At 47.0% G+C, this 285,670-nt stretch overlaps 8 protein-coding genes and 1 long non-coding RNA gene across 15 annotated transcripts in view; 6 read left to right on the forward strand and 3 right to left on the reverse strand.

Moving 5' to 3' along the window:
* Positions 1 to 2,615, reverse strand: part of CENPM (centromere protein M) — a 10,519-nt gene extending 7,904 nt beyond the window's left edge. The window contains exons 1-2 of the mRNA XM_030547601.1: positions 2,318 to 2,615; positions 1,452 to 1,531 (exon numbers count right to left, since the gene is read on the reverse strand). Coding sequence (XP_030403461.1) covers positions 1,452 to 1,531; positions 2,318 to 2,374 — 137 coding nt within the window. The 5' untranslated portion in view covers positions 2,375 to 2,615. The remainder of the gene's footprint in view (positions 1 to 1,451; positions 1,532 to 2,317) is intronic.
* Positions 2,616 to 15,384: 12,769 nt separating this feature from the next.
* Positions 15,385 to 22,474, forward strand: LOC115647065. Its single transcript, XR_003999203.1, has 3 exons — positions 15,385 to 15,495; positions 19,706 to 19,781; positions 20,303 to 22,474. It is a non-coding gene; the product is annotated as an uncharacterized LOC115647065 (long non-coding RNA).
* Positions 22,475 to 36,074: 13,600 nt separating this feature from the next.
* SEPTIN3 (septin 3) lies at positions 36,075 to 65,317 on the forward strand. Of its 2 annotated transcripts, none has more exons than XM_030547624.1 (10): positions 36,075 to 36,303; positions 52,424 to 52,615; positions 52,953 to 53,081; positions 53,506 to 53,587; positions 54,762 to 54,899; positions 55,425 to 55,542; positions 56,502 to 56,597; positions 59,503 to 59,602; positions 60,052 to 60,103; positions 62,731 to 65,317. In XM_030547624.1, exons 1-10 carry the CDS (start codon positions 36,294 to 36,296, stop codon positions 62,864 to 62,866), a joined length of 1,053 nt encoding a protein of 350 aa, XP_030403484.1. In that variant the 5' UTR covers positions 36,075 to 36,293; the 3' UTR covers positions 62,867 to 65,317. The 2 variants fall into 2 exon arrangements, with proteins under 2 accessions (XP_030403484.1, XP_030403489.1); XM_030547629.1 differs by having other exon boundaries at positions 59,506 to 59,602.
* Positions 65,318 to 75,157: 9,840 nt separating this feature from the next.
* On the forward strand, positions 75,158 to 91,054 carry WBP2NL (WBP2 N-terminal like). Of its 3 annotated transcripts, none has more exons than XM_030547644.1 (8): positions 75,158 to 75,242; positions 81,071 to 81,179; positions 82,877 to 83,012; positions 85,029 to 85,121; positions 86,042 to 86,248; positions 86,826 to 86,963; positions 87,799 to 87,875; positions 88,919 to 91,054. In XM_030547644.1, exons 1-8 carry the CDS (start codon positions 75,184 to 75,186, stop codon positions 88,964 to 88,966), a joined length of 867 nt encoding a protein of 288 aa, XP_030403504.1. In that variant the 5' UTR covers positions 75,158 to 75,183; the 3' UTR covers positions 88,967 to 91,054. The 3 variants fall into 3 exon arrangements, 2 of the variants coding, with proteins under 2 accessions (XP_030403504.1, XP_030403498.1); XR_003998356.1 differs by lacking the exon at positions 75,158 to 75,242 and having other exon boundaries at positions 80,880 to 81,179; positions 88,919 to 90,214; positions 90,662 to 91,054; XM_030547638.1 differs by lacking the exon at positions 75,158 to 75,242 and having other exon boundaries at positions 80,880 to 81,179.
* A 3,808-nt stretch (positions 91,055 to 94,862) lies between these two features.
* On the reverse strand, positions 94,863 to 122,136 carry NAGA (alpha-N-acetylgalactosaminidase). Of its 3 annotated transcripts, none has more exons than XM_030547612.1 (9): positions 121,999 to 122,136; positions 106,609 to 106,786; positions 101,974 to 102,148; positions 101,523 to 101,700; positions 100,501 to 100,595; positions 99,370 to 99,531; positions 98,697 to 98,894; positions 97,955 to 98,098; positions 94,863 to 97,090 (listed from the first exon to the last, which is right to left on the reverse strand). In XM_030547612.1, exons 2-9 carry the CDS (start codon positions 106,761 to 106,763, stop codon positions 96,908 to 96,910), a joined length of 1,290 nt encoding a protein of 429 aa, XP_030403472.1. In that variant the 5' UTR covers positions 106,764 to 106,786; positions 121,999 to 122,136; the 3' UTR covers positions 94,863 to 96,907. The 3 variants fall into 3 exon arrangements, with proteins under 3 accessions (XP_030403472.1, XP_030403468.1, XP_030403479.1); XM_030547608.1 differs by having other exon boundaries at positions 121,891 to 122,135; XM_030547619.1 differs by lacking the exon at positions 121,999 to 122,136 and adding an exon at positions 109,624 to 109,646.
* A 7,690-nt stretch (positions 122,137 to 129,826) lies between these two features.
* On the forward strand, positions 129,827 to 144,627 carry PHETA2 (PH domain containing endocytic trafficking adaptor 2). 2 transcript variants are annotated; one of them, XM_030547652.1, is made up of 3 exons: positions 129,827 to 130,462; positions 138,216 to 138,368; positions 139,124 to 144,627. In XM_030547652.1, exon 3 carries the CDS (start codon positions 139,128 to 139,130, stop codon positions 139,929 to 139,931), a length of 804 nt encoding a protein of 267 aa, XP_030403512.1. In that variant the 5' UTR covers positions 129,827 to 130,462; positions 138,216 to 138,368; positions 139,124 to 139,127; the 3' UTR covers positions 139,932 to 144,627. The 2 variants fall into 2 exon arrangements, with proteins under 2 accessions (XP_030403512.1, XP_030403522.1); XM_030547662.1 differs by lacking the exon at positions 129,827 to 130,462 and adding an exon at positions 133,251 to 133,410.
* Positions 144,628 to 147,617: 2,990 nt separating this feature from the next.
* Positions 147,618 to 152,669, forward strand: SMDT1 (single-pass membrane protein with aspartate rich tail 1). The gene is made up of 3 exons (XM_030547675.1): positions 147,618 to 148,132; positions 150,915 to 151,054; positions 152,371 to 152,669. Exons 1-2 carry the CDS (start codon positions 147,977 to 147,979, stop codon positions 151,050 to 151,052), a joined length of 294 nt encoding a protein of 97 aa, XP_030403535.1. The 5' UTR covers positions 147,618 to 147,976; the 3' UTR covers positions 151,053 to 151,054; positions 152,371 to 152,669.
* Positions 152,670 to 155,429: 2,760 nt separating this feature from the next.
* On the reverse strand, positions 155,430 to 164,842 carry NDUFA6 (NADH:ubiquinone oxidoreductase subunit A6). The gene is made up of 3 exons (XM_030547688.1): positions 164,676 to 164,842; positions 161,783 to 161,898; positions 155,430 to 155,629 (listed from the first exon to the last, which is right to left on the reverse strand). Exons 1-3 carry the CDS (start codon positions 164,812 to 164,814, stop codon positions 155,498 to 155,500), a joined length of 387 nt encoding a protein of 128 aa, XP_030403548.1. The 5' UTR covers positions 164,815 to 164,842; the 3' UTR covers positions 155,430 to 155,497.
* A 15,422-nt stretch (positions 164,843 to 180,264) lies between these two features.
* Positions 180,265 to 196,189, forward strand: LOC115647070 (cytochrome P450 2D14-like). Its single transcript, XM_030553755.1, has 9 exons — positions 180,265 to 180,497; positions 181,787 to 181,958; positions 182,622 to 182,774; positions 183,076 to 183,236; positions 185,076 to 185,249; positions 189,053 to 189,194; positions 192,639 to 192,826; positions 193,299 to 193,440; positions 195,757 to 196,189. The coding sequence occupies exons 1-9, from the start codon at positions 180,285 to 180,287 to the stop codon at positions 195,933 to 195,935; spliced, it is 1,524 nt and encodes a 507-aa protein (XP_030409615.1). The 5' UTR covers positions 180,265 to 180,284; the 3' UTR covers positions 195,936 to 196,189.
* The last annotated feature ends 89,481 nt before the right edge of the window (positions 196,190 to 285,670 follow it).

A 285,670-nucleotide genomic window follows, 5' to 3' on the forward strand; every position in this document is an offset into this window, starting at 1 on the left:
AGTGTTTGTGAGTTTGCTGATTGTGTTAATAAAATTATTACAAATACAGAAGGTTTTTCTTAAGTGTGAGTGTTGTTATTGCTGAGCACATTTGAGCTCCCAGCTGAACAGCAATTCTGATAATACTTGGCCTAATTTTGGGACAAGAACCTACCAAATTCCAGAGTGCTAACTGTGGTAATGTAATTCACCTACAATCAATAGATCAGGCAACGCACTTGCCAATGGCCTTGAATGGTCCAAACAATGTTATGGATTTTGGAAGTTTCTCAGTTCTGGTGGACAATTATACTGCTCTAGAATCACTAGTGCTGCAGCAGCAAGAGAAATATACCCTTCTCCCAAAAATCCAAGTTAATGCATTTCCTCTTGTAGATATAATTGCCAAAGTCAATACATGAGCAACAAAGGGAATTCCCAGACAGAAGATATCATATAAGCTGGAGTTAAAATTCCAAATGCAAATCAATAACGCGAGGAGGAATAACATATACATAAAAGGGTGTGTGTAGGACAAGAACTGCAACTGGTGGACATTTTACAAGGAAACTTGAAATCTCATCAGTTTAAAGTAGTGTGAGGCACACCTGCCTGACTCCCCCTATTGATTTCAGAGAGTTTCCATTTTTGAATGGAAGATCCACACAGACAAAAAAAATAAAATATATCTATTTAGATGCTTATACTGCACCCAGCACTCATCTCCAAGCACCCGGGCTATATGAGGTATGTCTACACTGCAGCTGGTATCAGGGAGGGCAGACAGACTCATGCTAGCACACTAAAAATAGCAGTGTGGCTGTCGCAGCACAGGTTATGGCTCAGGTTAGGCACCGAAGCTCAGATCCAGGTGGCGGTTGCCACATTGCTATTTTTAGTGGGTTAGCTTGAGCAGAGATAGTGCAAATCTGTGCCCACACCAGGAGGCATGTCCCCAGCTGCAGGTAGACCATTCCACAGAGGGCTAAGTAATGCACAGTAAACAAATGAAAACAAATATTCTCCCCCTTTAATCAGGTGTGGACTGCTATTTCCTGAAGAAAATGCAACTTGTCTCTTGTACATATACCTAAATTCTACTGAGAAGTTGTAGCTTGCAGTTGCACAACCATATTGATGCAATATTGTGCTCTGGGGTTCAGAAAAGTAAATTCTATCCTTGGACTACACTTGATTCCATTGCTACCACCGTGGAGATTGCACCTGTAAGTGAGTTTCAGGTCTGCATTTGACAAGTGCAGATGCAGCCGTACTGAATCGCTATCCATTTCCTGCAGAGCCTCAGTTTTAACTTAATCTGTCATAACCAAAACTACTTCCACAAGCCTATCTGACCAGATCTCAATTTGAGATAGAGTATAGAAGAAAAAAAGACACAAATAAACCTTGGCAAAGAATAATTTCAGAATTGAATTGGGAAGATTTTTGTTCCACCCTTTCCCATCACTTACATATTTATCTTGAAGGTTTTTTTCTCCTTAAGAATTGCCTCTGCTAGCTGCTGCTGCTGACTTTCATCCGTGCCCACCAACTGCTCAGGAAGGGAAAATGGCTTGTAAGAGATGCAACCAAAAGATGGAGGGAAGTCACTAGCTAGTGCCCTTCACTTTGAGAGGTCCCAGGGCATGTTATGAACAACAAGGCTCAGGGAAGATGGTTCACACACAGGCAGCCACCTCTGTGGCATGATGGGGCAGCCGGTTAACAGCAAAGGCACATCTGTGGGGAGAGGTTGCAGGCACCTGCCCCGACATTTTGGGCCTGCGCCCGTCAGACCCCAGGCACATGTGTCCAGCTGTGCAGGACTCTCAAGCCCCTGGCACTAGGGGAACACCTAGCACAGGTTAAGGAGAACAGAGGCAACCAGGGTGTCAGTGTTGCAGCCCAGCAGAGGAAGTGTCCTCAGTAGAGCCTCCTCCCCCACGGCCAGGCTGGGGCTCACGTAGCCATCCACAGAGCACGCATGGCCCAGTCACACCATCAGCCCCAGCTCCAACTGGGTCCCCTCTGCAGGTACTGACCAGACATGATCCTGCTTAGCCAGGGGAGGGCACAAGCCCTGCCCACAGTCACTCTGAGGGGCGGGGCAAACAAGCCTCCCCGCCTATCAGCACAGGCCCCTGGGGAGGCAGGACGACTTGTTTGCATATTAAAATCAGAGCACCAATCAGGACAAAGGGCGTGGCCAAAGACCTCGACGGGCACCGATTGGCCGAAGCAAACGGTTAACCGGAGGGAAGCGGCGGTAGCGGGGCTGTTGGTCCCGGGCAGGGGACGGGACGGTACGGGACGCGACGCGGATTCCTCACAGACCTACCAAGATGGTGGCCGCGTTGAGCGTCGGGAGTTTATCGAAGGGCTTCACCAGCGACATCTCTGCAGAGTAGCGGGCGGCCTCTGCCGCGCCAGGCTTTCAAAAACTGCCACCACGTGCTGCGTCATCACCCGTCGGACCGCCCAACGCACGCAGCGTAGGCGGAGCGAGATCACCGCACGCTACTGCGCATGTGCGCCTTCACGGGCGGGAGGGGTGGGGGGAAAAGAGTGAAGTTCTTCCGTTACGTTACTTAGGTCTCCCGGCGCGTGACTGTTCGGCGCGTGCGTCACTCCCCCTTCCCTCGTGTTGCGTGCGCAGCGCAGCCTCGCTGGGGGTAAGCCGGGGCCGTGGTAATGCGCGTGCGGCTTGCGGCGGGCTGCACGTGCCTGGGTCCCAGCAGCGCGTTAGAGAGACGGGGGAGGTTGGCCCAACAGCCCCGCTTTGGGACCTGCGCAGGGCCTGTCAGTCCCCTGGCCCAGGGCGTTCGGCGGGGGCAATGTAAGCTGCTGGCCCCGCCTCGCTAGGATTCTCCTCGCCCCTGATGCCAGCAGCCTGGCTCATTCACCCAGGGGTGAGTCGGGGCACGTGATGCTGGGGTCAGGTTCTGCCAGCTCACCCCCCAGCAGTGGTTCCTGTGCCAGGTGATGTCTGTGTCTGGGTGCAGGTGAGGTGTTCCCCCTCTGTGCCCTGCACCTTTCCTGGGTGACACTGGGGCACCTGCCCCGAGTGAGGCTGTGACGGGCCAAATAAAATGACCTGGCCAGCCAGATGTGACCCCCATGGCCACCAGTTGCCATCTCTGAATTAATGTGGTATTGGGACACCACTGGCATTAGTCATACATAATGGTGACGCAGGTTGGATGTTCATAATAATAAATAATACTTGGCAGTTCTATAGGTGCTTTCTATCCAGGTACTACAAAGCAGTTTAATAAAGATGACTGCTGTTTATACAGATGTTAACTAATCACAACTACCTTATGAACTGGGCTGGGAGGATGAATATTAGCTCTATTTTACAGAAGGGGAAACAAACACAGACTAATGCTCCTAGAATGAAATAAGAATTTTAAAAAACGATTGGGGTTTTAGACAGGAGAGGGAAGGAGTTACACACCAGTGGCATGCTGTCTGTGTATACAAGGCTTGCTTTGCCTGCATGCTTGAGTATGTTTTGTGTATGTTTGTGTATGTTTTCCATCTGACAACGCTCAGGGTGACTGTCCAGTCCTCATGAAGGATGGCATTTGTGAGGATGTAATGTCACAAGGCATTTGTAGAACAAAATGGCATCCTTTGCACAGCGTGATCTCAACCCAGGTGTGAGGTCATGCCACCTGGAGGATGCCATTTTGAACTACCTAAACATGTGAATTATTGTATGCCTTACTAAAACTGTCATAACATGCCATTGCTATATTCAAACTATAAGTCATTTTCTCACTATTAAAATGCAGCTACCTTTAGGATGAAATACAAAAGATATTTAACAGCATACAGCAACACTAATCTACAATTGAGATGAGAAGTGAATGTTTTCCAGTCCCCTTCCTCACTATCTGCAGCACAGAACCTCAGTACAGTGCTTAGTCGTTGTCTCACTACTGACCCAGAGACAAGGGATCCTAGTTGTTTGTCAGCACCAGCAGAGAGGCATAGACTGCTGAGGGGATTGAGAGCCATTAGGTGTAATTTTCACTCTCCCATGGATTCCCTCTGACTTTCAGTAAGTCATTTAACCTGTCTGTGCCTCAGTTCTTCATCAGTAAAATGGGTTTAATGGTCTCTACCTGCCTCTCAAGACTGCTGAGTGGATTCATTCATTCATGTTTGTGAAGAGTTTAGAAGGTGGAAAAGGGCTAAATCCTGCTACCACATCCTGCTGGATTTCCCCTGGAGCTCTCCTATTCACTTACCACCCAGGCATCCTGCTCTTTTGCTTATAGTATCACTGATATGAATCAGTTAGTTTACAGAGCAATTTGAAGATGTAAAGCAATATATAAATGTGTTATCACAATGGATTTGTAATGAGATGATAATCTGAAGACACCTGACACTCTAGTGCCCTTGCAGAGGCAGTCAGTCACCCCTCCTTGATGCCCAAGGTAAAAAACTGCAGTCTGTCTTTCTGCAGCCGTTGTTGCTTGACTGCACTGCCTGCAGGTCCATGCAGAGGTAGCTTGAATCTTGTATATAGTTAGCAGCTTTGTTTCATGCTAGGCTTGGGTCACTGCCTGAGCTTTAACTATAACAGCTCATAATAGGGAGTAGTATTTGTGTATGCTTGGAAACAAAGGCACAGAAGGCTCCATGATAATGTCATGGGCTAAAGAAGACAGTGTGGACAGACTTGCAGGTCATACCTCTCCCGGTCCTCTGTTGAGTGCTCATAGGAGAGGCAGGGTGGTTGCGGTGGGTAACATAGTCTGACATCATATGGCTTGGATGCCTGTTTTGATCCTGACAAAGGCAGACAGCTCAGCTCATTGCCAGCACTAGGCGAATTACAGGTGAAGCAGAAGAGATCAGAGAATATTTAGGGTTCCTGTCAGATTCAGTTGGGAGGGCAAATCCAAGACAGACTTGTTCCAAAGGTTCAAGGCAGACAGAAGCATTAATAACCAGAGGCTGCTAGTTGGGGTTGGAGTGAGAAGAGAGAGGTTCTTTTATTTGCTGAAGAAATGAAAATGTGCTAAAAGATGCAGCACCAAGTTAATAAAAGAAATGATTCTCCTCACTCCTCCCCTCCCCTGCTCTCTTGAAAGACTCATAGACTCCAGGACTGGAACTGACCTCGAGAGGTCATCGAGTCCAGTCCCCTACCCTCATGGCAGGACCAAATACTGTCTAGACCATCCCTAATAGACATTTATCTAACCTACTCTTAAATATCTCCAGAGATGGAGCTTCCATAACTTCCCTAGGCAATCTATTCCAGTGTTTAACTACCCTGACAGTTAGGAACTTTTTCCTAATGTCCAACCTAAATCTCCCTTGCTGCAGTTTAAGCCCATTGCTTCTTGTTCTATCATTGGAGGCTAAGGTGAACAAGTTTTCTCCCTCCTGATGACACCCTTTTAGATACCTGAAAGTTGCTATCATGTCCCCTCTCAGTCTTCTCTTTTCCAAACTAAACAAACCCAATTCCTTCAGCCTTCCTTCCTAGGTCATGTTCTCAAGACCTTTAATCATTCTTGTTGCTCTTCTCTGGACCCTCTCCAATGTCTCCACATCTTCCTTGAAATGCGGTGCCCAGAACTGGACACAGTACTCCAGCTGAGGCCTGACAAGCACAGAGTAAAGCAGAAGAATGACTTCTCGTGTCTTGTTTACAACACACCTGTTAATGCATCCCAGAATCACGTTTGCTTTTTTTGCAACAGTATCACACTGTTGACTCATATTAAGCTTGTGGTCTACTATGACCCCTAGATCTCTTTCTGCCATATTCCTTCCTAGACAGTCTCTTCCCATTCTGTATGTGTGAAACTGATTGTTCTTTCCTAGGTGGAGCACTTTGCATTTATCTTTATTGAACTTCATCCTGTTTACCTCAGACCATTTCTCCAATTTGTCCAGATCGTTTTGAATTTTGACCCTGTCCTCCAAAGCAGTTGCAATCCCTCCCAGTTTGGTATCGTCCGCAAACTTAATAAGCTTACTTTCTATGCCAACATCTAAATCATTGATGAAGATATTGAACAGAACCGGTCCCAAAACAGACCCCTGCAGAACCCCACTTGTTATACCTTTCCAGCAGGATTGGGAGCCATTAACAACTACTCTCTGAGTACGGTTATCCAGCCAGTTATGCACCCACCTTATAGTAGCCCCATCTAAATTGTACTTTCCTAGTTTATCTATGAGAATATCATGCGAGACTGTATCAAATGCCTTGCTAAAGTCTAGGTATATCACATCCACCGCTTCTCCCTTATCCACAAGGCTCGTTATCCTATCAAAGAACGCTATCAGATTAGTTTGACACGATTTGTTCTTTACAAATCCATGCTGGCTATTCCCTATCACCTTACCACCTTCCAAGTGTTTGCAGATGATTTCTTTAATTATCTGCTCCATTATCTTCCCTGGCACAGAAGTTAAACTAACTGGTCTGTAGTTTCCTGGGTTGTTTTTATTTCCCTTTTTATAGATGGGCACTATATTTGCCCCCTTCCAGTCTTCTGGAATCTCCCCCATCTCCCATGATTTCCCAAAGATAATAGCTAGAGGCTCAGATACCTCTTCTATTAACTCCTTGAGTATTCTAGGATGCATTTCATCAGGCCCTGGTGACTTGCAGGCATCTAACTTTTCTAAGTGGTTTTTTACTTGCTCTTTTTTTATTTTCTCTTCTAAACCTACCCTCTTCCCGTAAGCATTCACTATACTAGACATTCCTTCAGACTTCTCAGTGAAGACCGAAACAAAGAAGTCATTAAGCATCTCTGCCATTTCCAAGTCTCCTGTTACTGTTTCCCCCTCCTCACTGAGCAGTGGGCCTACCCTGTCCTTAGTCTTCCTCTTGCTTCTAATGTATTGATAAAAAGTCTTCTTCTTTCCCTTTATTCCCATAGCTAGTTTGAGAGAGAGCTGTAGCTAGGGATGAGGTCATTGCATGGTATGGGACACACTGGCTTCATCCACTTGTCACTGCAGGCATTTCAAACATCGGTTTTCAATTTCAGAGCTCCAGCGCTGATTAGTGAGTTTATCTTGATTCCACAGTTATCTAACTGTCCATACTAGACATTTTTACTCTGCTCATTGCCATGGTATCTGAGTACCTTGGCACCATGTGAGTGGGCACTTCTTCAAGACACCACCTTCTAGGTATGAGACCCTCCTATCTTTGTGTGAGAGGAGGCGACATCTGGTAACTGCTAGGCTCCCCAGCCAACCTCCATTTTTATTCAGTCTTGGGTTGTCCCTTTAGAGACTCCCACTGCTCTTGGATCTCAACTCTATCCTCTCATGGGGTAAGAGGAATTTAGTCTTCATTCTTCTTGTTTGCTCGTTTCTGCCCTGTCCCCATGTTTTAAGTGAAGATGCTCGCCCTCCTTAGCTACCCCTGCATTAATTAATTAGGGCACTTCAGAAAGTGCTCCATGATCCTCTGCTATGACTGCCAAATAGGTCACAGAATTGGCATTCTCCCGTAATCCTGCTGCTGCTTTGTAGCCTCTTACTGAAACATGTGCTATGCAATCTGGGGCACTGGAGGAAGAGGTAAATCAAACTTTCTTGAATAACAGTTATGAATGACACAAAGAATTCAGACAAAATCAAATTTATTTTACTTTTTTTGGTGTGGGGGAGGGATGGTGCCCCAAAACAACCACTTCACAGTGAGCCCATTTCCATGGGTATGAGGAGATGGGACTAATTCTCTACTGCTTTGCACCTGGTGTAATCATTTACCGTGGGATCAAGAAAATGTTAAACACCCCCAAATCAGAATGGTGGCATTTTACATTCACTGCACAGGTATAAATGATGGCAGGAGAGGCAATGCAACAGAGAATCAGTTCTGCTAGGAATACAGGCTCACTAATAAGAGGAAAGCTGGTCAAGGAGAAGGATTGATTTGTGTATAACAGTCCAGATTTCTCTAATTAGTTTCCTTGTTTAAAACTATAAGAGCATCCAGAAGGCAGACCACACCACGAAAACACTGGAATATTTGATTTGTGATATGGTGATATACATCCAGAGGGCAAGTCTCTCGAGGGGGAAATCAGTTATTCTGAAACTGGGTACTTAAGCACAAGTATTTTTTGTGACTCCTGCTGGAGCTCCACCTACTTGTAAACTTGAGGCACATCTAGTTTTGCAAACCTGTGCTAGCCGATCCTGGGCTTGGGGCAACTGGATATTAGTTCACATGGCTTATTACCTTATAAGCTCTGCAAGTGCTGACAGTGCCAGCCTGTTTCTGAAGAGACACACTAGATGCTACTCATTCTGAAAATTGAACAGGTTATAGGACATCTTGATTAACCACATTTTCATGTTTTTCAACATAAGACTGAAGTACCTTTCTAGCATGGAATGAGTTCATCTTTACCAAAGCCAGCCTATGGGCAAACATATTAGAATATTTTCCACATAGCCCTCTTCAGGGCACTGGATATTTTATTTACCTTAGACCAATGAGGCAAAGGGGCATATCCGGCTGCATCCCAGTAATGACAGAACTGACTTCATTGTTAAAACCAGAAGTAAAAATGATAGGGCCAGATTCTTTGGCACAAAAGGAGTGGAAACTGTTGTGTCTCCTATGCCTCTGTTCCCAGAACCCATAGCATGATGAACTCCAGCAATCCTCAGCTGTCCCTTGAAGGTCCCTTGGGGACCATAGTCAGCTAGTGCAGGTTAGAGAAACCCCCAGTCCGAAGCCCAGCTTGGCAGAGAATCAGGAAGCTTAACCAGTTCCCTGACAATCCTATTTCTGCTGTGCCCAGCAGAGGTTGGACATAGCAGACACTCTGACCTGTACTATTTACCTTGATGAGTATCTTACCTTTACCATGATGTAGCCAACCCCAAACCTCCAATCTTTTTTTACATAAGTTTTAAATGCAGATTGTGACTACTATGTGACCTTGGGCTTTCATCTCTGTGCCTTGGGTCCCCATCGTAAAATGGGGATGAGGATATTGACCTCCTTTGTAAATTGGTATTATAGTGCCTTATGCGTTCCAAGACACCATATTGAATGCTTTATTAATATATAGGGCCTGATCCATTATGGCCTCACTCTGGTTTTGCACTGAAATCAATGGACTTACATCAGTGTAAAACTGGCACAACACAGTGGTGAATCAGGCCCATGCTTTTTTCTGGAAATCAAATGGCAGCTCTGGTATCCTTTTTTGTTTCATGGTTATTCATCAGTACTTTAGCACATAATAATGAGTTAAAGCATTTCTATGCTGTCATACAGTATACAGTTCATCCGTGTCTGGTGCTGTCTTATCCATAGTAGTTCTCATAACAAGCTGCATAGTATCCTCAGCAGACTCTCACCAATGTGTCCTAGTGATCTGCAGTTCCAACAGTCTAGTCTTTTGAAGAAGCATGCAGCACCCAAGCTTCCAAAAACAAACACAGAAAAAACCCCAACAACCCTGAAAATGTTTTCATTTGTTTTCTATTATTATGATTTGGTTAACAATATATGGGTTTTGAACTGCTTACTGCCAAACAGATGTGCACTTTGTTTGGTCAAATGAAAATGTATCCTCTCTCCACAGCCGTGGTTAGTGTGGAGTCTTATAGGGATTACTTGGAACAAGCACTCTTTTAGTTTAGGGCCACCAAAGAATGACAAAAGAACTGCCATGCACTGCTTCGCCTAGGAGTAGCTCAAAGCAATATGTTCCTGCTGCCACTTACCTTACATCTGTCAGAGACTTGGAGCATGTTTCCCCTTCCAGCTGTTTCTCAAGTGTGCCTTGTAATGCTCTGCTTTTAAGATTTGCTCTGGGAATATAATATCCCTTCAAAATGTCGATCCAATTTTTGTTTCATCTAGCTTTTGTGGTGCCCTTCAGTCAGTCCATACTCCATTTGTTTTTCTTCCTAATATGGTCAAAAATGTGCCCTTTCAGTTTATTTCCTTTATAGTTTGATTAGTGAGATGATAATGATCCAAAATGGTCAACAAAGTATTAAAGCTTTCTTCAATTATGTTACAGATAAGGGCTTCAGCTGCATCAAATGCAGCTGTTTCAACAGTTCTTTCTGGAAAGAGGCTGTATTCCTATGCAGCCAATCTTCTTGGAACAAATAGGAAAGACTTTCATCCTAACTGGATCCCCTGTTGTATAGCAGAGAATCACAAGCACCTACATATACTTTCTAAATGAATGTTAACTTTTACTAAGCACAGACAAATTCAGCAAGGTGTGAAAGAAATCAGTCAGCATCCCTAACAGCTCTCAGCACAGCTCTCTCTCCAGCTCATTTACATATCGATGCAGGCTAGAATATTAGCTGCTACAGTGTATTACCTTTCATCATTCCTAGCTCTAGCCAATAGGAGCACAGCTAGTCACATGGACTCTATTGCAGGCCATACATATACATTCTGAACCCAGTAACTCTTTAGTTGCTGAATTACAGTATTGTGGAAAGCTCACATCTAAACATTGCTCCCCTCCTCCTGGGGATCTGAGTATCCTTGGGCCAAATAAATTCAGCTAATTTGGAATGAACCCAAGAGAGGAGTGTTCTGAATCACAGCAATCAAGAGAGACAGGCAATTTAGAGACCAAATTATGCTTTATCTTAATCAGAAAAAGTAGAAATCAGTAAAATTGGGAATAATCATAGGTAAATCAGAGTTAGTTTTAACAGGAACTACTATTTAGGCTTACACCATAATCTAGTGTAAACTGTTATGTACTGTATATTTACTATTATCTTAATCAAACTAGGTAACAATTTGCATTTATGAAATAACAGAATTTTGAATTGGAAAATACAATGCATAAACCCCACTGTTATATAACCCTTTTTCAGTTTCCAGCCTCTGTAAGCCCAGAATTTGGAGGAAAACTTGAGTTATATCTTCAGCAATCCTCTGGTGCAATCTTTGTTTACTGTTTTGAGTTCCAGGGTAAATAAAGGCTTGTATTCCTTGGCACTGTGTTTTGGCTACTTGATTAAACAATTATCTCATCACTCCTTTCTGATTCACAGTTCTCTGGTGTCTGACAGTTTCTCTATCCCTGTCACTTCACCTTATATACCATAATATGGTGTTTGGATTTTTTTTTTTTTACAGTCCTTTTTCTTGTGTTCCATACAGCACACTTCCTCTTTATTCTTAAGTTTGTTTCTCTTTAATTAGTTTATTTTATTACAGCTTATTTCTTTCAATTTCACTCTTGCTTTACTTTTCTCAGTTTTCTAATAATTTCTTAGATGAGACTCTCTAGTTATTTTCCTTTTGTTTAACGGTACTGTTCTTCCTTGAACTTGTCCTCTTTTGCCCTTATATTACTGTCTTTCCTCTTTGTAGGTATTGTCCCTTTTGTGGCTATGCCTACTGTTCCTCCAATCTCGTCTTTCCTGTGCTTCCTGAACTGGACTTTCTCTCTTTCAGCTCTGTTCCTGCTGCCCCTTTGATGATACAACTCAGCCACTGAGGTCCCTACCTAACTCTCCATTACTGCATCCCTTCATTTCTGGTACCAGTTCCTGCCTTGCTTGCTACTGGCCTCTCTCCTAATGCTGGGCATGCTACCCCAGACTCCACCAGATGTTTCCATCACTGCCTCTTTGGCCTGCTCACAGCAATAATCTGAGGAGGAAGCTGCGGCCTGCTAGGCCCTACTGCTCCTATTGCTCTTTAGACCCAACAGCCTCCAGTACAGGTGGGGCATTATAAGTGCAACTGTACTGACTTTATTGGAGTTGCCACCATGTACACATATTCAGCTCCCAGACCTGACTGAGTACCTAAGGTAGCGACTTAAAGGAGAGGCCCACCACAGTGCAGCTTGATGGGTAGGTGGTATCAGTGAGTTTGTAGATCCCAAATTGTAGGGTAGGCTGGGAGGTTCCTTGGTTAGAGCTGGTTGAAATTTTTTGGCAAAACATTTTTATGTAATGTAGCTTTTTAATCAAAAGAAATTTGTATGGAAATTTTTCATTCTGGTTGATTTTTTTCCCTGATTTTTCAATGTACTGTTGCAAACTAAAACTCAGTTATTGGCAAAGTTAAATCAGATTTAGTGGCTTTAAAAACATTTTTACTAAAAATGATATTTTTAAAACAAAAGTACTCTTACAAACAAGTTTTCTGGTTAGGGAGTTTTTTATTTTTTGCTAAAAATGAGTTATTTGCATAAAATAAACTCCCATGGTCTTTTCTGCCTAGCTCTACTCTGACTAGTGGAGTGAAGGGCAAGGGTTAGAGCTACCTTCCCAAGCTCAATCCTGGCTGTTAAAATCCTCCCTCAGTCCCCATGACAAGACCCCTCCCTCCCTAACTCTCTTATCAGTTACGAGTCCTCCTATCCATGGGCCGTGGCTATAATAGGCCAGAGGAGGCTTTGCTTCTGCTGGTGCCAGACTCCTGGTTTTGGGAAAGAAGTTTTTGCTTTATTATGTCCCATGTAGGTTTTGGGAAAGCTGAGGAGGTGGTATGTGCTATTTTGCTTCCTGGGTTCATCAGTAACCTCCCTGGACTCCAGGGACATTACTGATAGACCCATGAAACTGAGTAGCAAATACCACATCATCAGCGGTCGCAGAACCTACATGGGGCATATCGAAAGCTTCTTCGGACGAGAGCTGGGCGATCACATGTGAGGAGGGACAGGGATTTTCCCAGGATGGGAGATCTGATGCAAGCTTAGTGGGTCAGCCTGATTGCGTCCATTTGCAAAGAGAGGCAGCAGATGGTCCCTAGTTTCTGCTTGGAAAAGGAAAGTCAATCAGGAAAAGTGTAGCAGAGAAGAGTAACAGGAATTCTTCCTGGGCGCCAACATCCGGAAGCAGCATATTCCATCCTGGAAAGGGCTGAGTTTGGAAGGTGCGGCCACTGTGCATTGAAAGGAAAGATCTATGGGCCTGAGAAACTGCAGCCCTCAAGAGGCGCTTTGAAAGCCAAAGGGGCATTGGGTGAGTTTGTGATGGCGTGACTTTGAGGAGTGTGTGAAGTGTGGAAGGGGAAGGGTAGAGAGAAATGGTTGTGAGAGGAAGAAGTTTCTGAGCATCCCATTGGTGAGGGAAATGTCCCAGGCAGGTGGTGTGGGAAGAGCTGTGTAGCCCCCAGAGGCGGCCTGCTGGGCAAGCGCATGTGAGGAGGGACAGGATTTTCCCAGGGCTGTTGCTTCCTGCAGCCAAAGGCTTTAAGAGGAAGAGAACAAGGGTTCTTGTTCCCTGGTGGAGGCTGTGGCGTGATCAGGACAGTTCTAGGCACCAGCAAAGCAAGCACATGCTTGGGGCGGCACATTTCCAGGGGCAGCATTCTGGCCATCCTTTTTTTGGGGGGCAGTTGCGCTCTTGGAGCTGTGCCACTTAAACAGGGTGAGGGCGCTGCGCCCCTGGCCGCAGCAGGAAGGGGAAGCCCCAGCCCCGGGATGCTGAGCTGCCAGGGCCCAGCCGCTACCTGGGAAGGAGAGGGTGAGTCGTGCTGGGGAGCTGGGGCTGTGCTGCCACATCTGTGCACTGTCTCTGTGCTGTCTTGTGCCACCCTTTATATTGGGGATTCTCTGCGTGGCCAGGCAGGGGATGGGGTAAAACCCCTGCAGGCGCTGAGAGAAGGTGACATCACTCCCTCTGCTTCCAGTGCCTTCTGTGAGCCCCAGCCCCACCTGAGCTTGGGGTGGCAAAAAAATCTACAGCTGGCTCTGGGTGTGATGTAAGCTGGCCATAGCTGGTCTGTAGGAGCTCCATATAGCATACAACCCATCTCTGTTCCTTGGTAGTATAGTGGTGTGTATCCCTACCTATCATACAAATAACTGGGTTTTGATTCCCTCACAGGGAGGGGGATGCCCTTTTGAATGGGGGGAAAGAAATGCCTGGTCTGGTGAGTATATGCCTCACCTCCTCCTTCTATGGTGACTTCCGTTCACACCCTGCAGTGAGGATTTTCAGCTCGAGAGACAATTAGCCCGCAAGGCCACCCCGCCTGCTTTCCCTAGCAAAAGCCTATACATTGCCTTCCACTACTGGGCTGGGCTTCAAGACCTGCACGTCTTGGCACTTTCTGAAATAGCCAAGGGAAATACTCTGGCCAAGGGCACAAGGACAATCACCCAGCCAAACAGGGTGGCAGCTAGTGAAGGGAGTGAGGAAGAGAGAAAAGTGGACAGGCAGTAGGCTGGGCTCCTGTCTTTTTTCCTTTTGTTATGATTTAACTGTGACAGGAAGGGGGAGACTTGAGAAATAGCTGTGGCCATAGGTGAGGTAGGTGGCCACGCCAAGAGTGCAGAACTAAGCCTTTCCCTGTCACTTCATCAGCTGACAGCTGGCCATGATCCTATAGTGGTTAGTGCTCTGTGCCATGGCTGCAGCAGCCTCTGCTTGAATCCGAGTCACAGCATTGCTTTTGGATGGGGGAATCTCCTGATGCAAGCTTAGCCGGTGAGCCTGATTGCATCCATTTGCAGAGAGACAGCAGCTGGTCCCTAGTTTCTGCTTGGAAAAGGAAAGTCAATCAGGAAAAGAGTAGTTGGGTAGAGTAACAGGAATTATTCCTGGGCACCAAGGTCCAGAAGCAGCCTATTCCCTCCTGGAAAGGGGTGCTGAGCCGCCGGTGGCTGAGCGAAACGTCAGAGCGCAAAGAGCCTTGTCCCTGCGTTGGCTCGGGGTCTGCGGAGGCGCTGCAGGGCTTGGTTGCTGCTGGCCCAGAGGGCACCTTCGTGCGCAGGAGGGGAAGGCTCGGGCTTTAGCTGGCCCGGGACTACTCCGGCCTCTTTGGGGGCGGGACTCAGACGTCCGGCCAGCGCGGGGCTTCTCTGGCCGACGGGGGGGGCGGGTCGTTCGGCCGGGGACGAGTCTTGGCCCCGGCCATGAGACGGGACAGGACGGGGGGGGGGGGGGCAGAAGAGGCAGATCCCGGGGCTACCCTCCACTAAAGGGGGGGCTCCACCCGCCCCCCCATTGTCAGACCACCTGGGGGGGAAGAGTTCCTGAGTCCCGCCCTTTGCTCCCAGCCCTTCCCCTCACCCTTGCACCCAGCTTCCCCCAAGCGCTGCCGGCTGCCGCCCTCCCGCGCAGCCCCCTGGCTTGCAAACAAGCCGATCGCCCCAGCTGGAGCCCACCGGCCCGGACAGACCCTCCCGCCGGCCCTGGGGTCCCTTCGCAGCGGAGCTCGCTCTGTACCACGCGCGCTGGAGCGCTCCTAGCCTTGTTGCTACGGCGACAGCCCATAAAGGCCTCCGCCACGTTTCGATTGGTCGGGGACTGGTTCGCCCCGCCCATGCCTGGGGAGGGCGGGGCCGCGGCCGGCAGGGTGCCTCGCAGGTTGATGGGCTAGGGGTAGCCGTGGGGGGCCGGCGCGCGTCGCTCTCACGCGCTCTGCTCCGCCTGTCCCGCCCCTCCCTCCCTGTGGTCCTGTCACGCGCGAGGGGCGCCCCCGGGATCTCGAGGACCACAGGATCGTCCGCGCGCTGCCCGAAGCCCCCGCGCGACCCACGCTCGTGGAGCCCGGTAGGTGGCGCGTGCCGGACCCGTAGGCGGGGCGGGCGAGCTGCGCCCCCTGGGCAGCCCCGTCCCAGGCTTGGCTGGAGCCCCTCTGTGTCCGGACGGCTCCAGCAGCACCCCAAGGGAGGACTCAGGGTTCCGTCTCGGACCCACAGCTCGACGTGTTCCCTCCCAGACCTGGCAGGGGAAGAATCCCGCTGCTGAACATCTGTGCCCCGGCCAGGGCCCCTAGTGAGCCAGCCCGCTGTGTATCTCGCTAGCCCGCCTTCGCTTGGCGAGTGCAAGGAGACTCACTGGCTGGTGTGGACGGCCCTTGCAAGCTGTCTCCGGGTTCTCTGCTCCCTGCCCAAGTGGATTTTGCTCAGTCACTTGGGACTGGTGCTCAAATTCCTGGAAGGCCCAGTATGCCAGCATGGCTATTTCTACAACACCTCTAGCCAGCCTGGTGTCCAGCACAAATGATCAATCTGAAGAGCTGCTGCTGCTGCAGGGGGTTGTTGAGGGTGGGGTGCATCATGGGTGTTTACAAGGAGGAGGGATCCCCTTGAACTTCGTTAACGGAATTCTCAGCTCAAATGTAGATGACTTTTTTTGCCTTTGAAAAGGAATGACCCTAACAGTGAAAAAAAAACCAACAGCTGAAATGTTAGCACAGTGAGGGTTAAAGCTCGCTTAAGGTCAGCAAATCCACTGTGTAAAACCAACACCTTGTCTAGTCTGAATATCTGCCCTTGGCGTCTTCCAGTCAAATCTGCTCATTTCACTGACCAAAACAAGAGGTGTCTGCAGAGCTAGTGTATCACTGTGGGAGAGCGATTCTAATATGCCTCATATCTGCCACAGTATGTCCAGCCAAGATCTGATTGCAAAATTCTTCATTTAGGATGTTGAAGGCAGAGGGCAGGTCACAGGGGGAGTATAAATAGAGATCTGTTATTTTACTGTCACTTTTTGGACTATAACTTCACTTTCAGATTTTGGAGGGAAATTATTCATGTAGTCAGCCTATTCCCAACCACCCATGGTATCTTAGCAATAGTAAGATACCTGTTCATTTCCCCTCCCTCTCCCCATTGGTGTCACTTCAGACATCCATTACATTAGCCATGACTGTATGTAATTTCCTCTGACACTTTTGGAAGTTGGTCCTGGCACCTTTGGTCCCCACTCAGATAGTTCAGTAAGTGCCAAGATGAAGAATGCAATGCCATTTGTTGTCCATGGGTAATATGGAAATTTCACTGGCATAATTAGCCTTTGAAGAAGTAGGTTCCACCGGTACAGAATGGATAAACAGGCATCTAGATTGAAGGATCTTCTACCATATTTCAAATCCCAACCTGATCAGTGTTTCCTGACATGGGGGACTGGTTCCTTTTCCACCACTTATCTCTCTGCCACCCTTCATTACAAGACTGGGAGTGAATGATATTCCATTTTTAGATGTAAATTTCCCACCTTCCCACACAAAACTACTGTTGTCTCAATGTGGAGGTTTTTAAAGTTATTTATATAAGATGTCCAGAAATGAAGCTGAGGTAGAGACTACCTGTTTAATTCCAGGATATGAGGAGGAAGTCATATCTCCTGTCACTGAAAGGTTGCCCCCCTCTAGCTGATTAAGGGGTATGTTGAGAGGCTCCGTGAGGAGGATAGTGGACAGGATGAAAGAGGAGCTGGCAATCAAGTGACAGGAAGGGAAAAATGCTCAAGAACTTAACAAGGAGTTGGGAATGCCAGGGTGGTTGCAGAAATGTTGAGTTGTAGGAACATGACCGAAAAAGACAGGCAGGAATGAAATCGACCAATGCATCCCTCAGCATGTAGGATAAACCCACCCGATCCCTCCCCCTCAAGGCTTTAGAAAATGGATACACTTCCAAGATCCCTGTGAATAAGACTGGGTAAAGGAGATTCCTTCCCAGCCTCAGATCTGACAGTTTGTTGTTTATCCCTGTGCATGTGAATGAGAATCACTGGTGGTTTGATATCTAGTCCTGAGGCGACAGAAAATGTGATTGATAGGGTTGAAATGAACATCATGTTCACTCTTACACTTCCTGCTAACTTTCTCTGCACTAGCGGGAGGGGAGGGGGATCTTGGTAGCTGAGGGAAATCAGCTGACAGGTTAGGCAGGGGAAAAACAGTCCCACACATGCACTCTTATGCAAATTTGATTTAGTTGGTTGCTCCAGTATTAAAAATCAACAAGAACGGTATGATATGGTACCAAATTAGCTAAAACTCTTAACATGTCATAAAAAATCAGAGACGGAAGCAATCTGTCAGGTCAACATCCTGTCCATTCCTCCACTGTGGTTTATGCAGAATTGTTCAGTACAGCACATTTTCCAGGACATTGTCCAACTTTTAATAACTGAGTGGTGGGGTTTTCATCACTTTGCCTGGAAAATGGTGCTGTAGTCTTAATACCACAGAGGTCCCTGTTACTAAAAGGTGTATTGATCTCCATCTTAAAATTCCCCTTTGCTCAGATACTTCCTGTTGCTCTTTGTCATATTCCTGGATCATCCTTAATAATTTTTCTCCCTGCTTACTCCCTTAACATTTCATTTTCTCACAGTCTCCTCATCCTTAAGAAGGCATTTGCCTTAGTTAATTTTATGCTATATCATATTTTAATTAGATGTATTCCTGGGTGACTGGCAGTCGGATCATGCTGAGCTAGCAATTTGGGGATATCTCTAAGGGATTTTCAGAAACTCTTTGATGAGATCCCAGTAGCAGTGATACACCATCTGCTTTTAAATATACTGCCCTTCATGTATAAGATCACTGAATACATCTAGAGAGAGATTTAAAAGGAAATTGTGGAACAGCACAAGAGAAGGAGTGATCCACTTATCAGTTAGCAGTCAAACCTTCCCAACATCCTCCCTAACTTCCTGGATTTGGTACACAGAACAAGATAAGTATATTATGTAGTGTCTCTATAATCCAAGTATTATGTTCCTTTGTGGTACAATTATTCTGCAATACAGTATCACAGGGGCATGACATACATCTGCTTTGCCAATAGGACAGATATATGATGTAAGAATATTATTGGCTGGGAAGACAGGAGAATGTGTCTCACCTGGTTTGGAGGTAGGTATGGGACAGAGATAGATGGGCAGTAGTAGCAGCAGAAGTTAGTGTGACAAATCTCCTCCCTTCCTACTCTTGACCAATCCTGGAAAGGCCTGAGGAGTGGGACAGAGATAAGCAGCTAATAGTATAGTAATAAAGCTCCCAAAATAATCAGACTCTCTTTGATGTGATTGTCACAATTTGAAGGTAACTGTACCTGTATTCTCTACTCTGTGGTCCACTCCAGGAGTGCCCAGTAGGTCTTCAGCCATCGCATGTCTCTGGCAGGAATCCTTGTCCCACTCCAATCTGACTGTGGGATTTAAGGCTGCACAGCTTTCTGCCTTACACTGTGATAGCCCCAGCAAGCCAGTCTGCCTGACAGCCGGAACCTGTACCAGGGGCAGCTCTAGGTATTTTGCTGCCCCAAGCACGGCAGGCAGGCTGCCTTTGGCGGCTTGCCTGCAGGAGGTCCCCAGTCCCGTGGATTCAGCAGCACGCCTGCGGGAGGTCTGCCGAAGCCGCGGGACCAGCGGACCCTCCTCAGGCATGCCGCTGAAGGCAACCTGCCTGCTGCCTTCGCAGCGACCGGCAGAGTGCCCCCTGTGGCTTGCTGCCCCAGGCATGTGCTTGGCTTACTGGTGCCTGGAGCTGCCCCTGACCTGTACATTGCTCTCAGTCTCTGAGGGTTATGACTAGTGTGTAGCCAGCAGTAACAAGTTACTTCACAGTTATTTCTAAACAAGCACAATTATTCTTGAAGTAGAAGCAGTACAGAGAAAACAGAAGAAAATAATAAACAGATTTAAACACACACAAAACATACCAAGAGTCACGCATCAGTCTTAAGGGGCCCTAGTTGGCCAACGCGTTTCCAATTCTTGGACAAAAGGTCCTGTCTGTTTGCTGGGTCATAAAGAAGGCCCTGTGTCAGTTCAGGATCATCGTCTTATAACAAAAATCCTTTGTCTGCTAGTGAATGTAGCTGCTCTGGGAGATTTTGGTCTCTATAACCCATTCAGCTCTTGGCCTCTCTGTTGAGACTAACAAGGCAGATAGTTAAAGCCAGTGGTGATGGGTTTTGTGTCTGGGTAAGTTGAGTGCATGTTGTTTTGCCTTTCTTAGGGGTATATTGGTTTGAAAAGGGAACCTCACAAGCAACCCAAGAGTGAAGTCTGATAAGAAAAATCAGCTGCTGGAGGTAAGTCACTTTTTAGGCCCATTTAAGCTACCGGGCATTCTGTGAACATTTCACATCAGTTTAGATGCATTGCAGCCAGCAAATGATCTGAAGTTAGAGACCGAGTCAAATGAAAAGCAGAAGTTAAAAACATGAATATGTTAATGAGAATTTTTTTAAAAATCCAACCTCCCAACCATTGCAGTCTAAATGCCTTTGTTTGTACACACAGGGAGACTAGAGAACATGCAATCTGAGGGTGAAGATGGCGCTTAACCAGGGCAGAGTGGGGCATAATTGGTGCTGAACCTTACAAAATAGAGTGCCAAACTGGGGCAAAGCAGGGTACTAAAGGGCAGAACTAGGCATTAAAATAGGGCAAAGCTATGTTCTAAACTGGATGCAGGAGGGCTGTAAACGAGGATGGAGTAGCCTGGGTCCTTTTAGTGAGGTAATCTCTGCCACATCTCCTTATGTCTGATCAATTTCATGTTGTCATTCACCTTAAACCATCTACATCTGCTTCCCTCCCCCTTCTCCAGCAGCCATGCCCCACTTCTTGGATTGGTTCGTGCCAGTATATCTGATGATCTCCATTCTCATCTTGGTGGGCTTCGGAGCTTGCATATACTACTTTGAGCCGGGCCTACAGGAGGCCCACAAGTGGCGGACGCAAAGACCGATCGTGGAACGAGACCTTCGAAAAACACTGATGATACGGGATAACCTTGCCTTTGGGGTGCCTGAGGTCTAGTATTCTGCGTGTAGGGTGTTTCTAGAGAAACAGCCAAACAGAGCCTTTTCTGGATGGGCCCTGGCTAACAAGGTTTGGTCTGGATGCACGTTTCTCCTCACTCAGGAGAGAATCTTCTACTGCCTAGTGACTGAAGAAGGGTAGTTTTATTCTTTGCTGACATGGGTCTCTGTTAATCACCAGAGTTACCTCTTTTTTTTCCGTCTTCTTCTCCCTTTCTAAGGCAAGGTTTGTGTACCTCTGTTAACTCAAGGCTTTCAGGTCTACTCTAGACAAGATATTCGTCACTCAGCAAAGGATCTCCTGCACCACTCCATGACTTGGATTTTTGGATCCACCAAAGGTAAAGGTCTCTGTTATTCATTATCCAATGGAGGATACCTGCACCTATACATTACCTTCAAAAAAAAAAAACCTTATGGGCACCAGATAATAACAGATAGACTGGATATGGGACATAGATCTTTTTACTGCTAGGTCACTGGTTTAAATCTCACCCAATTTGCTAGGGTCTGAAAGGTGTTATTATTGAATGCCTCTTTGGTGACTTACGTAAAGTGAATTTGATGGGTCTCAGTCCAGTTCTTTGTGTACAACTGTGCACATCACAGAAATCACCAATGCCACTGAATTACCATCTGTTCTGGGAGTCTCATTAGAGAGGCCACGGATTGAATAAGCCATGGAGAGTGAATTCCTTACTCACCACTAGAGGTGATTTTTCAAGCTCTGGAGTGAGAGACACAGGAGGGGCAAATGGAGTAAAGATTGGTTCTTTATTGGTGCCCATTTGTACTTGTTTGGAGGATAGAGGACTTCAGTCTCCAGGGCTGTCAATCTAGTACTTTTATAGAATTGTAGACGATTAGGATTAGAAGAGACCTCAGGAGGTCATCTAGTCCAATCCCCTGCTCAGAGCAGGACCAACTTTCACGAGTACTAAATTCACACACAATTTTCAGCTAAGAAGGTCTGTGTGGATCCTGCCAGGAAATCTCTTGCACCTCTCCTTGACCCAGGGCTCTGGATTTATCGCATAGGCCTCAACAGATTCATTACTAGACATTGGATCTTCTGCACCTGTCCATGATCCAGGAAATCAAGGGTCCTTTATTATAAATAGATTTGCACTCATTCAGTCCTCTGTTCTACAGCATTTTTTGAAATAGATCCCTTAGTGCATCAGTTCTGGTGCTGCACCCTCTTGACTGTCATTCACACTGAAAACTGTGAAATGCTCCTTGGAGAACCCTTCACTGTGAATCTCTGGAAAGGGACGCTGAGCCAGACAGGTGGAGATGGGGCACTACTAATGGCTGTGCTTTCTAGATCCCACCTGTATATCATATAATGTGTATATGTACACTGTTTTTGCACTTTCCTCCACGCTTCCCCAGGGCTGATTTGCTAACAAAGTACTGTAAGAAAATGTGACTCCATGGGAGAGTGGGAATCCAGCACCTTTTTCTTCATTGCGAACAGTGTGCAAATCATAGCAGATAACACTGGCCCAACTCAGAGTCTATGACTTGAGGTATTCCACAGCAGGTACTACTGTGCCACACCTGCTTAGAACTCTAGTAAGACAATGGCTCCTGTTCCATGGTGCATTTTATCTCTGATCCATCATGCCCCTTCCTGTTTCTTACTTACTCTGCCAACCAGCCCCATTGTCCTTATTTCTATACATTATATATTATAAAACTCCACTGTTGACCAGTCATGCCCAGTTATCTACATTCCATACAGTACCACTGTCATATGGCACCACCGTGCCATTGTCAGTGCATTCCATACCAGTGCAGCACAGTCATGGCCACCCTTTGATATACCCTGCTGCGTATTTGGTGATATTATTACACAGTCATTGTTGCCCTATGGGAACCCTTCTGTACATTCTATACCGGGGTAGGCAACCTATGGCATGCATGCCAAAGGCGGCACACAAGCTGATTTTCAGTGGCACTCCCACTGCCTGGATCCTGGCCACTGGTTCAGGGGGCTCTGCATTCTAATTTAATTTTAAATGCAGTCTCTTTAAAAACCTTATTTACTTTACATACAACAATAGTTTAGTTGTATATTAGAGACTTATAGAAAGAGACCTTCTAAAAACATTAAAATGTATTAGTGGCACACGAAACCTTAAATTAGAGTGAATAAATGAAGACTCGGCACACCACTTCTGAAAAGTTGCCAACCCCTGTTCTATACCATTGTAACACAGTCCCTGCTGCCCTACTGTGCATGTCTGTACATTCCATACCATAGGCACACACAAAGTGCTGCTGTTTTGTATATACTTCAATACATTCCATACCATCAGACTGCTCTTGGTGCTGGTTCTGTGCCATGCTCCCTGGTGGCTCCATTGTGCAGCAGGAGCCATTAGACACAGGGGTGCAGACAGGCTCCTCCCCTCATCATGGCTGCTGGATCAGCTCACAGCATATAGTCCCTAGGATGAGGGTTTTGGAGCCAGTGATAATTCTCACTGGAAACTGTTGACAGAGCTTTTTCATCCATTACTGAATGAAGGATGGAGAACATATGATGTCGATTTAAGCGGGTGACTTGTCATTGGGGGTTGCATGGGGAATAACGTTTATGTTAGCAGTGATGGCTGTGGTACAAATGGAAACTGTCCTCAACACCTGGCAATTGTCAGCCTTTATTGGCCATTTCATCTGCCCAGGTCAGATAAGGCATCATCACCCACACTAAGGTCCCAATTGGTGGGACCTTCTTGGGTCTGTCAGTGTGGGACAGCTGAGTCCCTACATTCAGACTGGAACATGGTGATCTTGATGCAGATATCATAACATGGGCCCTGATTCAGCAAGGTACTGAAGCATGTGCCTAAATATACACACGCGAGTTGTCCTACGTGCTTCAGTACCTTGTTGAATCAAGGCTGTGAAGGTGCAGATGTCACAGTGCAGCATCACCGTATCATCCGGTGATGATGTTGTTCCTTAGTATGAATACAGATAAATGGCAGCCCTCAATCACATTGACAATATCTATCGCCCAAAGGTCACTCAAATTAATAAAGCCATAGTCTCTGAGTGTCAACTTAGAGACCTGCTTCTTGAGCCTTGACTGTTGTAACCTGGTGGCTAGGCCACCAATGCAAATGGACCCCAGGTTGGGTAATGGGGTAGCAATAAAAACCTTTTTACTAGAGGTCAGGAGCTCAGAGATGTCAGGGACAGGTTAAAATATCCCCATAAGACTGAGGGTCCATGTTTTTAAAAGACTCAAGATAAGGAAATCTCTCTCCCTCTCTGATGTTCCCAGTTTCTCTCTCTATGAAAGAATCCCTATTACTGTGTGTCTGGCACTCAACCCACAGGTGCAGTCTGCCCTCCAGAAATGGTTGAGCCAGTTCAACCACCCACTTACAGTCAGGGGTCTCACAGTTCCTGCGGAAAGTGTCAGGAAGGACCCAACCATAGAGACTGACATCTTCTCTCCACCACGGGCGATCCCTCCGGCTCTGGATGGATGGGATGGATGTCAGGAAGTGATAGGGAGTTTGTACTGTGCTCCAACAGTCCGTGGGGAGGGGGTGGGCTGTAGAATGGAGGACTTCAGTCTCCAGGAATGTCACCACCATGAACTCCACAATCGCTCTTGTATTTCACCAGCAGAAAATTCACCTTCATAAACTAAGTCAAAAGAAGAAGGGGGGAGGAGGAAAGAAAATGAGCGATTGAGTCTCATGCCAATGCTCTGTGGGGGATGTGGCAGGCAGAATGACTTTCTGGAACAGCCCCCACCTTCAGTGTGTGTGGGAAGCCCTATCCGTTTGCTATTCTGGCTTGCAAAGGAATCCCCACAGACCCCACTCTCGCGGAAACAGAGTTACAAAGTCCTGCTGGAGTAGGGGCTGGACAAATTGGTCTGTTATTTCTCTCCCTGTATCCTCTGGACCTCTTTCCTGTTCTGTGCCATTCTCTATGTGTTGTCTCAAATGTTTTAATCCCACCTCCCCTAGGCCCTGGATTAACTAGATGAAATTGACCAGAAAGAAATTTAATTGTCAGAAATCGAAGAGAAAATATTTTCCAACAGTGGGATCCATTAGGTCTTGGAATAGTATCCCAAGGGAAATGGTGGGAAGCCCTGTCACTTGGGACTTGTTAAAGCTAGACTGGACAAGGCCTTGGAGACTCTAGCGAACAATCCTTCATGGGCAGGGGGATGGCCTACATCTGATTTAGCAAGTATCTGCCGTCTTTAACTTGTATGATACCTCTCTCTGTTCATCTATCTGATCCACCAGTACTATAAACACCCCACCTTTTAACCTAAGAGCTAAAATAGACACAAGCTCCAAAGCTGTTTAATTTTTTTTTGCAGCATGTGTTTTGCACTGTCTGATCCTGATGAAATTATCATTAACCATCAGGTGTTTTCCACTGTTACTTTGTACTTTATTCTCATTAGAGTCGAAAGTCTATATAATAAACGTATGTAATAAAATATCTATAGAGCCTTGAATTTTCTGGTGCTTTATTGTCCTTGGGGTTTCATTCATGGAGCTCGGAGCAGGATCACACAAAGTAGGTATTTTGAATCCCTCATGATCATTCTCTCATGACTTCAGATGTGGGAACTGGTAGAATTCAGTCCTTTATCTTCTATGCCTCTGTCACCATTTGCACATCTCCCAGTGATGCTAATGGTGAAGATATGTGCCTGAGGAGGAGGAGAGAACCCATATAACTGAGCATCCCAGTTAATTAAGCAGGTATGAGGAGTATGGGTGATATAAGAGGCTAAAGTATGGGACAGGGAATTGGGAGATTCCTAGCTCTGACTCCTGTATGGCCTTGGACAAGTCACTTAACATCTCATGTTCATCCTCTGGGCTGATAGGATTAGTTGATGGCTGTGCCATATGTCATTGGAACGGTAATTTTCTTGACTCTGCAATTGCATCTCAGAGTTGACCCGTGGCCTTGATGTCACAATATTTTGTCCATTCTTAATGTACTAGCTCCTAGAACAGGTGTCTCCAGAGGTAATTGACAGGTGGCAGCAATATTTGAATAATATTCCTGAGGGAGAAAGAAAAGGAAGCTGTAATTTCTCCTCTAACATCAGGCACTCACAGCCTGCTCAAGACATCAGGTAAGGATGTTTTTAGTTAATGCAGGCCAATTCTTTATCTCAATGGTTTCAGTAATGGATGGTCTGAGTATATCTTGGAGTAATTAAGCAGAAGGAAAATTGCTGACTGTCAGGAAATATTTCATCCCCGTGAGAGAGAGCCAATTGTGGATGATCCTCTCAAGGGAATGGGGAGTAGTCCCAGTGCTTGGAACATTTATAACTAAACTGGAAAAAGCTCTAGAGAAAAAAACCAGTAGAACTGGGAATAATGCTGCACTGGCCACAAGAGAGGGGTGGACTAGATCAGTGGCTTTCAAACTTTTTTTCTGGCGATCCAGTTGAAAAAAATAGTTGATGCCCGCAACCCAGTGGAGCTGGGAATGAGGGATTCAGGGTATGGGAGGAGGCTTTGGGCTGGTACAGGGGGTTGGGGTGTTGAGTGTGGGAGGGGGTCAGGGCTCTGGGCTGGGGGCAGGCTCGAGTAGAGTTGGGGATGAGGGGTTTGGGGTGCAAGAGGGGGCTCCAGGTTTGGGGGGGCTCAAGGCTAGGGCAGGGAGTTGGGGAGGAGGGCAGGGTTCTGGGCTGGGAGTGCAGGCTCTGGGGTCATTCTAGGGATGAGGGGTTTGGGCTCCAGGTTGGGGCGGAGGACTCAGGGCTGGGGCAGGGGACTGGGGTGTGGGGTTGGGGTGTGGGCTTACCTCAGGCAGCTCCCAGTCAGCGGTGCAGGGTGGGCGCTAAGGCAGGCTTCCTGCCTGTCCTGGCACCGAGGACTGTGCTGTGCCCCAGAAGTGGCCAGCAGCAGGTCCAGCTCCTAGGCAAAGGTGCATAAGCAGCTCCGTGTGGCTCTCACTTGCAGACACTGCCTCCCCAGCTCCCATTGTCTGAGAACTGGCCAATGGGAGTGTGGAGCCGATGCTTGGGGTGGGGGCAGCTCGCAGAGCCCCATGCCCCCACCCCAGCCTAGGAGCTGGACCTGCGACTGGCAGCTTCCAGGTAGGAACTAGCCTGCATGAGCTGGACAGCACCACCGATGGGACTTTTAACAGCCCAGTCAGCAGTGCTGACCAGAGCTGCTGCGACCTAGTGCCTGACATTCTGCGACTCAGTACTGTATCATGATGCACAGTTTGAAAACCACTGGACTAGATAATCTAATAGTTCTGTTTCCATCTCACATTTTTTCTCATAGGACCATAGAAATTAATCAACATAATAAATTATTCACTTAGAAAACCAGTGCATGGTAATATTTTCTCTCTCCCCCTACCTCTGCAGGTGCTGGTTTAGTGTAAATCCAGGCATTCAATAGCTAGCAATCTAGTTATCTCCATTACAGTTGGTAATTGGTTACACTACAAGGAGTCCATTTCTCTCCTTATTTTCCATGTGCTGAGTCCTGGTCCAGGGATCTAAAACTTCTCTTGTGTTGGAGTGTTGGTCATGAAAACAGCCTGCAGGAACTCTGAATCATCATAGTGCTAGATTGTTGGCCTATCTATTCAGAAGGGTCTGTCTGACTGTATACGACTGGGTTGCTATGTAGGGTGACCAGACAGCAAATGTGAAAAATCAGGACAGGGTGGGGGGTAATAGGAGCCTATATTAAAAAAAAGACCCAAAAATTGAGACTGTCCCTATAAAATTGTGACATCTGGTCACCTTATTGCTATGGTATACTTTTGCCTCCTCATTGTCTTTCCTTTTTGGCTGTATTTTTCTAGGTGTCTTGCTTTGTTTTGTCTTCTGGGTTGACGCTATGGAGTACAAAAGATGAAATAAAAAGACTGCATTTAAAAAAGGGCCTGCAGTTGTACCAGTGCAACAAACCACAATTGCCCCAGTGAAGTAAAGCTGGGAGTGGCCAATACTAGGACGAGACACCTCCCAGGAAAACAAAGGTGCTGATGATTCAGCAGGTAGCCCTGAACCAGTGCTGCAGCAGGCTGCCAAGGGTGCTGTGCTGCTGGAAGTGCTGTATTTCCATGGAGACATGGAATCAAGCTCCAGGACACTTGGCACTTTTCATAAGGAAAGCGTTACTAGCTCTGATATTCTAGCCAAATTCCAATGTGGGTAATTACATTCTGCCCACCTACAGTAACCTCCAGGCAGTTTCAGACCGAAAAGTTATTCTTCACTTCCCCTTCTAAAATCCCTATTATGTTGTTTGTTAAACAGCTGTTGGGTTGCACTCCAGCCATGGCTGCACTGGTAGGTGGAGTGCATGATTCCTGTATATATCCTTGATAAAAGACTTCAGGACCCTTCTGCATAAGAGGTGCCACAATAATAACAATTCATAAAATATGGTTGAAAATTGTATTTAGTCATGAAAAGATGTCCTTTTTAAAACCCTCAACTTTTCCACAGTTTTATATATATATATTTGCAGATTTTGGTTGATACCAAAAATTTTGAAACTTTGCCATTTTTTATTTTCATTTCATTTCCCCTCCCCTTCTCTTTCTCCCTTTAGTCCTGTTTGCCACCAAATTCAGCAGAGTGAGTGCTCTCTACATTTTCCATTTTTTCATTTTGCCACTTTGTAATGTTTCAAAAATTCCTCAACTTTGGAAAAGTTACAGAATAGCAAAATGAAACTTAGTAACTTTTCAAAAGTTGGAAAAATTTCAAAAAGTTACAAAGTAGCAAAAGGTAGAGGAAAAAAAGTGTGTGTGGCGGGAGAATACAAACCCTGGACATAATTTATTTCATTGGATTTTTTTGCGGCAGGAGGGGAAAGGGGAAGAAAAGGAAAAAACAAAAAAATCAAAATCTTAAAAATTTAAAACGTTTCAAAAATATTGTACTAAACAAATAAATACGTAAAATACATTTTGTTCAGTTTTGGCCCATGTGAAACAGAAACAACTAAAAATGTTCACAAAATTGGTCCTTTAATATAAATAACAAAAATGATCATAGTGTGCCATCTCAGTAATACATGGAGCATATAGGTTATTGTCTAGATACACAGAAGTGCAGCATGTTTTGATAATTTCATCTGTCTCTGAGAAATCCACACCTCTGTTAGGCCATGTGGATGGACTCAGCCTTGGCCGGGAATGACAGGGTTAGGGAGGCAAGAATGTGCTAGGGTCACAGGGCAGGAATGGCTGTAATGCTAAGATCCCAAGCCCTTCAGGTCCTCCACAAACAGCTCATTGTTCCACCCCCTGCTGCTCTTGTCTCCTGTCAATGCTGGGTGTGGGTAGGGGAGGGGATGATGATGATGAGGGTGATGTTCCTCTTCCTCCCAATGACTGTAAGTAGGTCAGAGGCTGGAGGTGGTCCAGGATGCTCGGCCGAGGCTTTGAAGCTAGACTTGGGCAAGGCACACAGCTCAAACAGAGAAACCAAGCCAAAGGGATCCAGAAAACCAAACAAGGGCAAAGCTGAACAGGAAGAGGCTTATACCCATTGATAGGGAATGTATTTAAAAGCACCCCCTGTACAGGGCTACTAGAGCTCTTGAAACCCAGCCAGCTGCACTCACTGCTATTCCAGTCTCAGGATCCCCTAACACAGCTCAATCAATGCATGCGAATCCAGCAGCTCCTTTTCTTATCAACCCAGTCCCCAGGACTCATAGCTCTGGTGATGCATCTCTTTGTAGGTTTCAGAGTAGCAGCCATGTTAGTCTGTATCCACAAAAAGAACAGGAGTACTTGTGGCACCTTAGAGACTATCAAATTTATTTCAGCATAAGCTTTCATGGGCTACAGCTCACTTCTTTGGATGCATAGAATGGAACACACAGACAGGAGATATTTATACATACAGAGAACATGAAAAGGTGGAAGTATGCATACCAACAGGAAGAGTCTAATCAATTGAGATGAGCTATCGTCAGCAGGAGGAAAAAAAAAACTTTTGAAGTGATAATTGAGATGACCCATAGAAGATGTGAGGAGAACTCAACATAGGGAAATAGATTCAATTAGCGTAAAGACCCAACCATTCCCAGTCTCTGTTTAAAACTAAGTTAATTGTATCTAATTTGCATATTAATTCGAATTCAGCAGTCTCTCTTTGGAGTCTGTTTTTGAAGTTTTTTTGTTGCAAAATTGCCACTTTCAAGTCTGTCACTGAGTGGTTAGAGAGGCTGAAGTGTTCTCCCACTGGCTTTTGAATGTTATGATTCCTGATGTCAGATTTGTGTCCATTTATTCTTTTGCATAGAGACTGTCTGGTTTGGCCAATGTACATGGCAGAGGGGCATTCTTTGTAAACACCCAGTTCTGGCCCTTCTCATGGTGCTGCTTCATCCTGACCTATTACACTCTATGTTAGTCCAGTCCTGGGGACCCCTCATTCACACAGCTCTGCCAGTGCACCTCTGTCCTGACCTACCTCGCCTTATCTTTACCAGTCCCTCTCACAGCTCCTGATTTTGGGGGAATTGGTGGGAGTTTTCAGGAATGCTGACAAACCAGATGGAAGCAAAGGTCTCACTATTCAGTACAGAAGCAGGATGGTAGAGAATGGAGGGGAATCCAGACACTTGCATGTTCCCTTCCAAACATCTTTCTCAAATTCACACACTGTTCTGTTAATCTCCACAACCAGGGTGAAGATTGATAAACCCACAGCCAAAAAGAGCATTGGGAGATCCAGAACCAAGATTAAGAGTCTCATTGTCCTTGCTAGAGCTTGGCTTGGATCAGGGAAGAGAACCATGGCACCTTGGCTTATGAGTGTGTCAGAGTTCATAGATTAAGCAGGGCTGGGGCTGGACAGTGCTAAATTGGTGAGAAAATCCCCAGGGAAAACCCAGGGGCTGCAGGAAATACCAGGAACTCAGCAGGTGACATAGTTCAGTTTAGGTACTATAGTATATTTGCAATGTCCCAGTGTGTTGCTAGGGGATGCTGTGCTGAAGGAAGTGCTGTTTTTCAGATGAGATATAAAACCGAGGCACTGACACACAGCATTATCTTTAAAGATCCTATGGCAAAATTGTTAACCTGGACCTCCCAGATATAGTCTAACTTTGATCAGTGCATTCTGCTGGTCTAAAAAAATCTTCCTTTGGTGTCAGGTGAACATGGTTATCCTCAAATTGTCATGCAGCATTGCTGGCTCAGAATGCCTGCAACATTCCTCCCCAGCATAAGGTAAGAAAGAGCGTTGGGTGGGAGGGATGTAGGATGAAACACAGCTCCCTCATCTCTGCTTGTCTTGGTGGAGCAGCATCCCCAGACTACTCCCTCTCCTTGACTGGAGCTCCCCTTCCTGTTTCAATCTACTCTAACTGCTACTCCCCAGAAGTGGCTGCACTATAGCAGTAAGTAGGTGAACAAAGCCTGTGTATCTAGGCTGCACAGTGCTTTGCAATTCCGCAGATGAAAGATTCTATGTAGAAATGTCAGCCATGAATATTCCCATCATCCCATGTGCCTCAAGGCTTTTTTTATTCCCTTGTCCTTGTTTTTCAGTTCCTAGCCTGGCTTTTTATGAGTGCTCTCATTCAGTCTCTGCCCACTCCCTCTTGCTGTTGGGGCCAGCTGTGTTCCACCCCAAGCTCTCCAAGTCTCTTTCTCTCCCACTTACTTTTAACACAACTGGGAAAACTTCCTACAATGAAGAGAGAGAAGGAGAGAGAGCAGGAAGGATGGATGGCAGGAGGAAGGGCTCTGGTGCATTTTCTGTGGCTGCCTCAGTCAGGACAGAAGCCAGGAGATCTGAACATCTTGTGATCAACGCTCCTGCTAAGCACTGATGTTGTTAAATCTCCAAGCTGGATCCAACACAGTCTATGGGAGATTTGGTCACAGCTGCCCCCTCTCAGAAATGTGGAATATTCCTTTAACCAGCTGAGGGATCTGGGACATCAGCTGCTTGGTCCCAGCTGACAGTCTACCCTCAGCTGCTGCACTCCAAGAGCCAGGTAAGCTCTTAAATTTCCCCTTCATTATCAGACTCTTCTCTGAGAGTCAGATGAAGAGGACAAAGGGCTGGGTAAATCTGAACCTTCTTTGAGCTGATTTTGACTTGACCTAAGAACTGCTGCACCAGATCAGTATCCAAGATGCAGGACATGCAGAGAAAGGCAAGGTAACACTTCATCCCCATAGTACAGTTATGGAGGGTGTGGGGAAAATTCTTCCTGCTCCCAGCTGGGGATTAGAGTGTGCCCAGAAGCATGTGGCTTGAAGCTGCTTGACAGCTCTTATATTTGCTATCTGCCAGGGCAGAGCTGAGGAACACTGGCAGAGGACAGCACATAGGGAAACCTGTAATGTCACTGCTTAGCCAGTCCAAGCCCTTCTGCCAGCACTAAGCCTTGTAGGTGAAGACTGATGCTCCCTTTGAATTTGTTTCTTTAGGAAGAATAAAGGTGGCAAGAGTTTAGGATGGACAAGGACTTCGCTCTGTCCCCTCACAGGGTCCGCAGATGTATTCCAACTCTGGGAGCCTGCTCCAGCCCCAGCCGCATCCCAGGTTTATCAGCCCGGCCAGTGGGAGGCGGGGGGCCGGTGTCTCTCAGCCCCAAGCTGAGAAAGGAAACCCACCCTGACACCTTCAGCCAGGACTCCGCAAGGCAGAGCCCACTTGCAAAGGGGAGAGTGAGTGCCAGGCCTAACTCTAGGCTTGCAGGCCCAAGGGAGCTGAGTAGCACTGGGCTGCCCATCCTGTGCCCTCTTCACCCTTCGTCCAGGTCCCTTCCGTGGACTACGGCCAATGGTTTGGCACCACGGAAGCTAAGCTCCATCTCATTTACCCTCCGCCGGAGCGGCTGTGCACCTCCACCTGACCGACAACTGCTCCCACCAGCCTCTGCAAGGAGAGAGCTCCACTGTCCGCTGGAGAAGGAAGCACCAGGAAAGGAACTGCCCTTGTCGAATCTGCAGCCATTACCTGGAGTACAAGCCTTGCCCCCAAGAGTGCCTCTTGGCTGTATGGAGGAGCAAACAAATATCGGGCATGATGGGCAAATCAGTGCTGCATATGCAGGGTCAGAGATGCCCACCACATTGCTTCCCTCAGGTCCAGATTTCCAGAGTTGCTTGGCCCATGCTACCCTACCTCCTCCTCTGCCACATCCCCAAGTCAAGGGGAAACATCCCATGGACTCATCCATGACAGCAGTTGGTCAAGAGGACCACATGGCTACCAAGAGATACAGTAACCCACTTGGCATGGGAATTCTCCAAGGGCCACTTGGATGTGGGAATACGCCAAGTCCCATTCCTGAGTTGTGTGCTCAGGTGCCGGCTCTAGGGGGCCAACTCTCTGCTGCAGATACCATGATGTCTCCTGTGATGGACACAGCTGGGTCAGCATGTAAGTCCAAAGAGGGCAGCTAGACTGGGTTGAGTTTGGAGTCTTGTCCTGAAACATGCTGGTGCATGGAAGTAGAAACAGGCATGAGGGTTTAGCCCTGAGGTTTCATCTTTCATGGGGTCCCATTCTCCCATCATGCTGTTTCATGTGGTGAAGTCCCAGCTACCAGACAGTCCTGATGGAGCATTACATCAACAAGGGGTGGGGGTGGCAATTTTCCTCCTCCGCATTTTCAGTCACACTGCATAATCTTAACAGTTCATCATTTATAAAAGTATATAAAGGGTTAATAGATGATTACCAGATGTTTGTGAGCATAGTGCAGACACATCTGTACTGTGTGTAATACAGGTTACCAGCACATCAGAAGAAGTTATTCTAGATGGTTATCTACTCTAGCTAGCAATTGTTTTTAAGCAACTTCTGAATGTTCCCTTAATAGAAAGTGGCATCTAATTTTCTCTTTTCTTTTTACATTTTAAAAAAGGAGGTTTTCAAAAACCTCACAAAAGAACTAATCCTGCCAGCCCTGGCTGGCATCCCCATGGGCCAGCCCTGTGCTCCCCCTGGATCGCACAGACTGGGAAGTTGCAGCAGCACAGGATCTCAGCCATTGTGACTGTGTGTGGGGGGACCTGAAGTGAAAATACAATTGATTCTTTTTAGGCGGCAAAGCGCTGAATGCCCCCTTTAGCCAAACAGGAGAACGCTCTGTAGTCCTTACTGGTTTTTGGGCCCTAGCTATCTCAGAGATTCCTGTCTCATTACGTTGAGACAGCTGCGATTGATGGAGACATTGTATCTGATGAAGTCCCAGGTGAGATCTGGGACATTCTCAGAGGAACGTCCTCCGCTGTGGAATTCCGTGCCACTTGAGATCAGGATGAGCCTTCATGGTCAGGTTTCAAACACCTCTCTTTGAGCAGACTATCCCCCAGGCACGGTCATGGCAGAGCAGCTTCGCAGTGCTTCCCTGACAGATAAACAGCAGGATAATCCCAAGTAAGAAAGTGGCACAGATCATGGGAGGAACGAAGGGCACAGCCCTGCCAGATGGACATTGGTCTTCTTAATCTTGTCTGTGGTGCCTAGATAACTGTGTTGCCAGGTGCATCACAAATAGACAGACAGGCATCATATCCCGAAAGTGGAATTTAGAGATTTGATTTGCATTTGGCCTCTAAATTCCCTCTCTTGGGCCACTATTTGGCAGACACAAGAATCCTGATTTTTGTGCAGCTGTTTGCTACTGGGCACAGTCAGTGTACAGTGCAGCCCTTCTGATCTGATAGTGTTTTAAACCCACTTTGCACTCCCTGGCCAGGGGCTATGATCCTCCATCCCTGTGCTGGTCACAAGGCCATAGAACAGAGCAAAGCCAACTTTGTATTTCCTGATACACTCTGTGACAGGTGGCCTGCTCTTTTAGGGGACAAGAAGCCTGGGCCAGCCAGGCCTGTTCAAAGAACCCCACCTGTGTCTTAATTATCTGCCTACCAACCTAAGGGAGCTGGACTAATTGGGGTCAGGTGACTGCCTTAAACACAGGGGCTTAAAAAAATTGCTGAGAAAATTCCCTTTGGAGTAACCATAGGGAGTAAGTTGGGCTCCTGTGGCAGGATCTAGAAAGACTAGCATGGCCGTGGAGTCAGCACCCAGGTGCAGGGCAGGGAAGAGAGAAAGGTTTCTCAAAGGGGCTGAGACTGAGAGGAAGACTTTAGAGAAGGAGGCTGGGAGTCAGGGCTGTATCCCAGAGCCAGAGAGAATTAAAGGTAACTCAGAAGGGATGGGGAGTTGAGCCAGGCGGTGAGGTGAAGAGGAGCCCAAGAGGACAGAAGAACCTTTTGTTTGTTTGGGACTTTTGTTTGGATTTTTGTTTCCCCAGAAAGAGACTAAACTCTGAGAATGGCATAGCCCGAGGGCAGAACCATGTGAATCCCTGGGAGAGACAGAAAAACTGGATGAGGGGAAACTGAGGCATGGTTGGCCACGGGGTGCTAGTGTGCAGACAACCCTATGACTGTCTAAGCACCTGTACAGCTCCCAGTGTAAACTAGAGCAGACTTGGGGCTATTCTAACTCCTATTTGGACTGCCCATGGCCATGCAGTTGTGAACAAGTGGAAAGCAGTGTTCTCAGGCTCCCTCCCACTTCTTCTCTGCTCCTGGCATTTCCTTGTATCAGAAGCTGCAAGGAAGGGTGGCATAGAATTGTTTTGCCAGCTGTATGCCAAACAGCTGACACCTGGCCTGACAGGAGGCAGTAGGTGTCAGGTTTTGGTCACTGTATGGCCTTGTGTATCACTGGAGCAGCATATAGACCACAGCAGAGTAGAGAATCAGGCCAGTTTTTCACAGGATTACACCAGGAGGAAGACAGCAGAGATCCAGACCCAACATGCCTCACAGAGATACACACTAGTGACATCCATGTAGATACCATCTTCAACCACATGCATATACTCCCAGTGATATGTGCACAAAGACCCAGACAGACACAGATGCCTATAGGCACCCAGAGAGAGAGAGAGTGTATGCACAGTGACACAAAGACACACGTCTCCTTCCCCTGGCATTGGCCTACAGACACTGCTTCTCTCTCCCCTCCCGCCCCACAGAGGATGGCCCACTCTCTGCCTCTGGCCGACAACCAGACATCCACTTACCAGGCAAAAGGCTTTGAAAGCCCCCCAGCTGGAGGCCTGATTGGCTTCAACAGAGTGACTCTTGATTGTCCCTGGTGTAGGTGAGATTGTAGTCAGGTTTTGGGATTGACACTCCCCAAATGCTTAAAATCTCCCAACCTGTTCTCAGTCCTCCCTTTGCAAACCCCCTTCAGCAGCCTGCCGAAGGGTTAAATCTCTTTGCATAAACAAGTGGCTGTGGCTAGAGATGCTCCACAGACAGAAGCATATGAAAACCCCTGGGAATAAGGAAGGAGAGGAGGGAGGGAATGAGTTTGTGTATGGCAGGGGGAGCATATTCAGGGCACATCTAATCCATTCATCACAGCACCTCCCGTCCCCAGCAGCAACACACCCTCTTATGCCCACCAATCCAGCTGGGGTCTTGCAGCAGCAGCTGGGATGAAGCTTTGGATCCTAGGAGGGGAGGGAGGGAGAGAGTGGGGGAGATTTTGCAGGGATGTTTAATATTCAGGTCACATGATATGACCATGGCAGCGGCAGCAGCAGCAGCATCCCTGCTTATCTGAAACATCTAGTGGAAGAGAGAAAAAAAGAGAGAAGGAGAAAGGGAGAAAGAAAAGCAGAACCTCTGAGGCAGCCACACTGCACCGGTGTCAGGAGAGAAAAGTGTGTGTGGTAGGGGAAGCCACTGCTCGGGAGCATATTCAGAGACAAAGAAAGATTCATGTTCAAAGGTACGTGGTCCATGCTGATGCTTGTACACTGGCATGGTTTTGTCAGGGCTCAGAGATGCTGGAGGGATCCCCTGATGTTGCCGGCATATCGCTTCCTACACACGCGCACACACACAGAATGGTGACTTGCCAGTGCTGCAGAGAGGAGAGAGAATGTTTTCTTTATGCCTTTTTCCTCTCGATGGCAAAATTCTGGTGTCCAGGAGAGAGCAGGGCGGTTGTGCTGGTAATGGTGAATAGCAGTCACCAAGGCTGCTCTGAAGGAGGGAAATAATCCTAGCAGCTGGCCCAGGGGTGGGAGAAATCGCAAGCTGCTTTGTAGCTGGCTTGGCCCTTGTCAATTGCAGATGGTTCCACTCTGGGCAATAGGAATGTCCTGTTCTAATCCCCAAGCATCCAAATGGGACTCAGTGAGCAGGCAAGGAAACCCAGACACGGATGAGGGCCCTTAGGCTGACATGGGATTGGAAACCCTCACTCCTGGGCCCCAAGGCAGAGCACTGTTCAGGCTGTCTCGTGGCACAACTGTGCAACAAACCCTTTGGGACATGAGGGTGGGAGACAGAGTGCAGCCAAGGGCTTGGGGGCTCTGGGGAGACTGGCAGCATGGGGACGAGAGGTGTGTGCTGATGTGGGGCTGAGGGACAGGCATGGGAGAGCATAGCTTCCTCCTGAGGACTGACCCAGGAGTAGGACATGATCCAGAGGAATGCCCCAATGGTAAGATCTTAGAGACACAAGGTGGGTGAAGTAATATCTTGTATTGAACCAACTTCAGTTGGTGAGAGAGACAAACGTTGGCGCTTACACAGAGCTCTTCTTCAGGTCAGACCTGTCAGAGCATGGGACAGCTTTCCAAGGGAATCCCATCACCGGAGCCATTTCAACCTAGAGAATCGAGAACCCTCTTGCTGCAGCTGAGGTGGAGGGGGGGAAATGACCTAATAGTTCTTCCTCCTTTCTAGTTTCTGTATTTTCAGTGAGGCTTCAGCATGCTAGATTTCACTGCAGATTGGAGAGAGATGGGCTATAGTCTAGCCCCGGTACACCAGATGGTTCTTAGAGGCATATTAAGGAAGGCTGCCTTTGGGGAGAATGTAGCAACCACAAAGGGCTGGGATAAGTCTCTGTCCCACTCGAGATACCCCTGTCCTTAGTGTGTGTGCGGGGGGGAAATAAACTGATTTGTGGTCTCCTAGTCTAATGATTTAGATTGGATTGTCCTGCACTATAAATTGTTTGTATTGTGGAATAAATGGCCCCCTGGGAACTCTGGGACCTAGATAAAGATGAAAGGCATCTCTTCTAAAGCTTAGACAAGCGAGAAAAAATGATTAACTATGACATATCTCTAGGTCTGAATTAACGAATGTTAATGTCTGCAAACCACATGGAGATTTGGCTTAAACAATAGCCACTTGTTTTTCCAGGGGCATACACTGCTGCGTGGCGGGCCAGATTCTGATGTGCACACTAAGACCCCTTTGTTCCACCCTGGCAGTGTAAAAGGGGCCTTAAAGTGTATGTAGGTGTAGTTATGTTGCCAGGGCAGTGTAAGGGAGCTGTAGTGTAAATGGGCATCTGGACTATTGGGAGCTTTGCCCTTGGCTTCAGTGTCAGGATCAGGCCCTTATTGAGTGGCAGGAAATACACAGTAAAGCTATAGCTGTAGTGCCTGAGTAGGAAATAGCAGTTTGTTCCTAGAGGCTGGATTCTTTGTGGTTGAATGTTTCCACCCCTCACTCCTTTTGCCATTCAGACAAAGAACAGGAAGGTGGGGGAGGGGATAAGGAGCCTTTCATAACTAGGTTACTGGTTCTAATCTTCCCCCGGGGCAGTGATGACTGAAAGTCCTTATCATCTGATCTCCGTTCAGCGGCCTATGTGTAATGAGTTTGTGGGGCTACATCCAGCTTTGGGTGGCTGCTGTAAATATAATATTAATTATGCTGAATAGTAGCAGTCATTGTTATTCATTATTAGCACCTACATAGTGCTGTTCATCCATAGAGCTTAATGTGTTTTAAGTGTCATGGTCACAGGGCTAGCTGCACCTCAGTTCCCTTTCCGTCACTTTGAGTGCACCCCCTCAGTGTTCAGCCCTGTGCCCTTATTTATTCTTGAGGGGCATCTTGCAATTCTCCCACTCTTGGACCAGGATCTGGGTACAACACCCCGTCACCGTGCAGGTCTGACTGGACACCTGCATCTCTTCCCTTGGGGAATCCGGTTCTATAGTGACAAACAGCCTTCTTATAACAACCATAGGTGTCAACTTTCTCCGGCACCCTTGGGTGCCCGTGCCGCCCTCCACCCTTTTCCCCACCCCTGGCCCTGCTTCGACTCCACCTCATCCCTGCCCCTAGCCCTGCCCCCATTCCAACCCCATCCCCAAAGTCCCTGCCCTAACTCTGCCCCCTCTCTCCCCCTACTGGATCCCTTCTCCAAATCCCCACCCCTGCCCCACCTCTTCCCCCAGTGCACTGCGTTCCCCCTCCCTCCCTGCCCCGCGAATCAGCTGTTTTGCTGCTTAAGCACTGGGAGGGAGTGGGGAGAAGCAGGATGTGGCAGCACACTCGCGGAGGAGGCGGAGGTAAACTGGAGCAGGGGGACAGGGTGGGGCCACGGGGAGCTGCCAGTGGGTGCTGAGCACCCACCAATTTTTTTCTGTGGGTGCTCCAGCCCCGGAGCACCCACGGAGTTGGCGCCTATGATAACAACTATGTTTGTTAGGCCTCTCTCATCAACAGAGTCTCACCCACCTTGCCTCTCTCTGTTTATTAGCACATGGGACTGTCAAAGTCAGATTCAGGGCTCAAAATCTGTCAGACCACTCTGTTTTATTAGCAAAGCATTCTGCTAATACACCCAGATAACATGTGAGTGCCATGCCAGGCTTAACTACTTTATTTATACAGATAAAAAGGGCGGGAACTTAACAAGATAACAAAGGGAACAGAACTGATACGTGTACCTGGGGCTGGACACACATATCTTATTTCCTTATTAACTCTTACCAATCTCCTGCTAATATCCCACCATTAGCTTAAGTGAACCCACTGTTCCATACCTTAATGTTTCTCTTCCTGACAACTTTATTTCAACATTCCTCATTCCTGCTTGAAGGAACATACAGCATTTCTTTAATCCATTCTACTTTTACAATCTAATTCGTTCTACTTTCACAGAAAAAAGCATTACAGAAGAGGATGTAAAACAGAGAGTCAGCATGTACATTTGGTCTCATCTAAGCCTATACTTCACTGCCAATTGAATGAAAGAGGCTTCCTCCCCCTTGAGTTCCAGAAAAGAACAGACCCAACTTTCATTTTGTTGGGAAGCCAAGGAACTCTTGAAAGCCAGGCTGGATCCAGCTTGTGTCTCAGGACTTGTCTACACAGGGACAGTCAGGAAAGCTAAGGTGAACTAACATATGGTGAGAAGTTAAAGCACATTAGTTCAAGTGCATTTAGTTCCTGTGTGGATGCTCTCCTTTGGAAGGAATGTGGCCTTAGTCCTCTGTAGCTTAATCCACAGTGAATTAAGACCACTTTCCTACTCACACTAGGACAATCCCAGTTAGCAGGGATGTCTAGTCCCCTGCTGCAGCTCAGGAACAAGGTGCAGTGGCAGGACTTTGTGGGCTCAGAGACAGCAACATGATATTGAGGAGCATCTTGGTGAGGACTGAAGGGCCTTGGCAGAGCTGCAGGGATGCCCGTGACTTGGGATATCAAGGAGAAGGATTAGCAGGTTAAGCAAAGGGAGTAGGAGAGCAGGCTGATTGAGCTCTGAATGTTTCATTGATCTCTGGACTTTCCTGGCTGGCAACAGCTTTGAGAAAGCTGGAAAAAGACAACAGCAGCCTTGAGGGATGCTTTGTCAGCATAAAAATCACAAATTAGTTGTGATGTGCAGAAGAGTGACTTCCAGCTGAGAAAAGCTCAGCTCACCAGCTATTGCCTCAACTTTGGGGCTACTGCAGCCTCTCTTTTGTATAAGGAGATGAGAATTGCTAGGCTGCATCAGACCAATGGTCCATCCAGCCTCCTGTCCCCCCTGCCACACCGGACTAATGTTGGATGCTCCAGAGGAAGAGGCAAATAACTTACAAAGCACCTCTTCAGTTTAGAAAAGCAGGGAAGGGTGATTTCTTCCCAACAGCCCTTTCCCCTGCAGGCAAGGACTGGATGAAGGCTAAATGGATCTCGGATCCACCAAATATTTGGGTTTCTCTTCCCCATCAAAGCTGTAGGAGGCTGTGTGGGCTGGAGCACAGGACTAAGCATCAGGAATCCACGAGTCCTGATCCTGCCTTTGCCACTGACTCACTGGGTGGCCTTGGCAAGTCATGTGAGGGACTTTTCAAAGGGCTCCTATGAGTGCTCTGGAGAAGACTTGAGCCCTCAGACAAAAGGGGTGTTTTCAAAGCAGAGTGTGGGCAGTTCCGGTTCCTTGAAAATCTGCTCTCGGCACTGGGTGCCTAAACTACATTTAGTAGTATTGGGTGCTCAGGTTCAGCCTGGGGTTATCAAAACCTCACTGCAATATGATGCTTGGTTCTCCGGGCCCAGCTATTATCCCTGGCTTGGAATGTCCTTGTCTCCCTCCCTGCCCTCCCAGCTCCAAGGTTCACTCAAGACATTTTTGTAATTCTCTTATGAGGCATCCGTGGCCTGCTGTGACAGCACAATGACATCAGCAATACTAGCCAATCAGGGCCCTCACTAGGCTCCTAGGTTGGGACTAGGCGTAGAGCTGGTCAAAAGTTGGAATTTCTCATTTGCAGGAAATGTTGACATTTTGAAATGTCTTTTCTTCTGATCTGGAATCAAAACCAAATATTTCTGAAATTTCCCACAAGACAGAAAATCTGAAAAATGTCAGTTCTGGGAAATTTGAATTTTTGAATTTTGTTTCCAGATTTCCTTTTTATTTTTATTTTATGTAAAGGTTTTTTTCACTCTTATAGCTTTCAGTCATGCCATGTCAGTAGTAATATGCATTCGTACAGGCATGTTATAATATGACATCATAGCTGAAACTTTCAAAGTGTTGCACTGTTTCATTGCAACACAAAGAGGAGTCACTTTGTTCAAGAAGAGCAGAGATTCAATCAGTACTAAGTAGCAGCTGCCCTTAATGAGTTTAAAAATAAAATAAAAATAGAATATTTAAACTACGCTATGATGTCATACCATGACACGTATATCCAGACACCTCTTTCACCATGTCAGCCTCAGTTTTTCTCCCTCTGGCAGGGGGATGGGATGAGGGAGCTGGAGTAGATCAATCCTACTCTGCAGGTTTTTAATTCTTAACTTTGGTTTAGTCACAGTATTTACAAGGTGGGCCTCAGGGCTGGCCTGAGTAGTTCTCATAAGCAAAAAAACCCCACAACACAAAAGAAATACATTTCCTTGCCTCCATCTGAGCACTGCTTTGTTTGATGGCTTCTGGTGGCCAGCACGTCCCAAAATAGAAGTAAACTCAATGTTTCCCCTAAAGGGAGGGGAACAGTTGTCTGCCTTTTGTCCCTGCTGCCGCTTGTTTCTTTCTCTTCCCATTTCACTGGAAAGGGGATGTTAATAGGTACAAGTGGCCCCTAATTGGACGCAGGTGTCTCTAACCTGAGGTAACCTTTTTTCAATTCCTAAGAACTTCACCATTCTAGGACGGATATATCTGCTTTCCACCACTCTTACAGCGGGGTTGGATGGCAGGGTGCCTGAGTGGCTGCGGAGGTGGGCAGGGCTACTCCGGTGCCAATCCCTGCAAGGGAGGGTACTGGTGCTCAATCAGCTAGTCCTGTCCAGCATGGACAGGCATCGGCTCAACATCTTGGTCCCAGCCCCGGGATTCCTGACCGATATTCAGAAGCTGGTTCTAGAGTTCTTTTGGCCAGGACTGCACTGGGTCTCTGCAGGAGTTCCCCATCTCCCCCTGGAGGAGGGAGGACAGGGCCTGACATTCCTGAGCACTCAGGTCCATGTCTTCCGCCCCCAGACCCTGCAGAGACTCCTCTATGGTACAGGTACTCTGGCTTGAAGCACATTGGCACATGCCTTCCTGTGCCACTTCTGGGGGCTCTGATATGACTGGCAGCTCCTTTATTTCCATCCAAGAGATCTTCCAGGAGACCTCTCTGAGCTGCCAGTCTTCTACCAGAACCTCCTTCGGACCTGGAAGCTGGTTTTGGCCACCAGGTCCGTGGCGGCTACCAAGGGGGTAGATCTCCTCGCAGAGCCCTTGCTACACAATCCCTAACTTTGTGTGCAGGTGGTGGAGTTCCAGAGATTGGTCCTGGCAGAAGTTACCAGAGTTGGAGACCTCCTGGACTAGGACCAGGGAGACTGGATGGATTCCCCGACGCTCGCTCAGCGCATGGGGCTCTCCACCCTTTGTAGCCCCCATCGTGTATTTCAGGAGGTGAGGGCAGCCTTACTGCCCACTGCTTGGGTTTACCTCGACCGGGTCCTGTGGGAGGGTACTCCTCTCCCACCCTGTACCCCGGGCCTGCTGGACCTTTCCATCAGGTCCCTGCCCCATGAGTCCCCCCAGCTGTCCCACCCATACACCACAAGCCAGCTGCACAATTTATAGCCAGTTCACTTCTGGACCATGCCAAGGAAACATCTGTACATGCTCGTGCTTCACATCCTTCATTTTCTCAGCCTCGTGTCCCACTCCGATACGAAGTGGCGGGACCTATTGCGACCTGTTGAGAGTGAGGAACCCCAGTGAGCCAGACTATATTCCACTCTAGTCCTAAGGCCTGCCAGGGATATTACTTGGTGGCTCCTCTACGGAGCTGTGAGCATGGGCATGTACTTGGAACAGTTCACCCCCGTCCCCGACGCCTGCCCCTTTTGTGGCATGAGGGAGACCCTGGTGCACGTATACCTGGAATGCGCCAGGTTGCAGCTCCTGTTCTGGCTCCTTCTGAACATCCTTTTACATTTCTGGCTGCACTTTTCCCCTCACCTTTTCATATACACACACTCTATCCGTGGCCCCACAAAGTTGCGGGACCTCCTTGTCAACCTCCTTCTGGCGATGGCCAAAGCAGCGATCTACAATACCAGGAAGAGGAGGTTGGCTGATGGGGTTCTTTGTGACTGTGGGATCTATTTCTGGTCCTCCCTCCGTTCATATATCCAGGCAGAGTTCCTCTGGGCGGCATCCGCTGGCTCCCTTGACACCTTCGAGGAGCAGTGGGCGCTGTCCAGGCTTCTCTGCTCGGTGTCCCCTTCAGGTTCCCTTTCTTTGACCTTCACACCTGCCCTTGTTACATTTTTGGTTTTCCCTCGTTAATTATTTGAGTTCCTGGACCTTGTGGATCCTCCCCTAAGGCTGTGGAACCCAATAGGACCACTCTTACAGCTGCCAGGTCTGACTTTGTCAGCAGTAGTGCAAATTCTTATATTATGCACTGTTCCACCGGCACGTCATGAAATAATGTAAACATAAAAATAAAATGCAAATGGAAAAAAAAAGACAAAAAATGTCAAAATGCAGAACCACAAATTACAAATTACAAAACATTTTTCCAGAATGAAAATATTTTCACTTCAAAATATTTTTCCTGCAAGAATTTTCATTGGAATCTCCACTTTTTTTTTATATATTTTGATTTTTGACAAAAGCAGCTTTTGTGTCAGAAAATGGTTTTGATGGAAATTTTCCAAGTAGCTTTGATTGGGAACTCAGGGGGCTTTCAGAGGGGTGTTTGGTTGCCCCAAAGATGTAGTGGGGACACATGGGGGTCAGTCTTAGGTTTGGGTCAATATTTTCGTTAATGATTTTGATCATGGACAGAGAGCATGCTTGTAGATGACCCCAGGTTGGAAGGGATTTCAAGCACTTTGGAGGACAGGATTAGATTTCAAAATGAATTTGACAAATTGGAGAATTGGTCTTAATTCAACAAGATGAAATTCATTAAAGATGAGTGCAAAGTACATCACTAAGGAGGGAAAAATTAAGTGCACAACTACAAACTGAGGAATAACTGGCTGGGTGGTAGTACTGGATTTGGGAGTTATAGTGGATCACAAATTGAATATGAGTCAGTAATGTGATGCAGCTGTGAAAAAGGCTAATATTATGGGGTTTATTAAATAGAGTGTTATATGAAAGACAGAGGAGGTAATTGCCCAATCTTCTTGGCACTGGTGAGGCCTCAGATGGAGTAGTATGTTCAGTTCTGGGCACCACACTTTTGGAAAGATGTGGACAAATTGAAGAGAGTCCAGGGGAGAGCAACAAAAATGATAAAAGTTTTAAAAAACTTGACCTGGGATGAAAAGTTTTTTAAAAATGGCATGTTTAGTCTTGAGGAAAGAAGACTATGGGGAGATGTGTTAACAGTCCAGATATATTATGGGCTGTTATAAATAGGACATTGATCCACGTTCACTGAATGGAGGACAAAAAGTAATGGGCTTCATCTGCAGCAAGGGAGATTTAGGTTAGATCTTAGGAAAATCTTTCTGACAGCTTCCAAGAGAGGTTGTGGTAGCACCATCATTGGAGGTTTTTAAAAACAGGCTGGATAAAGACTTGTCAGGGATGCTCTAGGTTTAGTTAGTCCTACCACAGTGCAGGGGGCTGGAATTGAAGACTTCTTGAGGTCCCTTCCAGCGCTACATTTCTATGATGCTATAAGCATACACATGGCATAGATACAATTTCTATTCTTTAGAAGGGGCATTGTCTTCCGTGCGTAGGGTGACCAGACGTCCTGATTTTATAGGGACAGGCCCGATATTCAGGGCTTTGTCTTATAAAAGCACATATTAGCCCCCACCCCTGCCCTGAATTTTCACACTTGCTCTCTAGTCCGTGCATGCCCACCCTTTGGAAACTACTCTTCTTTAAAGAGTCTCAGGTAGGACACTCAAACATTGACACATGCCCCCTAAATCACTGCCACTTTTGAACTTTTGGCCTTAGGGCTTGTCTGCACAGGGAAATTTATCAGTGTGGCTGTGGTGGTATAATTATGTGGCTATAGTTATAACTAAAGGGTCTGTTTATGTCATGGAAGACATGGAATCCCTGACTTCCAGAGACCTCCAGTGACATTTTCTGCTTCAGCCCCAGGGGCTGCAGGACTCTGGAGCTGACAGCCAGTAGGGCCCGCCCCTGGCAGGGTTCCAGCGATAGCAGTGACAAGTGACAGGGAACCCCCTGCAAAGTTCCAGCGACAGGTGACAGACTCCTGAAGGGACCCTCCTCAGGTTCCAGCGATGGGCGACAGATTCACTTGGGGGGGGGGGGAAGGGTGGCGCCTCAGGCAAGCGGCTGGGGTGTCTCATTTTCTCTTTGGGAAATATGGTCACCCTGCAGTTCCCAGCCACCATGGGCAAAGGGGGGACCCCACAGCTTCCAGCCACCACAGTGGTGGGGGAAACCATGGAGCCACAGCAACAAAAGTCACAGACAGGTCACAGCTTCTGTGAATTTTTGTTTATTGCCCATGACCTGTCCATGACTTTGACTAAAAATAACCATGACAATTTAGTTATACATTTATACTGGTATAGTTATGCCAGTAAATTTCTCTGTGTGGAGAATCTCTTAATGTTTGTACAGTGCTTTGAATGAGAAAATGTTAAGCAGTTCCTCAGTCACCCAGACCGGCTCTTCCTCTCAGACCATCTCTGTCTTGAAACACTCCTTGAAATTCTTCCTATCCATGACTCCTTCTGACCCTGTACACTTATTTTTGCTGCAGCCCATGATGTTGGTCATTGGTGCCTCTGGCCCATGGCATGGTGTGTGGGCCCCAGATGTCTCCTTCTCCAGAAGCAGTGGCTGCAACATGCCAAATGGTAGTCATGCCACAAAACTGCTCACTTGCCACTTTGGATTGCCAGCTTCCTCAGGTGTGGCTGGGGCAGCAGAGCGCAGAGGAAAAAAGAGGTGGGAGGGATTGATTTAAAGGGATAATCTGTCATTTATTATTTAGATTGGAGTAGTGCCCACAATGTGCTGAATGCTTTGCAAAGGCCAGACAAAGGAAGACACTGCCCCTGTCCTGGAAAGCTGGCAATCTAAAAACATACAAGCGAAGTGAGTGGAGTGGTGATAGGACAACAGCTTACAAGGATCATGACTGTTGTTGTTTTTAAAAATAAACATACTAAATTCTTCCGCTTCCCTTCCAAATTCAACCCTTATGCATTCCCCCCCATACTGATTCCCAGCGCTAGTTCCAGTGTGCATAAACTCCTCCCTCCCAGCAATCCCACCCCCCAGTCAGCCCCCTTCCCTCCATGTATGTGAGCAGTTCATTAACGAGATAAATCAGTGATTTAGAGAAGCGGATGATTTACTATCCCAAGCAGAGCTTTCTCTAACCCAATAAAGAAAAAGAGCCAGAGACTTCATGAAACTCAGTAAGGACTTCACTATCGTCTATCTCTTTTATATGGAAGATGGGAGAGAGAGAGATTGAGTCAGCTAGCTTCTTTCTTTATAAGCACTGCAGAAGTAGCGGGTCTTCAAGAGTACTAGAAATGAGAAGATAGTGGCCTTGTGGACCAGCTGAGAAGAGGGCGTTCATGCCTTGTGGAGAGGGTGGTATGGAAGAAAGCACACAGATGTATGTGAGGGGGCAGACATTCCAAGAGGTGGTGGTGCTGAGGCAGCGGTGAAAGTAGAATTAATTTCGTACCAGTATGCTGCACCAGCTAAAAGGGGGAGGCACGTGACCTCCTCATGTGACTCTGCCCCGCCCCCAGCCTGGGCCCTGTGCTCTCTCCCTCCCCTCACCACGATCCATCCCATGTTATCTGGCAGGGGGAGAAGAGGGGGCTCTGTCCTCCTCCCCCTTTGCCGGAGACTTCTCAGCCACAGGGCTCTCTGGAACTGCAGTGGCAAAAGGAGCAGACAGCGGCCCCACACCGGCAGCTCCTCGGGCGCAGCTGTACCACCTCTAGCCCTGCCCTCCAGTGGGGCTGCTGTACAGACCTCAGACAGGAGACACAGGCACCACACAGCTGTGTGAAAGGGCTGGGGGTGGTACAGCATGCTGGAGGAGCTGCTGGTGGCCCCACATTCTGCTCCTCCTATGCAGGGCCGGTGCAAGGATATTTTGCGCCCTAGGCGAAACTTCCATCTTGCGCCCTTTCCCCCCAAAATCACATACATTATACACAATACACAGTCACGAAATTGTGCCCCAGACCTTTTTTTTTTAATCTGCCATGAGGCTGCATCAATTGTAAACGAAAAAAATGAAATTTTATTCCTATCAGTCCTTTTTCTTGTTCACTATTAAAAGTAAAGGATAGAGAATGCATGTCACTTACTATAATTAACTATTTGAATTTCATCAACTGTTTGACGTAAATATTGATTAAGAGATCAAGATGACTTTCAAGCTTAAGCCTGAGTATTCAAGCCTTGTTAGGTTTATGTTGCAACCATTACACTAAACAAAAGCACAGATGTAGGCAGATCTTATCCTACTGGTGTAACAGCAACTGCTCTGGATAGGATCAAAAAATTGTTCCATATTAGGGGTTGTCAAGTTTCTCAGAGGCATTGTGGTCCAGGTTTGTTTTAAAGAAATAGACCCCTATCCTGCAATCACTTATGCAGGAGGTATCTGTTAAGATGTTTTGCCTTGTTCTACTTTACCTCACTAGAGATAGGTGCAATTCAAGCATCTGACAAAATAATAGGAGAGCAACCTTCCAAATTAGTAAGGAAAACATCTGGCTAGTACAACCTAGGATCCCACTATTGTGCTGCTCTGCTAGAAAGAATGATAAAAGATTAAAGTTCACAGACGGTACAACTCCAAGGTGTTCTGAGTTGTCCAGCTAATCCTTGAATGTTACGTTGTAAGAATTCACATGCAAATCCCATTTGCTTGATTCGAAAGAGGAGGCCATCAATGGGAGAGGCCTGGGAGCTCTAGAGATATTAATAGTTCATGTCTGTTCCAGTATTTAGTATCAAATCAGGGCTTTACCTGTCAGCAAACAACCACCACACCTACTTATTTCTCAGCATCGTGCATGTTGTGGCTAGATGGTGATCCTGAGTCACTTGTTACCTTACACAAGAGAAACCTACATTTTAAAGAATTATTTCAAATGGGACAGTAAAACAGGAGTAACAAACTTTCTGCTTTTCTGAGGTAATAGCCTCAGAAGTTCTTTATTATTTAACAGAGAGCCTGAGCTGAATGCTGGAACAGGAGGCAATATGATGTTGAAGGGCTTCTGTGAAGGAAGAGGAAGAAGTGGCTCTTGGAGCCTCTGGGCCTGATCTAAAACCCATTGAAATCAGTGGGAATTTTTCCACTGACTTCAAGGTCTGGGGATTGGTCCTGCTTTGAGCGGGGGTTGGACTAGATGACTTCCTGAGGTCCCTTCCAACCCTGATATTCTATGATTCTATGACGGTGGATCAAGGCCTCTGATAACAAGAGTAACTTTTGTAAACTTCTCATTTCTGGGCAATGAAAATACTTACTTACTGAAATAAGGACATGATTGCTGGGGATGGAAGAGATGTGGAGATATCAGAGGATGAGAGGCTTACAGTCACCTGGGTTGGGGATCTGGGCTAAGGGTGGTTGGTGGTGAAGTAAGATAGGAAAAATTGTGTAAACGAGCTCTTAAGCTAAGAAGTGGGAGCTTAGTAGGTTTTAACACATGCAATAGTTTAAAACAATACACAAGGGTGTATGGATTGTTTGTAAGGGGTCTGTTTAGTAATGAAACAGAAAATCACTTCAAGTTTAGAAAATGCGGGAACAGTTTAGATACAAATAGGAAAGAGAATATAAAAAACTATACAGATTTTGCAGAACATGATGTGAACCTAACAAGTAACTATGTCACTTGATTTTTGTATCCTCCTCTTCCCATTTCCTTATTTTGCTCCCATTGTTTGTCACTATCACTTGGTGTCATTTTTAATTTAGATCACAGGCTCTTTGGGCTAGTGAGTCACTTTTATTTGTCTGCAGAGATCCTAGAACATTTTTGGACACAGAATACATAAGTAATAATATTCATAACAATAATTGCCAAGTGATATACAAACTTAAATGGGATAGAGCCCAGGGGATCCCCCGGGTCAGCACGCCGCCGCAGCAGCCGGCAGCCCAGGGGATCCCCTGGCCCAGGGAAACCCTGGGCTGCCGGCTGCCGCGGTGGCGCCCTGACCCGGGGGACCCCCTGGGCTCCGGGCTGCCGCAGCGGCGCGCTGACCCGGGGGATCCCCTGGGCTGCCGGCTGCCACGGTGGCACCCTGACCCAGGGGGCCCCTGGCCTGCCAGCTGCCGCGGCGGCGCCCTGACCCGGGGGACCCCCTGGGCTGTGGGCTGCCGTGGCGGCGCCCTGACCCGGGGGACCCCCTGGGCTGCCGGCTGCTGCGGCAGCTCAGACTCCCTCTCTGTCCCAGCAGCAGCGGCTGGTCAACCATTTAAAAAAATTTGGAGGTGCTTTTTGGCACCCCCAAATCTCGGCGCCCTAGGCAACCGCCTAGTTCGCCTAAATGGTTGCACCGGCCCTGCTCCTATGTCTTTCCAGTACGTCATACAGGCTATAAGTAGCTTACTGGTACAGCGGACTGAACCAGACCACCCTACTTGCACCACTGTGCTAAGGTCAGATAATCTGAGTGGCTGTGTTTTGGTATGGGCCGGAAAGGTACAAGTGGGTGTCAGGCTGGCCAGGGAGAAGGAGGTTACGGTAACCCAGAGAGGCAATGATGAAGGCCTGGACAAGAATTTTAGCTGGGTGGACAGAGAGAAAAGGTCAGATCTTAGAAATTTGTGGGACCCTGCCTGGATGTGTGGGCTGAGAGAGAGGGAAGTGATGAAATAATGACAACACTTTGCACTTCCCTTGTCCCTTTCATCTGAGCTCCTCAAAGTGCTTAACAAACGCTAATGAAGCCTCACGATGTTCCTGTGAGATAGGTACTATTAGCCCCATTTTTGGCTGAGCTTGCGAGGCTCTACACTGAACTTCTCTGTCTGTCTGTCTATAACATGACCATTTTGAATACTGCATCCGATCATTTCCCAAGTGTCAGAAAGGTTCTAGAGAGAGAAGGTGGGTGAGGTAATATCAGTTATTGGACCAACTTCTCACTTAGGCTCTCTAATATCCTGGGACCAACCCGGCTACAATACTGTATACAACAGGGCGTGTTCAAGGCATGCGTGGCCAGAAGCCTATTGACTTTGTTGAAAATCAGAAAAACCAAAAGCAATGGAGAAGGCACAGAGCCCCTGGCATCTGGTTAGCAGAGCTACATCTTCAGCCACTTCTGTGTTAGCTGATGGCAGCCATTAACCCCTTCCAGCATAACAATACCCCTCCTCTCAGCTCTGCCCATCACCCCAATACTGTGTAAAAATGCTGACACCCTGAAAGAGAAAGAAAGAAGAAGAATGTCTACACTGCCATGTATATCGGGATAACTTATGTTGTGTAGGGGTGTGGAGAAAACATCCCCCTGAGTGACGTAAGTTACACCCACATAAGCCCCTGTGTGGACAGCACTATGTCAGCAGGAGAGCTTCTCCCACCAACATAGCTACCACCGCTTGCTGAGCGTAGAGTAATTATGTCACTGGGAGAGCTCTCTCCCAGCGACATAGAGTGGCTACTTGAGAGACCTTACAGCGGCACAGCTGTATTGGTACGGCTGCACCATTGTAAGCTCTCTAGTGTGGACATGGCTGGGAGGGACCTTCGACCTTAGTCCATCCCGTGCTTTGCTGCACATTAGGCAGCTCACGTTTGCCATCCTTGCCTGTCAATTGCCCTTCTCTCCAAATCTTCCCATTTCATGTTGAGGTGCTTGATGTTGTTCAGAACTGTTCATTTCCATGTTATTCGCAGTCTTCCTCTCTTTCTTCTTGCGTTTCCTGGCTTCCATTCAAGGGCGGTATTTGGTAAGCATTCTTTTTCCATTCTCAGCACATGTCCGAGCCACTGATATCTTCTTTTGTAGATTATTTGTGAGAGGGTGCCTTGTCCAGTCACTTTTCTGACTTCTTCATTCATCTTCCTATCTCTATATGTTATTCACAGTATTCCTCTCAGACATTAGTGATGAAATGTATCCAGCTTTTGCATAGCTTTATTGGTAAGTTGCCATGTCTCACTGCTATATGTTGTGATGGCGATAACAATTGCTTTGTACATGTTCAGTGTAGGAACTCTCCCTACCAGACACATTCGAAAAACTGAACGTGGCTGGTAGGGAGAGTCCCTGAAATAGAGGGGATTGGAGGGTGGCATAGGGAGTCTGTGGGGGGGATGGATGGATACAAGGAGCCACTGAGGTGCAGTGAGCTCTGCCTACACTAGCTACAAAGCGGGTAACCCCATATAGATAGAAGAACAGGCACAGAGAGGTTAAGTGACTTGCCCAGAGACATGTGGTGAGTCTATACATGACTAAGAAATAGAAGCTGGATCTCCGGCTTCCCACGCTCCTGCTCTGATAATTAGCCTGCACGCTCAGTCTCTCCTTAAAAGAACGAGAAAGTGACAGGTAAGGAGGGCTATGATAGCAGAAATAGGGTGTTATATTTAGGTAGGGCTGCCTTTTCAAAAGTGCTCCTGGATTTTGGGTACCTTCATTGTCGAGTACCCACAATTAGGGAACACTTGAAAATGTAGCCCTACATATTAAAAACCATATGGTTAAACCCACAAGACCATCTAGCAGCAGGAAACGTAGACAGAGCGAATGTACATTGCTGAGAGCCAGTTTTCAACCTGATGTTGAAGGGGCTGATTCGGGGGACATTTCTAGGTCAAAGGGGAGGGCATTCCACAGCTCTGGGGCCACAGACGCAATGAGACAGACATTTTCCCTCCTGTCCCCCCTGCACATGCCATGCTCTAGGGGTCCCATCCCTTGGAGCTCCCAGGATGCAATGGTGTACAACATGGAGCCAGAGCCCCAGAAAGTTAACTGTCCAGTGGGGGCCTGAAACTCAGATCTGTAACCTAATTCAAGCCCAGCAAGCAGCCAGTGAAACACACATCTGAGACCAGCACCAGAGAAAGACAGAGGGAGATTACTAGTGGTGCCACCTGAATGACAGTTCTCCCCGCTTTCTCCTGGGCAGGGTCAGCAGACAACAAGATTGAGGCAGCTATGTCTGAGTTGGTGCCGGAGCCCCGGCAAAAACCAGCAGTGCCAATGAAACCTGTTGGCATTAACTCTAACCTGCTGGGCTACATTGGGATCGACACCATCATTGAGCAGATGCGCAAGAAGACCATGAAGACGGGCTTTGACTTCAACATCATGGTTGTAGGTAGGAGGGGTCATCAAGGCCTACGGAGCCTTTGGAGGGCATAGAGAGAAGCTTTGCCGGGCTTTGATTTCACTCTCACAGCCACAAGTACAAGAGGTTATAAGGGTACAGGGGATCATTGGGAGTATGGGTGAAGGACAGATGCTTTAATATCAGGCCATGCCTAGTTCCAGTAGATCCCTAGTCCCTGTCCCTGTGACTTTCCCTTAAGGTCCTTATGAAGGGCAAGAAGATCCCGCACACCCAACCTGGCAACTTCTCTGGGTTTAAGTTCTTCGGCGTATTGTCAGGGCACAGCTGTGGTAAATGCTACATTCTGCCCCTTTACATTTATCAGGTCAAAGCGGGCTGGGGAAATCAACACTGGTGAACACTCTCTTCAAATCCCAAGTTAGCCGTAAGTCTTCAGGCTGGAACCGTGAGGAGAAGATCCCTAAGACAGTGGAGATCAAGGCCATTGGGCATGGTAAGAACCAGGAAAAGTATCTTGAGGACCACTCGTACTGGCTGAAAGAGCGTATGGAGTGCTAGTGTCTTAGAACAGTCCTGTCAAGGACCTTTTACTAGGGCTGGATGGAAAACCAGAATTCATGATTTAGTTCCACATTTGAGATGAAACCGAGACCTTTCCAAATTTTTGAGAGAGGGAGATAGAGACCCTGACCCACTCCAGACTAGCCAGTAGCCTGGTGATTAGGGCACTCATCTGGGAAGTGGGAGATCTAGGTTCAAAGTCCCTGCTCTGAAAGAGGCATGAACTGTCTCTCCCTTGCTTCTGTGGTGGTGGAAAGGGCAGAACATCATCATTCCCACAACGTGTGTCATAGAAGCCTACACAGAGAAGCCAATCTCGAGGGAGATCATAAGGTCTTTTCTGCTTTCTTCCCCAGTCATTGAAGAAGGTGGTGTCAAGATGAAACTGACGGTAATTGACACCCCAGGGTTTGGTGACCAGATCAACAATGAGAATTGGTGAGTGTCTGACCTCCCCCTCTATCTTACCCCACTCTCTGTTTGCCTTTTGGGTGGTTGACCTACCCATAGGGCTGGGGATACAGAAGAGTCATCACCCAGCATGGTCCATGCTCTAAGATGGACCTACCCCTGGAACACAGTAAACAGGTCAGTATGTGCTCAGCTCCAGGCTGAGTCAGTGCAGCAGGATGGGATGTTGGTGTTCCTTCTGATTCAGTTCTCAACCAGTCCCCAGCATGGGACTGGGGGTGCTCTGTGACTCCAGCTGTTTTCTTTCATACAAGATGTATTGGTGACAGATCCCATAGTAAATCTGAGACGAATAAAGGTGTTAGAGTAGCATCCTGCCAAACTCCAATCTGGATAATGGTATTCAGGGATTTCAAAGGGATGTGATATTATTCTTCTCTTCCTCACTTGAGGCCTGATCCAAAGCCCATTGACATCAGTGGAAATATTCCTATTGCCTTCAATGGGCTTTGGATCAGGCCCACATACTGCTGTGAAATGTTGCTATGAATTGTTAAGCTGCCAACACATTCTGCTCCAGTGGCAGGTGACATGATTCTTATATACACATCTTATAAAGTGTTTGGGATCCTACTAGATGAAAGAAGCTCAGGAAATGTTAAATCCTTATCATTATTATTTCATTTATTTTACTTCAGCATCCACAGGCTATAAAAGAGTGCCTATCGCTATGCTCTAGGTCCCTAGGCATAACTTAAAAACTTAACAAAATTCACACCTCAAGTGTAATTTTGATGCAGCAGTGCAGTCAGTATAATCCACTACCAGCAAACCAGTCAACGCAACCTTCTCAAGTCCCCCTTCCAGTCCAACAGTGTCCCCACCCAACTTGCAATCACCTGCTCCCCTCACCCCTGCCCAAATTCAGCAGATTCTGTCTATTTTGGATCAGAGTAAGGCAAATTCCAAAGTCATGGGGGGCCCTCACAGAGAGTGCCCTGCCAGCAGCCCCTTTCTACATAGGCTACTGGGGCTTCAGCTTGAGCTCCTCTGCTGATCATTAACCCTGGCAGGATCTGATCAGGCTAATGGATGATACCCTCCCACCCTGTAAACCCTCTTAGTTCCTGTAAGTGCCAGATGCATGAAGCATGAGGAAGAAAGGTGCCTCTCTCTCTCTCTCTCTCTCTGACCTTTACAGCTGGGAGCCCATTGAGAAATACATCAATGAGCAATATGAAAAATTCCTGAAAGAGGAAGTGAATATTGCAAGGAAGAAACGAATCCCAGACACGAGAGTCCACTGCTGCCTCTACTTCATCTCCCCCACGGGTCACTCGTACGTATCGCGCTGCTGACTGCTTCATCTCTCCCACTCGTCATATATATCTCCTATCTCATCTATATCTTACTGCACCTCTACTTTAGCTCCCCCTATGGCCTAATCATATGTATCTCACTACTCCCTCTCCTTAATGTCCTCCACGAGTCTCTCCCGGTATCCTACCCCACGCATAACTCCTATATACATCCCACTCTGCCTCTTTCATCTCTCCCATGGGTCATGCGTAGGAATCTCACTGTTGTTTAACTTTTCCCTACTGGGCTGGACACTGGGAAGGCTGTACAGAAAAGCATTAGAATGGGATAGACAAGCCAGCTCTCCCCATAGGTTTTTTTTGTTCTAGGCATTGAGTGAGGAGGAAGGAGGAGAAGAGATCTAATGGGAGCATTTCTTGGGGGATACGCAGGAGAGCTCTGCCTTCTCCCTCTCATCTGGGCTCTGGGAGGGGCAAGAGAGGAGCCAGCGTTAAGGGTGATGTGGTAAAATGACTCTCATGTATTCCTTTTTCCCGGGCTGCAGCTTGCGACCCCTGGATCTAGAGTTCATGAAACATCTCAGCAAAGTAGTAAACATCATCCCTGTTATCGCTAAGGCAGACACCATGACCCTGGAAGAGAAGACTGAGTTCAAACAAAGGGTGAGTACCATCACGCCTGTGTGGAACGAGTCTTTCCCAGCCTCACCTGTCCTGGCAGGAAGGTGGGAAAGGTGGTTGTATCCTTCAGACTGGGATTATATTGTCTTGACCACTCAGATATCCTGGTGTTTCCCCTCATGGTTTGGAACAGCACTCAGCTGCTGCCATGGGATACAATATTGGATTCTCCTCCACTGACAGAGTCCAGCTATCATGGAACCTTAAAACAGGACCTGGTTCTGTGTCAATGTGGGCGTGCGCGATGATTTGTGTGTGCTCATATGACAGAAGATTGCCTAAATTGTTCAGACTAATATGGGGAAGGTGACCTTTCCGGCTGGTAGGATATCACAGCAATTCAGCTCTTTCCAAAGTTGCTGTACATTCCTGACAATATGGCCTTATCCAAGAACACACTTGTCCTTTAAATGAACCTTCCCAAAACATGTGCCCACAGTGGATCAGAGCTGACATTAGCATGTATCTGCGCTAGTGAACCCTACCTCTGAACTCAGACTAATCGATAGGAGAATGTACCTTCCTAGCCCAAATGAGCCTAAGGAAATGATCAACTAAGACCACAAAGAATAATGCTGAATGGTCTGCTAGGGGCACCACAATGGAGAATTAAAAATGGGTGGATCTTCTGGTGAACTGAAATCTACTAGAGATCACCCTGGGTAAAAACTAACTGATGGGATGCATCTATTGTGGAAGAGCAGCTGTTTCTATGCTGAAGTCTCTCAAAGGCATCTGTCACAGTGATGGCAAGGGTTTCACACCTGTGCTGTGACTTGCCAAAATGTCTTTCTGCTGATCCCTGTTGTGACTGGGTTAATAATCCTTCATCGCCTTCCCTTTGAGAATGTTGCAGCAGGAATGTAATACCACTGCACCCTGCTCTCTGCCATAATTCAATGCTTGCACTGCTTTTTACTTCCCAATGTTTCCCTGCCTAGGTGCGCAAAGAACTGGAGGTGAATGGGATCGAGTTTTACCCCCAGAAAGAGTTTGATGAGGACCTGGAGGATAAAACAGAGAATGACAAAATCAGGGTAGGACACACCATATCATGAGAGATTACTGAGGAGTGGCTAGATTTCACTGAGTGCAGAAAGGAGACAAATCACTCTAGTTCTCAAAATGCTTTGAGATCCTTGGATGAAAGATGCTATAATGCAAAGGATTATTATTACTGTTTATATTCAGTAGGGAGGATGGGTTCTTTTATCCTTTCTAATTTAATTTGCATTGTCTCCGTTCATTATCACCATACAGTGCTGTGATTGCTGAATTGAAGAGGACTGTTTGTTTCACTTCATCTTGCTGGACACTGGGTTTGGGCTGGGTTTCACTTCCCATGCGAGCTGTTGCTATTTAAGCCCAGCTTGTTCTCAGTTTGACCCTCAAACTCTCATTTGTGAGAGTCTCCCAAGTAAAAATTTGATCATATTTTCCCTTCATGTCAATCATCATTGCAGTCATCTCCTGTAGAAATGCTGGGGATATCTGCAGACCAACCTCTAGGAAGCTGGGGACATCTGTAGAAGACAAGTACGGCTTTTCCTTTTGGGGGTTTACGAATTTCACTTGCAGGGCGGTTATTTTTAGCAATTTTTGAGTTTTGTGTAGATGTCAAAAATCAGTGGTTTTGCAGATTTCTCTATGTATATACTTGGGCTTTGCAGAATTAGATTTTTTATTTTTTCATAATTTTGATGGATATCAGAGTTTATTTTTAAGCATTTTTTTCAATTAAAATTTTTACAGTGGGTGAAATTGAGGTGCTGGTCAGATGATAGGGCAGATAGGACAATAATTATTTAATGACAATAGATGTTGAGATGCAAAAAGTTAAAGCTTTATAACTGTTCAAACACAAATTGTCAATATCACATTTCAAAATATAAAAAGAAAATATCCTTAAATCAAACCCTAGTAAGTTCTCAAGCAGCATTTTTCTTACTTTGTCTGTCTGTAAATTTCAATTATTATCAGAGGAAATAGTTTTCATCAGTTTGTGTGTCCCTTAAATTGATGTTTACCTACTTTTACCAATAAAAATCTAATTCTTCCATGCCTATATATATTTGTGATACAGCATGGCCAGAGGGCAGCAGGAGAGGGTTAGAAGGGAGCCTTATTCCCTGTAAGGGGAAGAAAGTTTGCTATAGATTAACTAGAGCACCTGATGCCAATTAGAACACCTGAAGCCAATTAGAGCACCCGCAGTCAGTCACATGATAAAAAACCCTGCTTCAAGTGGAAACCAGCGGATGCCTGGGGGACTTCCCGTATAGCAAACATTAGATATGGTAGAAGAGTTTCCCAGTGTTTTCCATCCTGCTACCACCTTCTGGATCATACTTTTAAGGGTACGATTAAACCGCTCGACCAGTCCATCTGTTTGTGGATGGTAGACTGAGGTCCGTATGGCCTGGATGTGGAGTAGGGCACATAAGTCCTTCATTAATTTTGACATGAAAAGGGTTCCTTGGTCTGTCAGGATCTCCTTAGGGATGCCCACTCTGGCAAAAACCTTCAGTAGTTCTTTTGCTATTGCCTTGGATGTGGGGTTTCTTAAAGAAATGGCTTTTGGATATCACATGGCGTAGTCAAGGATGACTAGTACGTTTCGGTGGCCCCGTGCCGATCTTTCCAGTGGGCCCACTATGTTCATGGCTATCCTCTCAAAAGGGACTTCAATAATAGGCAAAAGTACTAATGGGGCCTGCAAGTAAGGTCGGGGGCTATACCCCAGGACCGGACAGTTAGCTGAGGTTGAAAGCACCACTCAACTTGGGTGACAGAGTTTTATGTGTGGAAGGGAGGAGAGTTAGGGGCAACACCTGAGTAAAAGGCCAAGTTAACTCTGCAGTGGAGACAAACTCCCTGAGTGTATCTCCTCAAGTGATAGGTACAGGCAAAAGGCCTATTTTAGAGTTGGAATCATGTGATTCTTCCATTCTGAGCCTGGAACGTGGGCACAGTGCTCCATGTATAGCAACCTCTTATCACCCAGTGATACAGTGACCTGCAGCCTCTTTAAAACAACATATAGTTAATGGAATGGGGCACTAGAGAAAAAAAGTACGATTTTAAAATAACAAACAGCCTATCTGCAAGTCTGTCCTACCTGGAGTCCTACCATCCCATACTGGTAGGCTCAAAACCTAGGTAGGCCTAGCTTCTTCAGACGCCCTCATGGGTTCCTGTGTCTGAGTGTTTTCAATCTCGTGCACCCTCTTGCAGCTCCAAGACAGTGTCCTTGTTAACACCCCCCCCCACACACACACACACCCACACACACTCCCGAGCTCTTTGTCTTGCAGGAGGCTTGGTCAAGTGTTGGTGGCTTTTGCCCCCCAGCTGAGAAAGTTTCATACCCTAGCAGGAGACTGCGTTAGAGTTGTCAGAGCAAACAGTTCTGGCACTGTCCCTTTAGGACTCATAGGTGATCATCTTGAGCCATCTCCTCTTTCCTTCTGGGAACCACCCCAAAGAGACCCCTGGGGAGAAATACTTCCACCAAAATATGAGTGCAGCAAACCCCAGGCCAAGGTCACGCCAGCCTACAGTATTAATAAATGATTTTAGAGAGCTCCATATTAATCACTCCTAAGATTCAAAAATGCCTGTCACATCTGAAGACTCACCCAGAACAATACTGCACCCATCTGCAGAACCCATGGAATCACTGGGAACCTCTTCAGGCTCAGCTCTGGCAACAGCTGTAAACAACCGTTGAAATGCTAGGGATATTGTCATAGTCTGCAGTGGCCAGTCATTGGATGGTCATTGGCAGTGAGTGCCTCTTGTCCTGCAGAAGACCATATGCTGGAGGGAAGAGGGTAACGGGGAAGGGTGGAGAGAGAGGAGTAGTATTACGGCCCATATCTCATTGTTATCTAGTGCACAGAGGAACAGCTTGACTAGGCCTGTCTACCTGTCTATCTCCAGCAGGAAAGCATGCCGTTTGCAGTGGTGGGCAGCGACAAGGAATACCAAGTAAATGGCAAAAGAATCCTGGGCAGGAAAACTCCCTGGGGCGTCATTGAAGGTAAACAGGTCCATCCTTCTGAGATGGATGTATCTACTTAGGCTCAGGCATGCAAAGCTCCACGTATGCAGCAGAGGTACCCCTTGCACATATAGTTAAACATATTTTTTAATCAAAATAAAACAAAGATATTTTCAAACACCTCTGCTGAGGGGAATTGGAGCTACCACTGTGGTATCACCACTGGCAGCGTATTGCTGCCACTCTAGAATATAAAAGGTGCCATGTTGCGGACCATGAGGTCACCTCACTTTTCAGGTGAACCCTTCCTCATGGTTTTAAGAACTGATAAGCCCAATAGACTGCATGTTATGCACATATAGCACTATATGCCCTGTTTGAAATATAACATCTGTGCCTGTCTGCCAACTGCCTTGACAATCGTCCCATGCGCTGTACTAATGAAGGATTTTTTTAACACTCCATTCCCCAATTTTCTCTGTTTACAGTGGAAAACCTCAATCACTGTGAATTTGCCCTACTTCGAGACTTTGTCATCAGGTGAGGCCAGTGGTTATGCAGCTGTTTATTCCTGATGAGAAGGGCTACAGTACTTATTGGAATGGACTTTCAGATAGAATTTCCTAGTGATAAAAGCCATGATAATGGAACAGTCTCCAAACAGATGAAAGTCATATTTCTTGTGACAATTCAATCTGGGCTGACTACTATAGGCAACAATCTTAAATTAACTAATTAACTAGCTGATCTTTAATGTCTACGATTGCTATGCCAACAAGGGGACTAGTTGTGATGGTGCTTGGGTGATGTGGATGGCCTGTGTGACAAGAAACTGGAGTGAGACCCTCCCTCATACCCCATTATGCAAACAGATAATAGAGGGGAACGCTTTTTAGTTGCTCCTGACTTAGGGCTGAGTTGGAATCAGTGACAAAGAGGGAAAGTCTCTTTAGTCCATTCCCAATCCCCAGACCATATAGTCTTCCTGATTTGGGGATGGATTAGAATTGACCAAGAGATAAAAAGCTCCATATCCCCAATCTCCAGTTCCCCTAAATTCATATATGGATTGAAGCCCTTTCAGGAGAACTGACATCTGTCCGAAATTCTGTGGGCAAGTCCCATAGTTTGAAGGCGTTGGAACTATGGGTGCCAGGGGTGCTGCCGCATCCTTGGCTTGAAGTGGTTTCCATCATATCCAGAGTTTACAGTTTGGTTCAATGGCTCTCAGCATCCCCACTATACAAATTATTTCAGCACTCCTGTCAGGGTTCCTTCCCTAATCTGAACTCTGGGGTACAGATGTAGGGACCTGCATGAAAGCCTCCTAAGCTTATTTCTGCCAGCTTAGGTTAAAACCTGGTACGCTGCCACCACCAAGTGATTTAACAAGAAACAGGGAAAGGACCACTTGGAGTTCCTCTTCCCCCAAAATATCGTCCCAAGCCCTTACACCTCCTTTCCTGAGGAGGTTTGAGAATAATATCCTAACCAATTGGTTATAAAATGATCGAAGACCCAAACCCCTGGGTCTTTGGACAATGGAAAAATCAGTCAGGTTCTTAAAAGAAGGATTTTATTAAAAAGAAAATGTAAAAATCATCTCTATAAAATCAGGATGGAAAATAACTTTACAGGGTAATCAGATTCAAAGAGCCCAGAGGAACCCTCTCTAGCTTTAGGTTCAAAGTTACAACAAAACAGGGATACCTCCCTCTAGCAAAGGTAAAATTCACAAGTTGAGAAAACTAAGATACACTAATACACTTTGCCTGGCTGTTACTTACAAGTGTGAAATATGAGAGACTTGTTCAGAAAGATTTGGAGAGCATGGATTGATGTCTGGTCCCTCTTAGTCCCAAGAACGACCACCACCAAAACAAAGAGCACAAAAAAAAGCCTTCCTCTCCTGCCCCCCAAGATTTGAAAGTATCTTGTCCCCTTATTGGTCCTTTGGGTCAAGTGTCAGCCAGGTTACCTGAGATTCTTAACCCTTTACTATGTATTTTGCTGCCCCGAGCACAGCAGTCAGGCAGCTTTCAGCCGCATGCCTGCTGGAGGTCTGCTGATAACGTGGATTTGGTGGCATGCCTGCAGGAGGTCTGCTGGTCCCATGACTTCAGCATACCCGCCGCTGAATTACCGCCAAAACTGGAGGACCAGTGGACCTCCCGCAGGCATGCCGCCAAAAGCCGCCTGACTGCCACCCTCACGGCGACTGGCACGCTGCCCCCCATGACTTGCTGCCTCAGGCACGTGCTTGCTGCACTGGTGCCTGAAGCCACCCCTGGCCTCTGGCCAGGAGGGATTTTATAGTATTGTATACAGGAGGGTTGTTACCCTTCCCTTTATAGTTATGACAACCCCTGTTTGAAGGTAATCTCTATGCCCTATAGATTAACAAGGTAGGTTTTTTTTAAGAAGCCCAATGTAAATATACATCAAAGTTAAAAACCAATCCCCTGTATGCTTCCTGTTGTCATGGTGTTTTGGCATCTGGTAGTGATGAAACCTCAGACTGTGACACAGTGATGTCATGGTGACATCACAATATTGCATTGTTTGTCCCTCACAACAAAATTCTGATGCTGGTACCACCTAGCTGTCACTGTTGGACTTTCCCCAAATCTTTCAATAAAAGGTGGTCAAAGCCCAGGCATTTTCTGGCAGTTAGTGACTTGTTGGAAGGAGTTGTGACTATGGGGACTCTTCCAGGGGGGCTGGTGATGACAGCACAGCTACTGTGGGCTTCACTGCACTACTGACCAGATGCATCATGGGGAATCTTTGACGCATCATGTATTAACTGCTGCTGGAAGACTGATGAACCAGTTGTCTTAACTGATACAACAGGATGCAGAATAGCTGACTCAATGGACCATTGATTGATCTGATCTGGTGTAGCAGGAGACAGCATATTGCACTGATGAGGCCAATGATCTGACCCAGTGTGATATATCCTGTGTGCCTATTTTATTTTGCTGACTGATGCAGTTTCAATTGGCTAATGTATTATGGCCTCCATAAAAAATGAATATCCTGTTCATTGGCCAGCCAGACTGGAGAAACCATCCCATTTATCTTAGAAAATAAAATAAACCCAGAAAGAATAACATTGACCCAGCTGATTATTTTTCTTATCCTCCATCTCCCTCTGCCTCCTGCAGGACCCACCTCCAAGACCTAAAAGAAGTGACGCACAACATCCACTATGAGACCTACAGGGCCAAGCGGCTGAATGACAACGGGGGGCTCCCTCCAGTTACCACCGAGACAGAGGAGAACCACGAAAGTAATCTGTGAATCACTCCTCCCACTGTCTCGATATTACAACCCGTCCCAGCTACCCTTGACTTTACTGTAGGCCTGTCTCCAAAGCATGTGGCACATCCTCTGTGTGTGTGTGTATGTATGGGAGAAGGAGCAGGGGCATACCTTTCTCCTTCCTAGAATGTCGTCAATCTTGTTTTTTTGCACAGTAGGCTGTTTGTTGTCTTCCCCTCTCTCGTGTTCTGTGGTTCAGTTGCATGTCTTGGTTGTGGGAAGTAGTGGAGGGAATGCTGGGAGATTTGATTTCTAGGGTTTGGGGTGTTTGGGGAGGATGACTTGGTTCTGAGTTTGCACATTTGAAAAGCATAGAAAGACTCCAAGGACAGACAGATTGATCAATGAGCACAATGCCTTCTGAATGGCGGTGGCATCAGAGAGTGGAGTTCCCTGGTGTGGATGGGGAAGATAGGCGGTTGATTAGGGGGAATGATAGGTGGCTATGGCATATCCCCTTTTCTCACTGAGGCCTGTTAAGAAAGGGAAGTGGCAGGGAGTTAGTGGTAATTTGTGGCTGGGAGGAGAGCATATTATCATATTTTCCAGTCCATGTTCTAACTGGAAGATGGGTGGTGGTGGGAAGTGAGCACAAATTAGATCTTGGACCTTAGGGTTTCATTGTAAGATCTAGCAGCTCTTGTTTTACCTTCCCATCACAGGTGTTTGGGAGGGGAAAGACGATGAAAAATCAGGAACACTAATTGAGGGACAAATCCTGAGGTCTTCACTCAGGGCTATGGTGACCAGACAGCAAGTGTGAAAAATTGGGACAGAGGGTGTGGTGTAATAGGAGCATATATAAGAAAAAGACCCCAAAATCAGTACTGTCCTTATAAAATCAGGACATCTGGTCACCCTACTCAGGGCCAAAAAGTGGCATTTAACCACTGCCCTGGAATTGGCAGGGTGTCTCCCTACCCCAGCAGGCAGGGGGCCTGGGTAGGCTGCCCCATCTTCTAGGATATTTCAGCTTGCTGCCCCCAATGTGCTCAGCCCACTTTGCAAGCCAGTGCAAAGGGTGAGGAGAACAGGCCCAGGCATAGCTCTATTGCTTCCCTTCCTGTGGGGCAACATACACCTGTTGCGACACAGCAGAGGGGCAGGCCCTGCACTCTCCTGCAATTGTGAATGCCCCTTGCATGACACACAGGGTAGGCTACTTGTGTAGTCACCCATGCAAGGGCCACCCATAATCTGGCCCCCAGGAGTTTACTCAGGCAGAACTCTCAATGAAGCAAATGGGCCAAGCCCTGAGTCCTCACTCAGTTTTTACCCAGTATTTACTTGGACAAACTTGTCTCTGAAACCATGGGAGATGTGCCTAAGTAAAAAAATGAATGAGGGCCTTGGAATGTGCCCTACAGTTAATCACTTGAAACTATGCCAATACCAGTAAGCATGGGTTGCACATACTAATGTGAACATGAGACCATCCCTTCTTCTTTCCCAAGCACAAAGAGCTGGGTTCACTGGAACTAGCTCATGGACAAACTGGGCAGAATTTTGGCTGGCCTGCTGGGCTCAGGTCAAGTGATCCCCTCTACACTCACCAGTTCTCAGCACACTCTCACTAGTCAGTTGTTGAGGACATCAGAGGATGTGTAGAGGAGGAGAAATATGTGCTAAGGGAGGGTGAATGAGAAGGGAAAAGAGACGCTGGCAGCAGAAAGGAAATCATCTTTCCCAGGACTGGAGTGAGTTTCCACACAAGAATACTTCCTAATTCTGTTGGGAAACATCATGGGATCCCTTTATCTGCTGTATAGGATTCTGCTTTCAGGGAAGGAGGAGAGAAAAATACACATGACCCTTGCCCGCCTGGCCAGGGCCACCCACTTTTGACATAGTGCTTGATACCAGTCCTTGAGCAAGTGAGAACTGTGGATACCTTATGAGGTTCCTTGCAGATTTTCCACACTGGGAACTTTTCCACTGGCTTACCCTGGGGCCCAGAACCTCTACCGTGCTTTTAGATCGTTTGGGATGAAATGTGGGCATTATAGAGATGTAAAGTTCGTATCTTATTTAATTGCTTTATGAAGAAATGCTTTTTAATCCCCTGGATTTCTTGCACTAGGGATCCCTTTCCCTTCCTAGCCACAGCTATATCATTCTCCAGCTGTCAAACAAATGTGGTCAGCCTCTGCACAACTTCCAGATGCAAATCGCAACTGTTTTATCAGTTTCCCCCTCTGATCTTCCAGGAGACGGCCCAGTATTTGATTAAGGGACTTGTCTCTCTCTCAGCACTGAGCCTGAGCCCTAGATTAGGGGTAGATGTAGTCACTGAATGGTTATATCAGTTTTCTTAACACTGAGGCCGCTATTTTGTATTTTACCTGTGGAGAACAGCATTACATAAGAACGGCCCTATGACAGACGAATGGCCCATCTAGCCCAGTATCCTGTCTTCCGACAGTGGCCACTGCCAGGTGCCCCAGAGGGAATGAACAGTGACCCACCCCCTGTCGCTCATTCCCAGCTTCTGGCAAACAGGCTAGGGACACCATTCCTGCCCATCCTGACTAATAGCTATTGATGGAGCTATCCTCCAATAATTTATCTAGTTCTTTTTTGAATCCTGTTATGGTCTTGGACATCACAACATCCTCTGGCAAGGAGTTCCACAGGCTGACTGTGCGTTGTGTGATGAAATATTTCCTTTTATTTGTTTTAAACCTGCTGCCTATTAATTTCATTTGGTGACCCCTAGTTCTTGTGTTATGAGAAGTAGTAAACAACACTTCCTTATCTACTTTCTCTACACCAGTCATGATTTTATAGACCTCAATCATATCTCCCCTTAGCTATCTCTTTTCCAAACTGAAAAGTCCCAGTCTTATTAATCTCTCCTCATACGGAAGCCATTCCATACTCCTAATCATTTTTGTTGCCCTTTTCTGAACCTTTTCCAATTTTAATATAACTTTTTTGAGATGGGCTGACCACATCTGCACACAGTATTCAAGATGTGGGTATATCATGGATTTATATAGAGGCAACATGATATTTTCTGTCCTATTATCTATCCCTTTCTTAATTATTCCCAGCATTCTGTTTGCTTTTTTGACTGCTACTGCACATTGAGCGGATGTTTTCAGAGAACTATTCACAATGACTCCAAGATGTCTTTCTTGAGCGGTAACAACTAATTTAGACCCCATCATTTTATATCAATTGTTGGGATTATGCTTTCCAATGTGCATTACTTTGCATTTATCAACATTAAATTTCATCTGCCATTTTGTTGCCCAGTCACCCAGTTTTGAGAGAGCCTTTTGTAGCTCTTTGCACTCTGCCTGGGTCTTAACTATCTTGAGTAGTTTTGTACCATCTGCAAATTTTGCCACCTCACTGTTTACCCCTTTTTCCATAGGCGGCAGGTTATATACATTTGTGGTGCTCAGGCTCCAGGAATATCCAGGGCTGGGGGCCCTGCTCCAGCAATATTTGGAGCTGGGTCTCTCCCCCGGCCCTGCCTGGACTGGGCCCTGGCCCCGGCCCCTGCGGGTCTGCGTGTCCCTGCCTGCAGCGGGTCCCTGCCTCCACCTTCCACCCCTCCCTCTGCGTCCCCGCTCCGCCACCTCCCTGCCTGCTCCTGCTGCCAGAGAACCGCTCCTGGCAGAACTATTGTCTGCTGCCCCAGGGTCCTAGTGCCTGCCACCCGCTAATGGCAAGGCAGGCTGCCCTTACCCTGCCCTTCTGCCCTAGCCCTGAGCCTCTCCAACGCCCCAAACCCCTCATTCCCAGCCAGAGCCCTCATCCCTCTGCACACTGATCCTCTGCCCCAGCCAGAGCCCTCATCCCCCTGCACCCGAATCCTCATCCCCAGCCAGAGCCCTCATCCCCCTGCATCATGAACCCCTTATCCCCAGCCAGATCCCTCATCCCCCTGCACCTGAATCCTCATCCCCAGCCAGAGCCCTCATCCCTCCGCATCATGAACCCCTTATCCCCAGCCAGATCCCTCATCCCCCTGCACCCGAATCCTCATCCCCAGCCCCAACCCTCATTCCACTGCACCCTGAGCCTCTGCCCCAGCCCTGAGCCCCCGCCGCAGCACGAAGCCCTCATCCTCAGCCCCAACCCTCATTCCACTGCACCGAGCCTCTGCCCCAGCCCTGAGCCCCCGCCGCAGCACGAAGCCCTCATCCTCAGCCCCAACCCTCATTCCACTGCACCCTGAGCCTCTGCCCCATCTCTGAGCCCCCCCCATCATGAACCCCTCATCCTCAGCCCCAACCCTCATTCTCCTGCAGCCTGATCCTCTGCCCCAGCGTGCACCACCTCCCCCTTCCTACACCTCCACCCCCGCCTGCACCCAAACTCCCTCCCAAAGCCTGCAGCCCTCACCCCCTCCTGCACACCCACCCCCTGCCCCAGCCTGGAGCCTGCACCCAGCACCCAAACTCCCTCCCAAAGCCTGCACCCCTCCTGCACCCTAATCCCCAGCCCAGGACCTGCACCCCAGACCTCCCCCCTGAAACCCCGCCCAGAGCCTTAGGCAGGTGGAGGCGGAGTTTGAGGGGGCGGAGTTGGGGGGGTGGGTTCTGGGCACCACCAAAATTTCTACGAACTTTCCTCCCATGCCTTTTTCCAGATCATTTATGAATATGTTGAATAGGACTGATCCCTGTACAGACCCCTGGGGGACACCACTTTTTACCTCTCTCCATTCTGAAAACTGACCATTTACTCCTACCCTTTGTTTCCTATCTTTTAACCAGTTACCAATCCATGAGAGAACTGTCCCTCTTATCCTGTGGCAGTTTATTCTGCGTAAGAGCCTTTGATGAGGGACCTTGTCAAAGGTTTTCTGAAAATATAATTACACTATATCCACTAGATCCCCTTGGTCCACATGTTTGTTGACCTCCTCAAAGAATTCCAGTAGATTCATGAGGCATGATTTCCCTTTTCTAAAACCATGTTGACTCTTCCTCAACAAATTATGTTAATCTATATGTCTGACAATATTGTTCTTTATTATAGTTTCAACCAGTTTGCCCGGTACTGAAGTCAGGCTTACAGGCATGTAATTGCCAGGATCACCTCTAGAGCCCTTTTTTAAAATTGGTGTCACATTCGCTATCCTCCAGTCATCTGGTACAGAGGCTGATTTAAATGCTAGGTTACAGACTACAGTTAGTAGTTCTGCAATTTCACATCTGAGTTCCTTCAGAATTCTTGGGTGAATGCCATCTGGTCCTGGTGACTGATTGCTGTTTAATTTATCAATTTGTTCTAAAACCTCCTCTAATGATACCTCAATCTGGGACAGTTCCTCAGATTTGTCACCTAAAAAGAATGGCTCAGGTTTGGGAATCTCCTTCACATCCTCAGCCATGAAGACCAATGCAAAGAATTCATTTAGTTTCTCTGCAACGGCCTTATCGTCCTTGAGAGCTTCTTTAGCACTTCGATCGTCCAGTGGCCCCACTGGTTGTTTAGCAGGCTTCCTACTTCTGATGTACTTAAAAGAAAATTGCTATTACTTTTTGATTCTTTGGCTAACTCTTCCTGCTTTGGAGTGGAGTCTCTAACGCTGAAGCCCAAGCATTCCTCTTTCTAGCTCAGCTGTTTAGAATGCAGTGAGACTGACAAAGATGGCAGAGAGCTGCTGGAATCACTCCAACCTGATGACAAGTGCAATGAGTTTGGTGATTTTTGATCCTAAGAGGATGCAGGTCCCATGATTAGTGGTCATCCCTTAGTAGTAGAAGAGCAGTAGGTCACATCTGAGATGTGTTTGCAGTGCTGAGTCATCCAGCATGGCAACCAGCAGAAAGAGCTGTAGGTCAGGATGGAGGTGTTCTGGAAGAGCTGTATAGCAGGGTGTGTTGCCGTTGAGGTATGCTGGCAGAACCGCATGAAGCCTAGGACTGGAAGACCAGGGAGTGCTCTAGAAGTGACATGCATGAGTAGAGTTGCGTCAGAGAAGACTGCGCTGGGTCTGTGGTGTTAGCTAGTGCAGTCTCTGCAGGCCAAAAGGCTCTTCAGCATTGCTCTTGTCTGTCAATACAGATCAGCCATTCTCAACATTACTAAGTGTAAAGGCCCCCATCAGCCCTGCTCTGTCCATCTCTTCATATCAACTCCTCCCAGCTCCATTGCATGGAGAGGGCCTTCATTGCCGCTCCCATCCTTCCACCTGGGTCAGGCATTCTCAGCCCTAGTGTACGTCAAAGGCCTCTTCAGTGCTGCCTCCATCCATATCAGCTGTTCCCAGCCCTAATGGAGGGTGAAAACAGCTTCTGTAGTGCTTCTCTCCATCCAGCCATTCGCAGACTAATCCAGGGCAAAAGCCTCTGCAGAACTATTCCTGTCTGTCCATCAAATTCAGCTGTTTTAAACCCCACTGAAGGGCAAAAGCATCGTCAATGCCGCTTCTGCCATCAATCCATCTCAGCTGTCCTCAACCCACCAGGGGCCTCTGCTCCTGAGCAGTTAAACATATCAGCTGTCCCTAGCCCCGCTGCAGAGTGAAGGTCTCTTCAGTGTTGCAGCTGCCCATAAGCCTTCATCTTAGCTGCTTTCAGACAGCTGCTCGGGGAAGGCTGCCCCTGCCCATACAGCAGGACAAAGATTCCATCAGTGCTTCCCCTCGCCATCAGGCTGAAGGAGGGAGCCTAAGCCCTGCCATGCTGGGGAAACTAAGGCTATGTCTACACTGAGATAAAATGCCTGCTGCACGGCTGTGGCTGGTCTGGGTCAGCTGCCTTGAGTTCAGGCTGCAGGGCTATAAAATTGCAGTGTAGGTGCTTGGGCTGGAGCTTGGGCTCTGAGACCTCATAAGGGGGGAGGGTCTCAGAGGCCAAGCTCCAGTCTGAGCCCAAATGTCTACAATGCAATTCAACAGCCCTGTAGCCCAAGCCCCGTGAGCCTGAGTTTGCTGGCCAGAGCTTTGAGACTTGCTGACACAGGTTTTTTTTATCGCAGTATAGATGTACCTAAAACACTCAAGCTGGCTTCCCCACTAACCACATCTGTTCATGCTGAACATACCAGAGTATTACCAACTTCAGTAACATCAGAATGTCTTTGTGCCGTGGTAAGGTCATTTCTGTGACTTTGGGGCCTGAAGAATGGTCATTGCAGAGTGTGGATACTTCCCTGGCTAACTGAGGAATGGCCAGTTCCAAGCCACATGCACAAAAGTGACCGATTTCCCTTTGTCTGTAACTTGGATTATAAGTATTAGGGCCATGCTCTGTGATCTGTGTCAACGGGGCTCATGTATGTGGAAGGATGGTAGTAGATATGGTCTTCTGAGAAAAAACTTGGGCCTGGTCATCCAAGCAGGGATTCCAGTTCTCTTGTGCCACTCACGGACCCCCTGTGTAAGATGATCTTCCTTAACAGACATTATTTTACTGACACTCATACAATATGCTAAGCATTTTCCTAACATATAGGGATTGATTGTCCAACCTTTTCTCAAGCAAGTGAACACTTGCTTGTTCATGCAAGCAGCCCTAGTGACTTCAAAGTCTGACTCTTCCAGTTAAGAGGTGTTCACCAAGATGAATATCGGTTGCACAACCTAGCTCATATGGGAAAGGATGGTCCAGTGATTAGGACACTGGCTTAGGATGTGGAAGATCTGCTTTCAATCCCCTGCTCTGCCCAGACATCCTTTGTGACCTTGGGCAAGTCATTCATCTCTCCGTGCCTCAGTTTCTCATCTGCATAATGGGGATAATAATGCATCCCTACCTCACAAGAGGATAACTGCATTACAGATTGTGAAGTACTCTGAGATCTACTGATGAAAAGTGCTATATAAGAAATAGGTATTCTTATTATTACTGTAATGGGAAAAAGTGTCATGTTAGCATGTTAACTAACATGTTAAACATGGTTTTACCCTTGGTGTGGACAAGGACAGTTGCGTTAAAAAATGTGTTAACTCATCATGGTTAATCCTATGGGGAACTAACCCTGACCAGCTCATGTCTTTAAACATATCTGTCCTTGTTCACACTAAGGATAAAGCTGTATGTAACACAATGAGGTCCTATTCCATGCCTATGGCACCTATGTGCTATGGTTGGTTGGTAAATAAGTAAGTAAATAAATAAGTTAATTAATTCATTAATAGCAGCAACATCGTGTTAGTCAAAACATTCTCTAACGGGAGGCTTTCATTCCCAGTACAGACAAGGCCTAAGAAGACATCTGGAAAGAGGTAAATATATAAGTGAAGTGCTCAAGGACTGAACTGGCCGTGTCTTGGTAAGAGAGAGAGTTAATGACACAGTGTGTTGGGTTTTTTTGTAAAATGTAAAGATTTTCCCCCAAGGACACTTAACATTGTCCACCAGTAAATACAACTGGGAAAATTTTGAACCTCACTGGAAACATCAGATACTGATGCAGATCAGATGCTGCAGTGAGCTCTTCCCTGGAGAAAACATATTATTTAATAAAATACTAATAATTAATACAATAACTATACTCTGTAAGTATGCAGTGCTTTTTATCCAGAGATCTCAAAGCACTTTACAAAAGTGGGTACCAGTTACTCCCATTTTCAGATATAAACTGAGGCAAAGAGATTACACAACTTGTCTGTAAACAGCCAGCAAATCAGAGACACAGCTGTGCATAGAATCCACACCTCCTGAGTACCAGTTATGCTGCCTCTCCCATCATCATGTGCTTTTAAAAACCAAGGGTGGGAAACATCCTGTACCTTGAATGAACCACTTGTTGTGGTTTGAAAAAACAATAAGGAACCTAGGGTCACTTCTTAACAGCTTATTTCTTCCTCAAAAGCATGGGCCAAACTCTGAGCATGCTCCTCTGATGTTGGCTATCATGCCCACCTTCTCTCTCCTTTCCAGCCCCCATATCCTTTATGCAGCACCTTCCCATGCAGCTTCCCATGTACCCCTGAGTTTAAGAAAGATATAGAGCTGCTGATTTCAGAACAAATGCCAGTACAGTGCAGTGGATCAGTTGGTGATGCCCAACAACAAACACGTGACTCCACTATTAAAGCTGGATGTTCCCGCCCAACATATTTCAACTAATAGTGGGTGAAAAAGCACCCTAAGTTCTCCTTTCTCCCCACTGCCAACCTGAAAATCATTTGGTGCATCCCAAAATCTGATGTATCTTAGTATAGAACTCCACAGAGAACGAAAAAAAGCCCCTTAGCAATCAGGGGACATCTACTCCCCTTCGATGTTATTTATGAATCTGTATGGAAGCTCCAGGGCACCAAGACTTACAGGGCAGAGAGAGAAAAGAAATAAATGGTGACTCCTGCCTTGGTTCTGGAAATACTGTGCCACCATCAGCCATTCAAGACGCACACACCGGTTTTCAGAAATCTAGACCCTACTTCTTTCTTTTGGAAGCAAGTGCCATGGAAGACAGTTCATTTTACTTGAGAGACGGTAGAGCAAGACATGGAAGCATGAACAAGCAAATGAAACCGGGTTCCTGGCACTCCCGTACACTGACAGTATCATGATGGAGTCTTCTTGTATCAGTCCGGTGCTGGCCGAGAAAGAACGAAATCACACAAACTTGTGGTGTAAATGTCGCTAGACTTAACTTTCTATCTGTGTTGTATGATTAAACAAAATGTCACCATTTGAACAAGTGCCTGTCTTGTTTCTTCTTTGTTTTGTTTTTTTACACTTCATTTTTTTACCCTCCCCTGTACAGTCAGAGTTGCCCCAATCCCATACAATATCCATCTGGCACTATCCTTGTGTAGCACAATCCTACAACTACAGGTAGGGGCCTGTCCAGGTAACAAGAATAATAAACAAAAATAAGATCTGGAAAAGAGAAGTTAGGTCACATCTTGCTTGCTGCCTCCCAATCCCCCATCCAGTGCTGACTGATTCCTTACATCTCGTATATTATCCTGGACTTTGTTCAAGCTGATTTTAATCACTCCAGTGATGAGACTTCCCCCTCTTCTCTTGGGAGAACACTTCACTGCTTAAGAGACCAGGCAAAGTTCCTTGATATTTGGCTGGGATATTTCTTTGCTTCCTTTAAATTACAGCACTCAGAGACAGAGAAGACCTATTAGATAATCTTCTCATGCAGGATAGTTTCCAACTAGAGGATGTGTCATATATTAAAGTGGTAACCCCTACTATTCCTACATATACTCCCTAAAACATCCTGAACTATTCTTGCTGCTTGGTGTTTACACCTTTCAGAGTCTCCCAGTTGTCATTTAGCAACACTAAATATTTCTCTTTCTCTTTCTTCACAAGTCAACATGCCAGCCTCTTTAATGATCTGGGTTGCTCTTCTCTCAACTCCCATCAGTGTTGGGATGCTTTTCTGAAATCTGATGATGTCATGAAGACCAGAACTTGAAGTAGGAAGGCTAGATGGAATCAGCCCTTCTAGAAGATACCCTCCAAGCTTCTTCTTAATTCAAAGTCTGGCCTAAACCTGCACAAGCCAGGGTCCTCACAGGCAGGGAACTGGTGGAGATGAATCAGATCTGCTCACAGAACTGGAATTCTGGGTGACAGAGGGGGATTGAGTTTAACTTCTACCTACATACAGCTGGAAATCTGTAACTGTCTTGAAATAAAGGCTCACAGATGTGTAGGGCACAGCCAATAGATTGAGGACTGTCTTCTGAATTTTAGGACAGTCGGAGAATTCTTTTCCCATGCCATTATAAGCAGCCCTTGTGTCACTGGCCTGGAAGGAGTGACATGAGGTCTATGCAGAGCCCGACTGAGCAGGAGGGCTGTATTGAATAGCTGTACTGAATGGAGGGGATGATATGATGTGATTGTCTACAATGGCATGTAGCCAATCTGTGACTGGCAAATATCCTCTACAGCCAGAGATGGGCCATTAGAGAGGGAGACCTCTGAGTTACTACAGAGAATTCTTTTGCATGTGTCTGGCTGGATGGCAGGTCTCACCCACATTGGCAGTGTCTGATCACTAGATCTAACATCCTTTGGCTGATTTGGTTCTCCCTGTACCATATGGGACCATGCCAGCTGTTCAGGCAGTGTTTGAGAGTGGGGAACCCAATAGCCACTGTGTCTGAGACCTGCCGGCTTTTATGGTTTGTGTCCCTACCTCCCTGTTAGTCAGAAGTCAGATTCTCTCTGTGGTGATTATCCTCACTGAATAGTATTCAAGACCCACTTACGATACTTGAAACTAAAAATAGATTTTATTGGCAAATTATTGGAACTAAGAGAAGAAACCATAAAAGGGTAAGTAAAATCTGCACTCACCGGCACAGCTACTACAAGAAAGCTGGCCCAAACCTTAGGTTACAGAATATTGGGTTAGATACATGAAAAACTGTACATGGCAGAAGAGCCTTTGGTCAAACAGCAAAGCTGTCTGTCTTTCAGTCTGTCAAATGTCCCCAGGAAGGTCTATGGGGACTGGAATTCCTTTACTCCTTTGTAAGGAATACATCACTTTGATTCTCCCAAAAGGCACCTGCTGCCCTTCTGAATCAAGTTGGTGGTCTGCACATTACATTGCCTTACAAAACCATATTAGCAAGGTGAAACCATTTGGAATCTGGTTCAGTGGCCTCATCTTTCTACCCTCAACCTGCATTATGCTATTTTTCTTCTCAGCTGTCCTTTCCCATCAGGTTAATATTTTCCTATCTCTTTGAGTTGGCCTTTTATTAACAGGTTATCAAACCAGCCCTTCTAGACCAATGAGAAACAAGCAAACAAAAATGTGGATTTCACCAACCTCAGGAGCAGACAGCTCTTTGATTAAAACGTTTACAAGAAAGAGACAGAAATTAGCCATTCTAATACAGCTTTGCCACAGTGCTATAAAACTGGAAAAGACCCATCCTTCCACCCGTCTGTCCATCACCCATCCCTCCCCTCCTTCTGTCTGTCCATCCATCCCTCCGCCCCTCTGTCTGTCCATCCTTCACTCCTCTCTTTGTCCATCCACTCATCCCTCCACTCCTCTCTGTCCACTCACCTGTCTCTCCATCCACCCATTGATCTCTCCGTCCTTCTGTCTGTCAACCCGACCACCCATCCCTGCGCCCCCCTGTGCATCTGCTCATCCCTCCAACCCTCTGTCTGCCCAGCCAGCCTCGGCGCGCCCCATCTGCCCAGCCCCGCTCTGGCTGCCGCACGAGCTACCCAGCCCCCTGACTACCTCCTCCCCCGGCTCTACCCCGAGTCCCCTGGGGCGGTGCCGTGCGCGATGAGGTCACGAGGCGGGAGTGTGCGCGATGAGGTCACGGGGCGGGGCCGCGGCATAAGGCGGGGGGGAGGGGCCGCCCGCTGCCATTGGCCGGGAAGATGGCGCTGAACAGGAACCACTCGCAGGGCGGCGGGGTCATCGCCCCCCCCGGGGAGAGGTACCGGGGCGCGGGGCCGGGCCGGGCAGGGCGGGACCCGCGCGTGCCGCGGCCCCTCCCCCCGAGACTGAGGCGGGTCCGGCCCGAGCCGAACCAGATCCCCGGCCCGTCTGGTCCGGCCACTGGCCCCAGGCGCGGCCCCAGCCCTGCCCCGTACCGGGAGGATCCGCTGGCCCCGGCTCGGCCGCCCCGGGCTGGGCTTTTCCCGGCGCGGGAATGGAGGCGCTTCGGTTGTTTAGGTTGCGGGCGCTGCGGCGGCTCCGGCCCCGGGGTCCCGGAGCGGAGGGACGGGGAAGGAGCAGGGCTGCCCTGCCCTGCCCTGCCGCGCGGGTCTCGCCCTCGGGCCGGCTGAGGCAGCCCTGCCCGGGCCACTTGCTGTTGCGGATTAATCCGCATCTAATTTCACTTCTTAAAACCCGATCCCGGGAGCTTCAGGTCTGACCCAGGCTGCCGGAGGTCACTGACCACGTTGGTGGGAAAAGTAGGCGTGTCCGGCAGTGAGCGCGGGGGAGACTGAGGGCGGCGGTGTAGCACTGTCGAGCGCTTTGGGGGAGCTGCCCGGAGCCCGCTGGGAGATGAGCAGTGGTTAGATCATTGCCCAGATACACCCAGCTCTCCTTAGCCCACTCTCTTTAAGGAGCTTTTCTTCTCTACGTACTGTTTCCTTGACTTCGCCATCAGTTTTTTTCCCGTGTTCTCTGACCAACTCCCAACTTGGCAGCCGGGCAGTTTGTTCTGAAAGCTGTTGCTCACTAATAATGGACGTGACAACCCCAGAGGAAGTGCATAGGCGTGAATCTGTAGTCACCTGAGCTGCAGCTTGTCAGCAGATTAGTGACTGAGCTCCATCACAAGGCATTACGTGCACTTTCATTAGCAGTGTGTGCAATACTAGGTCATTAGCAACATCTGCATGGGTTTGGGTGTGTGCTGAGGGCTGAATTAAATGTGCTCAGGTTGCAGATAGGGAAGTAGTCACTTTGTGAATAGACCTGCAGTAAATTACTCCAATAAACATACTCTTAAATATTTAAATGGACTTCTAGTTTGAGACCCAATTTTCCCTGTCCCCAAAGCTGCACTGGCTTTAAAAAACTGAAGTATGTAGAGATGGTATTGACTTTCTAGCTCCTATTTTGCTTTTTCCAAATGAGATGTAATTCTGAGTCTGACTGCTTGTGGCCGTTAAAGATTCCATAATATTCTTATGGGACTATGCCCTAAACAATGCACCACCAAAATCAGATCAAACTCTGGGCCTCGTCACTTCGTTAGTGTACCTCTTAAGGAGACTACAGGAATACAGCTATTCTGGTATCTCTAAAGACACATCTAGACCACTTCTCATCTCTCTTCTGGTAAATAGTGAGCTGGAGAGGAGCGATTTGGACAAGCCCAGTGTTTTCCTGGTCTGATTCTGTATTAAGTTTTGGCACAATTACTCACAACTGGTGAACCATCAAAATAAAGCAGCACCTTTACAGTCAATAATCTTTTTGCATTAAACTGCACCCAGGGTCATCTTATTAGATTGTTTATTCAAAGGTGGTGGTGGTTGTTCGTGCTTGTTTTTTTCCCAAGCTACTGAACATTTTTTCGCTCTCCTTTCTGTTTATCTAGTATAGATGTCATTGGCAGGAAGTCCTTTCAGACCTAGAACAACCATTGCAGCTGCCCCATTTCCCTCCTGGATAATCTGCAATCTGAAAAGATTGAAGGACTTCCAAGTTTGGGAATGAGCCCATAGGCCGGCGTGGCCATGGTGGTGCTTCCTATGCTATCCAAAATGGTCTTGGAGCTTGAGGCTGTGGCTTGGCACTAAGAGCACCCTGATGGATGGTCAATGTCTGGTCTGCTGGTATAATCTAAGTAGGGGTAGGCAACCTATGACACATGTGCCGAAGGCGACATGCAAGCGGATTTTCAGTGGCACTCACATTGCCTGGGTCCTGGCCACCAGTCCGGGGGGGCTCTGCATTTTAATTTAATTTTAAATGAAGCTGCTTAAACATTTTGAAACCTTATTTACTTTACATACAACAATAGTCTAGTTATATATTATAGACTTATGGAAAGAGACCTTCTAAAAAGGTTAAAATGTATTACTGGCACGCGAAACCTTAAATTAGAGTGAATACATGAAGATTCAGCACACCACTCATGAAAGGTTGCCGACCCCCGATCTAAAGGCACACAGTCATGCTAATTCAAGACCTTTATTCATTTTTTTTAAAAGAGGGAGTTTTACCAAACTTGAAACAAATAGAATGATTTTGTGCTATTTAAAAACAATGGATTCAAGGGGTTTGTTTGGTTCCCTGACTGCCCTGAAACGGCTGCACTGGGTTAGTGCATGAAAAAGGAAGTAAACATGGCTAAAAATCACGAAACTGGTCAGCCTAGTTTCACTGTTCGAGCTTGGTGTTTTTCTTGCATGTCAAACAGCATCACTGGTGAAAAGTCAACAGCCTCTGGGCAAAATTGTTGTATGTGAGCAGTCAGCTTTCAAATATGATTGTATGTTGGCCTGTCCCTGTTGGGGAGGTGTACCCTAATCAGTACCACCACCAAAGTCAATCACAAGTTCAGTCCCTTGCAGTGTAGTAACTAGAGCAGAGATGAAACTAGCAAAACACTGTCTCTGAAGAGGGAGTGGGTTTGAGCAGAGCAAGCCCCTCACCTCCTTGTAGCAGGAAGTAACTTCACTTACGAAATCCAAACCGGGTGTCTTGGGATGGTACTGCTGCTAGTGCTGGACCTGATCTGCAAGTCATGAGGCCATCTGCTTAAATTGTGTGAAGGTAGTTCTGAGATCCTGGAGACACACATGACATTGAACGGAGAAGTGTGGGAAAGAAAACTGCCTTCTAGATTACTAAATTGTCCTTGAAGTTGGGTGAATAACAGAAATAAATAATATTATGAAGCTCAAAACTTTAAAACTTGTCAAGTGATATTTGGCAAGTGGTATATGACCAACTGTAGTTTTTCTTGTAAACTGCTAGGCCATCTTGCTAGAAAGTATATAAATTCCCAACAGCAGCAGAATTTCAGTCTTCAGGGATGGGTTTATGTCTAAAAACCAAAAAATTCCAACATGAATTAAATCAGATCCTGGCCCCTTTCCAGATCCTTCCCCATACCTGCTACTTGTTGGCCTCTTAACTAAGAGACAGATAACCTGCCAGAATCGCTTTAGCTCTGACCTCAAACCCATTACCTGGGATAAAGCTTTGTCACAAGGGAGATGAAGCCAGTTTGCCTTAAGAGGCCAGCCCTCCCTGTGACAGTCCTGTACTTATAAGTAAAATTGTACGGTAGGTTTAATGTAATTACCACTGCACTGGTATACTAAATGTATTAAGTGCTGTTTTATCTATGTATGTATAAAGTAGGATTAAAACAAACTCTTTAAAAAGGCACATTTTAAATTGGGTACATGACAGTTATTTTTACACAATGTAAAAGTGACCTATGAAATGAGCTGCCATAGAATTTTGCTGAGGCAAAGAGTTTGGTGGGATTCAGAACTGGATTAGACATGAGCAATTGCCCTAGTTAAGAAGAAATGTCTTCCCATAGCATCTGAGATTTGGAGAGAACCTATTAGGCCTATGGCTCTGGAGTCGCATGCGGCTCTTCAGAGGTTAATATGCAGCTCCTTACCTAGGCACTGGCTGGAGCTATAGATGCTAACTTTCCAATGTACTGGAGGGTGCTCACTGCTCAATCCCCTGCTCTGCCCCAAGCCCTGCCCCCACTCCACCCCTGCCCCTCCCCTAAGCCTTGGGGCTGGTCTACACTAGGGGAGGGGATCGATCTAAGATACGCAACTTCAGCTACGTGAATAATGTAGCTGAAGGCGAAGTATCTTAGATCAAATTACCTACTGTCCTCACCGCGCGGGATCGATGTCCGCGGCTCCCCCTGTCGACTCCGCTACCGCCGTTGGCGTTGGTGGAGTTCCGGAGTCGACAGGCGCACGTTCGGGGATCGGTATATCGCGTCTAGATGAGACGCGATATATCGATCCCCGAGAAATCGATTGCTACCCGCCGATACGGTGGGTAGTGAAGACGTAGCCTTGCATGCCCTCACTCCCCTCCCCCCTATAGCATCCTGCACATGCGAAACAGCTGATTGCAGTGGGAGTAGGTGCTGACTGATGGGGGCTGCTGGCTGACAGGCAGGAGGCACTGGGAAGCTGATGTATTACTGTGGCTCTTTGGCAATGTACATTGGAAAATTCTGGCTCCTTCACAGGCTCAGGTTGGCCACTCCTGTATTAAGCCATTCAGTCTGTCCCTCCCAGCCTTGCAGGAGCGTGACTAGAGTATTGCATTTTCAGTAATACTCTAAATTTCCCTCCATCCTTGACAGCTATGCCTTTCAGGTACTTGTGGATTGTTATCCTGTGTCTCCCTTAAATAGTTCCACTAAATGTTATCTAGCTTTCAGCTGTTCACTTCAGAAGCAAGTCCCTTTAATTCTTCTTTCAGTAATTTTTGCTGTTTTCTAATTTGCCCGTATTTCTGTAGCAGGGTCCCTGAAACTGAATGGAACCTTTGAAATATGGTCTCATCAAGGCCCTATGTAGCCACCTCATCTATGATGCCTCTGTATGCTGCTCAGAATTGCAGTGCACTGTTTTGTTTTTTGGTTTTTTTTCCCCTGGCATAATACACTGCAAACTCGTTACTCTCTAAGTTTGTCAGTATTTCTGCTTCTCTTTGTCTGTTTTGGAGCACTTCCCCACATTTTCTCAAATTGATTTTATCTTCTACTCACGTTTGTTATCTCTAAGTCCCTCTATATTATTTCCTGTCATTGCTAGTGTTCACGGGGTAGTGTCTGTAGCAAACTTCACTAACATGTTGGCTCCCTCTCCTAGATCATTGAATAAGGGCTTGGCTACACTCAAAACTTCAAAGCGCTCCCATGGCAGCGCTTTGAAGTGTAAGTGTAATTGCGGCGCTAGCGCTGGGAGAGAGCTCTCCCAGCGCTGCAGGTACTCCACCTCCTCATGGGGATTAGCTTGTAACGCTGGGAGCCGTGCTCCCAGCGCTGGGGCACTGTTTGCACTGGAGCTTTGCAGCACTGTAACTTGCTGCACTAGGGGTGAGTTTTTTTCACACCCCGAGGGAGAAAGTTGCAGCGCTGTAAAGCGCCAGTTTAGCCAAGGCCTCAGTTTAAACCCTACCACCAGGAACAGTGTTTCCCCAATTCTCCTATCCCTGGAAGCGTTGCTCTTTATCACTAATCTTTGCTGATAGTCCTCAGTCATTTCCAGGAAATAGTGACCGCATCTGTAGTTAGCCTAGCTATGAAGAAGCGTCGTCATTAGTACAGTTGACACAACTGAGGTTGCATTACTGGGGTTATGCTTTCCTGCGTAGCATCAACATACGGATACTGGACTAGTCAGACAGGGACTTGCTCCGAGGCAATGTGCTTATTCCCGAAAGAAATACTGCAGTTAGTTGTGCGTATTCTGTGCTGTGAACTTTTGTACCGACTCGCTTTCAATGAGAAATGAACGGTTTCCTCAGCAACTGTCTCAAATGGCTTTGGAAATGCAGGGAGAAACAAACCCTCCTGAGGCTAGAGGCTTCTCTGGGCAGAATAGGATTGGGTGTTGTACTTATTGAGAAAGTAGCATAAACGGTTCATGCATACGCAGAGAGAGACGGTGGGATCCATATCTGAACTGAGCCTCTTAGGGAAATGACCTGGCTCTTGGCATGCCAACTAACGTATGTTGATTGCACAAGCTTTAGGACTGTTTGTTACTATGCATCCCTGATGTCTGTCTCTTCCTCCTCCTGCAGTGTTCTTAAGCATTGTAAAGATGTGGAGCTTTCCTTCAGTGATGTGTCTGACAAGGCTGAAATCTTCAAAGGCACCAAGAAGGGAATGGTATACCTCACCCCTTACAGGGTAAGTCTTGAGCCAGTAGCATTTTCCCACAGGCTTCTAGACCTGGAGGCTTGTAAATGATTGGGTAAATCTCCTAGTTATGAGGAGGCTAGAAATTCAAGATGAGAGAGGGTGGTGGAAATAGATCGTGCTTGTCCTTTTCTCCACAGCCCCCTTTCCCAGCTAGGGCCAGGGCCAGATTGTTCTGTTCTCTGCAGCATGTTTTCATGTGTCTTTTACATTGTCCTGTTTTCAATGTCAGTCAGTGGGGCTTCCACTATTTCCTTTGAAAGTCTTCAAAATCCTTCGAGTGGGTGTGGGTGTGTGTGAAAAACCCTCCATACGCACATCCAAAGTCTGTCTGTCCTGAACACCAACCACTGTTTAACTTGGCTTCTCAATTCTCATGCCTGCTGCTGTATGTAGCCTTTTAAACTGGAACAGAAGTTGACTTATGCTGTACTCTAGGTCCATGTAAATGGGCTTAGGCTTTGACCTGTTAAGGCTTATCATACAGGCACAGTGGCCTAACCTGATTGAAACAACCCCCTTCTTAGTAAACATTTGAAAGCTAAAAGCTGGGGGTAAAAAACCCTCTCCTACTGTTCCAGGGATTACTGAAGGGGGCTATGATGCTTCTGCCAGTGTTTTGATGAGTGACCGTACAAAGGACTTGGGGAAACTGTTCAGTGTAGTCCCAAAACCTGGACTAGGAAAGCCCTGGAGAACCTCCTAAAGGGTTCTGTACTGCTTAAGGAATGGACAGTAAATCTTCCCTGTCTTCAGTCCTGTGGCTTATGATGTGGCTCATGCAAAATTTTGTATGTCTACAAGTATTCCTCATCCTTTTTGGACTGTATCCAGTCTTCAGGGCCAGCAGCACTCTAGAATTGTTCACTTAGCCGGTGCTTCTCTAGAGACAGTCACCAAACAAACTAAGCTGGTCTGAATTCACAGCTTTTGGTTTGTAAGTCTGTAGATGGACACTGCTCATTCGGTTTGAGTGTCCTGTTTTGACTTAGCTTTAACTAGATATGCTGCACTGAATCTGCCAAAGCACTGGATGCACCAATGAGTTAGATCCTGGAAGGATATAATAGCTGTGAAAGATGCAATGCGGCAGCTTTTCTGTACGCTGCAGTGAGTTACAAGTAGCCTATGACATTAGACCTTTTTAATGAGAGAGGGAATGTTATGCCAGGGCACTGCTCTTCTATCCCTTGCCTCTGCTTTTCCTTATTTAAGAATGATCATAGTAACTGCTAAGTTACTGTTCAAACAGGCTGCTAGATTTGGGCAGAAAGACCACACATCTAAGCAGTTCAGAACTTCTGGTCCACTTCGGTGCAGTAGAGCTTCAAGCTGCAGTGCCTCAGACTGTGTCACAAAAACAGTGCAGTAGTTTGAGGTTTTAAAGGGAGAAAATACTTCTTAATTTACATGGTGTCAACTGCACGCTACTGTGAAAGTTGCACGTTTCAGGTGTGGGAGCCCTAAATATGTGATTGTCAAAGTTCTTTTGGATCTCTGAGGATGAAAACTGCTGTGTAGCTGTAGAAGAGGAACTTGCATGTATAATCGTTCCAGAGCTGTAGTTTCTCTTTACCAGCTTTTTAAAGCTGTCTCCGCTTTGAACACTCTTGAAATTGCCAGTTTCACTCTAGGTATAAAGACTGATTGTAAATTAACAACTTTAAAATGTCCTCTCTATCTTGCAGATGATCTTTGTGTCTAAAGGCAAGGACCCCCTGATGTCCTTCATGATGCCATTCTACTTGGTGAAAGGGTGCTCCATCGAGCAGCCTGTCTTCGCTGCCAATTACATCAAAGGCGTGATCCAGGCTGAGGCAGGAGGTGTGTGTTAATGTGTTGCCGCTCCAAGCAGACTTAACTGAGCTTCCCAAGTACTTTTTCCCTTCTGCTGAATTTCTAGCCCAGGACTTGTCCACATGAGAAATTGTGTGGCATAGCAGTAGTGAAATATGCCAGTCAATTTCCCCACATAGGCATGTCTTAAGTTTGGTGGAAAGCCCCCCAAAAGACTCATAATGGATATTTTTGTCCAGGAAAAACTTGTAACCATGATCCAAATGTTATAAGAAAATTACTTAATCTTTGAATTTCTGCATGTTAGTTGCTTCCTAGGCTCAGCTTGAGAGGGAGTTGGAGAGGGTAGGCGAGTGATGGGTTCACCAACTTCAACTGCTGATCTTGTACAGTCGTGAATAGAAGCCAACAAAGTGAGAGCACTTCTCTGGAGATCAGCAGACCTTTCTTCACTGCAATGCATGTGCATCTCTGTATATCACTGGTTCAGACCTGACCCCAAGCTAGTAGTGGCTGAAAATTGTGACCATCTGACACTTGTGATGCCCTGTTTGAAATGACTTGCTGGTCATGTTCTAGTTCCTAGTAGTCCATCTCAGAAACAGCAGTCACAGTTGGCACTTACAGAACACAAAATCAGGACAAAAAAGGGCTCCTGAGACAACTCCCCTCAGTCATAGTACTAGTTCCTCTGGGGTTGAGGCACCTGAGTAGGAGAAATGTGCATCAGGAAATCTTACGTCTCTGCTGGCTGCTTCTGTATTTGTTCTAGTGAGGACTAGCTCTCCAAGGCTATGAATCCAGCACCTTTCCCTGGCAATAAAATCACTCTTTGTGGGGATTCTGCTATAGTAATGGTATCTCATGTCTGGGTCACTCAGGCTCTTGAATAGCTAGAGCTTTCTGCATAATCTACTCTGCACACACACTGCTGTGGTCTCAGATAACTTTTTTACTATATCAGTTTGTTTTTATACTACTTGAAATCCTTTCTTTCTACCCCAGCCTTTCTTGCTGGCTTGAGGTGTTGCTTCATGATGGGAAGTATAGCGGTAGGTTGCTGATTCATTGGGTAACTTGCCCAAACTGAGCTACCAAACTACTACTGATAAGATAATAGGAAAGAATAAAATTTGAGTAATGCAGTGTTTAAGTGTGTTGTTGAACCGCCACATCCCTTTCAATTTATATGCCTGATGTTTTGTTTTTTTTTTATTCCTCCTCTAACAATGTGCAGAAAAACCCCAAACATCTCATACAGTCTCTCTGGACAATTTTTCTTGGAATAAGTTGATCGGACAAGGGATTTTGGAACCTGGGCTTTTCGTTTTAAAACTCAAATTTTAATCTCCCATCTGACAACTTGCTTTAAAAACTCCCAATTTGCTTTATCCACTTGTCCTCCAATAAGGAAACCCACCTGTTTGTACAGTTTGGGTGACTTATCTTGGGGGTTTTAGCATGTGGTAATGAATTTCTAAAAACTCCTGTTAGGCCTAAAACTTGGTAATCTTTATCTAAGATGCTCTGCTTCAAAGAGGGCGAAGAGTCTGGTGATGGAATATTTAATTCCAGTCCTGGCTTGAGTTTCAGGCCCTGATTCAAAGTCCATTTAGTTTGGTGGAAGGGCTCCCATTCAGTAGGCAGGCTCCCGCTGAATGAAATGTGTCCTTTCTACATCGTGTTTGCAATTGGATTCTCTCTGCGCCTGCCAGCAGAAAATATAGATCTACAGAACTTCTGCATGTCCATATTTTAGACTCTCCTCTTAAAAAAAAAAAAATAAGGAAATTCCCAGACAAACCCTCTCCTGGTCTCACTGAGATTTATCTTGTATACAAAGTGGGCTGAGTGACCACTGCGAAGGAAGCTGGCAGTTATGCAATAGTTGTCCAAACCCTGTTTGGTCTCTTGTTTAAGTTGGGAGCTTCTAGGAAACAAATCAACTAATAATCTGTATCCAATTTCAGACCTGTTTATTGGTATTAAATCTTTCAGAGTATATTTAATGGTTTAATTTTTAATTCTCACTTTCTCCTTCAGGTGGCTGGGAAGGGCAGGCTTCCTTTAAAATGACCTTCAACAGCGGCGGAGCCATTGAGTTTGGACAATTGATGTTCAGGGTTGCCACTAATGGTAAGTGGCCATCGGAGGCTTGAATATTCTAAGAGTTGGCTGGAAAATTAACTTTTGCTGCAGTAAACAACTTGGGGTGAGCAAGGGGAATAACGCTTCTAAACTTTTCAATCAAAAAAAATTGACTTTTCCATGAGAACTTTTGTCTTCATTCTACACCCTATTGTTAGTCTTAATGCTCTGGTTTTGGAAAACTGAAAAACGTAATATTCCCAATTCTTGGCATGAGCCCCCTAGTCCCTTTTAAAAAAAATCTTTTCCCCTCTGTTTCCGAACTGGAAAAAGTAGGAAAACATGAGATTAGAGTGGTGTATGAGGGAACTACCCTCACACTTAGCTTACCCAACTCTGTTTTCCCAAAGGGGAGAAAGTGTATTAAAAATGGAGTGGAGGGAGGAAAACTTCCTATTTTTGGCTTCCAAAAATAGATACATGTTTTTTGTTTTTTTTTTTGTTTGTTTAGAGTTTGGTTGGAAACTTCTTGTGTAGATTTTCCTGATCAGAAAGACCTCTTAAATGTGTGTGGGGTTTTCTGTTGTTGTTTTTTATGAAACCACATTCTTCGGTGGAGACTTTTTTTTTGGCAAGCTTTCGTGGCTAGTATCTGTGTAAATATTGCAGATCAGGGTTAATCTGAGTCATCTCCATAAGCTGTTCCCAGCTCAGGGTCCAGCCCTGCTCCTCAGTGTCCAGACTGGCAAAGCTAACTACCCCAGCAGTGCGTGAACCTGGGAGAAGAAGAGATTATTGCTGGATGGGTTTTGGGCAAAGCCATTGCTCCAGGACCCAGTGGCTCATAGCTCTGTTGCCATGACAGATCAGACTAAATTAATGTGATCATTCTTTCCTTTTCTTTGCTGCTCCATTTTAATTGCATGGCAGTGTGCTGAGTCAGACTTGCTAAACTTAATTCTTTTTAGCTTCCAGAGGGGCTCCTGCCCAGAATACTGGCTATGGCTATATGCCTGCCTTTGGGGGGTATACCCCTGCTCCAGGAGGTTATTCACCTGCACCAGGGGGCTATGCCCCTCAGCCAGCTAATGGACCTTCCCCTTATGTGCCCCCACCAATGAATGGATATGGACCAGCTCCACAACCCATGGGTTACCCTTACGCACCACCTCCAGGTAAAGCCTTCTGACGGGCTTCAACCTCTTGTGACATACCAGTGTTGTGTGAGGTAGAGCGCACGTGCTGTGTGTACTGGGAGCTGTAAAGGACTGTGTTGGAGTAAAGAGCACAAGACTCCAACATAGCTGGAGGATGGCTTGTATAGCAGCAGCCCATTCTCTCTGAGCAGCATTGTTAGCCTTATAAGGGCCCTGACTCCTCTGGGTCACGGAAGCATTTCCTTGCAAGGACTGGGGTGTCCTGCTAAAATCCAGCTTGAGTATTATTGCATCTCCCTAGAGATCCAGTGGGACAGGAAATAAAGGATATGACATCCTAAGCTGGGTAGCACCTTCTGGCAGAGAATGGCAGGCAAATTTGGGGAGTGATTGTTGTCTGCAAAGCACTCTGTGGTCAACGGCACTACAGCTGTATAAAATCCTGATGTGGAGTGGCTGCTGTTTAAGCTCGGGTGACTTTCCTTGACCTGTGTATATCCGCTTTAGACAGAAGCAACAGGCCTGTAAACTAGGCCTGCAATATGTCCCACGGGAATGGCGTAAAGCACCTTTTTAACGTGTCTCCTTTCTACAGGCATGTACCCACCTCCTCCTGACATGAACCCCCTGTATATGGCTCCTCCTCCCCCCTACCCCGGCCCTCCTACCGCAGGACCTTCAGCCCCCACAGCTCCCACAGCCCCTACAGCCTGCATGGAGCCTGGAATGCCAGGTAAGGGAGCAGGAGGGACTCTCGGTGCAGGTCCAAAAGGGATTGTAGATGTGAATGATGGAATTTCTCTTGTTACAGGCTCTTTGAGTCACCCATTTCTAGGCAGTTTGTGGGTAGGTGGGGGAAGATGACATGGCAGTTCCCAGCACTGTACTAGTTCTGTCCAGCATGAGCAAGTCCCTTGCTGTCATGAGCAGGCCCAAAGTACAATTAAGAGAGCTGGCTCTGATGTTGCAAGCTGGTTCTCTTGGCACCTTTTGTCTCTAGAGTCTGCTTAAGAAAGCTGTGTTAAAAGGTAAGGCGCACAGAAGCCACCTGCTATAGCAGGAAGGAGACCCTACTGAAAGTGTTACCTGGGGATCCTTTGGGAACAGGAGGTCTGCGTTGATGATCGCAGGTACAGGCCAAACTGCTGCCGGATACTATCAGTTGGAATTAGCGATGTAAAGTTCCAGCTCATTTTATAGTCTAGCATTATGCCTGGCTAATATCCACTGTCCACAACTATGCCATGGTTATCTTAAGGCTAAAATCAAGTGTGACCTAGCTCATGTGAGGGGAAACTTGTCTTGCTCCCAGAGATCTGTGAAGCCCAGGATATCTGTTAACAAGGAAGCATTGTCTGGTGGTTTAAGCACAGCTGAGAGATGTGGGTTCTGTTCCCTGCTCTGCTACAGACTTATTTTGTGACCTTAGGAAAGCCAGTTAACTTGTCTGGGACTCTGTTTTCCCCATCTTAAAAATAGGTATTCTCTCTGTTAGGTGGGGGCTGGGAAGCTGAATTCACTACTTGTAAAGCACTTAAGAAGGTTGTGTTTTTTTCCTTACCCTGTAGGTGGCAGTAAAGCAGCAGAAGCAGCTTCGAGTGCCTATTACAACCCAGCCAATCCCCACAATGTCTATATGCCTATGGTAAGCAACGTTGAGTTGTCTGTTGGGCAGGAGGGCAAAGGGGTAAGTGGAGCTAACGTGCTTGCTGTTCAGCTGCTACAGCTGAATCCTGGGCAGCTTGTCATCTTACTGCAGCAGCTGCTAAGGTCACAGCGCATAGCCCATGCTGTGCCACACCCTACTAAGTCTAGTATCCTGCTTCTGAGTGTACCTGAGCAGGCTCTTTGCCCATCTAGTCTAGCTTCGGGCAGTGTTTGATCCTCAAGAGGAGAGCGGACCCCCCCCCACACGCAGCAGATCAGTTGAACGTAGATGGGTCTAGGTGTCTCATTTCTTCCTGACCTCCACAGGCAGTTGGCTCCCCAAAGCAGGAGGTTTATGATCACTGCTATGCTATTTAGAAATGATCTGTCCACTCTTTCCTACAAAGAAGCCTTATCAAAATACTCATACTTAATCATTGTTCCTGGAATCCGGCTTAGTATTTTTCTGATCAAGAAGGCAGGGAACTCGAAGACCTGCATGAAAGTTGTGCCTGTACAGAAACAATATATTTATCAGCTTCTGCAAGAATGGGGGTATCCAGATTTAGGAACTTAAAGGGAAGGGGTAATACAGGTTTAGACTGTTCTGGGCCAGGGGAGACTGACAAGATCTGTCCTAACAAACTGCCACAGGAACCACAGAGTCACTGGGAGGTTGAGAGGAAGATGAGGATTAAAACAATGTCCAATCACAGTGCTGCTCTTTATGAAGTACACACATCCTGATGGGCTTTTAAAGGGACTCTTGTGGTGATCATCTTTTTTGCGTGGTGCCTCATTTGAAGCATTATAGGAACTGGCAAAGGCTCTGGGATGGAACTGAAACTGGGAAGAAACACCCATGGGTAGCTGTAGCCTAACATATAGGCCTCACCCCTGTCACTTTAGTATCTCTCAAGCTGTAGCCGATGGCAAAGGTTGGGTGCATAAGCTAAGCCTGGAAAGCTGAACAGCTACACACAACACTGCTGGGTTGTAGATAGAATCAGTCACCATGTCTTGTTTTTTCTCACTTTGCAGGACCAGCCGCCTCCTTATGCACCTCCTGCTGAGAAAAAGAACAACTAACAGAAGGAACCCACCCACCAACTGCTCACGTTCATTCTCCCCAAAGACACTTCTGTCCTCACCACTACCCCCTCAGTTCAGTGTATCTCTAGGCTTCATGTGTGTCTATAATATACATAGCGTTGGGTGGCGTAACACCCGCCCTCTTTAAACATTGAGTGTGACAATACAAGTGGAACAGCAGAAGCGGCAACAGCGTTTTCCCGCCTGATTGCTTTCCATCCCAGGGCCAGGGCTCTGTCCCTCTGAGGCTTTTGCCATGAGTTTGAGGGGAGGGCTGAAATCTTAGACCAGCAGAGAAAGCGCATCGCTAACGTAGGAATTAAACATTGCGGCTTCTTGATTTGAGTGAAGGAAAATGGTTTGAGACAGTGGTTTTAAACATCCTCTGGGGAAACCGTAAGTAAGAAGGAAAGAGGCAATGGGCTGCTGGGTTTCCCCATGTTGGTATAAAGGAGGAGCATGTTACATTTTTCATGGGTGCTGTTCCCTTTGTAAAGGGAATCAAGTGAAGTGCTGGAGGGCTGTCACCTCAGCTTCATTAGAACTGGGCCACGTTGTAACCTGGGAAATGGCTCCTGAGACGCAGTCAACCTAGTTAAGCATTTTGCAGTGTGGGCTTCAGTGTGGAGAGGCCAAGTACAATGCTAGCTAAGCAGTAGCAGCAAGGGAGTATGAACTGGCTTTGGCTAAATCACTAGCCCTGTGGGAAAGAGGAGCAAACACAGGTGCAGTTTTACACCTGCCTTGGACACAGCAAAGCCCCCATCACCTTTCCCAGGAAATCTGCCTCTCTCAAAATGGGAGATGGCTGGAAGAGGGGAGATGCCCTACTTGCTGGGGTGTGCAGACATCCAGGGGTGCCTGGTTCTCCCCCCTCTCCCTTCTATTGTGAGATGCTGCTCTTTTGCATTGTAAATGTAGTTTTGAGGAGAGGGGGATGTGTTAGCAGATCTCTTCAGTGCAGTGAAAGCCAGACTCTGTGTCCACCTGATGCAGGCGGCCAATGAAAGACTTGGGAGGAACCCGTGCGTCTAACCTGGAAATGGGCAGTGGCTTTCTAAAAGCAGCATGCCCGTGTAGATGGGCTGCAGAAAAGCAAATTGGGACTGGGTGGAGGGGAGTGGAATCTGGGCTACAGAGCTCTGAGCAAATGGGAGTGGGAATTAATCCAAATCTTCCTTTCATTCTCCTAGAAACTGGCCCCTCTGTGCAGCAGTGCTGTGTGCAGCAGCAGCCACGCTGCGGGTGAGTGAGTAGTATTAGGGTTTTCTACTGACAGCACGTTTCACCAAGGAGAGAGTAACCCTTGGCAACCGCCTCACCATAGGGATGGGGTCAGGAGCTATTGTTCTGAGCAACCTCATACCTTGTGCTAGCTTCCCTAGAAAGCACTGGGTGGGGGCGGAGAGGGGTCCGTCTCCCCTCCACGGGCAACTAAAGCTGTGCTGGTGTGAATGTGCTGGCATCTGAACAGTAGTTGGTGTGAGGAAGAGAATCTCGGTGGGTTGGTTTGTTCAATGGAGGTGGGGTAACTGGATGACTCTTTACTGCTTGCATGGTATCCCTCCAGGGTGAGGCGGTGCCCATTCACCAGTAATAACCAATATTTTTTTGTAATGTAGCTGTTACTGCTAACCCTAGGCTGTTACTGAGAGTAAAGCAACTCAGCTGGGACCTTCTCTTCTTCCTTAGGAGCTGATGTCCCACGAACTTGCTTCCCAAAGAGAATCACACGTGTCTAGTGGAGTATCTGATTCCCAGTGTAGGGCCTGCTCAGCCCCTCCCCACCCAGTTCTCACTCAGGGGTAGGGACTGTTTCTTTCTCCTCCCTCCACGCCCCCCTTTGCTCCCTATGTGCTAGCCTATCCTACAAGCAAGGCTCACACAAGATGTGTGTATTCCTGTAGCTGCCTGACATTCTTCCGCCTAGCAGCCATCTGCAAGGGAGGACCTTTCTTTTCTAAGAAATCTTTTTAATCCAAGTCAAAGATTCTCTTATAATTTTCTGGAATTAAAAAAGTTCTGCCATCAATGTTTGTAATATCTTTTGCTTTGCACTTTAATACAGAAGCATTGGAACCTTCAGGCGTGTGTATCAGTTCAGTGGTTGCGTGTAACCACCAGTGTGCCGTGCAATGGGCAAGAAAAATGGAATGGATAGGATACGAATAGCGAAAAACATAACTGGTTGTGGGATTGTTTTTGTGGCTTTGTAATCAGTGCATGGTTCCTCCCCCAGAGCACTGCTTAGCTGGGCTGTAGAACTAGAGTGGGGAAAATGGCCTTTAGTTAAAAATCCCACTCCACTTGCACCTCTGTCTGTGGTTATAGCCTGTCTCTTAGGCTGGGAGGGAAGGAGGGGGGCTGCCTTTTGCCATCTCTGCCTTTGCTGTAACTAACGTCCTAGCTAACTCAAACTGACACACTAACCCTTTCTTGTGGCATGCCCAGCACCACTAACGGGCTGTGGGAGTTCTCTGCTAATGCAGTATTCCTGCAGCTCTTCTATAAACAGCTGTTCTCAAGGGCTTGTTTGCCCTGGTCCCACAAATAGCACTAATCCTTTTATTAGATAAGGAGCAAAAGTGGAAGGTCCTCAGTTCTTCCCCTGCTGTCCAGTTGTTATGGTGGTCAGTTGTTCCAGCTTCTTGGTGTAGGTTAAATCCCTGGGATCAAAATACCTTTCTTCCACATTCACCTGCACTTGTACAGCTTGTCTCGTGGATCTGACGCTTGCTTCGCTGAAAGAGCGGCACCAAATGTGGGATAGCTTCAAGGGGGGTAGGTGGCTGGAGAAAAAGCAGTCAAAACTGCTTCTGCTGAAGATGAGTGACGGTAGGCTTGGGACAATCACAGACACAAGGCTGAGAATTGCTGCCTCTATGCTACAGCTGCCAGGGAGCCCTGTTCCAACACTCCAAGCTGTAGAGCCGCATCTGTCTTCTGTAACTTGACTGAGAGCTTTGGCTGGAGTGAGCTTTAGCTTAGGTACTGAATGTGGCTAAGGGCCTACCTGCCATCAAACTAGCGCAGTGTCTTACCCAGGTCCCTGTGACATGTTTGTAGGGTGACCAGATGAGAGGAAGAAAATATTGGGACACATTTGGCGGGGGGGGAGGCAGCGCCAGTGGAGGGGAAAAAAAAAATGCCGAGTGCTGCCGTTGGTTTAACAAAAAACAACTGAGTGTTGCTGCCGGAGCGAAGTATCGGGACAAATTGTGTCCTGACCAAAGATCGATCAGGACACGGGCCAAACACCTAAATATTGGGATGGTCCCGATTTTATCGGGATGTCTGGTCACCCTCCATGTTTGCAGTGGAGCGCTTGACGCTAGTAGCTTGGTTTGCACTGCTACAAAAGCCATGCAAGGAGAGGAGGAAAAGTAAGAAGCTCTTGGCAAAAGTGTGACTGCAGCTAGCTGTTGCTTGCACCCAGGTTGGCTGGCTCAGTAGCATAGACAGCCTTCTGTCTAATGGGAAGGAGAAAAGCTTAAGCCCTTCTTTGAGCTTGCAGCAGGAGATGTTAGGATGGACAGGGCCACTCTCACTGCTGTCCTCCAGCTGGCTGCTCCAACTCCCAGTGTCTATCTAGTGAAGGGTGAAAGGAAGCTAGTGCCAACTTTTGACTCCTTAAAACTCCAGTGAGTGATGTGTGGTGGGGAAGACTACTATTGCTCTGGGAATGTTTTCTGGCAAGTAACAAAGTCAACACAAGAATTGCACAGTTTATATGGGTCCTACACAGAGCCCATGTTCTATCCCCCCAGACAGTGTGAGACAGAAAGTGGGTCCGTACCTCATAACAACTTGACTTGCTCGATTTTCTTTATGGCACAAGGAGAAAAGGAAGATCTAACAGTGACTCTTAAGATTTTCTCCTGCATAAATTTGTTGTTTTTATTGTAGACAAAGTTACAGATTTGAGAGGACTTTTCATTACCCAAAAAAAAAATTGATTGTGGCAGTGACGCTTGAATTCTCATTAAGAATTAACCTTGCCTCATAATCACTTTCAAACTAGGCCCTGCTCTGCATCAGCTCACCCTCTATAATGTACACAATTCCATTTCCTAGCATGGGTTTTGTAGCACTGGCCGTCCAGCCTGAGATGGTACATTACAAGTATGAGTGATAACTAGGGTGACCAGATAGCAACTGTGAAAAAAAAATAGGTGACTAGATATGGAAAAAGTCCCCCAAAATTGGCCTGTCCTTTTAAAAATGGGACATTTGGTCACCCTAGTGATAACCCCTGTGCTAGCTGGTAACATATTTTACGCTGCTTAGTTGGCCAGCAATTCCAGTAAAACTTAGAGCTGTGCCTCACTTCTCTAGTTAAAATAAAATTGAGCGAGGAAACTACTGTCCTGCCTATGGTGCTCAAGTGCAGTTCCTCTTGTATTTATTTTCAGTGGAAAGCAATGTTTAGAGTTCTCTGCAGCACCTGGCTGGTTCTGCAAAGCCCGTGCCACTCCCTACTGTCATTGCTGGTTGGGAGGAACTATGCAGGGAACACAGAATGCCTGTCCTACAGCAGGTGTCTAGCCCTTTTCCTTACAGAGGCAGGCTTGAAAACACAAACAGCTGGAAATCAGTGTTATCAGCTTGCTGAAGTGGAAAGGAACAAACAGCTGGCTTCTACTTCTGCCCTAGGAGGGTTGTGGGGACCTAGCAGAGATTCTCCCAAACTCCTCAGGCCAGTCTTGCAGCTTGTAGTGTACTAACAAACCAGTATTGATTACATTGTGGGGGAAGAATCACCTGACAAAAGACTTGCGGTTCTGTCCAAAATGGCCAAGGCCAGCTCTGCTAGCAGCCAGTCAGTACCCAGCCTTTTTTAAAGCATGGGCCTCTCTCACTGTATAAACTCTACATTCTACTGCACTGAGACATTATCAGAGCCCTAGGTAGGCTGCTGTATGGGAGAGGGGGAGAGCAGTGGGCAGTCATTTGCTGGTGTCATTTGGTGCATGCAGAAGCATTCCTCCAATCCATATCCTACAGCCTGTCCCATTCATCCAGCCCAGCGGGCCGCTAGTGTTCTGAAATATTCTTCCCACTGAGTAAGGAGCTAAGCCCATGCTACTGGAGAAATTCTGTATCACTTCACATGTGCAGAATTTCTGTCCCCCACAGGTTTCTTTGCTTCCCTGCAGAAAAATGACTTCTGATGGGGAAGCCGCAACAGTGGTCACACATCCCTCCCTGGCAACGCAGGCAGGTTGGTTCAGGAGCCCAGAGCAGCTAGTAGAGACATAAATCACTGCCAGGAGGGGTGGGGAGCTGGACTGTCATATGTATGTGAGAGAGAGACATTCTGTCCCTCTCACTTGCTACTGCAGCACACTTCGTGTGGAGGGCCAGGGCTTCAGGATGTTTCTGAGGAGGTAGGCATGGGGCAGGCTCTGTCCCTTCAGGCAGAGCAGAATGTAGCAGCGTGCCTGCTTAGTGAATTTTCCCAGGAGTATAAAACAGCTGTAAAAGTTTTAAGGCTCCTTTACATTGCCAGAGTGGTGTAAAGGACAGTATGGCCTTAAAAATGCTTATGGTACTTTACTGATTAGCATTGGTCCAAATTTTTCGACTGAAAGATGTGCTCCATGAACTGTTTGCTACTGACCTTTCTGGTGATGGTCAGTAACCAAAACAAATTGGGTTTTTATTCCCCAGCCCTCACTTGCTGTTCAGTTGCCTATGATGTAACATTGAGCATATGGCTGCATATACTGGTCGACTAATAACTAGAAATAAAGGATCAAACGTAGCTACATTACTATTAGGCAAGGGGGTCTGGGGATTTCCCCAATGCTACTCACTAGCCTTCTCCATCCATTGTATTGTTTAAATAAATTACCTAAATAATTGAAACCAGCATGGTTACATTATTTTGACAAATAAAATATGCTGAATTTTGCAAAATTTTGATATTGGGCACAGAATTTTTAATTTTTTGGTGCAGAATTCTCCCAGAGTAGCCCAGACCCCACTTTCCCCAGCCCTTAAGCTGTCAGTTTGGGCCCAGCTGGGATGAAGAAGATAGGCTGTTTTCCTTCCAGTTACAACGTTCCTGTTCTGGCCATACAAATACATTATTCAAACATTAATTCTCTAGCACAACTTACACTGTAATACATAGCAACAGGGTTCCCTTTCAGACAATGGAGTGCAGCCAGCTGTGGCTCGGGCCCACAATGCAAGTGACAGGCTCCTAATGCAGTCCCCTGGCAGTGTATTAATGGCTAAAAAGCTGGTCATGGAAATGAACAAATTCATGCACAGCTACCTTTCCCTGAGAAATCCTGGAATGTTGGCCAGCTAGAGAAGGAAGGGAGCCTGTCCCCATCCAGCAGGAACAACCAGCTCAGTTGCTGGGTAGGCTAGTGCTAATACGAGGCAGTTCTCGGCTGGACAAGATTGTGAGTGCACAAGTGTTTCCAAGCCCGTCAGGCAATGAAACAGACACTGTACACTGCTGCTTTCCTGCTGCGTACATTTAGCGGTGGTGGTTTTTTAAAGATGATAAGGCATAAATCAGTGGAGACTACTGTAAATCTCCACCCCGTTCTGTGAACTAACTGAAAAGGCAGGCTGGGTGGAGCACAAGCCAGGGAGTCCTGTTTAATTTCTGCTCTGCCACTGATTTATTGTACAGCCTCCCTGTGCCTCAGTATCCAGCACCAGGGCACTACTAAGGCTCACCCAGGCTGGGATTCTGTGATGCTCAAGCTCCTATTTGTAGGGCACTTGGAAGATGTTAAGTGCTAAATATGACTAATAATCTTCAGGTATGGGAGGGGTATTGTCCCCAATTTACAGACGGGGAAACTAAAGCTTGGTCCACACCAATAGTCCTCAACTGATTTACCCTTGTGGGCCACATATGCAGCTCTCTCTGTGTTACATGGGCTGCATCCACACAATATACGTACTACCTATATGGCTGTGAGGATGTCACATGTGCCATAGCTGAGTGCTGATTGGGCCTTGGGTTGAGAACCACTGGTCTACACTTAAAAATTAGATCAACCTAGCTCCATCGCTCAGGGCTGTGACAAATTATATCCCTGAGCACTGCAGTTAGATTGGTCTAGCCCCTGCTTTTGGCATGGCAGAAGAATTCATCCATCGACCTAGCCACCCGCCTCTTGGAGAGGTGAGATTAACACCACCAATGGAAAAGCCCCACCCATCAGTGCAGGAAGGGTCTACTTGAGGGTGCTGCAGCCCCACAGGTGTGCCACTGTAGCAGAGGTAGTGCAGACATCGCCTTTAGCAATTGCTGAGATCAGAGGCAGCACTGAAATTTATGAGTTTCTAACTCCCAGGACCCTGCTCTTGCTGCCGCACAATGCTGCCTCCTACAGGCGCTAATGGTTTTACAACTGGAAGGGGGTGAGTTCTAAGCGAAGGAAATGGTAGGAAAGTTCCCCCCCGATGGAACATGTGATTGCTGGTATAGCACTTCCAGGAGACTCGCTCCTCGTGACAGGTACGTCAGGGGTCAGCTCTAAGGCCCTACTGCAAATCTAGGGGAAATGACCCCTTCACCGAGTTACGCTACTGCCTTCAGCCCCTGCTACTCTAGCACGGGCTCAAAGCCAAGTGTTCAAGTAGCGAGAGTTATCAAATGCTCACACTGGCCGTGTTCTGGCACCATCCAGGGAAGGGTCTCAAAGCACTTTACAATCAGTAATGAATTAACCCTCCTGTCATGCCTGGGAGGGAGGTGATAATTCTCTCTGGTTGACAGAGAGGAAAATCAAGGCACAAAGCGGTTATGTGCAGATCATTAGTTTGCGACTGTGAACAAGCAAAACGTCTGTTCCATGTAGTGATGGAAACACTCAGGGGAGTCGCTCCTGGCCAGAGAGCAACATGTACCCATCGGGGCTGGATAAAATCACAGCTGGCCCCCATCCTCTTCCTTTTTGATTGGCTTCACAGTGCAAATGGGTGGAAGCCCTTTCCCTGGGGGCGCTGTCTGACAAAATCCAAGGGTTGATCCAGGTACATTGTGGGATAGAGGTACCACATGACTACGCCCGAGGGGTTAACAATGACAGTGAAGTTCTCTCCAGCCTTCAGGCCGCTGATGATCCCGCCACTGTACACATCCTGTGCCTGAAAGAGAGGTGGTTGTTACCAGCATTTGCATGGTGCCTCTCATCCCAAAGTATGTAAAAAAAACCTTTACTTCCAAGGCAGTTGAGAGATCCCAGGAAGTGTAGCCTGCTCTGGCAGGCCGAGTAAGCAGCTATGCAGCGGGGCACGGTAACACTACACAACAAAGGCAGACTACTGTATCCAGCCCCAAGGGATTTTGATCAGAGGCTGCAGGAGTAGGAACGACTCCATTGAAAATACCCAGAATCAGAATGATCCCAGGAAACCCAAGGCCCATGATAACGCTCCCCCTATCACCTCCTAGAAATCTCATCCACACAGTGACCAGGCCTAACTCACTTTGGTCTGTGAGAGCCACGGGGACCACAGCCTAACTGCGAGCACACCATCAAAGTCCCAGAGCCAGGCTAGTCAGTGATTTGGTACGGTCACTTGCCACCCAATCCCCACCCTGCCCCAGCACCATCCTGAAGTAAGAATAGGGGCAGGAGCTTCGTAGCTGTTTCCCCACCCCCACAACGTGTAGGGCCCAGTTGCCCACATTCAGGACTGCAGCATTCAGAGTCCAGCCTAATCCCTGGCATGACTGTGCCAGGGGAGGGATGAGTCCCAGCATGTATGATGGATGTAACTGGGTCTATGGGCTTGGCTTGTGGTCTCCAACAGTATTACGTGTTGTGTGAGACTGAGGGTGGAAAGACAGGACAAACAAACTACATTCTGGGGAAGAGAGTAGGAGGGGGACTCCAGACTGCAAAGCATCGTGTGTGAACATGGGGGCTGAGCTCCCCACTCTGCGGAGATAAGGGGCCCGTGGGGCAGGGGCGTTGGGATGGGACCTGCTGTGCTTTCCCTGCTCACCTCGTACACGGCGCTGGCGGAGAAGTTGAGCTTGCTGAGGGAGATGGTGTAGCGGTACGGCATGTCCGTCCGCCGGCTGAGGAAGACCAGGGCACTGGCTGAGTGGGAAAGCGGGCGCAGGAACACCTCAATATGAGACTTCTCCTAGGGAAGCACAGGGGCAGCAGAAAGAGGGAGTTTAGGTGCATCTCCAGCTTCACTGCACCTCTCCCTGCAGCTGCCACCCATTCCCCCAAATGCTCATCAGCTCTTGGGATGGCTCATGAACCTGACCTGGCAGGGGCCTGGAAGCAGCACGGATCACATCTCTTTGTTGGGCATGAGGTGCCTAGCCACACACTGACACATCAGCCATCAGCAGGAGGGAGTGAACTGAGGTTGTTTGATGGCCGCCCTCCTACCCACCAGTGGCCTCAGAGTCCCAAGAGTAACCCTTTCCAAACCAAGAGACAAGAAAGGGCATGGGAGGACAAACCAAGCAGCCGAGTCTGGTGGGGAGGGAATGGAGAAGGGGAATACTAGAGCTGTTTAACAAGCGAGTCTTAGTTCAACCTTTCCCCTGGCGAGGCCTCCCCAATATTATGCTAACCCCATAAATCCTCAGCTAACCACAGCCATTCCCTGGCTTGGCTCGCCTTCACCCCTGACACCCAGCCAGTCCCTCTCAATGGCTTTCCCCCCCCATCTACGCCCCTCTCCCTGGCCCGTATGCAGTTGGGTTCCCACACGTGCCCTTCTGTACCCTAAGGACTCTGCGTCCCTGGATTCCCAAGGGGTCCTGGTTGATTTTGATCATCAGCCGGTTCTGCAGAATCTCCCTGGAGCTGCGGGAGAGGGTGCGGAGGTCTGTGGACATGAAGAGTGGGGCGGCCAGCACCGTCCATAAGGCCATCTGGGATCGGGACTGTTCATCACTGAGGCCAAAGTTTCCAATGATCAGCTGTGGCACAGAGGAGAGGAGCCAGACAGTGGGGTGGGGCAGAGGAGGAGAGAGTGGAAGAGCAGAAGGCAGGGGGTACACATTAGCAAGACAACTGCTGCTCCCAGTGGCAGGACCCAGCCCATGGAGAGCACTGGCATCCTGGCAAGCCCTTTCCCTCCCGCGCTGGTGGAGCATGCCCAGCTAACACAGTCGTAAAGGTGTCCAGCCCCATTTGTGCTCAGTGATGTTAAATATGTATTAATTAAAATACTAACACGTTTAAACCCCCACCTTGTCCCTAGTCTAGACAGGGCTTTTCAGGGTGGATGAGGGATGTGGCATGAGGGTTAGGCAGCTCTGGCAGCCTGCAGACCTGTATAGTGTGCCGTGGGCTAATGAATTCCTGCCAGCCATGATCTCCAATTCTCCACCCTACTTCTAGACAGGAAATCCCTGGAGACCCTCCTCTCCACCATCAACAGCCTGAAGTTACCATGTCTGGGTCATTCCAGTGGCCAGGGCCATTCACCGGCTGCAGCACATCCTGATTTGCTGAAAACCAGTCCACGATGGAAAGGATGCTGTTCCAGGAGTCCTGAATGTCACCATAGTTACGCCAGAGGTTACAGATGTTCGCCAGGAGGGTGTAGTTCACCTGGAAGAGAACAAGGTGTACAGGAAGGGAATTCAGGTGAATGAGAGAGGGGGTGTGTGCCCACAGAGCGGTGGGATGCACCTTTGTCATGGGCGGGGGAAAAATACCACCCCCACCCACGCTCACACTGTACTTATCATCGCTAGTTCAGAAGCCACCGGTGAGACTCACTGGGAACGCTGGGCTCAGTTCAGAGAGCCTTAGTGGCCAAAAGGTGTTGATGGATTTGAGGGAATTCAGAGAAGTGCAACACCAAGCAACTAAGGGACAAGGTACCTCATTTGTGGGGAAAGCTGAACAGCCTGGCTAACCAGCTAGAGGCAACTGGGGGCAGGGGAGGGCACAATGAACATCCACGAGTACACTTGAAGGGTGTAAGCAATGGCGGGGGGAAGGAGGGGGATTGTTCAGGGTGATCCAAAGGCCTAGAGTACAGGTGGGGGTGGAATCAGAGTGCGCCAAGGGAAAACTCATGCTCCACTGCGGAGGAGCCTCCCAGGGGAGTTGGTGGAAGGCCAATCATTGGAGACATTTAAAACTGGACAATGCTCTGAAGAATACATGGGTGGGGAATGATCCTGGGTTGGCTGGGATAGGGATGGACAAGAGGTGTCCTACAGGCCTCTTTTCCACATTTAACTTCAGCTATTCTCCTGCAGACATCGCCACTTTTCAGGAGTGTCCTTTTATATTAACAATCCGGTCCAAAGATTGGTACCACTGCCCTTCCTCCTGCACCCCAGCCTGGAATCCTTCCACTTGGATCCACAGCCTGTCTGACAGCTCACAGTCCCTTTGGGAGATCAGTGCCCACAAGCCAATCATAGCAACTGGGGTGGGGGAGGGGTAGGAAAAGAAGGCATTAGGAATTCATGCAACGCTGAATAAAAGTTCCTCCCCAGGACAGTCAGTGCAGGACGATTACAGGAAAATCAAAGGAACCCCAGGATCTGCCAGGGCGAGCCTTACCTTGGGTGGAAGCCCTCCTCGATAGGCTGGCCAGCTACAGGAATAGGCAATAGGGCGGCCTGTTGCATTCAAGGCCATTGCCATTTTAGGGTAGCCTATGAGAGACAAGAAATCCAATTGGTCAAGGAAAGGCTGGCATTGACAGGGGAAAACAGCAGCACTTTCTGGAACGATCACTCAGATGAACCTAGTTACATGGATTTTTAATGGGCTACTTTAAGAGACACACAAGTAGAAAGAAAGGGGCTCAAGGATGGTGGGGGGAGAGGAGAGGTGAATAACAGAAGCTGCCTTCCTTAAGAAATCAAATATTTGAGGGCTTCTCCACCCATACTCAGATCGTGAGGCTGAAACCTATCCCCCCACACCATCAGAACTGCCAAACCACCAGGTCCCCCACCAAAGCACAGACCCATCAGGCAAGCCACTCTCAGGCCATCAATGGGATTTCTGTAGAAAAACAGCTCTGCCTTATGGTCAGTAAGGACAATTTCCCCCACGCTCCCCACGATAACATCCTATGCACGTGTAAGGGTCTTCTCTGAAGGTTCTGTAGCCCCACTGTAAAGCAGGTATTTTGGACACCTTCAAAATCTCAGCTAGGGATCTAGCTTGGAGGTGAAGATCCAGAACGGCAGGCACAAGGAAATGAACCTAACAGGACATAGGTTTGTGCCCGTTAGCAGAGAGGTTCTGAACCTTTTACCAAGCCACAGTCCCACATTCAGCCATTTCTGCACACTCCTCTTGAAACGTGCCACCAGCATCCTCAGAGACTGCCCCAGTTGGTCATGGGAAGCACCATGAGCATCAATGCAATGAGTTATGGAGATGGGGAGTAGGAATCAAGATGGCAGCCCTGTTCCCCTGATACGTGCAACAGCCCCCATCTGGGGTGGCCCACAGGCTGCGAGAGGCTCTGCTTTAGCATAAAGAAAAAAGGTCTTCTCAGTTTCTCTGACACTGAGGACAGTAACAGTGGCGTGGCTGCAAGTCCACACAGCCTAGGAGACAGTCTCTACCCTGGGCCTGCTCCTCTTCTGATGAGTAGCAGCCATCCAGCTTCAGCATGTCCACGCCCCACTCTGCGAAGGTCAGGGCATCCTGTTCAACTCGGTCCAGCGTGGTTCCTGGGTAGCCACCGCATGTGTAATTGCCCATGTCTCCATAGATGCCCAATTTCAGTCCCCGGAAGTGTGCCTGTGCAAAGGAGAGGGGTGTGAGAGAACCTGAAAGCCCCTGGCTGCCACTCAGGGCAGGTGTGAGTTTGTGGGGGGAGCATGTCAGAGCGGACAGCACTTTAGCTTCTCTCACTGTGCTAGAGCGTCACCTTCCACATCTCTCAGGTCACGGATCTCATGCCTCAAGGCCACAAGATGTGATGTGACTGAACTAACGAGAACCCACCCTGCTCCCCATCCCCTGCCCCTTCCCTCTCTGGATCCTGCCTTTACACCAAAATAATCAGCTCACGTAATCTGCCAAGGCTTTGATCCCACTGGGAAAACGCTCGGGATCTGGGATCAGTTTCCCCGTTGCGTCCCGCTTCTTCGCCATCCAGCAATCATCTATGTTCACATACACGTAGCCCAGCTCCTTCCAGCCATCGTCTGCTAGACGATCTATCATGTCAACGAAAAGCTTCTCGCTACCTCGGGGATGGGGAGAGAGAGAACAGGCTCAGGGCAAGAAGAGGTAAAAAAACAATAATTAATAATTAATTATTAATAACAACACTTAGCAACTGCTCCTCTTTATCCCCAAAGGCTGCTACAAAAACCATGGAGTCATTCAACCTGTAACCAAGACGGAAAAGACCTTTTAGGTTCCATCTTCCCTTGTCACTGCCAATGCAGGGGTCTGGTCTCCACAGCAGAGTCTCAAAGGCTTTGTCCAGTCCAGTTTTAAAGGACTCCAGCAATGTCCACTTCTCCTGGGAGTCTATTCCCTTGTCCACCAGATGTCATCAATAGGAAATGTTTCCCGTTATTCTTCCTTGTAGCTTGCAGAGCCTGAACAATTCTAAAGCACTTATCTGTCCCCCGTGACTAGTATCTGAGCCCCTCACAATGTGCAATGCATTTATCCCCACCACATCCCCGTGAGATAGGAAAATGCTGTTATCCCCATTTTGAAGATGGGGCAACGGAGGCTCAGGTCACATAAGGAGTTCATGGGGAGCAGCAAAATGAACCTGGGGCTCCCAAGTCCCAAACTAGTGCTGTGACCACTGAACTATCCTCCCTCTCTTTACTCGCCTTGCTGTCTACATCCTTCATGCGTTTGTCAATAGAAGCTAGATCTCTCCCTCAGTCCTCGTGGCCTGTGCAGACACACAAGTTTTGTCCATTCGCTCTCTCCTTTCAAGTCATGCCCTCCAACTCCATCAGCAGGTTTGTTCTTTAAATTCTCTCCAGTTTCTCAATCTCTCTCCATCGAGGTCCCAGAACAGAACACGGAATTGTCAGTGGGGACCTCATGAGGCCTGTAGGGAGAGGGGCTAGCCCCCTCCCTCATTGGCCATGTGACCTCCACCTGGAGTTTGTCAGCTCCTGGACTCCAGACTGAGCCTTGGGGGGCCCTACCAAAAGGGCTATGACTCATATTGCTGCCAAAGTCCCTTCACCCCATTCCCAGCTTGCTTGGAGCTAGGGGAGGGGACAGAAGGAGTTAGAAACCCCTACTGGGGACAACAGGGACTTGGGAGGCTTCTGCATGAGGTGATCTGGGTCTGGAGAGAGACAGTGAGCGCGGATCAGGGAGTAGCCATTGAACTCCCACTGCTGTGAAACTCTAGTTGCATGGATTGGGTAACTGCAGGGACCAGCATACAGAGAGAGATCGATCCAACCCCACATGTGCTGCCAAGAGGCAGCTGAGACCAGGAGGATTCCAGGCCAGGGAACAGCGAGCCTGGCCAGAGTCTGGAGAGCACCCTGTCCCACTCAGAGGTGAAGAAAAAACGTGAAGGTGACTTTTATTGAAGTCAGCCAATGCCACAGTGCTGCAACACTCCATCTCAGGACACACAACCTCAGCCTAGCATCTTCCTTGGGAAGAAGGGGTTGGAGGAGTTTGAGAGTGTGCGGAGGTGAGGAAATGGCTTATTTATCCATGTTTATCAGTTAGTTAACTGTAACCCATTCCTTCCCCAGATCCTAGCTTCCTGATCCTAATAAAGTCCCCCTTTGTTATGCAGTTATTTCTGGTGTGCCATTCCTTTGCTGGGATTCATTTTATTTACTCTATTGTCCCCTGCGTACTGGGCTTTCCACCCCTTGCCAGCTAGCAGTATGGTCACTGATTGCTCAAGGGCTGGCTCCCCTGTGGACCTGGCACAGTAAGGAGTCACCTGAGTGGAGACACCAGGAAGAAAAAAGCCAGGCAACGCAAAGAGAATGGACAAGCTCCAAATAATGGTGATTGATGGGAGAAGAAAGGGGGGGGGGGCTTTGTCTATCCCTCCGAGGGAGTGGCTACAGTTATGATTTGTATTACAGTAGCATTCAGAGACCCCAAGCAGGACCAGGACCGCAGAGTGCTGGGAGATGGTGCCCATGCAGAAGAGCTTGGCGTCTGAGACGAGCTGCTGTGAGGGGGTGTCACAGAATGACCACAGGGAGGGAAGGAGGTTGTGTAAGAGTCACAGTGACAGGAACATATGATTATATAGACTAGCTAAGTGAAAAAAAATACATGGTCGGGGCTCATTTATATTATATGTAAATCAGCAATCCCGGCGGGGCACCCGTGCTGTGATGTCTCTGCATGCTCAACTCCAAAGCACGAGTCCTTTTGCAAACACGCCACACTGCAAGATCATCATCCTCCACCTACCCTGACTGTCAGCAGGATCAAAGAACGAGAAGAGGAGCCAGGGAAATGGCTGCTTGATCATTTTACAGGGCCGAGAGGGACGGGCTGACAATGTTTCAGACCTCAGGCTGGTGCTACAGAATGCCCTTTGGCCTTTGCTTTAAGCACAGTACTTCTTGGTGGCCTCAGCACAGAAAGGAGCAGCATCCTGATTCACCACAGTGTGGTGTGTTTCTGCTGCTGGAGAGAAAGGAAGCATTGTCCCTCCCCTCCAAAAAGAGTGTCTTGTTTCTGTGGGAGATGTTGAAAGGTTTGCTGAGATTCCATACACTGGACAGGAGATTCCCAAATTAGGTTTGACATTTCCATGAATAAGAACAGCAAACACGGAGACACCAGCTGGAGTACAATTAGGAGGGATGTCAACCCTGTGGCTTCAGGTCATACGTGGAACATCCCATCCCTCCTGTAAGGAGAAGGCCATTGTCTGCAGCCATATTGTAAGGCCTAAAGCCTAAGGCCTTCGTCTGCAACCAGATTAAAAGAGCAGCCGAGCCGCAGCCATTAGCTGAGAAGCAGGAAGTCACATCCTCACATTCCATCTAAATTATATTAAAACAATGTAATATCAGGCTGTTAAGAAGGCTCTCCTGTCCTAATAGCACCCACCATCACTAGATAAAGAAACAGATCTTAAGATGATTAAAAAAAAAAGGCAAAAAATCCTTAGTTTGATAGCATCCCGTCTGTCAAGAAATCACTTAGCAATAGTTGTGGTTGTGAAATCCTAATTTCTTTATTGTTTTGTCATTATGGTCCCCACTTCTCTATCGTTTATCTGTATGGTCTCTGTGTGGTTCTTTAACTGTTTATGTCTGTTACATAATTAATTTTGCTAAGTGTAAATTAAGGTGGTGGGGTAGGATTGGTTAAAGAATTTTGTTACACTATGTTACGATTGGTTAGTAAAATTTTAGTACAATGATTGGTTAAGATATAGCTAAAAAGAACTCAAATTTCACTATATAAGCTGGAGTCCAAAAGGAAGTTCTTTGGGAATCAACTCCAGGACACAGCCCCAAAGATCAGAGCTCCCAGACCTCAACACTCAGCCAATGACACCATGCAGAAACTGGAGTCCCCCAGATGGACCTGATCCTTACTGGCCATCAAGAAAAGTTCTTCTGTCTTACTGGGAGTGGTGAGCACTGTATGTGTAATGTGTGCATTCTGTTTTTGGTGATTGTTAATAAATAGAGGTTGTGTAGTATATTACTGTAAAAGGCTCTTTCACTGGTAAAAGGTCCTGCAGAAGTAGTATACACCCGGAGTCCTATGTACTGGGAAAGGGTGTGGGTACTTAAACTGACCAGGTTAGTTACACCCTGAGCCCTACGAATTGGGTAAGGGTAGGTGCTTTTTGCCTGGAGCCCTACAAATTGGGAAAAGGTGGGGTGCCCTAACGTGTGCAGGCAACACTCCCCCCAGTTGGGGCCAGGAAGAAGTGTCCCTCCAGGATGTCATATTGCACAATTAGGTGTGTGCTGACAATTTTAAGTCTTCCTCTGAAGCATGAGATATTGATGCTGCTAGCGGTGGGAGACAGATGAGATGGACCAGTGTTCTGACCCAGTGCGGCAATTTCCATGTTCCTTCAATGGCTTTCAGAATGTTTTAAAATTACTCTTCATGGCACGGAGATGTGATGGTGCAGGGGTTAGCGATCTGTGCATCACATCTGACTTGAGTCATGAGTGAAATGAGTCTGGTTCTCTCACCTCAGATCCTCTCAAGCAGGATGCTATCGCATAATCTAGCTCCTGCTTCTCTGCAGCCTCCCCAAAATGTCTCTGCTCCAACCTTCTACCTACCACCTATGCCTTTTATTTCCCCCAGCTGCCAAATAGCTGGTGGGGGACTCATGTCCAGGGACAGAGTCAGTGAGGGGCGGGGAGGAGATAGGACATGGGAGGGATGGACTCTGACCGAGGTATCTCTGAATGAGGGGGGAGGATATGAAGTGGAGGGGGATGCTGGTGCTGCTTGGGGTGTCTCTACATCCCCCTCTACCTTCGTTCTCCAAAGCACTGAAGCCAAAAGCTATTCAAACAGAGCATTACGAAAAGGTGAGGCTTTAGCCCTTAACATGCAGAGGGGAAGCGTGGGAACTCCTCATGGTGCCCTCAGCTGCAGGGCGAGGCAAAAGTAGGGGCAGTTTGCCTTTTCTCTCCTCACACCACGTCGTCTCCACACAGAACTTCCAGATGCAGCCCCTGGCGTTGCCTCACTCACCTGATGCAGTTGTCAGGGTCCGTCTTGCAGTCAGTGTTGCAGCGAAATCTCTCCCACGCCAGCCAGCCCATCGGGGGCACCCGCATGAGTCCATTCTCCAGAGCCAGGGCACAGGCCACTAGGGCCAGGCCAGAGACAGAGGCTGCTAACTTCATTGCTCTGGAGTGAGTGATAAATACTGACAAGAGAGAGACAAAAATCTTTCAGTGGAAAGAGCCCTCTCCTGCTTCAGAAATCAATGAGGTCCACTCGGGGGATCCTCCCTCTGCAGTGGGTCATCGAGCAGGTCACAGGGCTCCACCCACCCATCCACCACAGACTGTCCATGGAGAGGAACATGATGAGATATGGCATGTCCAGCCCATTCTCTCAACCTAGCTTTATGCAAATCATGGCCTTTTGTTATCAGCTTCAGGCCACCCCAGCCTACCTATCTATGTAGGGTTCTACAGTGGCTCTAGTTGTTAATCACCCCTCTCTGCCTTTGTTTACCTCCGAGGGCAGGTTGTATCATCCCCTCATTACTGCATTAGGGTTCCTTCCATAGCCCCACTTCCTCTACCCTCTAGTCCAGCTGTCTGAGAGCATTGTCATTGTTCCTCCACAAACCCCATCTCCAGTACAGCAATCCATGAGTAACCCAGAGCCCTGACTGTAATTATGCATGTTACTACACCACCTGCACCCCAGCACCCCACCCATATGGCCTCCTAATATTCTACCTGTACCCCACTATGCCATCACATACTGTCCTGCACCCCCAAAACTCCAGAGTAAGATACTTCCATCCTGCCCCACACATCCTTCAAAGCACCATAGTGTCAGGTCCTCCTCTCAACGACTCATTCTGGTTTGCACAGCAATTCTCCTGCATTCACTCCATTACGCCCCATGCACTCCAGTCTGCCATAGCAAAATGGCTTAGTCCAACGCCTCGCCTGTCCCCACAAGCACCTCCATGGTGACAGCTGCACCCCAAAGCACTGCAGTATCCCTACCCAGTGTACTCCAGTGCCATTATCCACTAGCAACGGCCCAGTGCACTCAAATGTCCTGAACATACACTCGCCACCAGCCCCGTAGTGCACTGGCACCCTCTCCCAATATCCTCTCTGAGCTGGACCATTGGCTTTGGCTGCGGTGAACTTTTTGTTTCTGCTGTCCTGAGGGGGATGCCGTGTTCTCTGGCTCAAGACTGTAAAGCCTTTCTGCTCTGGGCCACAAGTGTGATGGGAACAAACACGTCATCAAAATCTCAACCACAGGGTAGAACAGATATGGGGCAGAGGAGGGAGTGTGTCTACACAGCACACTAAGCCCAGGCTCTGACCCAAGTTTGAGCCCAAGCCCCACTTCTGTCCACACACAAGCCAGTCTGACTTGAGTAGCAAGCACTCAGCACCTGGGTCCTAGGGCCCTGCTAGAGGGATGGATCAGAGCTGGGTCCTGCTGCGACTCAGGTCCAAGCCCTGTTATTTTGCAGTGTGGACACAGCTCAAGCAGCAGACCTGAGTCAGAAGATCAGCGTAATGCAGTATGGACACATTAGCATGGCTGTGAGCCCCGGGTCCAGCAATTGTAAGCCCAGGTTTATAATGCAGGGACGGTTCAAGCATTTAACTACACCCATTTACTTGGCAGCCTCAGTCCTTCCTGGTTTGGCTTGACTTTTTTTAGTCTTTGATCCTCACTTCTGCCTCAGGAGACCTTCAATAATAGGTTGAGTGGAAGAAATATATTTGCTTTGGCTTGCACTGTGTTTATAGTCAAATCCTGCTGCTTATCTGCACAACATCTTCCAACTGTGTCCTTCCCTCTCCATTCCCACTGCCAAGGTATTAGTCCTGCTCTAGTAATCTCTGTTTTGGCCATAGCACCTTCCTCTTTAGCCATCCCCTGCTTCCTCCCTCCGGCCCATTTAATACCTTGCTGCCAGGATAGTCTTCCTTCCCTTCTGCTGGCCCCATGTCCTTCCCCTCTTCTTGAACCTGCAGTGCTATCTCCTCATGTTCCACATACAGCTCAAATGTCTCCTTGCTCCCCAAGCTCTCTAGAATCTGACTCCACTTCTCTCATTTCTTGTTCCTACGCACCCTGCCCTGCACTACGCTCTAGCCATTTTTCCCTCCTGACTGTTCCCTTTGGGGGTGCTGGCACTCAAACCTAAACAGAGGGTTTTGGGAGGCCTGGGGCAAAATCTGAAACTGAGGCCCCCCCTTAAAAAAAAAAAAAAGACAGCCACTGAAGGGCAGTCCAGGGGGTAGGGACGGGTTGGACGGGAGTCCACACCGCACTCACTCTACAGCAGTGGTTCAGCTCCTGCCCCATGGGGTTAGGCCCAGCTCCCCACTCTGGGCATTGTGACCTGGCACATGGGATCACCGGGCCACTCAGGTTTGGCCCTCATTTTGGAGGGGCCACCAGGCTAAATTCCATGAGTGGTAGTGCAACCCCCCAGGGCCAGGTCTCAATGCCACTCAGCTCTCAAACAGGTGCTCGGGGCAAACTGCCCCTCTCTGGGTGGCCCTGTTAAAACTGGGCCTTTTCCTAAATATTTCCCAGGACTGCTCTCACTGGTTGGGCTACAGCGGCAGTAGCGCTATGGGAGCACTAGTACAGACAGGCTGCCAGCCTTCTAACCCTGTTCTGAGCACATCTACATAACACAGTGCTTCACTCACGGAAAGAGGTTCTAAAGGGCTTGCATCAGACGTTTAAATGTGGTTGTGGTTGGAAAAAGTGCAATGTTGTCAAGTCATGCAATTTTATTGCAACTCTTGGACTGGCTGGTGCTTTCCTTCAAGCCCCAGCTCCTGAAGTCATGTGATGATGTGAGATGCTCAGCATTTAAAAAATACAAACCCTATGGTTTCTAACTTTCATGGTTGTGGAGAAAAGCTTGAGAACATGACCCCCTAAATGCTATATCCCACAAAGACAGAATGAACTCCAAAAGGTATTACTTTAAAAAAAAAAAACCTGATTTAAGCCAATTGCATGATTTTGGGGGCCTACCTCATGATTTTGAATGCTTGGGATTGACAATGTTGAACATACATGATTGTGTAAAAATGGTACTGTCTTCCTCATCTGCTCCCTGTGGATCGCCTACTCGTCTGTTTATGTTAACGTTAAAGACAAATTGCAGGTGCTATTTGCCCGAAGTCCAAAGCCGGGGATACAATGTAAAACAAAGCAGCAGCCCTGGCAATGCTGGGGAATACCTCTAGCATAGAGGATCCCCCTGGCCAGCCCAGAGCTGGCTCTGCATCTCCCCACCTTTGGTGCAGGAGAGCAGCAGGGGCTTTCCTACACCCTAGATATCTATCAGTTGCCACAAAGCCCACAAGCACCCTGAGATCCAGAGCACAAGGCAAGACAGTCCCAAGGGCTGCTTAACCTGCACGAGAGGCTGAACCAGCCCCCAGCAGCTCCAGAATAGGGCAGGGTTCAGCTGCTCCCCCTTGCACTGGATTCTCCGCCAGGCCAGGGATGACTCAGGGCCTGTGTTTGCAATTCAACTAGGGGAACATCCATCCTGTCAGTGGCTGTTCGGTAAGGAACTGGAAAAACAGAGTGGCCAGGTAGTCATACTAGAGGTTCGCACTCTTCCTTGCTCAAGTAGCCAAGCTGTGTGTGTAATCCACATGCAAACGAAGGCCCAGCTTGGTAGAAGCTGACTGAAATGGAGGGCAAGGGGCCTGGCTGGAATTGGGGGGCTGAGTGGCCTCACTAGGGGAGGGAACAGCTGGAGTGAGGAAGGGGCCTGGCTGAGTGTACAACTCAGCCTACATAAGGAAGGAGGTGTGTGACTGAGGGTATGGCTACATTTGGAATTTCAGAGCGCTGCCGCAGCAGCGCTTTGAAGTGTGAGTGTAGTCGGAGCTGCAAGATACAGCGCTGTAAAGCGTCAGTGTAATCAGGGCAGCAGCGCTGGGAGCGCGGCTCCCAGCGCTGCACGCTACACCCGTAAGGGATGTGGTTTACATGCAGCGCTGGGAGAGCTCTCTCCCAGTGCTGCCGCTCTGATTACATTTACACTTCAAAGCGCTGCCGCAGCAGCGCTCCCGCAGCGCTGCCGGGGCAGCGCTTTGAAATTCCAAATGTAGCCGTACCCAAAGAGAGCAGGGAGATTACAGCTGTACAGACGGTCTGTTTGTTTTTTTGTAACTTTAGCTGCAGACACCAGGGCAACAGACACATTATAAATACCTAGATAACTAAGACAGAATCAAGCATTGCAGGTCTCATTACTCCCTGAGGAGATGGGTCCATATTATGAAAACCTCATTCACTTTAGCTCTAGTCAGCACTGGTGAGGCCTCAGTTGGAATACCATGTCCAGCTCTTGGGCCTTGGCTACACTTGCAGGTGTGCAGCGCTCGGAGTTACAGCTGTCTTCGTACAGCTGTGTAGGGAAAGCGCTGGAGTGTGGCCACACTGACAGCTACCAGCGCTGCAGTGTGGCCACATTTGCAGCGCTGTTGGGAGTTGTGCATTATGGGCAGCTATCCCACAGAGCACCTCGTCCCATTTTGGCACCGTGGGTTGTGGAAATAGGGCGGAGGGTGTGGGTCATTCTGCTTCCTGCCCTAACGCCCTGTGATGCATCACTTCATATCCCAGCAATCCCTGTTTTTCCGTCCACGTTTGGTGCCATCTTGACTCTCTCAACAGTTTCTGTGCAGTGTAATTTCTGGGGGAAATGGAGCCCGAACTGCTGAGGAGTATGCTGATGAGTCTTGCCAGCACATCACGTTTGGCAGTTGAGCTATTCCTTAAGTTCCAAAGTGATGAGGAGTTTGACGATGATAGCGAGTTGCCTGACGCGTATAACACTAAATTGCTTCTGGCATTCACGGAAATGCTCAGCACCGTGGAACGCCGCTTTTGGGCTCGCTATTCCACATCTAGGCATGCATGCATGCATTCAGATCCCTCCCTCCTCCTCCGAAAAATTTCCATCCTCAAAATAAAAGCCACTTACCGGGACCCCGCTTCTCTGTTTGTCCTCCACCAAGTACCAGCTACTGCGACTGGCTACCTTCCTCCTGGCTTGAGAAGAGCTCCTGGCTGCATGCCCCCAGGGACTCCGAGGTGTCTCCCCCGACCCCAGTACCCTCACTCTCGGTTTCCTCCTCCCCTCCTCCCTCGCTCTGAAGTGTCCATCGTGATCCTCGGATTGGTGGTGAGGTCACCCCCAAGTATCGCGTCCAGCTCTTTGTAAAAATGGCAGGTCATGGGAGCAGCACCGGAGCAGCAGTTTCCCTCGCGGGCTTTGCAATAGGCACTCGGCAACTCCTTCACTTTAACCCTGCACTGCAGAGCGTCCCGGTCATGGCCCCTTTCCAGCATGGCGCTTGATATCTGCCCAAAGGTATCGTAATTCCTACGGCTGGAGCGCAGCTGCGACTGCGCAGCTTCCTCCCCCCAAACACTGATGAGGTCCAGCAACTCGCCATTGCTCCATGCTGGGGCTCGTTTGGCACGTGGAGGCATGGTCACCTGGAAAGATTCACTGATTGCACTCCACACCTGGCTGAGCAAACAGGAAGGGGATTTTTAAAATTCCTGGGGCATTTAAAGGGTGGGTCACCTGAGGCCAGGGCAATAGAGTTCGAACTGATAAGCAGAGTAGCTGAACAGCATTCTGGGATACCTCCGAATACCTCTGGAGGCTAACAACAGCGCTTTTGGTGGCCACACTGGCAGGGCAGCGCTGCATCACCAGCGCTGCAGTTGTTATTCCCCAGGCTGAGGTGGAGTACAGCCAGCGCTGTAGCCAGGGAGATACAGCACTGTATGTGCCTTGCAAGTGTGGATGGTGAGTGAGTTGCAGCGCTGTAAAGCCACCACCAGCGCTGCAACTCTCCAGTGTAGCCACACGTTAGGAAAGATGTGGACAAACTGAAGAGAGTTAAGAGGAGAGCAACAAAAATGATAAAGGGTTTAGAAAACAGAGGCCATAGCTACACTGGAGAGTTGCAGCGCTGGTGATGGGGTTACAGCGCTGCAACTCACTCTGTGTCCACACTTGCAAAGCACGGCCAGCGCTGCAACTCCCTGGTTGCAGCGCTGGCTGTACACCTGGTCTGCCTGGGGTGTAGCAATTCCAGCGCTGGTGATGCAGCGCTGGTCATCAAGTGTGGACACCAACAGCGCTTTTATTGGCCTCCAGGGTATTAGGAGGTATCCCAGCATACCTTTTCAGCCACTCTGCTCATCGTTTCACATTCCACTGCCCTGTGCTCAGGTGACCTGCCCTTTAAATGCCCCAGGAATTTTAAAAATCCCCTTCCTGTTTGCTCGGCCAGGTGTGCAGTGCAATCAATCAATCAGTGACCATGCCTCCACGCCCCAAACGAGCCCCAGCATGGAACACTTCCGAGCTGCAGGACCTCATCAGTCTTTGGGGTGAGGAAGCTATGCAATCACAGCTGCGCTCCAGCCGTAGAAATTATGATACCTATGGGCAGATATCAAAGTCCTTGCTACTAAGGGGCCATGAACGGGACGCGTTGCAGTGCAGGGTAAAAGTAAAGGAGCTGTGGAGTGCCTATTGCAAAGCCCGTGAGGGAAATTGCCGCTCAGGAGCTGCCCCCACGACCTGCCATTTTTACAAGGAGCTGGATGCCATACTTGGGTGTGACCCCACTGCCAATCCGAGGAGCACGATGGAGAGTTCAGAGCAGGGAGAAGTGGGGGAGGGTGTAGAGGAAGCCGAGAGTGAGGCTACTGGGGTGGAAGGAGACACCCCGGAGTCCCAGGAGGCATGCAGCCAGGAGCTCTTCTCAAGCCAGGAGGAGGCTAGCCAGTCGCAGCAGCTGGAACTTGTTGGTGAAGAGGAAGCAGAGGAGCATGTTCCCGGTAAGCAGATTTTATTTTTAGGATGGAAATGTTTTGTGAGAGGAGGGTGGGGGTTATGGCTGCCTGCCTGCATGCCTAAATGTGGAATAGCCCATTGATTTGGTCTATCACGTCTCTGTAATTGGCCTCGGTAATCTCTTTAAAAGTTGCAGCCAGAGCGTGGGCAATGTGCTTGCGCAAGTTTATAGGAAGAGCCACTGTCGTCCTTGTCCTGGTCAGGCTAACTCGTCCGCGCCACTGTGCCGCGAGGGGTGGGGGGACCATTGCTGTACACAGGCAAGCTGCATAGGGGCCAGGGCGGAATCCACATTGCTGTAGAAGACCCTCCCTCTCTTCCCAGGTAATACGCAGCAGTGATATATCTGGCAGTAGAAAATCCTGTTGAAAATGTAGTGATGATTGTTCAGTGCAGGTCCCCAACTGTCTGCCCTCTGCTTTCCCCAATGCACAGAAACCCCAGCCCTCAGGCAGTTCCCCTTTCCAGGTGAAGTCGCGGCAGAAACACTCACCCCATTGCTCGCCATGCCTTCGCTGCCGTGGCCTCTCTGTGCTATGTTAGGTATGTGGGAATGATGCTACAAAAAGTCTATAAACTCCTTCACTGTGATAATAAACAACGTAGCCTCTGTATTAAATGTTTCTATTTATGTTTTTTTAAGTGTCCTTGAATAATCCAGCCCTATCACCGCCTGCGTGAAGACTACAGAACTTGAGGAAAAATCCTAGAAAATCAAAAGAATATTTGATCAAAGCAGTTATGAATCAGTACGCCAGAGACAGTAAGAGGCTGCAGGACTGGAGAGAGAAAATGCATGAGTGGAGGCAAACACAGAGCAGGAGAAAGGAATTGGCTACCAAGAAAAGCACAAAGCAGCTGATAAGCCTCCTGGCTCGCCAAACTGACTGTATGCAGTCTCTCGTAGCCATGCAGGCAGATCAGTACCGTGGTAACCCCCACCCCTCCCAAAGCTCTCTCCCTTGTTCCCCAGTGTTTGCACAAAACACCTTTCTCCAGCAGCCTGGTTCTTACCACCACCAGCTGCCCCCAACACCTGTACGTTCACCTACCAGCCCTAAGAACTACAACCCTTCCCCTATGCACTCAACCCCCATCATGATGCAGCATATTAATCCTGAAGTGCAGCAGGCATTGAACAGCAATCCAAGCAGGACATATTCAAACCTCTGAATGTACAGTCCACCACCCTACCCTCCTGCCCTTTTATGTACTGTATTTTGAAGAAATGATTTCCTGGCTTTTAAAACATTTTTTATTATTGCAGAAAGTGAGAAATACTGTACCTCAACCAGCCCTGAGGACTACAACCCTACCCTATGCACTCAACCCCCATCACGATGCAGCATATTAATCCTGAAGTCCAGCAGGTACTGAACAGCAATCCAAGCAGGACATATTCAAACCTCTGAATGTACAGTCCACCACTCTACCCCTCTACCCTTTTATGTACTGTATTTTGAATAAATGATTTCTTGACTTATAAAACATTTTTTATTATTGCAGAAAGTGAGAAATACTGTACCCCAAGGGAAAAACGGGCACTGCAAAGGCACCAAATATTACTGTTGGCTTTCAGCCTCAAATTGCTCCCTTAAGGCATCCCTAATCCTTGAAGCTCTTTGCTGGGCCTCTCTAGTAGCCCTGCTCTCTGGCTGTGCAAATTCAGCCTCTAGGCGTCGAACCTCGGAGGTCCATTCCTCACTGAATCTTTCACCCTTCCCTTCACAAATATTATGGAGGGTACAGCACGCGGATATAACAGCGGAGATGCTGCTTTCCCCCAAATCTAGCTTCCCGTAGAGACACCTCCAGCGCGCCTTTAAACGGCCAAAAGCACACTCCACAATCATTCTGCACCGGCTCAGCCTGTAGTTGAACCGGTCCTTGCTCCTGTCAAGCTTCCCTGTATACGGTTTCATGAGCCATGGCATTAAGGGGTAAGCGGGGTCTCCAAGGATCACAATGGGCATTTCGACGTACCCTACTGTGATCTTGCGGTCTGGGAAAAAAGTCCCGGCCAGCAGCTTCCTGAACAGGGCACTGTTCCGAAATATGCGTGCATCATGCACCTTTCCAGGCCATCCTGAGTAAATGTCAGTGAAACGCCTACGGTGATCCACAAGCGCTTGGAGAACCACAGAGAAATACCTCTTGCGATTAATGTACTCGGATGCCAGGTGGGGTGGTGCCAGAATAGGAATATGCATCCCATCTATTGCCCCTCCACAGTTAGGGAAACTCATTTGTGCAAAGCCATCCACAATGTCCTGCATGTTCCCCAGAGTCACGGTTCTTCTTAGCAGGGTGTGATTAATGGCCATGCAAACTTGCATCAACACTATTCCAACGGTTGACTTTCCCACTCCAAACTGGTTCGCCAACGATCGGTAGCTGTCTGGAATTGCCAGCTTCCAGATTGCAATAGCCACCCGCTCCTCCACTGGCAGGGCAGCTCTCAATCTCGTGTCCCTGCGCCGCAGGGTAGGGGCGAGCTCAGCACACAGTCCCATGAAAGTGGCTTTTCTCATCCGAAAGTTCTGCAGCCACTGCTCGTCATCCCAGGCTTGCAGGACGATGTGATTCCACCACTCAGGGCTTGTCTACATCACAAAGTTGCAGCGCTGGTGAGGGGGTTACAGCGCTGCAACTTAGGAGGTGTACACATCTGCAGGGCATCACCAGCGCTGCAACTCCCTGTTTGCAGCGCTGGCCGTACTCCCGTTTTGTCTCGGGTGTAGAGGATCCAGAGCTGGTAATCCAGCGCTGGTAATCAAGTGTAGACACTTACCAGCGCTTTTCTTGACCTCCGTGGAATAAGCAGGTATCCCAGCATACCTGAGGAAGCGTCTGGTAATCAAGCAGGTCTCCTTCCCCGGTTTGCAGGGGGGTTCGGGGAACGCGAGAGCAAACCGCGGAGAAGCTGGTCTCCTTCCCCAGTTTGCTCTCGCGTTGCCCGAACCCCAGTGCAAGCAGGTCTCCTTCCCTGCGGTTTGCAGGGGGGTTAGGGGAACGCGAGAGCAAACCGCGGCGAAGCTGTTCTCCTGCCCCGGTTTGCTCTCGCGTTCCCCGAACCCCCGTGCAAGCAGGTCTCCTTCCCTGCGGTTTGCTCTCGCGTTCCCCGAATCCCCGAGCAAGCAGGTCTCCTTCCCTGCGGTTTGCTCTCGCGTTCCCCGAATCTCCGAGCAAGCAGGTCTCCTTCCCTGTGGTTTGCAGGGGGGTTCGGGGAACGCGAGAGCAAACCGCGGCGAAGCTGGTCTCCTTCCCCGGTTTGCTCTCGCGTTCCCCGAACCCCCCTTGAAGCCGCCCAACAGCGCTGCAGTGTGGCCACATCTAACACCACTTGCAGCGCTGGTTGCTGTAAGTGTGGCCACTCTGCAGCACTGGCCCTATACAGCTGTACTAATACAGCTGTAACAACCAGCGCTGCAAAATTGTAGATGTAGACATACCCTCAGTGCTCATTTCCCGAGCCCGAAGGCGGTGTTCCACGGTGCTGAGCACGTCTGTTACTGCCACAAGCAATTTAGTGTCTTGCTCGTCAGGCGAATCAATATCATCGTCTGACTCCTCACTGTCACTTTGGAGCTGAAGGAATAGCTCCACTGTCATGCGTGATGTGCTGGCAACATTCATCAGCAAGGTCCTCAGCAGCTCGGGCTCCATTTGTAACAGAAATCGCGCTGCAGACTCACAATGGCGCCAAACTGCTTGGAATGTGTAGCAAAGCACCACGGGGCGTTGGAACAGGAAGCGGAAAGACCCGCACCCTTCCGTCCCCTTCCCACAAGCCACAGCGCCAAAATGGGACGAGGTGCTCTGTGGGATAGCTGCCCACAATGCACCACTCCCAACAGCGCTGCAGATGCTGCAAATGTGGCCACACTGCAGCGCTGGTAGCTGTTAGTGTGGCCACACTGCAGCGCTGGCCCTACACAGCTGTACGAACACAGCTGTAACTCCCAGCGCTGCACAAATGTAAGTGTAGCCATACCCCTAATCTATGAGCAAAGGTTAAAAAAACTGGGCATGTTTAGTCTTGAGAAAAGAAGACTGAGCAGGCACCTGATAACAGTCCTCAAATAAGTTAAGGGCTGTTAGAAAGAGGACAGTGATCAAGTGTTCTCCCCAGCCACTGAAAGGAGGACAAGAAGTTAACAGGATTAATCTGCAGCAAGAGATATTTAGATCAGATATTAGGAAAATCTTTTTAACTGTAAGGATAGTTAACTGTAAGGGAGGTTGTGGAATCCCCATCATTGGAGGTTTTTAAGAACAGGTTGGACAGACGCCCGTCAGCAGGTCAGTATACCTAGACTTAGTCCTGCCTCAGTGCAGGGGGCTGGACTAGACAACTTCTCCAGCCCTACATTTCTACGATTCCATTAGAATTTCCACCCAGGAGGGCCCACACGGAGTAAAATAGCAGGGGAAGGGATGCTCCTTGTCAGGACCAAGTTGTACTGCCAGACCTGTACGTTCAGTACGTTCAGGTTCTCAACGTCACAAACTCCTCCCAAAATATGAAGGAGAAAATGATTTATACCCTATTGAGATGCTGGGCTTATACTGAATGCTAAAGAAAAGTGGTGTGTAGGCAGCTGCATTTGTCCTGACAATAAAAAGTAAAGAGAAGCAGAACTCCTCTGCGGTTTGTGGCTGGAGCACAGGACCGGCTGGAGACATGTCTCTAACTTCTGCCACTGACATGCTGTGTGATCTTGGTTACGTCTGTCTGGCCCAGATCCTCTGGCATCACTTTCCCCCATCTCCAAACTGGGACAATAACAATGTTGTCCACATTTCTCTAGTTCTTTGAGACCTTCAAAGGGAAGGCTGTACAGAAGTGCAAAGTGTTATTTTTTATTGATAAAGGGGATGTGTTAAAGGACTGGGACGTGGCCTGCTCTAAAAGCTCAGGATCATCTTCTTGCTTTGATCTGTGCGCAAAACTCCAACGGATATCACAATATGATCATGGTGATGCTGAATGTGCCCCCTGAATTCTTTAATACAACTGAATGTTCATAACACTGCTCCTTCCTAGGGGCCCCAGTCCAACACCAGGGAAATCAACAGGAGTATTTCGCTTGACTTTAACGGGCATTGGATTTTGCAATCTCCCCTAAGATAAAATTGGGAGAGATTCCCAGAGATCTGAGGATGTTGAGGCCCCGACTTTGGGGAAACAGTAGTAATCTAAACATACTTACAATGAGGGGATAAGAAGCTCAGAGACCTGGTGAAGGGGGACATAGAATCTTTAACTTTTAGTTTACTTGTCCCAAACTAGCCCCAGGTCAGTAGCAATTACAAGTTGTTACCATCTGATGGCTTTCCCTGAACTGCATGGAGCATTGGAGGGTCTCAGGCTAGCTCCTACTGGGACAGATTGCTCACACTGCAAAAAATCACCCACACAGTTTGCAGTCTCAGCAGAGCTCAAGAATTAACCAGGTCTAGAGTCGAGTGAACTATTCATTATGAACAACATAATGAATGAATTTGATAATTGCTGAAACCAGGATCAAATTCATTTCAGTTATTCATTATTCAGGGTGTGTTACTGGTTCCCCAAGTCACATGGGATGGTTTATGCTCCCAACTCAAAAGACCAAAACTTTAACAACAAAATTCCAACTCCACCACAGACAGTCACTTGGTCTCTCTGTGCATCCATTCCCTATCCATACAATGGGGATGCTAGCACTTCCCTACCTCACGTACATTAAAGATGGTGAGAGATTCAGATACTAGGGTGACAGGGGCCATATAAAGAGGGTGAACACTCTTGACACCTACCGTGACCCCCCTTGTCTGCATCTGAATTCGAGTGTTTACATTAGGAGCAGCCACTCCCCAACATTGTGCAAACAAAAAACGATTCCAAAAATGTTAAACAAAGAGCCAGGCAGGGGACGGGCTAAGAGGAAAAAGCAATCCAGGGCTGGGACAAATGTTTGTGAATCATTTTCTCTCCAATCACTCAGTACTAGATCATGAAAACTAGGTTATTATTCATCTTTAGGACTGGCCCTGTCTTGAAATATATTAATGCAGGAAGCTGGGTCAATATGCCCTGTACCCAGGGCCGTCCTTAGGCATAGGCAGAATAGGCAGCCACATAGGGCCTCACTCTCCCTGGGGGCACCACTCTGCAGGCAGCCCAGACAGTGTAGAAGCAGGGCTGCTGGGTCCTAGAGAGAGCCGAATGCAGCACAGTCTGAGGAATGGGATTGGCTGCTGGGGTCTCTGGGAAGGGGTGGGGGTAGGGGCTCACCTGTGAGTGTGACTCTTTCCCCCCGGCTGAGGTGAGGTGAGGCAGGCTCTGTGGCTCTGGAACCAGTATCCTTTGTTGTCCCCCATAACATCCATTCTTCTCCCCCCCGCCCCACGGAGCACCTCCTCCTTTCTCCCTCCTCCCCAGGAGCACCCCTCTCTCTCTCCTCCCTCCCCTCTGTCAGGGCTGGGTTGGGTGAGGTGCTGGGGGATAGGTGAGGGGAGGGTTGGCTGGCTGCCTGCTGAGGAAAGTGAAAGTAACTCACTTCCTGGGCAGCGAGCCAGGATTGGAATGTCACACAGGGCTGGGTTGGGGTTAGCCAGATGTGTGAAAAATCAGGACGAGGGGTTGGGGTAGGGTGAGCAGATATCCCTATTTTATAGGGACAGTCCCAATTTTGGGGCCTCTCTCTTATATAGGCTCCTTTTACTCCCCTCCCCCCGCCCCTACTGCCTGTCCTGATTTTTCACACTTGCTGTCTGGTCACTCTAGGTGGGGGTAATTGGTGCCTATATAAGACAAAGCCCCAAATATCAGGACTGGCCCTATAAAGTCAGGACATCTGGATCTGGCCACCCTAGCTGGGGAGCACCTCTCCCCGGGCTGGCAGCTGCCAGCGATCCATCTCATCTGGGGGGAGCTGCACAAGGCAAGATGAGCTGCTGTGGCTCCATGGGTGACCTGTCTGAGATCAGATGCTGTGCTAACTTCACCATGGTCCGTAAGGCTGGTGGTCGTGCCCATTGGCGTGTGATTGCACCTGAGGGTTTGCTACTGCTGTTGCCACTCTGCACCCCAGGAGGTGGATTTTGGGGTCTATTGCAGCTGTTGGACCAGCAGGCTAGGAGGTGAGCCAAGCATGAAAGCAGTACTGTGTTGCCATTTAGGCTGTCATTTAACAACTTTGTTTGCCAAAGCACGGTGATAGTTTTGATTTAAATGGACTTGAACTGTATGAAGAATTGAGTACACTGTCATCAATGTTGCCACATGCAAAATCGGTGATGGACACCGTACAGTTTATTCATACCCGCACACTTGTTGACATATATCCTAATGTGTACATTGCCACTTGTATTCTACTGATAATTCCTGTAACAGTAGCATCAGGAGAACGGAGTTTCTCAAAACTAAAGCTCATTAAAAACTATCTCCGCTCTACCATGAGTCAGGAAAACTTAACTGGTCTTGCTATTCTTGCAATCGAACAAGACATGACTTTGTCTTTGTCATACGATGACGTTATTACTGATTTTGCAGCCAAAAAAGCCAGAAAGATTGCTTTTAATTAAAAACAAATCTTTGTTTCAATACCTCTTCATATAAATTTCCAATAAAAATTTTGATAAATTAATAAAATATATATTATTTGCATCATTCTGTCATATCAGAATTTTTTTTATAGTGCTGCTTCTTTAGTGCTAGTCCATCAGCATTACAGTGTGCTTAATTAAGTTAAACTGGTTTTAATAACGTGAATGTGGCAAGTTTTCCAATACTGTAAGCTTATGTTTGTGTTACTAAGAGCAGATCAGGCACAGGGGCACCAGTTTAACAATCTCGCCTAGGGCACCATAAATCCTAAGGCCGGCCCTGCCTGTACCTACTCTGCAGGTACACTGGGCTCCTGTGCTAGTCAACTGGCACTCTTCACCAGGAGAACAAAAGGAAATCTGAATGGCAAGATGTTATTATTGCACCTTATCAACAGAAAAGGAACAGTCCCTGGATAGGAATTGACCATAAACCAACTCCGGTCTCAGACGGGGTGGAACACGGCACAGTCCGTGCTAATGGAGCAGTCTGCATCTAGGACCCCAATTCAAACTCATCAACCACAGGAAACTAAAGAAGCACATGGCTGAGCTCTGCGTAGGCAGAGATGGAAAGCCGTAGCTGCCGAACTAGCAACCCGAAGTCTGCAGCGCCTCATCCTGCAGGATCCCAAGGCACTTTTAAGGTTGTACAGCCAGAGCCCCCACCTACCCTACTGCCAAGCAGCCGCCTTTGGAGCGAAGGAACAAGCAGCATCAGCCCTCCGCCCCAGCGCCGCAACCCCCGAGCGCCCGCCGCCCGCGGAGCCTGCCCAGGCCCCCGCCTGCCGGACCGGCTCACTCACCCAGGCGGAGAGGGACGGGCCAGGCACCAGGATCAGCTGCAACACAACTGAGCTTCCAGCCTGGCCAGGAGAGAGCGGGAAGCCACGTGATCCCCAGCCGCTGCTCACCTGACCAGCCAGTTCGGTGACTTCGGGAAGCCGGGCGGGCCGCGCGTCAGCTGTGTCCCGCAGGAGCGGCCGCGGCCGCTCCCGGTGCGGGTGGGGAGCAAAGACGCCCGCTTCCCGGCCAGGGCAGGCTCCAGGCCCCAGCGCGCCAAGCTTGGGGCGGCTCCGGTGGAGCAGCGGCAGGGACGCCTGCGGCAGATCCACCGGAGCCGCGGGACCGGCGAGCGGCAGCGCGCCCCCCGCTGCGTGCCACCGTGCTTGGGGCGGCGAAATGGCTAGAGCCGGCCCTGTTCCCGGCACCCAGTAGGAGGACTCGGAGGCAGAAGGACAACGCCCTCCCCATAACCCTCCCCTTCCCGGTTCCGCATTGTGGGGCCTCAGGCTGTACGAGCGTCATAACCTTGAGCGGGCAGCCTGGCTGCTCAGGACAGCAAAGGTGAAAAATCGGGATTGGGGAGGGGGAGGGGGTAATAGGCGCCTATGTAAGGAAAAAAAACCCCAAAATCGAGCCTGTCCCTATGAAATCGGGACGTCTGGTCTCCTTACGCGGAGTGTGATTGCTGAGCCTGTGATCAATGCCAGGGAAGAAAGGTGTGTTGTCAGCCTGGGCACACAGTATTTACTTCTCTAGAGATGATTGTGGTTCTAAAGGCACTGGTATTATAGTTGTAATATGGTAGAACTTAGAGACCAGGGTTCCACTGCATCAGGCCCTATACTCACCTTGTGTCTACACATGCGCAATCGTCCAGTGGTTACAGTACTAGCTTAGGACCTGAGAGACCCCATGTTCGATTCTTTCCTCTGCTAGACTTCCTGTATGACCTTGGACAAGGCCCAGATCCTCAAAGATATTTTGGTAACAACAATGGCAGATAGATGCCTAAATATCTTTGAAGATCTGCACATTAGGCGTTGTCTATGCTGCCACTTACAGCGCTAAAACTTCGCTCAGGTGTGAAAAAACACATCCCTCAGCGATGCAAGTTTCAGCGCCGTAAAGTGGCAATGTAGACAGCGCTACAGCACTGGGAGCTATTCCCCTTGCGGAGATGGTTTTATTACAGTGCTGGGAGAGCTCTACCGCAGCTGTCTAGACATACCTGAAGTCTCTCTGTGCCTCCAGGGGCACTGGAACAATTTTTATACTGGGACCCAGAGCCATTGAACCAAACTGTAAACCCTGTATATAATGGAAGTCATTTCAAGCCAAGGAGTGTGGCAGCACCCCTAATTCCAGCACTTATGTGTGCCTCTGTTCGCCACCTATAAAATGGCTCTTCCATACCTCCCGGGAATGCTGTGAAGATAGATACTGTCCCGTTGTCTCGAGTGGCTTGCGACCACACGTGCCAACCTCAGAGCAGACTGCAAAGAAGCAGGGCAGAAACCCCAGACTGGTGGTATATGCTCAAGAGGACTAACTTGTCACTCAGGCAAGCTGGAGTTGGTGATAGTTGGTTGCTCTCCACCAAAGATCACAAAATATTCAGGTTTTTCCCAGTCCCAAGAGACCAGTCACTTACCCTGGGTCAATTTGTGTCTTAGATCTCACACCAAAGATGCTTGCGGCCAATCCTATAATAAACTATCTCAGGATTTATTAACAAAGAAAAGAAATGAGAGTTATTACAAGTTTAAAGCAGGCAGACATATACACATATGAGTTATAGTCTATGGTTCCAAAAGGTGACAGAGTTATAGTAGTCCGTCAGCTGGGAATGTCTTTTAGGGCTAACCCAGGTTGATCTTGGGGATCTCTGCTTCTGTTTCATAACTTTGGCCCTGTGAGAGTCCAAACAGCATAAGAGATGAGAAATGTTCTTGTCAGCTATTTTTACTTCCTTCCAGGTTTCAAGCTGATTGGACAAATCCTTTTGCATCTAGCCTCTTCATAGGTACAAGGGGCAAATTAACAAAGTCTTTGTATTGTGATGTCACACAATGGCCTATTTAGTTTTGACAGGCCTTCTTGGTGGACAGGAGATGATCCCTCCTGACTGGATTCATAGTTTCAAAGCAAACATTTTTTACAATTACAAAGCAAAAACTTATATATTACCTTATAGTATGTGATAAAGATATTATAGGTGAGATTAATGCATTCAGCAACTTACAAACATTTCATAAAGGCTAAACACCAAAAACATTGTTATAGGTCTATTACTCAGAGAGCACGGCCCCTTTAAATCTTTTTCCTGAGGGGAGGAGAAGAGTAAGAGAAAGGAGGGAAACTCCAGGGGGCAGCGCTGGAGCTGCAGGAAGGGGAGAGGCAGTCAGCAGGCCCTGGAGAAGTGAAGCAGGGAGAACCTGCCTGAGGAGGAGAGGCCTGATCTGGGACAGCCCAGGACAGGAGCCAGGAACAGCACTGTGCCGGGGAGGAATCGCCCGAGAAGGACAGGCCGGAGCTGGACCCAGTATCACAGCTGCCCAGAGCTGCATGGGGCTGTGAGTACTGGGGCTTGTGACTCTGCACTGGGAACAAGGAGGGAGATTGTAGCTAGTTAAGTGGGGAGGTGGTCGCTCTGTGGCTTTGCACAGAGAGGCAGAAGAGGGCTCCGGAGGGGTTTGCTGGGGAAAGTTCACTGGCGCCGAAGACAACCAGGAGCACCCAAGACTCGCCACTGGATTGGAACTTTGCTCAGGACTCCTGAACTCTGTGTGCAGACATATTGCTCAGTGTCTGTTCTTCCAGACTGTGCTACCACTGGGCCTGTGGGGCCTTGGCTTGGATGCAGCCCTGTTTTACTGCTCCCCTTATATTTCCTCTTGTTGTATTTCTCCTCTCATCCCTCTGTAAATAAATACTTCCCTTTGTTATATCCATTGTACTTTTCCTGTGGGTGGGTGTGTTCACTCTGGGGGGGTTGGAACAGGTGCCCCTGGGGTGGAAGGGATTTCTCCTGCTGCATTCCTGCGCGCACCTTCTCTTGGCCAGAGCTGCCTGCAGAGCAGACTCTGTCTTGGCCATGAGGGCACTAAAGTTACTTATTATAGGTGAGATTAATGCATTCAGCAACTTACAAACATTCCATAAAGTCTAAACACCAAAAACATTGCTATAGGTTCAATACTCATTTTAACACAGTGGTGAACAAGATTGGTTTCCAGCAATGAATTTGTCAGAACTCGACTAAAGCCTTGGCAAGAGCTGGCACCTGGTCTGCCAGCATCACAGATACGTTAAAGCATGGGCAGGCAAACGTTTTGGCCTGAGGGCCACATTGGTTTTCCAAAATTGTTCCTCCCCAAACAGCCAGGCGTGGCCCAGCTCCTGCCCCCTATCCAACTCCCCCTGTTTCTCACCCCCTGACAGCCCCTCTGGGACCCCTGCCCCATCCACCCTTCCCTGTCCTCTGAGTGCCCCTGGACCCGCTGCCCCTGACTGCCAACCGCCACTCTATCCAGTCCCCCCTCTCCTTCCTGACTGCTTCCAAGGACCACTGCCCCCATTCAGCCCCCCTGTTCCCCTGTCTGACCACCCCAACCCCTATCTACACCCCGCCCCCTGACCACCACCGCGAACTCCCCTGCCCTCTATCTAACCCCCGTGATCCCTGCCCCCTTAACGTGCTGCCTGGAGCACTGGTGGCTGGTGACACTACAGCTGTGCCGCCCAGAGCATCAGGACAGGCAGCCGTGCCACCTGGCTGGAGCCAGCCACCATGCCACCGCACAGCACAGAGCACTGGGTCAGGGCACGGCTCTGCAGCTGCGCTGCTGGCAAGAGCTCGTAGCCCCGCCACCCAGAGTGTTGCACAACGGTGCAGTGAGCTGAGGCTGAGGGGGAACAGCAGGGGAGGGGCTGGGGGCTAGCCTCCAGGGCCAGGAACTCAGGGGCCGGGCAGGAGGGTCCCCTGGGCTGGATGTGGCCCACGGACCGTAGTTTGCCCACCTCTGCATTAAAGACTGTGAGATGCTCAGATATCACAATAATGGCAGCCTACTAAGTACCTCAGATAGATATAATAGTGACAGCCACAGCCCCAAAGATCTTACAGTCAAAGTGTAAGTCTATAGGCAATAAGTGGATAAAACAAAGGGGAAGCAGAAAGAAATGATGGGACTACATCGGTCCTCATGAAAGACAGTGGTCATAGGAACCAGCTGTCTGCCTACTGTTACAGGTGCTTGTTAGGGGATGTGTGCAGCTTAGTGCAGGGATATGAATATGTCGTACAATCCCCATTTCCCAGCTCTGTCCTGTGTTTCAAGAAATATTAAAGAAATCCACATTTATTTCAGGCTTTGCCTCATCATCCTTTGGCACAATACGACGTCAGTCTGTGATATTTTATGGTACTTATCACAACCATATCTAAGAACCAAACAACAATTAATGTTTGCATGTAAAAAAGTTAGCAAGGTGAAGAAACAAATGCTGCCATGTAATGATGGTGTTCCACAGAAGAAATACAATGATATGGCACCTCCCAGTGTAAACAAATGGGATGATTGGCTATCCGGGCAAAGTTTGTTTGTTGGCAGTCTCAGCAGAGAAGCTAAGGATCAAGAGCTATAAAGACGTAACCTCCACCTAAAGCTGTCACCTCCTTTTTATGACAAATGGACAGACTGGCAGGGGATGTCTGTGAGATGCATGAACAGCCTGTGTCTTTATCTTCCCTCTTCTGCAAATAAACAGAGGACTGCAGTCTCCAGCTCTGTCAGGCAAGTACGTCATCAGCACTGGAATTATTTTGGAAAAAAAAAAACTCAACCTCCCCCCCCCCAGATATTTTTAATTAATGTCACTGTGCAGTTAAAAAAAACACACTGTTTTTTTTCCCGTGCCTCAGTCCCTCCGCCCCCCCTAAAATGGAAAAAACCATACTCACTTTCCCAACTCACAAGAGGGGTGTGAGGATTAATTAATTACCTGATGTTTGTAAACTGCTTTGAGATCCCAATATGGAAGGATCTAGAGAAGTGCAAAATATTATTATTTATTAATAAATTACCCAGATACTGCAGAGATAATGGGAGCCGCAGCAGTACTTGATCCAATAATATGACCTGCACATTACATAATTGAATTCAGAAAGGGCAGAAGCAGACATTGAGTCTCACATAACAATGTGCTGTGCTTGTGGTATATCTGCTGTGACTGGGTTCTGATTGTTTTGGTGACAGGGAAGAGGGGACTCAAGTCCCATGCAGGGAACCGGGAACCCCAATCTGTAGACTTGTATAATTAGGGTCCTTGGGTTACATGACAGAGACCAGCTACATGAACAGTGTGGTAACTGCAGCAACCACCTGTCTTTAAATTCACTGGGCATGATTTTCAGGGGTCTGTCTCACATCCTGAGGGTCTCCATCTTCTAGGACAATTAAACACGGTTTGGGAACCTTCTTTCTCCATGGCCGCACAACTATTGACAAGTGTGAACCACAAATTGTCCAGAGAAGATGATTAAGGAGTGACTTGATTACAATGTCTACATTGGGAACAAATATTTGGTAACAGGCACAGTCTAGCAGAGAAAGGTATAACATGACCCAATGGCTGGAAGTTGAAGCTAGACACATTCAAACTGGAAATGAGGTACAAGCTTTTAACAATGAGGGTAATTGACCGGTGGAACAATTAACCAAGGGTTGTGGTGGATGCTCCATTACTGGCAATTTTAAAATCAAGATTGGATGTTTTTCTAAAAAAATGTGCTTTAGGAATTATTTCAGGGAAGTCATATGACCTGTGTTATATAGGATCAGCAGACTAGTAGATGATCACAATGGTCCCTTCTGGCCTTCTAAAAGTTCAGATGCTTAACTAGACTGGAACTCTCACAAGATCAGATCCCCTCTGGAGATCTCTGGCACTTCTCTAGTTTCATCCATAACAGAAATACCGTGAGAATAGCTATTCATGGGAACATCCAGTGCTTCTGCTTCCAAAAGCAGGATGCTCAAGAGGTAAACACTTTTTTTTTTTACAGTTAAGAATTTATTTTGGTTTGGATGATGAACAATGCCTCTGGTGAGTTCTTAGTTGGCCTAAGTGATGGGGCGAAGCAGTTTGTCCTGACACAGAAGTTAGACCCGAGTTGGCAACCTTTCAGAAGTGGTGTGCCAGGTCTTCATTTATTCACTCTAATTTAAGGTTTCACGTGCCGGTAATACATTTTAACATTTTTAGAAGGTCTCTTTCTATAAGTCTATAATATATAACTAAACTACTGTTGTATGTAAAGTAAATAAGGTTTTTTAAATGTTTAAGAAGTTTCATTTAAAATTAAATTAAAATGCAGAGCCCTCCAGACCGGTGGCCAGGACCTGGGCAGTGTGAGTGCCACTGAAAATCAGCTTGCATGCCGCCTTCGGCATGTGTGCCATAGGTTGCCTACCCCTGAGTTAGATCATTGCTTTGCAGACTGCAATTCTGCCCTCTTCCATCTCAGCACTAGGAGTCAGGGGAGGGCAAAGGTGGTGTTAAACCTTATTCTGGTGAAAGGTAGGGCAGTTGTGGGGGCCCTTATGAGTAAGGCTAAGATTTTGTCATGGATATTTTTAGTAAAAGTCACAGGCAATAAAGAAAAATTCACAGAAGTCTCTGACCCGTCCATGACTTTTACTAAAAATATCCATAACAAAATGGGGAGCTCAGCTGCAGGGTCCACACATTGTCTGCAGCGTCTGGGCAGCTGTAGAGACCCACTCCAAACTCTGGGGTTCCCCACCACCTATGGGGGTTTGGAGCTCTGGGGTCCCCCCACTGCCCACGGCAGCTTGGTGCTCCAAGGTCCCCCTGCCACCCATGGCAGTCAGGAGCCCCCACAGCTCCCAGCCAGGGCTGAAGTCATGGAGGTCAATGGAATTTATGGATTCCATGACATCCTTGACCTCAGTGAAAAAGTTGTAGCCTTAGTTCTGGGCCATTGCAGCAGCCAAACATAGTTGGAGTTCTGGGCTTTCCCTCCTTGGCACACCCACTATGCTGGCCCTTCGTATAGCTCTATGCCAAGTGGGGAGCCCCCTCTGTGCCAGGGGTATCCTTCAGAGCTGGCTCCACCAGTTATATGGCTCTAGAGTCACCAGACGGCAAGTGTGAAAAATGGGGACAAGGGATAGGGGGTAAGAGACGCCTATATAAGAAAAAGCCCTGAATATCAGGACTGTCCCTATAAAATCAGGACATCTGGTCACCCTGTATCGCCCCTTTCTGGCAGTTGTTAGCCAAATAGGCTCGTTTCCCCCTGGAGCTACTCAATTACCCCAAGGAGGCACGGAAGACAGGAAGACGGGTACCAAACCTTTATTCTCGGTCAGCTGAACGGGTGCCTCTTTCTCGACTAGTGCCAAAGGAAGAAGACACACCTTACAAGCTCAGAGTCAGCCTTCTTATACTCTGTAACAAACAACTTAGCGTGCATACATTCCATTAGCCTATACATTGTTTACATTCCTCTTTAGGGGTAATCAGGATGCATCTGCCTAGTGTCTATCCTGAGTACGTGGGGAGGAAGCAGCCTAGATGATAAGCAAATAGTTCAAATAGTTGACCCTTTGCTCTAACACTAGGTCACAAACATCCCTTCGTGCAGAGCTTCCATTAATCCATACGTCTATCGAGTTCCTTTTATAGATAAGTTGATTTCGCCTAACATCTTTCTCCTTTCTTCTAGGTATTTTGCCTACGTGCATTAAGTAGGGTTACATACATGCAAAGATTAGCTGGGTTGATACTGGGCGGATAAACAGAGGTTGCTAGAAGCAAGGAATTAGCATCCCCTTTTGCTCCAACACAGTGGAGCAACATAAAAGAGCCATCATGCAGTGGAAAAAGGGACAGCAGGATCAGGCAGCGCTACAGTTAACCAGCAGGGTGTGTGGTTTTATGTAGTCTGGGCGCATCCGAACGCTAGGCGAGAAAAGCAGGAAAAGCCCTTTCACGCCATTGAAATACACGGGAGTGGAAGGTGGGGAAAGGACAGTTGCACTGTGACCCCACCCCACTCTAGGGACTGTCCCACCTGCATAGGGATAGACACATGCAAGTGCCTGTGGAGTCACGACAAGTAACTTTTTTCCCTTTCTGCAGCTGAACTGGGTGCAAGTTTGGCTCGTGGATGCAGGACCACACAACACGCGCAGCAGGAGCCCGGTGTCAAAGCACAGCCTAATCTAGAGTCAGCGGGGAAGGGGAGGTTTGAAGGACATGAAGACAGATCAGAAGCGGCGTAGCGCTTGGGTCCAGCTCTTACGTGGCTCCCAGGCCCTGGGGGTGGGGGGACTGAGACCAGCCGCCCCTCTCTGTAAACTCAAGCCTAGTGGAAAACCCGGATCCGCTCGGAATCCTGGCGCCGGGCTCTGCCCGGGACTGTGTAAATGGATCCCGCCGAGTCCCAGCTGTTCCACTGGCTGCGCGGCCCTCCGGGTTTTGTACCGTGGCGGCGCCGAGCAGCTGCCCCAACTTGTAGCGAGCCGAGCGGAGCGGGCAGGGGGACGGGCTTTGCCGGCGGCGGTGAGTAACACGCTGGGGCGGCCCGCGGCCCTGGAGCCACTGGCGCTAGGGGACAGGGACAGCGAGCCGGCCAGACAGCCCGTGCAGCTGCGATCCCGTCTCCCAAGCCCGCTGGGCGAGGGCAGAGGCGTCCCAGGAGCCCCGGGGCGTGAACGCGCCAGCCTGCGGCTAGTGGCCTGTGTGAAATGCCTCCGGTCGGTTCCCAAAGGGCGGGGGTTCCAGGAAAGGCCAGTGGGGAGGAGCACAGCGCCCCCCTTTGCTAGAACCAGGGGGACCCTCCTCCCCCAACAGCTTGGGCTGTTACAGCCCCTCCTGCTTCAATCAGGCTTAGCCAGTGGCTGGGGGATTGGCGTCATAGCAGGCCCTAGCTGAGGAGCCTATTTCCCCCCCCAATGCTGGTGGTCTCAGCAAAGAGCTCCAGGGCTGAATGTCCTGGAATCTCCCAAACTTGAGGCCCTAGTACAGTAGGCTCCCAGGGTGAAATTCCAGGTCGGTTGAAGTCAATGACAAATTTCCTGTTGACTTCAGTGGAGCTGCCAGGATTTCATAACATACTATATGGCCCCGGACTTGGTGCTGGGTGATGTCTTGGTTAGAAAAGGAGAGTGATGGGATTTAACACAGCACACAAGTGGATTAAAAACTGGCTCACTGATAGGTCTCAAAATGTAACTGTCAATGGGAAATCATCATCAAGTGGGTGTGTTTCTAGTGGGGACCCACAGGGATCAGTTCTTGGCTCTACACCAGGAGTTCTCAAACATTTTCTTTCTGAGCCACCCCCTCCCCCCAACAAGCTATAAAAAGTCCATAGTCTACCTGTGCCCCCACAACTGTTTTTCTGTATATACAAGCCCAGGACAGCATTAGGGTGTAGCCAGCAGGGCAACTGCTTAGGGCCCCATGCCACAGGGTGCCCTGTGAAGCTAAGTTGCTTGGGCTTTGGCTTCAGCCCTGGATGGCGGGACTTGGGCTCAGGCTCAGGGTTGGGCTTTCTGCTCTAGGCCTCATAGAGTCTAATGCTAGCCCTTCTTGGCTGACCCCCTGAAACCTGCTCGTGATCCTCTGGGGTGCACTGGGCCCCTGGTTGAGAACTGCTGCCCTACGCTACTTAACATCTTTATCAATGACCTGGAAGAAAATATAAACTCATCACTGATAAAATTTGCAGATGACACAAAAATTGTGGAAGTAGCAAATAATGAAAGTGGGGGGGGAGATAGCTCAGTGGTTGGAGCCAGGGCCGGCGCTACCATTTAGGCAGCCTAGGCAATCGCCTAGGGCGCCAGAATAAATGATGGGCGCCATTTTGCTGGAGGGCGCGGCAGGCAGCTCCGGTGGAGCTGCCGCAGTGGTGCCTGCGGAGGGTCTGGTGCTCCGTGGCTCCGGTGGAGCTGCCGCAGTGGTGCCTGCGGACAGTCGGCTGCTCGCACGGCTCCGGTGGACCTCCCGCAGGCACGACTGCGGCAGCTCCACCGGAGCCCCGGAGCACCGGACCCTCCGCAGGCACCACAGCGGTAGCTCCAGCGGAGCCGCAGGACCAGCGCACGGGGCGGTGAAATTGCCGTCCGCCTAGGGCGTTCAAACCCCTAGCACCGGTCCTGGTTGGAGCATTGGCCTGCTAAACCCAGAGTTGTGAGTTCAATCCTTGAGGGGGCTGTTTAGGGATATGGGGTAAAAATCTGTTGGGTGATTTAATTGGGGATTGGTCCCCCTTTAAGCACAGGTTTAGACTAGATGATCTCCTGAGGTCCTTCCTAACCCTGATATTCTATGATTCCAAGAGAACAGGGTAGAAGCAAATAACAAAGAGAACTAGATCACTTGGTAAACAGCATGCAAGCAAACAATATGAATTTGATTACAGCTAGAAGCTACAAATAGGAACAAAGGGTGTTACATGAAGGGGTAAATCAGTGAAGACTGAGGCAAAGAATTCATTTAGCTCAGTGGCTCTCAAACATTTGTACTGGTGACCCTTTCATATAGCAAGACTCTGAGTGTGACCCCCCCTTATAAATTAAAAACCCGTTTTTATATATTTAACACCATTATAAATGCTGGAGGCAAAGCAGGGTTTGGGGTGGAGGTTGACAGCGTGCGACCCCCCCATGTAATAACCTCACAACCCCCTGAGGGGTCCTGACCCCCAGTCTGAGAACCCCTGATTTAGCTTTTCCTTTAGCATGGTGATCGTCATGTGGCCTCACTGATTGTTTGACAGGCTTCCTGATTCTGATCTACTTGAAAAAAATTGGTGTTAGTTTTTGTGTCTTTTGCTAGTTGCTCTTCAAATTCTTTTTGAATTACAGACTTGATTACAGTGTAAAAGTATCTACATGGGGAACAAATATTTAATAAGGAGCTCTTCAATCTAGTAGAAAAAAGTATAATATGATGCAATGGCTGGAAGTTGAAGCTGGACACATTCAGACTGGAAATGAGGTGTACATTTTTAATAGTGAGAGTAATTAATCATTGGAATAATTTACCAAGGTGGAATCTCCATCAGTGATGATTTTAAAATCACAATCAGATGTTTTTTCTAAAAGATCTGCTCTAGGAATTATTTTGGGAAGTTCTTTGGCCTGTGTTATACAGGAGTCAGATCACAATTGTCCCTTGTGGCCTTAGAATCTATGAACCCCTCCACTGAAAATCCAGTGCTTTTCGCTAGCACTAAATTAACTTTAAAATTCTAATTAGCTAGAACTGTGTTTACACCAGACAGCTTTCTCCCCCATTAAGGTGCTTAACCCTGAAGGGGTGGCTGAAGTAATACATTTGTGACATTACAGTTATCGTCATAGCTACAGATTGCATAGTGGCACAAACTGTGATGCAGAGTGGTAGCAGGAAAAGGTCTCATTCTGGCTCTAATTCTTCAACAGCAGCAGGGGAAATTAGAAATGAACAGCTTTTAGGAAAAAGGATGGTCTGTGGCTCAGGTTAGTTTGCGAAAATCTCCTCTTGAAAAGCTGCTAGAAAAGAGGCAGGAAAAGTGGGAAATGTATACAGCAGAGAGGAATGTACAGTGACCTCCGAGTGCAGTGGGGGTACTTGAGGGAAGGGGGCATTCGGGGCATTGGCAGTATATGTGATGGCTTGTGTGTTTGGAAGTGCTGGGCTGAACACACCGGTTTGTTGTAGGGTGGCTATGGGGCATTGGACACTCTCTGCAAGTTTGTTAGTGAAAGAACGCTCATGAGTGCTGGGGCTTTGCACGCTGACGGCTCTGTGTGAGTAGAGGAATTCCTTGCGGTTCTGTGTTATTGTAGGAATGTTTGTGAGCATGGCGGCTGCATGCCATGATCTGTTGTTTCAGCGGCATGAGGGCTGGGGTAGTAGGCGGTTGTTTGTGTCACGGTGTCTGGAGTGACAGAGCAGACTGTCAAAACAGGGTAGACAGCCCAAACTGGGGGTAGGTTCTATAGTTAGATTGCACCAAGCCAGTGACAAATGTGAACCCCTGGATCACTGTAACAGTCTGACCATGGAGTCACAGACGACAGTTCCCTTAGATTCTCCAGTTTATCTTGTCATCCAGGGAAGCTGGACTTAGTGATAAATGGTCGCTTACACCAGGAGTTCTCAACCTTTTTCTTTCTGAACCCTGCCCCCCCACCAAACGTGCTAGAAAAACTCAAGTGCCAACCTGTGCCACAAAAACTGTTTTTCTGCATATAAAAGTGAGGGCCTACATTAGGGGGTAGCAAGCAGGGCAATTGCTCATAGCCCCACACCGAAGCTGCCCAGGCTTTGCCTTTGGCCCCGGGTGGCAGGGCTCGGGGCAGCATGGCTTCTGCTTTCTTCTTGGGCCCCAGAGAGTCTAATGCCGGCCCTGCTTGGCAGACCCCCGGAAATGTGCTTGGGGCCTTCCAGGGGGCCTTGGACCCCTGGTTGAGAACAGCTGAGTTACACTAAAAATCACAAAATATTCAGGTTGCTCCCAGTCCCAAGAGACCAGTCACTTACCCCAGATCAGTGGGTATCCTAGACAAAGACAATGCCTGTAGCCAGTCCTGTAATAAACTATCTAGAGGTTTATAAACCAGGAAAAATAAACGAGAGAGTCATTTACAGGTTAAAGCAAGCAAACAGGCACATAAATGAATTGCAATCTAAATCCTAAGAATGACAGAGTTGTAGAGATCTGTCAGTTCAAAATGTCTTTTGGGGGCGCAGATCCACCCAGGGGTAAACCCTGGGATCTCTGGCTTCAGTTTAGTGTCTCTGGCCTTGTGAGAGTTCAAATAGAAAAGAGATGGAACATTTTCCTGTGACTTTATTTTATTTCCTTCATTCAGCCTCCAAGACGGTAAGACAAGCTTTCTTGCTGGAGCATTTCCAGGGTGCAATAGGGCCATTCACCAGTCCTTGGTATTGTGATGGTCCTTGATGGCCCATCTGATTTTTGATGGTTCTTCTGGATGGGGGGGGGGGAAGGGGGGCACTTTCCCCATCTGAGTTCACAAGTTTAGAGCAAACATTTTCAAAGTTACAAAGCAAAACCTACACATTTCCTTACAGCCTGGAATAGAGACATTACAGATAAGATTAATGCATACAGCAATTTACATACATTCTTTAGAGTCTAAACACTAAATACATTCTTAGTAGACTAATATCTATTTTGAGCAACACTAAACACTTGTCTACGGTTACAGCACTGCACTGGTGCAGCTGTGCCACTGTAGCACTTGTTGAAGACACTATCTGTGCTGATGGGAGAGCTTCTTCTGCTGGCGTAGGTACTCCCCATTCCAGAGAGGTGATAGCTATGGCAATGGAAGAAGCCGTCCCATCAACCTAGCGCTGTCTGCACTGGGGATTAGGTCAGTATAACTACATCACTCAGGGGTGTGAATTTTCCACACTCCTGAGCAACATAGGTATACAGACAGAAGTTTGTAGTTTAGACCAGACCTAAGACATAAATGAGCTGGTCTGATCTTAGCTAATGGCTGCAACCTTGGCAAGAGCTGGCACCTGGCCTTCCAGCGTCACAATTTGTTACTGTAGGATCATTTGGAACAACCAGGCTGGAGGCTGTGTAGTTGTAGTTGTGTTGGTCCGGGGTATTAGAGAGACAAGGTGGGTGAGGTAATGTCTTTTATTGGACCAACTTCTGTTGGTGAGAGAGACAAGCTTCTCTGTGCAAGCTCAAAAGCATGTCTCTCTCACCAACAGATAGGGTGACCAGATGTCCCGAATTTATAGGGACAGTCCCGTTTTTTGGGTCTTTTTCTTATATTGGTTCCTGTTATCCCCCACCCCCTGTCCTGCTTTTTCACACTTGCTGTCTGGTCACCCTACCAACAGAAGGGGGTCCAATAAAAGACATGACCTTGCCCACTTTGTCTCTCCAGTAGGTTGAAGGCAGTCGTTTGTGGGGCTGTGTATGAACAGTGGGACTGCGTGCGCTAGCTTGTTTATTGTAGAGTCCTCAGAAGTGAGCACTAATTTGCTGCTGGTCACTTTGTGGGCGGTGCTGCAAGAACTGATAGCTGGGTTGCATATGCTGATTGGTTGTCATTAAGATTGCAGGTTCTGTATTTCTATTTTGGGTACTTATGTGGCCCCCATTACAGTAGTACAGGAGCACTTTGCAATCTTTTAATGTGTGGTTTTTAGACATTAGGTTTGATGCATGAATTATTTTACTATATGGTGGATGAATTTTGACCAATTTTTAGAGATCGCAGTCCAGTCATGGCATCTTTAGCATACTCTGAAACATTGTCCCTTTTAAAGCTTGTCAGTATCTTTGCGCTAGGCTGGAGCTCTGAGCACATGTGTCTGCAGCCTGCTTCAAACAAAGCTCTGATTTTTCTTTATAGAATCTTTAAAAGTTGTGGGCTTGGTGTGGGTGGTCGCCAGCTTGTAGCCAGAGAGTCTAGTTCTGAGGCCCTTGAAGTCAAAGTGATGTGTGCACCATCATTGATTATTTTCATTGTTAATCTTGTTTTAAGAGCAGAGGACCTGATTCTTTGTTGTTCACTGGCATCAAACCAGTGTAACTCAACTAACATAAATACACAGGCACAACACCAGTAGGCCAGATCCTTAGCTGGTATAAACTGGCATAGCTCCATTGACTTTAATGGAGTTATGATAGTTTATACCAGCTGAAAATCTGGCCTAATATATTTACTTTGCTGTACATTGATCTTCTCTTTTGTGCATGGAAATCCTCCCTCCTCCCCCACTCCCTTTTTAGATTTTCACTTCTCTGGGAAAAGAGTATTGAAACAGCAAAACTTCCCTTTCTGTGAGCCTTCCCATTTGCATTTGGAATCATGGGCTTAGAAAACTGGCTGCTCCTACCAGCCACCCAGAGGTAACCACATCCTTTATGTGAACAAGATGATTGTTCTTTTTGTGTACGTAACAGCAAAAAGGTGCCAGGCCTTTTGCAGACAAATAAAAACAAAGTCCCTGCACAATATGGAATTTTTCCTGTATGGCTCAGCCTTCTGTATAAATGTTTCTCTGCTGTTGGGACTCGGGACCCTTGAAGAGTTAAGGGTGTTGATTTGTGAATGGTCAGAGGTTGAGGAAAATGCAGAGAGATTCTGGTGCCTGTATTGTGAGCAAGAGTGGGGATATACTCTAAAGAGGTCCCTTGTACAAAATCCAAGAGGGTTTATTTCCAGAGTTCTCAGATATACCCTAGGTGACATGGAGGGTTTCAGGACATTGCGGGAGGATAATGAAGACTTACTGTGTATTAATGTATTCCAGTGGCACCCACGATTTATGTGCTGTCCATACACCCATGAAAAAGCAGGGCTTGTTTCTCCTCTCACTTACACTGGTCAATGGAATCACTTCCAACTGAAGTGAGAGGAGAACTAGGCCCTGTGTCCCTGCCTGAAGAGCACAGCCTAGGGAGGAACACTTTGGAATATTTGGGGGTGGGGGGATTTTATAGTCTAATTGACAGGGCAGGAATGTAGGAGGAGGGGACAGGGCCACCCAGAGGGCCAAGTGGCAGTCTGGGTCTTCAGCGGCATTGCGGCAGGGGGCCCTTCAGTGCTGCTGAAGACGTGGAGCGACTGAAGGGCCCCCCGCTGCCAAAATGCTGCTGAAGACCTGGGCCGCTGCTGGGTGAGTACAAGCGCCGCAGCTCCCTCGCTTTGCCCCAGGCCCCCTGAATCCTCTGGGTGGCCCTGGGAGGGGAATCCGGAATGCTGATTGGGTGGAGGTGAAAGTCATGGTTTATAATCCAGTTCATCCTGTTTTGTGCATTTCTTTGTCCTAAGTTTTAGCTGGAGAACATGTGCCAGCAGGCTAGAAAAGTAAAAGGACTGCACTCATAACATTGTTCTGTATGATCCACTGTATACTGTGTGTTGGATTGCACAGTACAGGGTTGCAGATGGTAAATGGAAATGCTTCTGTAAACAAAAAAAGCTGTTCAGGATCCAGAATCAACCACAGAATCTATTTCCAGCCTTGAGAATTGAGTTGCATATATATTTCAAAGGAAAACAGTTTAAAATCCATTCTTCCATCAGCTACTGGCAGTACTGGACCACACAAGGCTGCGTTGGGGTCAGTTCAGTATTTCCATCTAGACTGGAACTCCCTTTTCACCCAATGGCTGAGTGTCTGAGCTCGGCAGGTCCTGACAGTGTGGTTCAGGTAATCTTGTACTCAGCCTTGCCATTAGTGTGAACTCTGCTCAGGTTCATTCTGTTGACTTTATGATGGAGAATATATATCTGAATGATGTGACTTTGTGTTTCAGTTCCCTGGTGCCCTGGTCTCTGTGACCTTCTCTTTGGTACCTTCCCTCTGACTGGACGTGGTGAGCAGAAGGATGGAGCACTGTGGACTCTTGTCAAAGACCAAGCCTGTTCAGGGAAGAGGCCAGTGAGCTGCAGTCTGACCATCATAGCTGGTAAGATATGGTATCTCCTTGCCCCCATCTCCGATCCTGTCCACATTCTGAGCAAGCTAGGCTACTGCGTTGAAGGAAGGAGACTGGGCGGAGGGCTGCTGCTGATCTTGTTGGTGACAAGTGGGAGGACAGGGGAAGCATTTGCTGCAGAGGGGAGGTAACAGACATTGCTCAGTTTGAAAGATGTCTTCTGTTTATCCTGTCCCATAATACTAGAGTAGGAGAGCATTCGGAGGCATTAAGAGACAACTGATGTAAAAGGAATAAAGGGGAAATACCTCTTAAGTGACGCACAATTAATTTGTGGAATTCACTGCTGCAGGATATTCAACTAAATAGTGAAATTCACAGACATTTAAAGAAGTCATCATTTGTTTGAATAAAACAGAATAAAAGGCCACAGATCTTCAGCTGGTGTAAACTGGCACAGCTCCCCTGACTTCAGAGGAGCTGTGCTTCTTTTATGCTGGTTGATGATCTGGCCCAACATCTGCACTGACACTTAGTATTAAACATTGTACAAAAGACATCATGACGATTATTTGCTGGAATCAGGATGAAGTTTCTCCCAGGGTCTAGTACTGCTTTGTAAGGTGCAGTGTGGGGGGTTTACACCTTCCTCTTCAATATTAAGTGGGGGCTGCTACTTGAGAAGATTGGACACTGCACTAACTGGCTTAATAGTCTGTTCCAGAGCAGGAGTTGTTCCTTGCACTGAACTGGCTCCCTTGCCACCTCTTTCTTTGCCCTGCCAGGACAATGAAGCTGAACGAGCGAAGTGTGGCGCATTATGCCACATGTGACTCTCCAACAGACCATGCCGGCTTCCTCCATAAGCGTGTCGAGCGGCACCACCATCACCACCACCACACCACTTCCTACCACCGTCGCTGGTTCATCCTCAAGGGCAACCTGCTGTTCTATTTTGAAGATCGTGAGAGCCGGGACCCTTTGGGGCTTGTTGTGCTGGAGGGCTGCACCGTGGAACTGTGCGAGGCTGCCGAGGAATTTGCCTTTGCCATCCGCTTTGATGACGCTGGCGCCAAAGCCTACGTGCTGGTGGCTGACTGCCAGGCCACCATGGAGGGATGGGTGAAGGTGCTTTCGCGAGCCAGCTTTGATTACATGCGTTTGGTGGTGAGAGAGCTGGAGAAGCAGCTGGAGGATGCCCGTAAGAGCTTGGCTGCCTGCCACAAATCTCCAAGGAAGTCGTCATCTGGCAGAAAAAGGCATTTGTCCAGTCCTGCTATGGCACTTGTCCAGGAACAGCCTCCCATCTTGGAGAACGGTTACTCCACATGGGGCAGTGGTTACATCCCTGCAGGGACCTCCTGCTCTGATCACGATGGGGGGTGTCCCAAACCCCCGCCCCTGCCTCCTCGCCGGCGCTTGGCAGCTGGCAGTGGATGCGGAGCACTCGCCACTGGCCTCTCTTTGACTGGGCAGGAAAGCCCTGTGTCTCCGGAGACAGCCTGTTTCTCCAAGCTACACAACTGGTATGGTCAGGAGATTGCGGAGATAAGGAGGGAGTGGCTGGAGAGCCAGAGGAGTGGGGAACTGTGAAAGGCAAGGCATGGAATGACATCAAGCCCATTTTGACACTATCGTTGTTGTGCTTGGTGACCTCTCCCCCATCCAGGAAAATAGCCAAATAAGTGACAATGTTTTCTCTCCTTCCTTTCTGGAATCATTGCATGCTGGGTAGGTGTGTGAGTGTGGGATCTAGCAGAGACACAGATCGTCCCAAGACCTCGTTTTCATCTTTGGGGCCTCAGACAATGTATGTTCCCTTGAGGAATATTGCAGCACGGCTTTAAAATGTCAGGAACTCTATATTTTGAATCTGGGATGCAGATTGTAGAGTGGGTGAGGTGGGGTGTGTGTGACCAGACTTGCATACACAAAATGGTCATCGCTCTGCTTCAGTTCAGGTGGCTGTTTTTACTGCCTACCAATCTGGAGTAGTGGATGGAGTGGTTTGTTTTACTGTTAAGCCTTCTGTGAGTAATCAGTTACGATGTATTGTCAGCAACTGAATATTTGCTTAGGTTAGAGGTAAGGAGCATCTGTTGCCTGTTAGCTTTTAGAAAATGGCTTCTTATGTCACCCTCACATTCCTTCAAACCCCAGAGTAATCAGTGGTGAATTAAGACTGGATTGAACAGAGTGGCTGAACTGGGCCCTTTGCTCTGAAGAGTACCTGAAGGTTTACCTCTCGCACTACTCACTGGCCTGGACTCAAGCAGATTTGGGGCCCCGTTGTTTTGGCTGGTCCCTGGGTCCCTGATGGTGCTTTACCCCAGTCTCAGTCTATCTGATTTGAATGGGCTCAGATTTATTGGATATAGGACTCCCAGCCTTCAAAACTAGGATCAGATTCTTACACAGTATATCCAGTAAGGCATTATAGTGTGGGTTGGCTAAAGAGCAGAAACATAAAAGGCAACCAAAGGATTCTGGATCATATGGTTGTATCAAGCATGAGGGTAGGTGTGACTCAATAACCAGTAATTATATACACAAGTCTGTGGTACCAAATGCCCCTCCCCCAGGAAATTCTTGACAGGGGTGAAGGGTGCAGGGATCTGTGGGTCAATGCCCATCTCATTGCATATGATAGAATTAGCATATCTACAAGTGTATTTTAGGTGCCATAGTATTTATGGAGGATAAGGGGATGCAGTGAGGGGTAGGGGCCTGGTGATACTTGGGTGCGCACCACCTGTCACTTTCATAGGCGCAAAAAAAAACCCAAACGAAACCCTGCTAAACCCATCAGTCAGATTTGCAGAGACCCCACAAACTCATATTTTCCCCTCTCTGAATGTGAGCTTGGAAGCAAAACTCCCAGAGAAGCAGCAAATTCTAGACTGAACCAAAGATCAGGAGACCAGAACTCTCAAATTCTAATCTCGCTCTAGCACTGATCTGCTGTGTGGCCTTGGCCAAGTCAATTAACCTCAGTCTCCCTCCCAGTCTAAAATGGAGATAATAATACTTCTCTACCTCCCAAAGGCTTCTGTTGTTAACCTCAGTACAGTGCATTGTTGTGCAAAGTGTTGTATGTGATACATGGTCACAGTTCTTGGGGTATGGCTGAGGAGGCTAATTGTCCAGAGCCACATTTTGGCTGGATCTTTCTGATGATATTGTAGCTGAGACCCTCCTTCCAAAAGTGGGGCCTCATCACTGGAACACACGCATACAACGTGGAAGGGGAGGAGAAAATCAGTGGAGGAAGGACAAACATAATCATGCACTCTGTTGGGATGGGGCAGAGAGGGAGGGGCATGAAGAGAGGCATTTGGGACTAAGAGAGATTCACCAGTGTGTCACTCCGGTTTTATGTCACTGCTGATCTCAGTGGAGTTTCACCAGCTCAGAAGTGGACTAACTCAGTGGTGAATCAAGTCCATAGCTTCAATAAATGAAAATGAGTTGAGAGAGAGGCTGCTAGGCCACAAATTGCTGTTAAAAAGGCAGTTGGGCTTTGGGGGGAATAAAGATACATGGACAAGGAGAGCAAATAGTTCAGGGACTGTGTAAAAAGCTGGTGGCAAATATAATGCAGAGATAGTATTTACAATTGTCCTACTCTTTCCTTCTATCCTCTTACTAAGAACTTTGTTTCAGAGCAGAACACATTGCGCAGACCCCTGCTACCAGCCAAAGGATTTTAAACAATGTTTTAAATTACACGTACCATTAATGAACCATACTGTGAGAGCAATGAGTGTCTCCGGCTTGTGGCTAGTGTTCCACTTCTTGGCTGATTGAAGCATTCAGCCTAGTTCTTCACACTGTGCAGGAGAAATTTCCAAAGGCAGAAAGGGAGTCACGCCCCCAACTTCCAATGTTTCAGGTGCCTAATCACCCTTTGTGCCTTTGAAAATCCCAAATGGCGTGACTTTGAACTGTGAACAACATAATCTGTCTCTCTCTTATTCACTGCTGCATTTCGGTTTCTTTATAGCATTCTTTGGCTGAAATCCCCACCCCTTTCCTTGTATCATATCTACTGCATTCATGAGTTAAAGGGGTCACTGCCAACTAGTGCAGACTCCAATTTCTGTTTTGTCCTGGGGTTTTTTGGTTGGGGTTGGGGATGCAGAAAGTGTTTATAAAAATTAATATGGAGAGAAATATTTTTGAGACTTTTTAAAGTCAATCAAAAGCAGCTGTATTGGGAAGGTTAAGCCTTCCCTGTCATTGTTGGAAACCCAAAGTCACCAGCACTTTGCTGGTGCCTGAGAACCAAGAAGTAAAAATGACTGAAAGAGAAAATAAGTAATCAAGCTTATTTGCTGTCAGAGCTGAAATTGGAATAGTATAATTGATTTAAGTCTGTTTGATTTTTAAGATTCTTCTCATTTTAATAAGACTAAGTAGTGTTAGTAATACTGCTAAAAGCTTTATTTTAACATTTTTATTTTGCCTATCCCATACATAGTTTTCATGCTATCTGACTTCACAGCTACTGTGTGTGCTAAATAGTTATCTTGGAGTGTGACCCAGTGTTATATTCAAGCATCCAGTGTTTTTCTAATTATTTTTTTGGTCTTTATATTCCGAAGTCCTGTGAACCAAGGGCAGGACACCAGTGTCTGTGTTTGGGATAATTTTGCTTATTAAAAACCAGAAACTAAAACATTGAGTGATATTTGTGCCTGCCCTACAAATGTTTTTGTGACTTCATTTGGTTATGATGCAGCATGACTTTAGATGCACTGATTTAGGGTGTTCCTCATCCCTTTCCCACCTTAGTTCCATAGTAGGTATTGGCACCTGGTGTCTTTAAAAAACAATCACATTTGGGTCTGTGCAAAGATCTGCTCATGTGCAGTTAGTTTTCTCTGCTGGTTGAGCAAAGGCAAGTGCTCCTTTGGCCAGGGGATCAACTAGCGCGTGTGTGTGTGTGTGTGTGTGTGTGTGTGTGTGTGTGTGTGTGTGTGTGTGTGTGTGTGTGTGTGTGTGTGTGTGTGTGTGTGTGTGTGTGTGTGTGTGTGTGCGCGCGCGCGCACCACTGCCCTCTATTGGATAGCATATCAAACCTCCTTATCAGTACTGCTGGCTGTGCCCTTGAACTGCTCCCTAGGCAGAAGGTCAGGATTTCTGTTTCCTGATACTGCAGTTGAGTTGGTTAATGGACCATGCTGCCTTTGCATCTTCAGACAGACACAGATCATTACAGGGCAAGGGAGACACATCATTGCCTGCCAGCACAGTCTCCCCTGCAAGAAACAGACCTAGCTTTCAGCCAAACTTTTTGTCTCCCAATCATTCAGGTTGGGGCTGCTTATTCTTTTATCCCCTCCCCCGCTTCACTATTCTTAAACAGTGAAAATCTCTGTCCAGAACAGAATTTCTAGCAAAAGAGGATTGAGTATTTTAAAGTTTGGTGGCTGTCCCTCTGAAGGTATTCAAGATGCTGTCTTTTGCAATAAATCTTTAGTACAATAAGAAAAGCTCTTTCTGTCATATACAGGAGGAAAATGCTTGATAACTTTTCAGTAATAGAGGGAGACTGGTGGTTCTTCATGAGCTCTGCCAAAGATTGGGTCTGTTCCTGCCAAAGTAATAATTGACGTCGTACTCTTCTGAGGAAGGGTTTTCATCTCCAGACCTGTTTGCTTTATAGCTTTATTTACCTACACTTTGTTGTAAAAAAAAATGAAACAAAAAAACAAAACCACTATGATGTTTACCACTTGGTTCAAATTGAGACGGCGGTTAGTAACCAAAATATGTCATCTGGTGGACCCATGTGAATTTAGGGTTCCAGACTATTTCCCAGTGGCATACTTGTTCCCAGCCAATTGCAGTGGTTTTTTGTGATGTTTTAGTCAAGAGGCCTAAGGTTCAAATAGCCATGGAGACTGACCTGCTTGCTCACCCATACAGGTGGCATTTCCAGATCAGTAACAGGAGGTGATGGTCGGAAGCTTGCACCGATGGTGTATTTGGTCTGTGGATTAAGTAGAGATGAGTCTCCAGTGCTGCTAATCTAGCATCTTTCGCCAGCACCAAATTAACTTGTAAAGTCTGTACAATTTAACAAAGAACACTAAAAACAACTTGTAGTATGTTTCTCTCTAGTTATCTTGAAGTGTTTAAGTACTTTAAGTAGATATTATATTTTTTTAAAGAAGGCAGTTTTGCATGGCCTTTATTTTACATAAAAACAGTATATTATTGTGCATTTAATTGTTAACATTTGTATTTTAAGCTAGTAATGCTAAATAAACAGTTTTTGAATTTGTAATGTGGGTTGATATTGATTGACTCAGAGAGTTTTAAATGACCCCCAACATCAAGGTTACCACAGCCTAACAGCTCTTGCCACTCACAACTTTTTTGCAGATATTCAGCTTCTGTTTTCTTTTGCTTAATTACATGCTCCATTCCAAACATTGGTGCATCTTTTGTTTGGAGTTGTGTAAAATGATGTGTTTTGCTTTGTATAGTAACCAGGCTGTGGGGGGAAATAACTTAAATGAGCTGAGGGATGGAAGCGCAAAGCCCCACTGAGGGCACTCAGGGTCCTGGAAGTGTGGGCTCTGTATACTATATGCCAGCACTACTTCATCTACCACTGATGTGGAATGTAGCAGCTATTTAACACTACACAGCAGTGTTCAGATCCAAACAGATCAAGACACCAGATAAAGAATCTGACATAAAAGAAATCACATGGGAATTTTAGGTCAAAAGAATGCAATTACACCTATTAGGCCCATTGCCCTGGACAGATCCTCAATATCCTCTACTCTAACTAAAATGCTTTCTCGGTATAACTACCAAGCAATAAGGGCCTTGCTTTTATCTGAAAGATGGCAGCACGGTATTGGGACACTAACACAGTACTGACTTGGAAAAGTGTGCCCTGTGATGCTTCAGCACTTCCTGCTGTTTGCCGGTTTTCATTTAAAGGTCTTCCATCCAACTCTGACCCTGTTTAGCCTATGTAATCTGATGAGAGTGCCACAGCCAATGATAAACAATCTGGTTAGGCTTTTTCTGTACATTTAAGGATCTAGTCTAGGGGTTCTCACAACAAATTTTTTGATGGCCTCTGATAATTTTTCCTAACATACTTAATTAACTTTAGGAAACACAAATGAATATGCACATATACATATCCAAATCGTAATTTATTTATGGAGGAATTTTTTTTTCTCACAGACTCAATAATAAAAATAATGTAATGTTGTCTTTATTCTTTACTGCACCTAAATAGAATAGGAATACAAATAAGGTGCTTTGCATGTTCTTGTCTTTTTTCTTATTGTTTCTTTTGCTTTTTTGGTTGGTTTTTTTTTTTTTTTTAGACTTGCTAACTACTATGTCTGCTGTGAAAAGTGGTATTAGCAAACATACAAATATCACTTTTCACAGCAGATTTACTCATACCTGGCAATCCTGGGGACAAATTGAGCCCTGGATGGGGAGGTGGGTATCAAGGCAGCGGGTGCCAGGGGCAATGGGGCACTAGGAATGGCAGCAGAGGCCAGAGGTGATGGGAGGGGTGGTGAACTCAGGGAATGGAGCCCAAAGCCCCTAGCTGGAGCCTGCCGCCTGCCACCACAGGACTGTAGCCCAACCCGACCGCAACTCAGAGAAGGTGGGAAACTCACTGGTTGCCTGCTCCTCCAGCTTTTGTGTCCCCAGAGAGGGGCTAGTGGGCTACTGCTTTGCCCCCCCTCCAGCCACCCAAGAGGCTGTAGCTGCAAGAAAAGCCCCTGGTGGCTGCATATGAGAAACACTCTGCTGTGTCAGAGGCTGCCTCTTCAGGAGTGTGGCTAGGGGTATGACACAGAGATTCCACTGGGAGTGTGGGGTCCTTGCAGAGTCCACTGTGACTCAAGGACCCCTTAAGACCACCTGGGTTACAGGAATATCCAGACACTGGTATGTTCATTCTGGTTCACCAAAGAATGTTGTGTGAAGTTTTAAATTAAAGCTGGGGTCACGCTGGTCATTAGCATTGCAAATATATGTGTAGGTACTCAAAATATGTTTGTAGCTTCTATATCACAGCAGAGATGGAGAAACAAGAGTACTTGTGGCACCTCAGAGACTAACCAGTTTATTTGGGCATAAGCTTTTGTGGGCTAAAACCCACTTCAACAGATGCATGCAGTGGAAAATACAGTAGGAATATATATACACACAGAGTACATGAAAAAATGGGGTTGCCATATCAACTCTAACAAGACTAATCAATTAAGGTGGGCTATTATCAGCAAGAGAAAAAAACTTTTGTAGTGATAAATCAGGATGGCCCATTTCAAACAGTTGACAAGAAGGTGTGAGTAACAGTATGGGAAAAATTAGCATGGGGAAATAGTTTTTAGTTTGTGTAATGACCCAGCCACTCCCAGTTTTTATTCAAACCTAATTTGATGGTTTGCAAATTAATTCCAGTTCTGCAGTTTCTCGTTGGAGTCTGTTTTTGAAGTTTTTTTTGTTGAAGAATTGCTTTTAAGTCTGTAATTGCGTGTCCAGGGAGGCTGAAGTGTTCTCTGACTGGTTTTTTAACGTGATAATTCTTGACGTCTGATTTGTGTCCATTTATTCTTTTCCGTACAGACTGTCTGGTTTGGCCAATGTACATGGCAGAGGGGCATTGCTGGCACATGATGGATCATTACACAAACTAAAAACTATTTCCCCATGCTAATTTTTCCCCTACTGCTATTCAAACACAATGGATGCCCATTTACACATATGAAATCAACAGATAAATGTGAAGTCAGCGGCAGGACCCAGGAAAGTTAAGCCATGGGTGGTTATCCGTCTGAGCAGAGCATGCACTTTGGGGATATAAGTAGAAGGCAAAGAAGACACACCCTTTATCCTGCACCTAAGAAATAAATAGGCAATGCATTTACATTCATGACAATTGGACCTCAGGCAACCTTGACTCAAATCCTGCAGTGGACTTTGGATATGAGAGAAACCTTTAGAGAGCAGGTTAACCTGTCAGTTTAGCCTTTAGAAAGCATGTTACATCTATTATGCTATACTGTACAGTTTATATGTAACTATCACATGACTTCTGAATGATTGATATTCTTAGTCCTGTTTTTCCCCCATCTACATCTGAGCGCTGTGATACTAAGCAAGGTGCTGCGCTGGAGTTCAGTCCTGCAGGCTGCTGTGTGCACGGTTCCCCGGGGAGAGCAGAGCTGGTATTTGAGGGGTCAGTGGGTAAGGAGCAGGACAGGCAGGGCTGTGCCAAGGGGACTGAGGAGGGCCGGGTGCACCCGCTGTTACACGGCAGCGCACAGCGATGCCTGGCCTCGCCCCCAGGACAGCGCTTGTGGCGAACAGGCTGGGGAGGTCAGGGAGCGACCCGCTGGCGGAGGGGGGGAGGGTGAAGGTGACTCAGGCCCGGGCACCCTCAGCCCCGTCACGCGCAGAGCCGGGTTCACGTAGCACAAATCAAGCAGGGCTCCTCCGCATGCGCCCTGGAGCCAGCCGCTTTACCCCGACACCCCCACCCCTCCCCGGTCATCGCGAGATTTGAGGAGGCGGCGGCCCCGGGGACAGCTCGGGCGCGTCGCTATAGCAGCGCAGGCCGGGGCAGGGCGGCCGAAGGCAGGAAGATGGCGGGCCTGGGGGGACGCCTGTTGGCGGCAGCGGCCGGTTCCCGGGGCCGGGTGGGGCCTGGCGGGCTCCGGAGCGGCCCTGCAGTGACCGTTGTGCCTTCGCGGAGCGAGACCGTCAGTCGCAGCGGCGCCATTTTACCCAAACCGCCCAAAGTGAGTGAGGGGCGAGGGGCGCCCTCTGGCTGGGGGAACAGCCAATCACAGATCGCGGTCAGCCGCCGGTTGGTGTTAATGACAGGAGGGTTGGCCAATCAGGGTACAAGCCATGTCGTTGTCGGGCGGGATTAAAGTTGAGATTCCAGCCCAATGGGAACGGCTCTGCGGGGGCGCTTGAAATGCGGAAGCGGCCCCTGGTGGCGGCACTGCTGCGAGGCGGGGGCCTGTGTCACCTGGGGGGAACCACAGGCCCGGCGCTGCCCGCTCACAGGATGGGTGGGACGGGGAGGAGGGAGTGGAACAGCCACAGCACCGGGCCGGAAGCTAGGGTGACCAGACAGCAAGTGTGAGAAATTGGGATGGGGTGGGGGTAATAGGAGCCTATATAAGAAAAAGACCCAAAAGTCAGGACTATCCCTGTAAAATCGGACATCTGGTCACCCTGGCGGAAGCGAGGGGCGCTGGGTCCAAGTGAAGAGGATGGTACGGCAGCAGGACGCTGGGGGTTGAAATCCCTGCCCCAGCCTGTGACAGGTGCCTCCTCTGGGGTCACAGCGCTCTCGGCTTCAGCGAAAGACTTTACTGAGGCATAGACGGGCCTGGAAGATGCAGCACGTCGGCAGCTCTAGGGAGCCGGGTGAAGGGCGGGGCTGAGGGTTAGGTAACATGCTGGGTTGTTAAAACCAGTGTGTGAAACAGCGACCTTTTTAAGAGGGCTGTGTGGAATGCGGGAAGCCAGTGTGTCCGACTGCCCAGTGATGTTCACGTTATAGTAGATTAGAATTAAGTCCTATCAGCTCAGGCTGCGGTCTTGTCAGCTCTCATAAACTGAACAGGCTGGCTAGGCTTGCCTGGGACAAGTCATAATATGGTAATACTGGAAATAGTATTGGTGATCACAGAGGTGGCCATCTTTCCCCTGAGTTATTACAGAACCAACTGTCCAGCACAGTATTGGGGACCTTGTATTACCTGAGGTGCAATTTTTCAGATATGCTATAAAATAAAAACCCTGGTCACTCATGGTTATTAAGAAATCCAATGACACTTTTTGCAAGAATAAGGCAGAAGTTCTACACTTTCCTTCCTTGATGCAAACAGAACTGCCTTTTTCCAGGTGCATTACAGTGGTGGCTGAGTGTTCCCTGTGTATTAATCCATAGGATTAAATCCATTAGGATACTGCAGATGAAGGGTGCTATAGAATAATAAAGTTGCTTCATAACAAAGAGCTCAGTGGATGAACATACAGTAACTCCTCACTTAACGTTGTAGTTATGTCCCTGAAAAATGCAACTTTAAGTGAAACAATGTTCAATTAACCCAATATTCCCATAAGACTTAATGTAAATGCAGGGGGTTAGGTTCCAAGGAAAATTTTTGGGGTCAAACAAAAGGCATTATGTACTGTACAGTAACATACTGTACTGTGGTGGGGAGGTGCCCCTGGGGCTCAGGGCTAGGAGTGCGGAGTCTGGGAGGGAGTTAGGGTGCAGGAGGGCACTCAGGGTGGGATGTGGGGTCTGGGAGGGAGTTAGTGTGTGGGAGTGCGCTCAGGGTGGGGTGTGGGGTCTGGGAGGGAGTTAGGGTGCAGGAGGGTGCTCGGTGGCAGGCAGGTGGTGCAGAACACTTACCTGGGGCAGCTCCTGTTTTGTGCTGGGGGTGTGCAGGTGGCTCTGTGCAGCATGGCACCGCCCCCATGGCTGTGATTCTGGGAGCCACAATTCTGGGAGCTGCCCACCCCCCCCAACAGGCAGGGCCATCCAGAACGCAGGGGCTTTGGGGGCTGCAGGCTTCTGGGCTAAGGGGGCCCTGGGGCCCTGGCCTGCAGCTTTAAAGCCCCTTTCGGAATGCGGTCCTGCAAGCATGGGCTGGAGGACTCAGGAGGAGCAGGGGCAGCAGCGGCCAGAGAGAAGCCGCGTTTTCGTCTTCAAAGCCGGCCGGAGAGAAGCAGAGAGGAGGTGGAGAAGAGGAACTTGTGCAGTGCTCCCTTGTAACATTATAAAGGAGCATTGCACAACTTTAAACGAGTATGTTCCCTAATGGAGCAACGACATAACTTCAAAAGAACGTTAAGCGGGAGGACGTTAAGTGAGGAGTTACCATACAGGATTTCACCATTCTGTTTAATAATATTCAATGTTCTGACTAACTTTTAAATTACTATTGATTGGGTTTAATACCACCATTTCCTTAGGAGACTGTTCTACCTAATAAAGTCCCTTCTGTTCAACAAAATATATCTTGTTGGAGGATGTTGTTACAATATAGTTTAGTCTTGCAGTGGAAATGGGTTTGGAGGCATTATATACATGTTTCCAAAGGGTACTGCAGCTTTGCAAAATCCAATAGCACAATTTGGGAATATGGGTAAAATACAGAATGATGTCATGTATGCTGCAAGACTGCTGTAAGTGGTTGGGAACAGGATTGCTGTAGCTGGATATCTTAATATAGAAAATATTTACATTGTAGAGGAAACATAGATGTTTTAGTCCTATTACTCCTAATTATATCCCTTTATCACCCAGAAGAATTCTTCTGGTTCCTTACACACTTAATTGTTTTCATTCTAATCTTTAATCAGTTTTGTTTCTTTTCTCTGAATTCCCTCTAGGTTATTAATATCTTTCAGAATGCTCAAAACAGAACACAATATTCTAGATGTGGTCTCAGAACTTTAAAGTTCCCTCCTTGCTCTGTTAGATTAATGCACATCAGTTGATCCAAAATGGAACTTGCTGATAGAGATTAATTTGTTTTGACTGAACATGTATAGATGCCCTTTGGCCTCCTACGAGTGTTTACCGTTGTGATCCCTTTCCTCTACATCGGGACTCAGATCAGTAAGAATTTTGCAGCCTTGCTTGAGGAACATGATATCTTTGTCCCAGAGGATGATGATGATGATGATTAAAGGTATGACATCAGTGCCACTAACAATTCAATTACTTGTATTACCTGTTTGGCATGGGAGAAGGAGGGGATTATGTAACTGGGTGATGTAGACGGCTACTGCTTTGGAAAACTGCTGTACATTCAGTACTGGTGCTTGATCCCATAAAAACCTGCTGAGGTACTACCTCTGTCTATGATCTTATATATTATATATATATATATATATATATGCTGGATCTGGATCAGACCGTATCAATATTTGAATGAGACCTAGTCTAAAGAATACAGAAATGCTGTAGATGACTCTTGCTTTTGAGCTAGAACGAAACTGGTAATGTGTTCAAAGTCTTGTCATTTGGGTCAGATATAAAACAAACTGGCTATTTGTAGTGACAACAGAATTTGATGGTTCATATTACTATTTGTATTACCGTAGCACAGTGGTGCCCAAACTTTTCCTCTTGTGCTCCCCCTTACCTGTAATGGAATGTGTCCGTGCCCCTCTGGTTGGGAGCAGGGCTGGGGGCTAGACCCATGGCTGGGAGCGGTGCTGGTGGTGCTCCCTCCCCAGGTTGGCCCAGGCCCCACTGCACCCCCCCCCGATGTTCCTCCATGCCTCCCAGTTTGGGGACCATTGCCCCATTGCAAGTGTGGCAGGGGTAGCTTAGGTGTCCTAAGCTAATTCCAACTTTTTTACATTCTGTCTACTTAAAAAATCCCCTATTAATTCAGAGGACGACTTGTATTCCATACCAAAGCTTGCATTCTCATGCGGTGACTGATCCTTATGTAAACAGTCTTAAGAGTATTCCGATCCTTCAGGGTGAAGATTTATATAAATTATGATGGCTTGTAATAATGAAGATTAAACTTTGATTGCTCCCAGTCTTGTATTATTTCAACTCTCTCTTTATCTACTCTACATCAAATATTACTTAATGAGGACAAGGCAAGTGGCATAAGATGAAATGGGGTAATATATTTTATGTGGAGTGCATGTGTTTCCTTTAGAGGTTCAGCAGCACAAACATTCTATAATTTTTCCATATCAGTTTAGTGAATACATGTCCTTTGTTAATCCTCTTTTCCACAGTCCCCTGGCCAGGTTTTCCTCTGAAAAGTTTGCAGTTACTGTCAAATTGGTGCATTCCATGTTTTCAGACACACAATCAGCTTAAATTGTGTGTAGTTATCAGCACAGGAAGCTTGTTTCACATGACTCTGCTTATGGGCTTTGCCCTTGTTAATTATGGACTGGAACCAGTATTGTCTAGCTGAAGAATCGCATGGGGCTGTTCCATGGTGCTGGCTTAACATTTCTTTTTACCTCTTTTCAGGATTGTAATGGAACAGAAAGGAGAAAGCCACAGACAAAGAACTGAATCTGACATCACTGTCTCCTCATGCCCCCTCCCTCATTTTAAAGAGGAAAGGAGGCACAGTTGGATCTCCCTCTGTACCAATGAACGTTCTCTTCATGTATATATGACAGTTGGGAAGGGGTGTATATACAGTAGGTCCAGCAACCCTTGCCTGCTGTACCTTTCACACCCTAGGCCACTTGGGTTTCTGTAGTAATGAGCCTGGGCCATATAAATGATTAGATTATGAATAAAGAATGGCAGACTGAACCATGTAAGGGTTTGTTGTTTGTTTTCATGCTTATCAGATAAGTTCCTGTTAATTAGCATTGATGCTTCAGACTTTATATATTCTTATTGGCTAAGGTTCTGTCACTTCTTTTGCTCTACTGGAAGTATATAAAAGGACCATAGTAGGCTGGAATCTGTTGCATTACTTTAAAACCTGTCAGTTGACTACAGAAAAATAATTCATGTTGGACTATGCAAGGCCACTGCAGGAATTTTGCAGGAAAGCATCTCTTCTGTTTAATGAGTTTTATTCTTTTATGAGTTTATTTTTTTTCTTTTTCTCAATAAGCCATTCCTTGATGCTAGAAATCTCCCCTTGTGTATCATCCTCTTTCTCTTTTAATTCCTGAAACGGTTCCACTGAGGCCTCACTTATCTGGAAATCTTAAATTTCCTTGTTCCCTTTTAATCCTGATATAGGCACAAAGACAACATTAATCTCATTTGCCTTCTGCCTGTGGACAAGTACCCATATTCATTCTTTCAGATCTGGCAACAGTCTGATACCCTGAACAGGAACATTTTAATAAGCCTGCAGGCCTCATCATGTTAATTGTCTGTTTGCAGAGCTGGATCTAATAATTTATTGCTTTCTGACTTTAGGTCAGAATATTTCAGCATGCTTGATTTTGTGCTGTACTCAGACTCCTGGAAGTCCACAGGTGAACCAAAGCGCAGCTGCTTAGGTCCTAGCAGATACAAACATACCAGTCCAACAGCTGCAATGGCTTACTATTTTCTACTTGGTAGAACTGATGTCTTTGCAATATGACCTATAAAGGGTTTTTACTACTCCAGAGACCGCTTTCTCTTCCTGTGATCTGCCAAAGTTAGCTAAGACAGTTCAGCTAGTAATTCCTGATTTACACATAAAGGTGCGGCTAGTAGATTGCTTAGAGGGAGAAACTTGGCCTCTGCTATGCACTTCCTTAGGTGCTCCTCCACAGCCTGAGTTTGACCTTTTTGGTAACAATGCTGACCACTCATCTCTCTTCAGGCACTTGCCTATTGGGGTGGGAAAGTAGCAGCAGCATTGGTTGTTAATAAGATTCTCTTTTTAAAGGGGAGTAGATTTGTATGCTAAATGTTTATAATTTTAATATTTAAATTTCCGCAGAAGCACCAGTCCCTCTGCCTGGGAGGCTAAGCTGAGATCCTTAAAGGGAGAAGGCAGCTGTTAGTTCAGAGAAGGGATAAGTGTTGTGAAGAAAGTGGGAGCAGAGAAAGTTGCATAACCCAGATTCTGCTACTCCCCAGTGCAAGAGTGCTTGTGTGACCAGGTAAGGTGCAGGTGCTTTCCTGAAGGCTATCCAGCTTTTGTATAGTGACCCCAATTCACATATCCAGGGCTGTAAGCTATGCAGAAGCTTGCACACCCAAGTTTCTCCACACCCTCCCACTGCCTTCAGCCAGCCTTGTAGGATCACTGATAAGAAACCTCCACCCCAGACAGGCTTCTGCATGAAATAGGGAGCCATAACTCTACAAGGGCAGGGGAAAAGTAATCACCGGTGGCAGAAGACCCCTTCTATCACATACATAAGGTGCCACTATCTTTAATATCTCAAGAATATATCCACTGAAAACAGTAATTGTAAAGCTATTTTAATTCTAGTATTACAGAGAGCACTGGCCAATTTCAAGTTCTAGCTGAAGGTAAGTTTGTTCAGAGTGTTTTTTAAACAATTTACATGCTACTGAAAAATCTTTCCTTGAATACCAGGCCAACAATGGGGCTCATTTCACTTTTCCCCCAACAAAAACAGACTCTGGCAGTACCACAGAGAAAGCTAGTTACGCTTTGCCACAGACAGCTCTGTCATGAGGTATCTGTCCCATGCTAGAATCTTCAATGGTCCTTAAAGTCTCAGACCAGTATTCAAAAAGGGTTTCTCTTGCCCTGATCTTAGTTGGAATGTAGACAGGACTACAGACAAAGCATGTGAGAAGAGTTAGCCTACATAATGCCTGGGAGAGTAGTAACACGAAGATATTTAGAAAAGGAGCTGCTTTGCTACCACAGGATTTGGCTTCAGAGTGGTGAATAAATATTAATTTAATTCTATGCCACCACAGCATTCATTCTCTCATGGCTGCAGATAGACGAGCTCAGGCCCTGAAGTGTTTGAGAAATTCCCCCAAGAGTAATAGATAGTTGTTAGCTGCTGACATTAGAGCTCTCAAAAAGTTTGATACACCAGCTTTAATAGATTGTAGTCAATTGCATAGGCAAGTGTACAGTAAGAGTTGCTGGATATAAAGCAAACAGACCAAGGCGGAGAGTTTGGGTTTTTAAGTTGGACTTGACTCAACTAGCATATCCAGAATTACCAGCTAGATAAAGTTAGCACATTTTTAGTTATGCTTGGACATACTAACTGATCAACAGCTGCCTCCAATACAGTAGCCCTCAGCTCCACTGTAGAATTTCAATACTGGCCAGTTCCATGAAGTTTTCCAACTCCTTCTGAAGTGGCTTGTACTTAATGGCCTATGCCCACAAAGACAGTCTTATTTCACTAAAGGTTGAATCTAATTGAAGTTTCCCAATTTACTTTAGCTCATTATATACTTGATGGTTACTTTCTCGTACTACAAGATGTTCCAGAGCAAGCACCATACTTTAAAAAGGAGACAGGACCAGAAGATAGGATCCTTGCTGCGCACAACACATTGTATCAGTACAACAGCATACACAGTGTTGAGATGGATACTTCCTTCATGAAGAATTTCAAGAGCTGCTCTCCAGTATACAGAGCTTTATTTGCAGTAAGACAGTGAAATACAGAATAAGTTTTTCAGTCAGTTTGTCTCAAGGGTCATGGCCCGCATAGAACTTGGACAGAAAGTCCTTGGGTCGTGGGGTTTCTGTCTCATGGAAAAACCTCATGATGTGTGTCCGCTGCTTCCATACACGAGTAGTTTCCTGTAGTTCCATTTTCCCCTGCATTTATACAAAAAGAGCCAGGGTTCATAGATCAATTCCCAGTTAAGAGATCTTAAGTAGCTTAAGCAGATGAGAACAGAATGCATAGTTGGTTTATTTCTACCTCTGCATTCAGAAGTTTTCTTTAATGAAACTCCACTGGTTGGTTGAGTTATTCAGTTCTTTTAAAGTCTACTAACCTCACCCTTACAGCCTTTTAAGTCTGTCCCACTAAAAAGTATACTCAGCATTACCTTCCCCAGTTTCACATCACTGATTTCCTCTGCATCACCCCCAAACACACAGAGCAAGTGACCCAGATCTCTGGTTCTCTCCTCTCATGACCTGCACTCCTAGCTACCCACCTGCTTTTCGAACATCCACTCCTTTAGATCCTGGCAGCGGGTGTCAAGCTGCACAGAAGAGAAAGGCCAAGCATCATCTCCATAGAGATATGGCTTGCCCCATTTCCTCTGCCAGAAACCCATCCCTGGCCTAGCACCCCCTTCCAGATATGGAACAAGGCTCCAGGCACCTTTATTTTAAGAATCCCTATTCAATACCCACATTCACCAGTAAGATTACTTAGTTTTGTGTAAATACTCTATTGACACTATGAAAATAAAACATTTGTATAAATGTATGAAACTTAAATCTGGGTCTAAAATGTCAATCATAAATCCCCAAACCAGAAGGACCATTGTGATCATTAATCCGACCTCCTTTAAATGTGTTATTACATGGTGTTACTACAGGGTAGAGGTAAGGTTGTTTGGGTGCCCAAACTGCATTTCCCTACCGTAACACGATTGGTGCTCTTTTAAGTGCAACTTTAATTCTGGATTTATAATGCTTGGTTTGGGGATAACTGAGGAGTCCATCTAATTTTTTTGCCCTTAAAGTTACTGATACACATTCTTGACAAACACTGTCTGTCTCGGTACTTATATAGCACTAGAGATGAGCATGCAGCTCACAGTTTGAAGGAATCTCTTGGTAAAGCAATCTACTGCAGAGTTCAGTTAGTCTTGCTTTGCCCACTTGTTCTAAAATGCTAAGGGTGGTGTTTGTGTGTTTTGGTAATTTTATTCTCCCTTGGACAGACAGGTCTACAGCCCAAAATACATATCTGGCAAGCTTATCTAGGAAGTCTTGACGCAGCTATGCAATCCACTTAAAAATCCAAAGCCATCCTTTACAGCAGAAGTATTTCTGTAATGTCTAATGCCTCCGACTGATTGAAAAAAACCACAATAAGATGGAAGTATGGGAAATGGAAAGATTACTGTTGGAGAATTAGCCATTTGTGACCTCATCACCTTTTATAAGCACATACACAGGAATCCTTAAACACAACTGTCATAAACAGATAAGAAAAGTTAATAGCACAGAAGTACTTTATATCTCTGACTGTAAAGGGTTAACAAGTTCAGTAAGCCTGGCTGTCACCTGACCAGAGGACCAATCAGAGGACAGGATACTTTCAAATCTTGAGGGAGGGAAGTTTTTGTGCTGTGCTATTAGTTTTGGTTGTTGTTCACCCTGGGGGCTCAGAGGGAGCAGATGTGCAACCAGGTTTCACTCCAATACAGGCTCTCATAAGTTCAGACTAGTGAGTACTAGGTAGATAAAGCGAGTTAGGTTTATGGTTGTTTTCTTTATTTGCAAATGTGTATTTGGTTGTGTATGGTGACTCACAACTGGAGTCCCTTTGTTTAACAAAAGACCCTTTTTAAACTTAATGCCTATGCCTTCACAGTACTCAGAAGGGAGAGACCAAAAAAACCTTGCAGACCTTTGTTTTAAAACAATCTCCTCTAGCCTGCTTTACACACAGCTAGCAGGGAAAGAGAAAGAAAAAATCCTACTGGCTTTTGCTTCTAAACCCAAACCTCTCAGTCTGCCTGCAGATAGCTAGCAGGGAGAGAAATAAAAACCTCACTGGCTTTTGGATTCTATCTTATCTATCTATCTATCCCACACGCTGCACACCATGTCACGGTACAATTCCCCACTCTGAACCTTAGCGTCCAAAAGATGGGGCACCAGCATAAATTCCTCTAAACTCAATTACCAGCTTAGTACTCGTAGCGCTGCCACCAACCAGGAATTCCAGTGCCTGGTACATTCTGGTCCCCCCAAAACCTTGCCCGGGGACCCCCAAGACCCAGTCCCTCTGGATCTTAACACAAGGAAAGTAAATCCTTTCCTTCACCGTTGCCTCTCCCAGCCTTCCCCTCCCTGGGTTACCCTGGAAGATCACTGTGATTCAAACTCCTTGAATCCTGAAACAGAGAGGAAAATGCACCTTCCCCCTCCTCCTTTCTTCCCCTCCCAGATTCTCCCTGAGGGCTTGTCTACATCTGAAAGTTGCAGCGCTGGTGAGGGAGTTACAGCGCTGCAACTTTGAGGGTGTACACATCTGCAGGTGATCACCAGCGCTGCAACTCCCTGTTTGCAGCGCTGGCCGTACTCCCGTTTTGTCTCGGGTGTAGAGGATCCAGCGCTGGTGATCCAGCGCTGGTAATCCAATGTAGACAGTTACCAGCGCTTTTCTTGACCTCCGTGGAAGGAGGAAGCCTCTGGTAATCAAGCTGGTTTCCTTTCCCGGTTTGCTCTCTCGGTCCCGGAGCCAGCCAGCAAACCGCAGGGAAGGAGACCTGCTTGCTCGGGGTTCCGGGACCGAGAGAGCAAACCGGGAAAGGAGACCAGCTTCGCCGCGGTTTGCTCTCTCGGTCCCGGAGCCAGCCAGCAAACCGCAGGGAAGGAGACCTGCTTGCTCGGGGTTCCGGGACCGAGAGAGCAAACCGGGAACGCCGCGGTTTGCTCTCTCGGTCCCGGAGCCAGCCAGCAAACCGCAGGGAAGGAGACCTGCTTGCTCGGGGTTCCGGGACCGAGAGAGCAAACCGGGAAAGGAAACCAGCTTCGCCGCGGTTTGCTCTCTCGGTCCCGGAACCCCGAGCAAGCAGGTCTCCTTCCCTGCGGTTTGCTGGCTGGCTCCCGGACCGAGAGAGCAAACCGCGGCGTTCCCGGTTTGCTCTCTCGGTCCCGGAACCCCGAGCAAGCAGGTCTCCTTCCCTGCGGTTTGCTGGCTGGCTCCGGGACCGAGAGAGCAAACCGCGGCGTTCCCGGTTTGCTCTCTCGGTCCCGGAACCCCGAGCAAGCAGGTCTCCTTCCCTGCGGTTTGCTGGCTGGCTCCGGGACCGAGAGAGCAAACCGCGGCGTTCCCGGTTTGCTCTCTCGGTCCCGGAACCCCGAGCAAGCAGGTCTCCTTCCCTGCGGTTTGCTGGCTGGCTCCGGGACCGAGAGAGCAAACCGCGGCGTTCCCGGTTTGCTCTCTCGGTCCCGGAACCCCGAGCAAGCAGGTCTCCTTCCCTGCGGTTTGCTGGCTGGCTCCGGGACCGAGAGAGCAAACCGCGGGGAAGCTGGTTTCCTTTCCCGGTTTGCTCTCTCGTCCCGGAACCCCCCTTGAAGCCGCCCAACAGCGCTGCAGTGTGGCCACATCTAACACCACTTGCAGCGCTGGTTGCTGTAAGTGTGGCCACTCTGCAGCGCTGGCCCTATACAGCTGTACTAATACAGCTGTAACAACCAGCGCTGCAAAATTTTAGATGTAGACATGGCCTGAGACAGTAATCCTAACACAGAGAGAAATCAGCCTCCCTCTCCCCCTTCCCTCCTTTCTCCCCACCAATTCCCTGGTGGATCCAGATCCAGTCCCCTGGGGTCTCACCAGAATAAAAAAAACAATCAGGTTCTTAAACAAGAAAAGTTTTTAATTAAAGAAAGACAGTAAAAATTATCTTTGTAAATTTAAAATGCAATAGGTACAGGATCTTTCAGCTGTAGACACTGGGAACACCCTCCCAGCCTAAGTATACAAGTACAAATTAAAATCTTTTCAGCAAAATACCAATTTGAACTCCTTCCAGCCAAATGCACATTTGCAAATAAAGAAAACAAACATAGGCCTAACTCGCTTTATCTATCTAGTACTTACTATTTGGAATCTATAAGAATCTGAATCAAGGAGATTGGAGAGAAACCTGGTTGTACGTCTCGTCCCTCTGAGCCCCCAGAGTGAACAACAACCAAAATCTAACAACACAGCACAAAAACTTCCCTCCCTCAAGATTTGAAAGTATCCTGTCCTCTGATTGGTCCTCTGGTCAGGTGACAGCCAGGCTTACTGAACTTGTTAACCCTTTACAGTCAAAGAGATATAAAGTACTTCTGTGCTATTAACTTTTCTTATCTGTTTATGACAACAACTATTTCATTTGATGGACAATTCCTGTTTGCAAATGTAGAACAAGAGAAGTCTGATTAACTAAACTCCTCCTCTTTGGTGTTATAAGTAGGGCTGTCAAAAAAATTAATCACACTGTTAAACAATACTAGAATGCCATTTAAATATGTTATTTTCTACATTTTCAAATATATTGATTTCAATTACACAGAATACAAAGTGTGCAGTGTTCACTTTATTTTTATTACAAATATTTTCATTGTAAAAAACAAAAATCATAATTTTCAATTCACCTACTACAAGTAGTGTAGTGCAATCTCTTCATCATGAAAGTGCAACTTACAAATGTAGAATTATGTACAATAAAACTTGTATTCAAAAATAAAACAGTGTAAAACTTTACAGCCTGCAAGTCCTTGTTCAACCAATCGCTCACACAAACAAGTTTACATTTGTAGAAAATAATGCTTCCCACTTCTTGTTTACAGTGTCACCTGAAAGTGAGAACAGGTGTTTGCATGGCACTGTTGTAGCCAGCACCTCAAGATATTTACATGCCAGATGCATTATAGTTTCATATGTCCCTTCATGCTTCAACCACTATTCCAGAGGACATGCTGACGACAGGTTCTGCTTAATAACGATCCAAAGCCATGCAGATCAACGCGTGTTCATTTCCATCATCTGAATCAGATGCCACCAGCAGCAGGTTGATTTTCTTTTTTGGTGGTTTGGGTTCTGTAGTTTCCACATCAGAGTGTTGCTCTTGTAAGACTTCTGAAAGCATGCGCCATGCCTCATCCCTCTCAGATTTTGGAAGGCACATCAGATTCTTAAATTTTGGGTCAAGTGCTGTAGCTATCTTTAGAAATTTCACATTGGTATCTTTGCATTTTGTCAAATTTGTAGTGAAAGTGTTCTTAAAATGACCACTACATGCTGGATCATCATCCAAGACTGCTATAACATTAAATATATGGCAGAATGCAGGTAAAACAGAGCAGGAAACATACAATTCTCCCCCAAGGAGTTCAGTCACTAATTTAATTAACATTTTTTTTTAAACAAGCATCATCAGCATGGATGCATGTCCCCTGGAACAGTGGCTAAAGCATGAAGAGGCATACGAATTTTTAGCATATCTGGCATGTAAATATCTTGCAATGTTAGCTACAACAGTGCCATGCGAATGCCTGTTCTCACTTTCGGGTGACATTGTAAATAAGAAGTGGGCAGCATTATCTCCTGCAAATATAAAAAGAAACTTGTTTCTCTTGGCGATTGGTTGAACAAGTAGGAGGACTGAGTGGAGTGTAAACTCTAAAGTTTTACATTGTTTTGTATGAGTGCAGTTATGTAACAAAAACCCATTCATTTGTAAGTTGCACTTTCATGATAAAGCGATTGCACCACAGTACTTGTATGAGCTGAATTGAAAAATACTATTATCATTTTTACAGTGCAAATATTTGTAATAAATAAAGTGAGCACTGTACACTTTGTATTCTGTGTTGTAATTGACATCAATATATTTGAAAGCAAAGAAAAACATCCACAAATATTTAATAAAATTTCAATGGGTATTCTATTATTTAACAGTGCGATTAATTGCAATTAACTTTTTTTTAACTGCGATTCATTTTTTTTGAGTTAATCGTGTGAGTTAACTGTGATTAATCGACAGCCCTAGTTATGAGTCTAAAGACAAACCTGCTTTATAAGGACAAGGAAGTCTTTTCTCTTCTAGTATCTATGAATGAAATATGTAATCCTTACTATATTACCCTGATCTTAATGAGCTCCAATATCTCAGCTTGTTCTATAGAACTTTGATAAGTAAAGAGTCACCCTCTTCCGCTACTACTTATACATGCTAATCACACCATTTTGTGGATTTGAGAAAGTAAGTATGTTTGTTTTACCTTTATAACCAGTATGTCAATCACTCTGGGGTCTGTGACATGGGCATTCTTCATGAACATCTCCCGCACCTTATCACGCCCCTGTTTCACTGAGATGTCCAACTGGTATAGATGTACTAGGCAAAGAGCAGAGAATATTCACAGGAGTCATCACCAATGCACTAAAGTTTTCCACCATAGAATGTCTCAATTTTGTATGTATGGAACACTGCAAATTAAAATGTGTTCATTTATTTCTAAGCTAGAAATTATTCCTCAGCTAGAAGTTATTACAATTGTAATCAGAAATTGCTCAGCCTACTTTTGCAGACTTAGGCAATTATAACACACATCCTTACTTTACAGAGTTTATTGAACAAACTTCACCCACTACTTAGCTAAGAGATCAAAGTTAGAAGAGAAAACATATGCAGTATTTTTTTTTCTCCTCCCTAGGCCCCTTCCAGCCATTGAGACAGGGTGCACCTTGAAAACTGTGCTAGTCAGTACTGAAAATATAAAATCAAGATGACGTGCAGCATCACAAAATAAGTGGAAAAAGATCCAGTTACATATAGTCTCAATCATTCTTGTCCCCAGCTGATGGGATATATATCATATACCACAGAGGGTAGGAGTACAGACAGTACAGCTTATAATTTTCCACTGAATATCCAGTATTGTTCACTGAAGGAGACGATACCAGACAAGATGTCCCATCGGTTTATACAGTAGAGAAATTATTAAAATTGGAGAAGATGGGGATTAATACGAGAACTGAAAAGTGGATAACAAACTGCTTAAAGGGAAGACTACAGCAGGTCATACTGAAAGGTGACCTGTCAGACTAGAGGGAGGTTACTAGTGGAGTTCATCAGGGACTGGTCTTGGGACCAATCTTATTTAACATTTTTATTAATGACCTTGTCACAAAAAGGGGGAGTATGCTAATAAAGTTTGCTGATGATACAAAATTGTGAGGTACTGCCAATATGGAGGAGGACCAGAATATCATAGAAGAAGATCTGGATGACCTTTAAAATTGGAGTAATATAGAAATGGGATGAAATTTAATAGTGCAAAGTCATGCGTTTAGGGACTAAAAGTTTTGGGGATTTAACAGCTGGAAATGACAGAGGAGGAGAATGACTTGAGTGTACTTCGCTCACAGGGTGACAATGAGTCACCAATATCATACCATCATCAAAAAAGAGTCCATGCAGTCCTAGGATACATCAGGCGAGGTATTTCCAGTAGAGACAGGGAAGTGTTAGTACCATTATACAAAGCACGGGGTGAGACCTCATCTGGGATACTGTGTGCAATTCTAATCTCCCACGTCTAGAAAAAATGAATTCAAACTGGACCAGGTGCAGAGAAGGGGTAATAGGATGATCAGAGGAATAGAAAACCTTTCTTATGAGAGGAGACTCAGAGTTTGTCTTGTTTAGCCTAACTAAAAGAAGGCTGATAGGAGATATAATGGCTCTCTATAAATAAATCAGAGGGATAAATACCAAGGAGGGAGAAGAGTTATTTAAGCACCAATGTGGACACAAGAACAAATTGATATATACTGGCCATTAGCAAGTTCAGGCTTGAAATTAGGCGAAGGTTTCTAGACATCAGAGCAGTGACATTTTGGAACAGGCTTCCAATGGCAGAGGGCAAAAACACCTAACTAGTTTCAAGACTGAACTCTACATTTATGGAGGGGATGATATGATGAGACTGCTTACAATAGCACGTAGCTGATCTGTGACTGCTAGCAGCAAATATCGCGATGGGACACTAGATGGAGAGAGCTCAGAGTTAGTACAGAAAATTCTTCCCCAGCTGTCTAGCTAGTGGGTCTTGCCCACATGGTCAGGGTCAATGTGACTGTCATATTTGGGTTTGGGAAGGAATTCTCCCCCAGGTCAGATATCAGAGAACCTAGGGTTTCCTGCCTCTCTCTGCAGCCTGGGCAGAGATCACTTGCATGTTTGAACTAGTGGAAATGGTGAATTCTCTGTAACTTGAAGTCTTTAAATCATGATTTGAGAACTTCAGTAACTCAGCCACATGTTAGGGGTCTATTACAGGAGTGGATGAGAAAGGTTCTGTGGCCTGCAACATGCAGGTCATACTGGAGTCTGATCGTGAGGGTCCCTCTTGACTTTGAAGTCTACCAGCTATTCACATTAAGTCAAAAAAGTCCAAGGTCCTAATACCTGATAAGACGGGACAGGAGGAGCTGTTTAAAAAAAGGGGTATACTTTGAAACCTGTGCCAATAGTACATGCACCTTGTTGGCTACTCTCCCTGCTGCTGAATAGGGAAGGCAGCCCACACAACAGAAATATTTAGTGTCAAGAGCCATCAGGATTCAGTGGAAGAGGAAGCATGTAAGAATAAATAACCTCTTTAGTGCCAATACCACCCCCAATTGAATTTTAAAGTCCTTCATAAAAAAGAGGGCCCATCACTGTCCCAATTTTACACATGGGGAAAGATGGACAGAGTGACATGACCAAGGTCACACAGGACAGTGGCAGAGCCACCAACAGAGCCCAGGTGGCCTTGAGTGGCTCCAGCCCAGCACCCAAGACACTGCAAGGTTCAGTGGCAACCGGATACCAGCGCAGAGCCGCGGGGGTCCTGCCCAGCGCGGGGTTTCCAAGCGCGGGAGGGGAGAGAAGGACAGAACCCCCGCTCCCCGCACCACAGCCCCAAGGTCAGCCCCGCCCCGCCCCGCCGCCTGGCAGGAAAGCGGAGAAGCCCGCGGCGGCTCCGAGGCGCTATCGCCGGGAATGTGGCCGCGGCCTCTCCCGCACGCTCAGCCCCGCGCCCCGGCGGAAGCCCAGGACCCCGCACGGTCCAGTTACGAAGCCGCCGCCGCTGGCTCCGACCTTGCGCAGGGCGCCGCCCTCACCGGCATTGGGCACCTCCCGGTACCAGGCGCGGTAGAGCTCCCGCACCCGCCGCTTCGCCTCGCCCAGGTCCCGGCTGAAGATCGGCTTCACCGCCGCGCCCGCCGCCTTCGCCACCTTCCCCGCCCCGGCCGCCGCCATCTTGCAGGAGCGGCGACCACGCCCCTTGCTTCGGGCAGTGGGCGGGGCTTATAAAGCCTCGGCGTCTGATTGGTTTTTAAAGCTACCGTTCTCCGCCTCCCGGTAGCGTCCACTCACGCCGGCAAACGATTGGGTGAGGGCTGAGGTCCTGATCCCTGATTGGACGTAAGTGGCTGATAATCGTCCTCAGGCTGTTGGCTGCCTGGGTGACTCTGACTTAGGCAGGCAGTAGGGTTGGGCTCGGCTCTCGGCGGTGTGGGGAAGCAGCCGCCGCATGGAGCGGTTGTGCTGGGCTGAGCTGCCGCCAGGCTCCTAGCGCTGGGGGCCTAAGGCGGGTGGAGGCGCTGTGGCTCAAACAGATGCCGCAGGGCTCCATTTAAAGTGTGAACCCACAGTGCTGCCCTCTGCCTAACTCCCCTCGTGGGTGGCGTCCTCACCCCCGCCCCCTGCACACAGACCAGCAGCCTGGCCCATGGGCCCCTATCTCCATGTCCTCTCAGGAGGCTCAGCCCTGGAGGGAATCTCCCTGTTTTCCCCTTCAGGAGCCCCTGCTTGCCCCATCCAGCTCCCTGCCATACCCCTCCTGGCTGGCAACCTTCACCCGGGAAGGTAGCGCTTAAGAGGCGCAGGAACGCTCCAGTATGGTGCTCCATCCCTTCTGATGAGTGCAACAAAGTGGGGAGCCCAGACTCCCTCATTGGGTGCCTTTAAGTAGAGAGATCCAGCAGCTGTCACCTCCCCTCCCAGCCAAGCCCAAGACAGCAGCCCCTCCACCACCATTGCTGCCTTGTCTGAGGAAGGGCCGGGACCTTCAGTCCCTTCCTAACCTGCAGTGCTGGTATGCTGGCAGGGATTTCCCTCTTGGGTGGGGATGTGGGAGTCCCAGCCTGTTACCTCCTATGTGGACAGTGGGTCCCCAGCTGTGGGGCCAGGCCACCCTATCCAGCTGTCTCAGGCCTGGCCAGAAGGGGAAGTGTTGGCCACTAGGTCTCCACTCAGAGCTGGCCTAGGGGGATGTGGGCTTCTAACCGTTCATTGTGTCCTTATCCCTGTCTCTCTTATAGTCAGTGCCTCAGGCACCCTTTTTTTTGCCAAGGGATGAGGTAATAGCCCTTTACTGTGGCACAGGCCGAAGGGCTCTGGCAGGAGAATAGTGACCCCCATCCTTTTACTGCCCATGAGTAAGTCAACCTGGACTGGTGCCAGCAGGAATCTAACAAAAAAGGGAGTTCCAGCACTTCTTTTTTTTTAGAAGTCGAGCACAGAGTGACAGATCTATCCTCTTTCCTGGCCAGTCCCCGGCGCAGAGAAGAGCTGCTGTGGTTTCAGCAGCTGGCAGGTGAGGGCCCGGCCCATGGCATGGTATACAGAGCAGGATCTGAGTGCTGCCCACGGTGCACTCCCACTCATGAGATGCGCAGCTGCTAGTTATAAGATCACGGCATGTAGCAGGACGTGCACATAACAACCCCCTCTCCTTCCCCCCCCCAAAAAAAGTTTCTCTCTTGACAAGCAACCAGTAAGAGAGTTGGAAAATTGCCCAGGTCTGTCAAAATCAACCAGGTGGCAATCCTATTTTCCATGTACCTTCTTAAAAGTGGTTGGGTCATGGCCTGGGTAGCTTTGCTGGCCTAAATACTGCACCTCTGACGCTGAACATGAGCATATTCCTTTTTAATGGGGCTGAGCCATCCTCTGCCACCACTCACAAGGTCTCATGTTGCTAAAGCTAAGAAAGAGCTTAAGAGGAATATTAGCCAGGCAGCCTAGGTGCAGGGTGTGGGCTCTGGGCTGGGGTTTGAATGCAGGAAGAGGTGCGGGGGGCGGGCGGGCTCTGGGCTGGGCAGGGGTGTGGGAGAGTGTGAGAGGTGCAGTGTTTACCTCGGGTGGCTCCCAAAAGCAACCCATACATCCCTCTGGCAGTGGCTCCTAGGGCAGGGGATTGGGGGAGGGGGGTCTCCATGCGCTGCTACTCGCAGGCACTGCCCCTGCAGCTCCCATTGGCACAGTTCCTGGCCAATGGGAGCTGCATTGTTGGTGCTCGGGGGCAGTGTGTGAGATAACTCTCCCAGGAACACAGGGACGTGCCGGACGCTTCTGGGAGTGATGCGGAATGAGGGCAGGCAGGAAGCCACCTTAGCCCCACTGTGCTGCTAGTGGTGGTGGTGGCGGCAAGCCCCGAGGTGCTTTTAAATTTCCACCGGGGGCAGCAGGCAGGGCTGGGAGACACACTGGGGGAGGTGCGTGGGGGCAGCAGGTGGGGCCAGGGGAGAGACCCTGCCCTGAACATTGGTGGAGCTGGGCCCTGAATATTCCTGGAGCATGAGCACCATGGTCCCATATTATTTGCCGCCCCTCCTCTCCTCCTCTTGCCTGGGCTGCCATTTCTCTCTTTATACTGCTATGTTCCCCAGGAGCATGCATGGAAGTGCCTGAGGGGCAGAGCTTTCCTGGCCCAGTAGTGCTCCAGCCTCTTCCCTGCCTCGGCCTTTGTGTGGGTTTTGTAAACCCCAGCATAGGTCCAATCCGATAGATGTGCTCAGAGGTTGCCTTTAGGTTGATAGCACCAGCTCTTTGGCTCCACTATGTGTAACACAGATAGTGCTGTTGAGTAACTTATCAGTGTACTGTATGGAGAAGACTGGGGCCTGGATGAGGGACATCTGTTTGAGACAGCCCAGAGAAGACTTAGATGAAGTTGGTAGGTTAGAGAAGCAACTGGAAGGTACGCTAGACATGAATTTAGCCCACTTGAATGTAGGTCCACACCAGAAATTTGCAATTCAAGTTTCCAGTTCCCAATAAAAGATGAGGCGGTGTCAATTCCAGGAGAGGCAAAGCTGCATTTGTAATGAGCCAGCCACTCCCAGTCCCTATTCAAGCCCAAATTAATGGTGTTAAATTTGCAAATTAATTTTAGTTCTGCTGTTTCTCTTTGAAGTCTGTTTCTGAAGTTTTTTTATTCAAGAATAGTGACTTTTAAATCTGTTATAGAATGTTCAGGGAGATTGAAGTATTCTCCTACTGGCTTTGTATGTTACCATTCCTGATGTCCGATTTGTGTCCATTTCTTCTTTTACGTAGGGACTGTCTGGTTTGACCAGTGTACATGGGAGAGGGGTATTGCTGGCACATGATGGCATAAACCCTTTTAGGCACCCAAAGATGCAGCTAGTCATCTAGTGCGGCTTGCAAAGCACCTAACCTTCTAGGCACTTTTGAAAATCCCACTAGGTGCCTAAATAGCTTTGAAAATCTGTCCTTATAGACTCATAGACTCTAGGACTGGAAGGGACCTCGAGAGGTCATCGAGTCCAGTCCCCTGCCCTCATGGCAGGACCAAATACTGTCTAGACCATCCCAGAGAGACATTTATCTAACCTACTCTTAAATATCTCCAGAGATGGAGATTCCACAACTTCCCTAGGCAATCTATTCCAGTGTTTAACTACCCTGACAGTTAGGAACTTTTTCCTAATGTCCAGCCTAAATCTCCCTTGCTGCAGTTTAAGCCCATTGCTTCTTGTTCTATCATTGGAGACTAAGGTGAACAAGTTTTCTCCCTCCTCCTGATGACACCCTTTTAGATACCTGAAAACTGCTATCATGTCCCCTCTCAGTCTTCTCTTTTCCAAACTAAACAAACCCAATTCCTTCAGCCTTCCTTCCTAGGTCATGTTCTCAAGACCTTTAATCATTCTTGTTGCTCTTCTCTGGACCCTCTCCAATTTCTCCACATCTTTCTTGAAATGTGGAGCCCAGAACTGGACACAATACTCCAGTTGAGGCCTAACCAGTGCAGAGTAAAGCGGAAGAATGACTTCTCATGTCTTGTTTACAACACACTTGTCTGTGTGTGCCTCAGTGCCTCATCTGTACAATGGGGATAACAGCACTGCTGTACCTCACCGAGGGGCTGTGAGAAGAACTAGTTTAGACATTGAGAGGGGCCACATAAGTAGCACAGGTAAAGTGGGAACCTCTGTATACACTGTTATCCCTTCCCTGGGTTTTGCCCCCCTCTTTTCACTTATGTCCCCAAACCTCCCCCATTTCTGAATGCAACCTTAGCGCTGAGGACTTGGCTGTATTTCTTTGGAGTCCTCTGTGTTCTCTCCAAAACAACTCTCCCTCTCCCCCTCCCCCAACAGAGGGATTCCTGTTTTACAAGCTTGACTGCCAGATCCTTAATTTAATCACCAGCCCTTTTTTATTTTGATCATCCTGCCTTTAAATAAAATACTCACTCCCTGTCCCAGGGGCACCTCTCCTCTGCACTAATGCTGTGCTGGAGTTAAGAGCTCCACCTGAGAGCACACCTCCTGTAAAAAACTTCGGGGGGGGGGAATCCCCCTTCCCCTACTAAGTGGCACCCCTGCCCTTCCTTTCTGATATAGACCTCACACTTAATACTTAGGCCCCATCTACACTGGCAAGTTTGTGTGCAGTATAGCAGCTTTGAGCACTATAACTCCCAAAGTGTACACACTGCCAAGCCACTTAGTGCACAGAAACAGCGCTCTAAAAAACCACCTCAATGAGAGGCGTACAGCTTTCTGCGCCAGGGTTACAGCGCTGCAGTGCCAGTGTAGACACCGTGGTGATTATAGTGCTGCAATTGGCCTCCAGGAGGTGTCCCACAATGCCTGTTCTCACCTCTCTGGTCATCGGTTTGAACTCTACTGCCCTGCCCTCAGGTGACCAACCATCAGCCCCACCCCATACATTCCTTTGCAGAGTTGAAATTCCCTTACTGTTTGCTCAGTGACATGTGCAGTGGTCTCAACACATCTTTCGAGGTGGCCATGCCTGCTCCATGTGATCCCCTGCTTGGAGCAATGCCGAGCTGCTGGACCTCATCGACATTTAGCGAAAGGAGGCTGTGCAGTCCCAGCTGTGCTCCAGCTGTAGGAATTATGATACCTACAGACAGGTTTCTAGATGCATGATAGAAAAGGGCCATGACCAGGACACACTGCAGTGCAGGGTCAAAGTGAAGGAGCTGCAGAACACTTAAAACAAGGCGCGTGAGGCAAACCACCACTCTGGTGCTGCACCCCCGAGCTGCCAATTCCCTGCTCCCCCTTAGCAGTGAGATATCTTCCATAATGATCATATCCTATGGAAAGTGTGGGGACAGGAATGATTATCAGGCCCACCCTACAGTGCTGGCTCTCTCCAACTGCCCAAAAGCCATGTGCCCAGTGTACAGCAGGATCCGGGAAGAGTCATTCACCCTGCCCCTGTGGCTACTCACTATTTTGGGGGTCTTGTGGCTCATGTGTGCTTGCCTGGGATCAGCCAGTTAGTGACAGGCATGTGAGTACTATTATGGAGCATACAGCATGCAGCTATAAGCATAGGAATATTGTCATCGGCCATGTCCAGCTGCCCATACAGGCATCGCCAGTGGGCTTTTAAATGGCCAAATGCACACTCCACAGTCATTCTCTACTTGCTCAGCCTGTTATTGAACTGCTCCTTGCTGCTGTCAAGTTGCCCCACGTATGGCTTCATAAGCCACGGCATTAAGAGGTACGCGGGGTCTCTCAGGATCACAATGGGCATTTTGACTTCCCCTATGGTGATCTGGTCCGGGAAGAAAGTCCCTGCTTGCAGCTTCTTGAACAGGCCAGTGTTCTGAAAGATACGTGCATCATGCACCTTTCCTGACCAGCCTGTGTTAATGTCTGTGAAACACCCACAGTGATCCACAAGCATCTGGAGAACCATTGAGAAATTTTCCTTGTGATTAATTTACTTGGTAGCTAGGTGGTCTGGTGCTAGAGTTGGCATGTGCTTGCCATCTATCTCCCCTCCGCAGTTAGGGAAGCCCATTTGTGCAAAGCCATCTTGTCATAAACCTAGAGCTAAGGGTAACATAAAATCCCTCCTTTACCTGTAAGGGGTTAAAAAGCTCAAATAACCTGGTTGGCATCTGATGAAAAGAACCAATAAGGAAAGAAGATCCTTTCAAATCTGTGGGGGGAGGTTTTGTTTGTGCACTCTTTGTGTGCTTTCTCGGGACAGAGAGAGGGACCAGGCAGGAAAAAAACCCTCTCCTAAAACCCCACCTGAGATAAGCATCTACGATAAAAAAAATTGTAAGTAAAGCAAGGAAATGCATTAGATTATCTTTTGTTTTAGCTTGTGAATTTTCCCTGTGCTAAGAAGGAGGTTTATTCCTGTTTTTTGTAACTTTAAAGTTTTGCGTAGAGGGGAATCCTCTGTGTTTTAAATCTTATTACCCTGTAAAATTGCCTTCCATCCTGATTTTACAGAGGTGCTTCTTTTACTTTTTTCTTTATTATAAAGTTGGGCTTTTAAGAACCTGATTGGTTTTTAGTGTCCCAAAAACCCAAGAGTCTGGTCTGTGCTCACCTTGTTAACCTATTTGGTTGGTATATTATTCTCAAGCCTCCCCAGGAAAGGGGGTATAGGGGTTTGGGGGGATATTTTGGGGAAACAGGAACTCTAAGTGGTCCTTTTCCTGAATCTTTGTCTAACTCACTTGGTGGTGCCACGATTTTAACAGCATTAAATCAATTTAACCCTTTACCCTTCCACACTACAATGCACTTTAAATCGATTTTAAGGGCTCTTAAAATCGATTTCTGTACTCCCCAACGAGAGGAGTAACGCTAAAATCGATATTAGTATATCGATTTAGGGTTAGTATGGCTGCAAAATCGAAGTTATTGGCCTCCGGGCGGTATCCCACAGTGCACCAGTGGCCGCTCTGGACAGGTAACTGAACTCTAATGCACTGGCCAGGTAGACAGGAAAAGCCCTGCGAACTTTTGAATTTCATTTCCTGTTTGGCCAGCGTGGAGCTCTGATCAGCACAGGTGACCATGCAGAGCTCATCAGCACAGGTAACAATGCAGTCTCCTGAGAATAGAAAAAGAGCACCCGCATGGACCGCACGAGAGGTACTGGATCTTATCGCTATATGGGGAGAGGATTCAATGCTAACAGAACTCCGTTCCAAAAGACGAAATGAAAAAACTTTTGAAAAAATTTCCAATACCATGAGGGAGAGAGGCCACACCAGGGACTCAGTGCAGTGCAGAGTGAAAGTGAAGGAGCTCAGACAAGCCTACCAGAAACCAAAGCAGCAAACAGCAGATCCGGATAAGGGCCAAAAACATGCCGCTTCTACGCTGAGCTGCATACAATTTTAGGAGGCTGCGCCACCACTACCCTCCCCTTGTCCGTGGATTCCGAGGTGGGGGTTATAATCTCAACCATGGATGAGGATTCAGCGGAGGGGGAAGATGACGAGGAGGAAGAGGAGGACAACCTTGCAGCGAGCACACAGCACTCTGTTAGCCCCAACAGCCAGGAGTTTTTTGAGACCCAGACGGAATTACCGTCCCTGCCCTCCCAAGCCACTAGCCCAGACAGTGAAGCCATGGAAGCGACCGCTGGTGAGTGTACCTTTGTAAATATAAAACATAGTTTAAAAGCAAGCGTTTTTTAATGATTGATTTGCCATGAGGGCTTGGCATGCATTAGCAGGCATTAAAGTTACTGGAACAGTTTGTTAACATGTCTGGGGATGGAGCAGAAATCCTCCAGGGACATCTCCATGAAGCACTCCTGGAGGTACTCCAAAAGCCTTTGCAGAAGGTTTCTGGGCAAGGCAGCCTTGTTCCGTCCACCATGGTAGGACACTTTACCATGCCATGCATGTAGCAAGTAATCTGGTATCATTGCATGACAAAGCCTAGCTGCGTATGGTCCCGGTGATTGCAGGCATTCAAGAAACATCCGTTCTTTGTCTTGCTCTGTTATCCTCAGCAGAGTGATATCGTTCATGGTAACCTGGTTGAAATTAAGGTATTTTATTAAGGGGACAGAGCTGGCCATTCCTACTGGGCTGCTTGCCTGTTGCTTAAAAGAAATCCTTCCTTGCAGGTAGCCAAGCGAGGGTAGGGGAGGGGGGTTAATGGCGCTGAGCTTTTTAGCATTTGGCCAGCAGGAATCTTCCCAGCTACCAGCCACGCGGAGGGGGTGGGTGGGTGGGTGGGAGGAGAAAGGTGGGGTGATTAGCAGTGATCTGCCATTATACCAGCCATGCGGTGGGGGGAGGGGTAAAGCAATTCCAGTGTTAGGGTTAGGTTTTGGCGTCTGCTGCTCCTTGTAAAAGCAGCAGCACAGGGAGAAGCTGTATGCCTTACCATGACTGCATGCAAGCTGAATTGTGATACCTGAACCTGGGTCTGTGTTGATCTGTTACACCACAGCTGCAGGCACTCAATACTAAAAGAATCCAAATGCGACCTTGTAGTGAAATCACATGTGCTATGTAAGGTGAATAGTGTTGTTCACTGTGAAAGAGTATAACCATTGTTCTGTGAAATGTATCTTTTATAATCCTTCTATCACTATTTTCCCCCACTCATGCAGCTGCAAATTTTTCAAGCCTCCCTACTCCATCTTGAAGGCTAGCTCAGATAAGGCGGAGGAAGAAGAGGACATGAGATGAAATGTTCACAGAAATCATGGCAGTAACCCGCAATGAAAGAGTTCATCTGGGGGAGTGGAAGGACGTGGTAGCAAAGTCCAGGAAAGATGCCAGTGAACGTGAGGACAGGAGGGACCAACGTGAGGATAGGAGGGACGAACGTGAGGATAGGAGAGACGCTCGAGATGAGAGGTGGTGGCGGGATGCAACGCTGGAGCTGCTGCGTGATCAAACTGACATCCTCCGATGTCTGGTGGATCTTCAGGAAGAGCAGCGGGGTCACAGAGTGCCGCTCCAGCCCATGTTTAACTACCCTCAGTACTCACCATGTTCCATATCTTCCACACCTAGACGTGTAAGAACGCGTGGGGGAAGGCTTTCTGCACCCGCCCACTCCACCCCCGTGGACAGTCCAACCCAAAGGCTGTCATTACATTGAAATGTCCTTAATGGCCTTTTTCTTCCCTCCTAGCCTCCTCCCAAACCACACGTGGGATACTTTGTTAATTCTCTGCCTCTTTTTATAATTACATGCTTCTTAAACGATAGTAACTTTATTTCCATAAGCAAGCTGTAATCAAAGGGGGAGGGTGGGTTGCTTACAGGAGGAGTCAATAAAGTGGGGGAAGTTCATGAAGGGGAGACAAACACAGCAGTCACACCGTACCCTGGCCCATGATGAATCTCGTTTTCAAGGCTTCTCTGATGCGCACCGCTTCCTGGTGAGCTCTTCTAATCGCCCTGGTGTCTGGCTGCACGTAATCAGCAGCCAGGTGATTTGCCTCAGCCTCCCACCCTGCCATAAAGGTCTCCCCCGTACTTTCACAGAGATTGTGGAGCACACAGCAAGCAGCAATAACAAAGGGGACATTGGTTTGGCTGAGGTCTGAGCGAGTGAGTAATGTTCTCCAGTGGGCTTTTAAATGGCCAAATGCACATTCTACCACCATTCTGTACTTGCTCAGCCTGTAGTTGAACAGCTCCTGACCACTGTCCAGGCTGCCTGTGTATGGCTTCATGAGCCATGGCATCAAGGGGTAGGCTGGGTCCCCCAGGATAACTACAGGCATTTCAACATCCCCAACTGTTATTTTCTGGTCCAGGAAGTAAGTCCCTTGCTGCAGCCGTTTAAACAGAGCAGTGCTTCTGAAGACGCGAGCGTCATGAACCCTTCCTGGCCATCCCAAGTGGATGTTGGTGAAACGTCCCTTGTGATCCACCAGTGCTTGCAGCACCATTGAAAAGTAACCCTTGCGGTTTATGTACTGGGTGCCCTGGTGCTCCAGTGCCAAGATAGGGATATGGGTTCCATCTATCGTCCCCCCACAGTTAGGGAATCCCATTGCAGCAAAGCCATCCACTATGACCTGCACATTTCCCAGAGTCACAACCTTTCGTAGCAGCAGCTTAATGATTGCTTTGGCTACTTGCAACACAGCAGCCCCCACAGTAGATTTTCCCACTCCAAATTGATTCCTGACTGACCGGTAGGTGGCGTTGCAAGCTTCCAGAGGGCTATTGCCACTCGCTTCTCCACTGTGAGGGCTGCTCTCATCCTGGTATTATGGCGTTTCAGGGCAGGGGAAAGCAAGTCACAAAGTTCAAAGAAAGTGCTCTTACGCATGCGAAAGTTCCACAGCCACTGCGAATCGTCCCACACCTGCAAAACTATGCGGTCCCACCAGTCTGTGCTTGTTTCCCGGGCCCAAAAATCGGCATTCAATGGGTAGAACCTCCCCCATTACCATCAGGCGCTCCAAAGCGCGGGGGCTCGCGATTAGGGAGAAATCAGTGTCCAGGTCCTCATCACTCTCGTCTCCGCGCTGCTGTAGCTGCCTCCTCCTCTCCTGCATTTGCAGTTCATGGTTCACCATAGACAGCACGAGAATGTGTGAGGTGTTTACAACATCCACGATCGCGCTACTGAGCTGAGCAGGGTCCATGCTTGCTGTGCTATGGCATTTGCTCAGTTCACCCACTAAAAAAGGCGCGAAATGGCTGTCTGCTGCTTTCAGGAAGGGAGGGGTGAGGCTGCACCCAGAACCACCTGCGACAATGATTTTTGCCCCATCAGGCATTGGGGTAGTAACCTAGAATTCCAAGGGTCAGGGAAGACTGCGGAAACTATGGGATAGCTACGGGATAGCTACCCACAGTGCAACGCTCCGGAAATCGATGGTAGCCTAGGACCATGGATGAACATCGCCGAATTAATGTGCCTAGTGTGGACGCATAAAATGGACTTTATAATATCTGTTTTATAAAACCGGTTTAAGTTAATTCAAAATTATGCTGTAGTGTAGACATACCCTAAGGCTTCTCCCAGAGGCACTACCTTCTGCAACCGCCAAGCTGGGACTCATCTCGATACCCTTGCTGGCATGGCCAGGTTCTGTGCTCAGTCCCCCTGGGCTCAGCCTGCCTGCACTGACCTTCCGCTGGTCCTGCTGCTCTTCCCACCAGCCAGGCACTTGGTCTTCAGCAGCCTTCCCTGGGCTTCAGTCCTGTCTGCAGTGAGCACTCCAAGGAGACCTGCCCTCAATACTGCTGCTCTTCCAGCCAGCAGCTCACTCCATCTTCTCTCCTCATGCTCTAGCCAGCAACTGACTTCTCTGTTCTGCTGCCTGTCTTATATAGGGCCCCTCTGGCCCTAAAATAGCTGCTCCATCAGCCCCTCTGATTGGTTGTTCCTCTGCAGCCACCCTAAGCTGTCTGGAGGACTTCTCGCTGCTCTATTCTGGGGCAGGGTGACGCAGGGTCGCAAGGCCTCCAGCAGGGGGCTTCTGGAACTAGTCCACTCTGTCACACTAGGGCTGTCAATTAATCACAGTTAATGCATGCAGTTAACGCAAAACAAATTGACTAGATTAAAAAAAATAGTTGCAATTAATCTCTGTTTTTATTGGACTGTTAATAATAGAACACCAATTTAAACTAATAAATATTTTGAATGTTTTTCTACATTTTCAAATATATTGATTTCAATTACAATACAAAATACAAAGGGCACAGTGCTCACTTTATATTTCTTTTTTTAGTGCTAATATGTGCACCGTAAAAAAGATAAACAAAAGAAGTAGTATATCTCAATTCACTTCATATACGTCCACTCAGTTCGACTTCTTGTTCAGCCAATTGCTCAGACAATCAAGTTTGTTTACATTTATGGGAGATAATGCTCCCCGCTTCTTATTTACAATGTCACCTGTAAGTGAGAACAAATATTTGCATAGCACTGTTTTAGCTGGTGTTGCACGGTATTTACATAAGAACATAAGAACACAAGAACGGCCATACTGGGTCAGACCAAAGGTCCATCTAGCTCAGTATCCTATCGTCTGACAGTCGCCAATGCCAGATGCCCCAGAAGGAATGAACAGAACAGGTAATCATCAAGTGATCCATTCCCTGTCATTCATTCCCAGCTTCTGAAAAAAGTGCTGGTATGTCAGCTATGCTAAACATTCAGCTGTCCCTTCATGTTTTGACTTGTAGGCTCTAAAGTAGTGGTGCATAACCTGCGGCCCATCAAGCTGATTGTGGGCTGTGAGACATTTTGCAGATGTTGACTATCTGCAGACATGGCCCCCCGCAGCTCCCAGTGGCTGTGGTTTTCCGCTCCTGGCCAATGGGAGCTGCAGGAAACATGACACCATAACCAGAGCTAGCACAGAAGCCAAAACACAAAACTACTCAAGGTTATGGAGAAGGGTTTGCCTTTGGGGACCTTGCTTGCTCGACTTCTCTTGCAATATCACTGAATACAGGCTGAAGAGAATGGAATGGGCTGGACACACAGCAAAAGCACTGCAGTCAGACTTTGGGTGCATAAGACACTTCAAGGTGGAAAGGTTTATTTGTTTATTTTATTTTTTTTGTTGTTTAAAAGCTCAGTTAGCATTCCAAGAACCACTGCTGTGCTTTGCCCATATCAGGCAACTGTAGCTTTCAGCTCAGGTTTTGTTTTATTAAGGTACTAGGGGAATCAGGGATCTAACCATCCCATAAGATTTCTTACTCCCTCCAAAAGCTTTCCCAGCAATTAACCAAGAACAGACAATTTCTCTTTTTTTCTGGAACTTGGGCGCCTTCTGTCCAAGGACTCTTACCTGACCTTGGCAAACATCAGTCTTCTTCACGGTGACCCTGTACTCAGTCATTGTTCAGGCTTTGCCTAGATGGTTCCCACCAGGGTAATCTCCAAAATATGGGCCACAAGTACAAAACTCAGCCAAATTATACCCCTATGGCCCCATATTACCTGAAGTTAATATGTAAATATGGGGCTACCTTGCTCAGTCCACTCCTCCTGGTCTCCAGCAGATGACACCAGAGAGCTGACTCTGTTACCTTCCTTCTTTCATAGGCTTCAGGCCACAGGGCTTACCCTACTGCAGGGGTAGGCAACCTATGGCATGCGTGCCAAAGGTGGCACGCGAGCTGATTTTCAGTGGCACTCACACTGCCTGGGTCCTGGCCACCGGTCCGGGGGAGGGGGAGTGCTCTGCATTTTAATTTAATTTTAAATGAAGCTTCTTAAACATTTAAAGAACCTTATTTACTTTACATACAACAGTAGTTTAGTTATGTAACCCCTCTGCCCCTCTGAGCTGGCAGCAACAAGGGCCGGGTTCAGTATCCAGGGGTTCCGTTTCAATAACACAAAGCCAAACCAGCTCGATCCCCCATCCAGTGACCTGGGAAAATCTTACACATGCTCCTAGGTGCCTCGAAGAGGCAATACTTCCCCTCTCGCAAGCACAGAGTCTCGGTGTAGCAGAAAAGGTTTAATTACATGAGATAAACAACAAGCATTAAATTGGGAAAACACCTCAACTAGAGTTCCTAGACCAAACTGTGAGCAAGGACCTACCCCAGGAAATTGGGCCATGTCCTTTTCCCTGGGCTCTTGAGTCCAGCAACCCCCAAATTATCCACAGTCCCAAAAGTCCCACAATCCCAAAGTCTGTGTCCTGGGTCAGTGCAGCCCCAGAGTTCGAAAGTCTATCTGCAGAGGTTCCCACCCCCTCCCCCAGCCTGCGTAGAAAGGGCCGCCTTATGTGGTCCGGGGCTAACTGCCCTGCCTCTCCATGGGGTTCTGCTTCTGCCTTCTCCATGAACTGCTCCGCTTTACCAGCCACTCCACTCCACTCCGCCAGCTGCCCTACTCCACCAGCTGTCTCATGATCCACTCCAGCTGTCCCGCAAACTGCTTGGCTCTGCTCGCTCCATGGGCCACTCCACCCATCCCACAGCTGCTCCGCTCTGCCAGCTGCTCTGCTCCACCAGCTGTCCCGTGATCTGCTCCACCCATCCCCACAAACTGCTCCACTCCACTCTATCAGCTGCTCTGTTCTGCAGTATAGCTTCAGGCTCCCCCACTAGTTAGCACAGTACTCAGTGCTCTCAGCTTAGTAATTCCAGCTCTTTAGTGATTTCAACTCTTAGTGATTTCAGCTCATAGTAGGGGAACCCCAGTGCTAGTGCACCATTAGCCCAAAGTGAGTTTAGCTCAGTAACCTGTATCTAGATTCTTAAGGGAATAAAAAAATCCAACTCTGATATTCCACAGTGGAGAGAGGAGTGGGTGGAACTGGTGCTTCTGGCTCCATAAGGCACCTACACCACCAGGCACAGATACCTATCCCCAGCCTCTCTCAATTCACTGGGTTTTGGAACCCATGTCCCTTGTCTAGCAAGTGTCACTTAATTTAGGTTGAGTCATTTCTGTCATAAAGCATTCACATTCCTCATTCACATAATCAGGTGGCAACACTTTATTTATCCTGCCCCAATAACAAAGAAATTGGGGATCCCAGAGCTGTCAAAATAGCTATGCCAGGCTGCCTTGGGCTATGCTGGATGTGCCCATGCAAATACCTGAGATTCCACACTTCCTGAAATTCTTTCCACACTCCCCATAATTCACCACCAGATGTCAGGGTAGAGCTCATCCTGACTCTGCTTACAGTTATATATTATAGACTTACAGAAAGAGACCTTCTAAAAATGTTAACATTTATTACTGGCATGCGAAACCTTAAATTAGAGTGAATAAATGAAGACTCAGCACACCACTTCTGAAAGGATGCTGATCCCTGCCCTACAGACTGACTTCTCTGAGGATTTACAAGTCAAATTGTTAATTAGTGTTAAAATCAATTAAAAGTGAGCTTTTAAGAAATACAGCACTTGACTCATCTTTTCTTTGACTGAACAATCCTAATAACAGAGTAAGACAGACAATTCTATGTGGTTAAATCTCCTAGAAAACACATGCATAAAATATTTTGAAGAAATTAGATTGTAATTAAGTTAATTTATTAATGATTGATGTCTAATTGTTATAATTCCAGTCATGGACAACTCAGATCCTTCTTAAGTAGTGTCATTGTGATGGTTAGATACCACAGGGATGAGCAGCCATATATATTTTAAAAAAAACCCAACTAGATAATGATATCAGAGATAACAAAACCAATCAAACCTCTTCCTTTTTAGCTAATTTGCCTGCTATAATTCTATTGCTGAAGTGGAGTGGTGGAGACAGTGGGAAGGTATCAAGAGCCCTCACCAGTACATTTTTTGGCTCCAACTATCATGATATTGGCCTCCAGCTGCAATGACTCCTACAGATTTTGTGTAAAATTATGGCTTGTGTAAAATGGGGACAGGCACACCTTCCTCACCACTCCTACGAGGTCTGGGGAGGAGCTGAAGAGACACAATAACTACACAGCTCGGCACTTTGCTATTTGTAAACTCCTGTGCAGACTTATGGCACTTTGTTATTAGAAGAGAGGGTGTGACTAGAATAGAATAGCTAGAGAAATAGATACAAAAAGAGAGGGAAAGGAAGAGAGGGATGGGAAGAGTGAGAGAGGGAAAGTAGGAGAAAGAAACTGAAAGACAGACTGGGAGAAGGTGAAACTGACAGGGAAAGTGTTGGAGGGGAAAGGGAAAAAAATATTCGGGGACAGAGTGAGGTAGGAGGTACACAATGGAACTGCTCTCCTGGCTTGGGTCCCAGCTCCTATCCTTCTGGAACAGCTTCACAACATTTGGCCTCTCTTTTGCTGTCTTTATCCTGGTTTTCGATCACATGAAGCGCAGAAAGAGATGGAAAAACTACCCCCCGGGTCCTGTCTCCTTCCCTTTCGTTGGGAACTTGCTGCAGGTCAATTTCCAGTGTCCTCGCCTGGCTTTAATTGAGGTAAGTGCCAGAGGGACAGATGCCTTTCACTGACTGGCAGAGAGGGTTGGTGAATAGCACCCATGCCAGATCAGTTTCCAGTTTTTGAGTGGCAGCTGAAGTGCATTTATTATTTACTGCATTGCAGAAAGATTTCAATCTATAAAAGGAGAAAAAGCTAAACAATAAAAGCAAAGCAGAAAAGCATTTTACATTTACATCATGTGAGCTTGTGACATCCCCCTGTCACTGTAATCAGTGTGGGTGGTTGGTTAATTGTTGATCAGTCATACACTATGGAACTGTGTGTACATTGAGATTGTAAATCAGTTTGTTACTATAAAGAAAGCATTGACGCTAGATTACACTACTGTAATGGTTGCGAAAGCAGCAATGTAAGTGCCTTATTCTTCATTTGGGCCCTTAAACTAGGACTTGGACGCATCCTTCCAAGCTGTGTGTGTAAATTGGAGAATTACATCACTTTAGCGATGGTTCCCATACACAGCTGTACAGCAGAGCTGGTGAGAATGTTTTTATTGAACCAGTTTTTAGACAACAAATGCTGGTTTTGATTATTCCCCGGGGTGGCCTTTTGAAGGGAAAATTTGTTCACTTTGGAAAATGTTTGTTTTGGAGTTCTTCATTTTTAATTATTTTTATATTATTTCATAACACATGAGTAGCAGTACTATTCAGAGCACTATTACCACTGAAATGTGATGGATAAAATGTAACTAGACAAATAAAAAAGCTCCATATAACAAAACAGCCTTAGAATCCAAACTTCCAGATTTCAAAATGACATTTTGAAACAAAAACTTTCCAGAACAGAACTTTTTTGGAAATTTCAATGTCTGGGAAATTTGTTTTCATTCTTATTCTAACTGGAAACAAATGTCAAAATATCCCGCTGACTGGAAATTGAGTTTTGACCAGTGCGAATGGATAGCCGAGTATTAGTGCAGTGCGACGGTACTTTGAAACCCAACAATGTTCTTTATGGCCAAAAAGCAGTTGGGAAATTAAGGTGGCAGGGGAGATGGACACCGATTGCCTTCCCGCCCAAATCTGCATGTCATGATATGAGACCGTGGTATTGAGCTAGATCCCTCCTGCCAGGTTTGGGCATATTCCCTCTTGGGTCTACAGCCTTGAAGGTATTAAGCACTCTGCAGTCAAAGCCCCTGTGCTCTCTGCCTTCCACAGACTATGCTGCAGTGTCTCTCATTTTAAGCTACGGCCTTTGTAGCTGTTTTTTCTCTTTAATCCTGTTTTTCTTTTTTCCCCTTTTCTTTTTTACTTGACAGCTCAGTGAGAAGTTTGGAAAGATCTTCTCTTTTCAGGTTGGATGGAAAAATGTGGTCGTGCTGAATGGGTTAGAAGCTGTAAAGGCAGCATTGGTCCAGAGATCAGAAGACTTCGCTGATCGACCATCCTTTTCCTTATTTGACCATATGGGCTATAGAAAAAACTGTGAAGGCAAGTGTCCCTCAAAGTCCAGGGCAAATTTCCCATCTCCTCCATGCACATCAGTTCTTGGGGAGCACAGACAACATGGCTCTGCCTTCAGGATATATTATGGGTCCTGTACATTATGATGGACTGTGGCTGTATATACATACACACATGCACAGTGTGCACATACAGACACCACTGCCCTTTGCAGGATGGACTGATTGCTAATCTGGTTGTTACAGGTGAGTAGGAACTGGTTTACAGTCTGACACTGGGCTTCTCTCCAGCTGCCCCAGGCTGCTGGTGTCACAGCATTGCCTTTCTGAAAAATGGATGTCACCAGCAAGAGACTCAAAGGCCAGCTGGCATTATAAACTTTATTTGAAAACTCATTTCACAGAGAGTCCCTAGAGTCACAAAAAACGGAAGTAACAGGTCTGGCCCATGGAGCAGTGTTGGGAACTGTTGCTCTAGCTCACACAGCTTCCCAAGGGACCCAAGCCCATTTCTCCCCACAAGTATCACCTTCATGAGCCATGTGTACAGTGGCACCGTCAACAGACGGAAATAAATTAACTAAAAAGAGTAAATCAATACAACAAAACCAACCCTTTTTCATTTATTACTGCAGGGGGGATGGGGGAGGACAGGTGGCTATTTGACTAGTATTTCTTTGAAATCCTGCAGGGATAATGATGGCAAAGTATGGCCATGGCTGGAAGGAGCTAAGGAGATTCGCACTCTCCACTTTGAGGAATTTTGGGCTGGGGAAGAAATCCCTGGATCAGAGTGTAACTGAGGAAGCTGGATGTCTATGCTCTGCGTTCAGTTCTAAAGATGGTATGTTTGGGAGATTGGAAACTCTCATCTCTAGTCATAAAGCAGGGAGGGGGGCTCTCAAGAGTAGGGTACATGGAGCTCGAGGGAAGAGCAATTCTAGAGGAGGAGGAGGAAGAGGAGAGGTTTGCATGTGGAGATGATCCAGCCATTGTGGAAGGGATCCAGCTAAATAGCAAAGTGCAGTGTATTTCCCACTTCCTGTGGTGTTAGAGGGTCTCATTGAATACATCCCCATGTAGTAGCAGGCTGCGATCCTGGTGTGCCTCCTAATCTCTTGGGTTGGTTCCTGTATCTTTTTCAGGCCATCCTTTCAAACCACGCTTCCTCATAAACAGTGCTGTCGGCAATGTGATGTGCTCAATCACTTTTGGCGAGCGCTTTGAGTACAACAACGAGAAATTCCAGAGGATGCTACACCTGATAGAGGATGCTTTCAATATAGGAGCTGGAATCCTGTCCCAGGTAACTCACAAGAATCTGATTGTCAGTAAAACCGAAACCTCTTGGTTGCCTGGGTGGGTCCGAGGGGGATGAAGAGCTCACACTCCATATGGTGTTTTAGACAAAGGTGCCATGGTGCTTTTGATGCAGGGATCATGAATCAGTTTGGATAATACAGAAATCTCCTGAAACCCATCAAATACTTTCTGGCTAGGGTTTGCACATGGCTATTTTCCTTGAGTTTCTCTACATTTTCTAGAGGCAGCTAGGTCAGGAAGTGGGACTGCCGAAATGCCCGGAGATAGCCTGGTCTCTTAGGCTTTGTCTACATGAGCAAGTGAAAGACAAAACTTCTGTCATTCAGAGGTGTTAACAAAACACCCCTGCAAAAGACAAAAGTTTTGTCGATGACAAGCGCTAGTGTGAACAGTGCTTTGTCAGCAAAAGCACTCTCCTGCAGACAGCACTAATGCTGCTTTTTGGGGATGGAAGTTTTTTGTCGGCAGGAGATCTCTTTTCCGCCAATAAAGAGTGGCTACGCTGCGCGCCTTTTAGTGCTCGACTATAGCGGCGCAGCCATGTCACTCAAAGTTGCGTAGGGTAGACATAGCCTTAGTATTTCTTGGTGAACAAGAAATGTATACAGGAAATTCTTCTAAGGAAGGATTGTTATTGGGAGATTTCCAGCCCAGTTTTGATGGACTGGGATGATTTAGAGATGTTTCCTAATTTGTAAATGTTTTTCTGAACAGAACATCTAAAACTTAAAAAACCAACAATAACAACAAAGCCAACCAGACTTTAATGGTTTTCAATACAGTAAGAGAACTCTGCGAATATCTTTAGGAAAGGAAGGCATCCAGAACCTCCCACATTCTCCCAGCTAGGAGCACAAATGCCTTCGCTCTATGTGATTTTGCAAGAAGCTGTCAGACTGCATCTTACTACTATCTTCTATATCACACACACATTCTTACAAACATGGGCAGCTCCAGGCACCAGCATGCCAACCATGTACCTGGGGCGGCAAGCTATGGGGGGGGGGCGCTCTGCCGGTCGCCGCGAGGGTGGCAGGCAGGTTGCCTTCAGCAGCATGCCTGCGGAGGGTCTGCTGGTCCCGCAGCTTCGGCGAACCTCCCGCAGGCATGCCGCCGAATCCGCAGGACCAGGGACCTCCCACAGGCAAGCCATCAAAGGCAGCCTGCCTACCCTGCTTGGGGCTGCAAAATACCTAGAGCTGCCCCTGCTTACAAATGAATCGCATTAGTACAACCAGGATCAGGGAATGGCGAGTGAGAGACTTTCCTCTCCTCCAGAAAACCAGGCCTTCAAGGGAACGTCACCCTTACAGGCCCTTGGCCATCACACTCAATAGATACATCAGGAAAAAGAAGTATATGAGTCCAGCCCATAAGGGTCAGTGACATTTATCCTGAGTAAGCACTGCAGCATGAGGGCCAGTATTTGTAACATTTAAAATATCTCCAGAGCCCTGAAACAATAAGAAAAGTCTCAACAGTAATCTTTCCCCAGCCCCCAACCCTTTCACTGTTCTCCTGTTGCCACTGTCATGTTGATAGGAGGCTAGGTAACAGCTCAGTAACAGAATTGAGGAGGGTGTTTACTCCCAGGGGTGGTTAGTCAGACGATTAACTTACATGCAGATAATGTTGGTCACAACACATTGTGTTGCATGGTGGAGGGAACAAAGTAAGGAAGCCCAAAATGTTTACCCAGTGTGAAGTGGGGGATCTGGCCTGTTGGGAACATTCCATCCCAGTTCCATCTCTTCCCCTGCCAAATATCTGAGAACTGCCTTCCTGATCTAATGCTTTTCCTCTCCTGCCTCTTCCATCCTAGATTCTGGACTTGATGCCTTGGTTGTTGTATATTCCTGGGCCTCATCATAACATCCTCCAACCCTATATTGATACCTTTGACATCCTAAGGGAGATTGTGAAGAAGCATAAGGAGACCCGGGATCCAGGCTTTACCAGAGACTTCATTGATGCTTTTCTGGAGGAGATAGAAAAGGTAGGAGGAGACAGACATGGATCCTTGTGGGGTCGTATTTTGCTGTTTGGATATGTGTGCTTGTGAGGGAACAACCCGTCAGTTACGCTGAGACCTGGATCCTGCAGGTCCTTTCACCTGAGTGCATGCAGCAGAGAGCACAAGGCTGTTGCTCTCCAGTGCAAGTAGGGACAGCAAGTGGGCACACACATGCAGAAGCACTAGGTGAGTGGAATTAGATACCGAGATCCCCATACACCTGCCCCCTTACACTCAAGGACACACGGAAAAGAAAAGTTCAGGGTGTCTAAGGAGGCCTTGGTTTAAGTGTAACCTCAGCTCACAGATGTGGTGCTTGGTTATTTAACAATTCACCTTGTCTTCCCTGCCTCTTATCTCTGTTCCAATAGCACTTCACTCTCAGCGGAGTGGTATATGGCATGTATGAGAAAATGCCAATCAAAATGCAGTTCCAGATAGCCATTCTAACTACAGCCCCTAAGATCCAAGACAGGATCAAGGCCCCACTCTGCTAAGTGCTGTACGAATATACGAGTAGGCACCATCCTGGCCCTGCAGACTTTAGAGTATAGTTTGCTTTATTCTGTGCAATCTCTTTCCTATTATTTACTTGCCTATGTGTGGCAAAGCAGCCGTACCAATACTAGTGAAGTTTTACACTCTCATTGGTCCTTGGGGGGTTTTCCTGTCAGCATGCATTCCTTACCCAACTGCAGAGAGAGAGGTGCCGGGAAGGTGAAAGTGAAGTTGTGATGCCTGGTGAGATGAGCAAGTCCAACAGAGGCACTGTTGCTAAGTAAACACCAATGACACTATGAAAAGGGACAAAAAATCCACATCACTAATTATAGGACGTGTACTGATATTGAGGAGTTGCCAGTAGCCTTCTCTTGGCCAGGTCTCATGGCTTATAAACTCATTCTTATTTTCTTTGACTTCTCTGTTGCTTTCATTGAATGACATATTTGTCTGTAACCATGCCTCAGTTGGCCACAATTGAGAATGCCAAACTCAGAACAAACTGCTGAGAACCAGGGCAAACACAACCCAAAACTGGTGGTTATTCTTCCATGAGATATACCAAACCAGCAACAAAAGTAAACTCCTGTTTCACCACCCTGGCTAACAAGAAGTCATAAAAGCAGCTTCCTTGGGCATTCCAGTTCTTATATCACCACCAAAACACTGGATTTAAAGGTGAGTGATTCTTTATAACCAGTCTCATTAATTAAAAGGTTCTTCTGATCCCAAAGGACCAGCCACACACCTAGGTTAATATATAACTCAGATTTTACCCAAAAATCATGCTGATGTCAGTCCTTTAGTATCTAAAATCTAAAGGTTTATTTATAAAAAGAAAGAAAGGGAGAGTTAAAATTGGTTAAAGGAATCAAATACATATAATAATTGCAAAGTTATTGGTTCAGGCTTGTAGCAATGATGGAATAAACTGCTGGCTTAAGTCAAGTGTTTGGCTGCTTCCAAATTATTGGAAGATCCTCAGTCCATTGGTTAGAATGCTCCCATTAGTATAGTCCATATTTCTGAGGTTTGGGCAGGAAAGAGGCTGGAGGAGGATAGAGGCTGGAGCCAGATAGAAGCAAAATGTAGGCGTTTCCAGGCCTTTTATCTCTTCTGCCATGTGGAGGGAATTCCATTGCTCTTACTGTGGAGAATTGCAGCAACAAGATGGAGTTTGGAGTCACATGGGCAAGTCACAGCAGGAAATTCCATTAAGTGTAGATGGATGTCTGCCATGATCCACTGTCAGTTAAATGTTCTTTCAACGGGCCACTCCATTTGAATAGTCCCTCCAAGATGTGCCTACCTTGTGGGCGGTACCGCAAGAGCACACATTTGAAATCCAGGTATAGCGCCAATACTTATAACTTCAAATACAAAAATGATACATGCATACAGATAGCATAATCATAACCAGCAAACCATAACTTTTTCATAGACACCTCATTTGACAACCTTTTTACGAGTTTTGCTGCAAATATAAAACAGTGGTTGCAACAATGATCTATATGGTCATATTTTAATCAGATAACCTCACATTGTCCTCCTTTGGTTTCTGTGGTACTGTTTTTTCTTGGTTCTCCTCCTATTGGTTTCTCCCCAACTATTCCTTCAGCATTCCCTGTCGTGGATTCTCCTCCGCTTTTCCACTGTCTGTGGAAGTCATAAAGCCTCTGTCCTTGCCCACTCCCTCTACACTGTAACTCTGAGGAACTTCATCTGCTTTCATAGTTGGAACTTTCATCTCGAGGCTGATAATCAGCAACCTACCTCAGCTCTCCTGACCCATCTCTTGCTAAGGAGACCTGTATTTCAGTCCTTCTGACATTTCTTCCTAGGTGTCTTGCCCGCAACATAAGTTTAATATAGCTAAAAATGAGATTCTTACTTTTTCCCCAAACCCCTCTTCCTGCTCATCCAGGATCATAAAGCGAGGGTTATCTATGAACCCTTCCTCTCCTTCTCCTTGTGCACACATCCAATTTCAAATCTAGCTGCTTCTTCCTCCACTCTACTGGTTCCTTCTTGTTTATCATATCACATTTAAATCTCTTGTCTTTGCCTTGAAAGTCTTACACAACCCACATTATATCTTGGACATAGTCTCTTAATGTCTCACCCCCATAACCCGTGGTCTTTCAATGATTGCTGTCTCAATGTCTCAATGGGGGGGGAGGGATAGCTCAGTGGTTTGAGCATTGGCCTGCTAAATCCAGGCTGAGAGTTCAATCCTTAAGGGGACCATTTGGGGATTGGTCCTGCTTTGAGTAGGGGGTTGGACTAGATGATCTCCTGAGGTCCCTTCCAACCCAAATAATCTAAAAAAAAAAAATCTAATGCAGTGCTCATATAATTCCCCCACAATTTTCTTTGTGTCTTCTTTCACGCCACCTCATACCATTGAAACACCTTCCAAATTCTGGTCCACTAAGCCATTGCCTTCTCTTCATCCAAATCCCTTCTAAAGATCCACTGTTTTCTTCTTGCCCACAAGACGTAAGTCCATGATTTTAAGCTATTAAAAATATCCTTATTATAATTTCCTTTGGACTTCCCATGACATCCTGTCTATTCTGTATCTCTTGCTTAGATTGTAAAACCTTAAAAGGAATGGATCTGTCTTTATTTCATCTTGTCCAGTGCCAAGCACTTTGACAGCACTTACCTTCAAATAATACCTGGAAATTGAATTAACCTAGAACAACTGATCCTTAAATAGGAATTGTTACTGTATCTAAAACCATGTATCTGGGATTCTTACTTCACTGAAATGGCCCCATAATACAGTCTTTTTAAACCTTATTTTGTGCTTCTGTGAAATCTAGCATTCTGAGCCTTGAAAGTAATGCAAAAATATTTCAAATTTCATTCTCGTACTTCAGGAAGCCTTAATGACTCTACCTTTGATCAATGCATGAATTTCCAGTTTGTTTAGCTCTTCTCAGTCAAGGAAGAATCTTGAAACTCATTCATATTTTGAATTCTAATCCCTACTATGAAGATTTGCAATATTGTGGGCCCGTTTCCCCACTGCCCTATACCTTGTATAAACATGAGCACCAGTTCAAAGGGAGTGTAAAATACTACCATTCTGGTTGGGCATCATCCGCCACTCTGCACGGGTGTCAATGATTACACCAGGTATGGGGCAACAGGGACTCAGACCCCTACGTCTGGAAAATGTGTTATACATCCAAATGTATGCTTCTAGGTAGTAAAGTGAATTAAAGAAAAAACAACAAACCCAAGTTATATGACAAGCCTATTTTTATTTCCTTCAGGCTAAAATGGACCCAGAGAGCACTTTCAATGAGGACAACCTGATCTTTACAGTTTTTGACCTGTTTGGTGCTGCCACTGAAACAACCACTGTAACCCTGTGCTGGGCACTGCTGTACATGCTTCGCTATCCTGATGTCCAAAGTAAGTGATGCAGTTTGGGAGGGCTTATAGATGCTTTTGTCTTTCAGATGCGACATCCTGGAGTACAGTCAGTAGCATTTACTATTGGACTGAACTACAGTAATGAGGCGGGGATAATTCCACACAATCATCATGGAGCATTATGTGCTGAGGGGGAAAGCAAAAACTCATGAAGAGAGGGAAAGCCCCTGTTAAAGGTCTCAGTATGTGCATGGAAACCCACTGCTACTGTAAAGTGCACCTTGTGTCTCCAACAGCTCCTTGCTAAGCTTTCTCTCTCTGGCCACAAATGCTCTAGTCAAGATTTCGGTAAATGACTAGTGATTTTGGGCAGCTCAGCTTTTGGGTGTTCAACTTGAGATACCTTAAAAGGGCCTGATTTTCAGAAGGTGGCTACTCAGCACTTTCTGAAAATGAGGCCTGTTGTTAAAATGGGCACCTACATATTATGTCACCCACAAGCACTAGTCACTCTGGAAAATCTTGGCCCCTTTCACTTCCACCCTTGATCAACATTTGCTTCCATTACATAGCCAGACTTTGCTCACGAGTCCCCATGCCCAGAGCTTTCTTATCAGGTGACTTACAACAAGCCTGGATGTAACTTCAGGGCTATATAATAAGAAGCCTTTTCTCAACTCTTTACACAATTTCTTCTTGAAGCAACTATTTCTCCAACACATAAATAGAGAGTCTGCACTCAGCTTAGTCCTAATACTCCTAGGACTTCATTCAAGAAGTAAGTATAGTTCAGACACTAAGTGTCACAACCATACAAATAAGTTCAACTGCTGAAGGGAAGGAATCAAACCAAAAACTAGCACTTTCCAAGGGGGATTTTAAAAGTGAATAAGGCAGTCAAAAAGGCACTACAGTCAGAAGTGAGGATAGGGTAGGGTTGCTTAAGTAGCATCCTTGTTGTTCAAGCCAAAGAGGTATCCGTAAAAACTAAAATGGAAATCCAGCCCAAGTGATGCCAGGAGAAAGAAGATAAAGAGGTAAACTATAACATAGAAATTAGAAGAGGCAAGAGGAAATGTAAAGAACTTATATCCAAAGACATGAAAAAAAACACATTATTTCAGTATATCAAGCAGGATGTCTGGGAGAATTGGATGGCCAACAGAACTACCAGGGAAGAAAGGGAACAATCAAGGAGGATAAGGACATTAACAGGAAGCCAAATGGTTTCTTTGTATCAGTCCTCACTACAACAGAGAACCTTTGGGGAGATGTCTACCTCTGCTATACATTTTCAGGTAGTGATCACAAGGCATAGTCAGAGATAGAATTAACAAAAGAAAAGATCCTGGAATAAATGGATACATTTAAGTGCCACCAAGACCAGCTGGCTTACCTCCAAGAGATTCCAAGGACTTTAAGCACGAAGTGACTGAGCTGCTAAGAGAATTGTGCTATCTTTCAAATGACCAAATACCATACTGAGGGAGAAAACGTTGTAAGGGTAGTTTAAAAAGCCTCTAGGGCTGGTCTGGGGAAATGCAGACCAGTGAACCTTCCTTCAGTACAGACAAATTGGTTGAAACAATAAATAGAGGTAACCATGAAACACCTTGATTAACTGACATATCTGTACAACTTCTCATAGGTGCAACAACTGGAAAACAAAATGGATGGGGACCAGGTGGGAGAATTTTGTTGAACATAAAGGAGACACAATGATGGAAGAGGGGCTAGTCGGGAGCTAGTGCTGGCCCAAGGGAAATTTTTTGTCCCCTCCTGCACAGCACATTTTAGCACATTTCTTAACAACAAAACCTTTACACAGTATCCTTGGTCTCCCTCGCATTTGTTCTTTCCCCTTTTCCATTTCCTTCACATCATCATCTCCTCACTGCAGACATTTTGCTCTATGTTTTCAGTCTATTATCCCCTTAGCAGTATTTTTCAACGTTGTGTCCTAATTGTTACCTCTCTTTCTTTCTCTTCTCCATTCCATCTGCCTTCCTCTTCTTTCCTAAGTTGTGCTCCCTTCCACCTTCCCCAAGGTTGTCAGTCTCACGTTCTCCTGCAGCCCGCACCAAACCCTTCATGTTGTCCTTCCTCACACACGGGCACTTTACAATCCCTCTCGTCCCCCCTGGCCTCTTTCTCACACACCCTCTGGGCTCTCACAAAGATCACTCTCTGGCTCAGCTGCCTTCTGCCTCCAACCCCTCCCACCCTACACCAGCAATCAAACCGAACTGAGTCCCACACACCCCCTCAGATCCCACTCATGCAGGCCGGCTCTTGTCCTAATGGCTCCATTCACACACATACCTCCCTGCAGGCTGCCCTATTTCACTCCACAGACACCTGCCTGCGACCTAGGGAGTCCTGTCTACACAGTGGGTTAGCTCGGTATAACTGGTTGCTCAGGGGTGTGCGACGTTGTTATACTGATATAGGTCTGTAGTCTAGACCTGGCCTTGGTGTTACAGAGCCTCCTGCCAAAATAAGACCCCATCCCTCCACATACACTCCTCAGCCACCCCTCTGCTGGGGAGAGCTCTTTCTGACCCCCTTTGTGCAGCCTCCTCTCTGCTCTCATGGTCCTCTCCCTCCTTCACTGCCTCCCACAGAAAGGTCAGCCTCCTTCCTCAAGCTCACACCCACCCATTCCCTACTCTCTGCTCGCTTGTTCTCCTTCCTCCCACCCCCACCACCCTGGCTGTTTTCCCTGCTTCCTTCCCCAATCATGTCCCTTCCTCCCCTCCCTGCCCCCACCTCCTACTGGGGCTTCTGAAATTCCGAGGCTTCGTACTGCGGATTTTTCACACCTGTGAGCGACGTAGTTATGCTGACTTGATTTCCTAGTCTACAGGCCTAAGTAGTGCTGCAGTTTCTGTGCTTCTGCCTTCCCCTGTAGGCTTGGCTGGCTGCAGCACAGCAGTTTGTAATATTTACACTGGTACAGCCCTGAATACTGGGGTGGTGACGAGAGAGGCTAAAAATGGTTATGTGCAGGGGGGTGTTAAGAGGAGGTGGGCAGCAGCAGGAGGGCACATCTTAAGGGAAAGGTGGCAAGCTTTTGCATTTTTAAGTCCATGACCAGAGGGCACAGTGTTGGGGAGGACAACATCGTGGAGAGAGGGTATCCCGCCTGCACTCCCCACAGTGGTTGTCCCTGTGTCTGTTATGGAAATTGTGCCTCTGCAATCTACTAGAATTCTTCACGTGTCAAAAAAATAATAGCCAGGGTAAGTGTCTAATATGGACATAACTCATGGAAACTTATTTACATTGAATATGTGTTCCCTGTTTCTTGGATGGGAATACCTACTAGTGCCAAATATAAAGGGTTGATAGAGGGTCTCTTTAGAAGAGAAGTTTATGGGAATGTTTCAGCTGATTTCAGTGGTAACTGGATCAGACCCATAATAGCCTATTACATCTACTCTGTTATACTCCCTGCTATATAAAGTGTTTCTATATTTCCAGGAAGAGTCCATGAGGAAATTGATAAGGTGATTGGCAGGGACAGGTCACCCAAAATAGAGGACCAAGTGAACTTGCCTTACACCAATGCTGTGATCTATGAAACTCAGCGTTATTGTGATGTTGTTTTCGCTGGAGTGCCTCACACGACCTACCGGGACACCCAAGTTCAAGACTTTTTCATCCCTAAGGTATAGCAATTGTGACCTCTGGAAAATTAATGCAGCCCAGATGCAGATTGCTAAGGGATATTGCTAGGATACTTGGTTACTTAGTCCCCGGCTGGCTATGTAGCGTGCTAGTCTAAAGGACTTGAATCTCACCAAGAGCTGTATTTCTACCAGTAGATCCAGCTGTATAGATTCAACTGAATCTCATTATGCAGAATTCATTTGCTTGAAAGTTTAGGGAGATCTGGAGTGGGAGGAAATTTTGTCCTGATAATATCATTGGAAATCTCATTTACATATACAAACCTTGATAGGCCTTTTCCAACGGAAAGTTGTGCCATTATCTGATTAACTGGGCAACAGAGGACTGCCTGGCTTTTCTCTCCCTATAGATAATAGTAAGAGGAAGCATAGGTAAAGTTGACAATGGGTTTATATTCTCTTTAAATAACCTGTTTGTTTTTGTTTTGGGGATGTTAATGGGAATGTTTAGGGCACCATCATCATCGCAGTTTTGTCCTCGGTGCTGAAGGATGAAACAGTTTGGGAGAAACCCCACGAGTTCTACCCGGAGCACTTCCTGGATGCAGATGAGCAGTTTGTGAAGCGAGAGGCCTTCCTACCTTTCTCGGCAGGTAAATCCAAGGGGAGGAGCTACTGAGAGAGGCTGTCCCTGGGAAAAGGAATCACAGATGTCTTTATCTTTAAAATGAATAAAGAGCATCAATTCTCATGCTGCAGGGCCAAATATTAACTGCTCATTATGGGGCTTCTTGGACCTACATCAAAAATTCTCTGGTACTGGTCACGGTCAGGGAGAGGATGCTGGACTAGATGGACCACAGGTCTGTTCCCGTAAGGCAATACGTTCATTCCTGTCTTTCAGAAGTTAGGTGTTTGCAGATGTCAATGATATATGGCAGATATAGGGAAATGAGGAAGATCCTTTGATTCAATTCATTGTTCGTGGGGTGGGAGTCCTGCTCCCAGTGACATAGAATCATAAACATGCAGTGCTGGAATGGACCTCGAGAAGCCATCAAGTCCAGCCCCCTGCGCTGAGGCAGGACCAAGTACCCTACATGTGTTTGTGCAACTTGTTTTTAAACACTTCCAATGATGGTGACCTGGGGCGCCGGGGGTGGGGGAAATGGTCCCACTTTTTACCAGATGTAAGGACAAGCAATGGGTGGGGTGGAGAGGAGCAAGAGGGGGAGGGGCCTCAGGGGAATGGGTGGTGCAAGGGCAGGAGCTTGGGGAGAAGGGACGGCACAGGGGTGGGGCTCCATGGGGAAAGGGCAGCATGGGGGCCAGTGTCTCAGGGGGAAGGGCTGTGCAGAGGCAGGGTCACAGTTCGGGCACTGGTGGTCCCCACACATTTAAGGCTCTTCTGCCGCTCCTGATAGGGACTCCTTGACCTCCCTTGGAATCCTACTGCAGAGCTTAACTACCCTAGAGCAAGAAAGGTTTTCCTAATATCTAACCTAAATCTCCCTTGCTGTAGATTAAGGCCATTACTGCTTGTCCTACCTTCTCTGGACATGGAGAACCATTGGGCACGGTCCTTTTAATAATAGACCTTAACAGATTTGAAGACTGTTATCAGGTTGGCACTTGGTCTTCTTTTCTCAAGACTATACAAGCCCAGATTTTTCAACTTTTCCTCACAGGTCAGGTTTTCTAAACTTTTGATCATTTTTGTTGCTCTCCTCTGGACTCTTTCCAATTTGTCCACGTCTTTCCTGAATTGTGGTGGCCAGAACTGGACACATCACTTCAGCTGAGGCCTCACCAGTGCTGAGTAGAGTGGGACAATTACCTCCTGTGTCTGACATACAACTCTCCTGTTAATACACCCCAGAATCATATTAGCCTCTTTTGCAGCTACATCATATTTATGACTCATACTCAGTTTGTGAGCCACTGTAACCCATAGACCAAACTTACTGACTCCTCTGAGCCACATACAACAATCTTCAGAAGTTTCAACCCCACTCCTGCTGATGCCCTGTGCCCCAGCCGACACACACAGCAGGGAGAAGCCCCAAGAGCCCCCTTCTCACTGCCCCAGAACCCCACTGCAAGGAAGAGGTTCTGAGCTCCCCACTGCAGTCTGGCAGGTGGAGAATGCGAGGGAGGTATGAGGGTCTCAGCGAGTTGCACTTTAACTGTAAAAGAGCCACATGTGTCTCACGAGCCACAGTTTGGCCACCCTTGTCATAGATCTGTTTCAGCAATACTACCACCTAGACAGTTATTCCCCATTTTGAAGTTGTGCATTTGATTTTTCCTTCCTAAGTGAAGTACTTTGCACTTGTCTTTATTGAATGTAATCTTGCTCAATTCAGCTCAATTCTCCAAATTGTGAAGATCATTTTGAATTTTAAACTTGCCCTTCAATGTGCTTGCAACCCTTCCCAGCTTGGTGTCGTCCGCAGATTTTACAAGCATACTCTCTACTCTATTATTCAAGTCATTAAGGAAAATATTGAATAGACCAGACCCAGAACTGACTGCTGCAGGACACCACTAGATATGCCCTCCCAGCATGACAGCAAACCATTGATAACTACTGTTTGAGTTTGGTCTTTCAACCAGTTGTGCACCCGCTTTATAGTAAATTAATCGAGACCACATTTCTCTAGTTTGCTTATAAGAATGTCACATGGAACTGTGTCAAAAGCCTTACTAAAATCAAGATCTATCACATCTATTGCTTCCTCTCTATCCAGTAGGCCAGTAATCCTATCAAAAAAGGAAATTAAGTTGGTTTGCCATGATTAGTTCTAGACAAATCCATGCTGACTATTCCTTATAAAGCTATTATCCTCCAGGTGCTTACAAATTTATGGTTTATCTAGTTGCTCTAGTATCTTTTCAGGTATCAAATATATTTATCATTTTGTTTTTGGGGTCTACCTCTTTCTCCTTCCTCACTCTCTCTTTTACAGGTCGTCGCATGTGTCTAGGGGAGCAGCTGGCCAGGAAGGAGCTCTTTCTCTTCTTCACAACCCTCCTGCAGCATTTCACTTTCCATATCCCTGAGAATCAGCCCAGGCCACAGGAAGACGGGCATTATGTCCTCATACATTCCCCAGACTCCTATGAGCTGTGTGCCATCCCCAGATAATGTGTCCCAGGCATGAGCTGACGGATCTGTGTTGATCTGAGCTAAAGCTTCCACAGAAGAACAATATAGGAAGCACTTTTTTTTTAGATTGAAATAACTTTATCTAAGTGTTTTGACGTTTGTAAAGAAATTATGGCAGAGACCCAACAACACGTGAACTGTGGATTCAAGATGCCAACCAGACCAATCGATGATTGAAATATTTGCTGTATTACGTAAGAAACAAGTCCACCATAACCAAAGATATAGTGATAACTGGGAAAATGGAACACACAGGAAACCATATTGGAAAAATCATGGAACCAACAATATGTTGGAAGCCTCAGTTCTGCCTCTTTTCTTTTCAGCTGTGTAGCTTCCACCCACCTTTTTTCTCTTACCTTTTTGTGTCTTCTTAGGTTATGAATACTTAAGGGCAGGGAGCTCTCTTCTCACACATTTGCAAAGCTCCTGGCCCATTTTAGTGCCACATAAATAAGAACACATTATAATAGTTTTAGAACTGATGCTAGCAATCAAATTAGATTTCAGGATAAGGTGTGGAACTAAACCTCTATCATGTCACTATGTGCTGATCATTTTAAGATGCAACAGCAAATCTTACAGCACTCCCATTGAAAGTCCTATAGTCTATAAAATGGGAACCACTAAACGGAGCCATGCTGCCAATGTAACTCAACAGCCATTATTTATAACATATCTGTTGGGGTTGCTATAGAGTCCCGGGGCAAATATAATCCCCGTTTGTAAGGTTGCTGACTTCTCAGAAGTTAAACCACAGTTCAATTTGAGCCAGCGTTTTTTGGGACCCTTTAGTGAGAATAAAAGAATTTGGTCTTGGGCTGTCCTGCAGAAATCATTGGTCAAATTCAGCCCTGAGGGAAGCAGGGACAATGCCACTGGTTTAAATGGCATTGCACCTGCGTATTCCATGCCTGACTTTGGCCCTCTGTGTCTGTCCTTTACTTGGATTAAACAATAAACATCCAGCAACAAAACCCATCAATGCGAGGTTCACTACTGCAGCTCAGGAACAAAACATCACTAATCCCATGTATTGTTGAATAAAGCATGTGGTAGCCTGACCAGGCATCAACTTACTACTATGGAACATGGCCGATACTTTGCTATTTGGATTGCTGAATCTGATACGCAGACAGGTGAATCATCTAATTTATTGTCCTTTGTACCATATGTATTTCCTGTCTAAATCTTAGTTATTTAATCCCTGTTTATTGCATTATTCTTTCTACTTGTGTGATGGTCTAACTGTAGTTTATTTAAAGCCAACCTTTCCCTTGCATTTTCTTTTTTTCTGTGACTCAAAAATACAAACTATCAATATATTAAAAAACTAGACAGCACTCCCTATTGGCTCTGCATCATTCATAAAACGCAGAGAAACCGGAACCAATATCCCCTTCCTCCTTCTCAGTTCCTCACTGTCATTTTGAGGAGGGCTCTTCTGTTCCCTCAAGAAGAGTAGCTAACATTGGATACATGAATAGCAGCCTACGACGTTGTCTGCCTAGGAAAGTTTTACCAGTTATACTGGTATAATGATACTGGTATGTAGACTTGTGCAAATAACTGACTTTTCCAATTCTGTGGCCAAATCAAAAAATAAAATAAAATATTTGTTTCAAGTTGACCTACGCAAAAACAGGAAAAAAAATCATTTCAGGTCAAACAAAATATTTTATTTGACCTGAAACAAAATGTTTTGTTTCATTTGTCTGGTTTGTGTTTTTTTGTACTTTTTTTTATTAATAAAATGGAAGTAAAATTTGAAATGAAATGTTATTTTGAATCGAAAAAATAAAAACATTTTGACTTTTTCTGAATTGTTCCTCTTTTCTTTTTCAGCTGAAACACTTTGGCACATTTGATACAAATTTGCTAGATGCTGCAATTGAACCAATTATGGATTTTTTGTAAAAAAAAAAACCCCATCATCTAAAAAATTTAGCCAAGCTCTACCCCTATAGTTAAACCAGTATAGTTATGCTGGTAAAAACGTCCATGTGGCTACCGTTTAACAGTGATGCTGTAGCTGATTTTGACAGTGTCGGCTGTAATGTTGCAAATATGGAATATCTGTCAGGTAAGAGCCGTTTTTCAGAGGTTCATAGATTCCAAGGCTAGATGGGACCATCTAATCTGATCTCCTGTATAACATGGGCCAAAGAACTTCCCTGCTTGCTAACCTAGTGAGGAGGGCTTTAAACTAGGTTCACCAGGGGATGGTGACCTAAGCCCAGAGGTAAGTGGGATACCAGGAGGAAACACAAGGAGGAGGGTGCAACTGAGGCAGTTCCTGATTCATACTGAGAAAGTAGGACAATTGGCTAGTTACCTTAGGTGCCTGTACTCCAACGCAAGAAGCTTGGGAAACAAGCAGGAAGAATTGAAAGTCCTGACACAGTCAAGAAACTATGATGTGATTGGAATAACAGAGACTTGATGGGGTACGTCACATGGCTGGAGCACTGTCATGGATGGATATAAACTATTCAGGAAGGACAAGCAGGGGAGAAAAGGTGGAGGAGTTGCACTGTATGTAAGAGAGCAGTATGATTGCTCAGAGCTCCAGTATGAAACTGGAGAAAAGCCTGATGAGAGTCTTTGGGTTAAGTTTAGAGGTGAGAACAACAAGGGTGATGTTATGGTAGGTGTCTGCTATAGACTACCAGACCAGGAGGAGGAGGTAGATGAGGCTTTCTTCAGACAACTAACAGAAGTTTCCAGATCACAGGCCCTGGTTCTCATGGGGGAGTTTAATCACCCTGACATCTGTTGGGAGAGCAATACAGCAATGCACAGACAATCCAGGATATTTTTGGAGAGTGTTGGGGACAACTTCCTGGTGCAAGTGCTGGAGGAACCAACTAGGGGCTGTGAGCCTCCTTGCTCACAAGCAGGGAAGAACTGGTAGGGGTAGAAGTGGGTGGCAACCTGGGCACCAGTGAAATGGTCGAGTTCAGGATCCTGACAAAAGGAAGAAAGGAGAGCAGCAGAATACGGACCCTGAACTTCAGAAATGCAGACTTAGATGCCCTCAGAGAAAATGATGAGCAGGATCCCCTGGGAGGCTAATATGAGGGAGAAAGGAGGCCAGGAGAGCTGGATGTATTTTAAAGAAGCCTTATTGAGGGTGTAGGAACAAACCATCCCGATGTGCAAAAAGAATAGCAAATATAGCAGGCGACCAGCTTGGCTTAACAGATAAATCTTTGGTGAGCTTAAACTCAAAAAGGAAGGTTACAAGAAGTGGAAACTTGGACAGATGACTAGTGAGGGGTATAAGGATATTGCTAGAGCATGCAGGGGTATAATCATGAAGACCAAAGCACAACTGGAGTTCTAGCTAGCAAGAGATGTGAAGGGAAACAGGAAGGGTTTCTACAGGTATGTTAGCAACAAGAAGAGGGTCAGGGAAAGTGTGGGACTTTTACTGAATAGGGGAGGCAACCTACTGACAGATGATGTGGAAAAAGCTGAAGTACTCAATGCTTTTTTTGCCTCAATCTTCACAGAAAAGGTCCCAGACTGCTGGACAGCACAGTATGAGAAGGAGGTGAGCAGCCTTCAGTGGTGAAAGAACAGGCTAAGGACTATTTAGAAATCTGGACATGCACAAATCCATGGGTCTGGATCTAATGCATTCGAGGGTGCTGAGGGAGTTGGCTGCTGTGATTGCAGAGCCATTGGCCATTATCTTTGAAAACTCATGGTGATCAGGGGAGGTCCCAGATGATTGGAAAAAGGTAAATATAGTGCTCATCTTTAGAAAAGGGAAGAAGGAGAATCCGGGGAACTACAGACCGGTCAGCCTCACCTCAGTCCCTGGAAAAATCATGGAGCAGGTCCTGAAGGAATCCATTTTGAAGCACCTGGAGGAGAGGAAAATGATCAGGAACAGTCAATAGCAAGGGCAAGTTCTTGCCAGCAAGTTAAACAAGTATGGATTGGATGAATGGACTATAACAGTGGTCCCCAACAGGGTGCCTGTGGGTGCCATGGTGCCCGCCAGGGCATTAATGTATGCCCGCCTAGTGCCCAGTAGGGAGAGAAGCCACGGTCCCATGCCTGATGAGGACAGAGAACTCAGGCTGTGGGCATGGTGTTCTCTGTTCCCGGCAGGCACGGAGCCCACCTAGTGCCCAGCAGGGTAGAGAAGCTGCGGCCCCGCGCCTGCAAGGGACAGAGTACTCTGGGACTGCAGGCTGTGGGCACCTGTGTTCTCAGTCTCAGCCAGGTGTGGGGCCCACCTAGTGCCCTGTAGGGGAGAGAAACCAGGGCCCCACACCGGCTGGGGACAGAGTACTCCAGGGCTGCAGGCACCAGTGTTCTCTGTCCTCATGGCTTCTCTCTGGATTAATATATTATATAATATTAAATATGATGTTTTCGTATTATTTAATGTGCAAATACAAAATAAGCCTTGAAAAATTGTTGGCCCCTGCCACACTCTTCTGAAAACATGAATGTGCTACTGGCCATAAAAAGGTTGGGGACTACTGGACTGTAAGATGAATAGAAAGCTGGCTAGATTGTCTCCATCTTTAGAGGTCTTTAAGGCCTATCACAATCACGCTTTGCTATTTGCACATCCACAGGACTGCTCTGCGGGGTGCCAGGAACAGCACTGACTCCGCGTACAGGAAGTAATGTTCATTTGGGGGCAGAGTTTGCCACCGTGACCCTTACTGAGTAATACGTTACTTTGTGCATATTCTCATTGCCATTAATGGTACTGCTGGCTGAGTACTGGGCTACTCCATGTGACTCTCACCTATTTAAAGAGCTTATGAAGGAGACTCTAGTCTGAGAAATGCACAAAGCCTGAGAGCTCTGGAGAGTCTGGGCAGGGCACTGAGAAAGTTTTATTGTTATGCACACCCGGTTGTGCACGGAATAAAGCAGAGCACCAGCAAGCTCCCTACGCACTGAGTGATCACTGCACCCCACACGGGCTGCCTCCTCAGGGCATATTGCAACCTTGTTCTCCTGAATGTCACACCAGTGCCTGCACACCGCATGCGAGGAGTCATCTGCGAAGGGTGCCCTGGCACTTTCCCAACAGAATGGTTCCCAAGCCCTCTCTATGATGCCACAGTAAATTCTAGCCAAAGGAGGGGGCCGCATATCTGTACCAGTTCATGCCCTTGACTGCTGTGCCACATAGACGAATTGCTCCATAACCTATCTCACCACATCTGTCTGGCCAAAGATAAGAGCTAGAATTAACCAATATGTGAGAGAACAAACAGTGACTGTTCTAGTGTGGGTTGCAACATGCCTCCTCCCCATTTTCTCTGGCACCCATTCCTAGACAGCCACCCAGAACGCTGAACTGTTTGCAGCAGTGGCGAGGATGCTGACAAGAGCACAGACAGATAAACTTAATGGTAGTGTTTTGGCTTTGGAAAACCCCTTCTTCCATTGTTTCATGTATAGTTATATGGCAGGGAAAAATCTGATCAGGAACACGCTGGGTGTGTGGAAAGGCATGTCTACATGAACGATGGGGGCAGGATGAGTGCGTATGCCCAAGGGGGAAGGTGCAGTGGGAGAAGGACAGAGTGCCCTCCCCCATAGATAACGTGGGGTGGGGAGAGCGCGGTGGCCCTGGGCTGGGCACAGGGCAGGGGACGAGACATGTGGGGTAGTCACATATCCTCCCCTTTCAGTTGTGCCCCCCTCCCCCACATGACCAGTAGGGCAGAAACATGTTGTAGTAATTCCAATATGGAAACTGGGCAAACTATGCCACAGAAGTGGATGCATATAGACCAGTTGCCTTTACTTCCTCTCTGGGTAAAATTATGGAGAGAAGGTGAATTAAAGACTGGTTTCCTATTTGGGAAACAATGGCATTATAGATGAGGTGCAGATTGGTATTAGGCGAGGAAGATGCAGCCTGATCATATTGCTAACTTAGGCTTTGTCTACATTGGACTTTCATTGGTAAAACTTTTGTCATTTAGGGGTGTGAAAAAATACACCCCCTCCCCGAATGACAAAAGTTTTACAGACAAAAAGCAGCAGTATGAACAGCGTTTTGTTATTGAGAGAGCTTGCCTGCCGACAAAGCTACTGCCATTCGTTGGAGGTGGAAAGTGTTTTTTCAGTGGGAGAGCTCATGCCTGCTGACAAAGAGTGGCTACACTGTGCACCTTTTAGCGGCATGGCTGTAGTAGCCTGGCTATTGCTGAAAGGTGCGTAGTGTAGACATAGCCTTTGAAACTGAAATACCAAAAAGTATGAGGCACAATGGTTCATTAGAGCTGTCTTTCTAGATATTGAAAAGGCATAAGACATACTATGGAGGAAGGCAGGTGCACTGGGGATAAGGGGGAAATATATGGGTGGAACAGAGAATTTTTGAGTAAAAGGACATGCAGGTCAGAGCTGGGAAAGTTCTGCTGAATATATAATATAAATAATGGTATCTCATAGGGAAGTGTTATCAGCCCAATCTTGTTTAATAGTATGATAAACGATCTCCCAAAACAAATAAGTACTGGGATAGGTGTCACTCTATTTGCAGGTGATTGTGCGTTGTGGGAAAGGAACAGGAATACTGAGATGGCAGAAAAGAGAATCAACAAAGCCTTATGTGTGATATCTGACTGGGGTTTCAAGTTTTCCATTGTTAAAACCAAAGGACTGATCTTTACAAAAATGAAAGTATCAAAGCAATGTTAATTGTATCTGCATGGAGAGCAAATAGACATAGTTAAAAGGTTCAAATTCTTAGGGGTAATGTTTGATAGGAAATTACTTTGGAAAAATCCTGTACATTATGGTAAAGATAAATGTGCAGGAAGGATTAACCTGCTTAAAAGTCTTGCTGGTACTAATTGGGTGGTGGATTAGAAAACACTGCTGATGATAAACAGAGCCTTAATCAAACCAGTTATTGACTATGCTGCCAAGCCTTCGGGTCACGTCAAAATCAGAATTTAAATTAGAATTAATACAAACCCAGGCACTACAAATTGAGCATGATGCATTTATTACAACATCTATATGCATTCTACAGATAGCTTGTAATGAAATGTCAGTAACACTGTGAATGAAACACTAGACCTAACGTTCTGGGCCAAAGTTAAAGGGAACTGCAATGATGGAAGTACCAAATAAATTTATGAAGATTGTCGCCAATTTCATAAGCAAACTACAGCAGATGATGTTAGAACTTCACATGCCACTCAAGTTAAAGTGTGGATACAGCAGTTGAAAGACAAGGAAAATCTGAACAAAGTCAGAACTTTTAGTCATGAGAAAATGAGTTATGGAAGGAAAGTTGCACCTGCAATGTGGATTTAGATTTATTTTAAAAACTTAAGGGTAAAAAAGAGACAATAGGTATTAAAAATGAAGGGTATCAGTATATAGGAGAAAAGTGGAGTCAGTTTTGTCAAATATATACAGATGGGTCCAAAAAAGAAAAAATAGGAAAAGTAGGGACAGCATATTGTATATCACAATTGGGAATTAGTTACATCTAAAAGAATATCTGACTATGTAGATGTCATGACAGCCAAACTAGTAGCAATAATGCTAGCATGGAATTGGGATCTGGGATGTACTCCCCAGCAGCAGTGGTAATTTTTTCAGATTCAATCTCAGGCCTTCTGGCAGTAAAAAAGAGTGTCTGGCTATGCAAAAGTGATTAAATCAATGAAAGTATAGTTCTAATAACAGAGTTAGCACAGATGGGCATAAATGTAGCATTAGCTTGGATCCCAGAGGATATTGGGAAGACAGGGAATGAAATAGTGGACAAAACAGCTAAAAATGCTGTAAGAAATGGAAGACTGGACATAGAAATGCCCTTGAGTAGCAGAAATTCAAAAGCCCAGCACAGAAAAAGGAAAAGACAAATGGCAAAAATTTGGATTAATGAAAAGAGAGAAGGAAGAATTTTGGAATTGTGCCCTGGAATTGAGGACTACGACATACTTCAGGGCCTAGACAGGATTAATAAAGTGTTTTTGTTTAGGGTGCTAACCAACCATAGCGGCTTAAACAAAAATCTTTTTCAAATAAATAGACACAAAGATGGCCTACGCATACTCCGTAAGGTAGAAGAAACAATTGATCACATTTTATGGGCATGTAAGGGCTTTGCTAAAGAAACAGACAATATATTTGAGTAATTCAGATGTTTTAAGGCAAAAAAATTACAATATTTGATTTAGTAAAAGCATTGGGAAAGTGGAGTATTATTAAAACTGGGCTGTTACATTACCTGAAAGGCACAGGGCGGAGTGGGAGGATAGAAATCTCTAAGAAATGAGGGATTATAGTTGGTGGCTGCTATAAACTATTCAGTCAAGTCTGCTTCACCATAAAAAAGAGAAGAAGGAAAAGAAAGAAAGGGGGCTTCAGAGAGAGAGTTTGCAACTACTCTCTGGGCACAGAGATGTGGGTAGGAGGAAAACCCAGAACTAAAAGCCCTGGGGTCCTATACCTAGCGGAACCTGTTGTAGGGAAGTTGTGGGAAAGAAAGTCTGTGTAAGGCAGAGTAAGAAGAAGGCCAGGGAAAGAGCAGCAAAGGCTGAGACTGTGTAGACCTTGGCTGCTGAGTTCAGGGTCCCTGGGCTGGAACCTGGAGTAGAAGGTGGGCCCAGTTTCCCCCACCAGCCACTGGGAAAGTGGCTCTGGACGGACCAGAAGACTGACTGACGTGGCATGCAGACACTTTGTCCAGTGAGACTCTGACATCTCGAAGGGGAGGACTAAATAGTGGCCTGGCTGAAGGGCTGACTCACAAAGAAGGAGCACCCTGCGTTCCAGAGAGAGAGGACACTGTCTGAGCACTGATGGAAGGGGCCACCAAAGCGTGTGAGAACTTATCCACAGACCCAGGGGATGCCCTAGCAGGGAGTGCACCCTGTTACAAATCAGAGGAGAAGTGAGCATGACAATCATTCCTGATACAAGGGAAGTGTGAGGGACTCTACAAGACCGCCACTCAAGGGAAGGTGATTGTCCCTAGGAGAAAAGTGAAGGGAAAGAGACAGTGGAGCCACAGTGTGCAGAGGCCCTTTTTTGCTGAAGACAAGTATACTTCCCCAAATTGGACCCCAGATCAGCCTCACCCACTGCTAAACAACTAAAAGGGATCCACACACTGTTTACACAGGTTTTAGGGTATGTCTACACTGCCATTAAAAACTCACAGCTGATCTGTGCTAGCTGACTTGGGCTAAGGAGCTGTTTCATTGCAGTGTAGACGTTCGGGCTCAGTCGGACCCCACAAGGGGGGTGTCATAAACAGATAGTTAAGGGTTAATGTCTCTTTTACCTGTAAAGGGTTAAGAAGGTCAGTAAACCTGGCTGACACCTGACCAGAGGACCAATAGGGGAACAAGATACTTTCAAATCTTGGTGGAGGGAAGTCTTTGTTTGTGCTTTTTGTTTTGTTGTTGTTCGCTCTCGGGACTGAGAGGGATGGGACATCAATCCAGGCTCTCCAAATCTTTCTGAATCAGTCTCTCATGTTTCAAACTTGTAAGTAATTAGCCAGGCAAGCCATATTAGTCTTATGTTTGTTTTCTCAACTTGTAAATTTTTTTTTTTGCTGGAAGGATTTTACCTCTGTTTGGGGTAACTTTAAACCTAAGGCTAGGGAGACCCCTCTGGTCTATAGGAATCTAATTACCCTGTAAAGCATTTTCCATCCTAATTTTACAAAGATAATTTTTACCTTTTCTTTCTTTAATTAAAAGCTTTCTCTTTAAAAACCTAATTGATTTTTCCTTGTTTTAAGATCCAAGGGGATTGGATCTGGACTTACCAGGGACTGGTGGGGGAAAAGGGGGGGAATAGTTAATTTCCCCTTGTGTTAAGATCCAAGGGGATTGGATCTGGACTCACCAGGAACTGGTGGGGGGAAAGGAGGGGGATGGTAAATTTCTCCTTGTTTTAAGATCCAGGGGGTTTGGATCTGTGTTCACCAGGGAATTGGTGAAGTCCTTCAAGGCAACCCAGGGAGGAGACGAAGTTTTGGGGGAACAGAGAGTGCCCCAGACACTGGAATTCTGGGTGGTGGCAGTGTTACCAGATCTAAGCTAGTAATTAAGCTTAGAAGGGTCCATGCAGGTCCCCCACATCTGTACCCTAAAGTTCAGAGTGGGGAAAGAAACCTTGACAAGGTGAGCAGCGGTTTGGGATTTTTTTTTTTTAGGAACCAAAAGCCAGTGGGATTTTTTTTTCTCTCCTTTCTAGCTGCTTGGAAAGCAGCCTGAGGGCAGAGGTGTTAAGTTTTTAACTAGAGTCTTTGTTAAGAGGAGGCTTCAAGCTGTGAGCAAGCAGCCAGCAAAAGGGTATTTACAAGCTGAATTGTTTTCTTTCTTTCTACCTCTCGGGTATAGCTAGTTAGGAAGTCTCTGTTAACCAAGCAGCCCTGCTGACTGCATCCCAAGTTTCAGTGAGCTGCAGGGGGGTGTGCCCAGCACAAAAAAGCAGGAAAATGAGTACCAAGGAAGCAGTTAAACAGAAACTGGCTAGGCTGGACACAGAAGAGAAAGCCAAAGAGGCTGACCACAGGAGAACTATAAAGATAAAACAAAAAAAAATGGAGATGAAAGTAAAAGAGTTTAAGATAAGAGAAAAAAAAATGAAGATGAAAAAAAAAGAAGAGAAAGCCAAAGAGGCTGATCACAAAAAAGCTATGAAGATGAAACAAAAAGAGATGGAGATCCAGAGGGAGGCCCACCAGCAGGTCCTGAAATTAGCAAAGGCTAAGCCGGATGTACCAGCCAACCCTAACAACCCTTCTCCAGGTACTGTTTCCCATCCCAGAAAATTCCCCACCTACAAGGCAGGTGATGATACTAAGGCCGTTTTAGAAAATTTTGAAAGGGCCTGTCTTGAGTACAATATCTCTGCAGACCAGTACATGATAGAGCTGAGGCCACAGCTCAGTGGACCCTTAGCAGAGGTGGTGGCTGAAATGCCTAAGGAACACAGGAATGATTATGATCTTTTTCAAACCAAGGCCAGAATCAGAATGGGGCTAACACCTGAGCATGCCCGCCAGCGGTTCACAGCTCTAAGGTGAACACCAGATGTGTCATTTACCCGACACACCTACCACATTGAAAAGAATTGGGATGCCTGGATATCAGGAGCAAATGCTAAATCTCTGGAGGAGCTGTCCATCCTAATGCAAATGGAGCAGTTCTTAGAGGGTGTTCCTGAGAAAATAGAAAGGTGCATCCTAGATGGGAAACCCAAAACTGTAACCGAGGCGGGGGAGATTGGAGCCAGATGGGTGGAAGTGGCAAAAAAAAAAATACTAGCCAGGGGAGCGAATATCAGAGGGTGCAAACCGAAAATAAACCCTATCACTGGGGGCAACCCAAGACCCCATCTACAACCCAAGGAAAGCCCCAGACACCCTATTGTCCCACCTCACCAGTCTCCAGCAACCCACCTCGGCCCAGTGACCAGTCAGCTGGGCGATGTTTTAAATGTAATAAACTGGGACATATAAAGGCCAACTGCCCCAAGAACCCCAACCAACTACAGTTCATTACACTGCCATCACACCAAAGATCCCCAGGCCCAGATGCCTCTCAAATACCCTCGGAGCGAAGGGAAACCTTAAGAGTGGGCGAAAAGAAGGTTATTGCATGAAGAGACACCGGGGCACAAGTGTCAGCTATGCACCAATCCTTAGTAAACCCCAAATTCATCAACTCAGAGGCCCAAGTGACAATTCATTCATTCATGTCAAAATCTTTAAACTTGCCTACAGCTGAATTGCCTGTCCAGTACAAGGGCTGGTCAGAAATGTAGACTTTTGCAGTCTATGACAATTATCCCATCCCCATGCTACTGGGGAAAGACTTGGCCAACCAGGTAAAGCTGGCCAAGAGGGTGGGGATGGTCACACACAGCCAAGCCAGGCAAGCTTCCAGATCCATCCCTGTTCCTGAGCCGCCCACAAGGGCCTCGTCTGTGTTACCAGAAACCCAGACAGAAGTGGTGGAACTGGATCCCCTGCCAACGATTGCAACAGCCATGGTGCATCCGGTCCCAGAACTGGGACTGGAAAAGCAACCAGCACCAGAACCGTTGCCAGCACTAACACCAGTGCTTGCAAACCCATCTACAACTCCAATGCCAGAGGGCACCAGCGGGCCTGGACTGGCAGAAGCAGCAGACAACCCTACCCAAGGGGCTCAGCCAGAGCCTGAAATATCACATAGTGCACCAGCGAAAAGCGGTTCACAATCAACAAAAACAACCCCATCACCTACATCGCTTCCAGAGGGACCAAGCCCACGTCCACAGTCTAAGGAGGAACTGGTATCTCCAGCATCAAGGGAACAGTTCCAGGCTGAGCAGGAAGCAGATGACAGCCTTCAAAAAGCTTGGGTGGCGGCACGGAGCACCCCACCATCTCTCAGCTCTTCTAACTGATCCCGGTTTGTTGTAGAACAAGGACTTTTATACAAGGAGACTCTTTTGGGTGGGCACCAGGAAAACTGGCGTCTTCAAAGACAGTTGGTAGTTTCAACTAAGTACCGAGTAAAGCTCTTGAGCTTAGCTCATGATCATCTCAGTGGCCATTCTGGGGTGAATAGAATCAAGGACTGTTTGGGGAAGTCTTTCCACTGGGAGGGGATGGGCAAGGACGTTGCTAATTATGTCCGGTCTTGTGAGGTGTGCCAACGAGTGGGGAAGCCCCAAAACCAGGTCAAAGCCCCTCTCCAGCCACTCCCAATAATTGAGGTCCCATTTCAGCAAGTAACTGTGGATATTCTGGGTCCTTTCCCAAAAAAGACCCCCAGAGGAAAGCAGTACATACTGACTTTCATGGACTTTGCTACCCGATGGCCGGAAGCAGTAGCTCTAAGCAACACCAGGGCTAAAACTGTGTGCTAGGCCTTAGAAGACATTTTTGCCAGGGTAGATTGGCCCTCCGACATCCTTACAAATCCTTACAAAACTAATTTCTTGGCAGGGACCATGAAAAATCTGCGGGAAGCTCATGGGGTGAATCACTTGGTTGCTACCCCTTACCACCATCAAACCAATGGCCTGGTGGAAAGGTTTAATGGAACTTTGGGGGACATGACACATAAATTTGTAAATGAACACACCAATGACTGGGATCTAGTGTTGCAGCAGTTGCTTTTTGCCTACAGGGCTGTACCACATCCCAGTTTGGGGTTTTCACCATTCGAACTTATGTATGGCCACGAGATTAAGGGGCAATTACAGTTGGTGAAGCAGCAATGGAAGGGGTTTACGCCTTCTCCAGGAACTAACATTCTAGACTTTGTAAGCGACCTACAAAGCAACCTCCAACACTCGTTAGCCCTCGCTAAAGAAAACCTAAAGGATGCTCAGGAAGAGCAAAAGGCCTGGTATGATAAACATACCAGAGAGCGTTCTTTCAAAGTAGGGGACCCGGTTATGGTCTTTAAGGCGCAACAGGCCCATAATGGAAGCGTCATGGGAAGGGCCATTCATGGTCCAAAAGCACCTAGGAGCTGTTAAAGATCTCATAGCATTCCTCACCTCAACTCTAGAGCCTAAAGTGTACCATGTTAATTCTCTAAAGATCTTTTATTCCAGAAACTTAAAGGTTTGTCAGTTCACAGCCCAGGAAGGAAATGATGCTGAGTGGCCTAAAGGTGTCTATTACAAAGGGAAAAATGACAGTGGAGTGAAAAAGGTGAACCTCTCCACAACCCTGAAATGTCTGCAGTGGCAACAGATCAAGGAGCTGTGCACTAGCTTCACTCCAATGTTCTCAGCCACCCCAGGACAGACTGAACGGGCATACCACTCCATTGACACAGGTAATGCTCACTCAATTAGAACCCCACCCTACTGGGTGTCTCCTCATGCCCAAGCTGCTATAGAACGGAAAATCCAAAGCATGCTACAGATGGGTATAATCCACTCCTCGAACAGTGCATGGGCATCTCCAGTGGTCCTAGTGCCCAAACCAGATGGGGAAATATGCTTTTGCTTGAACTACCATAAGCTAAATGCTGTAACTCATCCAGACAACTATCCAATGCCACGCACCAATGAACTATTGGAGAAATTGGGACGTGCCCAGTTCATCTCTACGATAAACTTAACCAAGGGGTACTGGCAAGTACCGCTAAATAAACCCGCCAAAAAAAGGTCAGCCTTCATCACCCATGCAGGGGTGTATGAATTTAATGTGCTTCCTTTCGGGCTGCAAAATGCACCCGTCACCTTCCAAAAACTTGTAGATGGTCTCCTAGCAGGATTGAAAGAATATACAGTTGCCTACCTCAATAATATGGTCATTTTTTCTGATTCATGGGCAGAACACCTGGAAAAAGTTTTTAAGCGCATCAGGCAGGCAGGACTAACTGTTAAGGCTAAAAAGTGTCAAATAGGCCAAAACAAAGTAACTTACCTTGAACACCAGGTGGGTCAAGGAACGATAACTCCCGTATAGGCCAAGGTGAATGCTATCCAAAAGTGGCCTGTCCCAAAGTAAAAAAAACAGGTCTAATTCTTCTTAGGCTTGGCCGGATATTACAGGCGATTTGTACCACATTACAGCCAAATCGCTGCCTCACTAACAGACCTGACCAAAAAAACCCAGCCAAATGCAGTTAAGTGAACTAATAAGTGTCAGAAGGCCTTTACCCAGCTTAAGGCAACTCTCATGTCTGACCCTGTGCTAAGGGCCCCAGACTTTGACAAACCATTCCTAGTAACCCAGATGAGTCTGAGCATGGTGTAGAAGCAGTTCTAATGCAAAAAGGACTGGATCAAGAATTTCATCCTGTCTCATTTCTCAGCAAGAAACTGTCTGAAAGGGAAAGCCACTGGTCAATCACTAAAAAAATATGCTACGCCATTGTGTATGCCCTGAAAAAGCTATGCCCATATGTTTGGGGACGGCGTTTCCAGCAACAAACCGACCATGCTGCACTAAAGTGGCTTCATACTGCCAAGGGAAACAATAAAAAACTGCTTCGATGGAGTTTAGCTCTCCTAGATTTTGATTTTAAAATTCAACACCTTTCAGGAGCTTCTAACAAAGTAGCTGATGCACTCTGCCCTGAAAGTTTCCCAAAATCAACTGGTTAAAAATTGTCCTTAAAATGTAAAAAGTCTTGTAGTTTTACATAATTAATAGTATATGTAAAGGTGCATGTGTTTTATTAATCTGTTTATTCTAAAGTTCTAGGAAGAAATCACCGCCAGTGTGGTTCCACACGTTCTGAGATTTGGGGTGTGTGTCATAAACAGATAGTTAAGGGTTAATGCCTCTTTTACCTGTAAAGGGTTAAGAAGGTCAGTAAACCTGGCTGACACCTAACCAGAGGATCAATAGGGGGACAAGATACTTTCAAATCTTGGTGAAGGGAAGTCTTTGTTTGTGTTTTTGTTTTGTTGTTCACTCTCCGGACTGAGAGGGATGGGACATCAATCCAGGTTCTCCAAATCTTTCTGAATCAGTCTCTCATGTTTCAAACTTGTAAGTAATTAGCCAGGCAAGGCTTGTTAGTCTTATGTTTGTTTTCTCAACTTGTAAATTTTTTTTGCTGGAAGGATTTTACCTCTGTTTGGGGTAACTTTAAACCTAAGGCTAGGGGGACCCCTCTGGTCTATAGGAATCTAATTACCCTGTAAAGCATTTTCCATCCTAATTTTACAAAGATAATTTTTACCTTTTCTTTCTTTAATTAAAAGCTTTCTCTTTAAAAACCTAATTGATTTTTCCTTGTTTTAAGATCCAAGGGGATTGGATCTTCACTCACTAGGGATTGGTGGGGGAAAGGAGGGGGAATGGTTAATTTCCCCTGTGTTAAGATCCAAGGGGATTGGATCTGGACTCACCAGGAACTGGTGGGGGGAAAGGAGGGGGATGGTAAATTTCTCCTTGTTTTAAGATCCAGGGGGTTTGGATCTGTGTTCACCAGGGAATTGGTGAAGTCCTTCAAGGCAACCCAGGGAGGAGACGAAGTTTTGGGGGAACAGAGAGTGCCCCAGACACTGGAATTCTGGGTGGTGGCAGTGTTACCAGATCTAAGCTAGTAATTAAGCTTAGAAGGGTCCATGCAGGTCCCCCACATCTGTACCCTAAAGTTCAGAGTGGGAAAGAAACCTTGACAGGGGGAGGGTCCTAAAGCCCAGGCTCCAGACCAAGCCACAACACCTACACTGCAATTAAACAGCCATTTAGCCAGGCCCGTTCCTAGACATTGTGGTGCCCTATGCAGCCAACACCACCGCGTGGGTGGGAGAAGCTGGCCTCAGGCCTCCCCGGAGGGGAGGGGGCACCCAAGGTCTGTGGGAAGCAGGGGGGAAACCGCCCCCCAGCATGAGCCGGCAGAGCAGGTTGGGGCCAGTGGAGTGGAGGAGGCTGGGGCCAAGTCACTCTGCTTCCTGCTGCCTGGTGATTGCAGGGTGGGCCTGACCCCCCTCTCATGGGGTGGCAGGAAGTGGAGTGACCTGGCCCTAGCCCACTCTGCTCTGCTCCCCTGACTCCTAGCCTTGGGACTTTAGGGGGAGGGGGGAACCGCCTCCCAGCACTTACCAGCGGCGTGGCTGGGAGTCAGTGGAGTGGAGCAGGCTTGGACCGGGTTTCTCCACTTCCCTCCACCTGGTCAGTGCAGGGCGTGCCCAACCCCTGTTGCAGTCTCCTGGTACACAGCTCAGGAGAAGGAGTGGAGTGGGGGCAGGGCTGGGGCGGAGCAGAGGCAGGAGCAGCTTTCCTGGCCAGCTCAGCCAACTAGGGGATCGGGCTGGCCATTGGAGCAGCATGCAGCTGCGTAAGGCACCAGGACATTTGGGTCAATTTGTTGCCTCAGTTTTCCTGGTGCCCTACGTAGCTGCGTAGTTTGTGTATGGGTAAGGATGGCCCTGCTCAGGCCATGCAAGCCCAAGTCATCTGGCATGCGCCAGCCATGGGCTTTTAATTGCAGTGTAGACATACCCATAGAGAACCAGCAGAGACAATGGAAAATGTAGTTGTGCAAAGTTGGCAGAACAGAAACAATGTTTGCTTAGGATCCTCCAGGCAGAAATTAGCAGAGGCCACAGTATCATCGAACAGAAAAGAGTTTCCATGGTTAGGAGATCAGAGGCCTGGCCAAGAAAGTGTTGTGCCTGTGGGAGGAAGGAACATCTGCAAAACGAATGCCCCTGCCTATATTGTAATAAGAAGGCTTGTTCTGAAGGGAGGAAAGCAGGACAGCCCCACAGAGTCCCACCTGTTGTGCTAGCAGGAAAAGGGGGCTTGTTTTTCCAGTCGGGAACTAAGACATTTAAAGAGGTAAAAGTAGGCAGGAAAAGGGCAAGGCTGAGGGAGAGAAACAGAAGGGAGTTCCTGTGCAAGGGAGTTAGTCTTGATTGATAAAGTACTAATTGCTGATAAAGCCCTGCTGGTGGAGAAACCAGGTAACGTATAAAGCCAGGAAGTTTGCAGCAGAAAGGGGACTGCAGGGAGAGAGTCTGCAGTCACTCTCTAGGCACAGAGAGGCAGGTAGGAGGAAGCCCAGGGGGAAGCAAGAGCCATGGGTTCCTGTCCCTAGCGGAAGGGGTTTACCCAGAGGAGTTGTGGAGAAAATAGTCTGTGGAAGGCAGAGCAGGAAGAAGGCCAGGGAAAGAGCAGCAAGGGCTGAGACTGTGTAGACCTTGGCTGCTGAGGACAGGGTCCCTGGTCTGGAACCTGGAGTAGAAGGTGGGCCCGGTTTCCCCCACCAGCCACTGGGAAAGTGGCTCTGGAGCAGGACATGGACCAGAAGACTGCCTGACACTGCACATGGACAGTTTATCCAGTGGGACTCTGACACCCCAGAAGGGGAGGACTAAATGGTGACCTGGCTGGAGGGTCAAGTCATGGACAGGGAGAACACTGAGTCCCAGAGAGCTCATTGTGCAAGCAGCCCACAGAAAGGGCTCCCAGACCAGATGAGAACCAATCCCCAGATCCAGCCACAAGGAGCCGCCCTGGCAATGAGTGTACCCCATTACAATGCCCCAATCTTTCACCCTTTGGAAAAACTACAGCTCCCTTGTTTTTGTAAAAATAGCGGGAGGGCAGATATGTAACTTCAACTTCTAACATATTCCAACTTCTTCAGAAGGCATCTACTATACATGCTGTGCTACTGAATTAGCTAACTATTTAGATATATTGAAATACACTTAGAATAAAACAAACTTGGAAGATATAGTTCATATACACTCAAATGATGGAGAGGCATTGCTCAAATCAATCTAGTTAGTTTATTTGGGAGTTTTCCAGACTGCATGGCCGGAGATGAGTTTCTTTCATGCTCGGAGATCTCACCAGAGGCATTGCTTTCTGCGGGCATGGGTCAGTTAGGCATCATTTGACTAAAAGCTTGGGGAATGTTATCTTGGATCTGAAGTGGTTGGGGACTCTTGTTCTGGGTGATTTTGGTGTAATCAGTCTCACTGAAAAGCAGATTTATTTTTTTCTTTGTGATAAGTGGCCTTGGATCTTCAACTTTATGTATTAAAAAGACCCAACAACTTTGGATGATTTGGAACCATTCACAGCTATCAAACTGTGCAAGAGCTAATCTGTGTGACTATGGGACCTCATTGTTTTGTTACTCAAGTCATCCCTGAGCTGCAACCGTTTATCAGGAACACTTGTATCTTACTTCATATTATAAACTAGGTCTCTGAGACATGGGGACCACATCTCTCTCTGCAGAACGCCCAACACAATGAGAATCTGAGCTTTGACTGGGGCCTTTTCAGGCTACTGTAATTAAATGTAACAATTATTTTTATTATTACAACACACTTGCTGTTTGTACATGGCTGCTGTCATTGAGTCAGGTGTGGCAAGCATTCTGTTTGGCTCATCCTCCAGTCTTATCTTGTTGTTTTTCAGTTGTGCTGTCATCTAATTTCACTGTGTTGGGGTGATGTGCTTTGCTACAAGTCTAGCAATGGTATACTGAGTAGCTACACTACCAACTATGTAACAGCTGATTAAATTTGTGAAAGAATGATGGCTTTTATGAGAAAAGCATGAATTTTGCCAGACTCTTAGAGCAGGACCCAATAAAGATTTTCAGGTCTGGGGCCATTGCCATCTCATGCAATGCTGGCTGTGGCAGCCATTTTAAATTCAGAATGCATTTTTTGTCAGCTGATGTTTTTCTGATGCTGATTGTTTATGATATCAATCATCCCACTGGGTTTTTATTTTTGTACTTCTGTATTCCCATTGTTTTAGGTATCCTAACAACTAAAGCAATGAGTTGCGATGACTTGAGATTATACAAAAATGTTAAGAATTAACAATTCTTTCTGGTGACAAACTGTACAGTATTAATTGCACAGAAAAATAACACAATAAACTGACAAGTTTCCGTTCAGGAACAGAAAGTTATATTTCATCTGCATAACAGGATATTGCTGTGTCTCAAAAAGACTGAATGAGCAGCTTACTTCAATATGCAGCTGAAAATGAATTATGAAACACTTCTTTCACAATCTTCAATATATTGAAACAACACACTGCGCACCCTTTTTCAAGGAGAGCTGCACTTTGGTCTTGGAGATCTCCCTTGCAGGAGGTTTGCTGAACAAGGGGAGTTTATTTTGTTTGATGGGCTCTGTTAACGACTTGGTTTTATTTTCAATCTCTGCTACAAACATAGTGTAACAAGGAGACAGTCACAGAGGGTTTGCAATGTCTTTGGTGTCTAGTTTAACAAAGTCTACACCCTTTTCGGAGAAGGGGTTGCCCATGTCTTCAATGACCTCAACCAGTGCCTTGACAGGTTGTGCAAAGGAATCTTGGACACTTTTCACCTGCTCGTGGTGTTTTGCGTTAGACCCTTTCTCTGCTGTGGCTCCAAACTTCTTTCAACCTGGCCACCTCTGGTCCTGCTCTCATCCAGTGCTGAAGAGCCTCTGGACTTTCTGATAGACCAAGCGCTGCTATCCCCTTTCATTATGGCATTATTTTGCTCATGAGCTTGGTCAAGGATGATTGCAGAGAAAGTGTGCTATGTCTGGCAAGCTGTGAAGTTCCCCTTTAGGAACTCTTTAGCTATGTCTGGATGCACTGTGTGAAGGCTTACTGTAACTGGGAGGTAAGCAGGCACCTAACAAGTGAAATTAGTATCATCTAATGCAAAGAACCAGGGTCACAGCTTCCCAAGGCATTCAGCATAGAGAGGGAAGTTTGCCTGGCAGATTGACAGCACGCGGGTTGATAAAAGAAGCTCCAGATGAATGTGCTATGCCAGAACTGGGACATTGGGTTTTCTAGTTTTTACTTATCACACGATGTATCGTACCCCATTCTGACATACCAGGTACAGTCCAGACCAATGAGCCACTGTGTCACCCCTGCTCTGCAAGCATGGGTGCCTTATGGTGCCTTGCTGAAGTAGCTCCCACTTAGGCCATTCACAAACAGCCTTCCAGCATGCAAGCCCCACGCTGATTGTGCAACTGCCTCCTGCCAGCCACACTTGGGTTACGTTCTGGCTCTCACCAGCCTTGGTTATATTGCAGGGTGACCCCAACACCCCCAATCCCCGATTTCCCCCTGGAAATGTATGTTCTGTGCTTGCCAGCCCTCTCCTGGACAGTACCGAATATTTCAAATTCATTATTCCTTAAAGGGACTAATATGCTAGCCTATGATTCCAAATGGTGATTCAGACACTTGAATTTAAACACACTGGATTAGCTAAAACAATAAAATGAATTTATTTAACTACAAAGACATTTTAAGTGAATATCAGCAATGTGGCATAAAAAGTCAAAAATGGTTACAAGAAAAATGAAGATACGACTTTACTAATGCTTAACTTAAACTATATCAGATTCCAGCAAAATTTATCACCATACACTTTTAGTAGTTTTACTGACCAAACTCTGTAAGTCAGGACCCCTCCCACAGAGTCTAATGAATGCTTCCTTTATCTCTTTAGGTGTAGTGAATTTGATTGGTGGGGTCGGGTACATTGGAGTGCTTGTTCCCAGAAGTTGCCTACTACAGGATAGGCCCAACAAAGAAAGTAACAGAACACCACTAGCCCTCACCTACAGCCTCCAGCTAAAAATTCTCCAGCGCATGAAGGATCTACAACCTATCCTGAAGGACGATCCCTCACTCTCACATACCTGGGGAGACAGGCCAGTTCTTGCTTACTGACAGCCTCACAAGCTGAAGCAAATACTCACCTGCAACTACATACAACACAACAAAAACACTAACCCAGGAACCAACCTCTGTAACAAACCCCATTGCCAACTCTGTCCGCATATCTATTCAAGGAACATCATCATACGACCTAACCACACCAGCCACACAATCCGGGACTTGTTCACCTGCACATCTACCAATGTGATATATGCCATCATGTGCCAGCAATGCCTCTCTGCCATGTACATTGGCCAAACCGGACAGTATCTTTGCAAAAGAATAAATGGACACAAATCAGACATCAAGAATTGTAACATTCAAAAATCAATAGGAGAGCGAGCACTTCAAGTCTCCCTGGACACTCAATAACAGACTTAAAAGTGGTAATTCTTCAACAAAAAAACTTCAGAAACAGACTTAGAATCATAGAATCGTAGACTTTAAGGTCAGAAGCGACCATTATAACCGTCTAGTCTGACCTCCTGCACAACGCAGGCCACAGAATCTCACCCACCCACTCCTGTATCAAACCCCTAACCTATGTCTGAGCTACTGAAGTCCTCAAATCATGGTTTAAAGACTTCAAGGTGCAGAGAATCCTCCAGCAAGTGACCCACGCATGCCCCACACTGCAGAGGAAGGCGAAAAAACCCCAGGGCCTCTGCCAATCCTTCCCAAACCCAAATAAACCCTGAGCATGTGGGCAAGACTCATCAGCCAGACACACAGGAAAGAATTCTCTTTAGTAATTCAGATCCCACCCATCTAACATCCTATTACAGGCCACTGGGCATATTTACCGCTAGTAGTCAAAGACAAATTAATTCCCAAAATTAGGCTATCCCATCATACCATCCCCTCCATAAACTTATCAAGCTTAGTCTTGAAGCCAGATATGTCTTTTGCCTCCACTGCTCCCCTTGGAAGGTTGTTCCAGAACTTCACTCCTCTGATGGTTAGAAACCTTCATCTAATTTCAACTCTAAACTTCCTGATGGCCAGTTTATATCCATTTGTTCTTGTGTCCACATTGGTACTAAGCTTAAATAATTCCTCTCCCTCCCTGGTATTTATCCCTCTGATATATTTATAGAGGGCAATCATATCTCCCTTCAGCCTCTTTTGATTAGGCTAAACAAGACAAGCTCTTTGAGTCTCCTTTCATAAGACAGGTTTTCCATTCCTCGGATCATCCTAGTAGCCATTCTCTGTACCTGTTCCAGTTTGAATTCATCCTTCTTAAACACGGGAGACCAGAACTGCACACAGTATTCCAGATGAGGTCTCACCAGTGCTTTGTATAATGGTACTAATACCTCCTTATCTCTAGTGGAAATACCTCACCTGATGCATCCCAACACCGCATTATCTTTTTTCACAGTCATATCACATTGATGGCTCACAGTCATTCTGTGATCAACCAATACTCCGAGGTCCTTCTCCTCCTCTGTTACTTCCAACTGATGTGTCCCCAGTTTATAACCAAAATTCTTGTTATTAATCCCTAAATGGATGACTTTGCACTTTTCACTATTAAATTTCATCCTATTACTATTACTCCAGTTTACAAGGTCATCCAAATCTTCCTGTATGACAACCCGGTCCTTCTCTGTATTGGCAATACTTTCCAGCTTTGCGTCATCTGCAAACTTTATTAGCACATTCCCACTTTTTGTGCCAAGGTCAGTAATAAAAAGATTAAATAAGATTGGTCCCCAAACTGATCCCGGAGAACTCCACTAGTAACCTTCCTCCAGCCTGACAGTTCATCTTTCAGTATGACCCATTGTAGTCTCCCCTTTAACCTGTTCCTTATCCACCATTCAATTTTCATATTGATCCCCATCTTTTCCAATTTAGTTAATAATTCCCCATGTGGAACTGTATCAAATGCCTTCCTGAAAATCGAGGGGGAGTGCTGGGGCTCAGGGCTTCAGCCTTGCAGATTCATTCCCAGCTAAAGCCCTGCAGGGGTTGCTGGGGCTCGGGGCTTTAGCTATGGGGCAAGTAGGGCTGAAACTGGTGCTCCCCACCCATAGCTAAAGCCTTGGGCCCCGCCCCTCCCAGCTGAAACTGGGAGCAGAGCCATGGGGACTCCTGAGCTCTGGCACCCCCCCATGGGGCAGAAGCCAAGAACAGAGCTGTGAGGCTGAAGTCCCAAGCCCCAGTACTCCCCCACAGGTCAAAATCCCTTAGCTCTGGTGCCCCTAGAGTCAAAAGTCCCAATGTCCCCTTGCCAGCCCAGAGACCTGCCTCCTCCCTGCAGCTGCAGCCCCCAACTCCTCTCCTCCCCCTGTGGCTGAAGTCCGTAACTTCTTGTTCAGAGTTACGGGACATTTCAGAATTACAAAAAAAAAAAAAAAACATTCCCAAGGTGTCCCTAACTCTGAGGTTTTACTGTAGTGTGTAGGTTGTGAATACAATGTTATATTCCGTTACATGGGGTGCCTCATCTTTCCTTAGACCTTGGGTATATTTTGTGTATTCCTTTGGAGGAAGACGTACAGGCTGCTGGTAGTTACATAATGGGCATGTCAAGAATGTGTGACATGAGACACTTTCAAGAGGGAATCATCCATTCCTGGGGAGGCCATTTTGGCCTGCACAAGGGCTTCCATCCATCCACTAGCTTCTAGACAATCTCCAATCAGCTTTAGACTTGCCATTTCCAGATGAAGAGCGCCCAGCATAATGACAAACTTGTCCTCTCCATACCCAGCAGGGCAGGTCCACTGAATCTGTTTGGTTATGATAAAAAGGGGCTGATCCACAGTGGTCACGTACACTTGGAATGGATTTAGGTGGTGTACAACATTCCTTATATCAGAGGGGTAGCCGTGTTAGTCTGGATCTGTAAAAGCAGCAAAGAATCCTGTGGCACCTTATAGACTAACAGACGTTTTGGAGCATGAGCTTTCGTGGGTGAATACCCACTTCCTCAGATGCAAGCACCTTCTTTGCTGCTTTTAACATTCCTTATTACATCCATGGCACAATGAATCACTGCCAGAGACTTGGAGCCCTCTGGAGATAGACATAGAAGCACAGGGATGGCTGGGGTGAAAGCTGGCACTAGCCCTTTTCCAGCATGGTAAGTTGCCCAGGAAATGTCATTGAAGGTATCCAGACTTGCCTTACTTGTTCAGGATGACCTGCATTCTTGTTGCAGGGCTTGGGCAGTCAGTTGGCAGTCAGTCTTGATTTCAGTATTTGCCACAGGGATGGGAGCATTGGTTTTCTTCAAGATCAAAGGAGGGACAATTGTGTAAGACTCAGGAAGTGATGACATAAATTTCTCTGATGCTGCAGTCTCCCAGTCTGGGGTGGGTATTCCATGAACAACTCCCTCCACATAAGTACTAGGATGCTAAATAAGTTCCGTGGCCGTGGTCCATTGCTGGGGTGGAGCGGGAATTGTGGCCTATGTCTATGGTTGCAGTAACAAACAAACCACCACATAGCTTCAGAGGACAGACTGCATTCTCATCCTCTAAGTGTTCGCATGCCTTGTTTGCCAGGCTGGTAAAAGTGGCCAGCATTCTGTCACAGGAGCTGGATAATGCAAGTTTAAAGAAGATATCTACTAGCTCACTTTTTCGTGTCTATGCATTAAGTATCAAACCAATGTAGATTGGGAAAGGCATTTCTCAGGCTTTGTTGTGGTACAAACTTTCTGTTCCTTCACAGTGACGTGTTTTGCTGTTGTACTGCAACAGTTGTGCCAAGTAGCTGGAAGGAGGGAAACCTGTTCTGATTGACATCATGGACATCAGTGCCAATAGTGACTCAGGAACAGATTTTGCTTGTCATCCTGGGTCAAGTGATCCAGTGAACTGTGTTCTCATGTGAAACATGTCCCTTTGAATAATTTTTGCTATTTGGGACAGGTGAAGTGCTTCTTTGTCACAGACTTACTCACATACGTTTTGGAGGGCATGGACAATATCCTGGTTGAATGAACACATCACATCCTTCTTTGTGTTCTTGGAGATCTGGATTGTGTGGAAAGATATGGGATTTTAGTTCAGTGCTATGGGCAGGCACCAACTTTCCAAAATGCTGGGGGTACTCAACCCCAGGCCCTGGCCCCCACCCCACCCTTTCCCCTAAGGCCCCACCCCACCCCACCTCTTCCTGCCCTGCCTCTTCCTGCCCCCCACTCCACCCTGCCCTGCATACTCACTTCCCCCCCACAGCCTTCTGCATGCCGCAAAACAGCTGATTGCAGTGGGTGGGAGGTGCGGGAAGGGAGCGAGAAAGTGCTGATTTGTGGGGCCTGCCAGCAGGTGGGAGGCACTGGAGAGGTGGGGGAAGCTGATAGGGGGTTGCTGCTGGCGCTCAGCGCCCGCCATTTTCCCCCATGGGTGCTCCAGCCCCGGAGCTCCCACAGAGTTGGTGCCTATGGTGCTGTGAATGTGCTCAGTCATTGTCAACCCCAGCTCTTCTAGTCCAGCTGTAAGTCTTTGTTCTGTCTCATTTCAAGTGATACGAAGGGTTGAGTGCTGCTCAACCCTTTATGCCCTCCAGAGGGGTACAGAGGCCATTCATGACCTCAAAAGACACTGCTGGTTAAAAGAGTCTGACATTTCATAGATTGGATTCTAAGACTGGAAGGGACCTCGAGAGGTCATTGAGTCCAGTTCCCTGCCCTCATGGCAGGACCAAATACTGTCTAGACTGTCCCTGATAGGCATTTATCTAACCTACTCTTAAATATCTCCAGAGATGGAGATTCCACAACCTCCTAGGCAATTTATTCCAGTGTTTAACCACCCTGACAGTTAGGAACTTTTCTCTAATCTACAGCCTAAACCTCCCTTGCTGCAGTTTAAGCCCGTTGCTTTTTGTTCTATCTTTAGAGGCTAAGATGAACAAGTTTTCTCCCTCATCCTTATGACACTCTTTTAGATACCTGAAAACTACTATCATGTCCCCCCTCAGTCTTCTCTTTTCCAAACTAAACAAACGCAATTCTTTCAATCTTCCTTCATAGGTCATGGTCTCAAGACCTTTAATCATTCTTGTTGCTCTTCTCTGGACCCCCTCCAATTTCTCCACATCTTTCTTGAAATGTGGTGCCCAGAACTGGACACAATACTCCAGTTGAGGCCTAACCAGCACAGAGTAGAGCGGAAGAATGACTTCTCGTGTCTTGCTCACAACACACCTGTTAATGCATCCCAGAATCATGTTTGCTTTATTTGCAACAGCATCACACTGTTGACTCATATTTAGCTTATGGTCCACTATAACCCCTAGATCCCTTTCTGCTGTACTCCTTCCCATTCTGTATGTGTGAAACTGATTGTTCCTTTCTAAGTGGAGCACTTTGCATTTGTCTTGATTAAACTTCATCCTGTTCACCTCAGACCATTTCTCCAATTTGTCCAGATCATTTTGAATTATGACCCTATCCTCCAAAGCAGTTGCAATCCCTCCCAGTTTGGTATCATCTGCAAACTTAATAAGTGTGCTTTCTATGCCAATATCTAGGTCATTGATGAAGATATTGAACAGAGCCAGTCCCAGAACTGACCCCTGTGGAACCCCACTTGTTATACCTTTCCAGCAGGATTGGGAACCATTAATAACTACTCTTTGAGTATGGTTATCCAGCCAGTTATGAACCCACCTTATAGTAGCCCAGAGGTGAAAGTAAGCTGGTACGGCCTGGTACGGAGGACCAGTAAGAAAAGGAGACTGACTGAGAGAGGGAGAGAGAAGCCTGCTCCCTGCATAAGAATAGTTTAAACTCAGCTGTTCCCTGATGGTTCAGCCCCCAGGGCTAAGTTTCTGGCATCCTTATTAATTTCACTCACAGTACCTGGGGGGAGGGGGTCGAGGGGAGGGTGTGTTGACCATGGCAGAGGCAGTCCTTTTCTGCCCCCGGGATGAGGGGATCTCTCCAATACTAATATACACAACAAATACAAACATTTGGCTGCACAGCTTAAATCCAGAGCTAATAAAAGCAGGTGGAAGGGGAAAACTCACTGTCACATTGGTTTCTCGGCTTCTCCCTCCCCCTCCTCTAGCCAGGCTGCCGACAAGGCTCTGCATTCCTCCCTCCACCCCACCCCCAGCAGGGGTTCTCCTCTAGGCTCTAGCTTGCAGTAGGGACACTGGCTGAGATGCCTGCTGCTGCTGCCTGCAAAAGAACAGTTTAAACTCAGCTGTTCCTTGTGCAGTTCAGTGCCCAGAGTTAGGAGCCGTTTCTGGCATCCTTGTTAATTTCACTCCCAGTTGTTGTTGGGTGTGTGTGACCATGGCAGGGGCAGTTCTTTTCTGCTCCCAGGATGAGGGGATCTCCTAAACACAATCAAAATCAGGAACCATTTCCAAGTTCAAATCTATCCCGTTCCCTCCCCAGCAGAGGATCATGGTTGCGATGTCCAAACTGCTTGCAGATCCTCTTTGTAACGTTACTGTTTAAAAAATACACAACACAAAAAACATGGAGAACATGATGGAAAGATGTGTCATGATGATTAGGGTTTATTTTGGGCAAAGCAATTTTGCTAAAGCAACTAAAGATTCACAGGGAAAGCAAATAGCCCCCATAGACAAAACCACAAAGGGATTGGAGGGGAAAACTGAATAGTCAGGGAAATTATTGTACCTCCTTTGAAAGAAATAGTAGTTTTCATTTCAATCCACCCTCTTTATATATTGATTTAAACACTTGAAATGTCTTTAAGACATTGGGTACAATCTCAGATCTCTTTTTGTTTTGTCCTGCCTGCAGAGTGCAGAGGCTGAAATCGACCAAGCTCTCTCTAAATATCTTGTATATTTCATGAAGGCTATTCCAGTTGTCCTTCATTCACTCCTGATTTCCCCTTCCCCTCCCCACCCCCCAGCTCCCTCCCTGGCTGGCTGGCTGGCTGTGGTTTTTGCCTTGGTTACTTACTCCTTGGCAGATCCAGCCCAGCGGCACCTGCTGGCCGGCTGCTGGGGTCGCTGTTGGTTGACAGCGGGCTGCAACTGCATTGTTTGTGACACATTCATACACATACACATACATGCAGTCAGAGGTGAAAGTAAGCTGGTTCGGTCCGGTCCGGTCCAGCCTACCGGCAAGAGCCAGTACGCTGTACTGGACCACATCGACTTCCACGGCGGGGACTGAAAGGGCTCTGGGCTGCCCGCTGCAGCCCAGAGCCCTTTGAATCCCTGCCGCAGCTGGGATTTAAAGGGCTCAGGGCTCCCCGCAGCTGCGGGCAGCCCAAGGCCCTTTAAATCCTGGCTGTGGCTCTGGTGGCTGGGCTGGGGCGGGGATTTAAAGGGCTCAAAGCTTCTCACGGCTGCGGGCAGCCCAGAGACCTTTGAATCCCGGCCACGGCTCTGGCGGCCGGGCTGGGGCCAGGATTTAAAGAGCTCCGGGCTTCCCTCAGCAGCAGGAGAGTTGGGCCCTTTAAATCCCTGCCCCAGCCCCGCAAAGCTCGGGGTTCCCCCTGGCAGCCAGAGCCTTGGGCCCTTTAATTTGCCCCTGAGCCCCGGGGGCCTCCCAGACACTTCTGCAGCTGGGAGCCCCTGACTGATTTAAAGCCCCTGGGTCTCCCAGCCACAGATGGTTCCCCAGGGCCTTTAACTCTTAAAAGGCCATGCCTGTTCCGGATGAGGCCACGCCCCCCTCAGAACTCCAGCAGTACCAGTAAGTCCTGTAAATTACTTTCACCCCTGTAGTAGCCCCATCTAAGTTGTATTTGCCTAGTTTATTGATAAGACGATCATGCAAGACCGTATCAAATGCCTTACTAAAGTCTAGGTATACCACATCCACCACTTCTCCCTTATCCGCAAGACTTGTTATCCTATCAAAGAAAGCTATCAGATTGATTTGACATGATTTGTTCTTTACAAATCCATGCTGGCTATTCCCTATCACCTTACCATCTTCCAAGTGTTTGCAGATGATTTCCTTAATTACTTGCTCCATTATCTTCCCTGGCACAGAAGTTAAACTAACTAGTCTGTAGTTTCCTGGGTTGTTTTTATTTCTCTTTTTATAAATGGGCACTATATTTGCCCTTTTCCAGTCTTCTGGAATCTCTCCCGTCTCCCATGATTTTCCAAAAATAATAGCTAGAGGCTCGGATAACTCCTCTGTTAGCTCCTTGAGTATTCTAGGATGCATTTCATCAGGCTCTGGTGACTTGCAGGCATCTCACTTTTCTAAGTGATTTTTAACTTGTTTTTTTTTTAATTTTATCTTCTAAACCTCCTGCCTTCCCATTAGCATTCACTATGTTAGGCATTCCTTCAGACTTCTCAGTGAAGTCCAAAATAAAGAAGTCATTAAGCATCTCTGCCATTTCCAAGTTTCCTGTTACTGTTTCTCCCTCCTCACTGAGCAGTAGGCCTACCCTGTCTGTCGTCTTCCTCTTGCTTCTAATGTATTGATAAAAAGTCTTCTTGTTTCCCTTTATTCCTGTAGCTAGTTTGAGCTCATTTTGTGCCTTTGCTTTTCTAATCTTGCCCCTGCATTCCTGTGTTGTTTGCCTATATTCATCCTTTGTAATTTGTCCTAGTTTCCATTTTTATATGACTCCTTTTTATTCTTTAGATCTTGCAAGATCTCGTGGTTAAGCCAAGGTGGTCTTTTTCCACATTTTCTATCTTTCCTATCCAGCGGAATAGCTTGCTTTTGGGCCCTAAATAGTGTCCCTTTGAACATATCATGAACATATCATGTTTATACGTGGTGAAAAGGGATGTCACCAGAACAGGAGCAGTACTTATCTGACAGGTAGCTTGGACCCTTTGATGATTTTTATCGGTTTACTCTGATTATACACAGATCTTTCAACTGTTATGTTATTCTATGGTCAAAGTGGTTATGGGGTGGTGAACAACACCAGATTATTGCAACCCTTGGAATAATCGCAACAGAAATATTGCACCCAGTCTAAGTCCTGAACATAAAATGGAGTCCCATCTTCTGTTTCAATGCCAATGGGAATGCCAAAGTTTGCAAAAACTTTGCTCAGTAGAGGCAATGCAAAGATGTTTGCTGTTGACACAAAATGTATCCTGAGCACTCATCAGTAATGACTAATGCATATGTAAGAGCTTCTCAAATGTGTTTTGTCATTTCTGATATTTGCCAATTCAAACTTGTTAGCTTGTAATATAGGTTTATTAATTATAGTTTATTATTTATATTGCAGTAATGCCTAGGAGTTCCATTCCTGGGTCATGACTCACATGTGCTAGCTGCTATACAAACTGAAAGCAAAAAGATGCCCCAAGGAGCTTACAATCTACGTATAAGACAAAAGACAACAAGTGGATATAGACAGATAGATGGGTGTAGGATAAGGAAACAATATTCTTGTCATATTTTAATGCAACTGTCTACACACTGCTTGATTTTTGGAAAGGATTTCTTTTGGGTCAGTAATGGTTTTGTTTTAACAGTACCAAGTGAATGGCCTATGCTACTTCAATCCATGACCATTTTCTTGGGACCTGCAGGGATCACTCCCTTCTTTTTAAAAGGATGAAATCCTCATGAATATTTGACTTCAAAACCACAGAATAGAATTAATCATCTTCATTTTCTTTTGAAGTAAAATGTTCCTCAGTTCCACCAGTCATTATGTCTTATGCATTATCTCACAGCAGTCAGTACAGCTTGGTTAACAAAGTGTTTCCAGATTCCTTTATGGTTAAAGTTTTTCTGGAATTTTATCTATGATATTGCTGGACATATTCTGTCAGCAATGGACTTGTGCTTGTGTTTATTGGGTATCTGGAGGCATAGTCAGTGGGGATGGTCTTTCCAGATCTCTGAACTGCAAGGATATGCATGGAGATATAGGTCGCATTGTTCAATTTTGATCAGCTGTTTTGCTTTTGGATTTCCAAGCAGAAGGGATGATTGTCCCCTCTCAGGAGTCTTCTACTGGCAGGAGGCTAAGGGAGAAGAAACCACAGAGAGGTTCTCCTCTCAGAGTTCTTACTAATTGTCCAGTCCAGTGGGCGGGGGTTCCTCCCCAGCCTCAAAAGAAGACTGGAGTTCCAGCTCCACACCAGGCACATCCTCAGGATCTGCAGGAGGTAGTTCCAACCACATAGACTCTGTGCCTCTGCATCACCTCTGTGTCCCTTTGTACCTCTCCACTACATTACAGCATTGTTCCACTGGAGCCATTGTATCAAGGCTTCAGTAGATGGTGACTACCCCTGTAACAATCTGTCCTTAAAGGGGCACCCCCACAGCAGGATATGTATGCATGCCTGAGTGTAAAAGTAACAGAGGTTGGGGTCTTACTAAGGTTCAGTTGTTAAGGTCTAGTTTTAAGGAGTACGAAGTTCCATTAAGATTCCTTCCTAACATCCACAGTTAGTGTAATATGCTGGCTTTATTTAATAGAGACATCTAGAAAACAAAAATATGTGTTGCATCTTTTTCTTGTGCTTTGGTGACTGCAACAGTTGGAGATATCGCTGGGGAAGATCCCTCGACTTTCTTGGTATGTCTTACTCATCTAGTTTTTTGTAATTTCTTCTTTGCTACTTTTCCCACATGAAAGAAATGTCTTCAGTGTTCCGACACTGCAAGTATAATTTGTGACAAAGTTCCTCCTCTACCTTGGTGGGTCCTGTGTTTATTTGGCAGATTTGCTCACCTCAGTGATCTTCCCCACAGTCTGGAACAACTCCTCCTGTGTCTGATCAGGAGTTGGGAGGTTTGGGGGGATCCCGGGCCTGCCCTCTACCCCGGGTTCCAGCCTAGGGCCCTGTGGATTGCAGCTGTCTATAGTGCCTCTTGTAACAGCTGCATGACAGCTACAACTCCCTGGGCTACTTCCCCATGGCCTCCTCCAAACACCTTCTCTATCCTCACCACAGGACCTTCCTCCTGGTGTCTGATAACGCTTGTACTCTGTAGTCCTCCAGCAGCACACCCTCTCACTCTCAGATCCTTGTGCCTCTTGCTCCCAACTCCTCACACGCACTTCCTCTCCTCTGGATCCTCCTTGCCTGTCTGGAGTGAGCTCCTTTTTAAACCCAGGTGCCCTGATTAGCCTGCCTTGATTGGCTGCAGGTGTTCTAATCAGCTGTCTGCCTTAATTGGTTCTAGCAAGTTCCTGATTACTCTAGTGCAGCCCCTGCTCTGGTCACTCAGGGAACAGAAAACTACTCACCCAGTGACCAATATATTTGCCTTCTACCAGACTCCTGTACCCCACTGGTTTGGGTCTGTCACAAATTGTAGCATCCATATATAGGCGAGCCTCGTGTACTCCCTTATTTCACTCAAGCTATGTGTCATACTCTGTCACGAGATTGGTAATACTGTCCTAGTGCTTCAGTCAACCACTGTGTTTCCCACACTTTTTAATTAGGCCACAGGTGCTGGGAGTGATTATCCAAGCAGCCTGCCATTTGACATTTTTGTATTAAATGAGCCCACAAATTTCCTCATCTTCATTTGATGTATCTTAAGAATCTGAGTCAGTTTCTATTCAATGAAACTTTTTGAAATTGTGTCTTCTGTTGGGCTGTGTCTTGTCTGAAGCCTTGGAGTTTGAATGCGATTACCAGGGATCCTAGTTTTCCATGATAAAACCTCCCAAAAATTCTTGAATTAAAAAACCATAAAAATCTGAATTTAAAATAAAAGGCTGAACTTTAGTTTCCCTAGCCACAATATGTATCAGTATCAGTTGACCACAATGTTTTATTTATTATATTTACAATTTTTTAAGCTGAGAGCCTGAACCCCACCCCCCATTCTACTGATTATCCACATTTTTGACTATCTGATTTGGCCCCAGTCCCAATTAGGTCAGATAATCGGGGTTCCAGTGTATATGTTTTTATTTTTTCACAAATAGTAAGAACTAAATATTCTCTGTAAAAACACAAATTCTGCTTTTTTCCATGGCAAATGGATTTCTAGGATCACTGGTGACTACATATATGTCACTTGCCTTCTTGCTTTAACACACTGATGCAGAGACTTCTGCCCATGAATGTGTCAGGTTTCTCTTTTTGCAGGACAACAATCTCCTTCACAAAGGAACGGTTTGCCACATTTGTATTAAGTGGTGTTGTCTGTCTTCTGCCAGGTGGATGATTTGTCTTTTCTGGCTTATGTCTTTATTGCCCATCAGTAATTTGGACCTTCCCACTCCTGTCTATCTAAAGTATTTACAGAGTCCCAATCACTGCAACATCTAGGCACTTAACACAATAAGAGGACCTGAGGCTTAAACAATGTAGAGAGGCAGTGTGGCTCCCCTCCAGCAAAGAGGAGGAAGAGCCCAACTGGAGGCCAGAGTGGGCGGAGCTAAAGAGCTCTGAACCTGTCCCTCAAAGGGTCAGGTGCCGACCCGGAACTATAAAGGCCGGCCCTCAGAGCTCAGTCAGGCCCCAAGAGCCGGAGCGAGCAGACGTCCCTCAGAAAGCTCGAGACTGGGAACCTCCTGCGACCCAGGGCAGCTGCCCAGACTGGCCTGAGCTCCCCCGCGCCCACTACCCAGAGGAGCCGCTGGAGCAGCCCCGCGCCTGCTACCCAGAGGAGCCGCCGGACCTACCACCCAGCCCCGGCCGCGTGAGCCCATGCTCCTGGACCCTGCAGATGCCGACATCAGGACCCAGGTAGGCCCCCAGGGGGAGTACAGAAGTAGCCTGGGGGCAGCTGACCCCAGTCTGGCTGCAGCCTTACTGGAGCCTATGTCAGTGTGTTGCAGCCAGGATCCCCACTGACTGAGCTGTGGGTCGTTAGCCGCTGCTAGGGCCCCGGGCTGGGACGCAGTGGAGTGGGAGGGCCTGCGTCCCTTCTGCCACCCATCCCGGAGTGGCAGACTCCCCCTCTCCCTGGCCTGAGGAGGCCGAAGCCGGTTATTGTTGCTCAGCCCTGCCCAAGGGCCTGAGCTTCCTGACTCAGTGTTTGCTGCCCTGCCCTGACCTAGGGCCAGGGCCCCAGCTGTTATTGTTGCTCAGCCCTGCCAAAGGACCTGAGCCCCTTGCCCCCACAGGGCAGGCGATTGCTGCGAGGACTGCTGGGCTATTTCCCGGACCCACGGATGTGTAGTGAGCTGGTGTGGCTGAGGGTTGAGCCCCGACTGCACTCATGTACACGTGGTACCAGAAGTGGAGTCTGGACCCTTGACCCCTGTGAGAAGGGGCCAGAGGGGAAGATCTACCCTAAAGAGCCATGGAGATGGGGTGCTTGTATCAGCTGCTGGTGGAGAACCAGGAACGGCAGCAGACCGCCCAGCTACAGCAGCAGCAGCAGCCAGTTGCCCAGCTCCAACAGCAGCAACAGCAGGATGCTGCCCAACTCCAGCAGCAGCAGCAGCATGCCACCCAGCTCGAGCAGCAGCAGCAGCTTATTCAGCAGCTCGGAGTCCAGCTGCAGCAGCTGGTGACTGCATTACCGCACCCCGTAGAACCGTCGGAAGGGGATGGCGCTGGGGCACCATGCTCTGCCGCCCCAGTGCGACTAACAAAGATGGGCCCCGACAATGACCCTGAGGCATTCCTGATAATGTTCGAACGGGTGGCCCTCGTCGCTGGGTGGCCCCAGGACCAATGGGACACCCTTCTGGCCCCATACCTGACCGGGACTGCCCAGATGGCATACCGGGGGCTGGCGATGGAAGAAGCCAGGAATTATGGCCGTGTAAAGGCTGCGATCTTGGATGCCCAGGATATCAGCCTGTAGTGGGCCGGCATGGCTCCCCTCCTCCCCGGAGAGGGTTGAGCCCCGCCAGAGGCCAGAGTGGGCAGAGCTACGGAGCTCTGAGCCCGCCCCTCAAATGGTCAGGCGGCGACCTAGAACTATAAAAGCCAGCCCTCAGAGCTCAGTCAGGCCCCAACAGCCGGAGAGATCAGACATACCTCAGGGAGCTCGAGACTGGGAGATTCCAGCAACCCAGGGGAGTCGCCCAGACTGGCTCCCCCGTGCTCGCTACCCGGAGGAGCTGCCGGAGCTTCCCCGCACCTGCTACCCAGAGGAGCCGACGGGGCTTCCCCGTGCCTGCTGCTACCCGGAGGAGCCGCAGGCGCTACCCTGGCCTAACTATCCCCAGGAATTCCCGGACCTACCACCCAGCCCTGGTCGCGATGAGCCTATGCTCGTGGACCCTTCAGAGGCCGACGTTAGGACGCAGGTAGATCCCGAGGGGGAGTACGGAAGCACCCCGGGGGCAGCCGACCCCAGTCAGGCTGCAGAGTTGCTGGAGCCTATGTCAGTGTGTTTCAGTTAGTATCCCCACTGACTGACCAGTGGAGTGATAGCCACTGTTAGGGCCCTGGGTTGGGACGCAGTGGAGTGGGAGGGCCTGTGTCCCCCTTGCCACCCAACTCTTGGGTGGCAGACTCTCCCCTCTCCTTGGCCGGAGGATGCCAAAGCCTGAGCCCACTGACTCAGCATTTGCTGCCCCACCCTGACACAAGGGCTGGGCCTTTAACTGTTGCTGTTGCTCAGCCCTGACCAGGGGCCTGAGCCTCCTGATTCAGTATTTGTTGCCCGCCCTGACCTAGAGCTGGACCTGAATCTATTGCTAGTACTGCTCAGTCCTGACCCAGGCCTGAGTTTACTGACTCTGTGTTTGCTGTCCACCTTGGCATAGGGCCCAGTGCCGCGCGGCTGGTATGGCAGCCCTGCCGGAGGGCCTGAGCCCCTTGCCCACCGGATGGACAAGCACCGCCAGGACTGCCGGGCTAGTTTCCCAGACCAACTGGAGTGGAGTGGGCCGGCATGGCTCCCTTCCTCACCGGAGAGGGTCGAGCCCAGGCCACACCCGCTTACACAGCCCCGAGTCTTTTCGGCAGCAATTCCGGAGCCAGACGTATCCCTCGGGGGCCTGACCTCAGCTGGTGGCCCAAGCCCTGAAGGAGGCGTGTTGGCGATGGCTACAGCCAGAAACGAGGACGGCAGAAGAGGTCACCGAACAAGTCATCCTGGAACAGTTTGTGCACACCCTACCGGCCTGAGGACGGGCCTGGGTGCTCCGCCACCAGCCGGCAATGTTGGCCACGGCCGTCTCACTAATGGAGGACTTTCTCGCGGCCGAAACGTCCGTGGGCCCGCCTTCCGGCCTCCAAATCCCAGACCTGAATGCCCTAACTCTGACAGAAAGGGAGATGCACCGACCGGGCCGTGAAACACCGGCTGCGGGCAGGACGCCTGCCCGGGGCCTCGGTCCCGGCACCCAGATCCGGCCCCTCGGTCCAGAACGGCACCCTCCGGGCCGGGGCCCATGAGGGCCTATTGGAGTCCCCTCAGAAGTCCCAGGGGAGCCCCCTCCAGGGGCGGCCGCCCTGAGCTTGGACCCTGTTTCCATTGTGGGCAGACTGGACACCTGCAGCGGGACTGCACAGAAATGGACTGCAGCTTCAGTCAGGTCTGTGCAGGGGACACCCGGGCTCAGCTACCACAGGCCCCCAAGATCACAGTCCCGGTAGTCGTCGGGGAGCAGGCCACTCAGGCTTTGATTGACTCTGGCTGTGGCCAGACGTTAATCTGCCAGGCCTTGGGACCCCTGACAGACCCCTGACTGAGAACAAAACACCTGCAATGCATCCATGGGGACGTCTGGCTCTGCCCTAGTGCTTGTATCCCGTTGACAGTAGCTGGCGTCACCCGACGACTCGTGGTCGGCTTAGCCCCTCGACTGGCATACCCGGTGATCCTGGGGCGGGACTGGCCCGCCTTCGAGGAGGTCCTCCGGTCGACACCAGTGCTGGAGGGAGAGTGCCAGGAGGCCCTGCCGGACGAAGTGGATGGGACCCCGGGGACTGAAGCGGAGAATAAGGAAACCGATAATCCTCGACTGGAGCCCGCGGTCGAACCCCTCCTTCATACTGATTTTTGTCTGGACCAGAGGGCTGACCTTACCCTTAGCCGGGCCTATGAACAGCTCGCAGCAGTCAATGGGACCATCATCGACCCCCAGCGCGCAACCCAGTGGCCCCACTTCGAACTGCGCCAGGATCGTCTCTACCAGATTGACCATGACGCCCGCCCGCAGGAACCCCAAATGCAGCTGCTGGTGCTGCAGTGCCACCAGCGGGCGGTGACGAAGCTGGCCCACGACATCCAGGCGGCCGGGCATCTGGGCCATGAGAAGACCCTCGCTCGGATCTTGACGCGGTTTTTTTGACCCCGTTTTTATCAGGAGGTGAAGAACTATTGTAACTTCTGCCTGGAGTGCCAGTTAGCCGCCCCACCACGAGTGCCCAAGGGTGCCCCTGGTCCCCATGCCTATAATAGAGAGGCAGCTTGAACGGGTGGCCATAGACCTGGTAGGCCCGCTCCCAAAAAGTGCTTCCGGTTTCCAGTATGTCCTGGTCATCGTGGACTATGCCGCCCGTTTCCCCGAGGCCATTCCATTGCAGAGTAGCACTGCCTGGACCATTGTGAGGGAACTGGTGAAGATCTTTGCTCGAGTGGGTTTGCCCCGGGAGATCCTAACAGATCAAGGCACTAATTTTACCTCCCGGTTGCTACAGCAGGTCTGTGAGCTCCTGGGGGTTAAACAGCTACGCACCTCCGTGTATCACCCGCAGACGGACGGGCTGGTGGAATGATTCAATTGGACCCTCAAGGAGATGCTGTGGAAGTTCCCCCCGGAGGAGCTATGCCAATGGGACCAGTTGCTCCCGCCCCTACTGTTAGCCATCTGGGAGGCCCCTCAGTCATCGACCAAGTTTTCCCCATTTGAACTATTATATGGGCGCCGCATGCGGGGCCTGTTAGACTTAATGCAGGAAACCTGGGAACAGTCCCCCTCCTCAATCCAGGGACTCCTGAAGTATGTCCTCCAGCTGCAGGAATATTTTGTGCAGGCTGGGGCCCTGGCACATGGAAACCTAAAGACTGCACAGGACCGACAGGGACAGATCTACAACCAGGAGGCGCAGGTGCGTGACCTTGAACCCGGGGATCAGGTCCTGCTCCTCCTGCCCTCAAGCGAGTCGAAGTTACTGGCCCACTGGCAGGGACCCTACGAGGTAGCTTGGAGAGTCGGGCCCGTCACATACGAAATTCACCAATTGGACAAATGCAAAAAGACCCAGCGATACCATGTGAGTTTGTTGAAGCTCTGGCGCGACCGATAGGGCCTGCTAATCAATCCTTACCCGCCCGAGCTGGAACTGGGCCCCCACGCACCCCAGACAGAGGATCTCGCTGCACCCCTGCTTGGCGACACCCTTACAGAAGAGCAGCGCAAGCAGGCCAACTGTCTCCTGTAGGCTTTCCGGGGAACCTTCAATGCTCTACCAGGGTACATGACCCTGGCCTATCATTCGATCCAGACTGAGCCAGGGAAGGTTATCCGGGAAACGACCAGGCCACTGCCATACAGGATGCGCCAAGAGGTCGAAGAAGAGGTGCAGGCCATGCTGGCCTTAGGAGTCATTGAGCCATCCCAGAGAGAGTGGCGCAGCCCAGTGGTCTTGGTACCCAAGCCCGACGGCACCTGCTGGTTTTGTATAGACTTCCAGAGGGTGAATGCCATCTCCAGGTTTGACGCCTACCTGATGCCCTGCGTGGACAAGCTGCTGGGCCACCTAGGGGAAGCCCGGTTCATTACCATTCTCGACCTCAGTAAAGGATACTGGCAGATCCCGCTCGATGATGCCTCGAAGGAAAAGACGGGTTCGTCACTCCAACGGGACTCTACCAGTTCACGCGGATGCCTTTTGGCCTCCATGGGGCCCCAGCAACCTTCCAGTGGCTAATGGACCACCTACTACGGCCCCACCGGGACTACGCGGCCGCATATTTGGATGATGTTGTAGTCTATAGTCGTCACTGGGAAGACCACCTGGACCGGGTAGCTGCTGTCCTGATGTCCCTGCGACAGGTGGGGCTGGCGGCCAACCCCAAAAATGCCGCATCGCATGGCAGGAGACCACATACCTCGGCTATACTATAGGGGGAGGATGAGTGAAACCCCTTGTTGGGAAAGGGCAAGCCCTGGCGGCCTGCCCGATGCCAACTACAAAACGCCATGTCCGACAGTTCCTGGGCCTTTTCGGGTACTATCGGTGGTTCATCCCCCAATTTGCCTCCATTGCAGCACCCCTAACTGGACTATTGACAAAAAACAGCCCCCAGCAGATACAGTGGTCCCCGGAATGTGAAGAGGCCTTCCGGACGCTCCAGATGTGTCTCTGTCAAGAGCCGGTCCTATATAGCCCCGACTTCAACCGGAGGTTCATCCTCCAGATGGACGCCTCAGAGGTAAGATTGGGGGCTGTCCTGTCCCAGGAGGTTGATGGAAGGGACCACCCGGTTCTATACCTCTGCCGAAAGATATTTCCCCGGAAGAAGAACTACGCCATGGTGGAGAAAGAAGCACTGGCCATAAAGTGGGCCTTTGACACCCTCCACTTCTACCTCTTTGGGGCTCCGTTCACGCTGGTCACGGACCATGGCCCCCTCCGATGGCTGATGAAAATGAAAAACAATAATGACTGACTACTGCGCTGGTATCTGGCTTACAACCGTATGCATTTACCTTCCAGCCTAGAGCGGGTAAGGAACATGCAAACGCGGGCTTCATGTCTCATCTAGGGAGGATGGAAGTGCCTGACCCCGACGAGCAGGAGCCAGATTTGAGGGGGCATATGTGTAAAGAGGCAGTGTTGCTCCCCTCCAGCCCAGAGGAGGAAGAGCCCAGTTGGAGACCAGAGTGGGCAGAGCTAAAGAGCTCTGAGCCCGCCCCTCAGAGGGTCAGCCGCCGACCCTGAACTATAAAGGCCGGCCCTCAGAGCTCAGTCAGGCCCCAGCAGCTGGAGCGAGCAGACGTCCCTCAGGAAGCTCGAGACTGGGAACCTCCTGCGACCCAGGACAGCCTCCAAGACTGGCCGGAGTTCCCCCACGCCCGCTACCCGGAGGAGCCGCCGGAGCTCCCCCACGCCTGCTACCCGGAGGAGCTGCCAGAGCTACCCTGGGCTAACTATCTGGAGGAGTTGCTGGACCTACCATCCAGCCCCGGCTGCGACGAGCCCATGCTGCTGAACCCTGCAGAGGCCGACGTCAGGACACAGGTAGGCCCCAATGGGGAGTACGGAAGTAGCCCGGGGGCAGCTGACCCCAGTCTGGCTGCAGCCTTACCAGAGCCTATGTCAGTGTGTTGCAGCCAGGATCCCCACTGACTGAGCAGCGGATCGTTAGCCGCTGCTAGGGCCCTGGGCTGGGACGCAGTGGAGTGGGAGGGCCTGCGTCCCTCCTGCCACCCATCCCGGAGTGGCAGACTCCCCCTCTCCCTGGCCTGAGGAGGCCGAAGCCGGTTATTGTTGCTCAGTCCTGCCCAAGGGCCTGAGCTTCCTGACTCAGTGTTTGCTGCCCCAGGGCCCCAACTGTTATTGTTGCTCAGCCCTGCCAAAGGACTTGAGCCCCTTGCCCCCACAGGGCAGGCGATTGCTGTGAGGACTGCCGGGCTATTTCCCGGACCCACCGGTGTGTAGTGAGCTGGTGTGGCTCCCCTCCTCCCCCCTGGAGAGGGTCGAGTCCCGGCTGCACTCGGGTACAGACAAAAGTGGACTTCACTCAGGGCTGGCTCCAGGCAACAGTGGAGCAAGCACGTGCCTGGGCTGGCACATGCTAAGGGGTGGCATTCTGTCCATTCTTGGGGCATCAGAGTCCGAGCAGGTTTTTTTTATTATTAATATTTTTTTTTTTTGCACTTCAGCAGTTTGGGCGGTGGCAGTCCAATTTGGTTTTTTTTTGTTTTTTTTTTACTTGGGGCAGCAAAAATGGTAGAGCCAGCCCTGACTCCACTCCTGCCTTCCTGGGGTTCAGCAGCTGGGGCTCTTTAAATGTATTTCTCATCACAGCTCTCCTACTTACTGGATCTTTCACACAGAAGGTGGGTTTCATGCTAGGCTCTGAAGGTGCCCAGACTACAGCAGGCTGATTCTCCAGCAGGATGTTCCACTGCCTAGAGCATAACTCTGAAATGGCCCCACCTCCATGTCCCTGCATTCTCATTCTGGGAGGATCTAGTTTCATTGAGTGGATCGACAAAGCTGCCCCTGAAGTAATCTGAGCCTACTGGGCACCAGAGGGCTTCTGGATCAGGGGGTGCATTTTAATTTTTAAATTGCTACCTCCTTCCTGTGGTGTTTAGATGTTGCTTGTAATTATTAGAACTAGGAGCACTGTTGGGAGTCTGAAAGGACTGGAAACCGGAAGGAGGGGGAGGGAGGAGTTGAGGAGGCAGAGTGAGAGTTACAGAGGGTGCAGCAGCAGCTTGATAAAGAGGTTTCCACTTTAAAAATAAAGTCCTGTTGAAGTTTGTTAGTCCCTTGCCTGGTTGATACAACACTTCCACAATGAGCGAGAGAGAGAGAGAAAGCTCTTCCCATAGCTTCGTTAACACAGAACAGCAAAGTTCCCCTGGAAGACAACATTGGCGAGATCTTGCTTCAGGCAGTCACACTCCTTCCAGGGGCTGCTCCATGTGTACAGCCTGGGCTGAGCAATCCACTCCCCCAGCACAACAGACTCATTCCTCACGGTGGTGGCCCATAATAGGTTTATGTTGAAGTCTTTTTTTTAAACATAAGTAATTCCCCCACAGAAACTGTAAGCAAGAGTTAAGTGCAGTCGGAACCACCCTCACCATTACACACACTCCAAACATTCACACATAAAGGAATCTCAAGCTAAGTTTTAATAAACAATTCAGACCCCAAGCGTAATAACCCACAGTTCACAGGGGGGGCGGTGGAGGAAAAAAAGAAAAGCTGGTGGCAGAGCGGAAAAAAAAAGGTGCCAGAGTGCCCCCCTCCTCGCTGCCGCCACCAGGCGGCACAGCCCCGTCTCCACCCGACTCTATGGTGGCCGCAACAACTGAGTGTGCCCCGGCCCGGAGCTGCCAAGCCCATGTGCTTTGCTAGATCCCTGGGGCAGCCTGACTTGCTTCCCAGCCACTCTCCCTGCCCGGGCCAGGCTGCTCCGTGAGCCATGGGTGTGGCGCAGGAGGCCCAGACCTGCCTTGCCTTCTACCAGGGCTCGGGCGGAGGGAGACACTGTGGGATCTCTGCTGGGCTGTGCTCACCTTCCTGGAGAAGCTGGACTGGAGCAGTTTGCAGGGTGAGTGCTGGGGGCCACCCCCTCCCTCCAGGCTTGCACCACCGTACAGCAGATCAGTGCAAGCCTGGGAGGGAGGAGGAATGCGGCGTGCTTGGGGAAGAGGCGGGGCCAGGGCAGGGATTTGAGGAGGGATCCAATGGAGCGGGGAGGCGGGGGATGAGAGCCCTTCCGGGCTCTGCCTATGCTGGAGTGGAGGGCAAAATTGTTTGTTTGTCCAGTGTCCCGACTGAAGATCGGTTGGGACTCAGGACAAACAAGCAAATATCGGGATAGCCCCAATAAAATCGGGACCTCTGGTCACCCTATCCTTTAGGGGCCAGGAGGCTGTGGGTCAACTAGCCCTTTCCAATTAGCCTTGCCTTGCTACGCCTGCACTGGAAGTCAGATTTAAAGAGAGCTCTTATGGGAACCCATGGGACTGCAAGTAGTGCTGGGAGTGCCAGCAGGACAGAAGCCTGAGAAGCTGCAGCTGATAACCACATTGGGAGTGACCTATCTCTGCCTCCTGTCACCAGTCTCTGAGTCTAGGAAACTATTTCTGTGGAGTCTCCTCTCGCCCTGTCGGGTTGGCCTCCAAATGGTTCTATCCCTCCGTTCTGTGATGGTCTTTGTGTCTCTGCTGGCTCTCTCTGGGTGTTATCTGCTGGCTTGTTTCCTGTTCCTTTGGATCACTTGTCCCTCTAGTGTAGTCAGCTCACATGACCTGGGTGCTACTTTGTTATGCTCATAAGAAGCAAACAGGATTTTTTTCAGGGGATAAGGCAACATGCCGCATTTATTAAGAATACAATAGTAAAGCAGCTAACATATGCTCACATAAACACACACACATGCTGTCCCACGGATGTTATAGTTACCAGTCCAGGGTCCGGATCAATCTAGTAGCCAGCTAGATTGATCATGGGCAGGGAGGAGCTGGGTTCTGTCGGTCGTGACACGATGCTCCAGGGCAACTTTTGGCAGGATGAACTCAAAGCCCCTCAGCTCTCACCTAACTTTTATAGCAATGAATCCTCGTGTAAGCCTATGAACTTTGCTGTGTCATGCTTGAATTATTAATCACAAACTAGTTGTTTTCGCAGTTTCTCTTTCATCATCAGCATGTGGTTTTCACAGCTATTTTCCATTTCCTTATTTTGTATTTTGTTCTTGATTTAGGGTGGGTGCCTTTGCACTTTAGGGTTGTCGATCTTCACTCTCATCCAGCCATCAGGGTTTTAGGATGATGACGCTGGCATTTTGTTTTATTATCCCCCCTTTTGTAGTTTACTGGTGTTTTTTTAACATTTATTTACATTTTACACATATTTATTCACACACAAACCAATACAATATTTCAAAATCAAACTTTTAACAAAACAAAATGATGCTATCAAAGCAAAACAAAGCAATCTCCAGTATTAAATTAATATAAAACATTAATGTATAAACTTAAATTAAAACAATTTCATCAGATAACCTTATTATAAAAAACAAAACAATTTCATTCCCAAATCAGTGTTGCCATACAACTTCACCCCTCATAACTCAGTCCTATAGTCTAATCCTTCAGGTGTCTATCTAATGGCTCGGTCCTCACAGGAATGCTTGTCTCCAAGGCCAGTATGTCCTTGGTTGACCTGTTGTACTCTAGTGCCTGCTTTCTCTGATTGTTGACCCTCTGCTCTGACAGATGTTCCCATCCTCTTGGCTGCAACAGGTCTCCCCTTGCTGGTAGCAGGGTTTTGTCCTTTATCCCATCAATGCCTGTTCTGGACAGCTTTGGCACTCCTGTGATGGAGTATTCCTGTGTGCCAAAAATGCTAACGGGGTCTGAAGCAGAAGAAACAACTTTGTGTATCAGTCTCTCCCCCATTTTCACAGTTGATTCCACTTTACCGTTACTCCATGGGTATGCTGGAGGAGATGTGTGGTCAAACTCCCATTTGCGTTCAAATTCATTGAAGGCTTCCAAGGCAAATTAGTGTCCATTGTTGGAGAATAGTGTCCAGAGAGCCATATCTCACGAAGTGGGCTTTCAGTTTGCCAATTGCTGACTTGATTCCTGTATCCAGCAGGTCACTGACCTCCCAGAAGTTTGAATAGTATCCCACTGTAATCAAGCACTGCTTTTCTTCAAAGCTAAACAAGTCCATTTCCACCTTTTTCAGTGCAGTAAACCCACTTGTAAGCCTGTCTGAGACAGTTGTTGCCCAGGGGTGAGGCACGTATTTTCTGCATGACCTTCATATGTAATGAGGCAGGGACAACAGCTCTCTCAAAATATGATTCCAGCCTGGATGCTCAGCTCATTTTTAATGTAAAACTCTGGTTCTGCTCCTACCAGTACTTGGCTTTTGCCTTCTGACCACCATCGATCTCTCGACTGCCTGTAGTTGGACATCTTTTTCCGTAGCCTCTTTGACGTCCATCAGCTTTGCTGTTGAAATTCAGAGATAGTGCAGCATGTTAATGGGCTCAGTGTCCTTATCCCCTTCCCCTGACATGCTGATGTGAGATATATATACCCTGCTCAGTGGCTCAGCTAACACCCGTAATTGTCTGGGACAACATCAGATCTCTATGTGGCAGTGCTTGAGGGGCATCAACATGTGCTGCAATCTCTTTGGGGCACTAATAACAGGCTTTGCCATGATTGTCTTTAGGGGATGGTGGTCTCATTGCACTCCTTCTGGGTGTCCATAGATGCACTGATGGAATTGCTCCATATCACAGACAGAAACTTTTTCTATTTGGGAGTGCCCCTGTCCGGTCTCTGGAAGGGCTCTTCTGGCATAAGCAACTGGCTGCTCCTGCAAGAGAGCTACGCCCAGTTCTTTCTCAGAGGGACCACACTGGAGTGTCAGTGGCTCTCCTGGCTGGCAGTACTTCAGGACAGAAGCATCCATTATAATTTGTTTGAGTGTGTCAAATGCTTTCTGTTGGGGACTTGCTCAGTCCCACTCAACATCCTGCCTTCTGGTCTGATGTCTAGATTCTATTCCAGCCAGGTATGGACAGAAAACTTATCGTTCCTATGAAGCACTATACCTCTTTCACATCCACTGGAGCTGGCATGTCTCTGACTGCCTTGATCTTGCTAGGATATGCTTTCACTTCCTCTGCAGTGAGCAGATATTCAATGTATATCACCTCACACTGTATGAGTCACATTTTTTCGAGGTTAAGTTTTATGTTCTTGTCCCCACATTGCTATGAAAAAGCTTGTAGTTTTCTATCATGGTCTTGTCCAGCTTCTGTATCATTGCTTCCTTCACCTATCATGAAGATACCATCTGCAATTATTTTTATCCCAGGCAATCCTTCCAGTGCTTGGTTGCCTCTTATCTGGAACATCTCTGGTGCTGGGCTTATGCTCAGTGGCATGCACAGCCATTTGCAGTGACCAACTGGTGTTGCAAAGGTTGTTAGCATACTGGACTCCTTACCCAGGCTTATCTGCCAAAACCCATTCCTCAGATCAGACTGTAAAGAATCTGGCTTTGGAAAATACGGCAAGATGTGATCAATTGTCAGCAGTGGCTAGTGGCATCCTTACAATGTAGGGTGACCAGACAGCAAATGTGAAAAAACAGGACAGGGGGTGGTCATAGTTCCATAGATTATTAGGGTTGGAAGGGACCTCAGGAGATCATCTAGTCTAACCCCCTGCTCAAAGCAGGACCAATCCCCAACTGGCCCCCTCAAGGATTGAACTCACAACCCTGGGTTTAGCAGGCCAATGCTCAAACCACTGAGCTATCCCTCCCCCCATAAACATCATAAACAGCTAGTTAATGGTTAATAGAACAGGAGTACTTCATGTCTCTTTTGCCTGTAAAGGGTTAACAAGTTCAGTGAGCCTGGCTGTCACCTGACCAGAGGACCAATCAGGGGACAGGATACTTTCAAATCTTGAGGGAGGGAAGGCTTTGTGTGTGCTGTTAATTTTTGGTTGTTGATCACTCTGGGGGCTCAGAGGGACCAGACGTGCAACCAGGTTTCTCTCCAATCTCCCTGATACAGGTTCTTATAGATTCAAAATAGTAAAAGCAGCAAAGAGTCCTGTGGTACCTTATAGACTAACAGACGTTTTGGAGCATGAGCTTTCGTGGGTGAATACCTACTTCGTCAGATGCATGTCAACATGCATCTGACGAAGTGGGTATTCACCCACGAAAGCTCATGCTCCAAAACGTCTGTTAGTCTATAAGGTGCCACAGGACTCTTTGCTGCTTTTACAGATCCAGACTAACACGGCTACCCCTCTGATACTCAAAATAGTAAGTACTGGGTGATAAGGTGAGTTAGGCTTATGTTTGTTTTCTTTATTTGCAAATGTGTATTTGGCTGGAAGGAATTCAAATGTGTATTTGGCTGAAAGGATTTTAATTTGTACTTGTATACTTAGGCTGGGAGGGTATTCCCAGTGTCTATAGCTGAAAGACCCTGTAACATATTCCATTTTAAATTTACAAAGATAATTTTTACTGTTTTTTCTTTCTTTAATTAAAATCTTTTCTTGTTTAAGAACCTGATTGTTTCTTTATTCTGGTGAGACCACAGGGGACTGGGTCTGGATCCACCAGGGAATTGGTGGGGAGAAAGGAGGGAAGGGGAAGAGAAAGGTTAATTTTCTCTGCGTTAGGATTATTTTCTCTCTCAGGGAGAGTCTGGGAGGGGGAGAGAGAAGAAGGGGGAAAGGTGGATTTTGAATCACAGTGATCTTCCAGGGTAACCCAGGGAGGGGAAGCCTGGGAAAGGCAATGGTGAGGGAAAGGGTTTACTTTCCTTGTGTTAAGATCCAGAGGGACTGGGTCTTGGGGGTCCCCAGGCAAGGTTTTGGGGGGACCAGAGTGTACCAGGCACTGGAATTCCTGGTTGGTGGCAGCGCTACAAGTACTAAGCTGGTAATTGAGCTTAGAGGAATTCATGCTGGTACCCCATCTTTTGGACGCTAAGATTCAGAGTGGGGAATTATACCATGACAGGGGTAATAGGAGCCTATACAAGAAAAAGACCCCAAAATCGGGACTGTCCCTATAAAATCGGGACATCTGGTCACCCTATTACAATGTCTTGCTCAATGGCTCAGGGTCTATGCAGTTGTGTAATTTGCCTAATGATTTCTTTACTACCACCATTCTGCTTACCCAGGCTATACTGGCCTCTACAGCTGCTATGATACCCCTGCTCTGCAGACTTTTGAGTTCTTTACATATTGGATTACATAGTTCCACTGGAATTTTCCTTCATGATAAGCAAATAGGTTCTACTGTGGCATCTACTTCCAGTCACAGCTTTCCCTTGAGGCATCTATTGACTTTGGAAATATCCCCGCATGCTTTTAAAATTGTCTCTATTGTCCATGGGACTTCCCCTTTTGCTTCCTGCCCTGCAGTTATAAAATTCTCATGCCTCACCCTGATCAGATCCATGGCTTGTATGGTTCTACTTCCCAAGAGGGGTCTGTGGTGTTTACCATCTGACACCACAATCTACAGTAGATACCGTCTATTATTTTTTGGGTTAATTACTATGAGGTCACATTTTCCTACCGGCTGCATTATCCTGTCATTGCACATATTAGATTGTGCCTGCTCTTTGCAAATGGGTATGTTTGAGTTCAGTTTATGCCAAGGAATCCTACTGCAGGAGGACCTGCTATCCAGTTGAAATAACACAGGGGATTCCTTGTTCCATTCACAGAAACTGGTAGTGTCCCTTGTTGCTTTCCTGTCCTGATAGCCTGACTCTGATAGGCTTTTAGACTCAAGGAGAGAGTCACAATGTCATCACTGCTGTCTCATATGCCATCCCAATTTGGACAAGTCTGACTGGATCTTTCTGAGACCTTCCTCTGCCCTTGGGCACATTGCTAAAATGGTTCAACTTGCAACATTTCTTGCAATGCAGCCCTAGGGTGAGACACTTCTCCTTTGCCTGCTCATGCTGTCTCCCACAGTGCCAGCATCTCACTGAGGACAGAATCCTGGCCACCTGCCCTCCTTTGCAGTTGCCTCACTGCACGTCCTTCAGAGGATGTTGTACCTCCTTGGACTTTCATCCTTTTTCTTGAGCCTTCTACTTCCACCTCAAGTCTAAGCATCTGTCTAATGTGAGATTATCTTCCCACAGCAGCTGCTCCTGTTCCCAGGTGCTGCAGACTGTCCTGTCCTAAATTAGGGAATCTGTCAAATCCCCAAAATTACACATAGGAGCCACTTTGCATAAGGCAGTAACATAGGGATCTGTTCTCTCACCTTTAGCATTGGTCTCTAGTGAAAAACTTATGTTGTTCCACAGTTTCATTCTTCTTTGGCCAGCAATAGGACCCCAGGGCTCCTAGGGCCACTGTGAGGCTTGAGGCCATGGTGAGCTTCAGAGTGCTGTAGACCTCTCTGCCTCGTTTCCCACTAAAGTGGAATAATACTTTTACTTTCCTGCTGTCATCATCCTCCTGCCTGGCCAGCTTCTCAAGCTCCGCCTTCCACCAGGTCCATCAATGGGCTATGTTTGTGTCTGCCAAATCTAAGGCTCCAGGAGGCTTATGCCAAGTTCTGTGGCTCATGCTGCCATCACATTCCACTAGCAAAGCGTGAAGGTGAATGCAGATAAAGTTTAACAAGTGGTTCCATGAACTGCTGTGTTCATGTGGTGCACCTGTAACAGGGTGGCCTGCCCCTTTGTGGGTCAACCAGCCCTTTCCAGTTAGCCCTGTCCTGCTCCACCTGCACTGGAAGTGTGATTTAAAGAGAGCTCTTATGGGAGCCTATAGAATTGCAAGTAGTGCTGGGAGTGCCTTATTACTCAATAGAATGTCAATGAAAGAGCAGCAGTGGTGGGTTCCAAAGGGAATCCTGCCTTATCCTTAAATGGAGGACTATTAGATCCAGGGCCGCTCCAGGCACCAGCATGCCAAGCGCGTGCCTGGGGCGGCAAGCCGCAGGGGGTGCTCTGCCAGTCACTGCAAGGGTGGCAGGCGGGTTGCCTTTGGCTGCATGCCTGTGGAGGGTCCGCTGGTCCCGCGGCTTTAGTGGACCTCCCGCAGGCTGCCGCCGAATCCGTGGGACCGGGGACCTCCCGCAGACAAGCCGCTGAAGGCAGCCTGCCTGCCGTGCTTGGGTTGGCAAAATACCTAGAGCCGACCCTGATTAGATGCAAGAGGAGGACTGGAGGTGGGAAATGGAAGGCTCCCTAGGGATCTCAGGTAGCTGAGGAGAATTCATTGCAGAAGGCAATTAATCTGAATGCTAAGAGAGAACATTTTCGGTTATTCATTTTTATTATGATATTGCAAAAAAAAACAAAAACCAAAACAACCTTATTCCTGCACAGGGATCTTGCTGATGTTGTGGCAAAAGAGTTAATGGGATGCATATTATGAATTTCTGATATATAAGCACTGGATATGAAATCCTCCATAGCCAGGGTTAGACACAGAACCTGGCCCAAAGGACCCATATCAGTCAGCTGCCATAATTGCACCTGGGCAGCCATTAAAGGGATTACTTGAGATGAAGACTTTTGGATGGATGAGTTTTGTAGAGGAGCTAGCTCTGGCAGCCATAGCTTATAGTTGGAAGCTTGATTTTTTGGAGGGTTTTTTGTGTTTCAAAGCAGCTGGAAAAGTGGGGGCTAACATCCAGGCTCTAACCCATGATCAGTACTGAGAACAAGGAAGAGCCGTCCGGCTTTGGGCTGAGGAATTTCCCAGGGGAGTGTACAGGGGACAGGCAGGGAACAGGAAGCGAGCAGGGGTCAGAGGTGGAGCTGTTTTTCCTGCTACTGGGCTAGACACTTTGGGCTAGATTCACACAGGACCTAGGTGTTCCAGTGCTTCACTCTTAGGCACTCAGTGGAATTCCCAGCCCTGAGTTAGGCAGGCACTATATGGGGAATGATAGATGCCAAGGAAAGCCAATAAGCTGAGTGGGGAGCTGCCCAATTTAGCCAAGCATGAAATACAGAAGACACGGGCAGGGCCTAGATCTTCAAAAATACTCAGGTGCCTAACTTCCTTTGAACTGGGCCTTTTCTGCCTGGCCGACAGGCCAGAAGGAGGTTCCTATTTCCACTTAGTGTCTCAGGCAGAAACCCTTTCCTGGAATTAGGCATTTATGCCACGGCAGCCATTTCTCACAAAAGGAGAGACCCCTCCTCCACCCCATTACAGCCAATCAACCAGGGATTAGGGCCATTACATGGAATGTAGGAGAACCTCAGTTGGACTAGAGACTTGACCCCAGATTTTCCTCCCGCGACACAGAGACCTCTTGGCAACAGGTCTCCTGCTCTTTGCAAACAAGTCTCACCTGAGATCTGACATACTCACTGCCCCAAACACATGGCTTGCAGGATATATATCCATAAAGAGGAATGTGTAAGGTATCTATGGAAAGCTTGCAACTTGTCAAGGTTCATACATGTTGTGAGATTATGTGTATGGGTGATATTTAAGGAATACAATGTATTTATATTGAATATATGTCTTATGGACTTGGAGTAAAAAGTAAAGATTAATCATCTAGCTGTCTCAGTAATGGCCTGTTTGGGCATGGGGTTGTTGCCCTGCTCTGGCTCGCTGGTGACGCAATGCAAGGCTCAGTTGCATAGCCTTGTGCAATATTAAGATTTTGAATGGGGAAACCATCAGAGGCAACGACAAACAGACAACACCTCTTAAAAGTTAAAAAAAGAAACTTTGCAACGAGAGGGATTGTGTCCATGCATAGAACTAAGACTCTCTTCAGTATAACAGAGTGTGGGGAAGGACACTCTGCGTCCAGTCGCTGAAGAAACCCCTTGAGGAATGAGGTGCATTCATGAATGCCTGGATCCTGGTTTTTGTCTGCAGCCAGGCAGCTCTTCAAAAAACTGAACTTTTGAGGGGAAATCTACTCTATTATATAAGGAAGGTAACTATTAATAAGTATAGGCTCAGATTCATGGTTTATGTTTTGTTTGGAGTTGTAACCAATTGTTCCCATTGTTTTCTCTTTTCTCTAGCTAAATATTTATTCTTAATTAAACCTACCTTTGTCTTATCATAAGTGCTCACAAGTGCTGTGTGGTTACAGGAGCAGTGGTAAAAGGTAAAACTAGTAAACGGGGGAACACTGCACCTTTGGAAGCAGAGGATCTGGAATTTCTACCAGCAGCCAGTGTCAGGGGCTGGATATCACAGGAAATGGTTCAAAGGCACCCTGGAATTGGGGTGCACCTATTGCTAACTTGCAAGGTGAAGGAAGGGCTGGCATAGTCCAGAGGAAAGTGCTTGAGTGGCTGAAAGGTTGGTGGTGCCACGGAGCTGACAGTCACCTACCACAAGAAGGACTTCCTCATGCAGTAGGCAGGGGGTAATGAGGAAGTTCACAGTTTTAGGCATCCCGACTCCCAACATGAGTGCCTGAACCACTGGGCTACTGGGTATTTTGGGGTGGAGTGGGGTTGGGTGACAGAATGCAGGGAGCGAACAGGTGAGCCTGCACTGTGATTACTTATGTTAATTAGATCCCCAGAGAAAGCTGATGGGGGTAATTACAGAATCAGGCTGGCTGGCCTAAGGAGCCAATTATCCCATCAGCCCAAGACTGATAAAGAGGCTGGAAAGACATACCAAGGGGGAAGGACAGAGAGGGGACTAGGGCTAGTTACTTGGAAGCCTCAGGGGAGACCGACCGACTGACCAACCGACCTCTGTTTCCCTTAGACCCTGGGGAGAGGGTCAAAAAGCATGGTGGTGCTTTAGACAGACTGTTGCATGGGGATTGCTGTGGAAATGGTGGTGGGAACTTAAAAGGGTTTGGTGAAAGCATTAGAGTTGCCAATTTGGCTGGATATATTCCTGGAGATTTCATCACATGAGTCTTTAATTAAAGATTAATCTTTAATTGCTGGAGACTCCAGGACAATCCTGGAGGATTGGCAACCCTAGGAAGCATTGGGGGAGCCCTGAATATCTGGTAGCCCAGTTGCCCTGGCAGTCAGCTGGGAGATGGCAGACTCATGTTCAAGTTCCTATTCCAAAGCCGGTACAGCAGGGACTTGAAAATAGGTCTCCTTCAACCCAGCTGAGTGCTTTAACCAATGGGATATTGGTTACAGGGGGGGGATGGGAATCAAGGCCTGCCTCCTTGTTTTTTGTGAGAAAGGGCTGAACTGGCTTAGACCCTTAACTCCGGGAGAGGGTTCACAGCTGTGAATTCCAAGGGGAGATAAGCACCAGAGTAACTCCTTTGTGCTGCAGAGCTTCAGCCACATCCTCTCCTCAGTCTTTCCTACTGGCTACCTTAGGCAGCTCCCCACCTAGCATGCTGGCATCTGGGACTCCAGTCCTGAGATGCCTAACTCCCCCCATGCATTGTATGGGGAGCGGCTGTGGATTCCATTGGGTGCCAGGGAGCCTAAAGTTAGGCACGGCAAGGCTGAGTCTATAGGTATATTTGCAGCCACCATTCTTCCTGTCAGTGATGAGCCTGGGCTCCCTTTGGCCTCCACACTCCCTCAGTAGGCTGCTGTTGAGCAATGCTAGCCTCTCCCTCCTGCGCCGACAAACCATGCTGCCACCACACAGCTTTTGTCCTGTGCCAAGAACGAAGCTGTAACAAACCCTTCCAGGGTTATCTGAAAACTATCGGCTATGAAGCACAATTAAAATGAATTAGTCATTCTTAGTGTCTCACTAATTTATAGTGTTCCTATTGCTTAGTCACAAAATGTTGGTGTCTAGACTGGGGCAGAGGTTGGCTTAACTACCTCTCTCAGTGGTGTGGATTTTTCACATCTCTGAGTGACATACCTAGGTTGACCTAAGTTTTAGGTGTAGACCAGGCCTTAGTCAGGCCTACGCAGGGGCTTGAGGGCAATGCCAAGGGTAGGCAAGACAATATGTGTGTAGGTTTCTTTGTTTTTGAATCTACTTCTCTGTCAGGGTCCAAACCCCTGCCAGGTAATACAGCTGGAAGCCAGGCAGGTATAACACAGAAAGCCAGTCAAAGCAGGGTTAGGTTGTGGGATCCCACACCTAAGTTCCCTCTAAGGTGTGTGCCTGTGCAGGAGGCCACCAAGGGCCACGCGCTTAACTCTTCCAGCCCTGGGGCTGTGGTGCAGCGAGGAGACATGCCTCTCTCTCCCAGCTCTGGGGCTGCAGTGGGGAGAGGCGCTTCTCCCCTGGCCCCAGTCCCGGAGCTGCTGTGGCAGAGAGAGGCACCTCTTCCCTGACCCCAGTCCCGGAGTTGCTGTGGCAGGGAGAAGGCTGGGGAGAGTCCTCTCTCCCCACTGCAGCCCTTGGGCAGCCTGCACCCCAAACCCCTCAGCCCCACCCCCAGCTGGAGTCCTTACCACCATGCACCCCACACCCCAACCCACTGCCCCAGCCCTGAGGCCCCTCCCACAACTTGAACCCCTCGGCCCCAACCCCACCACACATTGCCTCCATGTTCGTGCACATAACAAAATTCATTCTGCACATGGATGGGAAAAGTTAGAGGGAACATTGTCCCACACCAGAGTGAAGTGAAGGCAGGGGCCTGCCACTTGAAAGTAATGTTTGGAGGGACTGGAAAAGGGTCTCAGAAGGAGCAACCTACTTGTGGACCATGTCAATTTGGATGAAAAGAAAAGTTAAAATAGAACAATGTGTGTTGAACTAGATGGACCATTCGCCTGACCCAGAATGTCAATGCCTGGGTCTCTATGCAAAGAACATTTAGAAAGATTTTGACAAGGCTTTTAATGGACTTGGCTGCATTAAGGATACTATACATCATATAGCTGTAGCTCTCGTTATGCTACCAAAACTGCAAGTCACCAAGTAAAATCCCTCTAATGCTGAAAGGGCAAGTAAAAGCTGAACTTGTCTGAATGGTAAAATTAGAAGTTAATAATCAAATTCAGACTCCAGATGATTAGGGTCGCAGTATGGTCACTGCCGCAAAACCAAACAAACAGGATTTGGATAGACCTGGAAGAGCTGAATCAGGCCTCCATCTGTGAGCACTGCTCTATAGGATCAGCAGAGATTACCTCAGACTTCAGAATGACTATTTGGGGTTTGGATGCAAACTGAGGGTTTTGGGAGTTGCTGGGTGTCACACCCTTATTACGTTGCCCAGGCAGGGAAAGACTGTGCAGATAGCTTCACCGGCACTGTAAAAGGGGGCGGGGCGATGACACAGTAGCCTTTCTTCCACAGCAGGCTGATGATGGGGTGCAGTGACCTGTCTCCTGTGGATGGGGAAATACGGGGGTGGCAGCTGCAGAAGATTCACAGGAGGGAGTTGAACACCATGGGAACCCTTCTCCCTCAGCTGGCTGCAGCTGGGGTACACAGTGAAGGTTGTAGCAACCTGCACGGACCTTGGAGATAAGAATTTGTAGGAAGCGCCAGGAACTCGGTCTGTGCGCGTGCATTTTGAAGGCTAGTTGCAGCTGTAGCACCTCTTGAGTAAACAGCCAGTTCAATTTGACAAACATTGAGTCCTCCGAAACAATAGTGGCTCTGTTGGGGCTATGGAGGGTCTGCATGGGAAAGGGAACCCTGGGGAGCCCTTCTCCTCTTTCAGGCATTGCCGGGTGTTGCGACTTGCCTTCCACTGGAGCTGCGGAGGATTGAATGGTGAGGTCTGGGGGGCAAGTACCACCCCAGAAGCCCTTTTTCCCTTGCGGGGGTGCAGCGACCTGCCCATGCTACATCCTGCAGGACAATATTTTGTGCCGCACTTCCTGTTGACTCTTACTAAGGGCAGGATTGTGCACTTTGCAGGCAGCCCTGGGTAAGGGTGGTTAGCACACAGCTGCCCTACCCAAGCAGTGGGAGAGATGCAGGAGCAATCTCTCGTGGGGCTGCTCAACATGCATGGGGCAGGGTCCGCACATTGTTCCACCCACTGCTGCAATGTTTCATGCATGGATATAATCTGCAGCCACACAGCTGTACCTAAGAAATAATGGTTAGAGAGAGACTCAACCAGACCATAGATTTTACTGGTGGTATCCTCAGCTTCTAAAAAAAAAATAATAATAATAAAAAAAATCAAATAGCTAGCCAACAACACATCTTCAGGCTCCACCCAGTTAAAGAGAGCATGCACCTCCGAGTGGAACCCCATCAACTTCCAGGATGAATTTACCGAGCTGCTGCCCAGCATGGTTTTGTGATCTGTAATCCCCTAGATTCTTTGTCCTTATTGGCCTCAGCCTTCATATTGACAACATAAAGGATACAAAAATACTTCATCTCATGGCCCACAGGATTCTTCCAGGTCATCTAGGGACCCAAACATGCAGCCAGACATAGGCTGGGTCCTGTCTTCTTCCTAGGGATGATACGGAGAGATCACCATCATACTGCGCCATCTCCACGTCTGAGCACTACATCATCCAGGCAAATCAGAGTCATTTCTCCTTCCCATAAGAGTAACAACTGTCCAAAGCTCATTCCCTCACTCGTCCCCCCCCCCAAACACCTGCTGATCTTTCAAAGTTTTCAACTTATCCTAGGAAAACAAGCCACCCAAATACAAGATCAAGGCACTGATGAGTCAGTACAACGGTACAATTTCCTGATAACCCCTACCATCAAGGCCTTGGCCCCAAGACATCCATTCTTCCCCACCCCACCCCATATGATTAACAACATTGCCATGGTCCATAAATGAACTCTGGTAGATGAAGCGCACAGGCAGAGATTAGAACACCTGTGGTGCAAAAAGTATTCTGAATCCGTTCACCAACAGCTCAGACATTTTTACAGGATTACTCCAACACCGCAAAGGAGGCAAAAAGAGTTTTCCCCTCCTCCATTCTGCCACCAGCTGACTCACAGCTGGTAGGCCGATTCTGCATAGTGAACCCTGAAGACTGCACAGCCCAGACATTGGACAGGAGCACTGACCCCTGTGAAGATAAGCTCAAGCAAATAATCATAATGGTACCTTCCAAGCTTTAAAATCTATGAACACATTAGGCACCAACTGTGAAAGAAAAATAATTGAATAATTCATTAATCTAAACTCTGACTGAATTTGGTCGCATCACACTTGCTGAAGTTCAAGAATCGCTGAAAAATATTCGAGCCACAACCCGTGAAACAGACTAATGTGCCTCCTGGCTGCTGAAAGCCACTGAAAAACTAGTATGTCCACAACTAACAGAAATTGTTAATGCCTCCTTCAGAGAAGCACACCTACCAAAGTCCTTGGAAAACTCAGTGGTCTGTCCAGTTCTCAAAAAGCCATCACTTGACTTTGAAACTTCTCCAACTACCGTTACCGCTCCAGCCTCCCATTCCTGGACAAAATAATTGAGAAAGTAATAACCATCAATCTCCAACATGTGACATTGGCCAACATCCTAGATCACTCATGACCAGGTCCCAGCAGAGAGGCTGCTCTAGTGGCACTCAAAGCTGATCACCTTGTGGCTGTAGATGCAGACAAGAGCTCCTTGCTCATATCACTAGACTTTTCTGCAGCTTTTGCCACAGTAAAACACAAGATACTGTTAGTACACGCACATGACAAGTAGATGGCCCAGCACTACAGTGGCTCCAATACTTCCTTTCCAGCAAAAGACAATGTGATGATGGGTTACTGCTTCTCCTCTCCATATCCTTCACCTGCAGAATCCCACAGGGATCCATGCTATCCTCTCTCCATTTCAATACTGATATGAAAAGTGGGAAGACTCATGAGATGCCATGGGCTGCCAACAGTATGCTGCCAACACTCAAGTCTTTATTTTATTCATCACTGATGCAACCACTGACTCTCCTAAGATGGCAGAATGCCAACTAAAGATCTTAGATGAGAAAAACAGCTGACTCAAGCGGAATCCTTTCCTTCAGGTCTGGGAAACAGAGTGTCACAGCTAAATACAAAGTGGAACAGATTGTTTAGCCTAAGTAGTTAAGTATCTGAAGGTGAACATGAACATAGGTGCTGACTCTGTGGGGGCTCAGGGTCTGAAGCGCCCCCGGGGGAAAAAATGTTGGGTGCTGAGCACCCATGGGCAGCCCTTCTATCAGATCCCCCCCACCTCCCCCAGCGTCTCCTGCCCGCTGGTGGATCCTGCCAATCAGCCCCTCCCTCCCCGCACCCCTGCCTGCCATGAGCAGGTGTTTTCTGGTATGCAGGAGGCTGGGGGAGCAGGGGGGAGAAGCGAGGATGCAACATGCTTGAGGGAGGGGCGGAACTGGGCAGGAACAGGTGAGGTGGGGTGGGGGTGGGATGGCAAGAGGTGGGGCGTGGGTGGGGCCTTGGGGGGAAGGGTGGAGTGGGGGTGGAGTCTGGGGTCAAGAATGCCCTGGCCCATAAAAAGTCAGCACCTGTGAACATGAAGACAATGAATAGGCTCTGGCTGGCACAGAATGCAGTTGTCCTGCTTTGTTATGGTTTTGGCTGCTGTGAGCACATCAAGCCCATGTTCAAGTCCCTCCACTGGCTCCCAGTCAACTTCTGATGCCAATTTAAAGCCTTGGTCCTAATTTTCAAAGCAATTAATTGATCAAGCCCCAGCTACATCGAAGGGTCTGTCAACACTGCAAATAGAGGTGTGATTGCAGCAGGTGTAGACATGTCTGAGCCAGCTTTGATGTAGCCAGATTCAATAACAATAGCAGTTAAGCCAAAACAGCATATGTGGCAGCTTGGACTGTACAGCCCTACCCCTCAAGCCCCTCTGAGACCTGGGGTATGTACTCGCGCGGCTAGTTGGTATTGTTACTGGAGCTACCTAGATCAAAGCTAGCATGGGTCGGTCTACACATGCTGCAGTGCAGGCATACTCAAAGTCTGAATTTTGATCTATGAACCACTGCAGCAGCTTTGCTTCTTTGGGACAATGCAGGTCACAAAGCCCAGGACAAAGGGTATGAGAGTGGGGGACAAAGCAGGCTCAGCCTGAGGGAGCTGGCTATGAAACAATCCCATAGTAGATTTACCCACGCCAATTTGATGCTCCACTGACTGGTACAGTCTGGTGTTGCAAGCTTCCATAGAGCGATCGCCAATCACTTCTCCACTGCCAGAGCAGCTCTCATTTTAGTACTGCTGCACTTCATGGCTGGGGAAAGCTCTTCACACAGTTCCTGGAAAGAGGCCTTATACATTCGAAAGTTCTGCAGCCACTGATTGTCATCCCATAGCTGTGTAATGACCCGGTCCCACCAGTCAGTCCTTGTTTCCCTGTACCAGAAATGGTGCTCAACAGTATTCAGCTGATCTGTGACTGTTGCCAGCAACTGCGAATAGTTTCACTCTGTGGCTTGTCGCAGAGCTGCCTGCATGGCATCACATTGTTCCATGCAGCAGTTCCTGTCTTGGCTGCGGAAATACTGCATGATAAGGTGCGAGATGTTTGTAATGCTCACAACCACAATGTACAGCTGGATGACATCCATGCTTGCCGTGCTATGGTGTCCATGCGGCTATCCTAAGCTTTCAAAAAAGGCACAAAAAAGCCTTGGTTTGTTTGCCATTGATATCAGGGAGAGAGATAAGTGCATCATGGGAAGCTAACGCCATAGCTACCCACAGTGCAGTGCTCTATGCGTTGCTGTAAGTGCGGCTAGTGAAGACGTACTTCGCCAACACGAGTGTGGTGTGCACACGCAAGATCGACTTGCTTAAATCAGAGGCTCGATGTCGACTTACATAGAGTCGACTTAACTTCGTAGCGTAGGCATGGCCTAAAAGCAAAATAAAGGAGGGTGTGCACTTGGTATACTATTGTAATTCATTCCAAATTTTTAAAAATTTATTATCCAGCTTTCCCCAACACTAGGAAGAACTCAGTGATGTTTTTCCCACTGCCCTGCATTCTTTGAATGAGGGAGCAGGAGTGGGTAATTAAAATTTGCATGGGCAATATTATATTTCTAAGTTTCTTTTGGCTACAAGTCTCATAACTTCACTATCATTTCTGAAAATATACTTGGTGTCTCACAACCCCCAGCAAAAGTAGTTTGCTCCCTAGACCTTATTTGTCCAATTGGAAGATTTCAGTCCAAACTATTTCTGATTTATACAGATGCACTAAATTGCTCTGTGCTCAGATACACACACAGTCGGACAAATTTTTTTTTAAATGCTTTCCTGAGAGCAAGAACTAGCTCTGAAAGAATAGCTCTCCTAGGTTGTGGCTTTGCGAACAGGGCCTGCTAACAGGGATTTTTGCAAAGGAGTTATTCAGGTGAAGGAGGAGCAAATACAGCATCTGTGGGGTAAGTGACTGCCTGTAGTGTGTGTGTGTGTGTGTTTGTGGGTTACTTGCTGTGTGCTGAGCTTGTGTTTGTCAGTCTGTTTGTTTGTTTGTTTGTTTGAAGGACTGTGTGCTGTGGCTGGCAGTTGGAGGTTGTGAGCTTCAAAGAAAGGTTTGAAAACTCGAAGATTCTGGTAATTGGCTGAGCCTTAATCAGTGGGTGGGGCATTCACGCTGGCTAGGACTTTATAAAGCCGCGCACAAGCGACCAGGGAGCTTTGCGACCAGGGGCTGCTAACAGGGAGTTTCGCAAGGAAGTTTGGAAGGGGAGTGGGAAGGGAGCGGGGGTCCCTTGTCGGTCCTATCTGTTCCCTTGTAGTCCCCTTAAAACCTATAATTCAAACCACATTTCAAAACCTCTGTCTTTAAACCACCCTTCCATTAACTAGGAGACAATGCAGACAGAAGCCCAGCAGCAGAGTGGGCTATCCAGTTTATTGCACTGAGTGTAGCATGTATGATTACCTGCCCTGTGGGCGGGTGGCATATGTGTGCAGTCGGTGCAAAGAGCTCCTGGCCCTCAGAGACCACATACGGACTTTGGAGGCCAGGATAGCAGTACTGGAGGAGCTAAGAGAGGCAGAGAGGTGTGCTGATGAGGCTTTCCGGGACACTGTAGAATTGTCCCACCTCCACTCAGACAGCCCCTGAGCTGTTGAGGAGGAAGAAAGGCCCAGGGAAGCAGAGCAGTCAATGGGAGCAGAGGGAAACCTTCCCATAGTTGGGACCCTCCTTCCAGATGGTGCTGGGGTTGCCTCTCACACTGAGGTTACCTCTCTGGGGGAAAGAACTCCAGTTTCTAGGAAAAGGCAGGTGTTAGTAACGAGAGATTTGATCATTAGAAACGTAGATAGCTGGGTTTGTGATGGCCGGGAAAACCATATGGTGACTTGCCTGCCTGGTGCGAAGGTTGTGGATCTCTCGAGGCATCTAGACAGACTTATGTGTAGTGCTGGGGAGGAGCCTGTGGTCGTGGTACATGTAGGTACCAATGACATAGGGAAGGGTAGGAGAGATGTCCTGGAAGCCAAATTTCGACTGCTAGGAAGAGACTGAAATCCAGGACCTCTATGGTTGCATTCTCAGAAATGCTCCCAGTTCCACATGCAGGGCCAGGTACTCAGGCAGAGCTTCAGAATCTCAATGCGTGGATGAGACGATGGTGTAGAGAGGAGGGGTTTACGTTCATTAGGAAGTGGGGAAACTTCTGGGATGTGGGGAGCCTATACAGGAGAGATGAGCTCCACCTAAACCAAAGTGGAACCAGACTGCTGGCTCTAAAGATTAAAAAGGTTGTAGAGCAATGTTTAAACTAGGAGATGGGGGGGCTCCACCTAAACCAAAGTGGAACCAGACTGCTGGCTCTAAAGATTAAAAAGGTTGTAGAGCAATGTTTAAACTAGGAGATGGGGGAAATCTGACTGCTGCAGAGGAGCATGTGGATTGGACATAGACTTCTCTTAGGGGAGAGTCTGATGATAGGGAATATCCAGGTTATAGTCAGGAACAGAGGACAGAAGAGGATAATATAAGGGTCGGATCAGATGATAAAGAGTCACATAAAAAATAATCTGGCACATCAGAAAAGGGCAGGCAAATAAACAGGGACAAGTATTTAAAAGTGCTTGTACACAAATGCTAGAAGTCTAAATAATAAGATGGGTGACCTAGAGTGCCTTGTGATAAAGGAGGATATTGATATAATAGGCGTTGCAGAAACCTGGTGGACTGAGAGCAATCAATGGGACACAATCATTCCGAGGTACAAAATATATCGGAAGGACAGAACAGGTCACGCGGGTGGGGTGGGGGGAGTGGCACTATAAGTGAAAGAAAATGTAGATTCAAATGAATTGAAAATCTTAAGCGAATCCACATGTTCCATAGAATCTCTATGGATAGAAATTTAATGCTCTAATAAAAATATAACATTAGGGATCTATTATCGACCACTTGATCAGGACAGTAATAGTGATGATGAAATGCTAAGGGAAATTAGAGATGCTATCAAAATTAAGAACCCAAAAATAGTGGGGGATTTCAATTATCCCCAGATTGACTGGGAACATTTCACTTCAGGATGAAATACAGAGATAAAATTTCTCAATACTTTAAATGACTGCTTCATGGAGCAGCTGTTATGGGAACCCACAAGGGGAGAGGCAACTCTAGATTTAATCCTGAGTGGAGCGCAGGAGCTGGTCCAAGAGGTAACTATAGCAGGACTGCTTGGAAATAGTGACCATAATACAATAGCATTCACCATCCCTGTGATGGAAAGAACGCCTCAACAGCCCAACACTGTGGCATTTAATTTCAAAAGGGGGAACTATACAAAAATGAGAGGGTTAGTTAAACAAAAGTTAAAAGGTACAGTGACTAAAGTGAAATCCCTGCAAGTTGCATGGGCCCTTTTTAAAGACCATAATAGAGGCCCAACTTCAAATGTATACCCCAAATTAAGGAACACAGTAAAAGAACTAAAAAAGAGCCACCGTGGCTTAACAACCATGTAAAAGAAGCAGTGAGAGATAAAAAGACTTCCTTTAAAAAGTGGAAGCCAAATCCTAGTGAGGCAAATAGAAAGGAGCACAAACACTGCCAACTTCAGTGCAAGAGTGTAATAAAAGCCAAAGAGGAGTTTGAAGAATGGCTAGCCAAAAACTCCAAAGGTAATAATAAAATGTTTTTTAAGTACATTAGAAGCAGGAAGCCTGCTAAACAACCAGTGGGGCCCTTTGACGATCAAAATACAAAAGGAGCGCTTAAAGACCATGAAGTCATTGCAGAGAAACTAAATGGATTCTTTGATTCAGTCTTCATGGCTGAGGATGTTAGGGAGATTCCCAAACCTGAGCTGGCTTTTGTACGTGACAAATCTGAGGAACTGTCACAAACTGAAGTGTCACTAGAGGAGGTTTTGGAATTAATTGATAACCTCAACATTAACAAGTCACTGGGACCAGATGGCATTCACCCAAGAGTTCTGAAAGAACTCAAATGTGAAGTTGCGGAACTATTAACTAAGGTTTGTAACCTGTCCTTTAAATCGGCTTTGGTACCCAATGACTGGAAGTTAGCTAACGTAACGCCAATATTTAAAAAGGGCTCTAGAGGTGATCCTGGCAATTACAGATCGGTAAGTCTAAGGTCAGTGCCAGGCAAATTAGTTGAAACAATAGTTAAAAATAAAATTGTCAGACACATAGAAAAACATAATCTGTTGAGCAATAGTCAACATGGTTTCTGTAAAGGGAAATCTTGTTTTACTAATCTATCAGAGTTCTTTGAAGGGGTCAACAAACATGTGGACAAGGGGGATCCAGTGGACATAGTGTACTTAGATTTCCAGAAAGCCTTTGACAAGGTCCCTCACCAAAGGCTCTTACGTAAATTAAGCTGTCATGGGATAAAAGGGAAGGTCCTTTCATGGATTGAAAACTGGTTAAAAGACAGGGAACAAAGGGTAGGAATTAATGGTAAATTCTCAGAATGGAGAGGGGTAACTAGTGGTGTTCCCCAAGGGTCAGTCCTAGGACCAATCCTATTCAATTTATTCATAAGTGATCTGGAGAAAGGGGTAAACAGTGAGGTGGCAAAGTTTGCAGATGATACTAAACTACTCAAGATAGTTAAGACCAAAGCAGATTGTGAAGAACTTCAAAAAGATCTCACAAAACTAAGTGATTGGGCAACAAAATGGCAAATGAAATTTAATGTGGATAAATGTAAAGTAATGCACATTGGAAAAAATAACCCCAACTATACATACAATATGATGGGGGCTAATTTAGCTATAATGAGTCAGGAAAAAGATCTTGGAGTCATCGTGGATAGTTCTCTGAAGATGTCCACGCAGTGTGCAGAGGCAGTCAAAAAAGCAAACAGGATGTTAGGAATCATTAAAAAGGGGATAGAGAATAAGACTGAGAATATATTATTGCACTTATATAAATCCATGGTACGTCCACATCTCGAATACTGTGTACAGTTGTGGTCTTCTCACCTCAAAAAAGATATTCTAGCACTGGAAAAGGTTCAGAAAAGGGCAACTAAAATGATTAGGGGTTTGGAGAGGGCCTCATGCGAAGAAAGATTAAAGAGGCTAGGACTTTTCAGCTTGGAAAAGAGGAGACTAAGTGGGGGATATGATAGAGGTACATAAAATCATGAGTGATGTGGAGAAAGTGGCTAAGGAAAAGTTATTTACTTATTCCCATAATACAAGAATTAGGGGTCACCAAATGAAATTAATAGGCAGCAGGTTTAAAACAAATAAAAGGAAGTTCTTCTTCACGCAGCACACAGTCAACTTGTGGAACTCCTTACCTGAGGATGTTGTGAAGGCTAGGACTATAACAATGTTTAAAAGGGAACTGGATAAATTCATGGTGGCTAAGTCCATGAATGGCTATTAGCCAGGATGAGTAAAGAATGGTGTCCCTAGCCTCTGTTCGTCAGAGGATGGAGATGGAGGGCAGGAGAGAGATCACTTGATCGTTGCCTGTTAGGTTCACTCCCTCTGGGGCACCTGGCATTGGCCACTGTCTGTAGACAGATACTGGGCTAGATGGACCTTTGGTCTGAGCAGGTACGTCCGTTCTTATGTTCTTATAACTCACTTCATATTTCTTGTGATGAGTATTTGGCTTTGGGCTCCTGACCCAGGTCATGTGAATGGGACTGGGAAATAAAATTCAGGTGCCTGAATGTGTCTTCTTAACCATAACATCCGTACTACTAAGGCAGTGTAATAATGAGCACAATAAAATGTCTATTTACTGGAACAAGGTTTCCTAAACTGTGATCCATATTTCAGAGTAGCAGCCATGTTAGTCTGTATCAGCAAAAAGAACAGGAGTACTTGTGGCGCCGTAGAGACTAACAAATTTGAGCATAAGCTTTCATGGGCTAAAACCCACTTCATCGGATGCGTGCAGTGGAAGGTGCAATAGGAAAATATATATACACACAGAGAACATGAAAAAATGGGTGTTGCCATGCCAACTGTAATGAGGGTAATTAATTAAGGTGAGCTATCTGGTGACCTATTATCAGCAGAAGAAAAAAACATTTGCAGTGATAATCAGGATGGCCCATTTCCAACAGTTGACAAGAAAGTGTGAGTAACAGTAGGGAAAAATTAACTCACACCTTCTTGTCAACTATTGGAAATGGGCCATCCTGATTATCACTGCAAATGTTTTTTTCTTCTGCTGATAATAGGTCACCAGATAGCTCACCTTAATTAATTACCCTCATTACAGTTGGCATGGCAACACCCATTTTTTCATGTTCTCTGTGTATATATATTTTCCTACTGCATCTTCCACTGCACGCATCCGATGAAGTGGGTTTTAGCCCATGAAAGCTTATGTTCAAATAAATTTGTTAGTCCCTGTGATCCATATAAGCAGCAAAGAATCCTGTGGCACTTTATAGACTAACAGACGTTATAAGGTGCCACAGGATTCTTTGCTGCTTTTACAGATCCAGACTAACACGGCTACCCCTCTGATACTTGTGATCCATATGCAATTGGAGGTATGTGGGTTTGTTGGTAGTAAAAAAACTCTTTAAAATAAATCTTTCCGTTTCAAATGAACAGTTGATGTATGCACTACAGCATGTCAGAAAATTCCCAAGAAGCAAAATGCACACTCCTGACTGTTTTCAGATCAAAGGGTCCACACACACAGCAAGCCCCTGCAGAGCTGAGCTCTCTCAGAGGGTGCAGCCTGGCCCCTGCACGGAGAAGGTGGTCAATATCTTCAAACCACAAGCATTCAGCTCACACTTGTTTTCAATTTTGCACAATAGGTGTGTGGCAATTCTTCAAAAAGGGCTATATTTGTGGAGTTTAATGTACCCGCCCTACACATTCCAACATCGTATATCATTTGAAAGCTGAGTTTGTGTACGTTTAGCTGAAATATGATGTGGAGCTGTCAGCTGGTAGATGAAGTAAAATAATGGTACCTAAAATGAGATCGTGTCATTTTTTTGCCCAGTTCCAGGAACACTCCAACAGGACCATCACGACTACAGTTTTTATTGTTTAAGTTAATTTCAACACCTTGATGTGGTGTTTATTGGTCAAAGCTACCAAAAAACAAAGTATTAAAAGATTGTTATTGGTTTGGCATGAGTATTTTTTTTCAGAAATGATGAGTCCGTTTTGTATGTGGTGAAAGGTGAATATCAGCATTTTGCAATATACTAACATGATGTTTTCACATCACATATTCTTAATTTCCAATGCATCTCCCAAGTAATTATAACAGTTTTCTATATTTTCAATAGAAATTTGCCAATCACATCAGTCTCACACTGAAGGTTGTTCACCAGTAGCAGTAGATTCCATGCCTATAGTTTGTACTGCATCATGGGTAGACATACATATATGTGACTTCCTAATTTAATGCTTCTCCATTTATAAGCTTTTGTACATAGAGTGTAGCATCTAGTCTGCCTGGTAGAAGGTTTCAATTTGTAATTGCCTATGCATGCAGTACTACAAAATATTCTAGAAACTTCTTTTTATTTCAGTGATGGTTATGCACAGGCCAATATTGGTGTCAGAGACGACAATACACAGTTTCATATTGCGCTTCAGTCAAATTGTCACTAACCAAAAATGGCAATTTTGATGCTAACAGATAGCTCTAATTTATATCTAATTTAGCACAAGTCTGTCTACTTGTACAAAATGAAAAATGATGGTGGGGTTGAGATGGTAATGCTAACAATATACTCTGGGAATTTTACCTCTATAGCGAAGTTACAGTACATGAGGACATGAAGAATGCAAGGCCTTTACAGCTTACATCAAAGACTCTCCACAAAGTTTAAGAAATGTATGTCAAGAAAATCAAAAGAATGTCAATCTGTTCAAAAGCCAACAGGGCTGGATGGAATTCTGCAGTGCTGGCAGCAGAAGCCAGGCGAGATTAATTGTACTGGTGGCGACTGGAGGAGTTTTCTAGTACAGATGATGTGCCACCAATACTGTATCACAGAGGTTGCTTTCAGAAATACACAAGCAAGCTGAATTTGCCACATATGAGATTATCTGTGGGAGACTTGATTGGTAAGGATGCAGTTTATCACTCAACCTGCCTTTCTTCCTACTTGAGTACAAGAAATCTTAAAGCAAACCCACCTAGTTACACTGCAACAATACAGTCACTTTTAACTTTGCATTTTATCAGCTGTTTGAAGAGATATACAGTAATCTCATGTACAAACAGAGAGCTCTTCTCCTGTCCGAGCTGCTCCAAATAGACAAACCTCTGCTTCCCTCAGCTGTAGAAACTACGAGCTATTCCAGTGGCAAAGTACAGGCAAGGTTAGAAAACACTATGGTTCTGGAATTTTGTTTCACACACAGCATGGACAAGGCAAGTCTATTATTGTTCTATGCAGAACAATAACTAGCTGATGCTATCCAGCCTGCTAGTAATCTGAAGCAGGAACTTAAATCGTCTAAATGTTGTGTGGATAGTAGTATAAGGGCCATACTATCAATCAAATGTTAACCCCACCCCTTGATCCCTTAGCCACCTGTCACTGGAAGTCCCGCCGCTGGGGGTATTCATTCCGGGGTCAAGCTGGACACATGATCAGAAGAAAGGTGTGTCATGTGACCTCTCTAAGACCTCCTCCCACCGCCCTCTACCAATCAGGCTGGATTTCAGCTTCTGGGGACCACCCCCGAGAGGATATTTGACCAACTGGGAGGAGTCTGGGGTGGGGTGACCCATCCGGAAATGGGTCATGTGACCCCTCTTAGAACTCCTGCCACTACCCTCTACCAGTCAGGATGGGTTTCAGCTGAAGAGGACCTCTCCAAGAGCAGATTTGACCAAAATAGGTCAGGTTCTGGGCTGGGATGAACAGCCTGGAAGAGGGTTATGTGATCCCTCTAAGAACTCCTCCCACCACCCTCTGCCAATCAGAGTGCAGCACCACCACCCCATATGTCCCAGTATCGAGCAGAAGAGACCATCTCCTACCAAGAATGCGTGTTTTAGAAATCATGCAAACACTGAAAGGAAACATGGACTCCTTTATCACCCCCATGAGAACTTCAGATTTGTTTTAGCCCCTAGGGCTTTCGACCATCCATGGAGAAAGCGCTACATCAGCGACAGTTCTGAGGAGCAGGAGGGAGTGGCTGAGGGAAGTCTCTTGGCCCAGCCATAGATGGATATGCTGGAACCCAACCCTGAAACCCAACTCCTCATGAGACACCCCAATAAGCGTGGTGGCTGGTTGTCATCCACCCCCCTGGAGGAGGAAGGCAAAAGCAGCTCAGAGGAGTCATCAGCAGATAAGGTGAATGGAAAAAACGTCACTCAGGTAAATGAACGATTTAGAAGTAATGTTAGAGGATTTGTATGTGTATGTAATGGGGTTAGAAACCAGGGCTGTGTAAGTCTAAAAACAAGGAGTGGGAACTTACACTTGTTTCTTTTCTGAAAAATCTCTCGACAGCTCAATGATGCCTTTCTACAGGATCTGGAGGCTCTGAACAGCATTGCATCAAATAGCGAAGATGAACGGCCCCCCCCTTGTTTTTGCTCAACACCAATACAAATTGTTGAAGAGGACTCCGAGGATGAAGGTGACTATGAGGAGTTTAGGAGGAGGCTTGGCATAGAACTAACTGAGCCAGTGCCATGTCGTGAGCGTAAAAATGTCATGCGGCCTACTGTACATGTTGCGGCTTATGCTGTCTTTAAATCACTGCCTTAGGGAAAAGCTTTTCGAAGATTGTGAGGGCTGTGTCACAGATGCCCCAGACCCATGGCACCATGACTGTGTAGCTTGGATTTCAATGGATATAAACTGCAAGCTCCAGGGCCTGTGTGCTGAGCTGTGTTTGGAAAGCTTATTAAACACTGTTATTGCCATAGGTGATACGATGCAATGTCTGTGCTTAACTCAAGAACGTTTAGTGCAAGGGTGACCTTGATAAATGCTGTGCAATTCAGTGGAGATCCTGACCATGTTTTAAAGAAAATGACCAAACTGGAAGATGCCTGCTTACAGCGTTATATTGACTGTCTGTTCCGCACAAAAAGTTACAGAACCCTTCTTAAGAAAAAGACTATTTGTAAGAAATCTAAAAGGATTAAGTTAGAGAATGGTGAGGGGATAAACATGCTGTAAATAAAACTTGGTAGCTGTAAATAAAAAAACATCTTTTGAAAAGGGCTTTGTGACTATCTGTGTTTCTATTAGAAGGTCTCTGTGGCCCTTAAGCAAGCTAAAAGTTTTAATGGAGCATCTTGGTTTGTTTTCAAGGAGCTGTATGTCTTTTAAATAAAAAAATAGTTTGTGAGAACCTAGCTCTTATATCTTGTGTAAAAGAGACCCATTTACAGCAAAAAACTGAAATGTATCTTGTAGAATCTTGTGGGGGGGGGCGGGGGGAATAACAGTGTTTAATAAGCTTTTCAAACACAGTTCAGCACACAGGCTCCAGAGCTTGCCGTTTATAACCATTGAAATTCAAGCCACACAGTCATGGTGCCGCTGGTCTAGTGCCCATATAACTCACTGGCCCTGGATAGAGGTCTACCAAATCATGACTAGTGTGGAGAAAATGAATAAGGAAGTGTTATTTACCCCTTCACATAACACACGAACCAGTGGTCACCCACTGGAATTAATAGGCAGCTGGCTTAAAACAAACAAAAGGAAGTACTTCTTCATACTATGCACAATCAACTTTACGTGAACTGCTATTTAGCTGGGAGTCCTGCTTAATAAATCTGACCTTGTTTGTGTTTTATATCCTGTTTGCTTTGTGCTATTCCTGTGAATATCACCCCCGGTGACAGCTATGAGAGGGAGTACGAGTCTGTGAGGTGGGAGCTGATGGCTAAATTCAGTAGCTCCCTGTTGAATACCCTTTCTGGGTTAACAATAAGGTTAATGAAATTTAAGCCAACTGCTAAATATGTTCCTGAGAAAAATCTGGGAGTAGCAGACACTCTGTCATGGAGCCAATCATTATTCTCAACTACCTGTGAGCTTGAAGATAATGTAAACATCTGTGTGGATGTTATGGATGCACACAGACCAGTGTCAGACAAAAGACTACAGCAGCTAAAGAAAGCAGCCTCAACAGATACGCAACTTCAGGAAGTTCTAAGTTATGTTTGGGTCAGCTGGCCCAAGTATCTAAAGGACACTAAGGAAGTGAGAAGAGATTACTTAGCAGTGTGTTGATAATTAGGTGAGTCAACTGGACTCATGATTAAAGGCAATTGCATCTTAATTCCAAAAGAAATGAGAGGAGAAATTCTAAGCCTCATCCATGAAGGACATCAAGAATTAACTAAATGCTGCAAACAGACCAACCAGTCAGTGTAATGGCCAGGCATCAGCAAGGACATAAAGAATAAAGTATCTGCATGTGAAAATTGTGAAACTAACAAACCAACACAATACAAAGAACCTTTAATAACAACACCATTACCAGAGAGAATTTGAGACTAGTTGCAGATTTTGGCAGATTCAGAGGACATTGTTACCTGCTCTTTGTGATCTACTTTTCCAGGTATATAGAAATAATGTACTTGAAACACATAACATGTCACAGTGTTATTGAGAAATGGAAGTGCACTTTTGCTCACTTATATATTCCAGAGCAACTAGTGACGGACAACAGACCACAATTCACTGCAGCAAATTTTAAATCATTCTGGATGAAATATTATTTTGATCATATTACTAAACAGCTCACATCATGCACAAGCAAACGGAGTGGCTGAGAGAGCTGTTCAGATAGCCAAGAAAATCCTACATCAGGAAGATCCATTCCTTGCTCTTTTGAATTACAGATTGACACCAGCACAGCTACTGGATATAGTCCTGAACAACTTCTGATGGGAAGACAGCTCAGAACTACTGCTCCAACTTTGGAAAATAATCTATTTCCAAAGTGGCCAGACATGAAGAAAGTAGCGAAACCAAATAAAAAGGTTTAAAGAGTTTCTGAACACTTTTACAACAGAAGTGCCTCAGTAACAGAACTGCTGGGTCTAGAATCTGGTATTTGTGTTCCATATCAAATTGGATGGAGAAAAAGGATGGACAACTCCAGCTGTCATAAAGAAAAAGAATTCAGTCCCCGGATCGCGAAATATTGAGATCAACAATGGAGATTTCAACAGAAACCATCAACAGCTATAGTTTGTGCCTCAGAAGGAATAATCAAGAGAGCAAACTCTACAGATAACTGATACAGAACAAGAAGAAGAGGACTCAAGGATTCTAGACCAACCACAGCCAGTTGTTGCAACTAATGTATACCCAGATGACCAAGTTGTTATGAAATTGGATCATGTAGTTAGAAAACCAGTATGATTCAGAGACACAACAGACTGATACATACTGAACTTCAAAGACACTGTGATAGTTTAAATACTATAAATGGTGGGAATGTAGAACTTAGAGGAGCTGTAATGGATGCTAAACTGTATTATATAATTCTGTCACTAGGTGGTGCTGTAAAAAGAACGAGGTGTACTTGTAGCACCTGAGAGACGAAGAAATCTTTTTGAGGAATACTTTAAGCTAACCTCAGCCATACCTGGCAGAGCATTAGAGAATCTTACGATGAACACATCTGGAGTGTACCTTGCTAAAAAGGAAGCTCTGTAGCCAGTCCATATCTGGTACAGAAACATGACACTGACAGTCTTTTAGGTGTTTAATAACTGTATTTTTTGGAGAGAGAAAGAGAACTAACTGAACTAGTCTAGAGCTGCTAGTTGAAGTCGAGTCTTGTTTGCTGGAAGACAAAATGACAAACTTACACCAACGGGGAAAGAACAGAAAAGCAAAGGTAGAAAATGCAGCCTCTGTCTTTGGTGCTGACTTTTACCTGCACCTTCTCTGTCAGAGAAACACAGGCCCAGCGCATGGTTTTATTAGCTACTCCAAGACAGGGCTAGCTCGTACCAGCAATGGACTATTTAGGGCATTGCTTGTAGCTGCCTTTTTGATCATAGGGTCACAGCAGTGTTGCAAAATATATGGTCTTGGCTGGCCAAGCTGGACTTTTATTAAGTACGCCTCTTTGAGATTAGCTAGCAGGCGCTGACTGTAATTAATGCTCTTGTCATTAGACAAGCCAGCCTGCATTGCTATGAATTCATACAATGTAATGTCCAGAATTTCTAAGAGTGCCCTTCGGGATATATGATATGTAAAATTACTAAGTTGGAAAGACTGCAAAACAAATTTCTGAATTTGGCAGGTTATTTTCTCTGTGAGACTGCCAGAAGCACAAAGAAGCATAAGCAGGCATGGAGGCGCAAGACTAACATTTATGGATCATTGTACCGTCCCACCATGCTGCTGGCGCTCATTGCCGAAGGCAGTAAAGCAAAATAGTTGGGGATGGGGTGAGGAAGGAATTGTCTGGCAGGCACATGTAGAATTCACTCCAGGTTTGTAGCTGTTTGAAATGTGTAAGGGGAGTCGTGACATTTGTATATGGTAGTATACGTAGTGGTAAGTAGGTGTTGGAGGGTATGTGCGCTTGTTAGAGCAAGTTCAGCAGCTGCACATGAAATTAGGAAGTGTCTTGCTGCACTGGCAAACTGCAAATTGGCTCCAGTGGGTGGGTACCCACAGCAGCTCTGAACTCTGTGGTGCTTTGGATGTTCTGGGGATTATTGTGTACGCTGTACTATTGTCTGCCATGCAGATTTAATGAGACCAGATGATTGATACTAACAATTAAAGCAGGGGTGGATAACCTGAGCTGAGAAGGAGCCAGAATTTACCAATGTACGTTGCCAAAGAGCCACAGTAATATGTAATGATTATATGTGTGTGTGTGTGTGTGTGTGTGTGTGTGTGTACGCACACACACAATCATTATATAAGTTGATAATGTGTACTTATTGTACATTTATAGTGTATAGTTAACGACAATAACTTAGCCTTTTACTTAGTGGGACTTCTGGCAATCTTTGCTTTCAGCAATTCCCTTGAAGTTTGGTTTGTGTTCATTTGTGCTCACACGCAACAGTTCTCTTAAGTGGCTGTCTGTCAAAATGGATCGGTGCTTGGATTTCACATGTTTGAGTGTTGAGAAAACAGACTCAAGAAGATAGGTCGAGGCAACCATCGAGATTAATTTTAGGGCTGCACCTCTGATGTTGGGGTATTTATCTTTTGGTACAGATTTCCAGAAAGTAAGTCCCCTTTGTCTTTTGATCAGATTTCAATCTGTCATCTTCCAAAAGTTCTATTATTTCCATCTGGGATGTTGCTTCATCAGTGATTAAAGGGGGCTTCAGACAATCAACTTCAGCACTAAAAGGGTCAATCAGAAATCTGATTTGAGGTCTCTTCTGCTGCAAATCTTGGAATCTTTTCTCAAAATTGTCCTTAAGATCTTTAATCATATTTAGTTGTGCTTCATTTTAGGGGTTCTGCTGCATCTTCTTTTGTTCTGGCTTGAAGTTGTGACATTGAGGGGAAGTGTGTCAGTTCTCCCTCAAGCATTTGTCTGTGAAACAACTGCAGTTTATTCATGAATACAAATACGCCTTGCACTAGATCAGACAGCAACTGGAATTTTCCTTTTAAGTCCACGTTTAGTTTATCCAAATGCAGCAGCATGTCTGCAAGAAATGCCAAGTCTAGAACCCACCCAGAATCTGTAAATTCGCAGTGTATTCTGTGCTTCTCCTCCATAAACAATTTAACTGGTTCCAGGAGCTCGAAAAAACGTAAAATAACTTTACTCGTCGAGAGCCATCAAACTGCACAGTGAAATGGCAAGTCAACAGGAGAGTCATCTTCATCCAGTTCTTCAATTAGATTTTGAAATTGTTTGTGATTGAGTTCATTTGAGAGAATGAAATTCACAATGTGCAAGACAGGTTTCATGACGTGATCAAATGTGTGATTTTTAGATACCAGTTGCTCCCAATGAATAATACAGTGAATTTGGGAAATTTGGGAAAGCTCTTGTCAGACTTACAAATCCCTACTAATCTATTCGCAGATCCCCCCACAGATGAAGCCCCATCTGTTGCAATGGCAGTGAGCCTCTGTAAAGGCAAGTGGCTTTTCACAACTGCCAACATCAATGCTCAAATGCTCACTCTACTGAAGTTGTGAGTACAGTTGTGATGCGATGTCCCTGTTCAGGTCGGAGAGTCTGTGTTCTATTGTGTGGCGTGAAAGCTGCAGGCCAGAAATTTTCTTCTATAGATTCTCATTCTCTGGTAACAGGATTGAAATCACATCAGTGAGGCACATTTTTTATAAGCTTTCCTTCAGAGTAGGGCTTTTTCACACGAGCTATGCACCAGGCCACATAATAGGAGGCTAACGTTACAGTCTGCGATCAGTTGGCAAATCTGGTGAAGAACTGGGTTTCTACATGTTTGTTTTTCAACATTTTCAGTTTTAAAAGTGCAGAGTTCAGAACCTTGTGGGAATTCTTGATCCATGTGTGCATGGCTCGAAGCGAAATGACACTGCAAGTTTGAAGATTTCAACTAAGAAACATATGTCTGGCAAAGAAGACCCATGGCCTTATCATTACATTCAGTGAAAAAGTACTTATTCTCCCACTCCTGTTGGAAGCCTCGATTTTCATCTGTGTATTTTCTTTTCTGTTTGCACTTGCCTTCTATTGTTAGATGGTGTAAGAAAAATTCTGATTAAAGATTTCCACACCAGCTAGTAACTGGGTGCTTTATTCAAGGAGACGATGCTGCCGGCCAGCGGTTGCTGGACCCCACCATCTCATGTCTAGGGCAGGAATTTGCATAGTGCTTTCATTATCTCTTTCAAGCATCATTTTATTAAAGTTATTACATGCTCTCAGTGTAGGCAGGAGACAAACTGGAGCTGTTCATTGTTTGCCAAGGTCTTAAAGATTTCAGCAGGTTCCATGTACACACCCATCTCAGTTTTGACAATGCACTCCCCAATCTTACTAATGTCATTTGCTTCCAAGTTTCCAACATACACTCAGTTAAAAAGGTGGCCATATTGCTCATCCTTCCATTCCCGCACATTAATTTGCAGTTCTGCTTATTCGAAAAATTGCCAAAAGTTCACATGCCTATGTGATGTTGTTGACATGAACTGTGACCGTATAGATCATTGTTGCAGCCAGGGTCCTAAGGTTGCAACAGGTCTTGTGCAGAGGAGGGACCGTGGGGTTTCTATGGAAAGGTTGTAGTCTGCTGGTTATGATTATGCTGTCTGTATGTGTGTATCATTTTTGTATTTGAAGTTATGAATATTGGCTATGCACTTTTATCTCAATGTGTTTGATTCTAAGTATCCTCAGTGAAGCATTTGGTCAGCTTCTTGAGAATGGGCATTTACTGAGAATAGTCCTATCAAGAAACACTTAGCAGACAATGGACTTTGGGAGATGCCAGTCCACATCTGAGCTTCCCTGGGAATGTTCAAACTAACATGCAAACAATGGCATTGGCCTGCAAAAAGCTGAATCATTCATAGACATGTGACTTGTCTAGTAGCTACAAACTCCATCTTGTTGCTATGATTTTGCACAGGAGAACAAAGGGGTTTCCACCCACAAGAGAAAGAATATAAAAAGCCCTGGAAACCCCTCCATTTGGTCTTCAGCTGGCTTAAGAGATGGCCTCTCCACTCCCAAGAGATGCCTGAAAGAAACTGGAACAAAAAACAGTAACTACAGGGGTGTGAGTGATTGCTGGACCCAGACTAGGAAGGAGCCCAATCTGTGAAACAAGCTTATTGGAACATCTCTAAGGGTGAGATTTACCTGTGTATGCAGTTTCTTAATGTATTAGGCTTAGACTAGCATGTTTTGTTTCATTTTGCTTGGTAACTTACTTTGTTCCGTCTGTTATTACTTGGAACCACATAAATCCTACTTTTTATACTTAATAAAATCACTTTTGTTTATTATTAAACCCAGAGTAAGTAATTAGTACCTGGGGGAGCAAACAGCTGTGCATATCTCTCTATCAGTGTTACAGAGGGTGGACAATTTATGAGTTTACCTTGTATAAGCTTTATACAGAGTAAAACGGATTCATTTGGGGTTTGGATGCCATTGGGAGCTGGTGTCTGTGTGCTGGAGACTGGCGCACTTAAGCTGTTTTCAGTTAAGTCTGCAGCTTTGGGGCATGTGGTTCAGACCCTGGGTCTGTGTTGGAGCGGACTGGTGTGTCTGACTCAACAAGGCAGGGTCTGGAGGCCCAAACTGTCAGAGAAAATGGGCTCAGAGGTAGTCTCAGCACATCAGGTGACAGTCCCAAGGGGGGGTCTCTGTGACCCAACCCGTCACAGCCTAATACTGTCAATAGTAATAACATGAAGTTAGTGTGTCAAATACATGTTCTGTCTGACAAGTGTCATCTACATGAGGTCTCCAAAGAGAATGATATCTTTTCCTCAAAAGAGCAGGTGCCACTCAGTTTTGAGAACCTCTTGAAACCATAGGCATATTAATGCCAATATTGAGTTGGAGACCATGCTGATTTCATCCACAATCAGAAGTTTAATTTGTTTCAGTGTTTTTCCAGCCTCTACTAATGCTTCTCCAGTTGGCTATCTGTATTCGGATGACTTTCCATGTTTACTGGAAGCATGAGAAGGTGATGCAATGTGACAGCTAAACCTGTAGATGCAGACATCACATAGGCTAAGGGAGATCCACTTGTGTCCTGTATGAATGTAGAGATGGTATGGATTACAAAACTTTACGTAGAACCTGTGGGGCCACTGTCATAGAGAAGAAGACTGTAATCTGTACAGGAACATTGCTCTCACAATGAAGTCTGTGCTTAAAAGTGGATGTCGCTTGTGTGACCCTAAGAACCTTCAGTGTCAGCTGGCAAAGGGTTCGCTGTTCTATAACAGCATCTTCTAGCAGGCCTGACAAACTCACTAGACCTAGCACACAGCCATCATAATATTTATCTATAAAAATGTCATGTGAGATCTCAAATGACAGTTGGGAGCATACTGGTGATTAATGTCATTGTGAAATGTATGTACTGACACTATGTAAGGAGTTACATATATATACTGGAAAATATGTTTTAAGGTCTGAATCAAAGCCAGGTGGACCAATAAATTTTGCCAGACAAAGAATGAATATTCACCTGTCTGCCTCAGTTCACATGTAAATTAAGCATTGTAAGCCAACACAATGAAAGCCCTATTTGTGTACAAAGTCAGAGTTAGCACACCAGGGAATAAACCCCCAGGGGGTCATCCTGATTTTGGAGACAAAACAATGAACTTCGGGGGATAAGGGGAAAGCAAAAGGACATTGTTTTATCCTTCAACAAGGAAACAAAGAGGACAGTGCTTTCTGCATTCATGAAAGAGGGATCCCAGCCATGCTGGGTGGAGATGCTGAGACATTGCATTAGGTGAGATAAAGGTTTAGACTGTTAAAGTTAAGTTTAAACTGTAGAAAGTGTGTTACACTTTGTGTTTTATATGTGATCCTTTTTGTTTCCATTATCTTCCTTACTTACTATCTCTTAAATCTGTTGGGGGGTGGGGGGGAAGGGCATGCCAGGGCACCCTGTGTTTCACTTTAAATCTGCCTCTGTCTTCTAGGGAAATGAAATCAGCAGCACACCTAAAATATATCCTTCCTTTTGACAGTCTTTCAGCAATATGTGTTGCAGTGATGCCTTTGAAATGCATTTATCAAGTGATGTAGTGTAGAGGAATCCAGTTCTTCGGGGAGCAAGCATGTGGCATATTTCTGCAGGGTTGCTTCCAAACAGTGGTGCATCCTCTCCCCATAGCAGCATATGAATGGGGTGCATTGCACATTCATGGCGCTCATATTCCACCAGCCAAAAGAAACATTACTCTGCCAGTGAAGGATTGGCTTTTGAAAGAAGAAAGCAAAGCATAGCAGTAAATCTGGAATGAACGTGCCAGAACATGTTCACTGGATCCACAATACAGAATGCTCCAACTGACATGTTTTCAATGACTTAAACATCTTGATTTGCCCAACAGAGCATTTCCAGAAGTTGAACTCAGGATTCACCAAAACTTAGTGTGCCAAATCAGCACAGCATGCACTGAAACTCAGAATGTGTGAGATACCAGTACTCCTTGGTCCTGTGCATGATGGGCAGGATATTCCTGAAAGTATGAAAAGCCTGTCATCCTTTTGTGCCACACTGTCTAGTAACTGTTGAGCAGTTAGTTGTGTGGGCAGTGCTAGCTGATAGCACACCTATCATGGTATAACCCCACTCTGAACCTTAGCGTCCAAAAGATGGGGTACCAGCATGAATCCCCCTTAGCTTAATTACCATCTTAGATCTTGTAGTGCTGCCACCAACCAGGACTTGCAGTGCCTGGTACACTCTGGTCCCCCCAAAACCTTCTCAGAGGACCCCAAGACCCAGACCCCCTGGATCTTACACAAGGAAAGTAAACCCTTTCCCCCACCGTTGCCTCTCCCAAGCTTTCCCTCCCTGGGTAACCCTGGAAGATCACTGTGATTCAAACTCCTTGAATCTTAAAACAGAGAGGAGTGCACCTTGCCCCCTCCTCTTTCCCCCTCCCCAAGAAGTAATACAGATTCAAGCTCTGTGAATCTAAAACAGAGGGATTCCACCTTCCCCCCTCCCTTCTCTCTCCCTGTGTCCCACCAATTCCCTGGTGAGTACAGATTCAATTCCCTTGAGCCTCAACAAGGGGAAAAAATCAGTCAGGTCTTAAAAAAGAAAAGCTTTTAATAAAAGAAAGAAAAAAGTAAAAGTTGTGTAGACGGGTTCCGCCGGGGCTCGACCCTCCCTGAGGGGGAGGGGAGCCACACCGGCCTCACTGTCGTCCCTGCAGTTACAATCAGCTCTGGTCCTTCGGGGCAGGGCAGAGCAGTGACAAAGTCAGAAGGAGCCCAGCCCTTGGTCCGGGCGGGGCACCAAACACAGTACAATCAGCTCTGGCCTTTTGGAGCAGGGCAGAGCACCAAACACAGTTACAATTAGCTCTGGCCCTTTGGGGCAGGGCAGAGCAGTGGCAAAGTCAAAAGGGGCCCAGCCCTTGGTTCGGGCGGGGCACCAAACCCAGTTACAATTAGCTGTGGCCCTTAGGCCGGGGTGAGGGGGAGTCTGCCACCCAGATACGGGTGGCAGGGGGAACGCAGGCCCACCCACTCCTCTGCGTTCCAGCCCGGGGCCCTGGTAGCGGCTGTCACCACTACCAGTGGTCAGTGGGGGTCCTGACCAAAACACACTGACATTGGCAAAGTTAGCTCTGCAGCCTGACTGGAGTCAGCTGCCCCCGGGCTACTTCCTACCTCCCTCTCTACTCCTACCTGGTCCGGGGCCTCCGTTCCAGGGATGTCCAGAACCATTGGTTCCTCCCAGTCTGGGCTGGAATGCATGTCCGGTAATGTTTTGGGGAATGCGGGCCACGCCTGGTCTGGGGGCTCCTCAGGGCTGTAGTAGGGGCGAGGCAGCTCTGGCAGCTCCTCATCATAGCAGCCTCGAGAATGCTCCAGTGGCTCCTCATCGTAGTAGGGGCGAGGCAGCTCTGGCAGCTCCTGGTCTCAGCCTCTGGCTTGGGCAGTCTCCCAGTTACGGGCGTCAGCGAACACGTCTGCTCCTGCCGGTGGCAGACCTGCAACTGAAGGCTGGGGTCCAGCTTTTATTCTTCCGGGTCGCTGCCTGACCCTCTGAGGGGTGGGACTTCTGCTCAGCGGCCCTGCCCCCGTGGATGATGGACGGGGCTCGACCCTCCCTGAGGGGGAGGGGAGCCACACCGCCTTGCTACAGTTGTCTCTGTAATTAAGATGGTAAAGGTTACAGGGTCTTTCAACTTATAGACACTAGAGAGAAGCCTTCCCCCCAGCACAAATACAAATTAAAATCCTTCCAGCAAAATACACATTTGCAAATAAAGAAAACAATCAAAAAGACTAAACCGCCTTCTACTGGTACTTACTATTTGAACAGAAAATTAGAGAGCCTGTAGGTACGTCTGGTTACTCTCAGAACCCAGAGAGAACAACAGACAAACAAACAACACAAAACAAAAGGACTTCCCTCCACCGAGATTTGAAAGTATTTTGTCTTCTGATTGGTCCTCTGGTCAGGTGGTTCAGGTTCACTGCTTGTAACCCTTTACAGGTAAAAGAGACATTAACCCTTAACTATCTGTTTATGACGACACCCAATTCCCTCTCCAGTAGCAAGTGGAATAAATATTGCATGTGTCTGCAGAATTGCAGATCTACAGAAATAATGTGACTGCTCCAGTATTTACATTTGGAAATTGATACCTTCTCCTGTCATGAAATCCCCCTGTACCGTGTGGGAAATGGTCAGACATGTTGCTTCCAGTATTTTCTTTTACACACTAAGGAGTGAGTCATTGACAGGTTTCACTTCACACAGATCAGTATTATCCCCATCTGGATCTTGACTATGTAATGAGTGCATTGTGTACTGGCTGTATATGGGCTCCCTTAAGTGCTGCTGCATATTATAACCATATGGTAATTCAGACTGGGAGCTTATGCAATGTAATGCACAATATATTCACTTATTTTAATTTGCAAATTGCATTCCTTACTTGTACAAAATGTATCAAGTCTTGCCGAGTATGTTAGTTTTTAGTGGGAACCTCATTGACTAGAATCAACAAGTGCTCAGGGATATCAGTATTTTCTCCAATGATTACAAGAGTCTCCCATAAAGGTAAAGCAAGATAAACTACGGAACTTTTTCTTTAACTGCATGGATTAATTGTTTGGATAGAACGTTTCCCCATTTCGTATTTAGAAATACCACTCTGTCACATACTGGGTGGCCCTTTAAGTGGGGCATCAGGCTTGGCTTTGCTTATGACTATCAGCTACACTCCCTGCTGATCCTAACCACCTGGGGATCAGGTTGCCATGGCTAATGATTGGACCTAGCTGAGAGAGTAAGGGGATTTTCACAAAGAGCTGAGACCTCAATTAGAGTACCCGGAGAGTGGACCAGACCGAATTCAAGATGCGTCCTAGATGAGGGAGGATCTGGGTGGTTACTCTAAAGAGAGGAAGCCCAGACAAGGAGGATGGCTGCAGAGAGAAGGGGAAAGAACTCTGCAGTACCTTTCTTGGTGATGGAGAGTAGAGACATGGAGAAGCCACTGGGGTGTGGCAAGCCCTGATAAAGGGCAGGACCCAGACCTCCAGGGAAGAAGCCCAGGGAAACATTCAACTGAGTAATGGAGCACAGGAGAAACTGAGGGATGGACTTTCAAGCCCAAGGAGAGCAGCAATGGTTTAAATTTATATTTTCATTTGGAATTTATTGGAGGTCACCGTGGGGAGCACTGCAAACCCATGCCCTGAATGTGGGGTGAGCCTGGAGAGGCTGTAGCCTGAGAAGATAGAGGTCATGAATCCCTGAGACAAGAGGTGTAAGGAACACTGAGCATCAAGTCTATGAATTATTTGTTGGACTTTTGTTTGTTGGACTCTTGTTACCTTGGAAAACCAGGGACTATAAGTCATTGGGCTGGAGGGCTGAGTCAGAAGAAGAAGTAGACCATCAAAGGGCTGGAGCTGCTGTCAGCAGGGGACACTAGATGAGGAGAACCTGCTATGCCATGTCTTGCCACAGGGAGGCACTCCAGCAGAGAATCTCCACTCTTCTACACACTTTTTGGAAAGGCTTAACTCTTTGCACTAATATTTTCTCATATAATTCAGACTTTTAAGGTCAGAAGGTAATAGATGTTCAAATACATTATTCAGTAGATATTATTGTTATTCAGACTTTGCATTTTATGGCTCCAGATTTTCCCAGGACTTATTTGCAGATATACATAGCATCAGTGCAATCCTCATGTTTGGCACTGTAACACACTGTGATTGCTCTTCCTAGGTCACATGCCTTAAGGTCATTCATTTTCCTCACCATTCTGAGCTGGTGATAATAGAACAGAATTGTCAGACACCTCAATGAACATAATTTGTTGGGGAAGAGTCAACATGGTATTTGTATGGGAAAACCATACCTCACCAATGTACTAGAATTCTTTGAGGGGGTCAAAAAGCATATGGACAAGGGTGATCCATTGGATACAATGTGTTTAGCTTTTCAGAAAGCCTTTGACAATTTCCCTCACTAATGACTCTTAAGCAAAGTAAGCAGCCATAGGATAAGAGGGAAGGTTCACTTGTGGATTGGTAACCGATTAAAAGATAGGAAAAAAATGATAGGAATACCTGGTCAGTTTTCAGAATGGAGAGAGGTAAATAGTGGTGTCCCCCAGGGGTCTGTACGGGGACCAGTCCTATTCAACATATTCATAAATGATGTGGAAAAAGGGGTAAACAGTGAGGTGGCAAAATTTGCAGATGATACAAAACTACTCAAGATAGTTAAGACCCAGGCAGACTGTGAAGAGCTACAAAAGGATCTCTCAGAACCGGGTGACTAGACAACAAAATGGCAGATGAAATTAAATGTTGATAAATGCAAAGTAATGCACATTAGAAAGCATAATCCCAACTATACATATCAAATGATGGGGTCTAAATTAGCTGTTACCACTCCAGAAAGACATCTTGGGAGTCACTGTGGATAGTTCTCTGAAAACATCTACTCAATGTGCAGCAGCAGTCAAATAAGTGAACAGAATGTTGGGAATCATTAAGAAAGAATAAGACAGAAAATATCGGGTTGCTCCATCTCAAAAAAGATATATTGGACTTGGAAAAGGTTCAGAAAAGGGCAACAAAAATGATTATGAGTATGGTATGGCTGCTGTATGAGGAGAGATAAATAAGACTTGGACTTTTCAGCTTGGAAAAGAGATGACTATGGGGGGATATGATAGAGGTCTATAATATCATGACTGGTATGGAGAAAGTATATAAGGAAATGTTATTTACTCCTTCTCATAACACAAGAACTAGGGGCCACCAAATGAAATTAACAGGCAGCAGGTTTAAAACAAACAAAAGGAAATATTTTTTCACACAACGCACAGTCAAGCTGTGGAACTACTTGCCAGAGGATGCTGTGAAGGCCAAGACTATAACAGGATTCAAAAAAGAACTAGATAAATTCATGGAGGATAGGTTCATCAATGGCTATGAGCCAGGATGGGTAGGGATGGTATCCCTAACCTCAGTTTGCCAGAAGCTGGGAATGGGTGACAGGGAATGGATCACTTGATGATTACCTGTTCTGTTCATTCCCTCTGAGGCACCTAACATTGGCCACTGTTGGAAGACAGGATACTGGGCTAGATGGACCTTTGGTCTGACCCAGTATGACCATTCTTTTGTTCTTATGTCTCTACGGATGATTGAAGCAGTTTACAAGAAGTAAGCCTCAGAGTGTTTTGTGAGAATACAGGTTCCTCATAAAATTACACAGTAGTTTCCAGTGTGCAAGCCACGAGTATCAGTTAGTTTAGCAAAAGCTTTGTCTGTGGTGCTATGGAATTGGGAAATGAGGCTCATAAGCACTCTTCTCAGCATTTTCTTCACAATGATAATTTTGTGCGCTACTTGTGCAGTAGTGACTTTCTGGTGCTCACATTGAAACACATGCTTCAGTTTCTTAAAGGAAGTGTGTAAAAGGGTGACAATTGTCTTGTCAAGGACGGCTCTTTGATAAGAAGCTATGTGCCAGATTGTGGGCTGTCAGCCTGCAGTTTTTTGGTTTGGGTATTGTGATATCCACTTCTAGAAGTCGGTAAGTGGGTCCCGAATGGCTTTTCAGCATGGATTGTTTGGAGATTGAATATACTGGTTTGGTGTAATGTGCACTGTGGCATCTAACTCTTTGGTATCCTACCTTGAAACTGACATAGTTTGCTGCACGGTTTTGATTAAAAAATTATGTCTGCTTATCAGGGATTCTATACATGTCTCTTTCTGCCCCTTGGCTTGGTTCTGTCTCTGCCATTTCCTGATCTCTGCGCACAGCAATTTGGAGGGCAGGGCTGTCCTGCACCTGAAAATTTGGGGTACCCCTAGGTCTTAGTGTCCACCATCCTGCCTCTTCCTATCCCTGTTCTGACCCTTCCTGCAGGCTCCCACAGCTAGCTGCTGCAGCCTGATGAATCTTCCTCTGGAGGGGATCTAGAAACTTAAAAGTGAAAAAGCCCTCCAGCCTGCCAGACCTTAATACTGAAACTGTTAAAGAGCCATTCAAATGGTAATGAAGCTATTTAACTGGTATTTGCTAGCCCCTAGGTATATACTGTCAGTTTCTGAATTTAATGACAAACAGTTGTGCATTACTGTAAATTTACTCAGAACATGTTAGTCTACAGGACCTTTGTTTAAATTTTGCTTTAAAAATATTTCATTAGACGATTGCTGAAGATTATAAAATCACATCTCTAAAAATTCCTTGCATAGATTTTTAGATTCACAATCTGAGTATTCATCTTTAGTGTTAAATGCTTAGATCTTCAGACATAGTTTTTTAAATAAATCCTTCAAAAGACCACTCTTATCTAAAATACACATTTTAATTTTAATTACAAAAAACTTGCTTCCAAAGTCTTCCTGTCCATCCCTTTCTCCCTTCACCCCCTGTTGAAGAGAGGCTAGCCCTTAAAGGCACAACACTCCTTTCCTTCCAGATAGCTGGACAAACGAGTTTGATGAACTAGTTTTAAGAGAACCCTCCAGCAAAATCAGTACCATAGTAAGATATAAAATCATTTGTTATGCCTAAAATCTTTGGAAACATATTTTTTAAAGTTGGTGAAATTTCATAAACATGTCTATTGTTATGGAGATCACACAAAGTAAATTAGTGTTCCCTTTTTCTAAAAGTAATGAACGTTGTTATGAACACACTAAACCTCTGTGACTGATTAATTTAAAATAATGTCTTTGGTTCAGTGAGTTAAATATGTAGTAATCTGGAATGATTACCTTATGAAGGCTTAAGAGTACATTTAAAATATAAAATCAGCCTAGAAATACTTACTAAGAAAATGTAAAAAATGTATTCCATAATATTTAATGTTATATTCACCAGGACAGCTGACTTGCCCTTACTACAAAGTTTTTGCAAATAAGTCTCTGACAAACTTCTGGATATATCAAAATACCTGTGACTGACATTTTTTATTCCTAAATTTAGTTAGGTACCTTCTGCATATCAAGTCTTCACCTTCTGGCATGCAGTGGAAAACATGCTCCATTTTCTTTTGGAAAAAAACACTCTTCTGCAATTTCTTTTTAATGTCATTTGCTTCATTTGGGTTCAGGGATTTGGCTGGAAGGGGGTGAGCAGGGAGAGGGAGGGGAGGGAAGAGAGGAAGGAGACAGTGGAGGTGGGGGGCCTGGGCAGAGCATGGGTGGGGCCACAGGCTGAAGAAGTGGGCTGGGGAGCTAGCCTCCCCAAGCAGCAGCTTCACTCACCAGCCATGACGGAAGGTAAGAGCGGGTTGGCTCCCACACACCCAGTACGCACTGCAGTGTCCTTAGGCAGCGACCATATTCACAGGGCCAAATGCACTGGTGCCATGCATTCTGCATGAGGGAGAGGGTATGGGGTTCTCTGTGGGGAACTATGACTCTCCGCCACTGTGAGTGGGCCAGGCGGCTCAGTCTCTTTTGCTGCCTTGTCCCTTCTGCCTCGCCCCCCTCCCGGCTGCGAGCCTGGGCTGCCGTCAGGCATAGAGGCAGCAGTTTAATAATATTGTGTAGGACCCCATAAATCCTAAGGATGCCCTGTTGGAGTCATTATATATGTGACACCGAGAATACATGTAAAGAATAGGAACAGTGAGCCTATTTTTCTCCACATTTTCAAGCAAGAGAGTAAACCAAAAGTGTAGCAGTGATGATAAGTAATGCCTATGCAGAGATGTAGTTCGCATGGGGGATAGCTTCCTAGAGTGGTATAATAACATGTGAAATCATGCTACTTGGGAAGCTATCCCCATGTGAGCTACATTCCTTGTGTAGACGTTAACCCATAATGAAGTGATTTGTCCAACAAGCAAGTGGTAATTAGGACAGACACTCACAAGACAGGATTTTCCTTCCAGCTAGATCCATGAGCATGCAATCCACCTATGTCAAGCAGACAGGCTGCAGCCACGTGTCTAGGGCACTTGTGTACTGCATATGTTGCACATTCAATTCAGTAGCATCTTTTTCCCACACCGGTTCTGGCCCATGGTGATTTGTGTTAAAAATAAATGTCCAATCAGATTTTTAGAGCCTGTTGCAGTATATATATGTCTGTCCTGTAGGGGGTCTTCACAGCCACCCAAAGACCCCAGGAAGTCAGGCATTCCAACGTTGCAAGTGAAAAGCAACTCATGCTTAAGCCCAAGCCGGTTTCACAAACTAGACATTCTCCCAGCTGTCTTGCTTTGAGGTCCAATCCCAGAGGTGTACTCAGAGGCTGCCTTAGAGCACATTTACTGGGTCAGGCCCCACATAAAACACAGCTGGAGGAGGCGGCACTCTTGTACCCAATAACCCAGTGGTTACAGCACTCAGAATGTTGAAGATCCAGGTTTGAATTTGTACGCTGCCTCAGAGGACCACCAACTTGAATCAAGGTCTCCCAGGTGAGTACTATAACCACTGGGAGAGGGGATACTGTGGAGTTGGGGAGGGACAGTTGTTTTGTAGAAAACACAGGGTACTCAGAAGAAATACAGACGAGCCCTCTGGGCCAAGGTTACATTCAGAAAAGGGAGATTTTAGGGCATAGGTGAAAAGAAGGGGGCAAACCCCAGGGAAGGGAGGTTTAGCGAGGTTCCCACTTTATCTGTGTTACTTATGTGGCCTCTCTCAATGTCTAACTTAGTTCTTCTCACAGCCCCTCGGTGAGGCAGAGCAGTGCTGTTATCCCCATTGTACAGATGGGGCACTGAGGCACACACAGATATAAGGACAGATTTTCAAAGCTATTCAGGCACCTGGTGGGATTTTGAAATGCGCCTTTGTTAAGTGCTTTGCAAGCCCCACTAGATGCCTAGCTTCATCTTTGGGTGTCTCAAAGGTTTTGAAACTGTCCTTAATGCACTGGCCTGAGGTCATACAGAAAGTTCACGGTGGGAGCAGAGCCCAGGTCTTTCAGGGCTACCTCCCTATCCAGCAGACCAGCCTCTTTCTCTGCTGCATGCTGCAAAAAAAGAACTGTGATAGATAATGGCAAAACCAAGGCAACCACTTCTCTGAGACTCCAACAATGAGTCCCAGGTGCATGGGAAGGATGTTATGGTTGACAGCATGAAAAGCAGCACACAGGATCAGGAAGGATAAAGAAAAAGAGAATGAGATTCAGATGAGAGGGGATCACTTCAGGGGCATAGCCACATTCTAACATCAGGGGGACCGAACACATTAAAAAAAAGGCGCGACCCGACATATCAAATTAGACGTCTACCTCGATATAACACTACCTGATATAACACAAATTTGGATATAACGCAGCAAAGCAGGGCTCCGGGGAGGGGGGCGGGGCTGTGCACTCCAGTGGATCAAAGCAAGTTCGATATAATGCGGTTTGACCTATAATGTGGTAAGATTTTTTGGCTCCCAAGGACAGCTCTGCACTTGGGCACACCTGGAGTGTCAGTGATCAGGCTTGCTAGCCTGGCCCCCAGCCCCCATGCTCAGCTCACACTGCCTCCTACTCCTCAGGCCAGGGTCACCACCCAGACAGAGGCAGGGGCAGCACAGCATCTCGCTGTGAGGGGGCCATTGCTTGCATGCACCCGGTGGGACAGCTCCTCTCATCTCTCCTGAGGGGGCTGCTCTGCAATATGTGGCCCCTGGAAGCAGGCAGCACACAGAAACAAGGGGGGGGCACAGTCCCCCGCATGAGAGAAACAATCAGACAGAGGTGGGCAGGGTCTGTTGAGGGTTCGCATGGACGAGAGAGGGTGGGGGGCTGCACTGGGAGACTCTCCAATGCAGCACCTAGCCAGCTGGCTCTATGTATCATGAGGCCACTTGGGAAAAGGAGGCAGCAAAAGGCCGAGGAGGAGGTGCCCTTCTCCTCCCAGCTGGGTCTGTGAGTCCCTGATCTCACAGAGTCTCAGCATTGCAGGCACCCAGCCCCAGGTACTGAGCTGTAGTGCAAGCTAGAGGGGCTGATACAGAGAAGTCAGGACCAGTCAGAGCACTTCCTATGTTATCATGAAAACTCACTCCTGGAAAGCTGGGTGAGGTAATATGGGGGTTGGGGATGGGAATATATATCAAGGTGGGTGAGATAATATATTTTATTGGACCAGCTTCTGTTGGTGAGAGAGACAAGTTTTTGAGCTTTCACAGAACATTTCTTCAGGAAGAAGACAGAACTCCGTGAAAGCTCCAAAGCTTGTCTCTCTTTCTCACCAACAAAAGTTGCTCCAATAAAAGATATTACCTCACCCACCTTGTGGCTCTAATTTCCTGGGAACAACAGGGCTACACCAACACAGCATACAAAAATGCAAGATTCACATGAACAGCAGAGTGACCACCTGTGACGTTATTGATATAATCTGGGACCATATAGAACATGGTTGCAACCAAGGTCCTTTAAGTGGCACCAGATCTTATGTAAACGGGGTCATATAAGGTCTCTAAGACCAGGTTAAGGGTTACTGGTTATGATTATGCTGTCTATATGTATGTATCATTTTGTAGTTGAAGTTTTGATTATTGGCTCTATACTGTCTGTATTTCAAATTTGTGCTGTGCTTCTAGGAGACATCCCAGACAAGTTGGTGTTAGCTCTGCCTAACCTGCTGGATGGCCCATTAAGGACCATCAGCTATACAATTGACCCATGGAGAGGAAGCAGATATGCCTTGTAACTCAGCAAAGTATGCAGGGACTTGCCCGTGTGAGTCCAGACGCCATTTTGCTGTAATTTTCCACAGTAAGAACAAAGAGGTTCTTACACCTGGAAAAGCCTATATAAGGCTGATGCCTCATCTTCATCTTGTCTTCAGTCCTGCTTCTTAGCTATGGAGGGACTTTGCTATGAACTGAACCTCTGAACAAAGGACTGATTGACCCATCCCAGCTGTGGATGTACTCCAGAGACTTGATTTAAACCTGCAGTTTACTCCATCACTGCTACAAGCCTGAACTAAGAACTTTGCCATTACTGTATGTAATTGATTCCATTTAACCAATTCTAGCTCTCATCTGTCTTTTTCCTTTTATGAATAAACCTTTAGATTTTAGATTCTAAAGGATTGGCAACAGCGTGATTTGTGGGTAAGATCTGATGTGTATATTGACCTGGGTCTGGGGCTTGATTCTTTGGGATCGAGAGAACCTTTTTCTTTTATTGGGGTGTTGGTTTTCATAACCATTCATCCCCAGGATGAGTGGCACTGGTGGTGATACTGGGAAACTGGAGTGTCTAAGAGAATTGCTTGTGTGACTTGTGGTTAGCCAGTGGGACGAAACCAAAGTCCTCTCTGTCTGGCTGGTTTGGTTTGCCTTAGAGGTGGAAAAACCCCAGCCTAGGGCTGTAATTGCCCTGTTTAAGCAATTGGTCCTGAATTGGCACTCTCAGTTAGGTCCCGCCAGAACCGCATCGTCACACCGCAATCACATCAGGACACTATTTTCAGGATTCATTTTAGCATAATGTCATCATCACACCAAGGAAGTAGCACTACCAGCACAATGAGATAAATATAGCCACATGTGCATGCCAAAAATTCACAGTACAAGCCCACTGGGATCCACACAGCAGGCTGGTAGTGTCAGTTTAGCTCTCAGCTTAGTGGGGATACACTCAGGGACTGAGTCCAAGGGTTCAGCTAAACACAAGGGCATCTGCAAATAGCTGTACTAACAGCAGGATCTAGACTGGCCCAATAGGAGGAGTTCACATCAGGGCACTAATTCCCAATCCCAGTGCAAGGCAATATGGGCTCCAGGAACCACATCTTTAGTACCAAAATTTGTACTCCCAGGATGGAGTTATACAAGTTACAGAAGGCAACTCCCAAGAAACAACAAGACACTTAACCAAATGGCTGGGTGTATGTTAAACAACCATCACCAGCCATTGTGCAGTACGTGAATGACAATTAGCAATTCAATGACCACCATCACCAGAGAATTACTCAACCCTGGGACTCAGCAATGCCCCCCGCCCCCCGACATGATCACTAGCCCTTCCTTTAGGAGACAACTCAGGTTTCCCCCTCCTACTTCCCCCCCAACATGGTGCCTGGACTTGTGTTTGCCAGAGCACATGTATTAACATATACCAT

Source organism: Gopherus evgoodei, chromosome 1, assembly GCF_007399415.2.
Source record: "Gopherus evgoodei ecotype Sinaloan lineage chromosome 1, rGopEvg1_v1.p, whole genome shotgun sequence".
Taxonomy (NCBI): Eukaryota; Metazoa; Chordata; order Testudines; family Testudinidae; genus Gopherus; species Gopherus evgoodei.

What these genes read in the sequence shown, in the direction of transcription:
- SEPTIN3 (XM_030547624.1), top strand. An exon ending in CTTCAACATCATGGTTGTAG is followed by an intron (nt 52,616 to 52,952) that starts GTAGGAGGGGTC and finishes TACATTTATCAG; the next exon opens with GTCAAAGCGGGCTGGGGAAA. An exon ending in CTTCGAGACTTTGTCATCAG is followed by an intron (nt 60,104 to 62,730) that starts GTGAGGCCAGTG and finishes TGCCTCCTGCAG; the next exon opens with GACCCACCTCCAAGACCTAA.
- WBP2NL (XM_030547638.1), top strand. Translation starts at nt 80,967, where the DNA reads ATGACCTGGCTCTTGGCATGCCAACTAACGTATGTTGATTGCACAAGC. An exon ending in CCCTTACGCACCACCTCCAG is followed by an intron (nt 86,249 to 86,825) that starts GTAAAGCCTTCT and finishes TCCTTTCTACAG; the next exon opens with GCATGTACCCACCTCCTCCT. An exon ending in CATGGAGCCTGGAATGCCAG is followed by an intron (nt 86,964 to 87,798) that starts GTAAGGGAGCAG and finishes CTTACCCTGTAG; the next exon opens with GTGGCAGTAAAGCAGCAGAA.
- NAGA (XM_030547612.1), bottom strand. Translation starts at nt 106,763, where the DNA reads ATGAAGTTAGCAGCCTCTGTCTCTGGCCTGGCCCTAGTGGCCTGTGCC. An exon ending in AGGGACGCAGAGTCCTTAGG is followed by an intron (nt 98,099 to 98,696) that starts GTACAGAAGGGC and finishes GTGCTTCCCTAG; the next exon opens with GAGAAGTCTCATATTGAGGT. An exon ending in CCGCCAGCGCCGTGTACGAG is followed by an intron (nt 97,091 to 97,954) that starts GTGAGCAGGGAA and finishes CCTCTCTTTCAG; the next exon opens with GCACAGGATGTGTACAGTGG.
- PHETA2 (XM_030547652.1), top strand. Translation starts at nt 139,128, where the DNA reads ATGAAGCTGAACGAGCGAAGTGTGGCGCATTATGCCACATGTGACTCT.
- SMDT1 (XM_030547675.1), top strand. Translation starts at nt 147,977, where the DNA reads ATGGCGGGCCTGGGGGGACGCCTGTTGGCGGCAGCGGCCGGTTCCCGG. An exon ending in TTTTACCCAAACCGCCCAAA is followed by an intron (nt 148,133 to 150,914) that starts GTGAGTGAGGGG and finishes GAACATGTATAG; the next exon opens with ATGCCCTTTGGCCTCCTACG.
- NDUFA6 (XM_030547688.1), bottom strand. Translation starts at nt 164,814, where the DNA reads ATGGCGGCGGCCGGGGCGGGGAAGGTGGCGAAGGCGGCGGGCGCGGCG. An exon ending in CCGGGAGGTGCCCAATGCCG is followed by an intron (nt 161,899 to 164,675) that starts GTGAGGGCGGCG and finishes CTCTTTGCCTAG; the next exon opens with TACATCTATACCAGTTGGAC. An exon ending in TTGACATACTGGTTATAAAG is followed by an intron (nt 155,630 to 161,782) that starts GTAAAACAAACA and finishes GTATAAATGCAG; the next exon opens with GGGAAAATGGAACTACAGGA.
- LOC115647070 (XM_030553755.1), top strand. Translation starts at nt 180,285, where the DNA reads ATGGAACTGCTCTCCTGGCTTGGGTCCCAGCTCCTATCCTTCTGGAAC. An exon ending in CTATAGAAAAAACTGTGAAG is followed by an intron (nt 181,959 to 182,621) that starts GCAAGTGTCCCT and finishes GAAATCCTGCAG; the next exon opens with GGATAATGATGGCAAAGTAT. An exon ending in GAGCTGGAATCCTGTCCCAG is followed by an intron (nt 183,237 to 185,075) that starts GTAACTCACAAG and finishes CTTCCATCCTAG; the next exon opens with ATTCTGGACTTGATGCCTTG.